The sequence below is a fragment of the Peromyscus maniculatus genome, chromosome 6 (assembly GCF_049852395.1).
Source record: "Peromyscus maniculatus bairdii isolate BWxNUB_F1_BW_parent chromosome 6, HU_Pman_BW_mat_3.1, whole genome shotgun sequence".
NCBI lineage: Eukaryota > Metazoa > Chordata > Mammalia > Rodentia > Cricetidae > Peromyscus > Peromyscus maniculatus.
Window position 1 is genome coordinate 26,701,963 of NC_134857.1, and position 288,358 is coordinate 26,990,320.

Below are 288,358 nucleotides of genomic sequence, written 5' to 3' on the forward strand. Positions count from 1 at the left end.
AAGGATAATTATAAAAATCATTAAAAGTATGTTGCCTAATTATCCATAAAATTAACGGCAATCTTTGTCTTTTATTTTGGTTCATTTGACCAACATTCTTAGATTTTTATAGAAATCTTAAAAGTTAAAGATTGGACAAATGGATTTCAAGTTCATGACTACCTTTAAAGAAATCACTATATTTGTGATGTGTGGTTCAATTATATAGCTTTAGTTGAATAAATAAATACCTCCCATCATGATTTGAGCATATTTGTTCTCATCTCTTTTACCTTGTGTATTTAATAATACAATGTTTTGATTTCTATTTTGAAAATCTGTCATCAAATTTATTTCAGCGTTTAGAACTAATTTATAAATATTGTCTCACTCACTCTATCAACTGTGATGCCTGTTTTTAAGGCTATATTTAATTTTAGTCTTCTAATAACAGAGAAAATATATTATTCATTCCTATTGCTTGCTATTATTTGAAATATATTCACTCATTTCCTTGGCAAACATTTGCTGAGCAACTAATGTATTGACCCAGTTAAGCATATGAAACATATATTCATTCACATGCTTATTTCTTTATAGAGGTTTGCCCAACTTCAGGGAGTTCAACTGAAAATTATTTAAGAATGAAATAAAAGAACACAGACAAATATCATAATACCTACTGGAAACTGGTATTTTATTGGTCCACAAAGATAAATTTAAGCTTTTTACTTCTTTGTGATTTGTTTGTTGAGTCCACAAAGATCAAGTGCTCATAGAGCCCTTCTCAGGAGTCTGTGATAGCAAACATCATTGCCATCACTTGCATCATATATTGATCAGTTTCTGTTTGGGGTAGATGTCTCTATTTAATAATCTACATGTTATATTCCTTTTCTTTCTGAAGTATGAAATTCATAAAGGAGAAAAGTTATTGTCATTTTTAATAATGTGACACTGATAACTAAAACAAAAATGAAAGACAAATGGATGAATAAAATGATAAATGGTTGTAGAGTTAAGTGATAGGGAAAGACATAGCTTTGTACCCTAACTGAGGAGGCAAGGAAAAATTAGCATTTAATTTACTGTAAGGAAGAAAGCCAGACCAACAATTGATATAACAAACAAGGCTATGAGAAGAAAAGGAGTGGAATTTTCTTAACTTTTGAATGAAGTATTGATTTGATTACATGTATCCAATTTCATCAACTTAAAAATTGTTCAGCATACACAGAGAGATAAAGCAGGCATTTATCTTTCTAAATACTAAATAAAACCCATAATATACCCAAGGATAGTATACAAATTATGAACTATACACCATATGGATTAGGTAAGGATGGGAGTATCTCCAGTGAGAATAAATATGTTTATCACATCACTTACATGAACTGTGTATGCCCTTGTATATTTTGGCATTTGTAGCATCAGATAATCATATTTTATTTGTAAAATCATGAAGTAATTAAGTTCAGAATTCATTATTAATTTTAAAATTCTAAAAAGTGTGTGAAACTAGAGCTGGTGGTGGTTCTCATACCTTATAATGACAAAACTCATTTACGCCGGGCGTTGGTGGCACACGCCTTTAATCCCAGCACTCGGGAGGCGGAGGCAGGCGGATCTCTGTGAGTTCGAGGCCAGCCTGGGCTACCAAGTGAGCTCCAGGAAAGGCGCAAAGCTACACAGAGAAACCCTGTCTTGAAAAACCAAAAAAAAAAAAACAAACAAAACAAAAAAAAAAAACTCATTTAGAAGCATTTGGGACATGTGTTAGACTATTTTGTGAACACTTACAATTTGTTTACTTCAGAAAAATTATTGTACTCCATTACATGATTCTGAGAGTGGGTATGATATAAGTAATGCTTAAAAATTAAATCTTAAATTTTTAAAAACATGAATTCTTTAACTTACTTGGAAGACTATTAGATAGTCAATTATGAGCTTACATAGACTTAATGCAGAAGCAAAAGTTTAGAATTTGATTCATTATGTACAGTTAAAAGGAAAACTAAAGTGCTATAATAGTGTCATCTAAAATAAATAGTTATATTTGCATCATATAAAATAGAAGACAAACTTCACTGTAACACAAAAATGAAATTTAAGACTTAACGGGCAGAAAATATAAATCATATGTGAAAATAGAAATCAACTGATAAGCGTATAAGTATATTTGGTTTGATTATCCATTGGATATGATTTAGATGCTGTATTTTTAATTAGAATAACATTAATGCAAAAATCTCTATTTTACACATCAATAGTAGGCAACTTGAAGTACACACTGAAGCTATACATTGGCACATCCTTACGGGAAAAGTAGAACAACATTACAAACACCATACTCATCTTCCTTTACCTGAAGCTGTGGCAAACTCCCCAATTCAACTAAAATAGAATCTTGAACATTTCAGATGACTAGAAATTATTTCAGGTGCACACAATAAGGACGTCAAAGAGCAATTATGCTACCAATCAGAATTTATATTTTAAATGAATCTTCCATATAAAATTTTAATAAATTAAGAATTATATTAATTTTAAAGATGATCCCTATGGATGTTTATAGAGATAAATTTTAAAATTAATTTAGCTGGAACATAAGATTGTTGCATAGGTATGTTAAAATGGTGTTAGAGTGGCAATTTTACAGAATTCAAATTAATATTTATGAAAAAAAAAAGAATATACTAGAGATACCTTATGAGTAGTTATAATTTGTTTCCTATACCAGTGGAATGTGTGTTTTTTCATTTTATGATGCTTCATATAATTTTTAAGTAAATAAATAATACTGTTTCAAGTCAAATTACTGTTGTCAATAATTACTTTAAACAAACATGAAATTTTGCTTCATTCAACATGTGTAAGGTTGGTTATGAAGTAGCTATAGCCTCTTAAAATTTTTCTTAAAAATAGAATATACATTTAACAGGTAAATGGCAATGTGTTGATTACTACATTGTGAACTTCTTGGAGACAATAACTGAAATAATTTAGTTAAATTTCTTTAATCATCTATTAACTAGACTCACTATTTAAAATGCAAACACAGAAGATACTATGATGGAAATATATTAAAAGGATGACTTAATTTTCATTCAGGTTAAACCTTGAGTTTTAATTTTATATAGTATAATTGAAATTATGTAGTCCAACATCCTTCATTTATTATACACAATAAACTGTATGCAATGATGAATTAGTGTTTAATTATTGATGATAATTAATGTATGGATAATAATTCATTCTTTCTACATTTTTCATCCATTTTTGATGGGGTTGGCCTAGAATCAAAGATTCAAAATTTAAAATAAAAAGACATGTCTTTGCATGTCTTGACTTAACAGAAACTGGGGCAAATCAAAACCACAAAATCACTAATAAGACATTTACAAACATAATAATCAATATAATAAAGACAAACTAGAAATGGAGATCTGAATTAGTGACACTCCTTGGGAAGAACTGTGGACAAAGTCAGTTTGAAGTCATGATTTTTAAAATTTTAAATTGAGATATAGAATCACAAAGCAATTTTTCAATGACACCTGTCATTCAAAGCTACGTTAGAGTTATCATTCCAGTTTATAACTCATTTCCCTTTCTAATATTTAAAGTCACAGTGCTTTTCAATATGATAGTTGGTGTTTTACAAGGTTGTTATCAATTTAACAGATGTCAATATTGGAGTGTGAAGAATCATAAGAAAAACAATAGAATATTAAGAATCAGAGATGAAGTATGTAATTTTAGTCTACATCATTACACATAAATAGCATTGTAATATATCTGTGCAGTGCTTCAAATAACAAGATAGTCAAAGTGTTTAGATCCATGGTGAAGAAGTGGATAACATTTGAAATGACGACATTCTCTTCACAATTGAACATATTAAATCTATCCATCAAGTCAGTCCACTTTTAATTTCAAATAAGTTACCATGGCCCTTAGTCTTAAAAATCCCCTTGATAGAAAGTTCAAAATGCTAAAGTATTTGGTGTCATTTTCTTGAAACTAGAGATACGTGACTTTCATATGGGTTTTCTATAGCCACTTTCTTCTTCTCTTTTTAACAAAGGAGCAACAATGAAAGTATGAAAGGAAAGATGATGAAAGAGATATTTCTATTGTCATTCATGCTCCTTTATTGCTCCATGTGAACAATATTCTCCTGGCAACCCTGTGCCTTCTCTTCTTCTTCTACCAATTAGATCAGATGGAGATCAATAGACTATCTTTAAGCCTAGCAGGTTAGGTTAAATAAAAGACTTGTTCTCCTTTATGCTAGCTGTGCACCATGTATGATTTGTATTTTCACCATAAATTCTCAAGGTTGATCTTCTGTAACGTTCTTCATGACCATTAACACACTAGATGCAGAGTAATTGAGAGAAAAGTCAGAGAGTTAACAAAAGATTGGGTGAGATACAAAAATTCATTTCATCTTCTCAGGAATAAAATTGTCCTCAGGAAATATGAAGTTACAAACCAAAGCAGAGCTGTCTATGTGTGTAGCATAGCTCCTTAGTTTCCCAGAGGATAGATCAGTCATTTTTTTTTTCCAGAGGAAAAGAAAAATTCATACTAGTGAATAAGTTTTGAAACATGAATAAGTGTAACAAAATAAAAGCCATGCATATTTAAGATGGCTGTATTAGCAATGCTTGTGCATATACATTGTATATAACACTAATACAAGACAGAATTCTCCCTCCTGAGTTCTACATTTCCAGAGTGGGATTATTGCTCCATTAAATTATTTGAAGATTGTCAAATCCCATATACAATGGCATTATAAGCAAAAGTCATATCTTGTTGCTGGGGAGAAGTGAAGGGTAACATTATTATGATTCATTCTTGTAAGTGGGTAATAGACTGAAATGCACTGAGCATGCATCTACTAGAGAAGTGGAATTGTTCCACATAGAATAAAGAGCCACTAGAAGAGGATGATAATGAATGGTGAACTTTATAGTTAGGTAGCTAGAGTGAAGGCTTGGCTGATGTTTCCATTACCAACCCCATTTTTCCAGAGTTAACAGCCCATATTTGTCAATGAACTCAGGACCACCACCACCACCAAACAAAATTACTTCTTAGAAAGACTGATCAGAGATAAAATGTAAATTAGAAAACTGAATTTAAAAAGAAGTTCTAAACTAGAAATAAGTTCATATTTTTGTTCATTATGTGCATTTACATATAAATCAGAGTCTCAATTGTGGTCCCAATTCTAAGACTCAAGAGATAGATAGGTATATCTGATTATACTTTCATTCTAGTTAGTTTATTATCATACTGGGTATAGGAACCACATTCAAGGCAATATTCATCATGAGTTTACATCCCTTCCTAAGCTTCATTATGCTGATATAACTGAAGTGCATGGTGGTTCAGAGGATGTCAGAGCACAATATCTGGGGGATGGAAGAAATTGGGCATGAAGATTCCATCTTGTATTTAATGGAGCACTCTCCAGTGCATTAGCCCTTAGCCAGAGCCCAAATATGGCTAGTTAAATTAAAATAGATATATGAGGTTAAACTAACCACTAAGTTCTTTATTCTTGTTAAATGAATTACAAATATTCAATAGATACAAGTTCCTTGGTAAGCTATAATTTGAACAGAGTATAACCATCATCATAGAAAAGTCTATTAGATAGTTTTGCTCCAACAGAGATTTTATTATATATGGTGACATGCTTCTATGTTCTACTTCTTATTTGGTTATTTGGTCTGTAGTAGATCTTGCCATTTCTTAACATGGAGAAATAGGAAAATGGAATATCAGTAAGTACATCAAATTTATGTATATTATTTAAAATTTTTATGACAACACTTATCTCTTCCTCCCCTTCTTTTTTTTAAATACAATCAAAGATGTGTTTTGAATCTTTCATAATGGTCATAAGAGATTGATTAACAAGAACCAGCATAGAGATTGGTCAACAATACTTAAAAAATTTGAAGAAGGTGGGAGATAGCCCAGTTGGTAAATTGCCTACTGTGGAAGAGTGAAGACAGGTATTTGAATCCTAGTATCTCTGTGAAAACTAAGAGTGTGATGCACATCTGTAATTCCACCACTGGGTTGGCAGAGACTGGTGAATTCTTGGAGCTCATACCAGCATTCTTAGCCCAATTGATGATCTCCAGGTTCTGTGAGACCTTTCCCCAAAAACAAAGTAGAGATCTGTCAAGAAAAATACACAATGCCAATCTTCACACACATATACACCCAAATAAACATGCACATATGAGTGAAAATGAATACACACATGAATACACACATACACTACAACACACACACACACACACACACACACACACACACGGTGACACAGAAAGAAAGAGAGAAAGGGAAATGGATAGATAGATGATAGATAGATAGATAGATAGATAGATAGATAGATAGATAGATAGATGATAGATAGATAGATAGATAGATAGATAGATAGATAGATAGATAGATAGATAGATAGATAGATAGAAGAACGTGAGTAGCACAGGTCTCTAAGAAGATTAGAGTAGATAATTTATTTTATGACTTAGTGTTGAATGTATCTAATGCATGTATTACAGTTGTTACATGTTGCCATTAGCATTCCCACTGTATAGTTTAAACAAAATGCAAATTCTGTCTAAAAGGCAGAATCTTGTATTTGAAAGAATATTTGAATTGTAGTTATAAGTAAATCTTAACTCAGGGAAAGTAGATAAAGAATATTAATAAAAAGATAAAAATTGGACCATCCAAAGATGTTCACACTCTAGAGCCAAATCCCATGCCTTTATCATAATGCGTGATAACAAGTGTAATTAATGTTAAATATCTAAAACAAAAATTTATCATAGATGGATATCCTAAGTGGACACAGTTTAATCAAGTCCATAAAAACATAGAGGTTACTCCCTTTGGAGTAAAGAATGATTTAACAAAAGATCACAGAGTCTGAGGACAGGGAACAAAGTATTTTAGAGAAACTAGAAGTCAGAGTTCTGGATTGGTCATAGAGGAAGGGAAGGTGGAGAAAGAGACCCATGAACCTCAAACTGATGGCAACATCTTTATGATGAGAACAGAATCTCATTATTCTCTAGACAAAAAATTGAGCACCCACATATTCAAGCTTATGGAACTGAATTCTACGAGCCACTTAAATATACCTTGTAGTGGATTCATTCACAGAACCTCTTGACAATAGCTCAAGCTGGCCAACGTCATTTTAATTTGGGTTTTGTGACTCCATAAACAAATATATTTGGCATATTTAATGGTTTTATGATATATAGAAATAGATAATCCTAAATACATGTTCTTTTAACCTACATAATATCTATGCAACACCTTACTTTATGCATATGAGCAATTTTGATAATGTAGGAGGCTTAGTGAACAATTGAATTATCTGTGGCAATTAATCTAAAAAATTATGGGCCAAATTGAGAAGCTTTGTAAGAGCCCTGTTATGGTTTGGTGAATAAAAAGAAACTTGATATTTATCATGATTTTTCTGTGTGGTCCTCTAACTTTCAGCTCTATCATACTGTGTTTGAATGGATACTGCCACTTACCTATGTGTGAGTATAAAAGTTATCACTCAACTTGGGACATATTTGGTTACTAAGAGGAGGCACTGTTCCTTATGAGTCTGAGCCAGCAGACATTAATCATGACAATAACAGGAATATGTGAATATATAGTCATTGACTACCCACTCAGTTATCCAAGAATCATGACCTGGCTCCAGTATTTGACTAGTTTAATAGTCAGGAACTCCAAGATTTATTTTAATAACTGCAAATGGAATGCCATTAACTTGCATTAATAATAAATTGCTGGCTAGAAAAGGGCTAGTATTCGGAAGACTAATTAAATGGTAGGTGTGATGCCACTCATCATACAGGCAGGACATGGTTGAAGGTTAAATCATTTCATTATAACAGGTTCTCCAGGCAGGAAACCAGACTTCAGTGGAGACGTTCACTGGTTAGTACTCACCCTAAGTCAATGGCGCCTAACATGGATACTATAGGGATAGCAACAAACTTCTACCAACAGTGAGTATTTCTGAAAGAGTAATTCACCAGCAGATTATACTCAAAAATGAGTGATGATCACAACTAATTATAAGATGAGACTTTAGATAGAGTTAAAAGAAGATAAATAGAGCCAGCACAAGTGAATGAAGAAAAGGACAAGTGGTGGCTATTCAAATCTTACTTGCCAGAGTATAGCTAGGATACCTATTTTGATAGTACCACCACATATATATCCCATGCTCCCCCTTGTCTTCTACTTTTGTGATGTTTTCTTTATTCTTTTCCTTTTTTTCTATTTGTCTCCTCATTGATATGAATTCCAGGTTTTAGATAATACTGATTACTTCTTGAGACCTGCAACCAAGAGACACAGTGGCAGGAGAAGCTTCCATACTTGTTTCATTGAAGTTTAAAAACTTCCTCTTACAGGTTGGAGAGATGATTTAGTGCTTAGGAACACAGTGCTCTTGCAGAGGACCCAGATTCAGTTCTCAGTATGAGAACATGGTGGCTCACAATCATTTGTAACACTAGTTCTAGGAGATCAAACAGCCTCTTCCGTCCTCTACAGGCACTTGCACAATGCATATAGGAACATTTAGGCAACACACACATACACACACACACGCACACACACACACACCACAATTAAAAGTAAATAAATTGTGAAAAGACAATACTTACCACCTAATGTATATTCACCACATATGTATGAAATAGCTAACCTTAGCATATCCAGGAGCTGACTAATTTATCCAATGTTCTCAAAAGCTTATTAACTATGAGACCAATGCTACGTTCATTGCCAGGAAATGATTTATAGAAAATGTGAGTTGACAGCAATAAGATCCGATTCTGTTAGATATTTATAGATCTTTCCTTGTTTGATCAGACAGGAGAAAGGAGCAAAGTTTTGGAACTATATGAGATTAAAAGTTATTTAAATACATTTTCTTATGAACAAGTAGTTTAAAGCCACACTAATGATCAATTCTGGACTAAATCCCATGGGATTTCTTTTCAAAGTAGGTTGGTGTCTTTATTCTTGGAACAATTTACTTAGCAAGAATACATTACACTGAATGAAATAGGTTTACTAAGAGCAAATGTTTCATTATAGATTCCCACCTATCCCTTTGCTAAATCTCGCCTCAACAGAACAAGTTGGGTATGAGTTCAACTCACTCATTATTTGTATTGTACACAAAATGTTACAATGCCTATACTTTGCCTTCATGGTTTGTCCTCTTGTGTATCCGATGAGGAAGTTTTTATTTATTTATTTTCCTTTTCCTTTCTTATGTACATTCTTTGCTTTGTGGTTAGGAACTGTATTGCTTTTTAACTATTACTGACTATAATAGTAATCTTTCTAAATGTAGGTCTACATTTTTCTCTCCTTTGAACATCATAAAACTATAAGAACCCCAACAATATCTCAACTGCTAAATGATGAAACCATATTTCCATTTTTATGTCAGCTAAGTATATAAAAGAGAATTTTCTACAAAAAAGAAATGGGTTCATAATTGATACTATCTCTCGGACATTCTAGTTTCTTAGTATAACTAAATGTTACAACTTCTTTGAGAATGTATACATTGAGTAATAATTTATATTCACCTTTAAAGATAATTGTTAAAATATCTGAAAGCTTTTCACATTGCATTTCTGCATTTTCAAGAGCATTGATGTCATTTCTTGCTTTCTAAGAATGTATTTTTATTTATATTTTTCAACATAATAATTTTACAGTTCACTCCTCCAAAGCATGTTTCTGGTCAGTACACAGACAGTGAATGTCTAAGGGTCCATCTAGATTTAGGAAAGTATTGCAATAGAAAAACAAACATCTTTTCATACATTGACTACAATTGCAGACTGTCCACAGTTTTGTGTCTAAGACATTTGAATCTCTCTTTAATGAGCAGGAACAAAATATTGATTAAGTCATTTGCCATAAGTTCAATATGACATTGACTTTGAATCATTGCTTGCCAAAGGCTTATCTGAGTCACCTGATATGCACTCTGCCACCAATGGTCACCACACATTGCTTTATCCTCAGCAACAACAAAAAGCAATAAACAATGGGAGGTGACTGTTTACTTTCATTTCTATGAAGAATATTTTCAGCATCGCATGCTTAATTTATTTGTGAGTAGGAGTGATATTTAGGGCATCCTGGGAGGAAGGAAACAGAGTGGAAGGGAAAATATACTGTTCTTTATAGTTATCAGATTTATTTTCCAAAACCTCTTCCAGTTAGATGTTAGTTTTTAAATTTCCTTACGATGAGGAAATTAAAAGTCTGAAATATTAAAAAGATTCACACATTGATGCATTGTCATAGTAGAATGGTCCCTTAACTATTCCTACACTCAGATCCTAGGAACAGTGAGTGTTTAATATGAGGAAAGGGACTTTGCTGATATATTTGATGTCACAGACCTTAAGAGATGAAGGCTATTCAGAATGATTCTGGTGGGTATGATTCAATGCAGTAGCTCTTGAGAACAAAACCTATCCTCTGACAGGAGACATGAGAGGTAAAACTTCATGAGAGAAGGTTTCAGAGCATTTGCCACATCATGGCACTCATGCTTCTGAATCAAGGACTCCTGGGGGCTAATGTACTGTACCATAATTATTAGGTTTCAGAAATTTACATTTCTAAATTTAAAACTATTAAATGGAAAAGAGTGTACTACACACTAAACTTTCTAATCTATAAGGTTAACTACATCTTCAGATGAAGTAGATGTAAAGTGTTGCTAGAAAAATTATTGTTCTGCCCCCACATTGGCAATGAATTGTTACAAGCATTTCTTCTGGAAATTTCTAACTGTGGTTTTGCATTCTTTTCCTTGCACTCTGTCTCTATAATTTCAGTCTTGAATAACTCATTTTTAAAAGGGTTTTCTAATTCCTAATTCAAAGAGATATTTTGAAAGTTAAAGCACAGATTTTGTAAAAAGAGAAAAGGAGGAAGGGAGAGAAGGAGGACAGAAATGGCACAGTTAAGAGAGAAAACAAGAGGCCGAGGGGGAGGCTTCCAATCAGGGCAGCAGGTCAAGTCATATGCTGGTAGGCCGTGTTCCTTGCTCAAACCTCACACCATAACAAAGGAGGAGTATATCAAGTTGGTTTCTATAACATAAAAGTTGTCTGAAACTGTAAATGTGAGAATTTTTGTAGACAAAACCTACATCTGCCTCTCTTCATCCTCTCTTCTTTCCTCTTCTTTATTCTCTACTCTTTAATGTGAACAAAAAGAAAGCCTCCATTTTCACCTATTACATAGTAATAAAGGGAAGAGGTCCAGGAAGACACATCTCTAAGCCTCTAGCTTTTCAGGCCTTTGCTATTCAAACATTTCTCTTGATTAAAAAAAGACGTGAACCATGTATAATCATGAAATATTCATGGAGAGTTATATTTCAACTTACAGTCTTCCTGAAAATTAGTAAACATGCCCAGTTAGTGAATGCTAAACCTACTAATCATGTTGCCACAGCTATTTTCAAATATTACTATATATATTTTTCCTTATTCAAGTACTTTTTCAAACCTCCAAGTCTAGGTTTAATATGTACTGTAGCTTTTTAAAGTGGTAGTTTTATAGATCACAACATCACCATAATGTGACAGCTGATATAAAAACTGATCACATGAAGGGTGGGTTTATATTACTGCTAGATTTGGGGAATAGCACCCAAACTAGCTTCCTGGGCATTCTGAGTTCCCTCTGCATCTATAATTTAGACACCCCTCATCCCACAGACAGGCTCAGCATGCAAAAAGCATGAATTATTATTTACTGGAAAAATGGACAGGAAATTTTGGAGCTGGTTTCAAGGTCTTTCAGATGCAGATACTTTATTGATATTCTGCAAGGATTGGGTGGGACAAAGAATAATGATACATAGATCCATTTCCAGAGCACCAAGAAGTTATATTTCCCTACCCTTGTAATATACCCATCCATCTCTTCTATCCTCAGAATGCCTCAAACTAAAGGAAGTTAAAAAAGTTAATCTCCTTGCACATATTTGGGGTAGTTGGAGAAATAGCACGTGCATATGTGTGTGTTTGTTTGTGTGTATGTGTGTGCACATTGTGCACTTTTGTATAACTTACATATATAAGAGCTCTAATGCAAATGTGTACACATACTATTCTCGCTATTCTCATTATCAAACTGACTGGATTTGGAGTTTCTAGGAGACACACATTTAGATACATCTGTAAGGGTGTTTCCTAACAGTTTTAACTTAGGAGATAAGACAGATGGGAAGCACCATTCCATGATCTGGGTCCTGGACTGATGAAAGGTCCAATAGAACATCAGCATAGGTGTGAATAGCTCAATCTGGATGTTGCTACTGGTATGAACTATATCATGTCTCCCCTGTCATGGTGATCTGTGCCCTTTCAGACAATGAACCAAAAATAAACCTTCCCTTCCTTAAGTTCTTTTGGTCAGTTACATTGTCACAACAGCAAGAAAAAAGTAAGAAATCCATATACATTATAGATGCACATGTTATCTCTTGTCAGCTCTCTCTCCTTCTGTTCATATGTTTATATATGAGAGAGAGGGAATAAGCAAAGAAAGGATATAGTCCAAGCAATTGGCTGTCCTCCCTGTGGGAGCTTGAAAGTGAGAAATACTTAGCACAGCTTGATTACTCCCAGGCAGGAGCTAATTCTAAAGGCATTAGTTAGAATTTCTTCCTTTTCATGGCAACCAATTGATCATAGGCATCAATATTTAATACAACAATGCTGAGGTTAGTGCTGGTCTGAGTAACTGGGTTTGATGACCCACCCAAGTTCATATCCAAAGTCAGATTCACATCACTGTCTTTTGTTCATGAGGTTTTCAGGAATTTTAATTCGCTACACCTGAGTTCTCTATGTTGTAACAGTCTTTGTTGTAACTGAAGTGTGTACTATTGAAACGGGATTAGCAGACATGGTTATGTCCTTAAGTTTCTGATAGGCATCTTGTGTTAGCCAGTGTCACTTTGCTATGACAGATATCTGAAAGAAAAGAAAATAAGTGAGAGAGAGAGAGAGAGAGAGAGAGAGAGAGAGAGAGAGAGAGAGAGAGAGAGAGAGAGAGAGAGAGGAGAGAGAGAGTGAGTTAGCGTTAGCTCCGGGTTTTAGTTCATAGTTGTCTCATTTACTTTTTGTCTGAGGTGAAAGCAGAATATTATGATAGTGGGAGCATACCAATGAGGAAGCTGCATGTGCCATAGGAGCCAGGAATCAAGGAGAAAAAGAGGCCCTTGAAACAAAACTGACACTCAACGACACACTTTCAGTGAACTACTTCTTCCAAGTACATACCACTTCTGACAGACTCCATCAACTCCCAATAACATCAAGAAACTTTGAATCCATCAGCAGATTAACTCATTTGTGAAGACAGAGTGCTCAGTATACAGTCACTGTCCCAAAGCCCCACTTCTGAACACTGTTTACATCAGGCACCAATCTCTGAATATATGAGTCTTTGGGGAACCCTTGACATTTAAAGTATAAAACTTTATGCATAGGTTCATGGATATCATCCAAAATAAAATTCTTATATCTGCCAAAGAAGGAAATAAAAGTAGATTTAATTCCATTAAGAAGTGAAAGCTCTTTATTTTTTTTAAAAATTATGTATCCACAAATGCAGTTCAGCATTCAGAGAAAATGATGACAAGTTTGTCCATGTCTTTATTTCTTTAGTACAATCATGATGGCTGAAAAGTAGGAAACTTCTTCTTATATTAACTCGTGCTACTTTCTTGTATAAAAAATGTCATAGTTTTAAAAGCTGCTTTTATTCTACTGACAGCATAGTATTTAAAATAGAAAAATCAGAATTTTATCGTCAATCAAATCTTTAAACCTAAGTCCTTAATATAAGAAATGAAAAGCATTTTTTCTAGCATGGATTATTTTATATTACTTCTAAGATTTAAATACTTAAAATATAAGAGAGGGTAGTTAATTAACTCAAGTTTCATTTTTACTCAATATAATGATTACAATATTTTTTTCCAGAAAAATGTTTTGAATCCCAAATTCATATACTATATTATACATATATGTTAGCTTCACTTTTTATATACTGCTAATTTTAATAATTTAGATATAATTCCTTCCATACATTAAAATATCATCATTTGAAGTATTCAACTTGCCAAAGATTTATTAAGCTTTTCTTAAAACTTTTGTCTAAAGTTTGAATATTGTCAATAAAATTAATCATATAATTTTCCTAATATGTCCATCTTATTGTTTAAATATATAATATTCATATCATGATGTACCTTGACTTAGAAGTTTACAAATTATAAATCATATTAAGGACAGCAATGAATAAAGATTTATTTTTCCTACATCTTATCTAAAAAACACTGTAACAAAATTTCAGTGGATAAGTCCTTACACCTTGAATAATAAAGACTAATTAAAATTTAAATATTAAATCCCTTATGATGCTGATTTTCACTGTAAAATGCTTTGATGTGTTGCTCTCCCCACTCACAAATGAAGTTATGTTAAAATGCTCACTCAGTGTGTTTTTTTTTTCTATTTTCTCCAACACAGTGATGAGTTCCTGTCGTAACATGAAGAGAGTTCCCAATGGTGTTTAGCTCATTGAAATGACTGAAACCCACACTCTGCAAGGATGATAGGTCCTCTGTGGGTGCTCTTTTGCCCTGTTTTGAGTTCTGAGAATCTGCTGTCAGGAAACAAATGACAAGAACATATACTTGGCTGTTGTGTGTCTTGTAAGTGACAGAAAATATTCAATGGCCTGCATTTTTTTGTGATTGCTTGTCCTGTTGTAGAGAATAATACTTGGGGATAGACTTAGTGTCCTATGATTAGAATACATTTTAAACTTTTAGGATTATTAAGTCACTGTTAAGTCTCTATCAAGGAACAAATCTCTAGTTTGCATTCCACTCATAGATACAGTTCATTAAAGGAGGATGGGGTGGTCACAGGATGTTGACTCTAAGCCTGGAGTATTTATGTGTTTCCTTTCATGCTTTGTTATGTGTGGTTTTCCCTTTTTACTTCTAAATAACTGACCCCAAGTTTTGTAATGCAGATATTGAAGCCCCATATACACTTACACACACACACACACACACACACACACACACACACACACACACACACACAAAAAATACACACACAAATACACACACATACAGCCCTACCACAACATACCAATCTAAAAACAGGTCTTTTATTAGCTCTTGATTTGAGGGATTATCTCTTTGTTCTGGGGTCAGTTTTATGATTGTTTCTCTGCTCTCCATCATCTGAGAGATTATCTGTAGTCTTGTTGATTTAAAATGGACTTAATTATTTGTCTGACAGTCTTTGCTGGCTTATGACTGAGATCGCTGGCCCTGTGCCTACAGCACAGATATGCTTTATTCAGAGGAAAAGTGTGTAAGGGAGGTCAAGACAATGAAAATGACCAAGTACCAGTACATTCAACTATCTGTCAACACAAAAACTGCCACTGCCTAATTGGTCAAATACAAGATAGTCAAATCAGATAAATATTTACAGTAAGTTTTCACAATCATGGATTCTAAGAGGAGAAAATGATGTTAGCTCATTACTGCAACTATCAACTACAGGCAAAACAACCAAGAATGGGTCAGACAAAATAGAGTAACCCTTAGCTGAATAATAGCTGAGAAGGAACAACAGAAACCAGGCTTTCAGATTCTTGTAGTTAGGCACTTGCTTATTGAACTATGTGTAGGCAATCATACTTCAGTTCTAGAACCAAAAATGAGTCATCAGATACCACATATTGAAAAGAAATTGACAAAGCACACATTAAGTGCAGAAAGGATTTAAGGAGACAAAGAAAGGGGACACAAAAAAACAGACTTAATCTTATTTAGTGTACCTCCACCCAAAACAGTATCCCCTTAGATTGTTCAGACTCGGCAATGCTTGTTAGTGTGTGAATTATTGGACAGAAAGCCTTCAGGATGGCAATTTTCTGAAGAATGTACATATAAGTCAAAGGATTAATAGGATGGGTACCTAAGTAATGCTTGGAAATTTTTAATTTTATTATCTCCCTTTCCCATACCCTAGTCTGGAACAGTTTTTCCTCATTACCTGTTCTTCAGGTCTATGCCTTGCCTATTGTCAGGACTCAGGTGTTTATTCCTAAATCTCTGGGATACTGACAATCTTCAGTGAGGTTATTGCTGTGACTATTCATACACAACTGAAAATAGTCACTGTACCGAGTGAGGTTCATGAATTTTAACACATCCCTCTCCTTCTTATTGCGTAGCATCCTGCCAGCTCTTCAAGATCTGCGTCAACCACCCCCACACAATATAGGACCCTTTCTTTGCCAGTAGTCTCTTCCAGTTTTGAACATAATATTAGTTAGCAGATATAACTTTTGTTTTTTGCAGACCTTTTAGTATCTTCTTATATAAATATATATTCTCTGTAAACAAAGTTTTTCATACAACATGAAACTTAACATGTGAAATATCATGCCTCGTTCTCTTTGGTGCAAACAGTGTTCAGAAACAGCCCTTGTATTCTTTGGTGCCTATATCAATATGGTCCACCTATTGTTTACATGGGACTGAGGTGTTTAATTCAAAATGTATATCACCCTTTGAGGGGTAGAAGCTTATTCACAAACAAGATTATTTATAAGCCAAGACTTCAGAAAAGCTTTTAAAAATCCATTTTAATACCATTAATGTAAAGTAGCTTCCACTGATACTGTAATAATGGTACCAATAAATCCATGGTGATGTTTCACTAACTCTCCTCACTTGTTTTAAATGTAGTCCTTCATCCAAGGGATAATCCATAGGGTCTGTTTTTTTAGCAAATCAAAGTCTGTTAATCTATAGACATTGGTGTGGCAAAGGCAATGTGAGCAACATATTGCTTAGTTTGTATAGGAAAAACTAATTGTTATAAAAATTCATGTGGGACTCTAAGTATGATTTGGGACCGACTGAATATTGTGGTAATTAAATTATTCTTATGTGCACAGAAAATTCCTTCTCTGAAAATGAAAAAAAATTATAGATCTTTTAAGAATTTCAGTCATCAAGGAAAGACATTGATTGTTTGGTGTCATTATTATGACAATCACTCTCTTAGGTCTACTTCAGTAAATTGTAGGAAATTCCTCTCAACATTTTACCAAGACAAATATGATGTTTGTACCTCATAAGCCATCATTGCATTCAAGAGTCACAATGTTGTCCCAACAATGTACTAAGAAATGATCTTGGTGTCTATTACAAAATATTAAAGCCTATGTCATAGGCTTGTAACACCACATCAATAATGACTTCTTTGCTAGCCTCACAGTTTGTTCCAATAAGATTTTCCTTGAATATGAGGTTCTATTCATTTGCATAATTATACCTGAGATTTGTTGGTGTTTCATTCTCTTTGGATATTTGCAAGAACTATATCATTTCAAATAATGTATGTTGGGGAGAACATAAATACCTAGAAAGGTGAGATGGAGATGGACCAACCCACCAGTTAATGTTAAGATAAGTTACAAATTTGACTATCTTAAGGCCATCTATCAAAGTATCCTGATATAAGATTTATGAGCATTAATGAGATGGTATTTATTCTTCACTAGGATATTTCTATTCTAATCATGGCCCTGGGCTTATTCAAACTATCTTCAGACTATCTGAGAATAGGCATTCAATTTCTTTTACCATGCCTTAAAATGCAAATTGATAGATTGATGTCACCATATTCTTTCTTTATTACTAGAAAATCAACGTCTGTTGGTATTCTTGGATTATCATTAATCTCCTGGATTAGAGAATCTGAAGATGCACTAAAAGTCAGCATCTCTTCCATTTCTGTACCACTTACTCCACCAGAGGTAATGACCTCACCACTCTGTTCCTGCCACAAATTGTGTGCACTCCATTTACCAATGCAGAAGGCAGTGCTGGTATGTAGTCCATGGCTCTGCTTTGTCACACAAGAATCTGACCTTATCATATGGATTGTAAGGAGTAATACAGATATTTTAGTTAAATTCTCTAGTATTTATATGAGTGATTGTCAAAAAGAGTATGCCCAGTGATTAATAGTAACCTCTCTGTATTAAAACATTTTATGCCGGGCGGTGGTGGCACACGCCTTTAATCCCAGCACTCGGGAGGCAGAGCCAGGCGAATCTCTGTGAGTTCGAGACCAGCCTGGGCTACCAAGTGAGCTCCAGGAAAGGCGCAAAGCTGTGCAGAGAAACCCTGTCTCGAAAAACAAACAAACAAAAAAAAAACCAAAAACAAAAACAAACAAACAAACAAAAAAAAACATTTTATATCCATGGATCTATTTACCTGTAAACAGTAGGTGTTTAGAAAAATATGTATGCAGCTAGAGTTTTCCTGCTTTGCCCACAGTCAGGACAAATCTTTGTCACCCACCAGTCCTACAGCCGCTCAGACCCAATCAAATAAACACAGAAACTTATATTGTTTAGAAACTGTATTGCTGTGGCAGGATTCTTGCTAACTGTTCTTATAGCCCAAATTAATCCATTTCCACAAATTTATACCCTGCCACACGGCTTGTGGCTTACTGGCATCTTTTCATGCTGCTTGTCAGGGTGCCAGCTGGCAGTGACTCCTTCTGCCTTCCTTTTCTTTTATTTCTCCTCTCTGTTAGTCCCGCCTATACTTCCTGCCTAGCCACTGGCCAATCAGTGTTTTATTTATTGACCAATCAGAGCAACTTGACATACAGACCATCCCCTAGCACAGCCAAGTGCAGACCATCTCAGACACCTGCACTCAGGCCCGTGGTCCTAATCATACTCTATGCGGACCTGCTGGGTAAAGCCACAAGGAACCCGAGAACGGGCTCCCACAGGACATACAGAACATCCCACAGCATATGTATCAATATTAAACATATGGGCTTCATTCTTTTCATCAACCACTATGCCATCTTGTCTAATACCTATTTATATTACATTAGATATTGTAAGCAGTTTAAATATCTGTTAATAGTTTAGAAAATGACATTTATAGGTTATATGCAAATGTTTACACCATTTTAATATAAGGGATTGAACAGTCATGAATTTTGTTTTCTATAAGACTCCCCCAAATACTCCCCCATGGACACGGAGGATTTAAGAGCAAGAAGGTACTCACATTCAAGAGACACCTTTTGGTAATGGTTTGAGAAGAACAGGGTTGGGGGAATGATTGTCCAACATTGGCATGATCTCTGGCAAAATCTGGCAGAGACTTGCTTCAGCCTAAATCTCAACAAACTGCATATTCAGGTAAGATTTCAATTCAATTGTCAAGGATGGCAAACTGTTTTGTTCTAAAATGCACTGGATTGCCTGCCAAGGAGAGAGGCTTTTAGCTATCCCTGGCTCTTTAGTTTGCAGGAAAAGCTATTTGGATACCATAAAAGAATTCTTCTAGAAAGAACACATACTGGATATTGAATGTAAAATCAACCAAAACCTGGGTCAAGAAGTTTAGAGAGATGCTCTGCCAGATTCACAGTGTATGAAAGTGGATTCTCTTCCCCTATTCTGTTGTAGAATACAAAATCATCTGTACCTTATTTGATGATACACCATTATCTCGCCCATAGAAATTTACTGTAATTATTGAAAATTTGATCTAATGCCAGAATTTCCTAGTTATAAAACAATTTCATAATTTACTTGAAATGTTGATAAATATTGAATACTATAAAATTTTGGAGTAATATTAATTTATACTTCAGTGCAGCTGTGTTTCTGTTGGTCAAAGTAACTATAATTTTAAAAAATTCTTTCTATACTGTAAATTATGCTTCTAGAAAATAGCTTACCTGACAATCTTAGTAACTCACTCTTTATACTTTTATTGAGGTCAATGGATGATTTGTTCTGTCTTTCAGTGGTACTAACCAGTGGATTTTAAAGTATTCATACAAAAGATTTCTAATTTATTTCATTAATAAAATTTGAATTTAATGAAACTTTTATATACACTATGTAATGATTAAAATGCTTTTGTTGAAGAATTTGAGAAATCAATAACAATGTAAATATTTTATTTCTTATATTCAAATTTCAAATACCTAATTTCATAATACAGCTATAGAAATAATATTGCTTGATAACTTTGTCAATGCAAGGTGTATGTTTACTAGTGAAGGCCACAAACACTGATAACACAAGACTTAGCATGACTTACTAGTTTTTTTCCCTTTTATTTTATTTTACAATACCATTCAGTTCTACATATTAGCCACGGATTTCTTTGTTCTCCCCTCTCTTGCCCCCCTCCTCTTCCTCCCAGCCCACTCCCCATTCCCACCTCCTCCAGACTTACTAGTTTTAAAAAGAATACAAGACAAATATAATGACTGCTAGACTTAGGCAGCACATTCTTTATACACTGTGACTACAGCTTATTGCCTAATGAAACAGTAAAAGAGATGTACAGATTTTTTCTAATAGTTTTTCAAGATTTCTACACAATAAGCATGTGAGATAGCAGAGGTACATGATAAAAACTTATGAACCTTCATGTAATGGTTCAAAGGCCTAAGTGAAGTATTCCCTAGGTCAAGCTGTAGAAACCTATAAAGAGCCACAGTTCCATGATAAAGTCCATAGATAATGTGGGATCACATTGGTAAAGTTTTGTATCTCAGTGTTTTGATGCTGATGAGAAACAGACAAGCAATTTTGAAATTACATATTTAGATACTTTCTCATTATTTCTTCCCAAGAAAGGCAACAGAAAACTCAATGGTCTGAGAAAATTGTTCTCATGTCTTGGCATTATTGACGCTTTGAAATTTAAGTAACAGCACATCACCTTGTTTCCAGTTGCCTATGACCTTTCTCCGGACAAGTTTTTTGTCTTCTTATGTATTCCCTCCCTACTATTAGCATTGTATGAGAGATTAAAACACATATATTAGCTGTGGTAGTTACTTTCCTGGTGCTCTGATAAAATATTGAACAGAATAAATTTAAAGGAGAAGCATTTACTTGGCTTTGGTTTCAGATGATTTCAGTCCACTATGGTAGAGGAGACATGGTGATAAGAGAGAGAGAGAGAAGCTGCTGTCCCTGGCTTTATGGCCACAAGGAAGCAGATAGCACGGGCCAGACACAACAGGATAATCTATAGCACAGATGGGGAAGAAAAGGATTTGTCTAATGTCTATTAACCACATCAATTTCCACCATGCACTCAAAGGTGTAATAAAGGAACTTGTATCTTGGGGTAAACTACATATGTCTACATATAAAGCCTATTCAGTAGGAGAAAATTTATGTCTAAAACCATAAATACAGCCTACTACAAGTGGCTGGGAAGGCCATGGAACTTGGAGATCTTACTTTTGCCACATTCCCAAGTCAATATGACACTTAGCTAAACTCTTAATATTTATTCTTTTATCTATTTACATCTATTCTTAAATTTAGATGTATTTGGGGCACATCCTTCCCCTCCTCAAGTCCTTCCAGATCCTTTCCCATGCCCTACCCATCCAAGTTTAAATTCTTTCTCAGAGAACAAACAAAAATCTAATACAACAAAATCTCCCCAAATCAAGAAAACAAAATCAAACACCACCTGAAAACAAACAAATTATAACAAAATAAAAGCACACACACACACACACACACACACACACACACACACACACACTAAAATAAAATAAAATAAAATAAAATAAATAAAATAAAACTGTGGAGTCCATTATACATTAGTTAACTATGCCTGAACATGAGGCCTATCTTGAAGTGGTTGATATACCCAGGGCCACTCCATTGGAGAAAATTGAGTTTCCCTCTCTCAGTAGAGACAAATGACAGTTCAGTTACCAACCTTTGCCCTGATAGCTATGTTTGCATTCATCCCTTCATTCATTTCTTAATATAACAAAATAAAATATAAGATAAAACAAAACCTGTATCATTGAAGTTGGTCAAGACAAACCAACAGAAGGAAAACATCCCAAGAGAAGACTCAAGAATGAGAAACCCACTCGTTAGCACACTCAGGAATCCCAACAAACACTAAACTGGAAGATATAAGCACAGAGAACCTGGTACAGATTCATATAGGCACTGGGCATGCTGCTTCAGACTCCGTGAGTTCCTATGAGCTTTGCTAATGTTGATTTAGAGACTCTTATTTTCTTGGACATTCCATCTCCTCTGACTTTTATGCTCTTTCTGCTTTCCTCAGCATTCCATGAGCTCTAATGGGAGGTATTTAATGTAGATACCCCATTTAGGGCTGAATAGTCCAAGGTCTCTCGCTCTCTATATAATGTTTGGCTGTGGCAGTTGTCATAGAATATCTTTTTTTCCATCTATGGTAATTGAAAGTTTTGTTGAATCGAGTAGTCTGAACTGGCATTTGTGGTTTCTTAGAGTGTGTATAACAACTGTTCAGGTTCTTCTGCCTCTTAGAGTCTCCACTGAGAAGTCAGGTGTAATTTTCATAGGTCTATGTTTAGTTTATACATTGCTTGTTTTTTTTCCATTTCAGCTTTTAATATTCTTTCCTTTCTTTGTATATTTATTGTTTTGATTTTTATGTGTCGGGGGACTCTCTTCCCCTAACCAGTCTGTGTGGTGTTCTGCACACTTCTTCTATTTTAATGGGCACATCCTTATATAAACTAGAAGAACTTTTTCCTATAATTTTGTTGAAAACCACTTTCTATGTCACCCACCTGTGTTTCTTCTACTTTAACTATTCCTATTATTCATAGATTTGGCCTTTTTATAGTGTGTTGTATTTTCTGGATGTTTTGTGTCAGGAGTTTTTTAGATATAGTATTTTCTTTGATAAAGTATCCATTTCTTATACTATGTCTTCAATGCCTGAAATTCTGTCTCCCATCTCTTGTATCTTTTGGTTACCTTTTTGGTTTTTATTTGAGGTCATAATTTTTTTTTTATTTTCAGATCTCCTTCAGTTTGGATTTTCCTTATTGGCTCTATTTCCACTTTCAAGTCTTTGAATTCTATAAATTTCCTTGCATTGTGGGATGTGGTGTGTGTGTGTGTCTGTGTGTGTGTATTCATATCCTCTTGAAGTATAGCTATCAAATTTATAAAGTCTATTCTAAGGTTTTTTTTTTCTTGTACTTCAGCTATGTTGGAATAATGAGGGCTTCTTGTGGTAGGGTTGCTGGGCTTTAGTGGAGACATATTATAACTGGCTATTATTGATTATGTTTTAATGTTAACATCTAGGCATTGGGGATTGGGAAGATTGTAATTCTAGATGTTCACGTCTGATCTTGTCTTTGTTGGTCCAGTACTTTGTTCCTTTATTTCTATTTTGTCTCTGTTTCTTAAGAGAGAGAGGTGGTTCTGTATGGCCTTTAGGAAAATCTTATGGGTCCTCATAGGTGTGGTAACTGAGGGTTCAAGGTAAAACACATTTGGGGGTATTAAGAGCTCAGACTTAGGAATGGGGAAGGGCTGTGGTGGTGTAGGGGCTTCACAAGAAAGAGGAAAGCAGTGTGTCTCAGCAAGATCTGCTTTGTTAATTCTCTGGGAATGGGGGCAGAGAGTAAGGAGAGGTTGCCGTACAAAGTTTGCTCAAGAGCTTGGGATAACACTGAGGGATTGGACTTGGAGGAATGGAGGGATATGTGAAGATCCGAAGTTTGCCTACTTGCTTCTCTCATTAGAGTGGCTGGTATGTTCCCAGGGAATGATTGCTGGAGATTGAGCCTTGCACAAAACACTGAATGGGGGGCAGGGAGAAGTAAGGCTGCAGCAGGAGTTTTGCTACAGAGCTGCAGATGAGATTGGGGGACTGACCATGGAGAAGCAGAAGGAGAGCGAAGATTTATAATTAGCCTACCTGCTTGCCTGCCCAGTCTATCCTATCAGTTTCTGGGGACTGCCCAAGGGTGTTGTGTTGGGTTAGGGAGTTTAGGAAGGGAAGGTCTGTGGGATCGACTAGAGATGAGTTGGGAGGGGGATATCCTACCGATGTTCCACTGAAGAGCTGGGGGTGAGACTCAGAGATTAGGCTTCGAGGAATGAAGGGAGAAGTGAAAATCTGTAGAGAGCCTACTTGCTTCCCTGGCAGGAGATACCTATGAGTTCCCAGGGTGTGTTTGCAGGAATCGGGGCTGCTATAAAGCAAATGAGTGGAAGGAAGGAAGTTAGGAGAGGAAGATCTATGTGACCCACTAGCGATGAGGAGAGGGAGGTTGCCAAAGGTGTTCTGCGGCAGAGGTAGAGATGAGTCTGCAGAATTGTTCTTGGAGGAATGAATGAAGAGGTTAAGATCTGGAGTTAGCCTACTTGCTTTCCTGGGCAAAGTCAGTATTTATCTTTATATCCACAGACAAGCCCAGCTTTACCCCTCCCCCATCAATGAACCTTCTTTTTTTCAGTAAATGTAGACTATTATTTAAAAAAAAGGCAAAACTGGGAAAATTGCAAAGATAAACTTACAACTGGCTGTCCAACCCCAATTAATTACTTCTACATTCCAATCTCTACACATACTTCTTGGGGAACATCGTGGAAGAGGGCCTGGAAATATTATAAAAGCCAGAGGACCAGAGCATCTCTGTCACACAAATATTGAAAGGTCTTATAAAAAAAACCCAGAGCCAGATATTGTGATGAAAGCTGAAAGATCAGAGAAGCAGAACAACCAGCCACTAGCTTACCTCTACGAAATCCTCAGCCTCAGGAGAGAGGGTTCCTGTTTCCCCATCCCTGATATACCTTTCTGTGTCCTTCCACATTACTGCCTGGGATTAAAAGTGTATGTCACCTTCTGTTTCTCTCATGTAGCTCAGTGTGGCCTTGAACTCACGGAGATCCAGATGGATCTCTGCCTCCCAAATGATAGGATTAAAAGTGTGTGCCACCACTGCCTGACCTCTATGTCTAATTTAGTGGCCGGCTCTGTCCTCTGATCCCCAGGTAAGCTTTAGTGGGGTACACAATATATCATCACACATCTATTGCAAGATTGTATCTTCTAAATATGATAGGTAAACTGCACCCATGAACTTCCAGCAATATGGTAGCCTAAATAAGACATACATACCAACATATCATGCCTAAACAAGGCATGCTAACACTGATGGAAAATTGTACAGTGCCCCATTCTTCAGTGAAGACCTACAAACAATCATTGACTCCTGAGAGGGAAAATCAGTTTTCCCCAAGGATGAGCTTCCCAGTTGATTATTCAATATCAAGTGGTCATCTCTAAAAACATACACATATAAGTGATAATAAATGGACTATCAGGCTTCATTTATATGTTTATTTGTTCATATATTTATGTAATTTATACAACAATAATAATTTTGAAAGAAGGCTATGCATATGAGAGACAATGGGGGTTGCAGGGCACAAGAGGTGTTGGAGGGAAGAGAACAAAAGAAAAATTATGTGAATGCAGTATACATATATGAAATTAAGATAAAAGAAGTGATGTCAGACTATCAGATTTTCTTTTCATACTGTAGCTTTTATGGTGTTAAATTTCCTGTTCTGCCTAAATAAGAAGTTTTAAAATTTAAAGTACCACCTTCAATGTAACTTTAGATATGCTCTTTTCCCTGTATGGGGTTTTAGGAATATTCTACCTTATTCTTATCAAAATAATTTAAATTACTTTTTGGAAGTGGGTTCAAGCAGATGGTGGGCAGATGGGAATGTGAGCTATTATCTCTATGGCATTCGGATGAGGAGGATTTCAGGTATAAGTCTGTGACTCATCTTATTCAATGGAAAGATGATTAAACCTGAATATTACAGTCTTTCCCATCTTATCGAGCACAATTATGGGCTCCAGCCTCAGAAAAGAGAGAAAACCTAATTTCCTGGGTTTGTGCCTCTTTGTGCTGGGCCATTCTGACATTCTCCAGCAGCCTTTGCTGGGGCTCCCTGGGTCTGTAACTACAATAAACTTTGTCATGCCTATAAATACACTACGTACCTTTCTCTTGCTCTCCCTCCTCTTATAAAATAGCACATTTTCTTATTTATTGTTGGAAAGTTTAGTACAGAATCTAATGTTAAAATGTCCTTTAACTTTTTTTCCACGAATATACTGTGGATGGTCTTTCTATTCTTCCTTACTACTTTCAACTGAATTGAGATCTACAAAATAAATTGCACATAACTTTGCATTGACTCTAAGACAGATTGCTTCCTGTTTGGTAATTCTGCTTTGATGCTCTTTCCAACAAGGAAGGTAGCCCACAAAATTCACTTCTGACAAACTTTCTGAACAGCTTTGCAGCTACCCGAGTGGGATCAAAACAAAGAATGTATTCCAAATACTACTCTCTCCCTTAAATGAATTTGATTACTGAAAATAGAGCTGACAGGAAGGCTTGTGAACAATTACCTGCAGCAAATCAATTACGATTAGAAATCTTACCTTTACTGAAAGTTCTAACTGCGTTTGAAATAGCTGTTCACATATATATCAATATTTGTAGGCAATGCCTCCTTAGGTTCAAACGTGTTTTACTGTTAAAAAAAAAAACAATATTCTATGAACAATGAAAATGTGTCAATTAAGTCATTGACATGATTCTACATAATTAAAAAAAATCAGTTATTGGGATTATTCAAGCAATATCTGACTATGTACCCTTTTAATGTTGGGAACACTTTTTTGACAACAGGGAAGCTAAGAGACTGAATGCTTTAAAACTTTAAAATTTATTTGCCTGTATTTGTGTGATGAAACATATCTACTGTTTGAAGATTGTATATACATATATATTTGTATATGTATATTTGTGATTCCAAATATGTAACTGACTGTATGTGGAAGTTATTCTATTGTTTCTGTAAAGAAGCCTTTATATATGATACAAAGTAAATTACAGATTGACTTGAATGAACATTATGTTGTGTATCCAAGAGTTTCAGGGAGAGCTTACTAACTGTATCCATTCAAAAGAGTTTTTCATGTGTATCTAATGATTGGCCTTTTGTAAATCCCCATTTCATAGAACAAGGAAATTGTACTTATTTCAAGATGTCAAAGTGTTCAGACAATATTGAGCATAAAATAGATACAAAAATTTAATAACCTCCCTTATAACAATGAGAATATATTTATTTGAGTTATTGGAATGGTCTACTAACACTAGTGTGAAGTTCTTCTATGGTTCCCACCTATTCTTCTATTTAGCCGTAAAATGTTACTAAGAATATTTCACATTCATAACATGTTAGATCATAAGTTTTAAAATTTATACAATCTTATAGCTTAAAAGAAATGTAATTAGCCGGGCGGTGGTGGCGCACGCCTTTAATCCCAGCACTCGGGAGGCAGAGCCAGGCGGATCTCTGTGAGTTCGAGGCCAGCCTGGGCTACCAAGTGAGTTCCAGGAAAGGCGCAAAGCTACACAGAGAAACCCTGTCTCGAAAAACCAAAAAAAAAAAAAAAAAAAAAGAAATGTAATTAGCAAGAAAAAAGAAATTTTGTAAAAATAAATTGATGCCATTAATAAAAAACACATTTAATATGTTAGCTCTTTAAAAGTTTTTAGACATTATTGCATCTGTAGTGCTTTAAAAATGTAATAAACAGGAAGAGAATTAGGAATTTCCTAGGACTAGTGTCCTGCTTGTTAAACTGGCAGCTTTCAAAACACTTCTAACCTACAAGGAACTGGCTCAGACTTCATTTATTTTCCTGCAATTGAAGCTTCATAGCACCCTCTTTCTGCCTGCCACTCTAGTACATATTAAAATGTAAAGATGAGAAGGAATTTTTCACTGAGACCTACATCTTTCCATAAAATTAGTTACAAAAAAGCATTACATTTTAGAATAGACCCATGTTTTTCTAGAGAGAGAATTGCTGAGTCATACTCATGCTATTTGTTAAATTGATACATAGATTGTATACAGTTATTGGGTATATAGTGTATGTATAATCCATTCATATGAGCTCTATATAATGATGAGATAAGAGCTATTAAATGTTCATGTCCTTTCATGTCTTTATGTGTGAAGCTACAAACTTCTTCCTCCTAGTTTTTCATAACATAGTTAACAGATTGTTATAAGCTATAGTCTCTCCTCTGTGCTGTAGAATGCAGTCCCCCTAAGTGTATTTTGGTATTTGTTATTCAACCTTTCACCTGCTACTCCATTTTACTCTCTAGGCTTTGAGTCTTTTTTTGTTTTTGAGGTCATAAGGTCATAATTAGCAAAGACCTCTGACATTTGTCTTTCTACGTCTGTCATATTTCCCTTCATATATTATCCTCCAGTTCCTTCATGTCAGTTCATTCTTTTTTATGATTGAATAATATACTATTTCTCTCATCTTTAGAAGAAGTCTTGGCACTAAGATATGCAAAAAAATATGATTACACTGTGCTGTGGATGAAATGTAGCATAGTAGAATTTGAAACAAGTTCCAAAGATCATGGATCCAAATGGGGTTGAAACTAAGTTATTACAAACTCTTCTATGAATCTTCAAAGATATTTAACAAAACAATTACAAGAAGGTTAGAAATGACCTGTTTCTTGGCCAAGTCATCTCTGCAACAAGGGTGCATCCCAGATATATACATTTATGAACAGAGTATTTTTATATTTCTGTGTTTTCTAAAAATTTTGGAAAGGACAAGTAAAGCAAGAAATCCATGGGAGTCTGCTTAAAAAGTATTAGGGAATTTATTATGACATAAATTGAGGAAATATACTCACAGATACAGAACCAAGTAAACAGCTGAAGTCATCTTTTGTTCTGACCTGGAGCAAATCCACCTGGCAGTCTGCTCATGCAAGAAACAGGAAACAGGAAGAAGGGGCCTCATGACCCTTCCCCTTTCCTTTTACAAGGTCATTTATGATGACAAGAAGCATTGCTTCCTTCTGGCCATATAGCCCAAGGCCATGGGCAGAGCAAATACCACTACATTTTCCTTTTTTGTCTAAATAAGGAGGTTCTAAATCTAATGCAAACTATGTACAGTAAGAATGATTATCAAGTACTGTCCAGGAGAAACAAAGTGTAATAACACAAACAAAAATGGAACTACAACTAGCAAGAACAACATGAAACAAGAAGGACATGCTAAATGTCCAGAACATAAGTAAATGGCAAATTACCACGATTACTCCAATAGCTGTTATATTCTGACAAATCTAACTCTTACCAAATATATTCTTTGCTAAGATACAAGAGAACTGTTACTGTAACTACCTAGTCTTCAATCTCATCAAGGACCTGAGGAGGAAAATAATGTTACCTGAGAAAACAGGAAGTACAAACAACCAATTTCTGAAAAAAAAATGTGAGAATAGATAGAGACATCTGGCAGCCTGGATAGTTACCTAAAGATTCTCATCACTGTTGAGGCTTCCATTTTGGCTACAGGCCTACAATATCTGACAGACCATTTTCATAAACAGGAATCTTGAAAGACCATCTTACAGTGTCTTGGCAAGGTTCAGTGGTTGCTTTTCCTTGTGTCCTGCTCATCCAAAAAGGACAGTGTTCATACTGACAGCAGTCGAGACAAGAACAGTTCTTTGCCAAGCAGGCCATTTTGTGACAAGAAGACAAACTTCCAACCAGAGTGACTTAGAAGTCCAACATTCTCTCAGGAATAGATTGGTGATGCCAGGGGCAATTGTGTCTCATGTCAACAGAATTCTAAGTTATCAAAACATTTAAATGCCATATTCTCTAGGTCTATGAAGTTTTTGAAGATTAGCTGTCCATCTGACATAAATTTCTGTAAATCTGAAAAACCTAACTAACATCACTCTAGATATGACACCCATGGATGACTATTAATCTGTAAGTCTTTTTTTTTTTTTAAGATTTATTTATTATGTATACAGTGTTCTGTTTGCATGTGTCCCTGCAGGCCAGAAGAGGGAGCCAGATCTCATTACAAATGGTTGTGAGCCACCATGTGAGTGCTGAGAATTGAACTCAGGACCTCTGGAAGAACAGCCAGTGTTCTTAACTTCTGAGCCATCTCTCCAGCCCCTAATCTATAAGTCTTATCTACTTAAATAACCTAAGGACTAAGGATTCATGTTAACAGGGTAAACAATCTATAAACAGATGTACAGTATAAGGACAATGACCTCAAAATTATGACAATATACAAAGTATCTTAAATGGAGGTAAAAATGTATAGTGCAATATGATAATAATATCCTTAGTATGTATCAATATGTAAAATAACCTAAATAGAAGTAGAACATACATACAGTATGATGATTATAATTTTACATTTGTATCATTATACAAAATATTTCAAATAGGAGTAGGTACATGTGTACAATATGACAATTATCGTTTTGAATGTGTATCAATATACAAATTATCTTAGTAAGAATATAAAAATAGTTTACATTTGTATCAATATACAAGAATCCATATCAGTGCCATTTATCTCTGTATGATAGTTTGCTAAATTAGTTTGCTAGTAGATACAATAATCTACCTTAATAATTTATACCTATCTGTTCCCCTTTTTTCTTTTCTAAAAGAATATCCTGACTCAAAATTTTATTTTTCCACCCCCAACCTTATAACAACTTATCCATAACCCTGAGAAAAAGAAAACCTTTGGCAGAGGGTTTCTTAAAATTGCTTCTTGCTGTTTAGGGGGTGATGGTATCTTTGTGGGATCCTGTAAGAAACCTAGATGGTTATGTCTCAATAGGACTAACTGTAGCCTACAACCAATCTCAGAGTAATAGGTAAAAGTTATTTGAGATTCTGGCTAGAGGTGTAATATGATGGACCATCTAATCTTGGAACTGTTCTGAAGAATTTGCAGTCCAAAGCTGAGCATTGAGTGGTGTATTTTTTTGTGTTGTTCAATGGCATCATTATGGACCAGGTAGTGTTGTTATGTGGGCCCATCTTCCTTCTGAAGACTTCAGAGATTGCTATTGGAAAGACACATTTTTCATTGTGGAAAACTTGAACATGTTAATATCAAAATGGGAAATTTGAGTCTTGAGATGACATGACATATGAGAAGTGATACTGAGAAATCAAGAATAAGCATGGAGAGAAATAGAATCTTGACAATAATGGTCCCTAAATTATTGGTTTTCTTCTGTCTCACACCCATTGGCTCTTCTGATATGAGACAGAATCTCCTACTTTTTATTTTAGCAATATGCTTGGGTTTAGAGAAGAGAGTCACATTCCAATTCCAAAGCCAGCTTGATTTATAGTTGAATCAGGACCACAACTTTTCTAGAGTTACAGAGATATAGATGTTAGGCAGTGAGATATTACCATATAGAGTATATTGGTACCAATAGGTTGTTCCCTTCTGCTGTGGATGTCTGGGTGTCCAAGGCCTTTTGATTTCTTGAAGATGGATATTCCTATTACCCTATAAAGACAAAAAACAAAACCCTGCCCTGACTCTTGTTTGTTGAGTTTCCTTACAACTTGTAGAATTGTCACATTGGTAGATGAGCTATCACTTCTCCTCATCAAGGGATTTCCCCTGTTCAAATCAAATTTTTACTAATATTTTTGGTATCCATAGTTTTTCTTTTCCTTCAGAAACAAAAGCAAAACCTCTTCCCCAAGGTAGGAGGTATCCTGGTTTCCATTCCGAGGTCAACACATCTTTGAAGTAAACAGATTGATTTAGCTCAGATTTTTCTGTTGTCTAATGTCTGTTCACAGCTATTGTCCCTTTCTCATCAGCACTGAGAAAATTCAAGTTTAATAACGCATTATGTAACCTATTTCTAGGGATTCTTTGTTACCTCTCTGTTTTTTAGCATATCCTTTAAAGTTCGATTAGATCTTTCTATGACTGCTTGGCCTGTGGGGTTGTGTGGTATAGCTATAATATGCTTTATACTCTAATAAGCAAAAAATTGTTTCATTTTATTTGAGACATATGCTGGAACATTGTCAGTCTTAATTTGTACAGGTATTCCCATGATGACTATAACTTCTAATAGGCGTGTAATCATGGAATCAGTCTTTTTAGAACTCATAGGAGTCACCCTTCTGAATAAGTGTCAATGGAATGGTGTACATATTTTAATCTTCTAAATTCTGCAAAATGAAACACATCCATCTGCCAAATTTCATTTCTTTGTATACCTTTAGGATTACTTACTGAAGGTAATGGAGTTTGGTTATGGAAGAAAAATTTAAGACTTTTTAAAAAATGATTTCCTTGGCTTGTTGCCAAGTGATAGAAAAGTCCCTTTTCAAACCTTTGCTATTTACATGATATTTCTTATGAAATTCCGAGGCTTCTAGAACATTACTTATTAATATCTGATGAATCTCATCATTACCTTGTGTTAAAGGACCTGGCAGAGCTGTATGTGATCTGATATGTGTTATCATATATATATATATATATATATATATATATATATATATATATATATATATATGATGTTCTCTATTTCTGATGATTTTCTGTAATTGTATAGTGAAGTTAATTCTCTATTATCAGGAATAAATTCAGCAGTTTCATTATGTAAAACAACTCTCTCTACATATTGAGTTAGCAACTATATTAAGAGGTTCTGTGAAGTCCATAAGTACAAGAAAGTACCATTAAGAATGGCATTCAGTTCTGACTTTTGTACAGAGTGTGAACCACTTAACTCAAATCTCCTGATGTATATCCTGCCTTTCCTGACTTATTTTCATCAGTATAGAATGTGGGGACTCTAGAGATTGCTTTCTGATGTACAATGTGAGGAAGTACCCATTCAATTCTTTAGGAGAATTCTATTCGCTTGCTTTTGGGATAACAGTTGCTAATCTCTCCAAAAAACTTACTGCAGGCTCTTTGTCAGTATTCCTTATCTTTCCATAAAGAGAAAAAATCCTCATTAGTTAAAGGTACTACAATTTCTGCTGGATCTGTTCCTGTCAATTGACAAAGTCTTAATTTTCCTTTCATAATCAAATCAGAGATCTTTTCCACATATGTCTTTAACTTCTTATTTGGTTAATGTTGTAGAACCCCTTGTTGAGTTTCATATCTGTAGGTCAAATATTGCTACATTTTGGTGAAACTCCAATACATTGTAAGATTTTAGCATTCATACTCATATTACCTGAATATATAAAAAACATTTCTAAGTCAAAAAAGTTTGAATCATTATATAAAGTAAAAACACAGGCCGGGCAGTGGTGGCGCACGCCTTTAATCCCAGCACTCGGGAGGCAGAGGCAGGTGGATCTCTGTGAGTCCGAGGCCAGCTTGGTGTAGAGTGAGATTCAGGACAGGCACAAAGCTACACAGAGAAACCCTGTCTCAAAAAACACTAACAAACAAACAAACAACAACAACAAAAAAAAACACAGATTGGAGCCTAAAAATTCCCATTTTGGAAGATGACAGCTAGGTGTTAATCATAGGGCCTTAGTTCAGGTGAGGGGGAGCTGACACTCTGATCATGAGAGTGATAAAAATGGAGCTGTCCTTTCTCCTCCTCCCTTCTGTGAGAGTAGGATAGAGCTATCCTTTCTCACATAAATAAATTCTTCTTGAGAGAAGAAAACAAGGAATTCTGGTTTCTTAACTCTTTGGAATACACCAAAATGTTTCTAGAGTTGGCATCTGTACATCTGTGCAAAGTACCAGACTGCAGATCTGGGAATCCTCAAAACTGGAAAGTAAGGAAATAAGTCTGGCTCACATTCTTCTTCATTTTCTTTTCCTATATTCCCACCCACAAAGCTACCTCAAACGTGAAGCTGCAAGGAAAACAAACCCATAGAAGAGAGGTCCTGACATTTCTATCAGCAGGGAAGCCAGAGTCATCATATCTATGTCTCTCTCTTCAGTCTAGTTCTAATGTGGACCACACTAGAGGCTCCAGTGTTTGCCACTGGCACAGTAGCTCCTTCAAAAAGGGGAGAAGACTGGGGAGCAAAGGCTATTCCTTTGGTAATTTACTTCTGGGTTCTGTGGCCTTACTGAGGTAACTGAGAAAGCCTTTTTAATTTTTCACAGTGGAAATATTTAGTCGATTAATTTACATTTGCTATAACTGAAACATTTTCTTCCTATTTTTGATTTTGCCAAAGGTGTTCTTATTTAAAAATCTGTGCAGTTATGTAAGAACCATTCTCAAGTGGTATATGACCTGTACTTTGCTTTGTCCCTGTTTTCAGTCCTGAGAATGGCTAACTGGAGATGGGATTCTAGAACTGGAATCTAATTCCAACTGTTTTCTAAGGCCTGACCTTCAGATTCTCATCATATTCTTATTGGTTCTTCCTTAGGTTACTCATTGATAAAAGTAAAATCATTTACTGACCTAAACGTGCAGGTGTAAGGGTCCCAAAAAGCAAGGTGTCAAATGAAAGGATCTTAGATTGGAGGACAAAGAATAGCTTGGACCAGGATGTCTTGCATCTGTAAGCTTATTAAGAAGTACAGCAGCCTATATCTCTTTGCAGGAAAAAAAATGGGACAAAGAAAGCAGACGGCTAAACCAGATATTGTTGGTAAAGAGAACACAAACTCCCAAGACATAGCTGCCTTAGAAATGATAACCACAGCCCAGAGGGAGAAGTAGGGTCCTCAGAAACTGCAACATTGACTCCTTCCAGGTACTGGCTCTACCCCCAGACAGGCTTTGCTACTCCCAGACAAGGACATGGGACTAATGTTGACTTTTTCCTTTCATCAGGGCCTCTAAGAAAGTCTTAGGTAGGTCTCACTTCCACAGTTTTCACCCTACAACATGTCTTCACCATAAACAGTGCTATATTGCTTCAATTCGGGAGTATTCACTTCTCTGATGCCCTTTATTATTTTCCAATTTTTACTAGCAATATGATCTCTCCCACAGACAATTCTTACCCACTTGTTCAACAACAAAATGGTTATGTAATGTGAGCCTTAGTTTAGAGTAACAGACACAAAATACAGACTAATACCTCCATGACTTAGTGGATTTACTCATTCATAAAATCTACTGTGGGTCTTCAGCTAGAATATCAACCATATTTTCTAGCTTCTAAGTGTCTATGGGAAATAAGAAAAAAAATAGCCTATATGTCAGCTATGAAACTAATCTAACAAGTCAACATGACTTGTCTTCCAGCCATCATTTTATATTTTGATCCTACATAACTGCAAGGGAGCCTGGGAAATTGTGTTCTTTTATGGAAATAACTGATCTCTAAATGGCTCTGTTTAAGTCGCTTCACCCTCCTACCTGCATGACATGCTTTTAGCACATCGACTTGCCATGAAACACCACCACAGAGGACATTTTCTACACCTACGAAATCAACCATCACAGACACTATCAGAGTTCCTCAGACGTCTGGACTAACGACTTCAAGAATTTGAAAGTGTACATTTTCTGTAGTTTACTGTCTTTTCAGATGATGCTTTCAGAAAATTTCTCCTTCAGAGATTGTTTTTTTTTCTTCACCGTGTTCTACCATTTACTACTAAGCCAGGAACTAACAGATGCAGTTGAAATTTCAGAATTGCAGAGTTGAGATGATCCAAAAGCTTGTGTCATTCAAATTCTTCACCTATAAACATGATTAGAGAGCCACCAATAATGTGATTTCTAGAAACAGCTTTTCCAAGTTCTTCAGTTTCATGAGCCTCACAATGTGATGCTTAGTTTGGTTTAACTCACCTGTTGTTGCATGACTTCCCCCACATGCTTCAGTTGTACATAAACAATATCCATAATGTCCCTTTGTGCTTACTAAAACTCTTCAAATAATTTTAAAGCTACAAAATAGTAATTTGTCACATTGTAGAGATTGTTTCCACATGTCCACTGGGGCCACTAATATACCACCTGTTCACTGAATGCACATTTTTTTCCAACCATAGTACTGTTTTTAATCATGTGTCCATGCATGTCTTCTAGGGTTGTTATTGTGTTTTGATTTGGCTTGTTTGTACTTTTTTTTTCACTTCTGTTTGTGTAGATTGAGACTAGTAATAATATCTGCTTTATATGGCTGTTTGAAGTATTAAGTTAGAACCCATGGGATGGCTCAGTATGTAAAACGTTTGCAGCAGAGCCTGACAACTTGGGTTTGACATCCGCAAATTACATGGTGAAAGAAGAGAAGGAAGCCTTGCAATTTTTACTTTGAGTTCTTCACAGAAACTGTGACATGCATGCATAGTCAAAGCATAAACAAATAAGATGTTGAGTTAATTTTACTTAAAATACTGAGAACTGTATCTGGACCATAATAAGCAAGAGAAAATATCGTATAATTTTGGCTAAATATGAAACATCTGAATTTTCAGTCTACTCTCATAACTAAAATCTGTTTAACTTAATACTGTAAGTTATGTATTACTTCTTAGACACAATCACAAGTCATCCTCCACTCTAATGTATACTAAGATGCTTTTGTAGCTCTCTGTTGCTGCTACTTCTGTTCTTTGGTTTGTCTTTATTTTGTTTCAGTGTGTGCTAATATGTAAACACAATTTTCCCAATGTTCACAAATTATAGACATGTTCAACATTTGATTATCTAGTGATAGAAGTTAAGTAAGATCTTTAGAAACTTGAAGTGCACACAGTCTTTATTAAGTAAAGTAAGTCAGTTTTTTTTTTAAAGAAAATCCTTTTTTTATAATCATATGGTAAAAGGTAAAGTTAATCTCAAATGGCTGGATGAGACTAAACGTATTTGCAAGGATAATTTTATGTAGCTGTCAGACTGATACCCTGAATTAATTCTAATCACCACCAGATATAATATATTTACTCTTATTAGACATTAACTTAAAATATACCACTTTGAAAATGAATGAGAAATTCATCTAAATTTGTTTACAATTTTATACAATGATATTGTGCAGAACTCTACTTAGAAATATCATCCCATGCTGAGTTTTTGTATATTATATTGTGTTGTAACATGGTAAGTTATTTTATGTGTGTATCAGTTATTCCTGCTTTTATTCTGTAAATTTTTTAAGTAGTTAAAACACTGTCTACCTGGAACATCTGTGGAAATGATTTACTTTCTGGACTGACAGAAAATACTTGCTAACCTATTGTCTTGGTTAGGGCTTCTTTTGTTGCAATGAAACACCATGATCAAAAAGATAGTTGGGGAGGAAAGGCTTTATTTTATCAACAGTTCTATATAACAGTTCACCATCTAAAGCAGTGAGGGCAGGAACTCATGCAAGGCAGGAACCTGGAGTCAGGCTCTGATGCAGAGGTCATGGAGGTTTGCTGATTACTAGCATTCCCCTGGCTTGGTCACAGGACCACCAGCCCAGGGAGAACCATCCACAGTGGGTTGGACCTCCCCCACCAAATCAGTAATTAAGAACATGCCTTACAGCCAGGTCTTATGGAGGCATTTCATCAGTTGAGGTTCCCTGCTTTCAGATAACTCTGGTTTGTGTGTCAAGTTTACATGAGTAGCTAGCACACCTGTGATGTAGAAGATTAATTTTATATAATGAGACAGAAACATATGTTTATCCCATTTTCAAATTATTTAAATACATTAAATAACAAATAACTGATTTCCATTGTAATGTGAGAAAATAATGAATCTTTACAGGAACAACATTTGTTATATTTAAAATCAGGCATCAATAGAAAATTTGGCTTTTTAACTCCCTTTTCATTCAGAGACATTAATGCATGCATCCAATGCCTTTTGATCATATCCTTGTCTCTCCAATTCCACTTGCCTCCTCACATCTATCTCCTCCCAACTTCATGTCATGCGGTTTCACTTTTATTTCTCTATAACTCAGCGAGTCTAATTAGCACTGCCATTTGAACATGGGTATAGGATCATCCATGGAGCATAGAAAACTCACTAAGGTCCATGCACCTGAAAATAATTGAGTCTCCTCCTCCAAGAAGCTGTCAGATGTCAATAGCTACTAGTTAAGGGCCTGTAAACTTTCTACCCATATGCCAGAATGCTTACTGATTTGAGTCTGCACAGGTCTTTTATAGGCAGCCATAACTAACTAGTATGAGTCTGTGAGTGTAATGACTCCATTATATCCAGAAATCACTGTTTCATACCAGGTTTCCCTGGCTCTTACAACATTTCTGGTCTCCGTTTTTTCTTTCCTTAACCCCAGGGAGAAGAACTAGAGTACAGATGTCACATCTAGTATTGGGCACTCCACCTTTTCTTTTCACTGGGATCAGTTGCAAATCTCACTATTAATCATTGTCTACTTCAAAAGGAAGATTCTCTGATACGGCCAGAAACCTGGAGGTTACCCACCAGAACTTAATGAAGAGATCATATTGTTGAAGACCACACAGTTTTGTTAAATGACACTGAGAAATCAATTGGGTGCTAATCTCTCAAAACATATCTACTCGCCAGCTTTTGTACAACTGAGAGATGCTTAGCAAGTTATTGGAGGAGAAAAATCATCAAATGTCTCACAAAGTTGTGAATGCTTCTAGCTAAAATAACAACTCAATTGGTAAGATATGTCCATTGGCACAATAGTGGTATGATACTAGAGGGATAACGAACCCTTTATAATTGGGTTAAAGACTATCCTTCGTAGAAAAAAACTCATTCATGGTACTGAACATTCAATTTTTTTAAAAGTACATTATGCTATGTAACAATACAAACTCATATGTTGAAACTAAAATGCAACATTTTTATTATTTCTTCAAAAAGTTCATTTATTCTTCTCTTATACATTACATTTCCTTTCTCTTCATTCTGCCTAGTTCCTTCCCACATCCCCTCCTCCCAGATCCACTCCTCCTCCCTTCTCATTCAGAAAAGAGCAGGCCTCCCAGGGATAGCAACTAAATATGCCATAACAGTTAACAAGACTAAGCACATACCCTCATTTCAAGGCTGAACAAGGCAAGCTAATAGGAGGAAAAGGGTCCCAGGAGCAGGCAAAGAGTCAGAAACAACCTCTACTCCCACTATTAGGTGTCCCACATGAACACTAAGCTACATAGTCATAATATATATGCAGAGGAACTAGCTCAGACCTATAGAGTCTCCTATGATTGTAGCTTCAGTCTCCATGAGCAACTATGGGCCCTATTCAGTTGATTCTGTGAGCCATGTTCTTGTGGTGTCCTTGAACTCTCTGGCTCCAACAATCTTTTTGTCCCCCTCTTCCATGGATTCCCAAGGCTCTGTCTAATGTTTAGCTATGGTTCTTTGTATCTGCTTGAATCATACGCTGAATGCAGCCTCTCAGATAACAATTATGCTAGGCTCTGGTCTATGAGTATAACAGAATATCATTAGGAATCATTTCATTGACTTTTTTTTTTTTGAGTTGTGTTTGGTTCTCTGGGCTACTCAGTGTAGCTGAAAGTTTTCCTGTGTCCCACCTGGCACACAATCAGGACAAATCTCTCTCACCCACCAGTCCCACAGCCACTCAGACCCAAATAAACACACAGAGGTTTATATTATTTACAAACTGTATGGCTTATTACTGACTAGTTCTTACACTTCAATTAACCAATAATTCTTATTTATGGTTAGCCACATGGCTTGGTACCTTTTCTCAGTTCTGCGTTCATATCTTGCTTCCTCTGTGTCTGGCTGGTGAATCCTGACTCAGCCTTCCTCTTCCCAGAATTCTCCTTGTCTGCTTATCCCGCCTATACTTCCTGCCTGGCTACTGATCAATCAGCACTTTATTTATCATTCAATTAGAGCAATACATTCACAGCAAACAGAGAAACATCACCCATCAATCCAGCCTCTGGTTTCTGGACCTCCAATCAGTGTCAGCATGGGCTCACTTTCTTAGCCTGGGCCTGAATTTGGACTGTCATTGCTTGGCCTTTCCCAGAAGTTCTGTTCCAGCATCAACCTAGTACATCTTGCAGACAGGAGAAATTGTAGATCACAGATTTTGTGGCTTGGTTGTTGTCCCAGTCCCACCACTGGAAGCCTTGCTTTGTTATAGAAGATGATGAATTCAGGCTTGGTATCCTCATTAAGTAGAGGTCTGTGCTAGGGATATCCCCATAGATCACAGGGAGTTTACACTGCACTAGGTTCCCACATCATGCCCCCAAATACTTGCCTATTCCTGTCATGTCACCCAGTACTCTTTTCTTCCATCTCCCCAAGACTGACACTTCCTATTTCCATTCCCATACCCATACCCAGTCCACTCATGAAATCTATTCTATTTCTCTTTCCCAGGGAGATCCATGTATCACCCCCTTGGTCCCTCCTTATTATCTGGCCTCTCTGGGTCTGGATTGCAGCATGATTACCCTTTATCTAATAGCTAATATCCACTTATAGGTGAGTAATATCATGTTTGTTTTCCTGGGTCTTGGTTACCCCACTCAGAATGATTTTTTTTAATTCTATCCATTTGCCTGGAAATGGCTTTTAAAAGCTGAGTAATACTCCATTGTGTAAATGTATGATAGATGGCTCAGCCATTAAATGCTAGGCTCACAACCAAAAACATTTTTATTATTTTAACAATAATATAAGCATTTTTCATTTGAATATCCATGTTTAAGGTATACATGTATTCATGCTATTATAAGTTCATATGTAGGTGATTACTATGATTTTTGGGGTAGTTTTGGTATGTTTGGGTGTAAGAAAATGTTATATACACCTTTTCTTGAAAAGTAACAAGTTCTTCTCCATGTAGCATTATATTCAAAGGAATCATGATTTCATATCACTTCATTAACCATTATTCATACTTATTAAAATTGGGTTCTAGTCTTTAATAAAAGACCTTTAAAATAAGCATGCGTTTTCTTGACTTCCTAACATTTTTATAGCATATTCATGAAGATATATGTAGTCTCATTTTTTCATATGTGTAATTTCATTTTTTCCCATTGGATCACCAAGCGCACAGTGATGAGTTCAATAGATACATGACCAAGCTTCCTGGAAAATATAATTATATTGGAAGAAAGATATGTTCAAGGGTTGGTGTGTGATTCAATGTGATTGACAAGGTTAGGTATGTGCTTTACTCTGAAACATCCAAGATAAAAATCTCTCCACTCTCTTGCAATACCTATAAGAAGCTCTTTCTCTTTTTTTTTCTTTTTTTGTTGTTGTTCCTGGAACGCTGTGGTGTATAAATGTATAACCAGAAACAGATGTGATCACCCCATGGCTGCATAGGGTTAAAGCGATATTGATGGCATTGAGTGTGAAGAGGAGTTCAAGAGTGTCACCCCTGACAGAGGCAAATCCCTGTATCAAAGAAAACCCCAAACTTCCCTGAGTTTTCATATTAAATGAGCCAAGAAATGATGGACATTAGTTTGACCTCAGTGACTCTTAAAAAACTAGATATATCACTTTATATGTTTTAGCTTACTTATTCAGTTATTTAAATAAGTCTTTACAAGCTATATGTTATAGACATATGCAGAAATAAGATTTCTAATTAGAAATTAATAATTAGAAATCTTATCATGAGTTTCATAATTCCTGTTTTGTGTTCAGATATCAAAGTCAGTGTGTAAGACATGCCTGATGGAGGCATGCTGCTATGAAAAATAAATGTTAGTTAATAACCAACTTCACATATACTTTTATTTGAAGAAATTTTAGTATATTTTAAGTCGAGTGTTTTCTTGATCAGTGTATCACAGTTCTCTACAAAAGCAATAGAGGCTTATTTACTGATGGGCCTTACCAAGGTTTGGAAAAGGGTCTGCTAATGGTAAACCCATTGAAAGATTGCCTCAGTCTATCATACACTGGGAATTATTAAGACCTGTAATAAGATGTAGTCAGAGTCGTTCTTGCCACTCAAAGGTATATTCTTGTGGATCCATGCTGTGTATGTGTGTGTGTGTGTGTGTGTGTGTGTGTGTGTGTGTGTGTGTGTGTGTGCTTGCACACATTTGCATTGATGCCCACAAACCTATGTGTGCAAGTGACTGTCAGTACTGGCATGACCATGCTACACCATGTGTGTGTAGGTCACACGGCAACCTTGGGTGTTAATCTGCACCATCTACTTTGTTTGAAAGATGTTCTCTTTTGGTTGGCTACTGCTCATTCCAGGTGTTTATGCCTCCCGTATCTCCACAGATGCACTAGGATCATAGACATGACTAGCTTCTCTGGATTTATGTGGGTTCTGAGCATCTGAATTCAAATACTCATGCTCATATAGCAAGCACTTTACCCACTGAATCACATTACCAGCCCAGCGGTGTAATTTTTTTGTTACATTTTTATTCATTTGAGAGAGAGAGAGAGAGAGAGAGAGAGAGAGAGAGAGAGAGAGAGAGAGAGAGAGAGAGACTGTGTGTCTGTGTGTTCATGTGCATGTCACAGGATAAGTGTGGACATCATAGTTTGATCTGTCCTTTCGCCATGAAAGTTCTTTTGATTTAACTCAGGTTATTAGGCTTGGAGGTAAGTGCTTTTGCTCAAAGGTATATATATATATATTTGGTTTTTCGAGACAGGGTTTCTCTGTGTAGCTTTGCACCTGTCCTGGAACTCACTCTGTAGTCCAGGCTGGCCTCAAACTCACAGAGATCCACCTGCCTCTGCCTCCTGAGTGCTGGGATTAAAGGCGTGTGCCACCACCGCCCAGCCAAAGGTATATTCTTGAAGGAGATCTTAGGCCTCTAGCCTAATAGCCCTTTCCATTTTTCAGATCCCAGCTGCAATGAGGTGAAGAGTTTGCCCTGTGTACTATAGAGAGGTGGATCATACTATCACAAGTCTAAAACAAGAGGGCCAATTGTTTGATGCACTGAAACTCTATGTGAGATAAAATAACCTTTATCTATCAGTACATTGATGGTGTCAGACATGCTCACAGTGATAGGGAGCTGACTGACATAGTCTACATGGAGAAAAGGGCCTGTCACCTCCAGCTTAAAGGAGTCCAAGTCCAAGCTCATTGGTTTAATTTTTGGAAAATGAAAAGAAATAAAGATTTCACCTTTCTACATCAAAAAAAGATCAATAATATAAATCATAAGTGATCAGTTATGTAAGAATATAACTTGTCAGGCCACAGAAGGCACTGCTGGAATTCCTGGCCTCACCAATCCTTTGCTCACTTCCTCCATCTCCAATATCACAAACTTCCTCCTAGTTAGAGGACACCATGTCCTCCTGCTTCCTAAACTGCTAAATATTTTTTTGTGGTAAGGACTTTCCAAGCCCAGGGAATTTGCATTTTAATAAGGAACTGAAACTCCTTTAGAACCTAAAGCCAAACAGTTCTAATACTGCAAGGTAGGCTCTTGCAATTCAATTCATAGTAAAACAAAATGCATACACGGGAGGCGAGATGCATAATTTAACCTCCCACATTACCAGTCCTTTTGACCAAAAGCAGAGTGGGAGACTTGATAACACTTCAAAGTTTCTTTTCTTTCAGACTCTTTGTAAGTAGCCTAGATTAAGCATCAAAAAAAAAAATGTTCTTCTCTGAACCATTTCATTAAAATTTTACTCCAGCCAAGTTATTCATACTAAATTATATATTTGTAAGCATAGGAACCAATAATCATGCATCCACTTGAGCAAATCATGTTCTCTTTTTCTCTTTAATAGTTGAATGCATAGACTCCATGGTGCCCTGTCAGTGAAGTGTCCAAATATCACCACAAATAAACTGGCCAGAGAATCTGGGGCAGCTTGTCTTTCAAGTATGGATCATTAATTGTCTGCAAGGAGAAATACCTACTATAATCATCTCTAAAAATTTTCAAGTACTAAATAATTCAGATATGAATTCCTTGCACATGCTTAGTCTAGGTTTTAAAACTCACATTTTTTTTTTTTTTAAAAATCTGGTCCACTGACGTTTGAAGGATTGAAACAAGTGACAGATTAGGAAATGGGACTAAAATCATCCTTCTTCAAGATGTGGAATTCAAGGGAGCTTAATACATTAAAGAACCCAGCTTTTAAAAGGGATGAAGATGGATGGCAATGCTAAAGATTTGCATTTTACAAAGACTGTGTATAAATTGAAGAAAGAAAATATTTAAATAAATAATAAAGCAATTCTATTTGTGTAAGATGCCCTTGGATTTCATTGCTTAATAGTCAAGATGTGAAGTACTAAGTGGTCCACTCTTGTTTGGGTGATGAATTGCATGACTATAACATCAAGATGTAATTGTTCCCTTCAGAAAATATCCTGCTGTTTATTCACTCTAGATCCACTGCTGCCTAGTGCTTTGAATAGTTTAAAAAGAACTAGAGGTAACCTAGTAAAGCTGAGAGTGGAAGAAGTGACTCTCCCCGGGGAAGAGTACACCAGTTAGTTGTCCGGTGTCAAAAGGCCAGCTCTAAAAAAAAAACAGATATAAAAGTAATATAAAAGTAACTCAATATGTTATATTTAGGAATTTTTACATTATATTTAGGAACATTCCTAAATATATACGTATATAAATGTAAACATGCATATAAACATGTATACAAACACATACATGCATATAATAACAATTCTTGGACAAAGGGGAATCTATCCATTTGAAGGGGAGTTGGAAGAGGTAACTTAGAGAATTTGAAAAGACTGAAGGAAAGGGAAATTGTAAGTAAATTACAGTTTCTCAAATAATCAAAAATGTTTGCTGTATTAAAAACTAAAATAAAAAAAAATTTGACTATTTTAAAAAGCAAACATGCCCTTTAGAGCTAGATAGAATCCACAAGAAAGTATAGCTTTGTTGCTTTGATATAATTGAGATCAAGGCATAGGTAAAACATGAGATTTAGAAAAGTAATAGACCTGCAGATACACTTACATGGCAATGTCATGGCTATTGAATTTCAAATGCAACATGTCTCATACTTACACTGCCCCGTAAAGAAATATGTGTACCACTAAAGCTTTGATAGGAGAGCAACAAAAAACAGAGTATTAGACACTAATGAATTCATCAGGGTATCAGAAATATATTTGTGTGTGGTTGTAGGATGTTAAATGAACCTAGAAACATTTAAGGAGAGATCATGCCACATTTCCTCAACCAGTGTTACCCACTAACCTCCTGATTGTTTCTTCATCCAACTGCATGACTTTGTGGTCACCACAAATTTGATTCTTTAAAAATTTGTGTTAAAATTGATGTTTCTAAATACAGTTATAGTTATTAATCATTCAACTAGTAATAATGCTTTAATTAGTAACAATATCAATTAATATTTTATTTGAAAGTTCTTGCTAGATACATTTTTATGCAAATATCCTCCCAGGTCTTCCTCTCTTTACACATCCTGAGTCCACTCTCACACTCTTTCTCATCTATTTATTATCTATCTATCTATCTATCTATCTATCTATCTATCTATCTGTCTGTCTACCTATCTATCAATCAATCATCAATCGTCTATCTATCTATCTATCTATCTATCTATCTATCTATCTATCTATATTGGGGTAAAGGTTTTCTAATACCAAGGAATTTGCCTTTTAATAGGCAGCTGAAACACTTAGAAACAAAGCAAATATATATCCAAATAAAATTATAATAAAGCATAGTTTTTGCTCTACAGATTTATGTACAAGCTTTTCTTCCCTGATCATTACAAATCTTCTATTATTAAATGAAGCCTGTTCTATATTAATTTCTCTTCTTTCCAGTGATTTATTAATTTCTTCATAAATCTTACATCCAATAACATTTGCCAATATTTCTTAAGGGGTAGTATCATGTATTGCAGAAAACCTATTACTTCACCTTAGGAAATTGTGAAAAAATAAAAACAAAATCCTCTTGGGGCAAAATATAGCCCCACAGGACATTTGAATTTAAAATGCTGAGTTCAATCACTTATTGAGCCAATGAAGGTATCCTGGGATAATCCATTATATAATTCACAAGCTTGTTGGATAGCTTCTCTGTCAGCATCTTCTGTACCTCAAGATTCTTGAATAATAGCCAAGTGGAAATGAAAGCTTTACACTAGCTTTCATATTTTAGAATCTGAAAGGATTTTATTTGAGGGAGCATTTTTCCAAGCCCCTTCAAAAAGGTCAGTGGGTCAGCCATGACTTCATCTTGTTCTCCAGTGTAGTTTTGTTCTAAACTTGGGGCTAAGGCTAATAAATAGAAGGTATCTAATAGACACTTGCTAAACACATAAACCCCATTTCCTCTTAATAATAAAAGATAAAGAAAAGATGTGATTTTTTGAAAACACAGCAGACATTGTCAACCACATTTATTCGATTTCTATCATATCTACTAAGAATCAAGCGAACAGCCCCCAAAAATGTGTTGGGTGACTATAGGGATCCTGAAGAAAGAGAACAAAATCATAATATTATAACATTCCAGAGATAGTGGTTCTGTTTGTGTGGACTGAATGTGGGACCTTTGCATACCATACACTTGTTCTGCTGTGGAGATACATTCCAACTAAGGGAGATGTGCTCAGTCAATAATCTTTAATTGTGAATGAATGCTAAATTCAAGATTAGTTTATTTTTTCAAACCAAAATCGTGCTGTTAATTTACTATTATTTTTACATAACACCTAGGACAGGCAATAAGGAAAATTTTAAAACATTATAATCTTTTATTCCTTCAAAGGACTGAGTATATCAAAATCATATAAGCAATGTAAACACCATTCAGGACTAAAATATTTCTCAAGAAGGAGGCAGCTTGTCAGAAGGTGGCAGTACAGTGCTTTATTTCCAGAATGAAATGCAAGCATAAAAATTACCAGTGTAGGGTTTTGCAGATGCAGGCAGGCCCCAGTGTTATATCCAGTACTGGAGCCCCTTTGTCCTTGTGGGCAGGTCTCATTAGAAGAGTAACTGTGTAATGTGAAGCCCTGATGAGGAACTTTTAATTGGAAAAATCTTTTGCCCACTAAATCAGTATTAGGAACTTTTATCCAGAATTCTTTTATCTGAGTGATGTTTAGCATTTTTGATTATTATATACACTTTCTGCATGGAAAATAGATTTTTATGAAATAATGGGACTTTTAAGTGAATTAAATACATATCAAATTATGTTCAAGAAGTTTTACCTGTGATTACAGAATGCCTACCATTTTCATAAATCTAATCTGCATCCTTAGTCTTGTTACAACCTTTACTAAACATCGAATCAGAATTTATTATGGAAAGTATTCACATGGAAGAATACAGAAATAACAATTTTATTTCCTTAGCAGGTACCAAAACAGGGAACTTTACTGGTAGCCTTTTTCAGAAAGAAAATGATTTTTCCTTTAGTTTGGAGACTATGCTGCATTGACAGTAACGAAACCAGTCAGGAAATCAGCAAAACTCTGTAGCAGGGCAAGTCATCATAATTATAAAAATGACTACCTGCTAAAATGTACATGAACACATTGACAGCAACGGGGATTAGAAGGTCTAACTTTCAGTTTAAGACATCACTTTAATGGATTCAGCTATTGTGTGTAGATTAACAGACCAGCACAAAAGCAAAACCTGTTTGTAGATGTTACTAGATATAGTAGTTTCAAGAACTCACAGTTTGTAATTATATAGTTAAAATGCACTAACATTCAGAATGCCAAACATTTCTTTACATAATTCATTTACATTCGTGTTTGTTAAAATTTGAAGTGACAGAAGGTTTTCTTTTTCTGTGAGTTGTAATTTCTTTAGGTAATTGATGGACGTTTACAGAATCTGTAGAGCATAAAAATAGGCATGCCCAATGCTGATACTTTTTCTCTTAGGATGCTTGTATAAAAGATGAAAAAGAAGAGATATTCATTTCCTCATCTTTCGATTTATTTATTTTTGATCCACCAATGGACAATGTTTATGGAAGTATTGAGTGATAGAGCAAAGTCCATAGTTTCACCCTCAGAGAGGGATGTGAGTCATATGACTATCATAAATGATTTAGCTTTGGTTTTCCTGCTACATATAAGACATGGTGGCAGGAGGGATACAAATAATGGGAGAATGAATTGTAAAAGGTATGTATGTGAGGCTTGTATTAGCAACCAACATCATGAAGGCTTTACTGAGGAAAAGCCTGTCCTTCATTTATCTAGGAGTCCTTTTAATTTCACATTTTGTTATTTACTTAACAGGTTTTTTTTTGTTGTTGTTGTTGTTTTGTTTTTTTTTTTTCTAGAGAGGAAGGTTTCATCTGTGTTGGAAGAGCATCATGAAGGTTCTTGTGCTCATGGGTCGCCAGAAAAACAAGGAATTTTAAGTACACAGATTGTCTTTTCAATGGGAAAGATGAAAAACCTTCCATCCATGAAGCTAAGAATTTGAAGTTATTAACTGCTTGTTGATCTGTGTTATCATTAGTCCAGGCCATATCAAGCCATATCATGGCCATATCCTGGTTGTAGAAACAACCAGGACTAGAGGTGGCCAGTGATCTAAATGACCCTTATAGCCAGAGATTCCCCCAAGCTCACATAACCAGGACCATAGGTGTCCAATATCCTAAATGACTTCTAAGCATGCTATTAGTTTGACCAAGTCAGGTCAGACCCCTAGTCCCTTAAGCTAGTCCAGGTAGCATATCTTTAAAACCTATCTTCTTGGAGGAAATGACATGTACCCTGATTTGAATTTCAATGCAATTATACTTCTTTGTGCAATAGGGATTGTTTTACACCACTATTTTTTCCAAATTATGCTGTTCTTAAATACATTAGAAACAAACCACTTGTTATTAGACTCCCTGAAGTCTGATCCAAGTTAACAAAGTCAATTTGCAATGAGTATCCATCCTTATCTCTTCATGGATTTGCTTCCCTGTCTGACACCTACAGGAATCCTCACACTTCTGAAATCCAGAAGCTGTGATCTCTGCTTTCATGGTGACCTTGCCATTGGCTATCCTCTAATGTGGAAGTCTTAACCTTGTCTAATTTAGGAGGATGAGTTGCATCCTCTATGTAAAAACTGGTGCAGGGTTCACCGTCCCATCTCCACAAGAAACAAGACAGCAAACACTGACTCCCAAAAGGTTCTGTAAATTGATCACAAGATCTCCAAGCCTGAGATAGCCTTGTCTACACGAAAACATTAAAGAACCTCTTTCTCTCCAACATACTTAGCTAAGTATGTGTATCTGCTAACTATCTATAACCCTTCAAGAGTTCTGGACCTTTTCTCTTCCACTGGTACTCATTTCTAAACTTGTTTTTCAGAAACTCATGCAGGCATATCACAGAACAGTTGTCACTTTAACAGGAGATGGGTTGTTCATTTCCAGCCTCGATTGTTTTTTTACTTCTTTGACAGTAGGAATACCAAGCTCAAGAAAGCAGAAGGCAAAGGCTCTCTTATCAAACATGAACAATACCAGAGAAAGATTTCAACACATGGTGTGGAAAATCTTATATTTACACTAAAGACTTGTCCACAGGTGTTTTCATCTGGTGCTTTCTGGGGTAGTGTGTTTAAAATGTGTCCTCCAGTGCTGGTTGTTATGCACTGCTTCAGCTGCCTGGTTCTCAAAAAACCAAGTTGACATTTTCTTCTGCCCAATTGTAATTAACCAGGAACCAGATCTCGTCCAGCTGAAGCCAATGACAGTTATAGTCATAATTATGGCCCCTCACAGCATCTGAAGAATCATATTCAAAATATAAGAAAATTCAAGTTTGTGTTCCTCCAGTGTTCATGGGGTGAAGTTTTTTCTGTTTGGGATGCTTAGAACTGGAGCTGTTGGGAGGAAATGATGTCACAAAGGTGGACTCTTAAGAATGGAATTAGTGTCTCACTATGCAGAAGGCCTCCTCCAGTTTCATGCAGACTCCAGCTGTTAAACTAAAATTCATGAGTTCCCATTATTTGGCTTGGTTGTTTCTGTAGATTCTCCCATCATGATCTTGATACACCTTGTTCATAGAAACCCTCTTCTCTCTTCGACTGGACTCCTGGAACTCGACCTGGTGTTTGGCTGTAGATCTCTGCATTTGCTTCTATCAGTTACTGGAGAAAGGCTCTATGATGACAGGATATTCATTGATCTAATTACTGGGGTAAGCCAGTTGAGGCACCCTCTCCACTATAGCTAGTAGTCTAAGCTGGGTTCATTCTTGAGGATTCCTGGGAACGTCCCCTAGGAACTGGTTTGGTTTCTACCTTTCCCCATGATGTCTCCCTCTATCATGGTATCTCTCTCTTTCATTGCTCTCCCACTCCATCCCTGTGCCAGATCCACTATCCCATTCCTTTATGTTCTCATCCCCCATCCCCTACCCTCCATTGCCCACTTCTCATCCCCAGTTTACTCATAGAGATCTCCTATATTTCTCCTTCCCAGGTGATCCATGTGTCCCTCTTTGGGTCCTTCTTGTTAGCTAGCTTCTCTGGAGCTGTGGGCTATAGTCTGGTTATCCTTTGCTTTATATCTAGGCCTTCTGCATAGTGAGACAGTTGTATAGCTTGATCTGCTTAAGGGGCCCCCTGGCAGTATGATCAGAATCCATCTGTGGTGGATAAGCAGGCATTTTGCAGCCCACTATCTGTGATGGGACACCTCACACAGCCTTGAGGCAAGGGTAGGGGCTTGGACCTGCCTCTACTGAATGTACCTCCCCAAGGGAGGTCTTACCTTCTTATAGGAGGGAATGGGGGATGGGTTGGAAGGGGGAGGCTTGAGGGGCTGGAGGAGGGAAGAGGGGAATCATTGATTGGTATGTAAAAATCAATATATTTTTTATTTGGTTTTTCAAGACGGTTTCTCTGTGCAGCTTTGCACCTTTCCTGGAACTCACTCTATAGTTCAGGCTGGCCTCAAACTCACAGAGATCCACCCTGCCTCTGCCTCCCGAGTGCTGGGATTAAAGGCATATGCCACCACTGCCCGGCCGATAATTTTTTTTCTTAATGAAAAAAAAAATCACATTGGAATTAGTGAGCTTACTAGAAGCTCAGATATTGACAAACTTATTTCCTTATGTGAGAACGTAAGCAGCAGTTAGCTGTCTGTCATAGAAAGGAAGCCCACAGCAGAACTGGACAGCCCTGGCTCTCTACATTTGTCCTTTGTCCCAGTTGTTTTGAAGCTACCCAGTGTATTGTGGTGGTCTCTTCCTTCACACTGACCAAGACAATGTCCTGGTGCATTTGTGTTTGATTTCATACGATACATACATGTAATAGTGAGAAGAAAACCTTTAATACATGTGTGACAGGTTCATCATTCAATCCACTCACACATATTTATATTGATTTCAGGTGTTTTTTAAATTTTAGCACAGGAATAAGTCACAGAAAATGTTTAAGGGGTATTGCTACATTTTCTTTTTGATGATTTGTAGATAGCATAAGGAGATTTTCTACAATTTGCCTTAAAATAATTCCTGTAAAAGTACTTTCCTCCAAAGCATTTATTTGTTAATCTTACTTTAATAGAATTGAAAAAAATGTTTTTGATACCTATTTCATAGGCATCTGAAGATAGATTCAGTATTTTTATGATCTGTAAATTAGCTTTATGCACACACATTTTCTCAAGGATTGCTTTCTTCTATTTTCCATGTTTGCATGTAATTTAGGATATTGCTTCAGCTGTTATGACACCAAAAGGAAAGATTTATGAAATATTTCTTTTCTGAAAAATATTTTCGATATGTATCAGCATTCATATAATTACCCTCCAATTCCTATGATTTTTCAGAACTGACATTTGTTTTCAAATACATTACATTTTTCTGAGACTTTTTTTGAATGGTAAATTTGATTAAATTATTGCCAAGATGATTTAATAATCTGAGGGGATTTTGAAGCAATTTTAATTATGTAAATGACTCTACTGTAGTTGTATTTATATGACTCTTATATCTTATACAGTGTCAAGAGCACCAAGAGAGCAGAGCATTTCTGACTCCAAGCAGAATTGTGAGATTCAACACAGAGCTTTATGATCCTCATGCTGAGTTGAATAATGACCTTGCAAAGATTCTGAATCCTAATCCCCAGGAAGGAATGCAGGCAGTCTCAAGAAGGTGGGGGGAAAAAGACAGGGAAAATGAATTCTTCCATAGAGACTCCTGAAGGAACACTTCTCTGGTAGTAACTCAATATTAACCCATGGACACTCCACACAAAGTATAAATCTCCAGAGCTACAGGATAAAAACTTCATATTCCTATAAGCTGTTACACTTGCAGAAATTTGTTCTATCAGCAATAGAATGCATCGTTTCAATATTCAATTTATAATGCTGATGAATGATGTTTAGCCACAAAGTCCTTTCCTTAATCCCCTTGTAGCTATTTTGTTCTAATTATAAGATTTTGACTAAATTATTCTCAAATTGATTTGCCTGAGAGAGTTATACACAAAGTACTAAGTCAGAATGGTTCACACCTATCATAAACAAAGTGATAAGTAAATTTTCAGAGTCACTAAAAGTCCATGATATGATTTTTCTTATCATATTGTAGAGAATTTTTCTAGTCACCCATAGGTTGTTAAAATACTGCATATTAATAGACAAGGACAGGTACTTATATTTGCTTTTGTAATCTAGGCAAATGCATTACAGATTGCATGGGGTAAAGAAGGAATAAGCAATTTACTTGTCTGTGGTGATATATTGTGTACCCTATTAAAATTTGCCCAAAGACCAGAGAACAATACAAACTAGATAAAATATAGAGGCCAGGCAGTGGTGGCTCACACCTTTAATCCTAGAACTTGGGAGGCAGAGATCTGTCTAGATTTCTGTGAGTTCAAATCCATTCTGGACTACATGAGATTGACTCAGTCTAGGAGAGAAACAGAGCCAGGCAGTGGTAGCACATACCTTTAATCCCAATACTTGGGAGTCACAGGCCTTTAATCCCAGCACTTGATATCACATGCTTTTGCTTGGGAAGCACACATGCCTTTATTACCAGGAAGTGATGGCTGGGCAGAGAAAGGTATATAAGGCGTGAGGATACAGGAACTAAAAGCTTTTTCAGGCTGAGGAGGCCTAAAGATGTAGCTTGTTCCTTTTTCTCTCTGATCTTTCAGCATTTACCCCAATATCTTGCTATGGGTTTTTCTTTCTTTCTTTCTTTCTTTCTTTCTTTCTTTCTTTCTTTCTTTCTTTCTTTCTTTCTTTCTTTCTTTCTTTCTTTTTTAATAAGATCTTTGACAATTCAAGCAACACTTGTCACTCACAAACTAAGAAAAGTGTGCTGTGGATATCTGTATGCTGTGAATGTGTTGCTCTGATAGGTTAATAAAGTGCTGATTGGCCAGTAACCAGGAAGGAAGTATAGGCAGGACAAAGAAAGAGGAGAATTCTGGGAAGAGGAGGGCTGCCAGCTGCCACTGCTGCCACGAGAAGTAAGATGTAAAGTACCAGTAAGTCACAAGCCACGTGGCAACTTATATATTAATAGAAATGGGTTAATTTAAGATATAAGAACTACACAGAAAGAAGCCTGAGCCATTAGGCCAAACAATTTAGATAATGTAGGATCTGTGTGTTTATTTGGGTATGAGCAGCTACAGGAGCCGGGTGGACACAGGAAAAACTCCAATTGCAAAAGTGATTCACTTACATTCTGTATTTTGTATCTTATAACTTGCTCCCACTCAAGCATTTGGCCATAGACTGTTGATAGATCCTAGACTGGAAGATATTATACCAAGACTTTATCCACTGTCAAAATTACAGCCACCTCTAGTAAAATATTACATTATTTACTAGAATATTTTATAAGTTTTGTAAGTCATATACTAAATCAGCAACCAAAATTTTTGCCTTTACTTTCCAAACAATTTCTGTATTGACATTCTCCACCTGTGTCAGTGGCACATCTCAATGTGTATCTCGGTGTTTCCTGGCTATGTACCATTGTTTATTTCCCGAGCGTTAGTGAAATGTATCTGTGATCTTCATTATTTCTCTTCTTATGCTATAAGCAGTTTTTACAAGTCCTTTGTCTTTAGGTAAATTCTGTCTGCTGGTCCATTGCACATTTTACCTCCATTCCCTATCATATATACAACTAATTCTCATTATTTTAAACTAGTAACCCCATCACCCTAGTTCATGTCACTATAATTTCTCATCTGTATTCCAATGAATAACTTCCTACTCTGTAAAATTATAATTTTATGTTTCTCCTTTATAATGACATCAGTACAGCACATACTTGGATATATTTTAAAAGTTAAATTATATTACATTTTTGCCTATGATTATGCTCATTTCCATCTCCAAGAATCCGTTCACAATGTTTAACATTTTCTCTTGTATGTCCTGATTCCCATGTCCATCTACAACACCATAGCCACATTCCTTTCTTCGACTAGGTTTTACCACTTCTTTTCATCATTTTATTTTCAAGGAATTTTATATCTCTTTTTCTTTCTCCTCCATTTCTAGTTATTTGAATACTGAATTGTAACAGAGAAGCCATCTTTACCATTCCACTAAAAATGCCTTCCTATTTTCTACTCAATGTAGACTGTGTTTATGCAAATTCTGGATGGCATATGAAAATACAAACACTCATGTCCCAGATATTACCAATGTTCCCTTCTGCATTTCAACACACAGGACAATGCATTTCAAGTTTAAGAAGGCCATTTCAGCCCCTTAAGGCTCATAGCAATTATTAAGAATAGTACAAAGAAAATTTAAATTTACTTAATTAAGACATTGAGTAGCAATTAAATCTGTGCAATAGTTATAATGATATTGAACTCTTGTCTTATTTTTCTAATTCTTTTTTATGATGAAGAAATGTGTTTTGAGCTAGATTAATATAACAAAAATTACCATAAGCACATTTATAAATGTTATTCATATACTCTTCTTGGAATAAATAGATGCTTACTAGAATTTGTATCTTGATAGCAATGCATTTCATAGGTGATTTTATTAAATTAAGTGTCTGGAATTGAAGAGTTAACTATTAGTATTAAATTAACTAGTGAGGTCTAGACTGAATAGCAAATTATTCTCCAAACACTACAGATATGAACTAAGGAAAAAACTGTGCAGGTATACAAATGAGTATGATTTATTTCATATTTAATACAAGTAAAGATGTGTGTTATCAGAAGCTCAGTCATCATCCATGATTGACTCAGCCACAACAAAATAATATGCAATAGGTAGAAAAAGACCTTTTCAATAATATAAGTATGTTGACTGTGTCTTTATTATAAAAGTTTTAATTTTTTTTAGAGGAATGGTTAGATTTGAGGTTTTTGTTTTTTGCATTTATGGACTGAGAATTTACATTTCTGGACTCAATTTTAGCTTAGCTCTGATTCAATTTAACTTCATATTTCAATGATTTTCTTGGTGATTTCAGTCACTTAATTAAAAAAAAGTGCAAACAATTGTAACCAATAATATCTCATATCAAATAATCCTCAAAATTGCACATTTGAAACTTGTATTCATGAACAATGATAAATCAGATTTATATAAATAAATTGGACATTAAAATTTTCATAATCATTGAAAATAGTAGACATTCCTGGGCTTTTGATATCTAAAGTAAGATACCATTTCTTTCTAAGCTTCATTGCTGGGGCATATTAGGAAGCTTTAAGGCTAATTGAGACACATATAATCTCCATAATGATTTATGTGTCATGAGGGTAATTTCTCATCTTAATTCTACTTTTGGAAAAGGAACAGATTAAGTCCAGAAGACAAAGCAATTTAATTGTCATGACATTATCCCATATCATTTTTACAATTTCTCATTTAGATATATTGTAGTTTCATAAAATACTAGCTTTGCAGTTACAATGTATTATTTTAAATTATTTACTTATTTTGTTTTATTTTATGTGTATGAGTGTTTTGTGTGAATATGTGGACATACACCATGTGCACACAGTCCCTGTAATCCCCAAAGAAGCCAGAAGAGATCATTAGGTACTCTAGAACTCCATGAAATCACAGATGTTTGTGAGGTGCTTTGCAGTTGATGGCAACAGAAACAAGGTTCTCTTCTCTGCAATATCAACAAATCCTCTTATCTACAGAGCTATTTCTCTTGACCCCATTTCTTTTTGTGTATGTGTATGTGCGCGCGCACGTGTGCGCGTGCGAGCGCGTGCATGTGTGGGTGCAGGTGTGTGTGTGTGTGTGTGTGTGTGTGTGTGTGTGTGTGTGTGTGTGATTTGTTTGTTTTTTTCAATTGGTTGACTGGTTTATAATGATCTCTGACAAGGTATGATTTATTTATTTATCTATTTTTTTAATTTCTTTAATGTGTATTTTACATCATGTACCTTGATCCCATTCATTCTCCCATCCCTTCTCATCTGCTCTCCACCTGAACACCCCTCCTCCAAAATATTTAAGAGAAAAAAGGAACAAAAAATAAAGGAAAAACTTAAAAATCTCATCATGGAAGCTGCAGTGTGATACAGTGAGTCACATCATACATTTCTTTGTCCATATATCTTTATTTGCAAGTGTTGATTGAAAAGAATCATTGATCTGTTTCAAGGCCTATGATTTCTCCTACCCTTTCAATGATGGATCCTTGCTAGGGCTCCTCCTGGGTATCCTGTTGTTGTTCTGTATTGTGAAGATCTTATAGCTTTGGGTCTGCAGGTCAGGTCCCTTCATGTGCTCCAGGAGATCAAAGATGGGGTGGATGATGAGACAGGCCAAGTCATAACCTTGGGCCTAGGCCTGAGCATCTGTAGGGTTGGTCCACCAGATGTGAAATGGGGAAAGCTCTTTCTTGCTTACAACTTCAGGGCTGGCTCACCCACACCTGGACTAACAGGGTTGGCTTTCCCACTCTTATGACCACAGGGCAAACTCTACCACCTGCCCAAGATATTGATGGGCATGGGGGAGGAAGGCAACTCTCTTCATCCCATACCACCATAAGACAGATGGGTAATGGGGACTGCTCTCCCATGCTTACATATCAGGGCTGGCTTACACTTACAGTGTTTGCTCTGTTGTACTTCCCTAGTGAAGTGTAGGGCCTGCTCTTCTGAGTGTTGAAGCTGGTGGGGCTCAGAGATAGCTCTCTCGCTCTTATGATCACAGAACCAGTTCTCTCATCTGCCTCAGGTAGGCGAGAGGGCATCCTTCTCCCACCATGCTGCCACAAGACAAACGGGAAATGGGGACAACTATCCCATGCTCACAACTTCAGGGCTGGCTTGCCCACACCTCTGTTAAGAGGGTTGGCTCTATTGGGTTGGTATGGTGCAGGGCCTGCTCTCCCAATTGTTGCAGCTTGTAGGGGTCAGGGACAGTTCTCTCACTTTTATGATCACAGGGCCAGCTCTCCCACCTGTCACAGGCCATGCTTCCACAATACAGATGAGAAATTAGGAGTGCTCTCCCATGCTCAAAACTTTGGGGCTGGTTCATCCACACTGAGCTAACAGGATTGGCTCTATTGTACTACTATAGTAAGGAGCAGGGCCTGCTTTCCTGGGTGTTGCAGCTGGTGGGGATCAAGAACAGTTCTCCTGATCTTATGACCACATTGTAGTGGGGGTCAGCTCTCCCCTGCTCATGTTGCCATAAGACAGATGGGTAATAAGGACAGATTTCCCATGACCACATCTTTGAGGGTGGCTCACCCACACCTGCACTAACAGGGTTAGGGTTAGCACATTGTGATGCCCTAGCAAGGTGCAAGGCTTGCTCTCCCAATTGTTGCAGCTGGTGGGGTCAGGAATGGGTCTCTCAGACTTAAAATTGCAGGACCAGCTCTCCAACCTGATGTCTGGTGGTGGCGCGGGAGGTAGCAGTACAGTATATAAAAAGGAAAAACCTGTAGCATGTGTGTCCAAATTTTGAACCAAAATAAACCGTGCCAAAAAAACTACCTTAAACCAATAATACTACAAAACAAGCACTTGTTATCAGATCCCTTATCTCTATTGACAAGGGGAAATGACAATATCTATCTCCTTGAATAGATTTTGAAAAGTGGTTGATATGTGATGCATTATGGTGTGTTCTTTCATTTCTTCTAACTCTTCTCTTTGTTTTATGTTCTTTTTAGTTGCTGTTGTTCTGAATTTTGGTCTGATATACTCTAAGCTAACCATGAAGATAGTATGGTAACAGAAGATGGTCTTGAATCCTATTTCTCCTTCTTTTGCCTCCTGAATGCTGAGGTTAACATATATGCTTGTAGTTTCAAGTCACTGTGATATGCTATTGTATTTTTAATGGTTTTCTGAAAACCATGGACATTCAAAGAAATTATTAAGATAATATTTTCCCTCTTAAAATAGTGTGTGCTTACACCTGAATGAACTCCTTTTCAATGTCTCTTTCCTAAGGACTAAATCTTCAAAAGTCAAAGCACACATGTATAGAGAAAAATAAAATACTGGATTAGGCATATATAGAGAAAATGACCCTAATTTCAAGATCTATATTTTATTTTCCTGGGAATATGGAACAATACATACAACAGAAGTAGATGAAATCCAGTTAAATATAGCAAATATATTCTTCAATTTATAGTCTGCTATCTAGCTTCTATATGCTTTATTTGCTGTTGAAAGTAATCAATTCTAAATAGCACCAGCTTTATGGATAGCTCCTTCCTAGACTCCAGATCATGTCTTTCTGTCTCATCATTCATTTTTTACCATTATTTATTCAGTGTCTGTTTTCTGAAACCTGTGTTCTGTGTTTCTCTCGATTTTGTCCTCTCTATCAATGTGTAAACACCCTTGTTCTGTGTCTCACACTAATGTCATTACCATAACAAGGAAGGCCCTTCAGTAGTTAAGAGTGACTCAGCATTGCTCAATTGTTGTATTGTGTTCAGGCAAATTAATCACACTTGAACAACTTTTCAAAACTATGCCTCAAGAGGTGTCAAACTATTAAATATTTTTCTGTCCTAAGGATTGAGTATTGTTCACTGCAGAGAATAAAGTACCACTTTTGCATATATTACGCAAACATTTTATGCTTCATGAAACCACAATAAATTTTCTTGCTGATTACTCCTGTAATCTGAGGATCTCCTGCTGTTTTATAGAGTCTTATTAATTTCATTCAAGTAGGAGAATTAGCACCTGTAGAGAAGCCTTTATGATTTCTTAACTTTCATAGTATTAGTGATTACCTAATCTATTTATCATAGAGCAGATGCTTTTCTCTGTCTTCTTATAAATTTATATATGATATCCTTTGATTTAATGTTTTATATCAAAACAATATTGGATGGAGAATTACAAATGAGAAACCCTGGTATTCAAATCAATCAGGTTTACATAACTTGGGTTCTGTAGTTAGTTAAGCATCTCAGTTTTTTAAAATAGAAATTGTATCTTTCTTTGATGGACACCAAACTTGGAAACAATGTGATATAACTTTGGAAAACATATTAAATATTAGACTTTAGCTTGAGTATGTTTTATGAACTCTTCAATTTCCACATGCAAGAAAATGAAATACATTATTTGCTAAGTTCGTATAAAATATTCTACACTTTCTGGACATGTGGATGAATAAGTTTGATACTAGTATTTGGAGTTCAGGGAAATATATAGTGAGTTTGATGTAGCCTGGAATATATGATGAGATCACTTCACAAACATAAAAATATGCTCCACATGTCATATATGTCTGTGTGCTAAGATGTGAACACCTTTAAAATGAGTTGATGTTCTCTGAGATATCTATTTTCATTCCATGTTTCATTTGAGCCAAGGAAGACCAGAAGCAGATCTATAACAATGATACTTCTCTCACTGAACAAACAATTTAAGTTCCAACGGAGAAGATGCAGTAGGCAAAGTTCATGTTAGTATATTTGAAGTCCTAGCACAACCTTGTTCCTATTTCCTTCTAGAATATGGTAGACTTAGAGTCTCTTTACAGATTCTCCACCTATAAGATGACAACCATGAATTTTCTCATTAATTAACACTGTCATTAGGGTAAGTAAGTTACTGTGCTCAACATTTTGGTGTAGAATTTGCTATTTAATATCATATGTACTATTTTAATTTTCATAAGCAGATTTTTATTGTATTTCCTCCTGTATATAGTTCATATCATATCTCTTAGCCATGTTCATATTTTAAACCACAGTATTAACATCTAGGATCAGCTGCCATGCATACAAATTCAAGGAATTTATGTCAATATTTTTATATCACTTTCATTTGTTGCTTTACCACACATAATACACAATGTAATTACACTAGTTAATTTTGTCTGTCAGGGGTCTTGTATTGGAGCATTTTATTTCATGCATCATGTATATCTTTTTAAATCTTCTTCCTTTTTAGTCTGTTTCCTAATCTCTTTACTAGTATTAAAGTTTCCCTTTGTCCTTTTTCACTTACCTGTGTCAAATGTATTTGTTATGTAGATAATTGATTATTATCTCCAAAATATTAAAATGAATCCCTCACAGAAGAAAATGGTTGTATGATGTATAAGAAGTAACTAAGGACTTAGAGGGATGGAATATATAGAACATAAATAAAGGGAAGGAAGAGCGAGAGAGGGAGCTGGTTGAACATTTGGGTGCCTGAAATGTCGACATTCCAGACAGCTTTTATGGCTCTTCCTTTCCTTTCCCTTTGCTCCCCTTCTTTTGTCTTTTATTTCTTTGCCCCTAAAATGTCTTTAACTCCTAATTGCTTCTGATTTTATTGTATATATTTTAATATGGCTATTCTTAGAACACTCAGATTACATCCAAATCATTCAGACTTACACTATCTTAACAAGTATGAGATGATGCATTTTTAATTTTGCGTTGAAAAATTATGACATTAGTGAAAGATATTTTTTATGTATTGTGGCCAATTATTTTATTTTTGTTTTGTCTGTTTTGTAGTAGCAAGATAAAACCAGCGTCTCAAGTACACCAAGTAAGTGCTCTAACCAGTGATCCACTTTTCACTTAGATGAGTATTCGTGGATGTGCACCGCCCTCTCTTTCACTCCCTCCCTCTCCCTAAAGTCCCACTTGTCTTTGTGACAGTGTCTATTCAGTTCTCTCTGTCCTTGGGTTATTTCTGTTTTGTTCCTTTGCTTGGTTGGTTTGCTCTTGTTTATTTTCTGCTATTGAGTTGCATCAGTTTCTGGTCTATCTCAGGCCTTAGCAGCTTTTTGCCAAATATACCGTGAAATATGTTCTCCTGGGCCATGGACATTTCCTTCACATGTAATTTCCTTTGCTCTACAAAAGATTAATTTTGTTTGAGGTAGTTCTGCTTGTTAATTTTTGCTTCCATTGCCTAACATTTTTGTGTGCAATTACACACAAATGCTGCTGAGAATTGAAGGAACATGAAGGTAATGAAAATTCACTGTGCTTATTGACAGTGTTCATGACAATTCTGGAGTGCGCTGTCACCTCCCTTTATGTTACAAGTGTTAGATTCCTCTAAGAAGGAGAGAAAAGTTGAGAATCAAGATGCATGCAGAGGAACTTAGCAAATCCTAGATGAATGGAATCCCTTTCCTTGAAACTAGAACAATACAAAACAGAAAGGGATCAATAATTTAATTGCCATTGTGGCTTTTTCTATTGAGAATTGGAAGACTGGAAAAAGTGTGAACTACAATCAAGAAATTGAGATTATAAGCAGTGTAACTCAGAACTGGGATCGTTCTGTATTCTAGTTGAGATGAATAACCATGGCTGGAACAGAAGTCACCCCTAAACCTGTCAGTCATGAATGATCCTTAATAATAGCAGTCTTTAGCCTTAGTGCTTGCCAGGAAAAGGTGAGCAGCTTCCCTATACCTGGAAAAGGCAGTGCTAGGATTCATAAATAAAAGTTCTTGGAAAATAGCTACACTGGAAAAGAAGATCAATTTACATTATGACACTGTTTTAAATTTATTTTCTTGATTTCAAAAAGATTAACAAAATATGTATACATTTTATTTAAAAGAAAATTTTAAATTATTATTTTCTCTTCAAATTATTTTATACTTAAAAAGTAAATGATATATCTCTCTCATAACTTTTTCAGATAAACTTTATTCTAAAAACTGTTTATATGTAATAATATACACAATTACTAATACAATGGAATTCAATAAACCAAATATGTGTTTGTAATGTATTAGTTAATAATTCAGTGAAAGATTGTAAAAGAAAAAAGAAAAAGAAATTGTTTGGCCACTTGTTAAAAATATCAGTGAATAGCCAGGTGGTGATGTTGCATGCCTTTAATCCCAGCACTTAGGAGGCAGAGCCAGGCAGATCTCTGTGAGTTTGAGGCCAGCCTGGGCTATAAAATGAGTTCCAGGAAAAGTGCCAAAGCTACACAGAGAAACACTCTCGAGAAAAACAAAACAAACAACAACAACAACAACAAAAATATCAGTGAATGAAGTTCTTACTCAAAATCATTGTAATATTGACCAAGATTATTTCAATAAAGATACTATATTTAATTTCTTGAAGATAAAAGCTGGAAAGTTTTTAAATTTTAGAATACATTAGTGAAGGTGGGAGAAGGGACATTAACAGGGAGGTCACCCAGAGCAATCAAGTCATCAGTACTTGGCAGTGGCAATTACTTTGCAGCAGAGGCAGTTTTTAAATTAAATGTTGTTTTCAAGAGAATCCAGAGATCTGTTTTATGGAAGTTATTTTGAAGAGAATCCATAGATCTGTCCTATGGAAGTAACAAGCCTAAAGTTTTCTCTAGTTCATGATTAGCACAAGCAAAGCCTTGTTTTCCAAAAGCCACAAATGGATTTCACCGGAGATGACAGTGGGCAAACAGGTGACCAGCAGTCTCTGTTTACTGGAGAGTGGTGTGGTTTTGAGCCTTTCTGTAGGCTCCATCCATTCTCAGCTGAAATGTCTCTCCATGTGAGTGGGTTGAGACAAGGCTTCCTTTCAATATAATAACTGTATTCTAGCAATAGTGTTGACAGTGTAAGGAATAATGCCTTCCCTCCATGCTGTCACCTGAAGCAAGTTCGGGGGTTTCCTTAATCCTTTAAGCACCTTGACTTAGATACAACCAGGTCATTGGTTCCCACATTGAAAAGAATTTCAGGACAAGCCAATATGATACAGAGATGGAGTTTATTAGAAATAGAAAGTTACTTAGTGAAAAAAATTGCACTTCTGGGAGCTGGGTGTAGACATTTCAGAGAAAGTCTCACCTTATGTATGTTAGAATTGACTACGCATTAGCATATGACATATACCCTTTTGGTGGATCTAAAATTACCAAAACCTTTTTCCTTATATCTCTACCCTGCTCCATGAGCATCCTTTAAACCAAGATAGAATCTGTTGACATTGATATGAACCAATCACAGATGGCAGGGAGGGTTAATACCATAATGTTCCAGTTCTGCACAGGCTACAGAGAAGAGTATCACAAAAGGAATTCTAATTTAATTATAAGAAGACCCATGAATTACTATGGAAAACACAGGCTGTCATGGGGCGAGAAATCTTTTCACTAAGTATGACTTCTGCCTTAGCTAGGGTTCTAGTGCTGTGAAGAAACACATGATTGTGGCAACACTTACAAAGGAAACTATTTAATTGGAGCTTGATTACAGTTTCAGAGATTTAGTCCACTGTCATTGTGGCAGGGAGAATGATCACAGGCACAAAGACACAGTGCTGGAGAAGTACCTGAAAGTTCTACATGGGGATCCACAGGCAGCAAGGAGAAAGAGAGAGAGAGAGAGAGAGAGAGAGAGAGAGAGAGAGAGAGAGAGAGAGAGAGAGAGAGAGAGAGAGAGAGAGATCCACTGGGCCTAGCTTGATCCTATGAAACATCGAAGCCCATCTCTTCCAACAGGACTACAGACATCATAATCCTTCTCAAGTAGTGCCACTCAGTGATGACCAAGCCTTTGAATATCTGAGCCATTCTTATTTAAACCATCACAACATTTATTAAAAAAAATAATAAATAATTTAGGATCTCCAAAAAGATAAAGGCAAAGATTGTATGCAGTATCAGTACACTAAATTAATAGAAAAAAACACTTTGAGTTTGCAGTTTGAGTTCAGTGTAAATTTTAGAACATAATCTATATTTTAAATTTACAATGGCATTTTTTCCTGCTTAGTATTTTATAATAATTGATGCCAATGTTGTACTGTTACTTAGAGATATTTTCCTACCAGGGTCATAGTTTTTTTATCTTTACAAGTCATTAATTAAATGGGTTTACAAACTTTAATTAATCAAATAATTTTGGGATTTGCCTTTGGAATAAAAAAGTACTTTATTTTTTTCTACCACTCTGCACATTTGTTGACTATATACTTTTGGCCAAGCATTGGGTTAGGTATTATTCAAGTGTTTTTAATAAATAAGTCAACACAATTTTAAAGCTCACATACCATAATTATTAATACACTGATTTTAATATATCAAATGTTTCATGAGTTATTTTTGGATAGTGCTGAAGAAAACAGACTTTCTGAATTATTTTGTGATTTCTTTTTAGAACTAAAACTATAATCAGAGAGATTATTACTTTATTTTTCAGAGATAATGATAGAATATGCATAGATTGCTTTAGGCCAAAGAAAAGATTGGGTGACAAAACTCATAAGCAGTGCACAGTAGTCGTAAATCCCATTTCATTTTGAGGTTACATTCGACAATCAAATAATAATCTATTTAAATCAGGTATAACACCATATTCAATTGTTTTTGCTATATAGGTTTATACATTATGCTATCATACATTGGGGACATCCAGGTTCCTGATCTTAGAAACTCTAGTTTATAAGAAGTTGTGTGGAAAGGTTATATCTGGTAGTCACTCTACATGTGTACCTAAACTCCAATACTATATATGTCTATAACTTTATAAATTTGTAAAGTTCCTTAATTTCACAAGTTAAAATCATTTTTGCTTTTGGGAACATTCTTAAACTATTCTTATGTGGTAGGGTTTGAAAGGGGGGAAGGAAAGGAGAAATTTTACAATTAAAATCCCCCAAACAGTGATAAAAATTAGATGAGGAAGTTTACATTTATACCATTTTAACATTGGTTTAGTGGCTAGGTTTTGAGCGAAGCTTATTCTTGTGGTAAGTTCCCATTCTCCATAGTAATTATAATATAAAGAATGATGTTATGCAGAGCATTAAGGAGTCAGAAGCTGGACCACATTCCCTTGATTCTTGAGGTCCATGACAGAATGGTTGTTCACAGTTGTCCTTGATGAGTCTCAATGACATGCAGTTCACAATCCAGAAATTAAAATGAAGAGAACTACTAATAGAATTGATCTGTACAATTTTACTAGCTTTTTATCTTATTCAGTTTGCTGCATTTGCAGTTTTATTCAGTTTTGGATAAACTAACTCATTACTGTTTATGTAACTGTTGGCAAAATCAATTTAAATACAGTATTTGAAGAGCTGAACATAAGGATAAAACACATATATGGAAACTTGGGCATAAACTTGATCTTGAAAATTTAATCAACACAAGGAATCACAAAATTGTGACCAATAGAAAATAAAATTAATCTTGGAAATTTTTCAACTCTACAAGTGAACTTACTTTGCATTTTACAAAAATAGTCAACCCCAATTGAAGATTAAAGCTCACAAACAGATCATGTATCTTCAGGTTTTTGGTTGTTTTTGTTTGTTTGTTTGTATCAAAAGTTCAAAAGTTGTACAAGTACCAAACTAAGTCTGTGTACATGAAACACTTGCCAAACTTATTTATTGTAACTTATTTATTGTAACTGAAGTGGAGATTCTTGATATATATGATTTTCAAATACATACTAATAAACATGTTAAAAATATCAATGTTATTACATATCTGTGTATATTTTTCTGCAGTGTACTATATATACCAAGAAGATAATGATACAAGTTTTAAAAATATTTATAATTTGCATATATTTTAGTATTATCTTTGATACAAATTTAAACTTACTTCAATAATATTTAGATAAAGTTATGGACTCATTCAAGTAATAAAGTAAAAATGAGTATGTAAAAACAGAAGATAAAATGGCTCAATAATTAACTACTCTTCCCACTAAATTAAAAACAAAACACAAGCATTTGGAATTAGCAAATCACAAGAAGACATGCTCACGTCCCCTGATTATGAGATACTTAGAACTGTAGAGAAAGATGTTGTTGGAGGCAGTGAAATAACTATCCCATGTAAACCAAATTTTTTTTTGTTGAACAAGAACACAGCTATAAATATGTGGAAATTATGATGGTATATTATAAATATAACTCTCTTGCATTGTTTTCATAAAAAATGGTTGTGATGGTAAATTTCATATTGTGTCCACTTTATGGAAACAGAAAGATGAAACAAAACATAGAATACTAAATCTCATATTTTGATCATAGTCTCTTTTTTTTTTTTGTTGGAACAAGGCTTGACTTCACATACGTTCACTGCTGTGGGATGTTCTGTATGTCCTGTGGGAGCCCTTCTTGGGTTCTTTGTGGCGTTACCCAGCAGGTCCGCATAGAGGATGATTAGGACCATGGGCCTGAGTGCAGGTGTCTGAGATGGTCTGCACTTGGCTGTGCTGGGGGATGGTCTGTATGTCAAGTTGTTCTGATTGATCAATAAATAAAACCTGATCGGCTGTGGCTAGGCAGGAAGGATAGGCGGGACTAACAGAGAGGAGAAATAAAAGGACAGGAAGGCAGAAGGACTGACTGCAGCCGCCGCCATGACCAGCAGCATGAGAAGATGCCGGTAAGCCACCAGCCACGTGGCAAGATATAGATTTATGGAAATGGACTAATTTAAGGTATAAGCACAGTTAGCAAGAAGCCTGCCACGGCCATACAGTTTGTAAGCAATATAAGTCTCTGTGTTTACTTGGTTGGGTCTGAGCGGCTGTGGGACTGGCGGGTGACAAAGATTTGTCCTGACTGTGGGCAAGGCGGAAAACTCTAGCAACAGTTCACTATCTATGAATATTAATCAAACTGCCTAATTCCAAGTGTAATGGATTGCTGTGTAGACATGATGTTTTGGGAGTACTGATCCCTTAGTAATGTGTTAGACATGCCAAGCCCTTGTCTGAGCTCTGGCTTTCTCCTCCTTACTCTCATGCCAGGATCCTTATTCTTCCCTCCTTTGTCCTGTTTATTATTATTATTTTTATTTTGAATGAATGTTAAATTATGGCCTCATACAATCAGCAAACTTGCTTAACTTTGCAGTTGTCAAATTGAATGTAATTACAATTTTAATGTCAGTCAAACTTGCTTTGGGAACAGTAAGTACACCCTACTTTAGTGATTTTTCTATGTAATTATTTCTGGGCACTAAAATGGCTTAGAATAACATTAACTTTGGTTCCACCAAAATTGAAGTGTGGTAACTAATTATGTTAAAATAACCAATAAACATTAAAATGACACATTTAGAAGCAATTATCATATTTTACAGTGAGCTAACTATAATTTTTGTCTATCTTGATATAACATGACATATTTTTAAGCTATAATCAGAAGAAATAAATCAATGTATCTTGTGTTGGATATTATATCACAATGATCTTGGAAATGATTTGAACCAATGTTAACCTATTTATCAACTGAAAGAACATGATTCAGAAAGAACAGAGATCTTGGTATAAAACACTGCTTGTACAGAATTCTGAGCAATAAATTAATAGCTGGAAAGAAGGAATGGACTTTCAGGCTTATTTATCATAGAGTATTAATGCTAGCCTCAAATGGCAATATGCCACTGGGAGCGTTGAAGTCTATGAAATCTTTTCCCCTAAATTGTTCCCACATGAATGGAAGCAACTTTCTGCTCATTTAAACTATCCAGAAATTTGATACAAAATGTATGTTTTCTTGTACTTTGTCTTTTTTCTATATCAGATGACTTTTACAAGCATGATGTTGGTGTCTATTTGTCCTACCTATTCCAGAACATTTCTGGAACACTGAATTAGAAAAAATATAAAATATAATAAAACTCAGACCTACATAGGATACACAATACCTGTGAGAATATCAGTTACTTTTTACTTAAATATTTATTATTTTATTTTATTAAATTATATGCCATGACTTACAATTATCAAATTTGTCTTTTGACAATTTTATACATCTATATATAGTGTTCTGATCACTCCCACTTCTATCCTCTCTTATTTTCTCTCATGCCGACTCTTCTTCCTTGTATGTTTATTTCCTACATTCATGATTATCCTGGTGTTTTTGACTCATTGATTTTGACCAGGACCATTTGTGTGACAATGAATTTAGGAATAACTATTGGGACCTGATAGGGTCACTAATAATCTCTGAATCTTTCTCTCCTTTCTACCCCTTCTCTAGTCAAGAAAATAGATGATAGATAGACAGACAGATGATAAATATCTAGCCATGAAGGTTATTCTGTCCTCAAACATGTGAACCACATGTCTGAACCCTGCACATGCTGAGAAAACTGGAATGATGACTCACCATGAGTCACTTATTTAAATTAATGAATCTCCTTTTCTTCTATTATTTTCATTTCAAATATTATGGGTTTCGCAATTTAGGTACTTTTTTTTTTGCACCAGTTTTCTAATTCAGTATTTACTTCTCAGTGGGAATATTTAAGCCAGGTTTAATAAATCTATGGGCCTAAATCATTTGAGGAGTCAGTTTATTCCACTAGTTGAGAATTGCACTGGTAAATAGTAAAATAAAGCTACAATTAGCACTCTGTGTATGGTCCTCTTTAGTCAAAGTAAAGCGTGAGAATAATTCCCTTGGTCTTTGATGAGCATCATCCAGGAGACTAATAAGCAAAGCCATCAGTTAAAGGTTGATTTCAGTGGTCTGTAAGGAAACATGATGTATTTGGATATATTACTTTTAAATAAGGAAAATGAATAGGTTTCATTTTGTGTTCATTGTCTCTTCTTTTTTTCTATATTTTCAGAGTTTAGTGATGAATATTCTCTGTAGAGAAGCACTAGTCTCAAATGTCATGCTAAATTATCGTAAACATTACAAAGAATTTATTTTTCAGTTAGACATATGAAGCATAATATTAAAACTATTAAGAATTTTTAATTATATTTCTGGGTATTGTAATAAATACATTATTCCTTAAAAAATAGAAGCAGATGTTGGAATTATTAGCATGATTTTCAGAATACCAATTTTTTAAATAGAGATAAGCATGATGGCACACACTTTAATCACAGCATCTGGAAGACAGAGGAATGTGGATATCTATGAGTTCAAGGCCACTCAAGTCTACATAGAGTTCAGGGTTGCCAGAGCCTCAAAAACAAATAAGTAAACAATAAAAAGACAGAAAATATTTCTAAAAAAGCCTTTAAAAGTTTTAACATACATTGTGTTGCTGGAGGGCTTCTCTCCAGGTTCCATCAAGCCCCACAGTCCCACAATCCACATATAAAATAATCACTCAGACGCTTATATCACTTATAAACTGTATGGCCATGGCAGGCTTCTTGTTAACTGTTTTTATATCTTAAATTAACCCATTTCTATAAATCTATACCTTGCCACATGGCTGGTGGCTTACCGGCGTCTTCACATGCTGCTTGTCCTGGCGGTGGCTGCAGTGTCTCTCCCCCTTCTTCTTGTTTCCCCAATTCTCCTCTCTCTTTGTCCCGCCTATACTTCCTGCCTGGTCACTGGCCATCAGTGTTTTATTTATATAGAGTGATATCCACAGCAACATTGAATATATTTCAAAATGTATTCTATATTCATCATTAACATAACACTCAAGACTTCTGTTTCTAGGTAATTAAAGTTATCCCTGCTTCTTTGTCCAAAGAAGAAATACACTGCCACATTGAAACAAATATTTTCATTAACTTAAGTTAATGGTTATATAATATTACTAATTTATGTAGTTTTTAAGAAGCCATTTGAACCATAAAAGCAAAACATAAAAAAATGTTTTCAAATAGGCAAGCATGTTAAAAGTTGTCAACTTTTTGTATTAGCAACAATGTAAAAGACAAAAGCCTTATGGAAGACTTGATGTTTGTATGCTACCCAATACTTGAACTCTGCTGTCATTAACTCTTCTCTCAGTAGTAAGCACAAACCATCCTTGGACATCTTTATTTCATGACTATTTTCCATGTTCTCTAGAGAACAGTGGTCCAAATGGTGTGGGAAGAGAAAGTATTGGTAGACCAGCCCTACTACTGTAAGCAGCTCTAATTTATTTAGACTGCTAATTCAGAAAATTAATTTTCCTGTATGAATTAAAAAAGTAGATAGGTATGTAATTTACTGAGTCATTTGAGGAACTAATGAGCCATTTTTATAACAGTCATAGAAAAATGATGTAGTCCACAGAACTGTCTTTTGAATTTCAACCGCTGATAGGATGCTGGGTTAAGTTTCAAACTTAACCAGTGGTAACAAAGCATCCTCAACTTCTCTCTCACACACCACTAGAGAAAACACAGCCAAGAGCCAGCAAATAGAAAACAAGGCCCAACTTTGCATTTTTTGCAGAAAAAAAAGTTACTTTGGGGTGGTACTTAAGGCGGGACCTTAAAAGTTAAGTTGGTCATTAGTCCTAGGAAAGGGTTAAGCTGAACCTTCCTTATGAGTCAGTGTCAAAAGTTAAACTCAGAAATAAAGCTATCATTTATATTTATGATTTTGCTTGAGTTTCAGTTCCTCTCTATATTGGGATTTAAAATTACCTGTACTAAACTTCACAGTTTTCTACTATTCCTCTTCCAACTCTTTCAGTCTTGTTACTTGTAGTTCTTGCATTAAGAATGGAGACTGCTGCTCTATGCTTGAGTCTGGGCTGTTCTTCTCAGGAGAATGCTAAGAATATGGCATAGCAAGTCCAAACCTAGGTCTCAAGATGTTGTGTACTTCCCTCTCTCTCCTAAAATGTCATGGCTGTTCCTTAAGAGCAAATGTAAGCTTTCCAGTAGGAGATAAGACATAAAATGGGAAAAGTTACACCATAGAATCAACAACCAGTGTATAGGAACTGACCTTGTATGACCCAAACTGTAACAATAAGAACATTTTAGATGAACCCAGCAATTCTGTCACTTTTTATGTTTTGTGTTCACCAAATTACTGCCTTTAATATAATTTATAATTTTCCAAAAATCTTTGTAAAGTGACTCACTAATCATACATAAGGTTTGAATTCAATCACCAATTCAGCAACAAGACCAATGAAATAAACATTACTTACCTTCTAGAGATTTCTAAATACAATGCACTACGCATAATTTGAGCTTCTGCTAAAATATATGTAAGTAATTATGAAATAAAGAGAACTGTTAAGCTCAGAGTGTGCAGTTGTAACCAAATTTAATGATATAAGGCAAACACATTTTGAGTGTAACACACCTTTCTGCCGGTAGGATTTGCTGAAGGAGGGTGGAAGGTAGAAGCCAGCACCACCTTTGAGGCACGGCTGCACACAGCTCTCTACAGTTCCCCCTTTTTTATTTATTGCAACAGGCAAGAGTAGAGGCCTGATCTCTGTAAAAACGAATCAGGGACATTGTACTGACTCTCACTCAGGCATCAGCCACCCGAGTAGTGCCCTACCGATACCCTTTTCACAGAGGTGGGACATGAGGTATCAACCCACATGTAATCAGGCCTGCTCTCCTTGGGGTCCGATATGCAATGGGCCCCAAGTGCAGTGCTTAAGCCTTGCATCCCGTGCTAGGGAACTTAATGCTTTATGGTGGCCAACCATGCTTGAGGGGACTGCCCCGCCTCAACAGCTGTAAAGGCATGAATGATCATGGCTGCATTGTGATGCTGAGAAATCCTAAGACAGCAGATACACCATAGGCAAACCAGAGAAACCAGCACCAGAAGGCCAGCTAAAGCCCCTATGTCCGCTCATTCCTTAAGATGTTTCATGGCCGTCAAGATCCATGAGGACAGTCCCTCTGCCAGTCCAGCGTCCACTCGGGTAGAATTCACGGTGACAATGGCCATCCTCAATTGTTCCATCATATTGTCAAATTCTCCAGACCAATTGCCTAAAAGATAGCTAGACAATTCTTTAGATAAATTTGCTGCATATGTGAAATTATAAGATAAAAGGGAAGTGTTCTTTGCCAAATCAACTGCTGTAATTGTTGAAATAAAGAGCAAACAGGGCTAGAACTTTTAATAGGTCCAGCTGCTTCTAATACCTTAAGAGCATCAACAACATAAAAAGCAAGCACCTCAACTTCCTCTTTTATTTTGAGTTAGCTGAACCACAGCTGCTGCTAGACCAGCATTAGTCAGCCCCCCCCCCCCCCCGCCCTAGTTCTTGGCAAACCTTCATCCATACCTCTAGCCCCCTGTTCTTATACGGGGTTATGGCAGCCCTACATTCTTTTGTACATTGCTCATAAATAAGTTGCTTAATCAGGGGCATGGCTGTAAGTTTCTCCCAGTACGGGATGGTGAGGCTGCCCAAAACTGTAAATCAAGGAGATACAACGTCACACTCCTCTAGGAATCTCTCTAAGGTACTTTTCTTGACTTTTAAGTTCTTTGATCTGAGCAGCTCATTAAGAGCCAAAAAATTGGGTGTGAAGAAGAGGCACCCATAATTAGTACTAAAATTTATCTACCTTTTGGTTCGCTCATCCGCGACCTGTTTACTTTCGGTTCGCCGCACCACGGACTCTCTCTTTGTCTACAGAGAAGAGCAATATCCCTGCTTTTGTCGTGGATCCCCACCTTACCTGGGGACTTACCAGTGCACTGCCCTGACCGCGAAGAGTTCTGAGCTTTCAAGAAACAGGGGAGGTAAAGGCTCCCCGTATGGGCCACCACTTGTCGAGTCCACCTCGACCAGCAAGGAAGACGCAACACCAGGCTCTTCTCCAAGCAGTTTATTCAGGAACCTTGAAACAATCTTCTGACTTCTGACCCCAGGGAAAGCCAACCCACAACCTAAATAGCTTCTGGGCAGCCAACCCCAATCTGCCACATGGGTACTGTGGATAGGTCCAGGTATGCGGAAACAAGCCAAATCCTTAGCCTTAGCCAAATAAGGAATTGTTTATCACAGAGTGCTCACCGTCGGGAGGGTGGAAGGCAGAAGCCAGCGCCATCTTTGAGGCATGGCTGCATGCAGCTCTCTACACTATTTATTTATTTATTTATTTATTTATTTATTTACTTTTACTTATTTACTTGTGTATGAGGTGGTTCAGTACCTGTTTTTTTGTACCTGAGACAGTCAGAGAATAGATTGCACGAGTCAGTTCACCCCTTCCGTAATGTAGGTCACAGGGCTCAATCACAGGTTCTCAGGTTTGGTGACAAGTGCCTTTGGCCTCTGAGCCATCATACAGGGTGACAGCAAAGCTTTTATGTTCCCAAATAAAATGCAAAGACTGTAAAATTGACCATGGATAATTATGGTGCGAGTTTAACTCAGCAATCAAATCTGCAAAGTGTGAGTGTGCAGTCCCAGAATATCAAATCAAATCACAGAATGTTAAGATGTGTGCCCAGAAGGAACTTAGGTTTCAAAAAATTAAACACTTCTCTGTCTTGGCTTCATCCACATTGAACGTATTTTCTAAATAAATAAATTAGGGCAAGCACACTAGCTCACTGATTGATACTGTAGAGGTGGGAGTCAGATTTTGAGGAAGGTAGACTTCAACCATGGCTGTTAGCAAGTACATAGTTAATTACATGAGCAGTAGAAGAAACGTGTCAAGAGTAATTTTACTTCTCCTGCCATCCTTAATATGCCTAATATTTTGGACATGTTCATTTTTGTATGTGAATATGAAACAAAATATGAGGAACTGAGTTTAAAAGATAAATTATTTATATAGTTGTTTGTCTTTTCCATTTGGTACACTTCATTGCAAGGCTTCCCCTAATTTTATGTCTACATAAAATACTTTTAAGAGAGTAAACCTGCTTTTCCTAAAGTCAAAAGGAAAGAGATGCTTGCTACTTTGAAGAGAAGACTAACTTAATGGTTTACCCATTTCTGTTTTCATCTCAGCACAATTCTTTGATTATTAAAAAGAAAAGCACATTAAGGGCCCCGGGAGATGGCTCAGTCATAAAAGTGTTCACTGTGCAAGTATTATGATGTGAGTTCAATCCCTGCTCACTATGAAAAAGTCAGGCAACACCCCTAGATCTTTGTAGCCAGGGAGTCCATCTGAATCTATAAGCTTTGGGTTCATTGAGAAACGGTCTCAAAAACTAAGGTCAAACAGCTGGAGAGATGACTCTGTGGTTTAGAGCACTGGCTACTCTTCCAGAAGATCTGGGTTTGATTCCCAGCACCTATACCATGGGTCACAGCATCTGCAGCTCGAGTTAGTGTAAATCCACTGCTTTCTATTGGCCTCTCTGGACACCAAGTCTACATGCTATGCAGAATACATGCAGACAAAACATCAACACACATGAAATAAAATATAATAAAATAATTTAAAATTAAAATAGCAATTGAGGAAGATATTCAACTCCTCTTCCCTTCTTATGTACATACATGTACACACACACACACACACACACACACACACACACACACACACCATGCCAGACCTTAAAAACAAATGACAGAGAATTGTGTGGTATTAGAATTGGAATATTTAAAAAAATACAATGAAAGAACACCAGGAAGAGTAAAAGAAGGAAAATCAGAAAGAATTAGGAGTTAGGTGGGCACTGTTGACAACCCAGAACCTTCTTTGGCTATGTGATTAGAGTCTCTAAGTCAGTACATGCTTTATGCCATGTTAAATGTGGAAATGTCTTATTAAAATAACAGGGTAATATTTAAAGTTATAAAATATTTTATGATTTGTAGCATAACTATTTTGAAATTATCTGATTTATTTCAATATAATACAATTTCCTTGTAGGTTGCAGTTCTGATAGGTATTGAAGAGGCACAAAGAAACTTGAGTGTCTCCTGACAGAAGCAGAAAGCATGCCTTCTCTCTTCACTGAGAGCAGCATTTATTACATCTTGTGACCTCCCCCAGCAGTTCAGCAAAAACTGTCACAGAACTTAGTTCATTTTAAAGAAATTTCAACAAGTGATTTTTTAAAGAAAATTATATAATTGGTTGTTAAATATTCTTATTTAAGTCTTTGAATCAGTCACACCCCATGGCAATATCTCCTTTGCTGGTGTGGGTCCTATTGTAAGCATTGATGGTTGGGGGGGGGCATAAAATCATGCAAATTAGTGTTGAACTGAAAGACAAAGTACTTTTCATAAGGTTTCTATATCCTTCGTGATAAGTACTGAATTGGTCTATGGACAGTAGCTCATAGGTGTTGCATGGAGTGCAGTTTATAAGTCTGCACTGTACACAAGAGGACACCTGACAGTTATCTTTGTCAATTATTCTAACTGTAAAAGAGTCATTGCTACACATTAATAGAATAGGCAGATATAGTTATCAATTGCATATTAAAATGGTTAACTTAAATAGTAGTCAGATACAAAATAAAGTAAGCCAGAAAAATATTTTAAATTATAAATTCAACACAATTTGTTAAAAAGGTGCAGAAAGTGCTAGCACACAGGTTTTAAATTTCAATCATTATAATTTGTTCTTGGTATGAATCATTTTCTAAAATTAATTCATTAATTATAACAGTTAAGTATAATTATTCTACCTGTTCAAGACTTTTATTATTACTTTTTAATACCAAGATAAATCCAGCACTGGATAATTAGCATGACAATAATTCAGCACACATTTTCTAATCGTTTTTGAAATACAATATGTTCTCCACAGAGTCTCTGCTTTACCTTAGTCAGCCACTCATGAACTTTCCTCTCTAAGCACTGAGACCTTAAGAAGGATTTTGAAGAAAAATACATTTTTTTCTAAGAGGTTCTTGTCCTGATTACTCTTGTTTTTAATAATGTTGTTAGATAAATTAGAAAAAAACAGAGAAACACAGAAAAATAGCTTATAATCCTTGATATAACACATTTGCATAAAGAATAAAGCCCCAAAATTCGGTAAGATGAATTCACACATTTCTCTTACTTGTGGGTATTTGACTTTATATGGAACTATAAAATCATGTATGTATGTATGTATGTATGTATGTATGTGTGTATGTATGTATGACAAGGAGTAGACACCAAACTGTCTAGGAGAACAAAATGGGTGATGGGAAGAGAACAGATGAGAAATGAGAGTTTATCAAGGGATGGGAATGTACTCAGCATGTATTATCTACTGTCATAAAAATGACCTAATATAATACCTTTTGTATACTTTTAAATCAAATATCTATACTGGAAAAAAGCAAATCATATAACTTCCTAAGAAAGAAAGCTAACGTTGACTGCAAGGACCATAGTTACAGACATTTGTGTTCCTGTGTTTATAAGACACTAATAAACTTTCTGGTTGACACTGCTCAGAGTATCATACATTGTGTTACACATTCAGTGATTTATGAATGGGAACTGGACAAGCACAACAGGGTTACATTTTCCCATTTTCTGGGGACTTCTCACTCACACTTGTGTATCTGAATATCAGAAGAGAGAAAACAAGAAGATTAAAATATCAGTGTATCCATGAACCAGTTTAGAAGGACAGATAGCTTTGAGATGATGGCTCAGTTGAGAAAGTGTTTGCCCTGAAAGCTTGAGGACCTGAGTTTTATTAATGACACCCAAGTAGAAAGCACTGCATGTTGATGCATATTTACAGGCTCAGTGCTTGGGAGGGCACATATGGGAGGGTCACTTGTGCTAGCTGGTAAGCCATCCTAGCTGTAGGTTTCAGTGAGACTCTTTCTTAACAAACAAGAAAGATAAGCTTGAGAATGGACACCAGTGTCTGAATTCTGGCTTCCGGGGCAATCGTACAAATATGCAAGTGTACACATACAAGGAAGTAGTACGTTGTTCTGGATTAGAATTTGTGTTTCTCTCTAATTTGTGAAATGAATTCTAATCCGCAACACAACACAACACATTTAGAATGGGGCCCTCAGAATTAATTTGGTCGTAAAGGTTGAGCACTAATGAATGGGATTAGTGTCCTTATAAAAATATGAAATCTGTTATCTTTCTCTCTGCCAATTCTTCAAGCCCAAGGTTCCAAGGAAATAACTGTTGGTGTTGTGATGGGTGGAAACATGCGGTGGGGTACCTTGGCTCAAACCTGCCAAGTCCTCTATATGCCATTTTACAACAGAAACAACCCCTTAGCTGTCCCTCCCCAAACTCACCCTCATCTTTCATAACCCTTCCCTGCCTAGAATATTTTAAGTACTAAAGAGAAGACTAAAACCATATCCTGTCCTAAGCCCATATGAATCGACTTACAGAAAAGTAAGATAGCTGGAAAGAAGACACAGGTTCTGGCCCCAACAGATCAAGGCCATGGAACAGCATTTTAAAAGAGGAAAGTGCTGGTCTAGAAACAGTGCCCAGTTTAGGAATTTCTATCCATTATCCCTCAGTAAAGTCTCTGTGATCTGTAAGGTCCTGCATGAAACACCAAAGGCGAAGATTTAAGAATAGAGTCTTTATTTTCTCAAGAGACAGCATCAAATAAATCTATCTCCTTCCACCAATTTTTCTCTCCTATTTATCAGCTGAGAGGTCCCTAGTAGGAAACATAGATCCTAGTAATGTCAGATCACTTCAGTAGATGGTAGGTGAGCTTGTTTCCTGGTCAGAGCTTCATCCAATTTTCTTCTCATGATTAATGCTTTTCATATACAATGCATCCTATAGCATATTTTTCTTTACTTTATGTGCCTAGCCCTATGTTTGTGTTCATGTGCATGATTATATGTATTATTTTAGTGTTCACATTGTTCACATTGCATATACATATATATATATATATATATATATATATATATATATATATATATATATACCTATTCTGGGGCATATTCATGATGTATAGCTTAATTTACTATATCATCACATGGCTGCTCAGATTCTGCTCCTGTAGTGTTTGTGCTGTCCCTGGTACTTTATGATAGGAGTCTAAGGCAGAGGACAGATCCATGAAGGGATGTGTGTAGTCTTAAAGGATCCATGAGGATCAAGATTGAGAGGGTTTGTGAAGCATTTTAAGTTGTCTGGCTTATTCCTTTCTTGTATTCAAAAAGTATGCTTGTCTGTGTTCGAAAATTGTTTGTTGGTCCACAGATGTGGTTCAGTTCATGGAGTACCTACCTGGCATGAATGAAACCCTGGGTTTGATCCCTGACACTAAGTAAGTTTGTTGTGGTGGTTCATGCCTGAAATTTCAGCACTCAGAAGGTAAAGGCTCATGGATCTGAAGTTTCATGTCTTTTAGTGTTTTATCTTCTAGTGAAAAACTTGGTTGAGAAATTATAGTAAGAAATTTATGCTCTCAGTGCATTTATATTATGCTGAAGAGGTGAAATTGTATAAATTTGTTCTTATCTATTTAGATATTAGACATAGGTGGCAATGAATATGATGTTTCTATCAAGGTAGATATTTTGAGAGATTATTTTTCTATGTTGTGAAACAAGAAGCATCGTCAGCACAAATGCTTTAAAGCTGCTGTCCACTAAACTAGTTTGGGAGTTATAAGATTTTAAAAAGTGCAGCTTTGCAAATATAATTAAAGGAGCCAAACAATTCATCACTGTCCTTAAATACACAAACAAAACTACTTAGAAGTTCACAATGTAGTCACAACTAAGATATTGTATCATATAAAATCCAGGATCTATTTATAAATCATAAGGTGCAAATCGTGATTGAGATAACTTTATTACTACACATTTGCCGGTATTTCTGTGACTGTCTCTACTGATCCGCCTTTTCATTGCACTATGTTTTATGACAATAAAATATCCATAAATTGGTAAGTAAAGAAAGAAAAAGATGATTACTTTATGGAAGAGAACATCCTGAAACCACATACAAATATTGTTTTCATGATAATTGAACCAGAGATATCTGCTGAAAATAATGCACTAATAATTTTACTCAAGGAAATGAAGTTGATAAAATATTCAAAATGACAATCCAAAAAAAAAAGGTAGTTTCATTTGCTCTAGGTTTTTACCAGAAGGAATTTGACAGAAGTACATGTTTAAAACAATTAATCATCAATCATGCTGTCGACGCTGTGTTCATCAACTTGTGAGCCAGCCTGTTTGTCTTTTCATCATCTTTGAGGCTCAGATATTGAGAGAGTTTGCCAAAATGCTCTTCATGTAAATGAACCATATGGGAGAAGTTTGCAGTTTGGCCAAGGTGTTGCTGAGGCTTCTTCCAGTTTTGCTCATTACACTTGTCTTTCTCACCTAAGAGAAAGGTACTCCAAAGCAGCGCTTTAAAGGGCAGTCCAAATATTCTGTTTGGAATGGAAAATACCACTGATATTCTTCTGTTACCCAGACTTTAACTCACAGTGACTCAGGCACTCACTGATGTACCAGAGAGTGAATTCATTAAAAACTTTATTTTGTAGTTCTCATGCAATTATCTCATTCAGTACTGTAATTTTCTTCTGGGTGAATTTGGTATCTGCTTTTTTTAAATGAAATTTGCTAATGTTGATGTAATTTTATTATATAATATGATAGTTTTGACCATCAATAGTTTATTAAATGTTTTACCCCATTTTTATTTACTTATTTTATATTTTGTATAAATACAAACTATTGGGTTAGTGTTGTTCATATGTATATGTGTTTAGAGCTGACCACTTTAGATAATCTAGCAGAGGGCTTATCTGTGGAGAAGATTAATTTTCCCTCTCTTATCAGTCTTTAATTTCCTATAGCTCTTCATCTAATGGTGGGGCCTTGTGAGAATTCCCCACTCACATGGACATATCAACTGGTATTGTCATTGTGCTGGTCTTGTTTAGGTGACTATGTTGTTAATATTTCATGGGTGCAGTGTCCTTATAATATATAGAAGATATAGTGTGGCAGCAGACATCTTGGCCCTCTCACTTTTACAATCTGCCTGTCCCTTTTTCATGATATTCCTAGACCTTTAATCATCACTTTTAATTGAACCATAAAACGCTTTGATATATTCCTATAACAATGCATAGATTCTTTCTAATATAATAACTTAATTAAATTTTTTAAATACTGAGGCAACTCCCAGCTCCTCTATTAACCTTTTAATACTGTGAGGTCAGTGTTTGTAGCTATTAGTTAATGTCTAATTTAGAATTTTTTCTATTGTCCTAGTCCATACAGATATTTGTAAACTTTTGTTCATTTAAAAGTAATTAGCCTACTTATTTCCTGTATTATTAATAAAGTTTTTTTTTATTTCATTTGGAGACTTTTTTCTAAAGTGTTTATATCATCTTACTTGATAAATGAAATTGTAAGAGATTTGATAAAGCGAATACTAACTTGGGGCCTTTGTTTAGGGAAGTAATCCTATCAGTACATTTCATAAAACTTGATGTTTTTAGAATTAGCTGCATGAACTTAAAGACATCTCTGAGGCTTTGGAGAGTCATAGATGAGAGAGGAATATTCTGGTGGTTCTTCAAATATTATCCTACCCAAAAGCAATTACAGATTCAATGTGATCCCAACCAAATCACCCAAGACATTCATCACAGAACATCACCTTAAAATTCACTGAAACCAGAGATAGTAAATCTGTATTCACAGGAAATAAAGCAATAGTGAGTTAGAGACCCAATAATGATGTTACAGACTTTTGCATAAGTATTGTGTTCTTTTTAGTTCCAGGATTGTGATGACTTCGGTAAGTTTGTGATTATTTTGGGCTATGGGGCACTGAGTTCTCTTTTATTATATTTCCGTAGTGAGCTTTTTAAGGTGGAATGATGGAGATTAGGAAGCACTGGAAGATTCCAATGAGGTGTATCAAATATGGCCTTTCTGAACTCACTCCCCAAATCTACCCTTCCTATGAATTTTTTTTTATCATTTCCCTCTAGTTTTGTTATTTCTTCTTTTTTCTTCACAATTTTACTCAAATAATTTCTCCTACTATATACTGTAAGCCAGTTTGGATGACATTCATAAAATTCTATGAAAATGTCTAAGAATGAATAAAATTTTGAGGATATCTGCATAGCCAACTTATAAGATTATATTCTTGCAAATATAAATTTCCCATGCATACTTATGGTAAAAATAAATAAATAAAAATCAATCAATAAATTAAGGCAATTTTAAGTTAAGGAAAATATTATGAGCTTTGCAAGGAAGGTAATCTCAGAAATGTTACCCATTTCCCTGTTCTGTTGTTGGTTTCAGTCTGTTCTCTGTTGCACACTATCTTTATCTCTGCCTCCAGTTTCCTTCTATACTCAATCACACCTTGTAGCTTGAGTAGATTTATGAAGAATTTGTTTGTTTCCAAGGAGCTTATTGCTTGGAGAAAAGTTGAGATTTTGAAAAGGAAAAGTAAACGTTTTTAGCTCAGTTTGACAGGTCTATTATACTTCAAATTGAGAAATAGTGATTCATGAGGTTCCTTGGATTCTCAGAACCTACCTACCTGCTTAGCACACACAGCCAAAGTGCTTCAGGGTGCTGATTTCTTACAATGATATTTTTCCATTACAAATAAAAGAGATTTTCTGTATACTGAAATTTTAACCAATGGAAACAATAGACAGAAATTGGTACTATTGCTCTGGCATGCACCTCTTTTAAAAGCACAAATGACATATTGAGAATGTAGTACATGCAAATCCACAGTGTGGCTAGTTTTTATGTATTAACTAACTCATTGAGTTCTTATAATGAATATATGAAATAGATATAAAATACTCATCAATGAAGATCATGAGGAGCACAAGGACTTTCCATAGATTACAGTAGCACTGGGAGTCAACTTCGAATACACTCTTCTCTGAAGTCACTGTGTGAAAAAAATGGTTAGTGTTGCACTTCTCTTTAGAGTTACCATCCTCAAGACTTAGTGACTGACTTAATTAGCTGTGGCACAATTTCTGTATATAGCATTTATTTGTTAATAATATTAGTATATGACAAATGAATTTTAGGGAATTTCAGTAGAAATATTCATTAACATTAGTGATAATAATGCGAAAAATGACTCAGATTTTTATTATTAAACAATGGAGTCTAGTACTAATCTTCATATGGACTATTAGAAGCAGGGATACCTGACATGTTAACTTTGAGGGTTGTGAGGGGATTACATCAATTAGTTTACTCATGCTGAGGAAGTGAATTACTGATAAGCTTACTCAGAACCAATCTTTTCTACATCACCAGGTTGGCAGGCCACATTTCCTGGAGTTTCCTGCTCTCTCTGTTTTATCAACAGTTCCTACATTGAGAGTTGTGAATGTGAAGTTGAAAAGATGCATCCAGTTTACACCTGTAAAATCTCTGTTTGCAGGCTGCAGTTGGTGTAGCCTTGAAGTGCTTCCGGAAAACACCCTTAGATGAGTCCTGATGGCTGTGAAAGTCTGTGGGCACTGTCCACAGATCCCTATAATATTGGAAAGAATGTTATATAAACAGAAAACAACTTTCAATGACTTCTGCTTTTGGTTTGGATGGTTTTAAGTCTCTTTAAGCACTCCTTTTCTTGCATTTTACATTTTTCAGACTGCTATATTGCATGGATTTCTGATAACTAGGTAGATCACAGTTAATAGAAGTATATTAAAATTATTCTAGGAAGCAGGTATTTGAAAAAGCCTGATACTTGTATTCAATTTGAATTATTTTGAAGGTAGCATATTAGCAGACAAAATTAGTTATTGGCTTCTGTGACTTAGTGAAGCAGCACAATAATTATAGTTCAAATTTCCCTGGGATGAAGTAGCATGCATAATATATATATATATATATATATATATATATATATATAAAATTTAGATTATACTTTTTTATGTACCATCGTTCATTGAAGTTGTAGATATCTATCATCCATTTTGTAAAATATATAGGGGTCAAAGTTGATCTTGTAGCTTATCATCAACACATGAATTTATTGAAAGTGATGACATTCTTCTTTTTAGGTTGGTATGTATTACCAGTTATATAGGGAGGTCATACTTGGTCATAGAATGAGTACTGTATCGGGAGTAATGGTTACTACAGTTAGAGGACAGATTGCTTTGTTCTAGCTATGAGAAAGCATGCAGAAAACTGTCCATTCAGGAATCTACATCTACAGATAATGAATGCTTATGAAAAGAAAGAGATTTCAGGTCTCCTATAAAGTCATGTTTTCATTTTTGTTCATGTCAAGCCCACAAATTGCATATCCTGCTATAGTGAAAGATTTTTCGAGGTACAGGGTTATAATTCAAGTTAAATCTATCCTCAGTGGGATCATTATGGATGACTTTATTAGTAGGGAAATAGTAGGAACTATAAAATTGAAAAGAAGACATTTGGAAGGATTTAAATTAGATCCAAGTATGTAAAATGTCAAAGTCTATGGAGAATGCATTTTCATCACAAGAAACTTTTAATGATCCTAACCCAGACATTAGCCCTTATTAAAATGCTGACTGAGATAAAAATCTATCCCTACCAACATTTGTGTATGCATACCTAAGCCTTCAGATTGCCGCTTTTAAAAGAGTGTGTTGATAAATATTGCTGGGGGAAGCAAAGGACCCTAAAGAGTATATTCAACCAATTTAAAATAGGATTATGTCTGGTTAGAAAAAACATTAATATTGGGAAGACACTGAAGCAGAGAGATGACAAAACTAAATAATCAATTAAACAATAAATTTAAGGAACACAAAGTTTCTCGAAAGTCATGAAGAAACTGATTTTTTTCTAAGAAAATTTACAAAATATCACCAAAGAAATGTCCTAAATGAGATTCAGCATATTAATAGCATAGTAGAGGCATATGATGGAATAATATTAATTACAAGTCCAAATTTAATTATAATTATATGCTAAAATTAATAAATAAAATATGTGGTGGTATTGTGTTCCCCAAAATATTGTGTACCCTAATAAACTTATATGGGGTCAGAGAACAGAACAGCCACTAGATATAGAGGCCAGAAAATGGTGGCACCACCAGGCAGATCTCTGTGAGTTCAAGGCCAGCCTGGTCTCCAAAGTGAGTTCCAGGAAAGGCGCAAAGCTCCACAGAGAAACCCTGTCTAAAAAAAAAAAAAAAAGAAAAGAAAGAAAAGAAAGAAAGAAAAGAAAATGGTGGCGCACACACCTTTAATTGTATCACTTGGGAGGCAGAGATCCATCCAGATCTCTTTGCCATCGAATCTCTTTGAGTTTAAAGCCACACTGGAAACAGCCAGGCATGGTGACTCATGCCTTTAATCCCAAGGAGTGAGCCTTTAACCCCAGGAAGTGAGGGCAGAAAGCAGAAAGGTATATAAGGCTTGAAAACCAGGAACTAGGTTAGTTAAGCTTTTAGGCTTTTGAGCAACAGTTCAGCTGAGATTCATTCTGGATGAGGACTGAGAGGCTTCCAGTCTGAGGAAACAGGATCAGCTGAGGAACTGGCAAGGTGAGGTGGCTGTGGCTTGTTCTGCTTCTCTGATCTTCCAGCACTCACCCCAATACCAGGCCCTGGGGTTGTTTTTATTAATAAGACCATCTAAGATTCCTGCTACAAAAATACAAAAAGTGAAAAGCATTTCACAAAAGATTTTCTTCAGAGATAATTTAAATGATATTTAATGGTTGCAATCAGTAAAAGAATATGTGATATCTTCAAAAGAAAGTATATTACTTCTTTCAAAACCTGACAAATAAGACCCAAATAAGCACAATTACACAGTCTTGATTACACATAATTTAACACTCTCCTCAATGATGTTTCTATCTAAAAACAACCAGGGTGATGTTAGTTGGAAAATATAGTCCTTACAGACAACACATGGTTAGTGATTTTTGAGTTGAGACAATCTTAAATAAATCTGCCAGTCAATGAATTATTGTAGGAGCAAAACAATGTTTGTGGCATAAAGGAGGAAAGTGTTCCAGGCTATCAAGGCAGAGAGAGAGGTATGCATGCATGAACAACAACAAAATCTTAAAATGGCAAAGACCAAAGTGTTTCTAGTTTTCCTAAGAGACTACGGCCGTCTGGGTATGATGGAGCATGTATGAGATTCAGTATATTAATAGCATAGTAGAGGCATATGATGGAATAATATTAATTACAAATCCAAATTTAATTATAATTATATGCTAAAATTAATAAATAAAATATGGCTTCACACTCAGAAGCCATAGGTAGGCTGGACCTTTTTGAGTTACAGGCTTATCAGGGTTACATAGTGAGAGGGACCCCATATCAAAAAGAGAAACTATGGTCAGGCTAACGTCTTGATTTCGGTTTTTTGTCCTTGAGACTTAGGCTTTCCAATGGTATCATATTATCGTTATGCTGGATAAACTCAAAACCAAGCTGAATAAAGATAAGGGAATGAACAGTTACATTCTTTTGTAAGTCTAACTAATATAAATACAAGAGTGGAGAATATGCAAGAGTGGCTCCTTTGGTAAAATGGTAGTGATGTAAGTCTGAGGACTTGAATTTGGATCCCCAGAACTCACATCAGTCTGGGAGTGGGTCACATACCTGTAATACTGTTACTGGGACGGTGTAGATTGGAGAATCCCTGAGACTTGCTGGCCAGACAGGACAGTGTAATCAGTGAGCTTTGAGAAACATGTTTCAAAGACAATAATATAGAAAACTAGGGAATTTAACACTGCATGGATTAAACACACTAGTGATTGTGAGTCATCAATAATGCACACATTGTGGACTAATGAAAGAAATAAAGTCATTTCCCTTAAGTGTCATTTAACCAAGAGTGAGTACAAATTTGAACTGTCTACTTCATGCTCTCTAAGTCTGTAATATGTCTGTCTTTGTGTCTGTGTTTCTGTCCATTGTGTGACTGTATGTATATGTATATGGTGGCACTGTGAGTATCTGTCCCTGAGGATAGGCTTTGTTCTGTATTTATTGAACAGTATAGAATACATCACCTGGGGGGAAAGAAATGAGGGATATTTTTCAGAAATCTTTTAAATCATTGATTCAAAATGACTTCAACTGACACAGATTAAGGAAACAAAACAACAACAACAACAAAACTCTACAAACCTCTTATCAAGCAATATCCAAATGGTGCATTAAAAATTTATGGTAGCTATTCATTTCATAAAATTGTTTTCCTCTTTTATTTTTGGTGCTTGCCACAAATGGTTATTAGGACATGCTTGCATTAATCTGAGTTAGAAGCCTGGAAGAATACATAATTTAAGATTACAGCTAGACATTAGCTTAGGTTGAATAAGCTGATTAAATGGGATAGCCAAGGCAAATAAGGTTGTGGGTACACTGTACTCTTAAAGGCAGGTTAAACAAACAGGCTGAATACCCAGTAGGACAGCAGCCTTGAGTGTTAAGTGATCTCAAGGCAGAGTATTAATTCCTGCTGTGAGGCATAACAAAATCTCCTTTCTCTTCAAGTGTCAGAGATATTCTTATCACAACGCACTATCATAAAACATCTTACATTTGCAATAAACAATTTAAATTTGCTTTTGGTCATCAACACAGGTATACAGACACACACGTACACATTCATGAACATAAATGAACACATATGCATACATACGCCATTCATACACAAAATAATTAGATTACAGATGCTTCCTGTCTTACCAGACAGCATTTTCTGATGAATTTATAAAGTTTTGTAATTATTGGTGATTGAAAATGTACTTCTTACATCTACCATTTTATATCTGTTTAAAAATTATATTTTAAGCTGTTTTAAGTAACGAAAACACTATCTATCATTCCTAACTTATTCTTACTGGATACACACAATACGAAAACACTGCTCACTGCAGAGTGTTTATATTGACGCAATCAAAGAGAGAGGTAAAACATGGACATAGATTTAGTATTTATGTGTGATTAAATGTGCTGTATAATTGAGATTACATTATCTCTTCCCTTCTCACACTGGCATATAAAGGATATCCCTCTGTATGCTAATAAAATTGTAGCAAATACCCTAAGTAAAATATTAACAATAGAATTCATTATTTGCCAACATGTTAATTCATAATTATTAAGTGTGTTTTGTGAAAGTGTAAATATCACTGTATTTTAGAATATATTGACTTACTCATTATTTCCATATTTATAAAAAGCATATGAAGAACATTCTTTGAAACATATACTTACTGTTTACTTGGATATACTTTAAATACATCAGGTCATTTGCAAAAGTCATTTAATTAGTCAAGATCATAAAGGATGTTCATAACCATTGGAGCAATTTCTGTCTATATTTGCATAAAATAAAAATGATAAATAAAATAATGCTTAAAATTATAATGACATTCATTTTTAATATATCAAGTATACAACAAGGACATCCACTAATTCTAATATCAGCTATTATCTTTGTGCTGAATAGGCTGAACAAAATAGAAGGCAGAATCTAGCAATAAATGTGCTATTACATTTTGACATGCATATTAAATATGAACACTGGTATTCTCCAACTTATGGTGGTGTTATGTCAAGAAAAAAATAATCTGTAACTATCACTTATTGAAACTGCATTTAGTTAATACCCTCAACAAAAGAGTGTAATGATATTTTGTTTGTACTCTAACAAATAAAGCTTGCCTGATGATCAGAGGCAGAGCTAGCCACTAGAGGCCAGGCAGTAGCGCTACACACCTTTAATCCCAGCACTTGGGAGGGGGAAGGAGGAAGATCAGGAGTTCAAGGCCACCCTGGGTTACGTGAGATTGAATCTGTCTAAAAGAGAAAGAAAGCCGGGTGATGATGGTCTCGTGGTGGTGGTGGTGGTGGTGGTGGCTCACACCTTTAATCTCAGCACTAGGGAGGTAGAGACAGAAATATAAAGCCCATGGAGACAAGATCTCCAGTCATTCAATCTGAGGATTCCTAGAGAGAGGATCTCACCTCCTTTTGGCTGAGAAGTTGGTAGAGATAAGAAGTCTCTAGTGAGAGGCTAGCTAACAGGAAAAGTCCCTAGGAGGGACACATGTATGACCCTGTGAAGGAGACATGGATGAGATCTACTTGAGTGGACTGGGTGTTTCGGGGGGTTGGCAGAGGGATAGGAGTGGAGGATAAGAACATAGGGAAATGGGAGGGTCAAGCTGGAACAGGGACAGAGTGGGAGGGCAGGGAGGAAGATACCATTATAATGAGGACATCATGGGAATAGGAAGAGGAAGGGTGCTGGGGAAGATCTCAGGAATCCACAAGGTTGACCTCACCTTGGTCTGCTGGCAGTGGTCTAGAGGGTGCCTGGACCAGTCTACTCTGGTGACTAGCCTAGCAAATAACCTAGCTGTCATCATAGAGCCTTTGCCCAGTGACAGATGGAGGCAGATACAGAGATCCATGGCCAGGCACCAGGCTGAGTTCCCGGAATCCAATTGATGAGAGAGAGAAGAGATACTGCAGGAGAGGGACGTCGAGATCATGATGGGAAGACGTGCAGAGATGACCGGCCACAATAGTGGAAACCCATGAACTGTGGACTGGTGGCTGTGGAGCCCCCATGGGACTGGACTTCACCTTCTGGACACGGAAGACGGTTGTTTGGCTTGAACTGTTTGGTGGGCACCCAGGCAGGGGGATCCTGGATCTGTCCCTAGTGCAGACTTCTGGGAATCCGGTTCCTGTGGTGCAGTGAGAAGGGACTTGGACCTGCCTAGGCTCAGTGTGCTGGGCTCTGCTGACTCCCCATGGGAGACCTCGATTTGGGAGATGTGGGGATGCGGGGTGGCTTGGGAAAAAGGGCTGGGGGTGTTGGAGGAGAGGGAGTCTGTGGATAGCATGAGGACTGAGTAGAAAATGTCTTAATAAAGAAAAAAAAGAAGTCTCTAGTGGCTGGCTCTTTTGTCTTAGTGACTTTTCAGTATTTACCCCAATATCTGGCTCTGGGTTGTTATTATTAGACTAATTAAGATTCGTGCTACAACAGAGCATTGGATAGTTTTGGCTGCTAACTCTTCTGATCATATGTCTCACTGGAAGATGCATCTTCCTCCCACTACATCTGAAACAGCATCAATTAATATATTGTTCTTCAGAGAAAGATAAAAATTTCAGTCTGCAAGTTGAACTATCCATCATAAATAGGGCACTTTGGGAATGTACAGCTACAATCTATCTATAGATAGATATCTATAGAAGAGAGATAATCTCCACCCAAGTCCCATTTTCTTCCTTACTATTAATAGATAAATAATCATATAAAGGACACTGCACATTACAGATGATTTACATTGCTTTCCACAGTGAGATAAGTTGTGAACACAGAATTAGATCTAAAGTATGAATAACTGTGTTAAGTAATGCAAATATGATTACATCCTGTAGATCCTTCTCAATGATGTCAAAAAAGTATACTTCTCTTCATATTAGTGGCACCGTAGTTAACATTTACATGTTAATTTAAATTCCATGGCTTGATTTGAACTTAGGATACCAGCTCTGGGGAGCATTTAGAGATGTTTATGTGTTGTGGAATATTCTCTCTCTCTTTTTTTTTTTTTTTTGGTTTTTCGAGACAGGGTTTCTCTGTATAGCTTTGCGCCTTTCCTGGAACTCACTTGGTAGCCCAGGCTGGCCTCGAACTCACAGAGATCCGCCTGGCTCTGCCTCCCGAGTGCTGGGATTAAACGCGTGTGCCACCACCGCCCAGCCGGAATATTCTCTTTTGTACACTGTGAATATTGGTTTAATAAAAAGCTGAATGGCTAATAGTTAGGCAGGAATTTGGGGGCAGAGACAACACTTGAAAATAGGTGGAGAAGTCTCCAACCAGCCAGAGAGGAAGCAGGACATACAGGAGAACAGGTAAATGCCACAAGTCACGTGGCAGCACATACATGAATATGACACTAAGTTATAAGAGCTAGCGGGGCAAACCTAAGCTATAGGCTGATCTTTTATAATTACTAAGTCTTGGTGTGGTTATTTGTGAACTCACAGGCAGGACAGAGAAAGAATCTTGCTATATTTATGCAGACTGCGTGATAAAATCAAATAAAGAGGTTGAATTTTTAATGAATGAATTAAACGAAAGGCAAAAACAAGCAATACAAGCTACATGATTGAAAGAGAATTCACTGAAGCCAAATTATCTGACATTTTAGGGTTCCATATATCTATCAAAGTCCTGCTCAGTTTGGCTGGGGTGGGTAGACACACATCAAGGAACCCAAGCAAAACAGAAGGTTATTGTGCGTGTCCTGCTCAAAATGTGTCCAGGCCTCCAATGTGCTGGCATCTTTACCTCCTTATGAGCTTAATGCTAGATCACAGGAAGTAAAATGGCAATCTCAGCCTCAAAGTCGATCATGAACTTCAGTTGTGAGAACATTTATGGATAAATCATCTTTTGTCATATTTTACTTAGTTCCAAGTTATAGTTGGAGTTTTCTCCAGTCACACCCGGGCCCGCAGCTATTCAGAGCCAAGTAAACACACAGAGAAGTATATTACTTACAAACTGTATGACTGTGGCAGGCATTTTGTTATCTAGTTGTTATATCTTAAATTAACCCATTTTCTATTAGTCTATAAGTTGCCATGTGGCTTGTGGCTTACCAGTACTTTACATTTTGTTTCTCATGGCAGCGGCAGCTGATCACATCTCCTGATTCAGCCTTCCACTTCCCAGAATTCTCCTCTCTGCTTATCCCACTATACCATACTTCTTGCCTGGCTACTGGCCAATCAGCATTTTATTTATCAATCAATCAGAGAAACATATTCACTTCATACAGAAAGGCATCCCCAGCACCAAGTCATAATCTTGCCAAGCTGGTGGGCTGTATTACTTTGTTTTGTCTAACTGACCATAATTTAAGCCAAATAAACATGATCAGATTTGGTACTTCAAAGCAATGTTTTCTAATATTCATAACCTAAGTCTACTGGAAAGAAATTATGTTTTTATGTTAATGATAATTATATGAAATTCTTTTAAAGTTAATATTAATAAATAAAGTTGATATTCATAAATTAATAAGGTTATGTGTTATCATCTGATTTGTACCCCTGAGTCCCCCTCTGATTAAGTAGTAATGGAGATTTAGGAGATGTGTCCTTTTAGTTACCAGTGAAATGACAATATGAGGTGGGATCCTTAGGTAACAGGAGATAACAGCATGAAGTATGGCCCTTCGAAGTGATTGGGTCAACAGAGGGAAGCCCTTATCAACATTAAGATCTTTATAAAAGAGGCCTTTGGATCAACTGAGGACACAATTATAAAATAGGTTGAAAAACATGAAAGTAGGCCCTAACCAGACATCAGATCTTCTGGAGCCTTCATTTTAGGGTCTTCAACAGTAGAATGACGGTAAGTTTTTGTATTCACAAATTGCACAGATTTTTTAGGTAGCTGCATAATTGTCATAAAACATTAAGATATGTAAAACAATTATTTTTATTTTCTGTTAAAATAAGACTACAGATGTTTAAATTTTGATTGGTTTAGTGGGAGACTAGTTATTACATCTAGGGTGGGGATGCTGATGCCATCTTCCCACAGGGTGTATAAAGCTCAAAGTCCAGAGAAATACACTGAATCTCAGTTGTCCTTCTAGAGTTCAGATGACTAGATTTCTCATGATCATGTCCTGGGACCGCTTCATGTGGCTGTGAGTATGACTTATAAAAAGTGTTACAGCTTCTGCCTTGTTTACTTTGTATTATCTTTAAATTATACCCATCATGATTCCTCTGATAAAAGTTTTCCTTTTCAAATACAGTATAGGTTTCCCTGAAATTAAAAGAGTCTACATTGTCCAAGCTTGTGACTTATCCAAAGCAATAATTTTATGAGGACTAAAACTGTGAAGTAGGACCTGAAGATACCATGGCAATCTGAAAATGATGGATGGACAAATTATTCATCGGTATGCAGAATAGATATCACATTGTGCTCACATGTGTTTATGTATTCTATGGAAATTCATTTTCTTTAAGAAACTCTCTTTCATTTGGCCTGTTTGTTAGCACTGGGGTAGACAGATAGGTGAGTCTGCACAATGATTACAGTCACATATTGATTACAATCACATACAATATTACACATCATTGGTACATTATAGGTTAGTCTGCACATAAAAGTGACATACTGAAACTTAAAAGCCATATCTTTAAAATAGTTTCAGTTCTTGAGTGATAGTGGAGTTTGTTATAGATGGCATAATGTAAAACATTTATAGTTTAAACTGCACTGATAAGATTTATTAGCATATATTGAGCATGTAAAGAATATGCCTTCTACTAGGGTTTGAAGACAGCTCTGTTGGTAAAGTCCCTGAGGCTTGTTGGCCACCAGCCTATCATAATCAGGCAAATCCTAGGTTAATGAGAGACACTATCACAAAATTAAGGTGGCTAGTGCCTGAGGAAGAATGACACAAGATGTTGTCCTTTGACATTCACATGTATGTGCACATATAGTTATACCTAAACACACAGGTATAAATACACATATGGATTTAGGTACATGCATGCATACACACACACACAGAAAGAGAGAAAGAGAGAAGAGTATATTATATTTCAGAATATAGTGTTACAAATTATATAATGATATAAGATACAGTTTGATTCAATGTGAGGGTACTTAAAAGTTAGTTTCTACTAGTTTTATTCAGGTAAGGAATTTTCATTGTTGCAATTACACTTGCACAAGTAATGAAGAAGTCTGAATATGAATTCAGTTCTTTTACTTAATTTTATAAGCTAGCTTATTAGTGTTTTACTTTATCCAAAGACACCATTTTTAAGCTTTAAGTGGTTTCTTCTATGTAAATTAAAAAAGATGTAGATATGGTGACATTTCTGATTGAGCATGATAATTTCCATCAAATTGGAAGCAAGTGATTTTGACATACTTAGGAGTGTAGACTTGAGTTCATATATTTTTATTTTTGTTTACTCCTCAACCAAGCAATATTAGTTTAGGTTATTCGTGTTCTTATCATACCAAATAAATTGTAACAACTAGTGCAATGCACATACTCTAGTTATTTCTACACTTTTTATTAAAGCAATATGACAAATTTATTTGAAATATATATTCCTTTTTTTATTTCCCCAGAAAGTTTGAGATAAGTCGTCTTGAATGTGAAATCCAGGATTGTGAGGTTTTAATGAGCATTCAGGAATAAATTTGATGCAAGTATTTGTGTGCTTTTCCAAGAAACAAGGAGACTGAGGGGCTTTTGTTTTGGTTTTTTTTTGTTTTTTTTTTTTTTTGAGACAGGGTTTTCTCTCTGTAGTTTTGGTGCCTGTCCTGGATCTTGCTCTGTAGACCAGGTTGCCCTCGACCTCACAATGATCTACCTGGATCCTTTGGTATAATTAGCAATTATTGGGTCTGTTACAAACACAAGAGAGTTTTCATTAGTTTTGCAAAAGAAACAGTAGTAGTAATCATAAGACACTCACTTTCAATTGATTTTCCTCTGATATGTCCCTGGTAATTCAATGATATTCTGTCAGCATCTTATCTAGCCAAAAGGAAAGGTACCTATATATATATTATTAGAATGATTTTATATATGTATATATGAAATTATATATAAATCATCATGTATATAACATATATAGTATTGCATATAATATTCACTATATAAGTTACAATATCAGACACTAGTACATATTTGTTCTTCTGGATATTCAGGCTACTAGATTGAATATGTTGCTATGCTAACCTATGGATTATAATGGATTCTTAATAATTGATCTACACAGGAAAAGGTGACTCCCATTTATATGACTTGCATTATGTATGTTTGTGGCTTCTTTTCAAAATTTCCAATTTGGGAAAAGGAAGTAGATGATTTTTAGTGATGTGAGCAATATAAAATTACATTAAATAATATGCATTATACAATCCAGAGATATTACAAATAATGCATAATTATCAGAAAATATTTCCTTCTTTTTTAGTGCATACATAAAAGATTTGTTGCTTTAGCGTATTATTTATTAACTCATGACTTGTGAAAGAAGGTCTGTGCTTTCAGATGCAATATCTCTTCATTTGAAGCTAACCACTCAGTAACGACAGGTCATGTTCTTCGTGCTGCATTAAAAACAGTGTCACACATTTCTAAACCTCTGTGGATAAAAGTATTTCTATATTTGTCCTGAACACATTATAACTCTGTCAATAATACTCCTATATTATTATAATGTAGCAATATAAATATTCTTGTTATTACAATATATTATGTGGAGTTTTTTTTCATAGCTACTCTGAGATCTGTAGAAACTGCTGCTCATGTTTAATGGAGCAAGTCCAGAAAAGACCTGTAAACAAGCTATGATTAGCATTTTAATGTCTCTAGAACAGATTGTATTAGATTAATGAGTGGGTGTGGCAACTTTTATCAATGGAAACAGCTGAGATTATAAAATGAGGTACAGCTTAACTACCCAATTTTCTTATCAATTCATTCAGTGGACACAAATTCAGTGCTTACTTTTGCTCATGGCTGAGTTAGGTGTTGTCACATTATGACATATGAACAAATGCCTTTGCAGAGTTTTATTCTAGTGGAGAAAATAAATGATGAAAATAGGCAACATAGCCTGAATACTTAGGAGGCTATCCTGGTATAGACATTGAGACCCTTTTCTGAAAGCTGTATGTGAGAGCACTAAAAGGAAAAAACTAATAAGCACTGTGATATGTATATATATAAAGTAAATTCAGGGTGCTATAAGAAGGCTCCCAATATCAGCAAAAATGACTTTTTAGACATTACAAAGAGATAATTATTCAAATTATAGATTACAGACTGAGCACATTCATAGCAATAAAACACTGACTAGATGCTTAATGAAGATTATTAATAACAGTGATTGTGTACTGAGTATTCACAATGGGTCATATTACTAGCAGTTCAGAGCTTTGAAGGAATCTCCCATAATTAATTCTACACAGAAACTATGTATATGTGCCTTTCTTGTGTTACTCTTCTATTAAAGGCTAAGTGTGTGGTTGAAATCTGAATTTCTCTGGGATGGTGCCTTTAGAATTTACAATATATTAGCATGCATGCAAAGCTTTAAACAAACTGAAATATAAATGTATTCCATAGTACTAAACATCAATCAGGTGTTTGGCATTGCCTCTGCCTCTTTCATCTGTGCCACAGTGATAGATCTCCTTCATTCCACACATTGTCAGAAGTAACCACAAAATTAAAAAAAAAAAAAGGAAGGAAAAGTAAAAGAAAACTGGCCTTCACTTGTTTGTTTTTTGAATGGTTTTGTTTGTACATAATCTAAGGACTCAAGAATATGGAGAAAATCAAATTAAAAAAAGAAATAGAGATAAGGCATATTTATTTCTTAAGTATGCATATTTTACTATAAGCTGCAATACCTACTGAAATAGTGGAAACCAGTCAAAAAGAGAAGAAAGCTTTGTTGTAAATTTATACCTGAGTGGAGTCATATTTTCCATGAGTATTACAGTATAAAAATGGCAGATGAATAAAATAAGAATGTTCAAGGGAACCAAGAGATGAGATCCAGCAGACAGAACTTCACTATTGTAACTTGTCTGACAGTGGAATGTAGTACAATAACGAGTTTGCAATGCATGTCAGGAAACTCCAGAAAATGCAAGTGATGGTTTAAGAATACTAAAGTCTTATGTTCAGGAGTTGGAAGTGTACTACAAGTATGTTAGCAAAGGTTTGAGAAGGGCTGAGTTTTTACTGCTAAGTGTATATGCACTGATGTACAATGTGTGTATTCTATGACAGTTTCCTAGCTATTGGCTAAAGTCATGGGGCTTCTGGATTTGAGAAGAAGCATTATGACTCTAAGAAGCCAGACAGCATTAACTTCACAGTTACAACACATTTCCTGTGTCCTACGTCCCATGACAACCATCCAGAAGCAAGCACTAGTGCAGTTTTTCCACACAGTTGAGTTTGTGTCACCACCAATTGACCCATGCTTAGCAAGCCACACTTTTGTCAGATGGATGCTTACAAGTATTTTCCACATTTTCAGTAGATATTGTCTTTTCTACATGGATAGAAGCACAATTTCTCCTCTGCAGAGGAGGAGGAAAATGTTATCATTACAGCAATCAGGTATTTACACATCTAGGAAAAGGTAATGAAGAGTAAAGGGTATTAGAAGAACTGCAGAAAACTCATAGGAAATCATCCCTTGACACACCGAAGCTGTTGAAATTCCTAGAGCTACGGAATGAAATATAGATCCAAAGATGAAAGGTAAGTAGTATGTGTACAATGATATACTTAGAGCTATCAACATTAGAGATTTCAGGGAGCACTTTGTACTCCTGTGAAGTGCATAAATGGGTTGTTAGGAAACAGAAGGAACAATGAAGAGATCAGTTAGTAGGTTCCATGGACAGGGACCATTACAATTCAACAGAGAGAAACAACCAGTTGCTTAGGGAAAACAGTGATGAAGACTTCCTGTGAAGAGGGCCACATGTTGGTTCCTGATCTGAAGTAAGTAGGGAAGAGATAAAAGAGACCAAAAGATCACAAGAACAGAGCCAGATTTCAAAGTAGATGGGTGTGAGGAGAAAAGGACAATAAATTGAAGTTTAATTATGAAATGAATTAATAGTTTTATGTGCTAATATGTTCCTAAATGTCACCATGAACATAAAAAGACAAGTTTTTAGGTAGACTAAATTGGACTTAAAAATCACTTTTGATAGAGAATTATCATGTACTTAAAACTCATCAATAATCAAAAGCACCTTTAAACATCTTTACTTTATGGCTGTTCTTTATAATACATAATCTTTAAAAGTACTTAGATGATTTAATATGGAAACAGAGTTGTGGTTCCATGTAGAAATAACCATATAGATAATAGTTGTTATTTTTGAAGAATGTGTTTACTGAACATGTGTGTTAAAATGTCAAATACAGGAGTATCCTATTGTTTTAGTAGAATTTATGGTGCATATCCTAAAAAATTTACATAGAGATGTGCTATGAGATGCTCTACAATGGGCATGTAGGTGAAGAAAGTTGTGTCCATAATTCTGGGCACTTTGTTGAATTTTAAATCCAAATTAAGTTTCCATAGTCCCCCACAGTCCCCAATGTGTGGAATTAAAGGAGGTCATAAGCTGTAGTCAATTTTTAGCATAGACTGGTAAGCTTGTCAAATCCTATTCATAATGTAGCAAGATGAAATTATCATCTAATAGGGAAAAAGTAGAAAAGAAAAAAAAGTTTAAAATAGAATGGTGTCTCATTATTCTTGTGTTTCCTTGACTCTAGTTCCTCCAGGACATCTGAAGATATTTAGTTTCATTGTTCTCTGAGAAGCTCATGAATATTTCAGTTCCACATGGTCGAATGTTCTTCTACCCATCCATTTAGATCACAGCACAAGCAGGTTTTTATGTATGTTGCCGGGAAACCTGGAAACTTAGAGATTTTAACTTTTGTTCTATTTTTTTTTAATGAAAGAGTAGACTGTATAGGGACACTAACATTAACCCTATTTGTTTAAGATTTCCATAGATTAAACATGCAGCATGTTTCCTTAATAAAGACACAGCTACATAATCTCCATAGTCACGTACAGTAATGCTTTTCAACCATTAAAGCACTGTTATACTGAAAATGAGGGTTACGTTGGACTTTTTTTTACTACTATAAGAGATTTCCTTGTGTCACTTCATATAAATCTATTGAAAGTGTTTCAAAGGGCACATGAACTTTCATTGCACTTACCTGAAATCTTGTATAAAGTAATCAAATGTATGGATAACCACAAGCTATCTATGGTTGATGAATCTGACTGGAATGAATATAAAATGAATACTTCTGACACATTTGTGTATGTTGAATTCCTCATTCTTTTTTTTTTTTTTGTTTTGTTTTTGTTTTTTTTTTTTTGTTTTTTGAGACAGGGTTTCTCTGTGTAGCTTTGCGCCTTTCCTGGAGCTCACTTGGTAGCCCAGGCTGGCCTCGAACTCACAAAGATCCGCCTGGCTCTGCCTCCCGAGTGCTGGGATTAAAGGCGTGCGCCACCACGCCCGGCTTGAATTCCTCATTCTTAAATCTGTCTATATAATTAAAATAATCTTAAGTGAGTCAAACTAAATGCATTGTTATTGTTCCATAATAACATGCAATAATACTGTGGAATTAAAGCAATTCTCTTGGGATCACTCAAAAATCATCCTGATACATGGTATAAACTCAGGCCCAAGGACATAGATGAGGACATCATATCTTAAGAATGAAAATTTAAAATATGGAAAATGATGAATTAAATACAGATAAAACTTACATCCACATTTTAGAAATTAAATAAATAAAAGAAGTAAAATATCATAAGGAAGCAGAATAAACTAATATGTTTTCTAATTGTATACATGTGTGCATGTATATACGTGTGTATGTGCACATGTATATATCTGTGAAAGTGTGTGAGGTGAGTGTATGTGAGTGTGAGTGTGAGTGTGTGTGTGTGTGTGTGTGTGTGTGTGTGTGTGTGTGATGGATTTGGCCTCACCATTTTCATATTTTTCTCTTAGTACCCTGAGACTCACTGACATAGTCATGAGCATGTTACAATGTACGTGTTCTATCCTTTAGTTACTCAGTTACTTAGGGATCAGAGTAACCAAATTATTTTTTTTATCTATTAAGTAAGTGAAAATTTTAGCCTTTAGTCATGGATTTATAAGAGAAAAATGTAGCAGTTGTAAAATGTAATTTGGCATTTAAAAATGCAATGTCTTGCAAGTCTTCAAAGTGTATCAATTGTTAATGTACTTTCACATAATTTATTACAACAGTTTGAGAGAGAACGATAGATCTAAAAGAATATGTTAGAAGAAAATAGAAGTGCAAACTTGTTGGCTTCACGAGATTCATCTTTAACTGTGACTTTGGCCCAGGGGTCATGGAACTCACTTGGCAAAGCCTCCTTATTGCCTGCCTATGTATTATAGGCATCATACTTCTTGTAGGTTTTGGTTTTGTACAATGTGAACAGAATTTCCTCCTTGTTTGAGGTTTCACACATCTCAAATAAACTGTTTTGTTGAAATGACAGTGCTACAAGGCCAGAGACATGGATCTTCACAATCTTGCATAACCTTTTTGCATTTTGTAATTGGTCCTTTTGGGGTCTTTTATGTTATATCTCTTGAAACTCTACAAGTGCAAGAGAAACATAACAATCTGATTAATTTTTGCCTCTATTTTTCAAGAAACAAAAAAAAAAATTACCAAACTAAGAAATAGAGAATATTAAGATATGCTAACACAAGCATGCTTATCATCAACATACATCCATGAAACAGGGTGAGGACACACTATATATATGATAATATATACATTAAATCCCAAAACTTTTTTGTAAATTTTGTTTTTTCAAGATAGGGTTTCTCTGCATTGCCCTGGTTATCCTGAAACTTGCTTTGTAGACCAGGATTGCCTCTAACTCAGAGAATGGCCTGCCTCTGCTACCCAAGTACTCGGAAAAAGCTAAGAAATCCAAAAGAACTCAGGACTATAAATATCAACTAAACTAATGTCAAACAAGACACCTAGTTCACAGTAGTTATCAAATAAAATAGTGAAATACAAGTAATAAAAATAACTGTATTCAGCTGTTTTCGAATATACCAAAAGGAAACAGAAGTAAATGCAGTTGTCAAGATAGATGAGAGAAGTATGAGACTGCATTTAGTATCTGCACACTCTCGATAATTAAAAGTGGTAGAAAGATTTTTAACAGCAAATCCTAACTTGATAGTTTCCTTTATGTTTGCCAACTCAAATAATAATCAACTTCCCCTAGTTTGATAAGTTGTTTTGTGAGAAGATGGTCTTAAACAATCTAGTGCACTTGAACCATTCATCCAGGTAGATTTCCCAGGTGAAGAGTATCTCATTTCCACAATTATAAATCAATTTAGATAGTAAGAATTAAGAATAATTTCAGATCTATTTTTTAATGGAAGGTCAAGAAAAATTGAGACTCACTAAATTTTCAATTTTATATTTCAGAGCATAAGCATACCCCCCCACACACACTAATTAAACTGTAACTCTAATTAATTAAAGTCTTAACTTATTGAAAATAGTTGGTTTACAAAACCATGAAACAAATTGCATTATCTCTTTGGAACACAGTAGAAGACCATTCAGATTTAATATACACATGGAATGTCTGATTCTTTTAAGGAGATGTTTAATATGTCAAGGCTTATGCCATGGAAGTGTAAGAGAGTTTAGAGTAATCCTGTTACTTACAATTACATCAACTATCTCCATAGTCCAAAAAAATGTGTGCAGAGAGAATATAATATTGTCCTCATCTCCTCTACTATCAACAGCAGGCTGCTGATTTTTGGTAATTACAGAATGCCTAATGAAGGAAACAGGTTTGGTTTTTTTTTTTTTTTTTTTTTAATAGAAAATGAGGTGAAGGTGCCAACAAAGTCTGAAGGATTTTGTAATGTGATGTGACTGCTGTCAGGCCCATGGCACCTGAAATTAAATACTCTGGGTACCAACAGAACTGGCAGAATTCAACAGCATAGGAGTGAGGCATAGGACTCTCTGGAGCATCTTATGCTGTAAGTGAATGCTCACATCCCAGAGACACACGCTGTTTTAACCTCCCAGTTCCAAACAAATAACACGCATCCTGTCATAAGAACATCCATCATGTTGTATTTTATAAGTAACTCCCTAGAATAGATATCATTTGCTCTTTCTCACAGTATCACAGGGATGGCAGCTATTCTACCAAATAAAACACAGAATTTGAGTTGTGGGAACAAGCCAGTGTTTTCTGTCGAAAAAAGATGAAAAGAGAGTGGGTTCTTCATCTGAAGAGCTTTAATGCTCTTCTGAAATAACTGTAGCCATGTTAGAATTCTTTTGTTTATTAACATTTAGATACAGTTTCAAAAGTAAATAATTTATAAAATTCTATAATAGAAGCCAGGATTTAAATAATAGAAACTTAACTGTAAATACTGAGAAGAAAACATAATAAAGTTGCTAAAATGTGATATTATTTGAGATGAATCCAGGCTCTAACTAATAACATGTAGAAATAATTTAAGTAGAATGCGGGATGCAGAGCAAGGGGAACACTCCTCTACTGTTGGCTGGAGTGAAAACTTGTACAGCCACTTTGGAAATCAGTATGGTGCATCTCAGAAAATTGGGAATCAGTCTTCCTCAAGACCCAGCTATACTACTTTTGGGCATATACCCAGGGAATGCTCAATCACACCACAAGGACACATACTCAACTATGTTTATAGCAGCATTATTCATAATATCCAGAACCTGGAAACAACCTAGATGCCCCTCAACTGAAGAATGGATAAAGAAAATGTGGTACATATATACAATGGAGTGCTTTTCAGCAGTAAAAAACAATAACAGCATGAAATTTTCAGGCAAATGGATGAAACTAGAAAATATCATCCTGGGTGAGGTAACCCAGACTCAGAAGGACAAACATGGTATGTATTCACTCATAAGTGGATACTAGATTTTACATAACCAGACTACAAAGGATAACCAGACTACAACCCACAGCTCTAGTGAAGCCAGCTAACAAGAAATACCCTAAGAGGGATGCATGGATCACCCTGGGAAGGGAAAATAGAGGAGATCTCCATGAGTAAACTGGGGATGAGGAGGAGCAATGAAGGGTGGGGGATGAAGGATGAGAACATGAGAGAACTGAATGGTCCACTAGGGGAGGAACAGAGTAGGAGGGCAATGAAAGAGATATAAGACATTATGGGGTAAGGGAGAAACCTGGTGCTAGGAAAATTCCCAGGAACCCACAAGGATGATCCAAGATTAGATTATTAGCAATAGTAGAGAGGGTTCCTGAACTGGATTACACCAGTAATCATATCAGTGAGTACCCTAGCTATAACGATAAAGCTTTCCTCTAGTAACTGGTGGAAGTAGATGCAGAGATCGATATTCAAACACCAGGCCAAGCTCCAAGAGTCCAGTTAAAAAGAGAGAAGAGGGATCATGATGGGGAAACCTATAGAGACAACCAAACCAAACTAATGGGAACACATGAACTTTAGATCAATAGATGTCGAGCCTCCAAGGGATTGGACTAGGCCCTTTCCATAATTGAGACAGTTGTGTAGCTTGATCTGCTTGAGGGGTTCCCTGGCCCTGAGATTGGGATTCATCCCTGGTGAATGAGCTGGCTTTTTGGAGCCCATTGTCTGTGGTGGGATACCTTGATGCAGGGGAAGGGGCTTGGACATGCCTCTACTGAATGTACCAGGCTTTGCAGACTCCCCATGGGAGACCTTGCCTTGTTGGAGGAGGGAATGGGGAATGGGTTGGGTGGGGAAAGCAGGAGGGGCAGGAAGAGGGAGGAGAGGGGGATCTGTAATTGGTTTGTAAAATGAATAAAAAATAAATAAGATGTTACTAAAAATAGTAAAAATGCTAAAATGTAATATTATTTGAGATTAATCCAGTCTCTAATAACATGTAGAGATAATTTAAGTAGAATGTGGGATAACCATGTATGGGAAATGGATTCTTCAAGTTTACTTAATGAAACAATGCCCTTGAAAACAGCTATTATTTCAATCAGTCCACAAGGTTATAAAAAACAAAAGACTATGGAAAAGAAGCAAATATAAACCACTCACAACTACAGTATTCCATAGAGGTAACTACATTTGGGACTTGTTTCTATTTGGCTATTATAGTATGCTATGTTTTTTTTTTTAATTCTCCTTTATTGTAATTTCTCCTTTTTTCACCAACTGAATACAATTTCTTTTCAATGTTAGCATTAAAATATTACTGCCTATTTGTGGCAATACTCGTTTTTTTTTTTTTAATTCTTCTCTCATATATTATATCCCCCACTACAGTTTCTCTTCCCTCTCCTCCTCCCAGGCTCTCGCCCCATATCATCTCTCCCTCAGAAAAGAGCAGGCCTCCTGGAGGAACAACAACCGAATACAGCATAACATGCTACAACAAGGCCAGACACATAGCATCACATGAAGGCCAGTAGGAGAACCAGTAGGAGAAAAAGTACCCCATAAGCATGCAAGAGATAGCTGTCCTTCCCACTATTAGGAATCCCACAAGAACTCCAAGCTATGCTGCTACAACACCAATGCAGAGGACCTATTTGAAATCCCCACAAGCTCTGGGATCTACGCCAGCCCCTATGAATCCCAGTCCCCCATGATCTTGTCACATCTCTGACCTCTCCAGTTCCTCTTGTCCTTCCTCCCCCCCCACAGGACTCCCAGGGCTCTACCAAATGTTTGGCTGTGGGACTCTGAATCTGCTCCCATTGGTTGCTAGATGAACTCTCTTTGGTCTCTCTGATGACAGTTATGCTAGGTTCTGGTCTCAGAATACTCTGCAGGAAGGACAAACTATAGGTCAATGGTTTTGTAGCTGGGTAGGTAATCTAATTCTTCCACTTGAGGCCTTGCCTGGTTGTAGAAGATGACCTATTCAGGCTCCATATCCCCCATTATTAGGAGTATTTGCCAGGTTTACTTTTGTAGAATCCATGGAGTTTCCATTGTACTAGGTTTCTATCCTGTCCCCCAAATACCTCCAATTCCAGTTATTTCTCCCAGTATTTACAAATCCCCTACCTGATCCCTCCTGTTCTGTACCACTGCCTCCAGCCCACCAGCAAAATCTATTCTATTTCCTCATCCCCAGGAGATCCACGAGTCCCTCCTTAATCCCTTCTTGTTACATAGCCTCTCCTGGGTATGTGGATTGTAGGCTGGTTATTGTTTACTTTACAGTTCATATCCACTTATAAGTGAATGCATACCATGCTTGTCTTTCTTTATCTGGGTTGGCTCATTTGAGATGACTTTTTTTAGTTCCATCTATTTGCCTGAAGATTTTACTATATTGCTTTAAACAGCGGAGTAATACACTTTTGTGTAAATGTACCACATTTGCTTCACCCATTCTGCAGTTGAGGGACATCTAGGTTGTTTTTAGTTTCTGGCTATTATGAATAAAGCAGCTCTGAACATAGTGTCCTTGTGGTAGGATGGGGCATCCTTTATATATATATATATGCCCAGGAGTGGTATGGCTGCGTCTTGAAGTAGATTGCTTCCCAATTTTCTGAGAAAGCACTATACAGATTTCCAAAGTGTGTGTACAAGTTTGGACTCTCGCCAGGAATGGAGTAGTGTTTCCCTTGCTCTACACCCTCTCCTGCAAGAGCTGTGAATTTGTTTTTGATCTGAGTAATTCTGACAGATGTTCAGATGGAATCTCTAAGTCATTTTGATTTGCATTTTTCTGATGATGGTTAAGAATGTTGAATTTTGAGCCGGGCGGTGGTGGCGCACGCCTTTAATCCCAGCACTCGGGAGGCAGAGGCAGGCGGATCACTGTGAGTTCGAGGCCAGCCTGGGCTACCAAGTGAGCTCCAGGAAAGGCGCAAAACTACGCAGAGAAACCCTGTCTCGAAAAAACCAAAAAAAAAAAAAAAAAAAAAAAAAAAAGAATGTTGAATTTTTCTTTAAGTATTTCTATGCCAATTGCTTGAGAACTCTTTGTTAAGATCTATACCCTATTTTTTTTTTAATTGGATTATTTGGTTTATTGGTGTCTATTTTCTTGAGTTCTTTACATATTTTGAATAGTAGTTCTCTGTCAGATGTGGAGTTGGTGAAAATCTTTTCCTATTCTGTGGGTTGACATTTTGTCCTATTGACACTGTCCTTTTTCCTTTATAGTTTCATGAGGTTCCATTTACTAATGGTTGATTTTGTGTCTATGCTATTAGTGTTATATTCAGGAAGTAGTCTCCTTTGCCAATGCATTCAAGACTATTCCTCACTTTCTCCAGTATCAGGCTTGCATATCTGGTTTTATGTTGAACTCTTTGATCCACATGGACTTTAGTTTTCTGCTGGGTGATAGATATGGATTTATTTGCATTCTTTTACATACCAACATCCAGTTAGACCAGCAACCATCTGTTGAAGCTGCTTTCTTTTTTCTTTTGTATATTTCTGTCTTTGTTTTTTAATTAAAATAAGGTCCATAGGTGTGAGGATTTATGTCTGTGTCTTCAATTCAATTTCATTGATTCGCCTGTCTGTTTCTATGCCTATACCATGTGATTTTTATTACAATAGCTATGTAGTAGAACTTAAAATCAAGGATGGTGATGCCTCTGGAAGTTCTTTTATTGTGCAGAATTGTTTTAGCTTTCATGGGTATTTTGTTTTTCCATGTGAAGCTGAGTATTGTTTATTTCAATGACTATAAAGAATTGTATTGGAATTTTAATGGAGATTGCACTGAATCTATAGATTGCTTTTGGTAAGATGACCATTTTTACTATGTTAATCTACCAATCTATGAGCATAGGAGGTATTTCCATCTTCTGATATCTTTTCCAATTTCTTTCTTGGAGTTCTTGTCAGACAGGTCTTTCACTTGTTTAATTAGAGTTACACCAAGGTATTTTATACGATTTGTAGTTATTGTGAAAGGTTTTGTTTTTTCCTCTGTTTTCTTTCTCAGCCCCTTTGTAATTTATGGATATGAGGGCTACTGACATTTTTCTTTTTGAGTTAATCTTGTATCTAGCCAATTTGCTAAAGGTGTTTATAAACTGTAGGATTTCTCTGGTAGAATCTTTCAGTATGCTGTCATATTTGCGAATAGCTATACTTTGACTTCTTCATTTTCAATGTATATACCTTCGTTATCCTTTTGTTATCTTACTGCTCTAGCTATTATTTCATATACAATATTGGATATGGAGAGAGTGGACAGCCTTATCTTGTTCCTGATTTTAGTTAAATGCTTTGGGTTTCTCTCCATTAATTTCATGTTAGTTATAAGGTTACTGTAAATTACTTGCATTATGTTGAGGTATATCCTTTGTATATCTGATCTCCGATATCTCAAGACTTTTGTCATGAAGCTGTGTTGGATTTGTCAAAAACTTTTTCTGCATCTAATGAAATTATCCTCTTTTTTTTAAGTTTTTTTTTTATGTTGGATTAAATTGACAGATTTAATGTATATGTTGAACCATCCCTGCATCTCTGGGATGAAGCTTACTTGAACATGGTGGATTATCTTTTTGGTGTGTTCTTGGATTCAGTTTGTGAACAGTTTATTGAGTATTTTTGCATCAGTTTAGGGGGGAAATTGGTCTATAGTTCTCTTCCTTTATTGAGTTTTTGTGTGATTTGGATACCAGGTTGACTGGCCTCATAGAATAAATTTGTCAGTGTCCCTTCTGTTTTCATTTCGTGGAATAATTTGAAGAGAATTGGTATTAGCTCTTCTTTGAACGTCTGGTAGAATTATGCTCTAAAACAGGCTGACCATTGGTTTTTTTTGGGGGGGGTAGTTGGGAGACTTTAAATGACTACTTCTCTTTTCTTAGTGGGATACAAATCTACTTAAATTATTTATATGATCTTGATTTAACATTGGTAAGAGTTATCTGCAGAGAAAATTGTCCATATCCTTTAGATTTTCCAATTTTTGTACAATACAGGTTTTTGAAGTATGGTCTAATGATTCTTTGAATTTCCTTGGTATTTGTTATGTCCCCATTTTCACTTCTAATTTTGTTAGGTCAGATATTCTTTATCTGTCTTTTACTTAGTTTGGATAAGGGTTTAATCTATCTTGTTGATTTTCTCAAAGAATCAACTCTTTGTCTCTATGTTATTGATTTCAGCCCTTAGTTTGATGATTTCCTCACTTCTACACCTCTTGGGTATGTTTACTTCTTTCTGTTTTAGAGCCTTAGGTGTGTTTTAAATTTGCTAGTATGAGATTTCCCCAATTTCCTCATGAAGGCTCTTATTGCTATAAACTTTCTTCTTAGGACCTCTTTCATCATATTCTGTAAGTTTGGTATGTTGTGCATTCATTTTCATTGAATTCTAGGAAATCTTTAATTTGTCTATTTTTACATTTACCCAGTAGTCATTCAGTATACAGTTAATTAGTTTCCATGAGTTTGTAGGCTTTCTGATGTTTTTGCTATTGTTGAAATCCAGCTTTAGTCCATGGGGGTCTGATAGAGTACAGGGAGTTATCTTACTTTTCTTGTATCTGTTGAGACTTTCTTTGTGACCAAGTATGTAGTCAGTTTTGCATAATGTTCCATGAGATGCTCAGAAGAAAGTATATCATTTTGTGTTTGGGTGAAATATTCTGTAGGTATTTAGTGGGTCCTTTGATTCATAATGTCTGTTATCTCCACTATTTCTCTTTTTAGGTTTTTTTCTGGATTATCTGTCCATTGGTAAGAGTGTAGTATTTAAGTCTCCCATGATTAATGTGTGAAGTTCAATGTGTGATTTATACTTTAATAATGTTTCTTTTGCAAATGTGTGTGTCCTTGTATTTGGGGTATAGATATTGAGAATTGAAACGTTATATTGGTAGATTTTTTTCCTGAAATGGTCTTCTCCATCTCTTTTGATTAATTTTGTTCTGAAGTTCATTTTTTAGATATTAGAATAACTTAATCAACTTGCTTCTTGGGTTTATTTGCTTGAAAAATCTTTTTCCAACCCTTTACTTTTAGGTAATGTCTTACCTTTGATATTTAGGTATGTTTCTTGTATGCATCAGAAGAATTGATCCTGTATTTTTATACATTCTATTAGCCCATGTTTTTATTGGGGAACTGAGTACATTGATATTGAGGGATATTAATGATCAGTGATTGTTCATTCCTATTATTTTAGTGGTAGTGGTCATAGTGGTTTGTGTGTGTGTGTGTGTGTGTGTGTGTGTGTGTGTGTGTGTGTGTTTCTTCTTTGTGTTTTGTTAGTACATTTATTACCTGTGTGTTTGTGGATTTAGTTAACCTCCTTGGAATTTAGTTTTGTCTTTTAGTCCTTTCTTTTTTCTTTTCTTTTTTTTTTTCCTTTGGTTTTTCGAGACAGGGTTTCTCTGTGTAGCTTTGTGCCTTTCCTGGATCTCACTCTGTAGACCAGGCTGGCCTCGAACTCACAAAGATCCTCCTGCCTCTGCCTCCCAAGTGCTAGGATTAAAGGCGTGCACCACCACCACCACCACCACCACCACCACCACCACCACCACCACCACCGCCTGGCTCTTTTAGTACTTTCTATATGATCACATGTGTGGATAGATATTGTTTAAATTTGATTTTGTCATGAAATATCTTGTTTTCTCCATCTATGGTGATTGAAAGTTTTGCTGTGTAAAATAGCCTAGGCTGGCATTTCTGGTTTCCTAAAATCTTGAAGATGTCTCTCTGTGCAGGCCCTTCTGGATTTCAGAGTGTCCATTGAGAAGATAGGTACAATTTTAGTAGGTCTGCCTTTATATGTTTCTTGCTCTTTTTCACTTTCAGCTTTTAAAATTATCTTCCTGTTCTGTGTGTTTAGTGTTTTGATTATTATGTGGTATGAGACTTCCCTTTTTGTCCGACCTATTTGGTGTTCTTTAAGTTTCTTGGACCTTTATCAGCATGTTCTTCTTTAGTTTAGGAAATTTTTTTCTCTGATTTTTTTTGTTTTTTGCTTTTTGGTTTTTTTTGTTGTTGTTGTTGTTTTTGTTTTTAGAGACAGGGTTTCTCTGTGTAGCTTTGCGCCTTTCCTGGAACTCACTTGGTAGCCCAGGTTGGCCTCGAATTCACAGAGATCTGCCTGCCTCTGCCTCCCAAGTGCTGGGATTAAAGGCGTGTGCCACCACCGCCCGGCTCTGATTTTTTTTAATAAAATATTTTCTGGGCCTTTGAGCTTGGATTCTTCTCCTTCTTCTATTTCTATTATTCTTAGATTTGTTTTTATCACAGTGTTCCAGACTCCCTAAATGTTTTGTGTCCTAATTTCTTAGATTCAACATTTTCTTTGGTCAGTCTAGCAATTTCTACACCTGTGACTCTCTCTTCCATCTCTTGTATTCACTTAGTAACTCTAGCTTCTGTAGTTCCTGTTTACTTGTCTGGAATACCCATTTCCAGGACTCCCTTGATTTGGGTTTTCTTCACTGTTTCCATTTCCATTTTCAGATCCTGAACAGTTTTCTTTATTTCTGTCACCTGTTTATTTTTTCTTGGTTTTCTTTAAGGGGTTTACCCACCTCCTCCAATTGTTTGTTGTGTTTTCTGGTCTTGGTCATTGTGGCCTGGATTTCTGGCAGATGCTGTGACCTCTGATCCAGTAGGCAGTCTCTGTCCAAGTTTTCAGTTGGACTTCTGGATACTAGCTTGGCATTTGAGGCAGCAGGTTATCTCTGCTTGTGATGGTGGGTGGGATATTGTTAGGAGGAGGAGAGAGGGGATTTGGGGCCCTGTGTGAGTGGAGGAGGTTTCTGGCAACTAGTGTGGTCTCTGGTCCATCAAAGAGTCTCTGCTGGAGTTAGCCTATCTTTTTTGTTTGTTTGTTTGGTTAGTGGGTTTGGCTTGGTTTTTTGGTTTTGGGTTTTTTGGTTTTTGGTTTGTTTTTGGCTAGTTTGTCTTGCACCTATTTGTTCCAATATCATGGTTTGTATCAGTTCTTCTGACTGGCATGGCCTGCACCTGTTCTTCTGACTGGCATGGCCTGCTCCTGGTCAGTGGAAGTGTGTCTTTGTTAGGGCCTAGAGAAAGTAACTGGGGCTAGGGTGGGAAGGCGGCATTGGAATGGATGTTTTGAACCAATTCTAGAGTGGTACAGTTCAGCCAGCAGTTGGGCCACTCCATATTCTGCTTTCTATAAATGTATATAATATGTATAATCCCAATAATTCAATATCCTTAACCAGCAGCATGTAAACTCACACTCCTACCTGAAGGAATGCTCACTAGGAGGTATTCATGCCAGTATCTGTCTCCATAGCTCTAAGCCTGCTTGTACCTGTATTGCTAAATTTCCAAATGCAAGTACCATCTATAAACTACAATAAAATTAAAGTGAATTTTTTTGCTAAGCAGACTCCATCCCTTCACTTCTTACTCCCTTATTATATCTATAGAAAGCTTTCTATTTAACTTTAAGTTTTATTGTGCTTTTCTCTAAAGCTTAAGTTTAAATAAATATCTAAAGTCTATCAGGAAATAATCACAATTTTTTGATTCTTTACTATTTCTTGTGTAGTGATTTTTAAATTATTTCACATAATATTTATGAAATCATACTTATTATTTACCTCTTTTTTGGTGGACTAAATTGCTAATGGTGACTTTTTTTTTGTAATCTGTGGTACCTTCTGAGGCTTTTACTTTTATAAATGTAACTGTTCTGTTGTTCTATATTATACATTGTCTTCATAAAATACAAATATTTCATCTGTATCAAATACTTTGCTATTGTAAAATGTATGATTATGTGAGAACCATGAATAAAAATTAAAGATTAAATGAAATTAAAACCAGAGAAACTGGGAATAGACTTTAGGTCTGTGTAATCAGGTTATAATTAGGTTATCAGGGTCCCAGTCAGATACAAAGAAGAGTGTAGGATATATATATATATATATATATATATATATATATATATATATATATATATATATGTTGATGTGGTGGGCGGGGGAGAATGTCCACATAGGCTCATGTAGTTGAATAGTTAGACCCAAGTTTGTGGAGCTATTTAGGAAGGATTAGGACATGTGGGTTTGGTGGAAAAGGTATGCCACTGGGGTGGGCTTTGAGATTACAAAACTGATTTTCCATAAGCTTTCTCTACTTCCTATTTGTACATAAAGATGTCCACTATTAGCTTTTCTTTAGCACCATTATCTGCCTGCCTACCTGCCTACTGCCAGGCTCTGCATCATGATGGTCATGAACTCTAACCCTCTGAAACTGTGAGCCCCAAATTAAATGTTTTCTTTTATAAGTTGCCTGGCCATGAAGTGGTTTTTTTTTTTTAATCACAACTATAAAAAATAAGCTAAGACATGGTTTCCATATTTGGAAAATGTGATGAACTCATAAATTCACAAAAATGTCTTCATTCTGAATGGAAATACTCTGACAAATTCAACAGAACCATGCTGTGGGCTTGGGACGGGGGACATAGGAAAGAAACCTGTTTACCTGGTAAGGAAAACCAGAAAAACTTCTAAAAGTAGATATTTCATCCTCACAAGTCAATGATGCCAGAAAGAAGAAAATATAATTTGTATGCAGGACATAAATCATAACAGGAATTTATAGTTCAGCATTCTACCTGCAGTGAGAACATGCAGTAGAAATGAGAGGAAAGACAGATCTCTCAGATAAAAAGAAATGAGCAGGCTGTTGTTAGACAGATTCTGCCAAAGGAACAGTGGAGAGAAAATCTACAGAAGGGAAGGAAGTAGTGAAGAAGGCATTTCCAGAGAAAGGGAGAAACAGTGGGCAGTGTAAGTACACACTGGTCCAGGAGATGCTGTGGGAACTCCAGCACAGCTGGAGCACCAATTGGCTTCATTCAGCTAAGTAAAGGAAAGGTTTGGAGATCACTAGACTATAAATGCAGAAAGATACAAGCAAAGATGGGAAAATATCCTTGTACATAACAGTAAAAGGTGTGAAATGTTAACATCATGAAACTGAAGTAACTTTGTACACTTAGTACTAGCACTAAAATAGTTATATATAGGATATTAACACACACACATATATAGCATTTATATTAAACACACACACATATATATATATATATATATATATACATATATATATATATATATATATATATATATATTCAAACCTACATGGATACAGGAAAATAGAATAGAAAATGAACAATGTAGCTGAGTACGGTGGCTCACATCAGCCATCTTATCCCTTGGGAAGTGTTGGGCGGTGGGGAAGGGGGATCAGGAATTTAAGGTTATCTTTGGCTATGGAGAAAATTTAGGAGGTACCTAATTTCCAGGAGGCTCTGCCTAAGTAAAACACAAGGGAGGTACAAAAATATTAACCAAGCATTGATCAAAAAATTAAAAATTATAACAATGCTAATATTAGTATAAGTATAATTACAATGAGGAAAGTAGTACATTGAAACAATGAAAGGGATAATAATTCAAACTATCTCAAAAGGAAAGAGGATACCCACTTTACAACCTCTGACCACTGCATATGTAGCTTGGAAAACACCTACATCCCCACATAACATACCTTAAACACAAACACAAGCACATGAGTATTTTTAATGAGGGATACATACAGATTAAATTCTAATGCTTTTCTTTTATATGCTAATAAATCACCTTAGCAAACACTGCTTGATTGGATAGCAAAGTATTATGACACACCCCTGCAGTCCCAGCACACAAAATGCCGAGATAGGAGGATTGCAAATTTGACATGAATCTCAGCCAAATATCTTGTACCAAAACATAAATGAAATCATTTATTATTTTTAAATATAATTGATCAGTTAGAATCCCAATTTTTATATGTAGTAGTAAAATAATTTTGGTTTCGATGATTAGGAATTAATATCTCCTAGGAGGACATGATAATATCAACTGTTATTGGAAATGGGCAAACAAGTTCGTTGAGTTTACTAGACACTGCAAACCCAAACTGAAATCAAATAAAAACAACAACAATAATAACAAAAAAAACCAGAAAAACAACTACAACTAAACACCCAAGAAGCCAGTTCTGATCAAACTCCCAGAGTTCATGATTACTTTGACTCATTTCCAAGCATATTTCTCAGAAATTTCTCTTTATAAAGAAAATATATCTTTTATGTATATGTATATTTTGTCGGCATTTGTACATGTACAACACGTGTATACAGTGCCCATAGAAGCCAGAAGAGGGTAACATCCCCTTTAACTGGAGTTCCAGAAGGTTATGTGGCCCAGCCATATCTGAATGGAATGGCAGAAGTCATAAAGCCAGCACAGCTGTTTGACAAAGATCCAGCAGAGCTGAGACACATGATGGCTGCTGCCACACCATTTATGGTTTTCATTTCCACCTGTTGCATAATTGGAGTACTTTTAATATTTGTACAATTGGGAATATTAGATTGATGGAAAATTTCTTATGAATCATTTATGCCTTCTCCCAGGAATCCTGCTTCTAAGCTTCTTCAGGAAATTACTGAACATACTAATACCCCTGCTTTTAGGGAGATATCCTTATCTATTTGAAAGTCTTCCTTATGCCTTGGAAGTTGTGACACATAAAGAAGCCAAAGGTCTCTTCATGAGGCTATGAGATATAGCCAGAACCTGGAAACAACCTAGATGCCCTTAAACTGAAGAATGGATAAATAAAATGTGGTACATACATACAATGGAGTACTATTCAGCAGAGAAACACAATGACATCATGAGGTTTGCAGGCAAATGGACGGGTCTAGAAAAAAATCATCCTGAGTGAGGTAACCCAGACTCAGAAAGACAAACATAGTTATGTCCTCACTCATAGGAGGATACCAGATGTAAAGCAGGGATGACTGGACTGCTACTCACAACTCCAGGGAGGCTACCTAGAGAGCAGGACCCTGGGAAAGACACAGGGATCACCCAATGACAGAGAAATGGATGAGATCTACATGGACAACCTGGACATGAGTGGGGGTAATGAAGGGCAAGGGTCAAGGGAAAGAGAGCTTGGGGGAGTGGGAGATCCCAGCTGGATCAAGAACAGAGGGCGAGAACAAGGAATAAGAGACTATGGTAAATGGAGACCACATGAGAATAGGAAGAAGCATGGTGCTAGAGAGGTCCACAGAAATCCACAAGTATTCCTCCACAATAGACGACTGACAATGGCCAAGAGACAGCCCGAAAAGACCTACTCTGGTGATAGGATGGCCAAACACCCTAATTGTAGTGCTAGAAACCTTATCCAATGACTGAAGGAACGGGATGGAGAAATCCATGGCCAGGCCCCAGGTGGAGCTCCGGAATCCATTTGGCAAGAAAGAGGAGGCTTTGTATGAGTGAGAATTGTGGAGACCAAGGTTGGAAAAAGCACAGGGACAAATTGCCAAACAAATGGAAACACATGAACTATGAACCAATGGCTGAGGAACCCACAACTGGATCAGGCCCTCTGGATAAATGAGACAGTTCATTAGCTTGATCTGTTTGGGAGGCATCCAGGCAGTGGGACCAGGACCTGTCCTCAGTGCATGTGCTGGCTGTTTGGAACCTGGGGCTTATACAGAGACACTTGGCTCAGCCTGGGAGGAGGGGACTGGACCTGCCTGGACTGAATCTACCAAGTTGAACTCAATCCTCAGGGGAGTCTTTGCCATGGAGGAGATGGGAATGGGTGATGGGCTGGGGGGAAGTTGAGGATGGGTGGGAGGGGGAGAACAAGGGAATCCTTGGCTGATATGTAAAATTAAACTGTAAAATAAAATTTAAAAAAGAGATATACTTAAAACATCTGTCCCTGTACTTACACAGGAACAAGATATTCAAAACAAAGTAAATTCAATAAGATCAACAAGATTTGGTGGGCTAGAGGAGTTGTCCACAGTTCTGATTACAAGCCTCTTTCGACTGTACACTCAGACTATTATGTGGCACACAATTCTGTCTTACATAGAGGCATATTGATGAGGAAAACATGGAGTGGAAAGATAAAAAAGTATGAGGTACCACGCCCTCACTCTCTTAGAAAAGTTAGCTCATGCAGAGTCACTATAATGTCATATGACGAAGGAACAACAGAATGCCAGGATTAGATATATAGACAAATTCTATAAAGATATAAATGTGAACATTGATTGTATTGTGCCCAAATTTGAATAATAACTACAGCAACTTTGGCCTGAGGATTTTTTCTGGGCACTCTGACCACTAAGATTTAATAATACACTGCTTGGGACATGGCAAAATACCCAGGGTGGTTGAAGATTTTCTTTTTGTCCAGTATCCTTGAAGCAACCAAAGCTACTAGCTTAAGAACAGGCTGTCATATGCCTCTAGGTTCCCAAAAATTGGATTATGGAGTTAATGAGTAAGCATGGTAACTATTAATGATGTAAAAACTTGAGGGAAAATGATTAGAAATGATAACTCTATTCTGTCATAGTTTATCAATGATGACTAAAAGATGAGCAAAAGGAAGTGAAACACATATACAAAAAAAAACCAGTAGTTCTGGGTAGGGAGATATTGGCATCTGAGACTTTTATGAAGGTTGTAGCTGGTACATTTATACACAGTCTCCCACAAGCTCCCAAGTACATGGTTGCAGCCACAAAAAGACTCAATCACTGTGAAGTATGTCTGGACAAAATTGCAATGCATCCACAAAGATTTCTTCAGCGGGAGGGATATAGGATACTGGGCAAGAGTTGGCTATATATATAATTTTTTATTTTGTGACTATGAAGTAAACAAAAACTAAGCTTTGGGGATTAATTTTTTTCATTGATGGTTTGGAGAGAGGACTTTTACTATAAAAAACTGATAGATACTGTGGTGGACTGAATAAAAAAATCCCAATAGACACAATGGAAGTGGCATTGTTGGAGGTGTAGACTTTTTGGAGGAAGTGTGTCCCTGAGGTTTCAGAAGCTCAAACCCAACCCGTTGGCTCAGTTGCTCTTTCTGCTATCTGCTGATCCAAAAGCAGAACTCTCAGCTACCTCTCCAGTACCATGTATACCTGCATGCCAACATGCTTCCTACCTTGATGATATGTGCATCCCTGGTATGAAACATAATTATCAGTTTCTTTCTTATGTTAGATACTATGATTGTGGTTTGATAACTAGAAGTTGAAAAATGTGTAACAATTTCATGTAAGCACTATAAGAAGGAAACTGAAAAAGTGGCAGTCCATTGTAAAAGAATCTCTGATGTGATCATTGAGTATGGAGACTATATTCTCCTTTTCATTTTTACTTGCTGTTGCCATACAGTCTCTGATCATCAAAGTAAGAGATAAGCAACATTGTCAAATATTGGTAATCCTCTTAAGGTTTAAATGAAATTAATAAGATAAACAACATACTGTTTTAGATGTCAGAATGGCCTTTTAAAACTAGCATGGAGATGACAAAGAAAAACACATTTTCATATGCTAAACCTTGAAAGGTTTATTATTATGATCAATCCCTGTGAGTCTATTAAATGGGTAACAGAATTTATTAAGATATAAATTGGGGAAATACATTCACAAATACAGAATGGAGTAGACAGCTGAAGTAGTCCTCTGATGTGACCTGGAACAAATCCACCTTGTAGGCAGAAGCAGGGTGAAGGGGCATGTGACCCTTCTCTCTTCCCTTATAAGAGGTCACATACAATGGCAAGGAGCACCCCTCTTTTGGGCCCTAATGCCCAAGGTCATTGTGGAGTAAATATCACTATAGTTTATTATTTTCTTTTAGTGGCTGTCAAGCACAAATATTGGTACACATAGTTTTTAATATTATGTCACTTGTTTTTCAGGATGTAATCTGTTTTTGCTTTTTAAATATTGTAAGAAGGGAGTTACTCATACCTTAGGCTGTCCTTGAACTCACTATGTAGCCAAGGATTACCTTGAACTCCTGATCTTTTTGTCTCCTACTCTTGAGTGCTGGGATTGAAGGTGTACATTACTATAGCAGGTGTATGTGCTCCTGGGGACCAAACTCAGGGTCAGTTGTGTGCTATGCAAGCCTTCTCCTCACTGAACTGTATTTTCTGCCCTCTTGAGACATGATTTGGATCTAATTCTTTGTCACTATAATCTCTCAGGTTTTTTTGTATTATGTAATTGTGGACAAAGTTGATTGTATATACAATGTGATTTTAATATATGTATTAATGTGAGTCTTACAGGAAATAAACACAAAGGTCCTCACAATATCTGAGAAAGAGAATGTACCCGAGCACAAACACTCACTAGCAAGGAAAACAGAAGTTTTCACTTGTTATGACAAAACAGATACATTTCAAAAGAAGCAATAAATCATAAGACTGTAGGGAAACTTCAGTTCACATCTTCGACAATTTCATTTTTCAGGCGATGAAACCAAGATGTCTGTCTTCCTGAGCCATCGGTGCAGACAGTCCCTAAATAGTGAGAGCGGCAGTGTTGGGCTTAGGTCTTTGTGGTCTGGGGGAGGGGTTTCTCCTCAGAGATCAAGTTGTCTGACGAAGTAATAGGAACAAAAGACACACATTAAGGTTGTCATGGAGGCACCTAGCTCATCATTTCCTGTTTTGATTTTATACTGTAAAGGAGTTTTACCCTTTATATGCATTGCTTTTGACTATGAGAATAAGTAGTGATATCGAAAAATATTACAGATTATTATGTCAGTTCCTCTCTTAGATCTTCAGATTCAATGATTGAAACATTATCTGATTCACTTCAAAACTAAACCATGTATTTAAAATTTTTTCTTAACCCCTTTTCTTCTTCCCTTCCTTTTTCTCTCTCCCTCCCCCATCTGTCTCTCTCTTCTCCCTGTCTGTCTTCATTAATCATGATAGATTGGTTGACTGATTGATTGATTGATTTTAATGTTTTAGGTGAGGTCTTACACTGTATGCCAGGCTGGCCTAAAAGTGTTTAAGTCACACACTGTATGCCAGGCTGACCCAGAAGTGTTTAAATAACCGAACATGACCTTCAACTTCTGGTTTGCCTGTCTCTATCTCCTGAATGATGGGATTGCAGGTGTGTACCACCATACCTTGTTTGTACAGTTTAGGGGGTATAGTAGTCAGGGTTCTATAGAGTAACAGAATGTATGAAATGAATCATTTTACATATGTATAGATAGGGGATTTATTAGAATGGTCCAGTTAATCCAACAATGTTTGGCTATGAATGGGAAGTCAAAGAATGTAGTAGTTGCTCAGTCCAGGAAGCTGAATGTCTCAATTGGTCTTTAGCATATGCTGGAATCCTAAAGAAGTAGGCTGGAAAGTCAGTAAAGGAATGGGCTTGGTAGCAAGTAGACAGCAAACAGGCAAAGAGCAAAGAGCTTCCTTCTTGGCTTCTAGCACATAGCATGGCCCAGATTAGTTTGATTAAAGATATGGATTAAAGGAATCATTTAATATCCTACCTCCTACTTCAAATATCCAGATTATAAGTAGATCTTTCCACTTCAAATTAAGCAGAAATCCCTGACTGGTGTGCCTTCAATTTTGGGCATTTTGTTAATTCCAGATGTATCAAATTGACAAAAAAAGAATATTCCCACAGGGAGATTGAACCCAGAGCTTCATGTAGACCAATAAAGCAATCTACTGAGTTGCTTCTCCAGCCATAGACTGCATTTTTTAGTGTTTTTGTGTTAATAGGTTGTATGTGTCTCATAATCTATCTACTACTTACAGATTATCTACCACGTGGTTGCATTTTTGATAATAACTTACAATAAGTTTTTGTTTTTCTATGGTGGCAGTTACACTATCTTCTTTCATCTCTGTCTTTCAGCCTTCCCTCTTGAGTTAATCTAGTCAAAAATATGTGAACTATGTCTTTTTTTTGTTTGTTTGTTTGTTTTTTCGAGGCAGGTTTCTCTGTGTTGTTTTTATGCCTGTCCTGGATCTCACTCTATAGACCAGGCTGGACTCGAACTCCCAGAGATCTGCCTGGCTCTGCCTCCTGAGGGCTAGGATTAAAGGTGTTGGCCACCATCGCCCAGCAACTATGCCCTTTTGTAGTCCTGTAACCTAGTCTTGTGGGGCTGTTCTGTTGTTTTGCACACTGCTGTATTTCTCCTCTGCACATTTTTGTTCTTCTATGGACTTTGAGCATGACATTTTTCTTTTTTTTTTGTTCTAGAGTTTTGATACATAAAACATCCTCTACTTTGAGATAAACGCTCATAGACCTATTTCTACCACATTCTTGTTTTTTTTTTTTTTGTTGTTGTTGTTGGTTTGTTTTTGACACATTATTTGTTAAGGAAGAGAGTATTTAACTTGTCTATTTCCCAATCTTCATCTTCCCCCCTTCCTCATATTTTTCTTTCTCCTCCCCCTTCTCCTCGTCTCCTCTTCTCCTGGTTTCATGCCACTGTGACCTAGAAAGATACATGGAATAATTTCAGTTTTCTCAATACTTTACTTTGGGCCTAAAATATGGTATATACATATATCATTATACATGTGCTTCAAAAGAATGCGTATTCTGGTATCATCAAATACAGTGTCTACATATGTTTATCTATCATGTTTCTGTGTTGATTTTCTGTCTAGATATGTCCATCATTGAAAGTAGTTGCTGAATTTTCCTGTTGTTATTATATTTTAGTCTACTTCGGTACTATCAACACATGCTTGGTATAATTGTAGTGTGGCAATGTGTGAGTATACATTTTCGATTATTCACAATTCATTTTTATCATTACATAACAACCACCTTTGTTTTATATCAGAAATACTGAAGTAATCCACATCTCTACTGTTAGTTAATATACTTTGTTTTGGTTACATTTTAATTTAATATAGTAATTTTTCTAGCATTTCATTTTAGGGTGAGTGTGTGTGTGTGTGTGTGTGTGTGTGTGAGAGAGAGAGAGAGAGAGAGAGAGAGAGAGAGAGAGAGAGAGAGAGAGAGAGAGAGAGAGAGCACAAAAGAGTGAGCAAGCACTTGCACCCTAACTGAACTAAACTACTTTGCATGAAGCTCCCTACCCCCTCTTCCTGAGGAATGACTTCCCGTCTGAATGCAGGGTTTTTACTTCTGTTGTACCTGATTCCTAAACGACCTTCTTATAATTTTAATATGATTTTGTGTCATGATTATCATGGAACTTACTCACACAAATTTCTAATATGGCTAGAGTTTTTTTTTTGAATTTATAATTAGTGATGTTCCTAAGCAATCTGAAAGTTCTCTTCGTGCAACTTTATTATACACTACTTCTTTTATTTCACTGCCTCCATGATCTTTTTGTCTCATGTCTGAAGTTGATTAGACACACTGAGGGACTTTATTTGTGTTGAGTCTGACTGGAGATCCTTGATTTTCCTGTGGCAGTATATTTACGTTTGGTAAAACAAGGGGCTTCTGCTGCTTCTTCCATCAGTTTTTAAACTCTCTGTCTCTAATGTCTTAATCTACCACACATCAAATACTAGCTTTCCTTCTTTTTATTTCATAAATACTAAAGCTTCCTGTAGCATGAATTTCTAGATGGTCTTATTAATAAAAACAAACCCAGAACCAGGTATTGGAGTGAATGCTGAAAGATCAGAGAAACAGAACAAGCCACATCCAGCCTCACCTCGCCAATTCCTCAGCTGATCGTATTTCCTCAAATTGAAAGCCTCTGTGTCCTCAGCTGAACTGCTGCTAAAAGCCTAAAAGCTTAACAAGGCTCTAGTTCCTGGTCCTCATGCCTTATATACCTTTCTGCTTCCTGCCATCACTTCCTGGGATTAAAGGCGTGTGTCACCATGCCTGGCTGTTTCCAGTGTGGCTTTGAACTCACAGAGATCCGAATGGATCTTTGCCTCTGGAATGCTAGGATTAAATGGGTGTGTGTGCCATCATTTTCTAGCCTCTATGTCTGTCTAGTGGCTGTTCTGTCTCTGAACCTAGATAAGTTTATTAGGGTGCAAAATATATTGGGGGACACAATATCACCACAGCTTTCTTTACTACTTCATAATTTTTCTCTTCTAATTAAATATTCTGAATAATTTGTCTTAATTTCTTTCTATATTCTTCCTCTAGTTCAGCTCTGCTGTTAATGGTTAACATTGAATTTTCCCTCATTTAATACATTTCAGCTCATAATGTAATCTCACACTTTTACTACTATTGTCTAGAATGCATTGTAGTACCTTTCTATATTTTCATGGTTTCCTCTGCTTCCTAAAATACTTTTAAATTCTTCTTAGGGAAGTGTGTGCTAATATTTGGGTGAAGCTGGCACTGATGTTTCATTGTGTTTTTTCAGTCATCCTCTTCCTCTGCTTGTGTTGCTGTAGAAACATTTTACAGATTTTATAAGCAATTATGGCAAGAACTTTTGTTCATGGTGATGGTGGTAGTGGTGTGTGGGGTATAGTGAAGAAAACATTTAACTGGGAAGCTGTGTTTCTGATACCAATGAAGGCACCGATTTGTAGAATTTTCACAACTCTTGTTAGCTGAGTAAAGTCAGTATTGGTTTAAGGTGGACGGTTTTTGTGGCATAACTGGATGTCTGAATCAGTGGCAAGTGTTTTGGTCCTTGGTGATGATGACTACTAAACTATATAAACTACGTACAACCTACTTTTCTCCACCTGAAGAAGCTATGTATGAATGGATGACTCTAGACACACTAAAGAGATCATGAACACCAATCCACCAGTATCTGTGTAGGTGCTCATGACACAGCTGATGTCTAATTTCCAGAATGCATGAAGATATTGAAGTGATGGAGTTGAGATGGTATCTTAGCTAAGGTTCATACTGCAGTGAAGAGACACCATAACCACAGCAAGTCTTAAAAAGGAACATATTTATTTGGGGCTATCTTACAGTTCAGAGCTTTAGGTCTCTGTCATCATGGTGAGAAGCATGGCAGCACACAGGTAGACATGGCGCTGGGGAGGTAGATGGAGCTGAGAGTTCTACATCTGGATTGGCAGCTTTGATTTTCTTATTTATGTAACTATAAAACCAAATTAATCTCTTTTCACATTGGAACATGTTGTTTGGGATACTTTTAACCCACATTAGCTCATATTTCAAGAACAAACTATGTTATTCCCTTTGAGGTGAAATCTGTGTTTTATATCAAAATGGTTATTCTTAAGTGACCATCTACTATTTATGTATTGATGCAAGCAGCAACATCAGTTCCTCTACCTCAGTCTTTACCTTTTATGATGCTTGCAATTCATGAATCTTGGCTGTTGATTTTCCTTCTGGAATGATCTGGAGAAATTTGAAAATGTGATCAAAGGGTATTTTCCATTCTAAAATATTTACAGGAAAGTCTTCTCTCAACAACCCTCCTAGTGTGGGTTGGAACATGTATGAAGACCAGAACAAGCATAGACTTTAACCTGTTATTTTTGTGTTACTGTTTTCTCACACACACAAGGATTTGGAACCTGTAGAGTGGAAATATTTTTATGATTGATGTTCAATTACACTGTTTAAAAACAAACCTACCCTGTGCCCAATTCCTTACCCATTAAATAGAATTCAATCTAAGCATTTTATAGGACTTTAGCAAAGAGTATTCTCATGACTTTCTTTGCTGTGATTACGATCACTCCTTATCTTGGCTGCTTCCCATCATACTATCTGCTATCATCTCTCTCTTTTCTTACAGGAGTATCTCTGTTACTATTTATGTACAGAACTGCCTTATTGGTGCTTGTGTCCACCCACCTACCTAACTAAACCCCAAAGCCTCCCAATGTCTTCAAAACCTTCCTCGGGTTTTAGAGTTGTAAAACTCCCACATGGAAATAAAAAGAAAGAAACATAAGTGCTAACAAAATATTGCTGAGTTGGCAGAGTTACTGCAGGATTTATAGACTTTTGTTTATGTGTGACATTAAGATAAAAACCGTGGAAACAAAGAATGGCATAAAGGCTATACTGGGCAGTAGATTTCACTCTCAAAACAAATATAACCAAAGTCATAAATTATTTAAAATCCTGCTGAGAAAACAGAAATGAAAATAGTTTCTTAAATCATATTTTCAACTTATTTTGAAGCATAAAATAGCGCATTAAAACAGCAAAACCTATATCACAGGCATAGCTAAACAATATGTATCAATCCTCATATATAGGCAGATATTAGTAATAATGTTATTATACTCACATTTGGAAGTCATATCAGAAATGGCCTACTTGGTTATGTATTTCCTCCTGTTTTTCCATTGCCCCCAAATAAATGCTTGCCTCGGATTGCAGTGATTAATAAATACCATTATGTATTCACACCATGCAGCATCAGCGCCTTCCCTGGCAGCTACAGAGAAGGTAGCACAGGTATTCATTATTTGTGCTGCTGTCTTAGGTCCTGTTTGCTAGTGTCATGCTCTCTACTTGGCTTTAATTTCAGTTTCTTCTGTTACTGTCTTAAAGACAATTAAGTAAGAAATAAACAAATGAGGAACTATGAGAAAACTAATTACAAAAAATAAGAATAGGATGGTTGTGAGCCTAGAGTTGAATTAAGCATTTCAGAAAGGCGGAAAATCACTAATTTTAAAAGATCAGTCAATAAATAATATTGGCTGTTGTTCTCTCACTCTTTTACATCTATGTGTGTGGAGGGTAGAAGATTGACTACTGGGAAATGATCCTTTAAACTGCAAAAGGTCCCAGGAATGTCAGAGAACGTGAACAGCTAGAGTCACCACCTAATCAGACGGGTTAGTGGACACAAGACAAAAATCTTGCAAATGTATACATGATTACTGCATGGGATTAATTCATTAATTCATATTGATAACAACCATAAATTTGTATTCCCTATGAAGATCTGTTTTACCCATATCATTCATAAATAAATTACATTGGTTGTTATTCTCTAGATGACTACATACTCTTAATACAGTAGATTTACATCTGGATTGTCTTTGAATGCTGTTGATTAAAAATGCTTTTATTTTGATGATATGTATTACTGCTTATTGATCCTGGGAAACCACTGCATGTAAGATGGTGGTTTAATGATCAGTCTTTGAAGGAAATTTGTTTTATTTTAATATTCAAATGAAATTTGTCTATTGACTGACACTGAATAAAATAAAGTATGATGGGTAACAAAAACATTGGTATTAATATTTGAAATCTAAAAAGATGTTATATTATTTCTCCAAGGACACATAAGATTTCAGATAGAACTAATTTTGATAATCAATTGATAATATGAAAGTGAAATTGACTACTATTATCAACAGTCAGCCTGGTGCATTTATCCAAATTCATAAATATTAAAGAGGGAGAAGGAATGAGATGAAAAATAATTAAGTTCTCAGTTCTAGTGATTGAAGAGTCAGCTATGAGGCAAGAGGTAATGACACCTCTAGGACATGGAAACTGAGAGTTCTTTACATGTTTAGAAAAGAGCCCAACCCTGCCAACATCTTGGTATTGCCCTGTGAAACTCGTAAAGCCTCCTGAACTCTAGAACTTTAAGGTTCTGAATAACTTTGTAGTTTGTGGTGTAGTAGCAATAGAAAGCATAAACCTTTGCTGACATTTAGATTATTTTTCTGGTCACCTGGAACCTGCTGACAAGGAATATTCCTTTTCTTGCTCAAATAAGCAAATGAAGCATCTCCTTATATACCCTTCTGATTTGATTATTAATTAGAAATAGTGGAAATATTAAAAAATATTCTCACTATATTATTTACTAGTCATATCTCTAACTAGCAAAATGACCTTCCACTTGAGTACATGTACTTAATGATAGTACTTAATTTATTCTAAGAATATTTATTTTTTATTTTGTGTGTGTGAATGTTTTGTGTGCTTGCATTTCTGTGCATTGCCAGTGTGTCTGACACCCAAAGAAGTCAGAAGGAGTCAGGTACACCAGAACTAGAGTTATAGACAGTTGAAAGCCACCATGTGGGTGCTGGGAGGGTCTTCTACAAGAGTAGAAAGACAGTTTACTCTTCAGCTTTCTCTCCAGCTGCTAGTTAATATGTTTTCACATCAGCATGGGTTTTCCTACTTCCTTTTTCTGTAAAAATACAGATGTGGAGAACACTCAATAAAATCATAATATGCATTTGTTTCTTTGCTTTACTGAAAGAATATCTTGATTTAAAGAATGAGAACACTTGTCACCCAGGTTGAAGCATTTGATTATTTTTGTTGTATCTGGACTCAAGCCAATATGTCTGCTTTGAATGATCATTTGTGTGACTACATTGTCACCACTACTCATTCAAATCTGTATTTTTCTATTATGTGATATTCTTCTGAAGGAGTTTTGATCCTATATCTTCAGTCTCTTTCAGGCATGTACATGAAACCATCAATTTGGATCTATTATTATTATAATAATTTGATATAAAACAAAGAGTTATACTTCCTAAAAGTAAGGCAAAATCTTTGAAGGCATGGGAGCTATACTGGATTCTATAAAGTCCAAAAGTTAACGTCAAAACTATGGGATACAGATGAAGACCATCTACAGAAAATAATAATCCTAATTGTGTTACAGATTAGCATTAAGAGAACTCACCAGTTAGATTTACCCAATCACAAATAATGATAGACACTTTGTATTATCTTTCATTATCTTTGAGGGCTATAAATTTATTGTGATTCAATAAATAGAAAATCTGAGGTTCAGATACTCAGTGTGCCTTGTTTAATGCTATATGTTAAGATGTGTAAGAGATGATTCCAATGACTTCAAAGTTATTATGCCTCCACTGAAAAACCCAAACACCGCAAAATGAATTAAATCTCTGCCAGTTTCCTTAAATCAGTTAATTTAAAATTTCTTCCAACCATTGGCACATTTGTTGTTTTTTGGTGGTAGAAAAAATGATATAATGTAAAAGATAAATATTTCTCCTTCTCTCTCTCTGTGTGTGTGCACAACTTAAGTTTCTTTAAACATAAGTACAGCTATAAACTTCCACAATTTTGTGATCAAAATGTGACTCATTTTTTAGAAAGCACTCCAAACTCCTCAGTCATGTGTGTGTTCTCATTGCAAACATTCCATGACAAAGGAGAGATAAGCAAGTCAAACTGTTAAAGTGTAACAGTCATTGAAAGCAGTTTTTAAAGTATAAATACACTCTTGCCAGTCATGTCTAGGACATAAGTAGTTATTAAATGAGATGTGATTGTTTTTTTCTCCTGGAGAATTTTGTGTTAATTTGAATAAATTATCTAAACAATTACTTGTCAATAACAATTTTTACAATTGTGGCTATTAAATGCAGAAGGACAACAAAAACATTGAGTTAGGTGGGGATGGTAGAGATATCCAGTGGCTTTTAGAATAAACAGACTAGGGTTCTTTGTTACTTTCAAAGTTTGTAAAGTATTAGGTTGTAATGTCACATAGTTCTTTAAATGAAATCAAGAAGACCCAAATTTAGAAAACTCTCTAGGAAATTGTGAAAAGAAAGAAATATTTAGTTGACCTGGGATAAATACCAGGTAAAGTAAAAGGTGGAATGCTGGGACCAGCCTCAGCAGTTTTGGGGGTCTGAAGGATGGGATACCTGGAAGGTGCAATAACGACACAGAGACATTGTTCACGCAAACTGACAGGTCACTTCGGGCTTCTGCAATTGCTAAGTTGTTTTTGCTTCCCTGGCTTCTCTTAGCTTCTCTAACTTCTCTTAGTTTCTCTTTCTTTAGCTTCTGCTTTTGCCCTGGTGACCTCAGTCTTTTATTATCATAAGTAAAGTGGGAGCAGGAAAAAAAGGGGGGGAAATCACCCAATACAAAATATTCTCATGATTCCAAAGGTTATTCTTAGAAAATCACCAATATATTCTTCATCATCTTTTACTAAACATCCCAGACTTAACACCAAAGCAAGCATAATCTATTTTTATTATTAATGATTATACAATCTTCTGAGCACTTGACCCAGGGCTAGCAATATGCGATTTCGCAAAAAAAAAAAAAAGGTAAAAATAAGAACAGTCATCAATCAGTCATCAATGTACCAGACAGTCATTTCCTTCTCACACAGCCGTCTCCAACTTCAAGACCCCTATAGCCACCTAAGTTCCTCCTCAGCCCTCTTCAAACACTAAGCCCCATGACTTGTGGGCCACAATGACCTCAGACAAGAAATCTGTTCCTGCAAGTCAGCAATTTCTGTCCTTCTATATCCCAACAATTCCAAGGAAGACTTAATCTAACTTTTAGATCTTCTATGAAAGGAAGCTCACCTTTCTTGGCAGCTCTTTTTAATCTAGGAACCCAATAAAGCTTGTAGCAATCACTCCATCAATTGTCACATTATTTCCACACTCCTTCAGGAGGAATAAAAAATATCTGTATTAAAGTTACCGTCTCCCTTTCCTGGTGGAGGCCACTATTTTCCTCCTATTCTAGGTTCCCACACTTTAGTTTGTCATCCCATCTATATGTTACTCCATCCACAGTCTTCAGCCAATACCCCTTAGGGTATCAAGTTTTACACGATGTCCTTGGAGCATCCTCAGAAACTGAATTATTCATCATGGCCAATTTGAATTCAGTGTGTTGATACACATCATACCATGTGCTATAGTTGACCCAACATTCAGTACAGTTTATCCAAGCCTAAAAAGCTTCCCCAGGCTTCAGGTTCTTTTCCATGAAATACATAACTGCCTTAACCCCAGCCTGGGTGATCATCTCTGTATAATTTCCTGTGAAATCTACTTCACTCCTTTCCTGAATCACAGAAATCACCATTGATGTAGAAACACAGAACATGAAGATCAGATAGAAGAAAAAAGACTAGTATTACAAGAAGTATTTAAATGCAGGATGTCTTGACATGTGCATGCCATAAAGCATGACCTTGGGACACGTAGGCATTTCTGCCTTGGCCCTCTAGAGGCATGCTAAGCAGAAGATCCGGAGGGAAACACATGGAGGGTTGATGGTCCACAATCTTGGGTCCCCTTTTCTCCAATCTCTGCTGACAGCATGTCAGTCATCTTACATGCTGTCCCCGGCAATGGAATGATAAGGTGATTCAAACATATTGAACTTATCATGATTCCAACTTTTCCATTTGCCAGTGGAGTAATTCTGCTGTATTTGTGATTTGAGCTAACGTTCTTGACTAACAAAGCTATTACAGTCCACACTGAAAATATCTATCCTGGATATTACTCAGCTTTGACATACTGAGGAAATAATGTCTATAGTCTCAAAAACTAAGTCATGTATTGATTTCCACACTGACATCTTTTATGAATTATCAAATTCTTAAATAAATGTTTATCACAACAAGTTAAAATAGTTTCCTTAATGGATTATATAGTCTTAGCATGTCCATGTTAAAAATATGCCACCATCTCAATTTGCTCTTGTCTGCCTTTCTCACTTTCTCTGAGATTACCCTTAAAGAACAATCAGAACTTCTTGCAAACACTTAGAAAGCACTGTTTAATCTTGTAAATTGTAATACCTGCATTTGTGTAGATGTAGCCATAATTGTCAGCCAAAATGTGTTTATCACATCCTGGCAAATGTCATGTGGATACAATAATAAACAAAAACAGACCCAAGAAAAGAAAATTCATGTTTCACAAAATTTACAAATGAAATAATAAGATTTTAAAAGGAAAACCTGGTAGGCAAGAAAAGTGGGTATATTTATAGGTGTATACAGGGGAGTGCCATTAAATTGGCAATTTAGGAAAGGAAGACACAAAGATACAACAAGAAAACTGGGAAAGATGAGAGAAAATGGCCATTTTGTAGGGTGAGAACTGCCCAAGATCCTGAGGCCTAACGGAAGCCAGGTGTTCAACACATGCTGGCCTCACCAAGCAAGTCTGAAATCCTGTCCTTTTGTGGAAACACCATTAATGTGTGAAGAGAAAGTGTTAGCAGAAGAGTTAGGTGGTTTCACCAAAGTACAGCCCTCTGAGATAACAGGAAGAAAAGGGCATTACAGAAGTTGAAGACAGAAGTGACTCATAAAATGATGTATAAAAGGATCAATCTGACTGTGTGTTGAGCAAAAATCATTCACAGGAGGTAAAGCAGTGTGACAACAGTGGAAGCAAGAAGTAGCTGCGTTAATCAAGTCAGAAGTGATATCGGCTTAGACTACAGCAGCAATGAAGACTGTAATGAGAAGTTTTCAATGCTGGATGTAGGGATGGAAGCTGCTGATGTAGGTGGCATTGGGAAACGGGTGCACAGTTTTTGACATAGGAAACTGACAATTATATGCTTGAGTTTCCTGAGACCTGAGACATGAAAGACTATGACAGTGTCAGGCTCAAGCTGAAGAAAATGAAATCTTCAACTTTAGGTAGACAATAATATGAAATCTTTAAATACCCAAAGGATGGTATGTCTCAAAGTTAGATTTAACTCTTGAGTAAAATAAGTATATATTCTAGATAAGTACGATAGTCAAGAACACCTAGATAAAATCTGAAGATCCAAACTGATAAATTAACAAGGAAGAACGGGGGTGAATTCATCTGTAAGTTATCAGAACTGAGCTGTGTGGACACACACTGTAGTTGAAATGTGTGGAAAGTTCTTCCTGATTGTGCAGCATATGCATGTATGTGTGTGTGTGTGTGTGTGTGTGTGTGTGTGTGTGTGAGAGAGAGAGAGAGAGAGAGAGAGAGAGAGAGAGAGAGAGAGAGAGAGAGAGTTAGTTGCATCCATATGTGTGCAAGTATATTCATAAACACAAACATGAAACCAGAGGAAGTTTGAGGGCACTGTGCTCTATAAGTCTCTGCTTTATTATCTTGAAGCTGGGTCTCTCATTGAATCTAAAGTTTGCATATTGCAACTAGGCTCCCTGAACCGAAGCCCTGCTATCTCTGCAACCACCATCCCAAGAGCTGGAGTTACAGTCATGTGCGTTTTTCATTTGTTTGTTTATTTTTGATGTATAGGTGCTCGATATCCAAATTGAGCTTCTCATGCTTGTTTAGGAAGCACACATATTGACTGAGTTGTCTCCTTAGCCTTAATTTTTCTTTAGAAAAAATGAAATAAGAAACAACATTCTTATATGAGAGTGATGATAGTAAAGGATGGGTAAGAGGATGGATAAACAGGGCACCGTGAAGCGCTTGCAAAATACCCAGCAGATGGTACATTATTGTCATCTTGTTGTAGCTATTATGGAGTCATCTATACTACAACAATATATTTTTACACCAGTCTACTTGAAAACAATATTTCAGCCAAAACTTATTGCCTTAATAATAGTGATTTAACATACGATAGCAAACATTAATAAGGAGATATTTGGGAGACAAGTGAGCCCTGTTGAATTTCTTCAGTTGTGCGCACTTACTTCTCACCCTTTTCTTTGTAAGTTGTTATCACTCTTCTCAGCTTTTCAGAACCTACCTGCGAGGCCTCAACTGTTTCTCCGGAAATAAGCCCTGTATCTACCCTCACATTATAAGCGAGTTTCTTGTCATTGAAAAAAATACTAAAGATCACTCCAAATTTTTCTTTTCTACAAAAGATGTATACTACTCTGAGGAAGTTGGAAATGAAATTACCATAACTTAAATTATATTTATGCCTTTTTATTAATATCAACTCTATTTCCAAAGTGTTACACTCACTCCAAATAAAAGCATGACAGTGTATACTTACACATGTAAATATAGACATATTTTTATTGAGCAGGTTATAATACACTTAAGTTTATTCTGCTTGTGTATGATCTCACTCAAATACTTTCTCCCAAGAATGGGTAGAAAAGGAGTTTCTTCAACTTCAACAACTTTTGTAGAATTTTAAAGTATATCTACACACAGTTATTTAACCCAAAATTATGAAACAAATAAGACTGAATGAACAGGGTATCAAAATGATCCCTGTCCCTGGCCTTTGGGGATTCTGTCCCTTTCTGTCTACTTATGGTTGGTTGACACACACAAGATACTATTCACAACTCTGTTTGCCTTATATTATTGCACAAGTGATATCCTAAACCTCACTATTAATAGTTACTTTTAAGTCATCTAGCCTCTAGAATACTATATTGATTAAGGAACACATTTTGACTTATAATTATTAAGTTCTCTGTGGTTTTCAATTTATGTAGTGGTGCATAAATCAATGACATACTTTTCATTTTTTATTAATGAAAAATTGTATTTATTTTACATACAAACCACAGATACCTCTCATTCCCCCTCTCATCCCTCCTCCTGCTCCCCCGTAGCCTTCCCCCTTCACCCTCTATCACCTCCTCCAAAAAGGTAAGGCCTCCCATGGGGAGTCAGCAAAGCCTGGAACACTCAATTGAGGCAGGTCCAAGCCCGTCCCCTGTGCATCACACTTGTATGTATATAATATTTGTATATGTTTCTATGTTCTCCAGACCCTTTTCAGGTATGCGTGCTGCCAGGGACACATCCTTTATTAAGATTTTCAGTGTTAATACATTCTCACGCCTAAGTCTATTTTTGCAGTAATATCAGTAGGCAACCATCAAGCAGCAAGTGATCCAAGCAGCTCACTCACTAATCAGTGACCACAGCATCAGTTATGTGGATAATTTTCTTCCATGGCTCTGACATACCTGCACTGAACACTAAAGTTATGGAAATGGTGGAAAATGTGAACATTTGTCTATTCAAGCGATTATGACTAATAAAACAAAAAGAACAGTGTATAGTATCTTTGTGATACTCTAAGCCTATGAAATTAATGATCTTACTACTTAAAGTACAGAAATATATTGAAAATTCCTTTAAGGATTATGTAGAAAAGGGGTTATGTATAAGAAGTTTCTCTAGTATTGAAGAGATTGGATCATTATGCAGTTATGTTACAATACAATACAAATGGGGTTTTGGTTGATGAGAACGTTGAGATTAGATGATGAGGGGTATCTAGCAATGTGTTTCTCTTGAGAATAAAAGTTCAGGACTTACTAATTCAATGTTTTCAGACTTTGCATCACACAGTAAGTATGAATGACCATCAATTAACCATGCATGAAACCCAGTCTTCCATTGCTGAATTAGGAATATTTGGGAGGGGTGGGATCTGGAATAGTATTAGAGGCTTCACAATAGAGAATGCTGCATTTTTTATTTAAAAAATGTGTGAGATTTGTGTATGGAAGGACAGGGGCCATAGAAAACTGCTCAGATAGCATTTTAGGCATTTTTGTAATCAAAACAGTATGTGATAATATAGCATATTTGAAACTAACAGGAATAATACTATTACTTGTAATTTAAAAAGACATGTTAAAGAAAATGCAGGTGTCTGGAGATATAAAATAGATGGGGACAAGTCAAGACATCCAGAAACACACATGAAGCAGATATCATTATGCATTTATGACTAGAGATCAGTTTACTCCTTATAAACATGTAGAAAGACAGAGCATTTCTCCATTCCAGGAATCAAATGTGGGTCTTCATGCTTGCACGGCAGACATTTACCAACAGAGTCATCTTCCCAGCCCCTATGATTCATGTTTAACACTGGATTCCTGCCAAATATCTTCTATGATTTCAACGTGTTAGCATTCGTATAGTTGCAGCTTACAATGTTTATTGTGCTGCTGTTACCCAATATATACATGTCTTGTGGTATGTCTTGCTAGTCCTCACTAATCAGTAAGGGACTGTGGGTTCATCACTACTGAAAATTTTGACTACTGAAGTATATTTAGTATAGGTGAACACACACACACACACACACACACACACACACACACACACACAGCCATGTTGGTTTACGTACTCTATAGATAGCAACCAGAACAGTGTCTGACTCAAAGTACCTTGTATGTAAATATTTCCTGAGTCAGTATTTATTCAGCCCAGTTGGATTGGATACTTGTTCTGTGCCAGGACATGAGGAGGGGTATAAGATTGAAAGGTCACAAGGAACACAGGGGATTATCATTGTTATAAAGGCTAATAAGTACTATAGAAGCCACTGCAAACCAGTGACATGATAGAGTCATGTACTGGGGTGATGGCTCACTAGGTAATGTGTTTGCTACAGAAGCATGAGGACCTGAGTAAATCCCCAACAATCATATAAAATCTGGGCGTGTTTGTACACCTATAATTGGCCCTAGTGGTAGTGCAGAAAAAGGGGTCTGCTGGACTCAATAACTAGACAATGTATTACAGTAAAAACAGATTGTTACAAATGCATTAAGACACCTTGTGTTAAAAATTAAGGTAGATAGTAATATTGAAAGTTGTCTGAATTCCATCACTGGCCTAAGTATACACACTTAATAGGTGTGTAAAACTACTGCACACACACACACACACACACACACACACACACACACACACACACGAGAGAGAGAGAGAGAGAGAGAGAGAGAGAGAGAGAGAGAGAGAGCACATGCATACTCACACACAAAGATAAATATTACAAATAAAAATAAAATCAAATAGTTATTATGAAGTAACTTGAGTATAAATTTTTGTACACTGTCCAAATATTGCTAGCCAGTCAGTGGAATTCACAGATTTTATTATTCTTGCTATGAGATAGAAAATGTAGGCTTCTTTAAAAAAATGGTGTTTTTATTTAATGTGTATGTATGAGAGACTACACATGTATATGTGATCCATGCTTGCCGCCTTTGGATCTCACAAGATGGCCACAGATTCTTAGAACTGCAGTTACAGGTTGTTATGAATTTGGGTGTTAGGGAATGAACTCAGCTCCTCAGCAAAATCTTAATCACTTAAACATCTTTATATTCCAGTTTAAAACACACAAAATTAGTTGTAGTTTTCTGTGATGGCCTCTTTTGTTGCAAATAAAGCCTCCTTGATGGGGGTGAGATCTATACTTAACTGTGGCTATAAGGATAAATATTTAGAATGTAATTAGAAATTATGCTGGCTTATTCAAATGGCAGTTGAAGCTTCTCATCCAAGAGCTATGACTCCACTACTCCTGAGTAGTTGGCTAGATTTCCAGTAGCAGATCAAATTTCCTCCTGTTGAGCAGACCTTAACTAGAGAGTTGTTGGTGACCAAGAAGGTCTGTGTGTCACTATTATACCCTTAGGGACACACTGCTTTGCTGGTCATTGTTGTCATTCATAGGTGTCATAGCTGGTGGGGAACTATTGGTTGCTTGCCTATCTTGGAAGCTTGCATGGCAACTTCTAGTGACATGAAACCTAGGACCAAGGGAGGAGGCTTTCAGGTTTGATCAAACTCTGATTAAAATGTGGAGAACAATCGAGTGCTGAGTGCCTGGCTTCAATAATACATCTATAGCATATTGCCTACATCTGAGCTCTGTAATTCCATCAGAGGACAGGGTTGGACAGAGACAGAGGAACAGAAAGTTTGATGTAATGTAGCGTCTTTTGGAAATGTCTGAGATTTTGTACTCATAAAGTTTTATTACCATGACTGCATAAAAAAAAGTCTGAAGAAGGATGACAGCAATAGAAATGCTAACATGGAAGAGGGAAAGGAATCTCATGGGGCTTCAACCCTAGACCAAGAACAACAGAAAACCAAGGGAAGCCAAAAGTGGAGAGACCACAACAGTTGGTTATCCAATATCAAACAGTCATCTCCGAAAACATGCAAGTAAGTAATATAATATAGACTGAGGAGGTTGTGTTTTATATTTTTAGAATAATATATACACGATGTATGCATATGTAATAAACATACACATATAATACTTATAATGTGTATTGCACACACACACACACACACACACACACACACACATATATATATATATATATATATACATATATATCATAGTACATATCAACAATGAAATAGAGACAATTAATTTCAAAGAGATCAGGGACATAAAAAAAAGAAAGGTTGGTGAAAGAGCAAAGAGAATGGGGAAATTATGTAATTATATTTTAATTTTAAATAAAAATAAATCTCTTGCATGTCTTATTGCTGCAAAACTTTACCTACTCAGTGTGTAGATCTTTCCTATCTGGCAGTAGAATTTACAAACTGTGCTCAGTACGTTGGGTACCAAAGGTTCAAAAACTCAAATGTAATATCATTTTGTAGCCAATATGCACAAGGTCCAAATAATGTTATTTAAATATCTAACCTGAGGTGGATTCCTTTAGCAGAAATAACGGGCAGTTCTGGTATTTGTTTGTGGACTTCATGTATTTTATTTTACAGACTTACTCCTTAAATAAAGAAACAGGACAGACATGACTTGAGGGAAAAGGAGAATTGAAACTGGAGGTAAGTTTGGCTTGGTTAGGAATTAAGATAATAAAACCTTAATGTATGACTTAACAAAGTTGGGAGGTTAGAAAACATTCAGTCTCCTAATCAAATACATTTTACTATAGTAAACCTGACAGAATAATTGTCTGTAACTCATAAGGTGTGAGCATTGAAATTTAGCCGTAAGCCAGAATTGGAAAAAGATATTCCTAAGAGCAAGTCACTATGAAAGGGAAAATTTGCCAACTGGGTAAATGCTGTGGAGAGAACTCTTCCTGGATCTTCTTCACACTGTGCTTGAGCTTGTGTACCGTCCATCCTTCTCTGTACCTAGCTACTCAGCCAGTATTGCAATTAACAAACACCTTCAGTGAAGAAGGAAAAATAACAAGACCTATTAGTTATTGCTGAAATTTTCATTATGCTTAAAGTAATGTAATGGCAGGACTGGAATAGATTTTCAACTCCAATGCTGAATGCCATGACTGTTTCATTATCTCTATAGCTTTAACAGAATTTTATGAAAATTCCCGAGATTATTTTGTGGTTTGTACTTGTTTCTTTACAGGAGAAATGAACTCTATGTTCTTGGTTCATAAATGTTCACATTTGCTTATTAACTTGTGTTACGAACTATTTGCTCTTTTCATGTTTAAGAAAGTCACAAATTATTACTGGCTTACTTATTAATTTTCTAAAAGTTAAGTGGTTCAGATACAAGTATCTAATCAAGTTATTAAGAATTCACTGATTGTTAAATATTCAGAGGTGAAGCCAAAGAGATAGTTTATGCATAAGAATGCTTGTTGTTCTTGCAGAGGACTGGAGTCTGGCTCATAGCACTATGTTGGGTCGTTCACAGCTGCCTTTAACTGCAGTAGAATATTATTTTAATGTGTGCTACTTTTTTTTGCATTTGTTTAACTCTGTGAAGCAGGGTTACTGTGCCTATGTAAAACACTAGATGGCTTAATAAAGAACTGGCCAATAGCAAGGCACGAGAAAGGATAGTCAGGGCTGGCAGGCAGAGAATATATATAGAAGTAGAAAACTAGGAGAAGATATTGGAGATAGAAAAAGAGCCATAGAAGGGGAGGACTCCAGGGGCCAGCAACCCAGCTACACAGCAAGTCACAGAGTAAGAGTAAGATTTACATAAGTTAGAGAACGGGAAAAGCCCAGAGGCAAAAGGTAATGGGAATAAGTTAAGAAAACCTGGCTAGAAACTAAGCCAAGCTAAGGCTGGGCATTCATAGTTGAGAATAAGCTCCGTGACTGATTTGGGAGGCAGGTGGCTGGCCCCCCAAAAGACCAAAGACCAACCACCAACATTTAAATTTAGGTCTAGGGGATCTACTGTTGTCTTCTGGCCTTCTCAGACACCAACAAACATGTGCCTTTCCTTTGCATGCACACACTCAAATATAAATATGTACAGAAAAATGTAAACAAATCATACTCAGTGTAAAGAAAACGAAAACATTTTCTTCTTTTAAAATTTAAGCCTGCAAAACAGTCCACCAAAAGACGAAGATCAAATATGTTGAATTAATATGCAATGATAATTTAATTTGCTTATTTAAAATTAACACAAGCTTTTTTGTAACTTTATGATGTTTATATTTGTGCACACATGTCCATATGCCATGTGCTTGCCTGAGGACCACAGAGGCAAGAAGAGGGCATCAGATCCCATGAAACGGGAGATACAGATCATACAAGCCGTTATATTATCTGTCTGGAAGATCAGCCAATGCCTTAACTACTGAGCCCCCAAATGAGCATACATTTCAAAGTCTAGAAACAGGACTATTAGAGATAACACAGGATTCATGTGACAATTTTATCTACCACATCCTTATGATGACTTTATCATAAAATGATATAGCTAAATCCATAGCCTTAGACCCTGAGAGTTTGAATAAACTAACATTTTCACCAAAATGTAAGCCCAAATTTTCTTCATTTAATTATAGCTAAAATTATACTCAATTATTCTTTTATTTTACCTATTTTAGTAATGATCATGACTCACCAATCTTCTTGCCTTCTGGAATATTTCTATTTATTATTATGTCAAAAAACTGTCAAAATAAGCCATTTGTGCAGGAGATAAATTAAGTTTTCAGAAGTTATTGAAAGGTTATGAACAAAATAACTTTCTTCAAATTATTTTGAAGTTCTAAAGATTTTATATATATATATATTTGTGTATATATAGAGAGACATTCTTAAATTAAAAAAAATCTTGAAATGTGAAGCAATGAAGCCATGTGGCTTCTACAATTAAAAAAAATGGTTAACTAACATACATAAAAATCATAGGGCTTAGCACACAGCAAGCAGCCCAATGGGCTAGCTAAGTGCAGCTAGCAGAGTAGTAGAGGGAGCAGAGTTCTTAAATTTTCCCATAGTCACACTATTGGGTAATTCCACTTCTATTGTTATCATAGATGTTTGTGGAAGCATCCTTAGCTTTGCCTCAAGTGGTCTGAGTTAATGACAGACAGGTATAGAACAGGGCATGAATTTGATTGTTCCATGCCCACCACTACCAAATCCAAGGGTTGGTAATTTGCTACTTACAGAGGAAAAACAACTTTTGGAATATTTCAGTTGCTAAAAGTATATTTTTTAAAAAATATAATCATAAAAAAATCTATGATTCTCTCTAAATCCATTCATTTTTTTTTTCTTCTAATAACAAGGCCACTTGGATTCTAGTAGGACACAGGTCTTTCCAAGTGGGAACTGCATATTATGGTCTTATGATGCAATTCTAATCAATAAAATATAAGTGGAAATGAGATTTTTCACTTTCTAGATTTTATCTTTGTAATGGGAAATTTCTTGTCCTGACTTATGGTTACACAAATTAAATCACCTCAGCGTGGAGTGATGTGATTTTTCATCCAAAATCCTACTATGGTTTATGCACGGTAAACACTGATTTAATTCCTTTGTAAACTATAATTGGAAAGAAGAATGTGCTTTATTTTTTATTTCATTGTAATTTTGGGTTGTCTTGATATCTGAATATGAAAAAGATAAACCCCAGATCCTAGGTAACTCAAGCCTTTTTTTTTTAAATTAGGAAATTTTTCCATTCATTTTACACATCAATCAAAGTTCCCCCTCTTACCTCCTCCCAATCCCCAACTTTCCCCTCCCAACCCACCTCTCACTCCTCCACACAAAAAGACAAGGCCTCCCATGGGGAGACACATCCTGTAGAGACAAGTCCAAGCCCCTTCCCCTGCCTCAAGGCTGCACAAGGTGTCCCATCATAGGTAGTGGGCTCTAAACAGCCCTCTCATGCACCAGGGATGGATTCTGATTGTACTGCCAGCCTCCCCACCCCCCCCCCCAAAAAAAAAACAAGATCAGACTGCATAACTGTCTCAATAGCCCAGTACAATGTGGGCTCCACAGCTGTTGATCCAACTTTCATGAGTTCCCTCTAGTTTGGTTTGGTTGTCTCTGAAGGTTTCCCCATCATGATCCTGATGCACTTGCTCATAGAATCCCTCTTCTCTCTCTTTGACTGGACTAGTGAAGCTCTGGTGCCTGACTGCGGATCTCAGCATCTGCTTCCATCAATCACTGTAGTAAAGCTCTGTGATGACAGTTAGGGTATTCACTGATCTGATCACTGGGGCAAGCCAGTTCAGTTCAGGCACCCTCTCCACTATTTCCAGTAGTCCAGGCTGGGGTCATCCTTGGGGATTCAGATAGAGAGAAACCAGGTGCTAGGTAAAAGTTTTTAAGAGGAAATCCACAGCTTGATGAATACTCACAAAGGGTGGAAAGCATGGAATATGTTAAAGAGTTTCTCATGACTCTATGATTCATCAGCCTGGGGCCTTTTCCCAAATATCATCCAAGTTTCTTATTTCCAAAGAAGCTCCCAAGGGAGTAGTATGCATGGATTTTCATGTGATGTTTGACACTCCCTTATATTATCATTCTTTTTCAGACACATGAAACGTGGTTGTAATGTGAGATCAATTGAAAGGAAAAGATGGCATGGTGTATGCTAGCTCACAAACTAAAGGTAATTTCAGGGTAAAAGGTAGATATAGAAATTTATAAAATGACAAAGGAAATATGAATCTATCTAGAAGTTGTACACAGTGAACCATCTCTTGACCCCTAAAGCAGTGTATTTAATGTCGTTAAAACAGTTTGTCTCAAGAGACTTTTACCATATTCTAAGTCATCCATAATGGCTTAATAAATCTTTGTATCACTACCCTAAATTATTCACTTATAATAAATATAAATAGGTTCACATGTATATACTTAAATACCTTGTAAAATCTTCCCTTTCTATTTGGTCTTTAGTACATATGTATGAAATATTCATGGCACAATATCCTTGTTAGCAGTGAGTTTCCTCGTGTTTTACCTTCCTTATCTTAATTTCCTCAAAGTTTATTTCAATTTAGAATTCATTCCAATTTCTATATGGCAAAGAGGGAATTAAAACAATATTATATTATATTGCAAATATTTGAAAAACTTGCTTAGAATTCTCCTACTACATATCCTTTACAATGTATATCCTATTCAACTTTTGTGTGAAAGTACAAAAAACAAGAAAATACATTTCTCACTTGTAGCTGAAATACAGGCAACCCACTTAATTCCTAGCCAATCCTCACTGAGGAAAGAAACCTTATAGGTTGGCTTCTTCTAGCCGACTCTTACTAACAAGGCAATTAAAAAAAAAAAACTCTTCTTAGGAATAAATATCACATCATGACTTATGATCAGTTCAAAAAGAATTTGTGAAATCAACAACCCCTTCATTACTTGGCATTGGAATATAGAGGAGTATGGACCCCTTCCAGAGCTCCATACATTAAAGGTTTAAGTCCATAGTATCGCTAGGAAAAGTCATGCCATAAGACAGATCATTTTAGAATGTGTTCGTAAAGGTGCTATTGGGATTCAGGATATTCATGTTTGTCTTCTTGCTTCTCAAGTCTCAGAAAGAGCAGCAGCCTCCCCTTGCACTTCTATGATGCTACTCTGCCTCACCACAGATCCAAGGCATAATTACTCATAATTAGAACCAGAGCATAATTTCTCGTGTTATAAATTTATGTATCTCAGATATTGTTAATAGTAATCTATTGGATGACTAAAAGAGCAGAGAAACTGCAGCAGAACACTAAGTTGTACGCCTTCCTAGCTGTTGAACTAATGGTAGACTTATAGTTGTGTTTTAACTGATATCACTATTGAAGGGTCTTTTTTCAATGTTCTTCCCATAAAGTGATAGCATTATGCTGGAGAAGCAAATTTCTGGAATTTCTTATGTACAGTTATTTAAAAAACAACAACAACAAAAAAAAACAAAAACAAAAATAAAGCTTGTTATAGCCAAAATTAAGCCCTGTGCCTGATTGGAATGGTGTTTCTGGTACTGAAGGTAAGGCTTTGTACTCTGATATGATGAAGGATGTGAGGAAGTAGAAGGATGAATGAGACTGACTGATACAGTAATGGCCATCTCAAGAAAACGAAACAAACAAACAAACAAAAAGATGACTAGTCTGAGGCACAAAGCTCTGGGCATGATGACTAGGAAAACTTTTATTTTCGTAGTTAGAGAACAACGCACTTAAAAATCTATTCCCTTAACCTTCAGATCATACTGGGTTGCCTTGGCCAGCCTTAATACAAGGGGAGGAGCTTAGTCCTACCTCAACTTGATATGCCATACTTTCCTGATACCCATGGGAGGATTGCCCCTTTTTGACCAGAAACAGAGGAGTGGATTGGGGGGTAGTGTGTGTGTGTGGAGGGCAGAGGTTGGGGAAGGGAATGGGAAAAGATGAAGGAAGGGAAGAAGCCTTCAGTTGCTCATAGCTTTTTAACTAGAATTATGGTTTGGGAAATACCCGGCACATCCACACTGGATTATTTCCTGGTTTGATCTTGTGCAAGAAACAAAACTGCTGTGAGTTCATATTTGCAAACCTACAAAGTATGGCAACAGAAGAAACCCATCGGCCAGTAGATTTTGTTGCACACCCTTTGCAATACATCACATGCTAACCTAAAACTTGTGACAGATAATCCTCCTGCCCCAGCCTCTATAGTTCTGTGATTTTAGCTATGTACAGTAAGCTGTACTTGAAAGTCTGACTCATAGTTTTGAAACTCTTTAAATCACATCATATCCTGAATCCAATGCTTCATAAATCCTCTTTCATCAAAGTAAATATGGAATAAAATAAGACTTAGAAATTCAAAGTTCACAGCATCATAGAGTCTGTTTTAGGGTAAAATCATTTATAATCAGATAAATAACTATGAAAATTCTGTGTTGAATATATTTAAAGTTGTTCCTCACTCAGAGGCTTACTAAGTAAAATACTAAGTAAAATAAAACATATTTTTATGATTTCCTCTGTGATTCCTAATTTTATTACTTAGTATCCACAATATTTATAATAGTGGATTTGAGTGATCATAGTTTCCTCTAATACCTATGTGTTTAATTGCAGAAGCTATAATTTTATTTGGGTTTCAAAATTTATTCTGGATATTAAAATGACATAGTATTACAGTAATGTGCAAGTGATAAAAGCTGAGCAACAAAAGTGCAAAGTCAATATAAAGGCTTCATTAATTAGTCCAAAAGATTGCAAGGGTTACTTCTTAAATTAGAGCCATGTAAGTTATATACAGTTATAATAAAACAAATGAAAGTCCTAAGCTCATTTCATATATAGACTCTAATTCATTCAAGATATTTTGTGGTCTACAGATAAGAACATTGATTGCAATGTAGAGGAAAGAAATACATCTGAAAAGGCATTCCACTTGCATTTTGCTCTATATTGTTGCACTCTGTCTCTCTAGCAAAAATTTTCATCCCTTTAACCCTCTGTGCAAGACAGCATATCATTTGATAACTATCCTAATTGCTGTATTGGGTGTTCAGCTCTTCAATAAGTCCCCTTTGTTCTCAAGATAACAGCTAGATTCTTGCTCTGTCAGTAAGGCCCTGCCTGCTCTGAATCCTGCTTCCATATCTAGAATCACCTTGTACAATTTTTTTCTCACTCTAAATTGCCCCTCTGCTGATATTTACTTCCTCTAGGACAGTAGGTCACAACCTCCCAGTGACTCTGTGTGATAATTTCCTGAAACAATTTCCTTCTTTTTCCCAGATCAGGTAACCTTGCAGACACCCTGCATTTCCTCAGAAAACACACCCTTGAACTTTCAGACTAATTTATACATTATTATATTCTCTGGGAGACACACAGCTCTTCTTTCAGTATTTTCTTTAAATCTTTGATGACTGTTGAGGTCACTTCTCACATACACAGAGTATATGAAAATAGAAAATATTCTACCTTCCCATTATTAATAATTATAATCTTAATGCTCATAAATATACCTATGCATAGTTGGTTTAACACTTTTCACATAAGAAAATGAAGTCTACCCTCACCAATTAATGTACATGTATTCACACAGATAAAAAATAACCCCTTTGAATGACATAATGCTTGTTGCAGAATTTGATTATTCTGAGAGTGTTCTGCAAAAATGTAATTCCTAGGGATATTTGTACCCCTCTATTCTAATTTTTGTTTCCTCAGCATAACTACTATTACTATTACCCAATCACTATTAACTAACTGAATCCTTTTAAAATGTGAAATGAAAATTAGAGTCTATCATTTAATGTATTTTAATTAGTGAAATACCTTATGGTTCTAACTGCTTGTGAACTATGAGTGCAGTGATGAATTGATACTATATTAAAAAAGAAGGCAGGGCATTAACTGTTTAGCTAGCCTAGAATAGGCTGCGTAATACAGAAGGAGCAAGGAAGATCCTGTTTCAAACAATTTGAAAGGAGAGAACCAACCTGTGACAGTTGTTCCCTGACCTTCACATTCACACACAAACCATGACTCTACACATGCCTCTATACCATTGCTCAATATATTTCAGTCTGGCTGGTCTTAAGAAATTCTGGCTGAGTCTCCTGTCTCCACCTTTCATCTTGCCATAGGAGAACTGGGATTACAAATGCTCATGCATGCTACCAAGTTGGGCTCTTTTTTTGTAAGTTCCAGAGTTCACACTCATGTCTGCAGACTTTCAAGACAGATGCCTTTATTCATGGAGGCAATAGGACCTCTCCAGCACTGTTTCATTGTGTTCTTTAAATTGAGAAGATGAAGGTGAAGAAAGGAATCTTCATCTAAGACAATTCCATTGTACAGTTAGAAGTTCAGTGGTAGTAAAACATTTTGCAGGTTGCTAAAGGCAAAGCCCACTTTGGATTTAGCTACAGACTGTTGCTATACAAAGCATGAGAAGGGACATGTAAATAATTTTGTGAAACATATATACATCTATGTAAATATGTACATTTATATATATTTGCATAACTATTTGTGTAAAGTAACACACAAATGTGTGTGTTTGCTGAAAACCAAACAAAATTGAAATTAGCACAAATTTTAGAGCAAAGAAAAATTGTAGGAGAACTTTTTATAAATTAATATAACCAGAAATAAGACAAAGAAAATGTCAATGAGCATAAAAACCATAAAAATCAAAATATGACATACATCGCTACACACCTTCAACTAAGAAAAGAATTCTAGGTAAATAAATTGCAAGTGCTTCTGGGAAATGAAGTAACTAAAATAATATACTTACTTATATGGAGTCAACAGGTTATATTTGGAAATATATGTGTATATAGAAGTACATATATATGCACGCAATAATAATTGATGAAAATAAGTGATGAATTTTAAGTACAATGGGAAGAAGTATATGAAACTGTTTGGAGGTAAGAAAAAGAAGGGAGAAAGAGAGAGAGTGAAGAATGATCCTAGGTAGTCTTAACAATAAAAACCCAGAAGGTAAAAGCTGAAAGATCAGAGAAGCTGAGTGGCAGCCACTAGAAACATCTTAACTCTACAAATCCTCAGACCAAATGAGGGGCAACCTGTCTCTAGGAGTCCTCAGACTGAATGGGGCACAGAGAGATCCTGTTTCTACCCACCTTATATTCTTGTCTCCACCTCCCTAGTGCTGGGAATAAAGGTGTGTGCACTCCTTCGCCTGGCTCTGTGATGTCAATCATCTTTGGGTAGGCCAAGTACAAGGGTACACATATAATGAATTACTTCTGTCTCTATCTCTGTGTCTCTTTCTGTCTTTCAGTCTCTCTCTGTATGTCTCTATGTGTTTTTCTTTGTCTCTGTCTCAGTCTTTTTCTGTGTGTGTGTGTGTGTGTGTGTGTGTGTGTGTGTGTGTGTGTGTGTGTGAGCGTCCCTCTCTCCACCTCCCTCTCTCATTTTTTGAGATAGGCACATAAAGACACACATTGACCAATCTAGCCTCCTTCTCACTATATAGCTAAAGAAGGCCTTGATCTACTGATTCTCCTACCTTCACCTTTCCAATGCAGGGAATACAAGTGCACACCATCACACTTTGCAAGATCAAGGCTAGTTTATGGAATTTGTAGTTGATATAGGCAACCAAGTTTGTTTGCCATGCAATCAGAAACACATATATCTAGAAAAATTGAGTAACTATTACTAACCTTGCTATGACACCTGCTAATTATCTGCCACTAAGATACTGCCCCAGTGCCCTAGCAGAGGAAATTGTTTTTCATGGGATCATTCTGGACAGATGCTATTTCTCATTGCTCTGCTTCACCAAGATCAGGGAGCATACTGTCACCTGGGTGCAAACTAATCTTTAAACTATATTTCTGCTTTCTAGAATTTTTACTATAAGTAAACAAGGCAGTAAGAAATCCAGGGCTTTTTTTTTTTTAATTTAAAGTCATCGTTGTAGTTTACATAACACCAGTTTGTTTCTACTCATCAGGACTCAAATGTGATAGGAAAAGAATCCACTGGAAAGCACATGTGGTGTACATTTCAAAGGAATTCCTAAGGTGAGGAGTCTGGGAGAAGTGACACAAAGTTCTCTGGGCAGAGATATAATGATATACTTCTGTTAGGATCTCCAAATGGCTCGAGAAAAGAGGAAAATGACAGATTGTAGATGACATAAAAGGGAGAAATGGATCTAAATAACTACCAGTTTTTTTCACATACTTTTAAAGGATAGAACTCCAGTTCATGTGTTTGAATGGCAAGTCCTTTACCAATGGAGCCATTTCCTCAGCATCCTAAATATTAAAAAATAATTTAAATTAAATATTTAAAAAGTACACATTTGTGTGGCTCAAGAGAGTTATTAAGATAATACTTATAATGTCTTTGTTAACCTCACTAGTATTTTTAATGAGTATAGATTAATAAACTCTATCACCAAGGAAAGCCTAGGAATGTACCAATGCAGTAAAATATGAATGGCATGGGGTTTGTTAACACAGTGTGTAGAGATTATTTAAATTGAATGTTGGGAGGACAAATGTTGACAATATTTGGTGGATACAAGCTTAATGAGTACTGAGGTATCAGGGTCAATAGATGTTATTCTCATCTTAGCTTCAACTTATTAATTATAATAAGTAATATACTCTTACAAATGAACCTTTGTTTATTTTACTAAAAGATGTCTTAGTATGCCTACAATGACCCAAGAACTATCGTGGTATGATTATCTTACATTTTTGTGTTAGTATCTATGTACCCCAATAAAATTAGCATGACCCATTCAATAGCTTATAAACATTAGAAATTATTTACTGTAGTTCTAGAGGAAAGAATTCCAAAATCAAAATGTACAGATGGATGTGAAGTGTTCTGAGGAAGGTTCTGTTCTGTTTTTTGGACTGTTATCTTGTCTATGTTCTTATATGGTGAAAGCACTAAAGAACTCTGGAATATATATATATATATATATATATATATATATATATATATATATATATATTCTTGAGGCAAGTTCTTGCTTTGTAGCTCAAGATGGCCTAGGGCATGAGATCTTCTCATTTCTTCTTCCCCAGTGTTGGAATTACATGTGTGTATCACCATAGCCAAGCTGAGCTTCCCTCATGTCTCATCTCCTTAAGCACCTAAACAACAAATGAAAAATGTAGGAACTGCCACAAGGGGAAAAGGAAAATACAATCTCTGTTCTTTTTTTTTCTCCTTTTATTTTATTTTACAATACCATTCAGTTCTACATATCAGCCATGGATACCCTTGTTCTCCCCCCTCCTGCCCCTCTCCCCTTCCCCCCAGATGACCCCCCATTTCCACCTCCTCCAGGGCAAAACCTCCTCTGAGGACTGCGATCAACCTGGTAGACTCAGTCCAGGCAGGTCCAGTCCCCTCCTCCCAGACTGAGCCAAGCGTCCCTGCATAAGCTCCAGGTTTCAAACAGCCAGCTCATGCAATGAGCACAGGACCTGGTATCACTGCCTAGATGCCTCTCCAACAGATCAAGCCAATCAACTGTCTCACCTATTCAGAGGGCCTGATCCAGTCAGCAACATAGTAGGATACAAGATCAACTAAAAAAAAATCAGTAGCCCTCCTATATACAATTGACAAAGAAGCTGAGAAAGAAATCAGAGACACATCACCCTTTACAATAGCCACAAATGACATAAAATACCTTGGGGTAACACTAACCAAGCAAGTGAAGGACCTATATGACAAGAACTTTAAGTCCCTGAAAAAAGAAATTGAAGAAGGTGTCAGAAAATGGAAAGATCTCCCATGTTCATGGATAGGCAGGACCAACATAGTAAAAATGGCAATTTTACCAAAAGCAATCTACAGATTCAATGCAATCCCCATCAAAATACCAACACAATTCTTCACAGACCTGGAAAGAATAATACTTAACTTCATATGGAAAAACAAAAAACCCAGGATAGCCAAAAGAATCCTGTACAATAAAACAACCTCTGGAGGCATCACAATCCCTGACTTCAGTCTCTACTATAGAGCTACAGTAATAAAAACAGCTTGGTATTGGCATAAAAACCGACATGTGGACCAATGGAATCGAATTGAAGACCCTGACATTAACCCGCACAACTATGAACATATAATTTTTGATAAACTCTGTGTTCTTAATCTGTTGTCCATCGAAAACATATTTCAGAAAATTTGTGATAAGATCCCAGGTTGGGTGGGCCACAAGTCCAGTCTAAAGGCAGACAAGGAGCCCCTTATGACTATTCCATGTGCAAACTTGTAGCAAGACAATGACAAAGAGGACATCTGGTAATTGCCACCAGTGGCAAATTTAAGTAGACTTGTATCTTTACTTGCTTTTATTTCAGAATTATAAGTTGTACAGACTACACAGTTGAGCGATACATGATGAGTGTCCCATAAGCTATTCTTCTTATAACGCTTGTGATATGTAGGGTATGAATACAATTAACTGGAATAATTTACAAAAGATGTATAGGCCTCTCTTGCTAAAATGTTGCCTCTTTGAAGAACTAGGGCGTATAGGTATCTAATAGGTGGCTAGTGCTGCATGATAGGTTCAGCATTTCTGTCTTCATACTGTGCCTGTCCTATTTGTTGCTTTAAGTTCTGAGTCCTCAGTTCTGCATGCAAATGTGTTGACTTTTTTACAATGTTTCATTCAAGAATGTAATACAAGGTGAACTTGGCCTGGTGCTCATTAAAGTTACTCTATGGTTCCTCTGCTCTGTCTTTGCTTTCTCGTAGCTAAAGTATCAGCCAGATTTCATTCTCACAGAAAGGCCCAGACCAAATAATGAGCCAAAGCAGTTATATACAATGATGATAGTGCAGTAACCCAGCCATTGCTCCGTGGAGTAGAGTTGTCAGTCAGGTACTACTTCAGAATGCTTACACACACTAAGCAACATAATGTGAGACCATTGCCATGACTAATGATATTTATCAATATTTATCATGTTGCTTCCTTCCTGATCACATCCGGTGAAGATCCTCCCTTTGGCTGGAGGGTCCTGACTCAAGTACAGTTTCCATTAAAGATCTGGAGTTAGAGGTGGCTGTAAGCTGCCAAATATGTGTGCTGGGAATTGGACTTAACTGCTGAGCCATCTGTCCAGCACTTGAATTAAATATCAGCAAAGCCAATCAATAAATGAATCAATAAGTAATATGAAACTCTTCTTGAAGGACAGTCTAAGATCTACCATGTTCAGAAGATTTTGTTAATAAATGCTTGGCATATAATAAAATCATAAAATTATAATCATTGTGTTTATAATATTTTATAAAAATGTTCTATTCACCTACTAAATAAAATAAAAATTATTTTCTTGTGTTTTCAAAGTGGTAACATATTAGTTTACTGAACTGTAAAAATTTGACATTTCATAAGGTAACAAGCATTGAGAAATAATGAATTCACATGCACAAAGCAGACAAAATAAAAGACCCTAAAAGTTTTTACATTGATTTAATGTTATTTAATAACACCCTGAGTACTGGAAAATATTAGACATATAATAAAGATAAATTAAATCTGCCATCAGGTTCACAAATTATCTTGTGGTCAATGAAGAGTCTGGAAAACAAAACAGCACAACAGAGTAAACATCAGAATGGGATGGAACCCAAACGTTTCTTTGAAAAGCTGCTGTCTATGGGAGCTCACCTCTAGAGCAAGTTCAATTTATCCCTATAATCCATTTGTGCTGGACAACACCAGTTGCCATTTGTCCTGTTTCCAGCTGTGCACAGGAAGCATTCCCTTCTACTGACTGGAGGAAGATTTGTTTCATTGACACACCCCAACATTTGCTTTTATTAGAATGCCAAAGAAGGTGTCAAGGGAATTCTTTCCTAAGTAAGCATTTGTTGTTGGTTAACACACACATCTAAAAAAAATCTGTAAAAATCCTAAATTCAAATATTTGATACACTTTTCCAAATAAATTCACATGTGGAACTGCAATGATAACAACCATATAAATAGTTAGAACTCAAGGTCATGGCCTGGAACTTTGATTCTGAGAAAGTACAGCACATGCACCCTGAGAGTTTCATGATTATCAGTCTTCAAAAGAGCCAGATGATCAGAGAACCTGCTTGTGGTCAGTACAGAGATTAAACACAAAAATGACTGAAATATTAGGTAATTGAGGCTAACTGCCCATAGGCTTTGGCTTGTCATAGAGTGCTAAGTTATATTTTCATTAAACCAATGTTCCAATATCTTAAAAACACATATTGAAAATTATAAAGGTGACAGTTTTTCTTCACACTGGTTTGAGTTCTTGAAGTAGTTTCTCTTCTCCATCCTCTTCCTCTTCCTTTCCTCCTTCTCCTCTTCCTCCTTCTTCTCCTTTTCCTATTTCTGCTTCTTCTCCTCTTCCTCCTCACCCTCCTCCTTCTTCAATATCTGTCTCATGTTGGGAAGAAACTATGAAGCCCACTCTTTCCTTCATATTAGTGAATAAATAACTTTAAAAGGGAATCGTGGGAGTTTGCTATAAATTACAATATGGTATTCTGGGCACAAGGCTTCAAAAACAGCCCAATAAATCTGCTATGCTACATAGAGTATTAGGTTGTGAGCTTTCACATAAAGACCTTCTACTGATGTAGATTCACCTTGCTTGTTTCTGTGCAAAATAGTTGTCACTTAAGCTCAACAATAAATTAGCCACTGGAAGCAAGCACAGAGACTGCACAAGGCAGAAAATGCAAGTAAAGTATGTTTGGTAGTCTGTCCTAAAAGGAAACAGCAAAGAGAGACCAGGGATAAATAACCTATATATTGTCAATATATTTGCATTTTATAGAAACTCTAACAACCTCATATTAGTTTACCTTGACTCCATTTGTCCAAGCCTTCCTATTTTTATGTAAACTTTTCTTGTTGGTCTCTGATATTGCTGCCTATGTCATATTTGAACCCCACTACCACTTTTTTTCAGTGATTACCTGCTTCTTCTACTAGGAGATATTAGCTTTCCCTCAAGATCTCTAAAGCTCTGATTGGCATTCTCTAATATTCTAGGCTAGTAAACATTATACTCTGAGTTAACCCACATGTTTACTATTTTTTTCGTTGAATTCAAAGCTTTTAAACATAGAGTATTCCTAACAGTCAAACTTTTATATTTGCTAATCAGCCTTAAAATTTACATTCCTTGTTCTATGTTGCCTTTTAATATTTTGTAACTATTGAAGTAACCGTCATCACCTCAACCATTTTACTTTATTTTTCCATAAAAATATACATGTGAGAAAATAATTTTGATTAAGTTTCCTCCTTGTAATTAGTACAATCATTAAATTGGCATGACTGATTTTGATCTAAATCCATTGTCAGCAATTATAAAATAACTGTTTCCCTACCAAACATCTTTACTCATTTGAGTTTTATACTTTTATATCTGTTTCAAACCCCCATTCTGATCCAATTTCTGATTACTCTCCAAGTCTCACCTATGATTACCAAAAAAAGTTTCTTATTATGCAAGAAAGAAGAGAACAGGACAGGGAAAGAGAAGAAGGAAGAAAGAGGAGGCAGAGGAAATTTCACCGTATTCTAACTAAAAGAAGTTGCAAACATTCCTGCATCTATTCTTAATTTATCTCTCATCCTGCTACTGCAGAGGTTTCTCCTACAGCCAAGGCCAGCCTATTCACTGTATTTGGCACACTTTCTATAGTAACCATGTTGTATCTCTCATAGTCATTCATTCTTTCTACATTATTAAAATTTTCTCCATTGTAGTGTGGTATTTCTAGCTATGTAAGCAGATCCCCATGTCTAATAAAACCCCCAACAACCACTGTACTCACTAGGTTCCACAACCAGTATCTTGAAGGCATGGTCTCTATTATCTATTCCTATTATTCCTCTTTGCTCATTTCCTGGGTATTTCCAACATTAACCAGTTTATATGAGCAAGGCACACTTGCTTAGTCACATGGGGGAGTCCAAGTTGAAATTGGATGAATGTTCTTCAACCCCCAGATGCATCTCATTAGAAGCACCATACTCCATCTTTGCTTTGGAGGCAACATTACTTACTACTTCTCTGATTCTTAGGTCTGTTTATCTCAGGTTCTGTTACCACTTATTTCTTTCTGATTCTTCTTACAACAGTCACTCTATAATGAATCTTTAGTCAATTCCGCACATCCTAATTATGACGTATGTTTCGGGTTCTGCAAAACTGTTCCTCAGTCACAGTCATCTTTTCTCATGGGAAAATCTATATTTACATATTAAAATATCTATTCCTTGTTCTCCCTCTCTATTCTTGATCCAGGTGGGATCTCCCGCTCTCTTTCCCTCGACCCTCGCCGTTCATTGCTCCACTCACGTCCAGGCTGTTCATGTAGATCTCATCCATTTCTCTGTCATTGGGTGATCCCCGTGTCTTTTTTGGGGTCCTGTTTTCCAGGTAGCCTCATTGGTGATGTGAGTAGCAGTCCAGTCATCCTTGTTCCACATCTAGTATCCTCCTATGAGTGAGTACATACCATATTTGTCTTTCAGAGTCTGGGTTACCTCACTCAGGATGACTTTTTCTAGATCCATCCATTTGCCTGCAAACCTCATGATGTCATTGTTTTTCTCTGCTGAGTAGTATTCCATTGTGTATATGTGCCACAATTTATTTATCCATTCTTCAGTTGAAGGGCATCTAGGTTGTTTCCAGGTTTTGGCTATTACAAACAATGCTGATATAAACATAGCTGAGCAAATGCTCTTGTGGTATGATTGAGCATTTCTTGGATATATGCCCAAGAGTGGTATAGCTGGATCTTGGGGGAGATTGATTCCCAATTTTCTAAGAAAGTGCCATATTGATTTCCAAAGTGGTTGTACAAGCTTGCATTACCTCCAGCAGTGGAGGAGAGTTCCCTGAGAACAGAGAGGGAGAACAAGGAATAGGAGACCATGGTAAATGAAGACCACATGAGAAAAGGAAGAAACAAAGTGCTAAAGAGGCCCACAGAAATCCACAAAGATACCCCCACAAAAGACTGCTGGCAATGGCTGAGAGACAGCCGGGACTGACCTACTGTGGTGATGGGATGGCCAAACACCCTAATAGTTGTGCCAGAAACCTCATCCAAGGACTGAGGAATCTGGATGCAGACATCCACGGCTAGGCCCCGGGTGGAGCGCTGGGAGTCTAATTAGCGAGAAAGGGGAGGGTTTATATGAGCGAAAATTGTTGAAACCAGGGTTGGATAAAGCACAGGGACAAATAGCCAAACGAATGGAAACACATGAACTATGAACCAAAGGCTGAGGGGCCCCCAACTGGATCAGGCCGTCTGAATAGGTGAGACAGTTGATGGGCTTGATCTGTTTGGGAGGCATCTAGGCAGTGGTACCAGGTCCTTGGCTTGCTGCATGAGATAGCTGTTTGAAACCTGGGACTTATACAGGGACGCTTGGCTCAATCTGGGAGGAGGGGACTGGACCTGCCTGGACTGAGTCTTATCAGGTCGATCTCAGTCCTAGGGGGTGGCCTTGATCTGGAGGTGTTGGGAATGGGGGGTGGGCTGGGAGGAAGGGAGGGAGGCAGGAAGGAGAGAACAAGGGAATCTGTGGCTGCTATGTAGAACTGAATAGTATTGTAAAATAAAATAAGTAAAAGAAAAAAATAAAATAAAAATTATAAAGAAAAAATAAAATATCTAAACTTGCACTTTATGAAGTGCAGGATGTATAAATGGTAAAGCAGTGTTTGCTACACTTTGCATTCAGGCACAAGCAGCGATGAGTCAGGGAGATTGCAAGTTAGAGTAAAACTGCAACATGCAGAATGAAACAACTTTGCCAATTTTCAGATAGAATTATGAGGATATTTATATATTATCACCATTCCACTGCATTGTTTTTCTAATCACTCAGTATTTGGGTTTGGATATATTTAAGGAGGTAAACTCATTAAGTACAATGTTCAATTAATGCATCGCTCAAATATTATTCCTCTCCTTGTTTTTTTTTTTCTAGTTTTAGCAAACTCCTGTCTAGAATCAAAAAAATCAAACTTTTGAAAAGAATTAAACTTTGAATATTCCTTCAGCAAAACCTGCTATTCAGCCAACTACAGAGTTTTACTGATTTTTATCTACTCAAATGTTTTAATTACTTCTTATATTGTTACGATTGTAATATATTAAATCATTTCTTCCTCCAAGCCTTCCAATATACATCTCTCTGCTGCCCTTCAAGTTAATGGCCTCTTTTTCACTAGTTGTTGTTTGGATATACACACACATATATTAACAATGCGCAATACTGTTAATGTTTAACATATTGTTAAATATAACAAGTTAAGTCCATGTGGTGTTACCTGTATTCATGTTTTCAGGGATGATTGCTTGGCATTAGGCACCCAGTTGGTGTATTCTTTGCTGAGGAAGACCACCTTTATTGCTCCCAGCTTTTGACATTTGTTTGTAGTTCTTCATGTATGCTTGAGTATCTGTTGGCTTTTTACCATGGAGTTTGGCATGTGTGTTGGTGTCATTCTTATTCAGCTTATGTTTGGGCAAACATGTTGGTGAGAAGTTATTGGTGTAACTGCTGATGTCACTAGGAGACACATTCTCACAGAAAAGTCTTGATCCTCTGTCTCTTACAATCTTTCTGCCCCTCTTCCACAGTGTTCCCCAAGGCTTGCTTGCAGGAGTATTTTAGATATGTGTCTGTTGGTATTGGGCTCCTCAACTCTGCATTTTGATTGGTTGTAGCTTTCTGAAATACTTTCCCTTACAACCATATCACCACAATCTTAACTAAAGCCACAGCCAACTCTTATCCAAATGACTGTGATAGTCTCCTAACTTGCTTCTTTGAATCCACACTTGAACATCAATTATTTTTAAAGGACATATAATTCCAGTGTTTACAAAGTTTTCTTTTCATTTGACCATACTTTACATAAAGTCTAATAAGTTTTTAACATGTTCCACACTGCTTCATTGACAATAACTAGTTCACCAATTCATGGTTTTGTTGTTAGCCTAGATATTTACAAATACGTAAGGATTTTCCCATTTTTACTTAGTTGAAATTTGACAGAACAAAAATAATATTGAATGTGTTAGAGAACTCAGATACATTTTATTTATTTATTTATTTTGGTTAGGGCAGCTTACGTATAACAAGAGCAAATTCTGGCTAATATCCTGTATTACCAAATACTTTCCACTTACAAAATTGTTTGATTATTGTCCCAAAATATTTATTTACTTGATGCTATGCCACAATTTGATATAAAAACATTTTAATTCGTCACTCTATTCTGAGTGTGACTTGACAAATGATCTATAAGAAATATAAACGATACACATATGTGGTATATACACTATGTATGTATGCATGTATGTGTGTTTCAGTGTGTGTGTGTGTGTGTGTGTGTGTGTGTGTGTGTGTGTGTGTGTGTGTTTTCAGTTTGGCATTAATTATTTTTTAGTCAAAATGGAAAGTTATTTCATTGAATCATAGCAGCAGAAGGCAATACATTGTGGTGATGGAGCTACCATCCATGGCTGGGGCAATGCAGTGTAACACTAGAAAACAGAGAAAAGGATTTGCAACCAAAAATGTTATGTGAACTTTTAATGAGTCAGATTCAAAGGCTTTCCATTCAATTGTTTTAATTCACAAGAGAACAAGCATACCCTTGATTGATTCTGGAGTTTAGACACCTGAGCCCAAGATGAGATAAAAATCAATACTTGTGTTTTAGGCCTTTCTCACACACCCATTTGCCATTAAGTATTTTTATACTATTAATATGCATTTGAATGTTCAATTACCTACTAATATTTTTGCCTTTTAAAATAGTGTAGTTGAATTACTTCCAAATTTGAGTATGCAGATGAAGTACTATACCAACTTGTATTAGACAAATTAGGCTACTCTTGATTGAAGGCAATTAAGAAAACTTTAAGTATAACTTTTTTCTCTGTATGTTTTTAATTGATTCTTAAACTTGAGAACTTAAGTATAGTATAAATGTGCAGGTCTAGATAAAGGCACACAGACAAGGAGATAGTTCAGCTAATATTTGAAAGAGGAGAGGGGACTTTCAGGGTCACTTTGATGTGCCAGGAAGTCCAGAGGAAAGGAAAGCTTTAAACTGTTAAGGACCCCAGACAATAACTGGCATGCAGAGTCCTGAACATATCAGTGTGTGTGTGTGTGTGTGTGTGTGTGTGTGTGTGTGTGTGTGTGTGTGTGTGTGTGTGTATGACAGGGGCCAAGATGAAGGTTAAAATGGCATGTACAGGTTCAAGATAACAAAAGATTCAAAAACCTACACTGAGAGGTTTTATTGGAAGAGACAGAATCACTGGCTTGGAAGCAAATGGTTTCTTCATGACCAGGGACACATCATGGAATAAAGCCAGAATTAGCTTTGATATGATGAAATTAATAGCACAGAGTAAGTCAGATAGCTAAATATCAGTCCCCTTCAATAACGAGTATTTTCCCATGGGCTACATGGCATGTAATAATTCAGTGACTCATTTATCAACCAAACATTAAAATATAACTTAAATATTAGTGGCTTTGCAAAAAATTATACTATGCTTATTGAATTGTATGACATAGTAAGAGTAATTAATGTTTAATTTATGTTGATTTGCAATTTCAAGTATCTAAAATTGATCAATAATTCTGCCTTGAGGTCTAGCTAAGCTTCATAAACATTGAATCTTAATATTTCCTTGACCTTAGCTTCCATGATATCACTGAATCTATAAAATCAACTCTGGACTCAATTATCGATGTTTTCTTAGGGTTACCATTCTCAGTGATTCTCTGGTATATGAGAACACAACATTTGTCCTTAAATTGGGACATCCTTTTTCTTTCTTTGTTTTATAATCCCGCCAACATTTCAAAGTCAATATACTGAAAGTTTATTTGAAATAAGTAAATGCTAATGAATCACATAATACATTTAAATATATTTTTATTATGCAGAGGGAATAACAATCTTAAATTTCAACTCTTCCAAGTATTACTAATTTGTGCAATGCATTTAATTTTCTAATTTATTAATATTTTGATTGGAATCCTTTAAATGTTCTCAACAGGACTAATGAACATACGTTAGGAAAACTGAACATTGGGAGAAAGTACTTTTCAGTCACAGATTCCAGATGAATTCTGTAACCTTAGGAAAACTGGAAAGTCTTTGAACAAAGATTACGACTTTTCATTATTGCATATAATCCCAATTATATATACTCTACTCTTACTGAAGAGAGCAAATCCTTTTCAAATAGTAATGTAACAGAATGAAACATGTCTTCCATTTCTTAATAGACTTTTTTTCATTTAGATTAATCATAATCTAAAATTACTTTTAACAAGCTCTCCCGATTAATTTCAGTATAAAAAAACAGCACCAAAGGAAGTACAAAGTAGAAGAAATTGTTTGAGAACCTAAAAATCAAATAATTTTACTTTCATTGTCAAGTAAGATTTCTTTATTGCAAATCAAAGTAATTTCTTGGTTACTTTAATTGGTAGAATACATTCATTATCAGAAGTTTCTTTTCCAAGGGCATTATATAATATGATTGAAAAATGACTAATAGGTAACGTGTGAATGCTTAATTAGCTTGCTTCTGCCATCCCTGCCAGTCTGCAGAGGAAGTTTAAGTAAAAGCATTTTAATGAAGAAAACATTGTTTCTCTTACTGGGCCCTGATTATTCCTCCTCCACTGCCTTTCTTAGGCTTCTTTTCACCCCTGCAGTTAATTAGAGGTACTTCAAATTTAATTGCCTTTTCAAGAGTTCTGAAACTCATCACTCTTCATGATTTTAGACCTGAGCATTTAACTTTTCCCTACTTATTATCACTGATGACCTCTTTGACCCTTTCGTTTCTTTCTCCTTCCTCTATTGGTTTGATGCCAGATTTATTTGACCTCATGAGGGACCTTTCACCCAGCTCAGTAAAAATTTACAAGTCATAGGTGAGCCTCAATCCCTCAACACTAATTAGCCTTGCTCTTTGCCTGGGTTGGCATGCCTTGCCATAACTGTAGTACTAATTATGAAGTAAAGCAATTCAATGTATTGATGGAGTCATTTAAATATTCTACTTTGTACTTGATAATCCAAGACACTACTCAGGAGGCAGAGAAGTTATTGTCCTTATTATTAATTGATATGACTTTCATACTTATTTTATATCTAATTATATATGGGCATTTAACTGTGATGAGAGGAGTACTAAAAAGTTGAAACATAGAATTCTGCTACTTCTTAGGTCTGCCAAAGAAAAGAAAGAATTAAGTCTTCTGGACATTTTTGGAGGAGAAAGAATATTTATGGATAATGTCAAAGTATAACTCTCAATCAACCTGAAATTTATGGAAAAGATGATTTCACTGTAGCTACAACTTACAAACTGCTCCTGCACAAACACATTGACCCTTTACTCTGACCTATAAATATCTATAAATATCTAATGGGCTCCTGAAGGCAAGATAAATCTTTGGGATCTCTGTCATTCTTACATTTTTCCTTTGGTACTTTGCTACTTTGAGTCAGATTCCTGCTTGACTTTGCATGAAAACATGTTCATTATTTAATGGGTTCTCTAGAGTTGACTATTCTAGGAAGAACACATCAAGATAAGTGCAACTAAGCTATTTTTTGTGATTTTAATGGTATTTAATAGCCAAGAGATTTCCAAATACTAACTTTAGCACACCAAGTCTGGAACACCAAGGGATTCTATTCTTTCCAAAATTCATCTTGAGTTATGGAAACATCAGAACCTTCCAAACAGATGGCCACACTAGTAGACTATTCTTTATACAAGCATGAGTAGTCATCTAGCAATGGAGTTTAAATTAGATCCTCAAATGAGGTGGACTGCAGTGTTGCTTTGGAGTCCTGAGATAATGACCAAGCAGATCATCTGGAGACTATCCTGTCCTGCTTCTCGAACGCTACGAAAATCAGTCTACAGAAATCAAGGCCTGGCCTTTCTTAGTCTTAGGCCATCAGTCCCTCCTGCTCGTTCTTTGCAGGACAGTCACTTTCACAGTTTCCCTCTTGCCTTCATCACTGTTTGTCTGGTATTGGGTGACAGGTGAAAAAATATATATATAATATTTGGGGAATTCAGATCTGGAGTATTTGCCACAAATTCACCTAATGTACTTACTTAGAGAAGAACAAATTCTGACCTTCATTCCTTGCAGGGAAGTGCCTGCATTAATATGGTGGCACTTACATCTCACTGTGTGCACTGGAAATAACAAATTCCAATATATGAGGAAAACGGCTAACCTACTTTAATTGTTCTGATTCATTTTCCAGTTTTTAGGTATTGTAAGACAATAACAAAGGTGAGAAGAAAACATAGATTCAAGTGATAGAAATTTATCTTCAAACATGTATGTACTAAAACAGAATAAAAAGACATTAATGTAAAATACATGAAACTACAAACTGTGAAAAATACTACAAACCTTCAGTAAATACTTTGAATTGTGTATGTGTCATATCACACACTTATTAAATATTTAACCTTGTATGTAAGATCTGTCAAGTCCAAGCCAGACCGAATCTTACCATGAAGAGAAATGATGTGCATGAAGTTTAATACCTAACTGAAAAGCATTTGGCAATTGTTACCTGCTGGGGAAGAAATAGTCAGGTTTCCCCTGCCCCACCCCCCAAAGAGTGTAACCACAGACAAGTCAACCATGTGCCAATGGAAGACTGCACATTGAAGGATATTTGGAAAGCAGAAGTTGTTTTTCATGAGAAAAAAAATGTTATAAAATTATGTGTGGAGGTTGGATCTGGGAAGAGTTGGAGAAGGGAGGATGAATATGATCAAAATTCATTATATGAAATTGTCAAATCACTAAAAAAGTTTTAATATTGAGCTAAATGTACATCCTTATGTAAGATCATTTACGCTCCAAATGTAGAAATATAATTATTATCAATAATTTGCTATGATATCTTACTTATTTTGAATTACTTAGATTTTCCTGTACATCATTCCATATAGGTGCAGTATGTTAATGAACTGATTTTTAAGTAATTGATAGGGTAATGTCTTTAATTGAAAGGGAGACATTATGCAATTTTCGAATAGGAATGTAAGTACAGATGAAGACAGAATCAGAATGGAATGCTGAACATAAAATATAATCTCGTAAGTGAACAATTCTTTAAATGGACATGTAAGTGAAGATGGCCAAGACAAGAATATGGGAGTTTAATGACCCATTGAATAAAACTTTCCAGAATGTCTTATTTATTTAATCATACATCAGAATTTTCAAACACAGAATGATGGTTGATCAACTTTAGATGCATTACTACACCTCACTTCAAGCTATGCCACTTCAGAGCCACAGTGGCAAAATTAGCTGTCTTTGATACAAAAGAAGATGTGATGGAATAAAATAAATGAGCAGAAATAAGCCCATACAGTGATCGTCATTATTTTTTTGACAAATTGTCAAAATCATACATTGTAGAAAAACAGCCTCTTTACCAATGGTGCTACGAAAACTGGATGTCCACATGGAGAATAATTAAGCAGTTATATCTTATCCTATAAAGATTATCTTAAGGGGCTTGAACATGTTATTAGGAGACTGAAAACTAATAAAGGAAAATAATTCAATATGTAGACATAAGCAAAGACAATAACTCTAATAGCTCAAGAATGAATATATATATATATATATATATATATATATATATATATATTCATAAAAATAAGAGGCACATTTCTGCTAGCTATTTAGCAAAGAGGGGGTTAATACTGTCATATAGGGCCTGGAGAGTTTGATCATTGTACACATTTGAATATCTGAGTTTAGATTCATAACACCCAAATAAAAACTTTAGGTGTGTCTGTAACCCCAGTGCAGAAGGTGGTAAACAAAGACAGTCAGATTCCTGGGGCTTGGTAACCAGACAGTCTAGTTGAAAGGGGGAGTACTGGGCTCAGTGAGAGACCCTATCTCAAAACAATGTGGAGGGAAGTAGAGGAAGACATCTGAAGTCAACCTGTGGTTTACACATGCATACCCATAGGTACAAGCATTCACCCACATACATGCACATCCACAAGAAAATACAATGGGGTTATTTGAGAAAAGGAAGGGAACAAGCAGAAGCAGGGAGTGAAAGAAAAGAATGTGGAGAATGAATCTCATCAGAGTATATATGAATATATGTGAACAAAAATATTATTATGAAACCCAGCATTTGTACATTTATGCAATAATAATATTTTTAAATACATAATGATTTATTTTCCTAATTAATTGGGAGATAAAATAAAATCATCATATTATCTGAAAATATTCCAAGTAATTATGTAAGATCTCTATTTCCTGTCCCCATGGATTTTTTCTTCTCTTTGCCTCCCTATCTCTTTTCTTCTCTTCCTTCCTCCTTTCTTTCATCTTTTTCTTCTTCCTTTTCCTTTTATTTTCATTGTCTCATTAACTAAATCACAACAATGAGTGACAAGGCTGTAATTAAATCTATATTCTCACTCCCACCACATGCTAATTCTGATAGTTTATAAAAATAATTCTAAATTAAAGAAATAATTTAAATAAAATATCACAATATATACAACCTTGGGATATTTATTTAAGATTTCTGTTAGATATATTCCATATCTCTTAGAAAAAATATTCCTCCCTTCATAGATTTTCTGTCATGATTAGAGGAGTTTATGTCTGAAAGAGATGTCATTTAGCATATAGTAAGCAAGTAAGCACAGAATGCATGTCACCTATTAATAGTCTGTCATAGAAAAACACTTTCCTCACATTTACCAAACTGAAAATGTCACCATAGTGTCACACAGAGAAGTGAGTAGGAAGATGCTGGTACTGTGACTTCTTTGAAAATTGAAATTTTTACATTGATGAGAATGCTCAAGCTCTCAAGTAAAGGGGTGAAGCCACAAAGCCACCCACCATCACTGTGAAGTATGTGGAGAAAATTATTGGACAAAATGCAAATAACTCTGCATTGGGAGGGACATAGGATACGGACCAAGAACTGGCTGTGCGTTTTATTTCTTATATGACTGTGAGTAAGCTATTGAATCAATCCATTCCTTCCTTCAAGGGCAGTGAAGCACAGTAATGAATACAGCTCTTTCTGGAGCCCTGTAATGTAATTCAAATCTCAATTCTACACCTGATACGTTTAGGAGGTTGTGTTTAGTTTTTCTACACCTTAGTTTATTTGTTCTTAAGAGGGAATAACGTAAGTTACCACTTTGATTGTTTTATGCTGTAAATAATTTTATATTTTATTAATAAATTGTGTTTAATTGTCTACCATTTTAATCACTGCAGGAGCCCACAACGATTCCAACTTGTGTTTTTTTTTTTTTTTATTTTGATTCAAGAGTCAGTTTCTGTTGTTCTCCAAGGCTGTGTTATAGGAAGTTTTGGCCAAAGGTGTGGTTACCTGGTGTTTTATACTTCAAGGCCTAATTACAAGATGTTTTGCCAAGGTTACTAGGTGTTTAGAGAATTAATAAAGGATCTACACTAGTTTGTATTTTTATTTTGATCTTGAAAGGGGGAAGTCTTTTGCCTCTTCCCTTGCTAGTGTATAAAAAGCCCATTAGGAATAAACTAGAGGTAACTGGGTATTGATCTAGGGCCCTCCCAAAGCTAGCCTGTATCTCTATCTATTATTCAACAGGTCAGACTGGACCCTGACAAATCTCTAATTACTAAAGCATTTGCTGTCATCCTTAGAATGAGAAAGACCTGAAAAAACAAATCAGAAAGTTTTTAGGAACCATTAGAAAGCTAAGGATACATTCACCAAACTAAATGCAAACCCCATAGCAGAGGACAAGGCACAGGTGTCTTGAAGCAGCATAAAAAAAAAAGAGTTTTTAATGACAAAGACTTTTTTTAAGATAAAAAAAAAACTGCTAGATAATGACAAACATTTTTACTAGACTGTAGATTATGATCCCACACTGTGGATTTCTCCTCAGAGAATAAGAACGTCACTAGCCAAGAAAGAAATCCTCTTGTTCCTGACAGGAAGAGGGTAAAGAGACCATTTGGAATTACCCAGAATGCCAAACACATCTAATAGATGAGACTTCATCTGTCCCTTATTTCACCTGCGAGGACATTTCTTCAACCTGAGTCCCTCTAAAGAAAGCAAGTCTAAAAATACCACCTATATGGTCATAGGTAAAGGTCTCAGTAGAAGGACTGGGTTTCATGAGATTACAGAGCACTTACCTTAAGCCACTAAGTATAACTCTACCAGAATGTATTCTAATGTATTTGACTTCCAGCTCAAAGTGTCTAGAGGCACAAACTGTACCTGGAAGGAGGAATTCTTGGGTGAAATAAAAATAAAAGAGTGAGAACTTGAAATCTCTTGCAAGAAGAAGAGTGAATATTAAACTCAGCTTAACTCTGAGACATATTTACTTAAAACACTGTATTACAAGGTTTTTGTTCCCATTCCTACTACTAGATATACAATGGAGAAAGTCAATTTAAGTCTGTAATACACATTTTAGGAAGAAAAAACAGCCCCCAAAGATAGAGCAAACATCACATCATGCATGGATGAAGATAGGATATCAACTTGGAAACCATCAGGCTAGAAATTGAAGTACCAATTAATAAATTAAGGGCTGAAACAATTAACTGTAAGTGATCCATGATCATGGACTAAGGACTGTGTGGAATTTGGAATTTTCTATAGGAAGTGTCTTTTATTTAAATGTGACCTACATGGAGTATGTGAGATGGTTCTTTAAAGGTGCCTTCCACCAAGGCTGAGAGTCTGAGCTCAATAGTCAAGAACCACATCATGGAAGAACAGAACTGACTCCCACAAGTTGTCTTTAACCTGCACCTGTAGGTCATGGGCCCTACATACAGCTATATATACAGGAACACACATATTAAATAAACAAATGTAATTGAAACTTTTCACTTAATGTTGCCTTCAGCAGTTATAAATACAGACTGAAGATTTTAGGGTAATATATGAGAAATAAAAACTCAGGTTTAAAAAATTTTCCTTAAAACTAGTAAGCACTCTGTTCTTCTATAAGTTGTATAAAAGAAGCAATTATGGCTCTTAATACACAGTTTTATATTAAGATATATTTTTAAAATACAGAGCTCATACAACTGAAAAGCTTCTGTAAAGCAAAGGACACGATCAATAAGTCAAAATGGCAGCCTACAGAATGGGAAAAAGAAGCTCTTCATCATCCTCACATGTGACAGAGGGCTGATTTCCAAAATATATAAAGAGCTCAAGAAATTAGATATCAAAAAACAAATAACTGAATTAAAAAATGAGGTACATATCTAAGAGAATTATCCACATAGTAATCTCAGATGGCTGAGAAACATTTAAAGAAATGTTAAACATCCTTAAACATCAGGGAAAAGCAAATCAAAATGACTGTGAGTTTCCACGTTTCACCTGTCAGAATGGCACAGATAAAAAACACAAGTGACAACTTATGCTGGAGAGGATGTGCAACAAAGAGAATACTGCATCATGGCAGGAAGGAGGGGGAACTGGTACAGCCAATTTGGAAATCAATATGGTGTTTTGTTTTTTTTTTTCAGAAAATTGGGAATGAATCTATCTTAAAACCCAGCTTTTCCACTCTTGTGCATAAACCCGAAGGATGATCAATCATTCAACAAGCACACTTTCTCAACTATGTTCATAGCAGCTTTATTCATCAGAGCCAAAACCTGAAAACAAGCTAGATGTCCTTTAACTGAAGAATGGACGAAGAAAATATGGTACACTTATACAATAGAATCTTACTCAGCTGTTAAAAACAATGGTATTATGAAATCTGAAAATAAATGGATGTAACAAGAAAAAAGTCATCCCAAGTGAGACAATCCAGACCCAGAAAGAAAAACATGGTATATACTCACCTATAAGTGGATATTAGCTATAAAATAAAGAGTAACCATTCTATAATCCACAGTCAAAGAGAGGCAAGGCAATTATAGTTCTTAATATACAGTTTAATAGATCAAAACATTTTAATAGATAAAACTAAAATAGATATATACAAGTGATTATAACCAGTTCTTGTAGTGGTATTTGCTCTGCCCATGACCCTGGGCTATACGACCCAAAGGAGGCAGTGCTTGTTGCCATGGGATGTGACCTCTGATAAGGAGCTGGAGAAGGGTCACATGCCCCTTCTGGCTCCTGGCTGCAAAGTGGATTCACTCCTGGTCAGATCAGAGGACGACTTCTACTGTCTACTCCATTCTGTAATTGTGAGTGTATTTCCTCAATATATATCTTAATAAATTCTGTTACCCATTTAATAGATTCATGTAGATTGATTAAATAAGTGGTGCCCAACATGGGGCATGAGCCCATGACCCTGAGATTAAGAGTCTCATGCTCTACAGGCTGAACTAGAGGGCATCAGGAGCTGTCGAGATGGCTCAGTGGTTGTGAGCACTGGTTGCTCTTCCAGAGGTCCTAAGTTCAATTCACAGCAACCACAAGTTCTTAATGAATATCAATTCCAGTTAATATTATGATTACTTTTGATTTTATACTAGTTAGTATGCTCAGGAATTAGAAAATGAAATTATTATTCATATGTTAATTTATAATAGAAGAGAGAGTCATGTTATACATGCTTAAACCTATTATTTATCATTGCATGTGGCTTTTATAAATTCATGAAGAATGGTGAGAATTTGAGAAGTTGATTGCAAGTTCATTAAACAGTTCAACTCTAATTAATGGTTCTAAGATAACTTGTGAAGTAAAATTAATGGCCTCCATTTTACAGGGAGAATTTTCCTCTAAAACTTCCTTTTCTGTGGGTTATGTTTATGTGACCAAATGAAAACTGAATACTGTTCTGAAAAATGATATTTCATACCCACTTCCTCTTCCTACCAATATGGTTTGCTTGATGTGGATTTGAAACTTTGACCCTCTTCCCTTCCATTTTGTTACAACAAGATATAATCTTCCTTAAAATAACATATTCCTGGATGATAATCTTTATAATAGATACATATATGGTATAAAATATAAGAATGCATCCTAAGAGTTTTACAGAATATTTTCTAAGATAAAAATGACATAAACTGTTAATTTGCATATTGTAAGTAGGCACCTATTATCTTTATGGAAAGATTTAGGACAATATTATATCATTGTTTCTTTACTGTTACCCAATGATGACAACTTTTATATAATCAAAACTAGAAAGGCTGATAATTTATATATTACATGCTCCATAAAATATGCAAATTAATTTTGTTACCAGAAAGGAATATAATATCAGAAATCCAGATATTTGAAAGAAATTATGGCTGTGTTTTTATAAACAATAAAAGGAAACGTCTAGGCTATAACTTAGGGCCTTTGCTGATATTCCCTCTGCAGAGACCCCACAAGTAGACACAAGAGAACTACAAGGTCAGTGTTCTGTTTCTTCAGTGTCTTTGTACCAGCTCAGGGAAGTACTCAGGCTCTTGTCCTCTGAGTCCTCACCAGGCCTTGTCCCTGCATTTGGCACTTCTCTAGACCTCCTCACAGTCTCCTCCAGCTCCATGTACATCTGTGGATCCTCTGTGTCTCAAAGCACCTAACACCCCGTATTTCAAGGGATTTCAATATACATTCTATTTAAGCAAATAGCCAAATTTTCATTTTCAAATGAATACCAACAATAATGGATGATTTGTGTCTGTAACTTATATCACTGAAATATATCAATGTGTGTGTATGAGTGTGTGAGTGTGTACATAGGTATATCTTTTCTCATTCCCTACTACAAAACAGGAAACACTTTTCTGTTTCTGTTTGTATTTCTCTACGTTGAAGACATTAGCCACAACTCTGACAGAAGTTCCCTGCTCTACCAAAGGCCATAGCAGTTCATAGAACCCCAAAACCCCAGAGTTACTCAGACCACTAGAACCCCAGTGAAGGTGTCATACTGGACCAGAGGACTCCCTGGTCACCAAAACCTCAGGTATCTCAGCCCAAAAGATCAGAGAAGAAACAGAAACCAAATGAAAAAACATCCATCCAACAAGGACAAACTCAAAATTGGCAGCTAAACTTATAATTACTGCAAACCCAGATGTCTACAGACCAGCATAAGAACACAATCAACAACAGCCAGGGCAATAAGTCACCACCAGAGCACAGCTTCCTTACTACAATCAGCCTCCCTGGTGATGTGAGTAGCAGTCCAGTCATCCTTGTTCCACATCTAGTATCCTCCTATGGGTGAGTACAAACCACATTTGTCTTTCTGAGTCTGGGTTACCTCACTCAGGATGACTTTTCCTAGATCCATCCATTTGCCTGGAAACCTCATGGTGTCATTGTTTTTCTCTGCTGAGTAGTATTCCATTGTGTATATGTACCACAATTTATTTATCCATTCTTCAGTTGAAGGGCATCTAGGTTGTTTCCAGGTTTTGGCTATTACAAACAATGCTGATATGAACATAGCTGAGCAAGTGATCTTGTGGTATGATTGAGCATTTCTTGGATATATGCCCAAGAGTGGTATAGCTGGATCTTGGAACAGAGAGGGAGAACAAGGAATAGGAGACCATGGTAAATGAAGACCACATGAGAAAAGGAAGAAACAAAGTGCTAGAGAAGCCCACAGAAATCCACAAAGATACTCCCACAATAGACTGCTGGCAATGGTTGAGAGACAGCCGGAACTGACCTACTGTGGTGATAGGATGGCCAAACAATCTAATAGTCGTGCCTGAAAACCCATCCAAAGACTGAGGGATCTGGATGCAGAGAACCATGGCTAGGCCCCGGGTGGAGCTCCGGGAGTCTAATTAGCAAGAAAGAGGAGGGTTTATATGAGCGAAAATTGTTGAAACCAATGTTGGATAAAGCACAGGGACAAATAGCCAAATGGAAACACATGAACTATGAACCAAAGGCTGAGGGGCCCCCAGCTGGATCAGGCCCTCTGAATAGGTGAGACAGTAGATTGGCTTGATCTGTTTGGGAAGCATCTAGGAAGTGGGACCGGGTCCTGTGCTCATTGCATGAGTTAGCTGTTTGAAACCTGGGGCTTATGCAGGGACGTTTGGCTCAGTTTGGGAGGAGGGCACTGGACCTGCCTGGACTGAGTCTACCAGGTCGATCTCAGTCCTCGGGGAAGGCTTTGCCCTAGAAGAGGTGGGAATGGGATGTGCTGGGGGGAAGGGGAGGGGGGCAGGAGTGGGGAGAACAAGGGAATCCGTGGCTGATATATAGAACTGAATGGTATTGTAAAATAAAATTAAAGGGATAAAAAAAGTAAAGAAAAAACAAACAAACAAAAAAACAAAAAAAAAACAGGTTAGAGAAATGACTAAAACTGTTAAAAACTTGAAAACAGAAACAATAAACAAAACCCAAATTGAGGGAATCCTAGAGAAGTAAATTCTAGGTAATTGATCAGGAATTACAGAAGAAAGCATCACCAACAGAATCTGTGATATAAGAGAGAATCTCAGGTACAGAAGATATGATAAAAAAAAATGATACATTGGTCAAAGAAAATGTTAAATCTAAAAAAATCCTGACACAAAATATCCAGGAAATCTGAAACACATGAATAGATCAAACCTATGAATAACAGGAGTAGTAGAAGAAGAAGAAGAATTCAAGCTCAAAGGGCCAGAAATTATTTAAAGTAAAATCATAGAAGAAAAATTTCCTAAACTAAAGAAGGTAAAAGAAGTATACAGAATACCAAATAGATTGGACCAGAAAAGAAAATCACCTCACCACATAATAATCAAAACACTAAACATACAAACCAGAGAAAAAAATATTAAAAGCTGCAAAGCAAAAAGGAAAAGTAACATATAAAGAAAGAGCTTTTAGAATGACACCAGACTTCTCAACAGAGACTTGAAAAGCCAGTAGGGCCTGGACAGATGTTCTGCAGACTATTATACCTAGCAAAACTCTCAATTGCCATTGAGGGAGAAAACAAGATATTCCGTGACAAAGTCAAATTTAAATAATATCTATCCACAAACCCAGCCCTAAAGAAGGTAATAGAAGGAAATCTCTAACCCAAGGAAGTTAACTATACGTATTAAAACCCAGGAAATAAGCCAGGCAGCAGTGTTGCATGCCTTTCATCCCAGCACTTCGGGGTAGAACCAGGTGGATCTCTGTGAGTTCAAGCCCAGCCTGGTCTGTAGAGCAAGATCCAAGACAGGCACCAAAACCTACACAGAAAAACTCAGTCTCGAAAAGCAAAATAAAAAACAAACAAAACCAAGGAAATAAATAATCTCACATCAGTAAAACAAAAAGGGAAGCACACACACACACACACACACACACACACACACCACCACCAACAACAACAACAACAACAACAACAAAAACGAAACACAAAATAACAGGAATTAGCAATCATTGTTCATTAATATTTTTCAATATCAATAGACTCAATGCCACAAATAAAAAAAAAACACAGATTAACTGGGTGGATGTAAAAACAGGATCCATCCTTCTGCTGCATACAAAAAACACATTTTGAAATCAAAGATAGAAGTTATCTCAGAGTAAAGCATTAGGAAAAGATTTTCCATGCAAATGGAAACAAGAAAAAAGAGTGACTGCTGTAGTCATTTTAATATCTACCAAAATAGAAATTCATGTAAAATTAGACAAAGTAGACAGGGAAGTATACTTTGTACTCATCAAAAGAAAGAACCACCAGTTCTTAACATCTGTTCCACAAATGCAAGGGTACCCAAGCTCGTAAAGTAAATACTACTAAAGCTTAAATTACACATTAGTCCTCAAGCATTGATAGTGGGAGACTTCAATATCCTATTCTCCACAATGCACAGGTCATTTCAACAAAAATTGAACAGAAATATACTGGAGCTAGTAGATCTTATGAATCAAATGTGCCTAACAGATATCTACAAAATATTTCATACAAACACAAAAGAAAACATCTCTCAAAACATCTTCAAAATTGACCACACACTCAGTCTCAAAGCAAATCTCAACAAATACAAGAAAATTTAAATACCATCCCGGGCATCCTATCAAACCACCACAGATTAAAACTGGAATTCAAAAACAATAGGAGCATCAGAATGCCTACAATCTCATGGAACCTGAATGACTCTCTACTGAATGACTGCTGGGTAAAGGCAAAAATAATGAAAGAAATTAAAGACTTCCTAGAATTCCATGAAAATTAATACATGACATACCCAAACTTATGGCATACAATGAAAGCAGTACTAAGAGGAAATTTCATAGCACTAAGTGCCTACATAAGGAAATCAGAGAGATCTCATCTTAGCAATTTAATAATAAATATAGCTAAAACCACTTGAACAAAAAGAGGTAATCACACACAAAAGGAATAGAGTACAGGAAATAACCAAACTGTGTGGTAAAATCAATAAATTAAAAACAAAGAGAATGATACAAAGAATCAATGAAACCAAGAGTTCATTCTTTGAGAAAATCAACAAGATATAGAAACATTCATCTAAACTACTTAAAAGATAGAGAGAGAATATCTAAATTTACAAAGTCAGAAAAGAAAAGGGGACCATAACAACAAATACCTCAAAAATCCAAAGGATCATTAGATCACACTTTTAAAACCTGTACTCCATAAAATTGGAAAATCTAAAAGAAACGGATAATTTTCTTGATATATACCACTTACCAATGTTAAGTCAAGATCAGATAAACAATTTAAATAGACTTATAACCACAAAGGAAATAGAAACATAATTAAAAATCTCCCAACCAAAAAAGGCTAAAGCCAGATGATTTTAGTGAAGAATTCTACTAGACTTTCAGATAAGAACTAATGCCAATCCTCCTCCAATTATTCCATATACTACAAACAAAAGCAACATAGTTCAGTTCATTATATGAGGTTCCAATACCCTGATACCTAAACCATACAAAGATTCAACAAAGAAAGAGAATTGCAGACCAATTATAGGCAAAAAATTCTTAATGAAATACTCACAAACCTAATCCAAGAACACATCAAAAAGATCATCTACCATGATCAAGTAGGTTTTATACCACAGATGCAGGGATCTTTCAATGTATGAAAATCTGTCAATGTAATCCACAATATGAACAAACTGAAAGAAAAAGAAAACATATGGTCATCTCATTGGATGCATCAATTGCCTCTGACAAAATCCAACACCCTTTCACGATGAAAATCTTGGAAATATTGGGGATAGAAGGGACATATAAAAACATAATAATGGCATATGCAACAAGCCTATAGCCAATATCAAATTAAATGGAGAGAAACTCAAAGTAATTCCACTAAAATCAGAAATAAGACAAAGTTGTCCACCCTCTGCATATCTATTCAATACAGTACTTGAAGTTCTAGCTAGAGCAATAAGATATCTGAAAGACATCAATAGGCTAGAAACTGGAAAGGGAGAAATTAAAGCAATATTATTTGCAGATGATATTATAGTATAAAAAGACACCCCAAAACTTCTATGAAGGAATTTCTACAACTGATAAACACCTTTGATGAAGTGTCTGGATACAAGATTAACTCTAAAGAAAAAAATCAGTAGCCCTCCTATATACAAATGGCAAACAGAAGGATAAAGAAATCTGGGGAACAACACATACAATAGCCACACAAAATATCTTGGGTTAACCTTAACCAAGCAAGTAGGTGTATACAACAAAAACTTCAGGTCTTTGAAGAAAGAAATTGAAGAAGATATCAGAAGACGGAAAGATCTCTCATGCTCATTGATCAATTGGATTAACACAGTTAAAATGGGCATATTACCAAAAGCAATGTACAGATTAAAGAAATTCCCATCAAGATTGAGCCAAGCGTCCCTGTATAAGTCCCAGGTTTCAAACAGCTAACTCTTGCAATGAGCACAGGACCTGGTACCACTGCCTAGATGCCTCCCAAACAGATCAAGCCAATCAAATGTCTCACCTATTCAGAGGGCCTGATCCAGTTGGGGACCCCTCAGCCTTTAGTTCATAGTTCATGTGTTTCCATTTGTTTGGCTATTTGTCCCTGTGCTTTATCCAACCTTGGTTTCAACAATTTTTGCTCATATAAACCCTCCTCTTTCTCGCTAATTAGACTCCCAGCGCTCCACGGGGCCTAGCCGTGGATGTCTACATCCAGATTCCTCAGTCCTTGGATGGGGTTTCTGCCACAACTATTAGGGTGTTTGGCCATCCCATCACCAGAGTAGGTCAGTCCCGTAGACTGAACCTGCCTGGACTGAGTCTATCAAGTCGATCTCAGTCCTCTGGGGAGGCTTTGCTCTGGAGAAGGTGGGAATAGGGGGTGGGCTGGGGGGGGGAAGAGGAGGGGGCAGGAAGGGGGAGAACAAGGGAATATGTGGCTGTTATGTAGAACTGAATACTATTGTAAAATAAAATAAAATAAAATAAATTAAAAAAGAAAGAAAGAAAAGAAATTCCCATCAAAATTCCAACACAATTCTTTATAGACCTTGAATGACCAATATTCAACTTCATATGGGAAAACAAAACCTAGGATAGCTAAAATAATCCTGTATGAGTAAAAAAATCAGAGGTATCACCATCTCTGAATTCAAGCTCTAATATAGAACTATAGTAATGAAAGTCACATGATACTGGCATAAAAACAAAAAGATTTATCAATGGAATAGACTAGAAGACTCAGACATAAATCCATACACCTATGGATGTCTTATTTTTGCTAAAAAAAAAAAAAAAGCCAGAAATACACTACAGAAAACAGAAACCATCTTGAAAGAAAAATGGTGCTGATCTAACTGGCTATCAGCTTTGAGAAGAAAGACCTCAACGTAAAAATAGATATACTGAATCTGGTAGAAGAGGAAGTGGGGAATACCCTTGAACTCATTGGCATAGAAGATCACTTCCTAAATAGCTTTTTGATAGTGCAGGCACTAAGAACAATCAATAAATAAGTGGGACCTCATGAAACTGAGAAGTTTTGGTAGCACTGTCAATAGGACAAAAACGGCAGCATACAGAATGGGAAAATATTTCTCCATTCCACATCTGACAGAGGGTTAACATCCAAAATATATAAAGAATTAAAGAAACTAGACATCCACAAACCAACTATTTGAATTAAAAATGTGGTACAGATCTAAACAGAATTTTTCAAAAGAGGAAATTTAAATGGCTGGAAAACATAAAGAAATGTTCAACCCTGTTAACCAATAAGGAAAGGCAAATTAAAATGACTCTGAGATTCCACCTTACACCTGTCAGATTGACTAAAATAACAAAAACAAAAACAAAAACAAAAAAACTCAAGTGACAGTTCATGTTGGCAAGGATATGGAGCAAGGGGAACACTCCTTCACTGCTGATTGGAGTACAACCTAGTACAGCCACTATGGAAAACAATATAGCATTTCCTCAGAAATTTGTGAATCAATCTACCTCAAGACTCAGCTATATCACTCTTAGGCATATGCTCAAAGGATGTTTCATCCTATCTCAAGGACAGCTACACAAAATATTCATTGTAGCTCTATCTATAATAGCCAGAAATAACCTAGATGTTCCTCAACTGAAAATGGATAAAGAAGATGTGGTACTTTCTTCAATATGCTGAGCATTTGACTGTTCTTCTACCAGCTCTTCTAAAGCCTGGAGTTTCTCTGTTGTTAAAGGCCATTGTTGGACCCATACAGGCTTGTCTGTTAACCATTTTAAAGGTAGAGCTGTTGGTGTATTTGGAAGATCATCAGTTATTGTGCCCTGTTCTTGTATAATATGGATGGCTGGTAACCACTCATTAGAACAATATCTTCTAATATTTCTCTCAGTAACATGTGCTAGTTTATGATTTGTTTCTGAGATTGGAGGGATGTTAATCTGACTTGTTGCAACAAGTCTCGACCCCACAGGTTCATAGTTATGTTAGCCACATATGGTTTTAATTTTCCTCTCTGTCCTTCTGGACCTATACATTCGAGCCATCTTGCACTCTGTTTCACCTGAGATAATGTCCCAATTCCTAACAGTTGAACGTTTACCTCCTGAAGAGGCCAAGTTGGATGCCAAAATTCTGGTGCAATTATGGTAACGTCCGCACCTGTGTCTACCAGACCAGACAACAAAACACCATTTATTTTTATCGTTAATTTTAGTCTTTGTTCATTAATAGAAGTTTGCCAAAAATTTTTCTTTATGTGTTCTCCTGAATTTTCTATTCTCTCTGTTTCATCAACCTGACCAGCATGATTTATTCCAATAGGCATTTGGTTATTTAATCGCTCAGAGCAGGGATTTCCTCTATGGCTGCAGGAAAGGTTTGAACTGGATTTGCACTGGGGGCCTGTGCGAGGCCCCTCTGGGAGTTTCCCGAAGACTGAGGCAAAGGATTACCCTGTCTGTCCTTTGTTGATCTACATTCGTTGGTCCAGTGTTTTCCCTTACCACACCTTCTGCATACTCCAGAAGGAAGGGGCATTCTGTTGCCATCATTCCTTGAAGAAACATTGTTTCTATGAATGACCTGTCTACAGTCCCTTTTCAAATGTCCTTGCTTTCCACATCCAAAACATCTAACACTCCTCAAACCTTTTGAAATTACTTCTCCTACCCACGTATCATCATGCTCATCAGCCTCAACATTAATTGTTTCTCTAATCCAATCTTCCATAGGTGCAGATCTTGCCCTTAATGGCCTGATTATTCTTTTGCATGCTGCATTCGCATTCTCAAAGGCCAAAGATTCAATTATTGCCTTACCTGCTTCTGAATCCAAGACTGCTGAAGCCAGTCTTTGTAAAAAATCTGTAAATGACTCTTTTGGGCCTTGCATCACCTTTGTAAATGACTCAGATTTTTTTCCTGGTTCGTCAACTCTGTCCCATGCATTCAAAGCTGCCATTCGACATAAAATTAGGGTTTGGACATCATATAAACATTGTGTTTGTGCTGAAGCATATTGGCCTTCTCCAATAAGCTGATCCTGGCAAACTTGTATTCCTTTATCCCTCCATTGTTTTTCTATGTTTTTAGCCTCCTCCTTAAACCAGGTCAGAAATTGAAGTCTCTGGCTGGGTTCCAGAACACCTTGTGCAAGGTCCCGCCAGTCCTGTGGTACTATCCTATTATATGTTGACCAAGAGTTTAACATTTGCTTTACATATGGGGAATGCATGCCATAAGATACTATTGCCTCCTTAAACCTTTTTAAATCCAACATTTCAATTGGAGCCCAAATATTTTGTGTAGCCATTTGATCAGGCATCTGCTGTACGGTTACAGGATAAATTAAGGGTGACTGTGTGAAAACAGGCTTTCTTTCTGTAACCTTATGATCCCGACTTGAAACAACTTCACTGTTAGTTTCTTCTGTCTGAATTTTTGCAGGTTTAACAAGTTCTTCTAAAGCTGTTATCCTGGCACTTAAATTGGCTATCTTTTTAAATATTAAAATGAGGATTAGCATAGTGATAAGGTTCATAATTCCACCAATACTAATATTATATAGTTGTTCCATTGTCAGACTGCCTAAAATTTCAAACAAAAACCAATTTTCTTCCAATGTACACATAAAACCCATTTTTTTTTAATGTGGAAAAAAATTCTCTTTTAGATAGTTTCCTTTAAAATATCTGATATGTTATGACTTACCAAATCTGCGTAGAACAGTAGAAATCCGAGGGGATTTTCAAAACAGCCACCTAGTGTCCCAGGTGTAAATCCAAAGAGAAAGAGAGAGAGAGAGAGAGAGAGAGAGAGAGAGAGAGAGAGAGAACAAGAAAGCGTAGCTGGCTAAAGTTTAAATGTAGCCACGTGTTCCCTCTTGTGCCGAGTCAAGGCTTGGGTCTGGCTTCCTTAAGCTCCAACCACGTGCGTTGGCTTTATAGGCAAGGCCCTGTTCAGCAGGGCAAGTCTGAGTTGTTTGTAGCACTGGCTTTAAGCAAGCAGGATTTAAGCAAGCAGCTCACCGATAGTCCGGCCTGAGGTCAAGCAGACCTAGACCCAGGCTAAGAAGCTGACCGACGCCTGTCGCCCCCTGCCGCCGCTGTCCGCCTGCCGCCCTTGCAGGGAAAGCAGACCTGCCGCCAAGCCAAGCGGTTTTTAATGGATTCTTGTCACGTTGGGCGCCAGATGTAGATGTAACTATCTGTCTTATTAAATAAGAAACACAGAAACAATGTAAAAGAGAAAGCCGAGAGGTCAGAGCTCAGAGCTAAAATCCTCACCCTTCTGCCTGTGGTGTCCCAGCTTCCCGAAAGAGAGCTACTTCCTGTCTGTACGTCTTTTTTATAGTATTATGTTCTGCCTTCTCATTGGTTGTAAACCCAAACATGTGACTGCCTCGTCACTGTCTGAATGTACAGCCCCCTAGGTCTTAAAGGCATATGTCTCCAATGCTGGCTGTATCCCTGAACACACAGAAATCTACCCAGCTCTTCTAACCACCATGCTTTTGATATGGCTCTAATAGCTCTGACCCCCGGGCGACTTTATTTATTAACATATAATCAAAATCACATTTCAGTACAATTAGAATACCACCACAGTGTGTGTCTGAACTAGGTCCTCTGCATATACTTATGGTTCTGAAGCTTGGCATTTTTCTGGGTCTCCCAACAATGGTGGTGGGGAGTGTCTATATGATGGTATTGTGTTCCCCAAAATATTGTGCACCCTAATAAACTTATCTGGGGTCAGAGACAGAACAGCCACTAGATACAAAGGCTAGAAAATGGTGGCACTCACATCTTTAATCCTAGCACTCCAGAGGTAGAAATCCCCCTGGATCTCTGTGAGTTCAAGGCCACATTGGAAATGGCCAGGCATGGTGACACATGCCTTTAATCCCAGGGAGTGGTGGTAGAAAGCAGAAAGCATCGGCAAAGGTCAGTTTGGAAAAGTTTGGCAAGACAAATGGTGGGGAGAAATTACTGTGAAGATATTCTCTTCTAGAGAAGAACATTCGTGGTTCCAAGAGACAGACATTTATCAGACTGTGTTTCTGCCAAACCACAAAGGAGGCACACACACACACACACACACACACACACACACACACACACACACACACACAAATGTCTGCAGGGAACCATGACCATGCCTAACAGTGACTTTAAAATCTTCAGAAAGATTACAGGACTCCACAAAGATGATTCCACATGGACTATGATAAAGCCATTAAGCTGATTAACACCAAGGAAAGTTTGACTTTGAACTACAAACTGGTCAGGACAATTTCGAGGTGACTAGTTGAGATGATCCAGCCTCACAGACTACTCGAACAAGGACTTGTGACAAGCCCTGAACTTTCCTATTATACAGAGACTGGAAAAATGATACAGGACGTGACAATTAACCCAAAATTTTTCTTTTCAAGATTCCCTAAAGATATCTTCTCCCCTAGAAAGCAAAAAGAAAAAGAGAATATAGATATGAGATAGATCATCGAATCTACTCTGAGAAAAAAGACAAAGAAATAATAGGATAAATAGGTAGATCACTGAATCTACACTAAAAAGAAAAAAGGGAAGATATAAAAATGACAAAATATAGATTACTGACAAAATAGATTTCAATTATGAAAAGAAAAATTACTTGTAAAAAGGAACTACTTGTTTTAAATAAGATAAGTAATGAAAATTTTTTGTCTGAATCTGTCAAATGTTAATGGACTAGACATCATTAATGTAATCTTGACTGTGTATATTGTATATACTTATTGGACATAATTTTTCTTGTATTAGTTATAAGCCTTTTTTAAATTTTAGACAAAAAGAGGGGAAATATGGTGGTATTGTGTTTCCCAAAATATTGTGCACCCTAATAAACTTATCTGGGGTCAGAGACAGAACAGCCACTAAATACAAAGGCTAGAAAATGGTGGCACTCACATCTTTAATCCTAGCACTCCAGAGGTAGAAATCCCTCTGGATCTCTGTGAGTTCAAGGCCACATTGGAAATGGCCAGGCATGGTGACACATGCCTTTAATCACAGAAAGCGAGCCTTTAATCCCAGGGAGTGGTGGTAGAAAGCAGAAGGAAAGATATATAAGGCATGAAGACCAGAAACTAGAAGCATTTGCCTGGTTAAGCTTTCAGACTTTGGAGCAACATAATTTAGCTGAGATTCATTCTGGATGAGGACTCAGAGGCTTCCAGTCTGAGGAAACAGGACCAGCTGAGGAACTGGCAAGGTGAGGTAGCTGTGGCTTATTCTTCATCTGATCTACCAGCATTCACCCCAATAACTGGCCTCAGGTTTGATTTTATTAATAAGAACTGTTAAGATTCCTGCTACATGTCTAGGACCCTTTTAACTGTGCTTGGGATCGTTTTCCTCCTACTGGGTTGCCACATCCAGCTGTGATATGAGTTTGTGCCCAGTCTTACTCTATCTTGTTAGGCAATGTTTGGTGGATGGTGGCTATTCCAGGGAGGCCTGCTCTCTTACCTTTTTATAAGAGAAACGGAGAACAAGTTGATCTGGAAGACAGGTGCGGTGGGGAAGGGACCACTAGGAGAGGAGTGATGGGGAATTGCAGTTGGGATATAATAGATGAAAGAAGAATAAAAATAAAGGAAATCAATAAAAAGGAAATCTTTATATTCCTTCTGTCTTGACTTGCAGTATTTGATTTCAAGATTCACCAAGCTTCAACATTCAGTGTAAAATTAAAAAAAAAATTTTTTTTGAAGAATGATTGTGAATATTCTGGTTGCTTTATTTTATGTGTGGCTGCATGTCTGAGGAGAGATGGTTCTTGTGTATCTTTTTAACATTCTGAGGCATGTGTACTGTTCACTCCCAGAGACATGATATTACAGTGTAGCAAGGAATCCAGGAAAAATTTCTTTTTTCTGAATTGTGCCTTGTTATCACTATCAGGATCATGGTGACCCCAAGACATGATATTATAAACGAAGGCTCCCCTTCTTTATTTAGTGAGAATACTGCTGTTGAAAACGCTTCTCTGAGTAGGTTTGTGAACCTGTGTGTTTGCTCCAGTGGTGATTCAGGTCAGCCACTCTTAGCAATTTGTTTGCTTATTTACTTGGATTGTGAAGGAAGCTATTTTCTATAAACAATTTTAATTGTCTTTGCCTTGTCTGTTTTTTGATCCTATTTATTTATCAAATCTTACCATTTAACCACAAGAGAAAGAAGACAGTCAGGTAAAAGTGTCTTTCCTGCCCCTCGGCAACTGTGCCACATGTACTAACTTTAAGAACCAAGTCAGGCCCAGTGACATCCTCCTGTTGTCCCAGATCCCCAGGGGGCTGAAGCAGGAGGATCTCAGGTACAAGGACTGCTTGAGACACAGAGGGAGCTCAAGTCAATCCTGGGTAGTTTAGGGAGAACTTATCTCTGGATGAAAAGTAACAACGGGCCTGTGACTACAACTGCGAATAGAGTTGTGGGCACAGTTCAGTGCCCAGGGGACAGTCATTGTCTGCTTATCTAGCATGTGTGAAGCCTGCATTCTAGCTCCAGTCCCACATAAAAAGCTGCATGTAGATGGACACCTTACTCTGTAATGGTCATATTTCCAAAGGAGAGCAAGCACAGAGTAGCTGATTCTGGAAGACACTTTTGACTGATTCTCATGAATCAGTCTTCATTTCTAGCTGGCACCGTGCATTCTCTCTGCCTCCTTTCCTTATCTCCTCAGTTTGGAACTTACACACATTCAAGAATGTTGGCTCTCACTGATGGAGATTGCCTTCAGGAGCACTGATGTCAGGAAACTTTTGTTAACATACTGAAAACACAGGTCTTTAATACTTATATCATGAAAAATAATGGATTCATTTATGCATTGGTTCAACGAAAGTATTTCTAAGTGGGGTCACTAAAGGGCAAAGGGAAATGCCCTTGTATGAAGTTAATGCAAGTGAAAATGCTCTCCTATTTCTGAAATGAAAATTAAATATAAACACATTTATTTTCATCATATAATTGAAATTACTCCTACTAGGAAGTGAAGGCATAAATTAGAAGAAGAAGGAGATGCTTGTGTACAATGCAGAAAGAAGTGACAATGTCACTAGTCAACTAAGAGAATAATGATGGCGGCAGGTGATTATTGGTGCAGTGCATGTGTGAGAGTCTGAAGAACGGTTGACAGGACATTGTATTAAAATTATTTACCTCCCAGTAAGTAAAGTTGTGAAGACCTGGGGATTTATGTAAAACTTCACTTACCATTCATTATTTTTGGCTCTGCTTTATTAAGCTAAATGTGTTGTTTGAATGTTATTCACTTAAAAAAAAACATTATTTTATTTTTTTTTACTTTTTTGGATCCAATGAAAGTAATACAATAAAATATACAGATAAGTTGGGAAGTGTCTTAGTTATTTTCTCTTGGCAGTGGCAAAACAAGAATGAAGCAATGTAAATAAGGAAAGGATTATACAGACTCCTTCTTTAGGACACAGTACATCACAGTAGGTCAGTCCTAGTGATCATAAGGACATGAAGCAGCCATTCACATTGTGTTCATAGTCAAGAAACAGAGATACTGAGAAATATTTAATTATTCTGTGTAATGATATGTCACTGTGATTGGTTTCAAAAAAGCTGAATGGCCAATAACTAGGTAGGATTTGTGGGTCAGAGAGGATGTTGGGAAGAAGAATGGAGTTGTTCAGAGATGGTCAGAGATGCAGAGGAAGCAAGATATACAGGAGGAGAGGTAACAAGCCATGAGCCAGGTGACAGAATGTATATTAATAGAAATGGGTTAATTTAAGTTATAAGAGCTAGTTAGAAATAAGCCTAAGCTATCAGCTGAGCTTTCATAACTAAGAAGAAGTCTCTGTGTCATTTTTGTGAGCTGGTGACCCAAAGAAATGTCAGCCTAAATGGCACTAAACACCGGGCATGTATTTCCACAAAAGACCCAAGAAAACTTTAAAAGCTTCCAAACATACAAAATGGACTCAAATGTGGCTTCATAGTACCACAATATCTCATGCAGCCCCTGTTTCAGAGATGCATCTCTTAGTTGCTGCCTGTAGGCTCAGGTCACCTGCACACTATGAGCTAAGCTGTGCAGCAGTTTAATATTTTGCTCATATAGACAAAAAAGATTACAGATAGGCAGTACAGCAGGTACAGATGGAAAAAAACCTATTAACAGGATACAGTATGTTTGAAAATGTGCATAGATTTAAGAAAGAAAAGTAAAAAGATATGGACAGTCATAGAAAAAAATATAAGTAATAAGATAAAGTCTTTAAATGAAATAAAAATAACATAAACAGGATAAGTCATATAATAATGGAAAACACACAGATTGTCTGGATCCTATATGGCATCTTGTTGATTTTGAAGTTTTTAATTTCTGATGAACAAATGCTAACTGTTGAGAGACATTCTATTGTAAAAACTGAAAAATTATCACATTCTAAAATACAAGTACATTCGCCCATCTTGTGATGTCATAAACTTGGAAAAAATAATGCAGGATGGATTAGGAAAAGAAATTTTGTCAATAGTAAAGTTGAATGGCTAAAAACTGCTTAGCACTTAAACCAAACAGCTATTAAGAGTAAATCTTTTAACACGCCACATAAGAAGTTTAGTCTCTCCATGGTGCTTTGTCCAGAGAATGTTTGGGAATTGGAGAAGGTAAATAACTGTGTTTCTCACTTGCAATCTCCATGTAAGTGCTGTGTAATGTCCTTCTATGGAATTCCATTAGGCAGAAGCTCAGGTGTTCTTCATTTATCCATATGCATGTTTTTATTTAAACTACTCTTTACACATGATTTTTTTGTAGTTACAATATGAATCCCATCCAATATTTATAGTGTAAAGAAATAATGGGCAATTGCGCAGTCTTTGTTCAATATATTGTTCATTTTGAATTCTCCATAGAGAGCAACAAGAAAACAATACAAATCCATCAATATTAAATGCCAAATCTTAGTCACAAAAAAGCAAAAAAAAAAAACCCTGCAAAATTAAAACAACCTATATATTTTAGATTGCCTTAACTATAAAATGAAAGACAAAAATATTTTGTGTTGGAGAAGAGGTTACACTTTTGTTTCCACAGAAAGTGAAAGGCTGTGGATTCATTTGAGGTTAAAGAGGATCAGATTTGATCAAGGGAGACCCCCTAAAAATCCTGACTACAGACATAAAGAAATAAACCCTAAAAACCTACAAAAGAGGTGATGTGTATTTTTCCTGCTTAAAGAAAAAATTATCTTTAACTGACTTGTGCATACTAAACATTCCATACTTGTGTTAATGGAGATATATATATATATATATATATATATATATATATATATATATATATATATATATATATATGCTACCTTCAAAAGTCTGTATTTTAAGAAGGGGACCAAACACCTTTGAAAATGGATTCCCCAAGGGATCCAGCCTCTCAGAGTGCCTCTGTTGCAGTTTCCTCAGAGCAGCTTGAAGGCTCATGGCTGAGATGGTACAGCCTCACAGATTATTCTAGCCAGGACTTGACCCTTATCCTAGTTTTCTCAGGATTCCCCAAAGATGTAAGTACCCCCAGACAACAGGAAGCAGTCTAGAGGAGAACAGCACCCACATTTCCAAGAGGTTGGTGGGTGTATTTTAGTCATTCAGTAGATTATGGATATATCTGATCATTTAGGAGGATTGTTTACAAGTTGTTATTGGTAATGATCACAGAAAAAAAAAAGCTGAACAAAGGATGGATCTCATTCTGAAAAGGAAAATGGGGTATAGACTTGACAGAATAAAAAGGTAAATTATTAAATCACTTTTAAACTAAAAAGAACTACTAGTCTTAAATATTTTAAAATGGTATAGATTTATGTATTTTGATGTAAATTTAGGGTTATTTTTGTTAGAATATACAATACATAAGTTTCTACTCTTATTTAAGGTATTGTATCTATACAGCTCATTTAACAATGTAATGTACATTTCTAGTTCTTGAAAGTTATATTACAAACTATTTAGGATAATAAAGAAATGCAAATTAGGACATAGACACCTATAACCATCAAAGTGTGGGTCAAAGTTAGGTGTATTTTCAAGGTCAATCAAAGACATATTTTAAATAGATAGATGGTCTTCAAACACTTCAGACACCCACAGAATATGGCATTTTAATGTTTTAATAACATAGGGCTGTTCATGACAGTGAGATATGTCTGCTCCTGGCAGCACCAATCTTCTTCATAAAAGGATGATGAGCATCAAAGAACCTTCATATGGAGTTTGTTTTCATTTTGGCAAAGCTAGCTATTTGAGTAAGAAACTTCTCTTGCCTTCATTGCTGACAATATTTTGTCCAAACTGGACATGAAGGACACAAAGGGAACATAATTGCCAAACTTTGCCAAAATAAGTTGGGACAGTCATTCAAAATTCCTGCTTTAGAAAAAAGTCTGCCAGATATTCTGCAGAACACACACAGGGAAGTGACTGCTGAACTTTGTCACGACTAAGCAGGACAGTCCTTCAAAAGAAGAGTCTGTCATATAGTCTAGGTCTATAGGCTGAAGATTGGATGCCCCAATGTTGCAGAGGAACTTACAGGTACCCAGATGTCTCTGTCATTTCTATATGTTGCTTGCAATGCACTTCATTTCATTCACTAAGGTCTTTGATGGAGTTGAAAAGTTGATAGTTATAGTTATATTTTCCCTTAGCTATGATAGAAGGTAAATTAGGAACAATACTTTGAATTCACCAAGGTAGAATAAATAACGGAGTATTTTCTTTGAAACTGCCAAATGCAAATGGACTGGACATTGTAAATATAATCCTTAACTGATAATTGTTCTTGTTGTATATAGTTTTACTATGTCAGAGTTAAATCCTCTCCTTTTTATTTAGACAAAAAGGAGACATTTGATTACTCTGTGTAAAGATATGTCACTGTGATTGATTTTAAAAATAAAAGCTGAATGGCCAATAGGTATGTCAGATTTTCAGGGCAGAGAGAATATTGAGAAGAAAGGTGGAGTTGAGGGGAGATGCAGAGGAAACAGGACATGCAGGATGAGAGGTAAGAAACCACAAGCCACATGTCAGGATGTAAATTAATATAAATGGGTTAATTTAAGTCATAAGAGCTAATTAGAAACAGCCTAAGCTGTCAGCCAAGCTTTCATAATTAATAGTAAGTCTCCTCATCATTATATATATTTTTTGAACTCACAGCCCAAAGGAAAATCAGTTTACAGAGAGAAATGTGTTAATACTCAGTTCATTTCCTTTTTTTTTCAGTCCACTTACTGTATCCCCTGGGCTGGAACTGTCCACACAGAGTGGGTCTCCATTCTTTGTTCAACTGGCAGCATTATCAAAGACAAACTCATAAAAGTATATCCTCTAAACCCTGTTAAATTACTACCTTTGGATACCCATCACAGAAGCTGAGTCAACAATGTGAGGATAAGGCTCCTAAAGTATATACTATCTGGAAAATGTCTTCTTTAAAATTGGGACAGATGCTGAAGTTTTTCTTAATAGAGAACCTGAATAAAAATTAATTATTATTATCATTATTTTTGTTGTTGTCGTTGTTAACTTCAAATCAGTGACAATTACCTACTGCTTTACTTCCCACAAATTTCCACAAATGTTACCTAAAGCTTTGGTTAGCAAACCAAATATCTATTTGGTATGTCATGTAACTCTAACATGGTTTCCATTATATTATTGTTTGTCATTTTTTTCACTTACTGAGCTGATTTTATTTGTGATAGAACTGAACTGGGAAATATATTAAACCTGAGGCATGTTTGAATTACACCTAGGCAAAAATATTGTAAAAAAAAGATTTACTGAAGTCACTGTGCATCTAGATGTCAGGTGGCGCCCCTGTCTTCTTTAATGCAATTTAAAATATATGCATAATTTAAATGTCTAAAGTCTAGAAATCTTTGCTTCAACACTGATATGTTTATGTGTTTTGATCCACATTCTTGACCACCAGGAAAAGTGTAGTATTATATACACTTAAAAAAATAAGACTTTTTAAATAAAAATCTCTGTAATAGATTGGAGTGATGGTTCAGTGGATAGAATATTTGCTGTACAAACATGAGGACCTGAGTATACATGTCAGCACCCAAATAAAAAGCTAGGTGTGAATGCTTATAATCCCAGCTTTCATTTATAGAGACCTGTTGTAAGTAAATTCGTTGCAACATCTCTGGGTTTGGTCCTGGATTTTGGCACCAAAACGTGACAGTTCAGCCCTGGAGGGCAAGGTATCCTCCACATCTCGAGCTGCTCAGAACAATAGCTCTGCCCTGAAGGTGTCCCGAACACCTGGAGCTGTTTAGCATAGCTCTGGTGACTGCAACTGCTAGGAAACAGTTCAGCCCTGGAGGGAAGTTTTTCTGACTTCTCAGGAAAGTCAGGCCTAGAACTGCTTCAGCAGGGAAGGGTATTCTGACTGTTCAGGAAAGTCCAGCTATACCTGGTGTGATGGGGCCTGGTCTCCCTGCAGGATATAGCAATCCTGCTCCTCTCCTGGAGAGCCACTACATCTGAGCTTTGCTCAGCCCCCACTTTAAGGGGGCTTCCTAGCAGAGCTCTGCTTCTCTGGTCTAAGAAATTGCAAAAATGTAGTAATCTCTTCCACCTTAGGAGAAAAGTATTACTTTGCAGCTCTCTCTTGCTCTATCCACTGAGGGATATCTCAGCAAGGAACTTCTGTTCAGCTCCCCTTGCTCAATCCACTATGGGATTTCTTAGCAAAGTTCTTCTGTTCAGCTCAAACCTTGCTCAATCCACTATGGGATGCCCCAGCAAGGTTCTTCTATGCACCAGTAAATGAAGGTCTTCACACCCCCAAATTCTTTTGAGAAAGAGATTTATTTGGGAAGGAGGATTCCAGGAAAGCAGCTGCCTCTACCAGGGTGGAGAGAACAACATTTTTTTCTAACTGACTAGGCAAAGCAGTTTACACAGGATGTCTTGGGGGTGGAGTCAACCAGGGGTTGACTTGGGGCCCAGGGTTCTACTGTCCTGCTCTGTGATTGGTGGGTTTCACGAGTCAGTTGGCCAGGGTCAGAGATGGCTCTGATCTGACTAAACCAAACTGTGTTTCTTTCTGCCCTGGTCTGAGCCATCTTTCCCTAGTTCTGGACTCCAGGGTAAGGGTGGATTTCTTTAGTCAGCCCCTTTTCCCTATAACTATAGGTTTCAGGAGCTCACTATCCTGCTGTTATAGCCAAAATAACAACCTAGGTCCAGTAAAATACTCTGTCCCCAAAAATATGGTAGAGAGGGATTGAAAAAAATGTTAGAAAAACATGTGCTAACACCATGTACACACACACACACACACACACACACACACACTTGCACACACACACATGCACACACCCAGAGGCACATACACATCTTGCATATATATATGCAATTATATATATGCAATTATATATATATATAATATATATGTATATATATAATTACCCTTTCTTCATGTATTAAAGATGAAAAGATTCAAAGATTATTATTACACCCATCTGTGTTTCCTTTTGGAATCTAAGCATTTTATGTTTCATTATCTCAGTAGTTCTTCAAGATCTTCTGAGTGTGTGTGTGTGTGTGTGTGTGTGTGTGTGTGTGTGTGTTTAACAGGAAAGATAACTTTTAGTAAGAGGAAGGGGCACAGCAGGTAAGAGGGTGGATAGAGGTAGACAGAAGATTAGGATCATAATGAATAATGGAGATGTCTTGGTTTGAGGATGTTACAATATATATATTCCTTTATATACCAACGAGAGAAGTTAGTTAAAAAAAAGAAAAAATGAAGAAAAGACAAAACTGCCAAAAAAAAAACATAATTCAAATCCTCCCGTGAGTTATAAATGCCACAGTTTTTTTTTTTTTTTTTTTTTTTTTTAGGATTTTTTTTATTCATTTTAGGTACAAACCACAGATTCCCCCTCTCTTCCCTGCTTCCACCCCTCTAGCCTTCTCACCCCCAACCCACCTCTCATATCCTCCTCCAACAAGGTAAGGCCTCCCTTGGGGAGTCAGCAGAGCCTGGTCCATTCAGTAGAGACAGTTCCAAGCCCCTCTCCTTGCCTTAAGGCTGTGTGAGGTATCCCACCATAGGTAGTAGGCTCCAAAAAAGCCAGCTCATGCACCAGGAATGGATTCTGATCTCACTGCCAGGGGCCCCTGAAGCAGAATAAGCTATACAACTGTCTTGCTGATGCAGAGGGCCTAGTCCAGTCCCATGGAGGCTCTACAGCTGTAGGTCCAAAGTTCATGAGTTCCCATTAGTTTTGTTTGGTTGTCTCTGTAGGTTTCCCCATCATGATCTTGATGCCCCTTGCTCATAGAAACCCTCTTCTCTCTCTCCCACTGGACTCCTGGAGCATGGCCTGGTGTTTGGCTGTGCATCTCTGCATCTGCTCCCATCAGTTACTAGATGAAGGCTCTAGGATGACAGTTAGGGTATTCACCAATCTGATTATTGGGTTAAGCCAGTTCAGGCATCCTCTACACTATTACTAGTAGTCTAAGTTTGAGTCATCATTGTGGATTCCTGGGAACTTCCCTAGCACCAGGTTTCTCCCTATCCCCATGATGTCTCCCTTTGTCATGGTATCTCTTTCATTGCTCTCCCACTCCATCCCTGTTCCAGCTTGACCATCCCATTCCCTTAAGTTCTCATCCCCCATCTTCTACCCTGCATTGCTCCGCTCCCCTGCATCCCCAGTATACTTATGGAGATCTCACAGCTTCTACTTTATTTAATGTGTACAAATTATTAACACTTCTTCATGAAACAAATGATTACTGACAAAGCATTATGTATCCATGTATCCTTAGGTAGGGGGACTATTTCTTCAAAACTCAATTTTATTTATGGCTGAGTACATGTTTTTTTTTTTTAATTTTTAATTTTTCGAGACAGGGTTTCTCTGTGTAGTTTTGGTGCCTTTCCTGGATCTATCTTACTCTGCAGACCAGGCCTGCCTTGAACTTGCAGAGATGCACCTGGCTCTGCCTCCTGAGTGCTGAGATTAAAGACATGTGCCATGGCTGAACACATTTTGACAGCCTCTGTTTTTCAAATGCTTGGTAGCCATCTGTGAATGCCAAGACACAGCCCAGACTTGGGCTTGGCATTATCATCACACCTCTTTGATAAGGCCAATTCTGAACTGGGTTTTTGTTTGTGTATTTAACAAGCGTTGAACCCTGAGGGGAAAAAAAGTAGCTATCAAGAGGCTGAGAATCTGAGCCTTGCTCTTACAAGTGTGTCTTTTAGGAATCTTAGGGAAAAAGAAGAAATGATTAAAAATCCTGTTTCCATTGGAAACTCCAAAGCATGACTAAGTACAGTTACAAAGGTGAACCATAAAACAAGTCTTCTAAGAGCCAAGATGCAAATCAAATCTACCTTAGGTTAAATTAGGGTGATTCATGACTGTTGTACATGCTCCTCAGAAGCAGAGTCCATCATCTCCAGAGATGAGCTAGAATAGCTTGTTCTTGGTGAAAAAGCACATGCACTTCAGTGCAGAAAGGGCAGGTTCCAGTCAATGGTATGGGAAAAAAGTGGGGGCATCAACACAGAAGGCATTTGCCAGAGGTTATGATTACATAGAGAACAATGAACAAGGTCCACAGGGTTAGGTAAGAGTGGCAGAGTTCTTCTGAATGAGGATGTAATGTGGTATTCAATCTACAACAGTCAGGGTGGGCCCAGATTCAAGCTATAGATCTTAACATTAGATAGGCAATCCCCTTCCTGCTCTAACTATTCCACCATTCTAATCCAATGCTCCAAACAGAGACACTTTCCTGACCCTCTGAAGGTCAGGGTGTGGTAGGGAGAGATATGTGAGTACTCTCACAGATTTCCACTCGAATGGTGGGAGAAATCTTCAAACATTTAGTTGTAGATGTAACCAACCGTCTTATTAAATAAGAATCACAGAAACAATGTAAAAGAGAAAGCCGAGAGGTCAGAGCTCAGAGCTAAAATCTTACCCTTCCACCTGCGGTGTCCCAGCTTCCCGAAAGAGAGCTATTTCCTGTCTGTAAGTCGCTTTTCCAGTCATTCTGCCTTCTCATTGGTTGTAAACCCAAACACGTGACTGCCTCATCACTGTCTGAATGTACAGCTCCCTAGGTCTTAAAGGCATATGTCTCCAATGCTGGCTGTATCCCTGAGCACACAGAGATCTATGGGATTAAAGACATGTGCCACCACCGCCACACTCTGTCTATGGCTCTAAAAGCTCTGACCCCTGGGCAACTTTATTTATTAACATACAATAAAAATCACATTTCAGTACAATTAGAATACCACCACATTTAGTAACACTGATAATATAAAACATGTTGAGATATGGTCATAATTAATTGGGGAAGTTCTACCTAATTCATTACATCTTCTCCATGGATAAAGACTCATTTTCTTTCCCACCACTATTGCCTTCCATAGCATCCATGAACATGAGCTAGGAATCTTTCGATTTCTTTTACCAAACAAGAATGCTGATGGCCACTGACCAAGAATTTTTATGAAATTCTTGCACACTTTACTGTACTTTTTTTTTTTTTTTTAGTTTTTCAAGACTGTGTTTCTCTGTGTAGTTTTGGTGCCTGTCCTGGATCTCTATGGCTTCATGTCACATCCTTCTTTACTGTTATATATTCTGAAACTGGACATTCATGGATAATATTAAATACCACATTTTCATTTCTTTAAAAATCTCTTTAAACACGGAGTCTATTGTTTCTCCAAATGTCTGGCAGTCAATTAATTCCAACTCCACTCCAATCAATTATTTCCAACTTCACTCTTGCCTGGCTGATTCAACAGCTTCCAGAATGACCCTCTATTTGTAGTCATTCTTGTTTAAGTCTGTGCTATAGAGAGCATCAAGATTATTCTGTAATACCAGGTCAATAAAACTCTTTCTTGTATTTTATCAAGGTTTTGGCTTTATTCTTAGGGATAAGCTTAAACAGATGTCCTCCATTTTTTTAAATGTATTCTATCCTTACACTGAAATGCTCAGCTTGTTCCAAACTCCAAATGCAAGAAACAGAGAAAAAGTTGTGTTTAGACAAGAGTAGACTTCACAGAAGCTATTTCATTTTCTGATATTTAAATTTCCTCTTATAACAACATATTTTTTCTTCACTTATGCAATTCATCATAATTTATTATTCCTATTGGACAAGATTGGAAATGTCATTCTGAATTGAAGTTTCCATAACTTTTGCTTACTGGTTACTATTTTTTCCTCCATACTTCTGTAACCAAATTATATAATACCAGTTAATTTAGAAACATGGTCTAGACAGTTAATACCTACAGTTTCCATTACAGAAAAAGTACTAGGGGGACACCAATAGGTTATTAATAATTCAAAACATAATTAAAAATTGTAGCTACATTTCCCTTAAAGTATGATTTTAAAAAAAAATCGCATAGTTAAGCAGGACCATTCTAGTTTTGGAGGCTCGGTATAGAAATTGTGGGAACTCTTAAGCCTTTTAACAGTTTCTTTTTGAAATGAATAACTCCTTTTAGGAGTTAGCCTTTAAAAACCGGTCTGCATTCTGTTTGAAGAGTTCTTTTGATTATGGCTGAAGGACCATGTACTGAAGCTTACAGTAAATGGCATCACATCCTAAGACAGTATTGTGGTCCAGAAATGTCATTTCTAAAAGAAAAACTGACCTTACCAAAGATTTAAGAAATATTATGCCTTTTAAGAAATGAAATCCTCTTAAGGCCCAGACTGTCATAACACCATATAGTGGAAAGAAAAACAAATTCTTCCTAATATTAAATGAGGAGGTATTTTTTTTAAGCCCTGGTTTCTAGGGCAGGCTGAACTTGAGTGTCGTAGAAGGGACAGTAAGATGACCTTGGACTTTAATTTCACATCCTCCAAGGACTGGGTTTACTTATGTTCACCATCATGTCTGGATTGTGTGGTATAAGGGATTAAACTGTCAGGCTTGCTTGGTAGGTTTTCTATCATCTGAGCTACATCCCCAGAATTTTTATGGATGTCTACTTAATTTTATAAGCAACTAGCAAAATGAATCGTTAAATATTCTTTTACATAATTATAAAATCATATATGTTAAGTTTTGCATTGTTGCCTAGTCCCCTATGTCCTCACTAGAGCTGAGCCTCAAGAAGGCAGAAAACAAGCAGACTAAATGAAGCTCTTTGTGGTCATTCACATTTGAAATCTCAGCCCTGAAATTTCTGACTACCTGACTACATAGTGAGGTCCAGCCACAAAGTAACAAAACAAAACAAAAATTTAAAAAACACAATAACAAAAAAAAACAAAAACAAAAAGAAAATAAAAACAAAACCAACCAAATCCCCAGCAAACAAATAATAATGATATGAAAAGCAACATAAATGGAAAATTAAATCCATATTCAATAACTTCCCTATAGAGAAGAATAAGAAATGAAGTCAGATGGGGAGATCTAGGCAGGGAAGCAAGTGGAAGACTCCTGCAAATACATGAAGAATCCAGAGGGGAGGGCAGTGGAGACCACACACTCTAGGTGAAATCTATCAGGAAAACACCTGAGTTTCCAGACACCAGGCTTTTTCTCAAATGACGGACAGACAGTATGCCAAGTGGAGTAGAAGGAAGTAATAAGAAAATATAGTATCTTCTAACAATACAGAGAATTTCCTCACTCTAAGCAACCTAGAATCAACCATATGTATTCATCTTACCCAGCAAATATGATTAACATACCATCAATTACTTTGCTATTTAGTTAGCCATAACCCACCCCTGGCTTTTTTGTAATGATAGTCTTCCTCTCTCATCTGTTCATGCAGTGTGTAATGCTACTTTTCTGTTATAAACACAGGATCTAGACTGAGAAAGTGTAAAGGCTCACAGACATAAATATGTGCCACCTGGCCTGTTCAGAAAAAGAAAAATACTAGATTCTATTGCAGAAGAGGAGACCCACAAATGACTTAATGCAACAAGTCATTTTTTTTTGTTACTTTACACTTTGCTCCTGCTCCATTCCTATTAATGATTTATGGAAACTATGCCACATCCAGCTCATTAAACACCCAAGATGATGGAATTCTGTTTTTGCAAGATATCTTGTATTACATTCAATGTCTTGCTAGAAAAAGAGTTTGGGTCCACAAGTGAAGTCTTTAAAGCTTCTGGTTGGAAATTGTATACACTTTGTTCACATTCTGTTCCCCAGACTGAGACAGTGTTATCCTGCTATGATAGGTATGACAAGAGATCAAGAGATAGAGAGCTCCTGATATGTAGGGAGGCAGGGAGAAGTCCATGTGTAAAACTTACATAGAAACAAATAATTATGACTTATTTTCCTGCTCCTACATGTGATTATCTGAATTATTTTCAAGCGATATATTTTCTCAGAAAGGCAGTGCTCAAATTCATCATGTTTTTTCTACATAATTTCAATTTTAAGATAACTTCTCTATCTTACATATTTGTTTATATAGTATATTTAAATATCACACTTAAAAAGTGCCTACACTTATATTTATCAGTTTGGAGAAGGCTGTTTTTCCCAATATTCATTTGTAACTTTTATCAGAAAATGAGTTTCTTGGCTACTATGGGGTATGTTTTATCATATCTGAGTACTTTAATTTATGCTATTGGTTGTTTTATATTTTATCCATTTGTTCAGATTTATTTATATACAATGATGAATTTTATTTAGATTTTCTGTCTGACCTTGTTTTGATATATTCATAATTTGCTTGTTCAGTGGGAATATTCAGTTATGAATAAAAATATAATTTGACTTGCTTTCTAAGTCCCTTACATTTTCAACAAGCAATAATACTTTTTGTAGATTTTGGCATCAGTTATCAAGATATCTTGAATGGAAATTACTCTGGTTCTATATTAGTGATTTAAAATACATTTATTTTTACTTTATGATTCTTTTAAAATTATACTTTTTAATTGCAGCAGCATTTTTGAAATTTATGAAGTAAATATTTTATGATATGTACTAGATCAGCAGATAAATACTAATCCATTATCTCTTAATTGTCTATCATTATTTGCATTACCTAAAATTATATTAACCTTTGTTTTGCTTAAAATATTCTGTTTTCAGAAATAATTTCAAACATTAAATAATTTTTAATATTTAAATACTTTCAAAATTCATTCAAAAATTCAAGAAATTCTTTTCAAACTGTTTTCAGACAGCACTTTTTAATTTATACAATCTATGTGTGCATGTTCATATTTGATGAATGATTCCAAGTCTCATGTTTGAACATATTGAAGTTTGCTAATCTGTTGTCTAAAAGACTGATGTTACAAAATGAAAAGCAAAAAAGTCTGCTTTCATTATATATTTACATTTTGTTATTAAGCTGTTTTCTACTCTTGAGATTTTATTACAGCCTTGAGATGAAAATATTTTGCCAAGCCAGGAGGTGGTGGTGCACACCTTTAATCTCAGCACTCCGTAGGCAGAGCTGGGTGGATCTCTGTAAGTTTGAGGCCAGCCTGGTCTACAGAGCGAGATCCAGGGGAGGCACCAAAACTACACAGAGAAACCCTGTCTTAAAAAAAAAAGAAAAAGGAAAGAAAAGAAAAGATTTTTGCCAAATTCTAGTGTTTTTTCTGTGCCATCAGATATTTCACCTAAGTTTGGTTCTGTTTTTCTTTAATAATCTATTACTGCCTCATTTCCATTTGATCCTTTTACTTAATAAAATAATTCTAGTCTTTAACAGGGCAGAACTTTCTTTTACACTACTTATATAATTTCCATGATTTAGTTTTCCTATGTTCATGATGTTACTTTTTACCTATAGTTTAAATCTAGATTCCTTATGTTTCTCATTGTGTATTTAGATAAAATTATTTGAATGCAAAGAACCAGAAAATCCATGTTCATTTATAAACTATATTCATACATATGCCTATTATAAAAAAGAATTGTGTGTGTGTACATTCATTCAGATGTAACAGTGAACACATGTCAGTAATTTTCCAGACTGACTAATGAAGACATTAAAATATCACAAATACATGTTGATTAGTGAAAATTATAAGATACATTTACAAGTAGCTATGCACAGTAGAAATAATTATTAACATCAATATGACATAATTACATTTCATTTTATTGATGAGAATAGATTGCTCTTTTCAATAATGAAATAATGTTTAAACATGTGATGGATGTGGAATTCAAAAGTTTCATCAGTCACTTAAAGTCTACAGAGTTTTTCTCTACCCACTGAAATCATGGATCTGTTGTAAATATATTTTGAAATAATACATTAGAATTTTTAAAACATTACCATGGTATTATAAGAACTTTGATAAACTATTTCCTGGAACTTCATACTTATAATCTCATGGACTAAACTATTTTTTAATATTTAACCTCAGAATAGTGTTGTGGTAGTTTGAATGAGAAATATCCACCAGTGAATCAGGTATTTGAACACTTGGTTCCCAGTTGATGGCACTGTTTAGGAAATTTTAGGTGGCATAGCCTTGCTGGAGGGAACACATCGCTGGGTTTGTCATTGTATAGCCTCATCCTACTTCTGCTTACACTCTCTGCTTCGTGCTTGCAATAAAAGATGAGATTTCTTCATTTCCTGTATGTCTCCATACCTACCACTGATTTGCCATGCCTCTACTCCTCCATCATGGAATCTTAGTCCCCTAGAACTGTAAGTCAAAAGAAAGCATCTCTTCCTTACTGTTCATGGTGTTTTATATCAGCACATTCCAAAAAACATCACTAATTTCAATAGTCTAAGATAATAACTACTATTAGTTCAAATTAGATAGTATACCATGTTAAGCCACATAGGGCATATTCCTGGGGCAACCATTTGTTAGGGGACTTTCTTTTACTAAGGCATCTTCTATGCTTTATTCTTTCATTTCTGACTCTGTGGAGTCCTCTATGAAATGATACAAAACACCTATGTGTCTTGCCACGACAGAATCATTACAAACAACTCTTAGAGCACCATATTTCTAACACGTTTCTCTACTCTGCTTCTGGTGTTTACTTATAGCTCATCTTTGGCATAGTATGCTATCCAAATTCATTTCTGTTATAAATTTCTGAGTTAAAAAGATGGTAAATACATATGAGGTGTTACCATATATAATTAGAAGACAGCCCTGAATGTAGACCATGATTTGTATATTTATTTTAAAATATGTTACTGAATTTCTTCTGGTCAATGAAAGTGACCAATTTTAAATGGGGAGACAGATACTGAAGACTTTTGATTTTTTCAAAAAATAAAGCAAAAGTTAATTTTCTCTTTATTAACTCTCCTGTAAATAATATACTCACAAGCTGATGAATTATTAATGTCTGTTCCTTTTTGTAGGGCTTTTTTTAGTATTGCCAATGTGTCTGCACTTTCACAAATATTGAAATTAAACAAAGCCAACAAATACAGTTTTCTATTTAGCATACTAATTATTAAGATTCTCCAATGGACTATTTTAACTATTTCGATGGCAAATTCTAATTGAAGTCATTGTCTACCTTATTTGGACGCTCTCTATTCCCTTTTATTTCCTCACCCTTTTCTGTTTCCCCACTGATTTTTCTGTCACTCTTCTCTATGGTAGGAAAACACACAGTCACACTCTTTCTCATATGTTTGGTGATCAGCTTAATAAAACTAAAGCTTCAATTTGTGATAATGCTTGGGACAATGATTTCTCATCAGATCCAGAATCCTAAACTCAATATTGTAGTTTGGATAAGCAAACTGTCAAGCTTGTAATTAACTTGTTTATTCTTGACCCTTTAAGATAATATATATCTTTTTTATTTTCTAACATAGTCCATCTGAGTTTAATATGATATTAAGTATAAAACCTTTCCTTTGTGGTTTACTTTTGAATAATATTCACATCAAAAATGTGTTCAAATTTACACCAAGATTTGTTCTTGTGACTTTAAAAGCATTTCCCAAATATACTTTGTCTTCTTTATACCAGACTCCAGGGGTAAAATTTATTTAGTGTGATTTTCCTGGAGTACCTTTCCTTGTACATCATCTGAAATTTCTGTTACACATGTGCTGTGTTACACTGCCTACCGGTAGCATGAAAACTTTTCTGTAATGAGTGTCTGAAACTCCACCACGTTCATTAGATTAAGTTCATTAGATTAAGTTCATTAGATTAAGTTCTGGTACAGAGAAACATTCTGCCTTTTTCTTTTCCTTTCTTTTGTAATCAGGAATTTGACATTTAACTTTGTATGAATAAGAACATATGTTCTCCATGAAAGAAGTTTTGACGGAAGTATTGTGAAGGTAAGAATTCAGGACAAAGCAGAAGACAATTACATTTGCTAATGACACATCTCTTCCAAATTTACGCACACCTCCACTACACACTAGATACATGAACTGCAGTTTGTCTCCAGGTTTAGAAATAGTTTTGCTCATTTGCATATTATCACTATGCATTGCTTCTGTCAATAGTTTGTATACAAACCTTTTCACTAGCGACAATGATAATGAAACATATTCGTGTCAGAGATGTGAAGTTATTGGTTAAATATTTAGTACTTAATAGACTTTTCTACCTGCTGCGTCTTGCAAATATGCTGATGGCTTGCAATGCATGGAGACAGATCCGCAGATCTTTGCATGGGGAGCCAGATGGCCTTTCACCATGACCTTTGCCCAATGCTATTAGCATCCAAGGGAGCTGAGAAGCTCTGGCTCATTATCCACAGCCAGATGTTTTCTACTTCTCTATCACTGCTGCTAAGTGGCAGCTAATGTCTGGCACAATGGGTATTTGCTTGAACCTATGATCCATGAAATTCTGTCTCTTAAAATACAAATACCACCCACTGACACAAACTTTTCCTCTTGCATTTGTAACTGAACCATTATTCCATTTACGAAAGCCTGCTAAAAATTCAGAGACATCCAATTAAATAATTTTAATCTTTTTGCTTTTGATGGCAAATAAAAATAAGAGAATGATAAGAATTAATAAAATTAGACATGTGAATAGAACTTATTTTTGAATTATTTTTGGTTATATAAATCATTCACTATAAGAAATCTACAAATCCCCAACAAACTTCAATTTACACTCATCTGTTCGCAGAAAGCCTGACAATGAAATAGGAATGAGTACCAGTGATTAGAAAACTCTGTGACATGGTGAATTTAATCGATTTATTTGACTTTGGTTCATGTAAGTTCATCTTGCTCAGTCTGAACTACTTGAAGTGAACTAACCCGTACTAAAAGCAAAGACTTAAGCTATAGAAAAGAATATAAACTGATCAAAATAAGCCATGGACCTGGTTATATACATTAATCTTGTTTTATACTCAGACAAGCCATAGATAAACTTTTGTGAATGTTGGAAATTATCAGAACTGTGTTTTTAATTATGAAGTCTTCTCATAATTTATCTATAATGAAAAATCAGTATAAAAAGTTCTTAGTGACATATACACACAATCTCTCTCTCTCTGTCTCACTCTCTCTCTCTCTCTCTCTCTCTCTCACACACACACACACACATATGATGATATTTTATTTGTGCTGAAATGTGGTGATATTTTATTTGTATGTTAAGAAATAAAGTTTGCCTGGAGATCAGAGGTCATAGCCAGCCATAAACAGAAGTCAGGCGATGTTAGCACATGCCCTTAATCCGATCACATGGCAGGCAGAGTCTTTGTGTGTTCAAGAATACAGACAATTGTGGTGACACACACCTTTAATCCCAACTATAGAGATCAACCATAGTGCCAACCCTAGAGACCTAGAGGTCTGTATAGACAGGCAATGATGAGGAAGTGATATGCTGGGCTTAGAGCCAATGAGAAAGCACAACAGCAAGGCAATAAAGGATCAGGATAGACAGGAAGAAGTTGTTTCTCTTGGGAAACTATGGCCACCTGGTGAGCTAAGGTTAGTTGATGGCTATCACTTTGATCTCTACAGCTTTCACCCCTGTATTTGGCTCTGTGTTTCTTATTTAAAAAGACTGTTTAGAAATTTGTCTACGTGTGTGTGTGTGTGTGTGTGTGTGTGTGTGTGTGTGTATAAAACATTATAAGAGATTGAAGAAAATTTATGAATAGGAGCAGTATCTTACAAAACTGACCATTTTTTGTGTATTCTTTATTGTGTGTGATTGTGTACAGAGGTCAGAGGACAACTTGTAGAAATCACTTCTTTTCTAGCAATGGGTATCAATTATGTTACTCAGATTGTCAGCATGACAGCAAGCTGCTGTGGGATGTTTTATGTGTTAAATGTGTTGCTCTGGTTGGTTAATAAATAAAACACTGATTGGCCAGTAGCCAGGCAGGCAGTATAGGTGGGACAAGGAGAGAGGAAAATTCTGGGAAGTGGAAGGCTGAGTCAGTGAGACATTTCCAGCTGTTGCCATGACAAGCAACATGTAAAAGATACCGGTAAGCCTCAAGCCATGTGGCAAATTATAGATTAATAGAAATGGGTTAATTGAAGATATAAGAACATTTAGCAAGAAGCCTGAGCCATTAGGTCAAACAGTTTAAATAATGTAAGTATCTGTGTGTTTATTTTATAAGTGGACCATCAGACTGCTGGGGCTTGGTGGGACCCAGAAAGAAAAACTCAAGCTACAGCAAGCATCTTTTCCACTGAGCACTGAGTCATCTTGCCAGACGTGCACACACACAAACATACATACACACACAATAAATTATTTATTGGACTATGGATTACTGATCCATCAGAAAATATTTACTCATCCAAGGAAGCATTTATTATATGTCAGAGTTGAAACTTGTGCACCAAATCCATTGTGGAGTGCTGTTCTCCAAGTATACAGCCACTATTGTCTTAACCAGAGAACCTCTATTTACCCACAAAAGACCTTCAATAAGATGGGAAATTTGTAGTTTTCCTCATAGAAGAAGGGGTGGGTATGGTAGACCCTACTCTGAAATTCCAGCCAATCTTTTATTCATACTCCTCCCAGCTATATGGACTTTTACTCAAGCTATATGTAGAACACAGAAAGTTAGCTGAAATGGGAAATTTGCCTATGCAGTCTTGAGAAAGTCATTGTCCATGCAAGGTGAGACTGTTTGGTGATAAAGTTGTTTTAGGTTACCTATTCCTGCAAGTTATTCCTCACACACACTTCTGGAATCAACCTTGATAATGTCTCTGGCTCATTATGCTAGAGCTGTCTGGAAACATTACTTTGGCTTGTTTGAGGTACCATATCTGGGTGGAATATCTATTTGTTAGAACATTCAATAAAACACTTATAAAATCCACATATAAAGGCAGCATTATGGAGAAAAAAAACCCTAAAATCCCTGAAAAGAGAAAGCACTTTCTTCTTATATTTTTTCATTTTCACTAAATATAGGGTTGTAGCCTTCAAAAACTAGGATGGATTTTCTTTTGTTATATATTAAATATTAAACCAAGCTGTAATAATATATGATAAGAATTATAATTTTGATGTAACTTGATACATTAAAAAAAGTCAAACCCAGAAATAAGCCTGCCAATGTCCCTAAAAAAAGCATGTAACCATGTAATGAGAGTAACACTTACTCTTAGCAGATGGAGCTCCAAACGCATACCAATGGCTTGACCACATATAATTGAGAATGGACTTTATTTGTTCCCACTCATGACCAGGCTATTCATGTAGATCTTGTCCATTTCTCCGTGTCTTTTTTTGGGGTCCCGTTTTAAACTCTGTTTCCTGGATTGAAAAATTATAACCTTACAACTGGATAAAAGCAAACTGAATCTCATGATTTGTCCCATGTTTGAATCTTCTCTGAACATTCTTTGAACTAAAATTACAATGTGAAGAATTTTCTTTCAGTCTGCATTGCCTTATTTTTCAGACACAGTTCAAAAAGTCAAATGCATTGCCTCTGGTAGAACACTTCTTCCAAATTCCAAGGTACATAGGACATTGATTTTATATGCTACCAAGCACAAAAAGAAAGAAGAAACGTGGTGACAGGAATTAGAAAATGAACAATGTGTGTGACCAAGGAACATTCTTCCCAGTATACCCAATGACTGTTGGCCAAGAGGCATCAGAATTCAATATATCTCTAATCAAAGTATTCGTCAGCCTCCACTAAAAGTCATCCTGTGCCTAATATTGCCTCATCTTTGTTTTAGCATATTGCCTAAATTGAAGTAGACAAAAAGTAAACAATTAGTTAATTCACTGTTGTTAAGAGGTAGAGAGCATAGAGAAATCATAGCTCTCACACAAGGAAATTAGCAGAGATGCAGATATAGTTAATGTGTCTAAGAACAGAGAAATGAATATGGCCCTCTTATGCCTTTTTGGCCTGTTTGTTTGCAAATGTAAATCATTTTCTGTTTTTCAGAAATTTTTTTCTTATCAAGTTTCCCTCCTCCAGACATCAGGAGAAAGAAAGAAATAATATTATAAAGACTTTAATCATTTAGTAGTTTTGTCTTTATATTTGTAGAATTTTGAGTGTTCTTGAAAGCAGGAGAGGATTCAAAGACTACAAGAGGTCCCAGTGAGGAAGCTTGAGGCTTGTGTCCACTCATAGCAATTGTTACAAATATCTATTTATTTAAAATCAATGGGCACTCAATAGCTTTCTCATAAAATCTGAATAAGCCAGTTGATAGTTCAAAAACAAACATGGTATTGAACGTAGTATACCTGTGTTCTTTATCAGTCCTCATGTATTTGTGGAGCACTGGTTAAAGTTTCAAAAGTCAAAGACCTAATAAAAGTGGATAGATTTCACTGCACAGGTGAGGAACGAGCACAGGAGAAAGAGGCAGGTGTGATTGTAAGGAGAGTAGTGTGTGAGCAAGTTTGAAACTACTTATCAGCAAATTCACCTATGCATCAAATACACATTTTAAACATTTACTGGCATCAAAACAATTTCAAAATCATCTGCTTCCCAGTGAAATATAGAAGATAGGATTTCATCTCTACAGACAACCCCTTATATCTAACATACTTAATTTCATTAAAAATCAAAACATTGGGGAGGGAGGTGTGCTGCGGGCCGCAGAAATATATCATAAGAACTCAGCTGGTTATGGCAAAGTCACTACCTGGAGGGATCAGGGAATTCCTCCAGAGGAAGCCAAATCCCAAGGAGTTTTTGGTGTTACTTGGCTTGTTATATACCAGCTGTATTCTGTTATGAAAATCATGTGTGCCTTCATAGCTTTCCCAAATGAGTTTTCCCTAAGAAGAGCTAACATTGTGGACTGATCACTCTCTGGACATACACATTCCAGGCATTTTGAGAACAGCCTCAGGAAAGGCCTTCTCTGGAATCAGATATCTCCCCTAGCCACTTTCAAGGACTAAAGGAGACATCACCCAGGTGGTCACCCAATTTCCGAGGATTAACAGTGATAACAGCCCACAGGCGAGAGTCTCCTGACTTAAGGTAAATTCCACAAGGAGACACCGCCCAAGTAAGGTAGACATTAAGTAATAGCTTTACACAATTTAGCTCAGACCCCTCCTTTCTTACAGCCTTACTAACTTTATAGATCTCTAATTACTTACCTAACCACTTCTAGGAATATTTACATAACCTTCTGTGCTAACAGCTATGCTCAGCCAGAACTCCCAGATCAAGCTTCCCTGTAATTATCATTATTGATAGCATCCAGCCAGGTCCATCACTGGATGGAGGAAAGTACCTTATCAGAGATACCTCTGTACTTTCTAAGAACAGACTTAAGCATCCAGGCCACCTGTTTGAAAAGGCCTGGTGGATGTGATAATTAAGCTTAACTTCCTCCTTTTCCAAACCTTACCTCCAGTTCCAGATCTCCCTTTAGCTATCACCAGAGACATCTAGCTGTACACAGGTTGCCTAGAGACTGAGCACACTTTCCCCCACCCTGCAGAAAAACAGCAGACAGCTTGGACAGATAGGAGCCACAGGAAAAAAGAAGACAGTTTTATTTTCTCCCATTGACCTAGCAACTTATAGATTTTTAACATCTTTTACCAAACACATTTAAGGTTATAGTTGTGCACGTAAGACCCCTCTTCTTAGATATTACCCATATTTAGCCTTTAGTTGATTCATTAGTCACTTCCCTTTTGGGTCACAAATGGTAATTAACAACTAATGCCCTTCTTTGTAATTCTTATCAACCCTCCATTTGATCCTGATAGTGGACAATCACTGCCTCAGGAAGTTCAGGCTGAGTGTCCTGGGTGGAGGGGAGGATTGTGATTTTGGGGAGATATATAACTGTAAAGCAGAGGACAGAGGAGGAAGAGAGAAGAGAATGGAAGAACGAGATGGGTAAGAACTTGAGAGGAATGAGCTGAGATGGGGAAGAACTAGATTGAAGAGATAAAAGAGAGGACTAGAGGAACGAGATGGAAGATGAGGAAGAGCCAGATGGGGAAGAACAAGATGAGGAAGAGCAAGATGAGAGAGAAGGAGATGGGAGAGAAGCTGATGGGGGAAAGAACTAGATAGATGAGAACCTAGAAGGGACAGAACTAGATGAAGGAATTAAGATAGAACCTAGAGGGGATAGTAGATAAATATAGAGAGAAATCAGGCAAGAAAGGAGCTAGACATGAGAACAGAACTGAAGCTGTGTATAAAGGATGTTATGCCAGAGGAATTAAAGCAAGTGGACTATAGAACTTGGTGTGCTGAGATTCAATTTACAGTAGTTCTCTCTCCTGAGCCCCTGGGATGTATAATATTGAGGCTGGTCCCTCTAATATTATACAAGACCGGTGAACACAGAAGGTGATGGAAGGAAAAGACTAAAATAACAATAAGGATGTTTGAAAATGCCACAAGAAATCATATCATTATTTATGTAAAATTACATATAATACATAGAAGTCTATGTGTATATACATACACATACATAGTGTGTTAAAATCATCCCATGTAGGCTGGCAATGCTCCCCTCCCTGAAAGAGCCCCAGGCTGTCTAACAGCAACCTTCATACCAAGCATGAGAAATACCTGCTGTGGGATGTTCTGTAGGTCCTGTGGGAGCCCATTCTCAGGTTCTTTGTGGCGTTACCCAGCAGGTCCGTATAGAGGATGATTAGGACCATGGGCCTGAGTGCAGGTGTTTGAGATGGTCTGCACTTGGCTGTGCTGGGGGATGGTCTGTATGTCAAGTTGCTCTGATTGGTTAATAAATAAAACCTGATCGGCCATGGCTAGGCAGGAAAGATAAGCGGGACTAACAGAGAGGAGATATAAAAGGACAGAAAGGCAGAAGGAGACGCTGCAGCCGCCGCAATGACCAGAGAGGCTGCAGCCGCCGCCATGACCAGAGACGCTGCAGCCGCCGCAATGACCAGCAGCATGTGAAGACGCCAGTAAGCCACCAGCCACATGGCAAGGTATAGATGTATGGAAATGGATCAATTTAAGATAAAAGCACAGTTAGCAAGATAAGGACAGTTAGCAGGAAGCCTGCCACGGCCATGCAGTTTGCAAGCAATATAAGTGTCTGTGTTTATTTGGTTGGGTCTGAGCGGCTGTGGGACTGGCGGGTGACAGAGATTTGTCCTGACTGTGGGCAAGGTGAAAAAATCAAGCTACAAATACCCTTTTGAGATATTTACAGAGTCCCAGGAGACCCTCAAAACAATCTAAAACTATTGCTGTTTCTTTTGGTTACACTCCAGAATTTGAAGGTACAGTTGGATGCATGTATATCAAACACATATCTTGGAGGAGTCAAACTAGATATGACCTGAAAGCTTCCACCTCAATGACTGCCTTTTATAGCACTGGAAGGTGCTATGCAAACTGCCAAGGAAAGGAAACAACCAATAGACCTCCCATACTCTGATGTTTAAGAACCATTATGACCAGAGTGGAAAGATACTACAGTAGTGCTTACGTCTTGGTAGTAACTCAAAGGTCTCTCATTAGACTTAAGGTCCATTCAGCAGGAATGTTACTGATAACCTAGCCAACTACCTGAAGGCTGGTGAGTTCATGAATATTAGAGGAGGTTATACTACCTCCAATTTACTAAACCAACATAATTCCTAAGTGAATACTACATATTTATGCTTATGCATACAGATATATCTTTCACCATCATCAAAGAAGTTTTCCTTTGCAACATATTTAGACCATTACAGAAAACCACAACCATTCAAAATGCAGAGAACAAGCAATAGTGGTAAGTCCAGCTTCAATAGATATATCTATAACGCAATTACTGCACATAAGTCTTAGGGAAAATGATGGATGAGGAGGAGAAATGATTCTAAGAGCCAGATGATCAGGAAATCTGCTGGGAGATTGTTTTTCCTAGAAATGACAGGAATTCTTCATGAAACTTTGAAAATATGGTTGCCTTGATCTAAGCCTTGTTGTAGGAATTCACTCCACCTATGACCTTGGGGTATGTGGCTTGATAGAGGTTTTCTCTGGTCTTCCCTGACACTTCCAGCCACCTAGGGAGCAAGATGTAATGGAACTCAGTAAAGCCATGAGATACATGGCGATTCATAGACTTCCTGCCTGGCTCTAACCTGTCTTGCCATAGACCAAAACAGCTTCTTTATTAGCCAATGGTAGCAACACATATTCACAGCATACAGAAAGACCATTTCAGAGCAAGACTTGAAGAAGTACAAAAAGGATACACATGCTAACATGGAAGGGGGAAAAAAATCTCATGGGGCTTTAATCTTATCTGAAATACTACAGCTAGGTGGTGGTGGCACACGCCTTTAATCCCCGCACTCAGGAGGCAGAGGCAGGTGGACCTATGTGAGTTTGAGGCCAGCCTCAGCTACAGAGTGAGTTCCAGGAAAGGTGCAAAGCTACCCAGAGAAACCCTGTCTCAAAAAAACAGAAAGAAAAAAAATACCACAATTAACTAACAGATGCTGAGAGTGGAAGAAATAGTTTTCCCTCTGGGGAAGAACACATAGAATGTTTATCTAATACCAAGTGGTCAGACCAAAAAGCATATACATAAAAAGAACACTAAAAAGACTGAGCAGATTGGATTTATATATTTAGATATCTATCTATATGTAATCTATCTCTGTCTATCCATCATCTATCTATCTGTATCTCTCTATATCTATTATCTATATCTGTATCTATATTTATCCATATCTTTAACTATCTATCTAACATTCTGTGTACCAATGAAGGAAACCAAGTTAATGATTTTGAAACAGAACAAGGGGGAGACATAGAAGGGAGTGATAGGGGGAAAGGGAAGGGGAGGATGATGTAATTCTACGTTAATTTTTGAGAAGTTTTATGCATTAATAAAAATTTAAATGTTTTTCCTGACTTTCTAATTTGTCACAGGCAGATAAAAATTTTTCCACATCCTCAATCATCCTTTTAATGAGTGTATTAATAAGTCAATGATCACATTATTTACTACTAAGGAGATTTGCTACAAAAGAAATGGCCAGTGAGCTATAAAATGAAATGAAAACCTAAAGTTTATTTTCTAATGTTTATTCTAGCATTTTCTTACAAACCACAGCTAATCAATTCTAATTTTAGGGAATCTATGAATCACCATATACTCTTCTGCTGGGTTGTTGTTATATTTTTAAGTATCCTTTAGACCATTTCTTTCATTTTACTGTATGCAGTCCTTCCCACCTGTTTTATTCCTTCTTGTTCATTTCAGTTCTGTCTCCATAGATGGTTAGAGTAGAAGCTTAAAATAGATATTATTACAGAAATAATTCAGTAGCAGATAAGAAGTCCAATACAAAAATTCTACAAATGTTTCATGTTTGTATATGAAGCAAATTCTGAGAAAATAAACTATTAATAGGACATGAATCAAAACAAAGAACCTTCCACTAATGTCATGTGAAAATTGTCTGTTCTCCAATAGAGAACTTGCTGTACATGGATCCAATATTGATGATTCTGATATTCTCTCACAGCTATAAAATTTGGATGTATAATAAACCTTTGAGATTAGTGGAGCTGAGGGAGTACCAATTATCTTTGCACTCAGATTGTGACTAGAGGAAAAGGAAAGTTGCTACAGACATCAGTAGTCTCTGATAATGTGTGGTTTTGCTTCTTAATGATGTTTGTGCTATATTGGAAAGGTAAGTAGTTCCCAAGGGTGCCGTGTGAGAAATATTTGAGGTGGGGGAGATGAAAAAACTGCTTTTCTTCCCCACACCCTGGATTCTCTGCACTTTATCTTAAACATGTTAACTTTCTATCATTTCTAATCATGAGTATCCTAGACCTAACAGCTCCTATGAACTCCCAGGACATAGTGTCTGTCTGTTTCTGTATGACTAAGGACTATTAGGATTCAATATCTGTATTCATTTAATTAGACATTTTTAATTTTCAGGGTCTTAAAAGACAGAACTCAGGGGAATGAAGGTCATGGACTATTGGTACATACTCTGCCCCCTTGCTGTCTCATGAGTATATCAGTTTAATTAGCTCTGACTCAAACATTCACAATTTATTCCCATCCTTGTTTTGCTGCAGGAACTTAATGCATAAAATGAACGTTTACATATACTTAAAGGAATCTCTTTGGCCTTTCAGAAACTGTCCTGATACATACAAAGACATGGCATAATCACAACTCACGTTAAGTATTATAATGCATAAATATTAAATGATTAATTCTACTCATATAACCTGAGGGAGCTAAGCAATGATAACCATTTAAAAGAAAAGAAGAGTCAAAACTTCACAAATTTACATGGAACAAAATAAAGTTTCTTGAATTCCAAATAGGCATCAAACTCACTTTTCCATATTGGAGAAGACCAGTGATGATCACAATCACCTAGGATATAATTTGCATGTGTACTAGAAAGAAATTGTTTAGAGAATCAAGCAGAAATGAGAGGATTTATTCAACATCATTGCATGAGGCAAAGCTTGAAGGCTTAGGATTGTTCAGCTGAGGCAAAGTTGGGATTTTGACAGAACAGGAAAGAGAATTGTATTTGTAATTAAGTCTTCGGCAGGAGGTTCAAGATCAACTGTTGATAGGTAGTCCTATTTTGTGTTCTTTATCAGTGACATGGGCACAATGCTGACAGGCATCATGACAGTATTTTCTGGAATCTACTTGTGTCAGGTTGAAAGGCTTATTAACCTCTACTAAAAGATCACAGAGTAAAAGAAGTAGCTTTCAAAATAAAAGAATGTTGAGACACATGGAGAAAATTAGGACACTTTGAATATGTCTATTTTCGTCATTCACAAAACCTGTATTTACTCAAACAAGGTTGATAGAGTTACTTCCTTTTAAAAAGAAGTTGACTAGAAATGTTCTGAATACAGTTTGACTTCAGAGCTAAAAGCTATGCAAAATAACATTGAGAAAGAAATTGAAAATGATACTAGGAGGTAGGTTCTTTTTTCCTTGGGTCATAGGTTTAAAAGGTGGAAATATGTCTCAGCACAAAGTGAAATTTTAGAGTCAAGATACAGATTTCTCACTTATATAAAGAAGGGGCTTGCAGAGCTTAGAGACTATGAACTTTATTTGATTTTGCTGTATCCTAACTAGTAATTCCCTTCCCCTCCCATTTCTACTGGTGTATATTTGTCTAAGAGCCGCTGCTGTGGTAGGGATTGAATCTCAGGCTCAGTAAGTGTTGAATGGCTAGGATTAGGGCCCCAAATATTACCAGTGTTTTGTTTGCCACTGAGCATAGTGTGTAAGGAGCCCACTATCCTTCTTTGTCATAAACTCCACCCTTAAGTTGAAGCATCCTTCCTCACTGGAAATACCAGCCCCAAGCTGCCTTGTCTGGGGCAGACATGTAAGGCAGCCATATCCAGCTGAGAAATTTCTGCTTTCAAGACATCCTAATACAATTGCTGGCAATCAGAGCCTGCACTGGTTGTCTTGTTGTTGCAACTGAATATTACAAACAGCTCTTCTTAATTACATCTTATAATTTTTTATCTGAAAAAAAAAATAGTTCTTTGGGAACTCTATACAATGTATTATGCTTTTTCATTAAGTAATTTTTCATTTATTTTATATCCCAACAACAGTTTCCCCTCCCTCTTCTCCTTCTACTTTCTCCCCCTGCCTCCCCTCTGCCCTCCCCCATCCACTTCTCCTGTGTTTCTGTTCAGAAAGGGGCGGGCCTCCATGGGTGTCCACAAACATGGCATATAAAGTTGAGGTCGGACTAAGCTCCTCCCTTCGTATTGAGACCACATGTTTTTTATTTCATTCACTTCCTCTTGTCCCCAGCTTGCCCCAAATCTACACTTTCTTCCCATGAACCAACTTTGTGTCCTTCCTCTGGAGCAAAATCAACTTACAAGGGCTCCCTTCTTAGAAAAAAAATTGATTCTCCCTCTCCAAGCATCTAACAGTGGCCAACAGTTTCACTGATGGAAGTGGAATTTTGTGCTCACCTCTCTTCTGCATACTGGAGTTTTGAGTCTGGCTTCAGTTTGCAAAGGTCTTGTACATGCTATCACAACAGCTGTGAGTATGCATGTGCCATTGCCCTGTTGTGTCCAGAAACACATTTTGTTTATACTTCTCTACCACATCTGTCTCTTAAGATCTTTCTGATCCCTCTTATTAAATGATCTTTAATCCTTAGGTGGAAAGGCTATATAGTATGTATATATGCACACACTCACACACAGACACACACACACACATATGTATGTATGTATGTATGTATGTATATCTCCCATTTAGGACTGAGCATTCTGCAGTCTTTTATTTTCTGTGCATCGACCAATCGTAGATCTCCTGAGTTGACCACTGTACACTGCAAATAGAAGCTTCTCTGGCAATGGTTGAGAGATGCATTAGTTTATAGGTATTATGATATAAGTCATAAGGAGTCAGTTTAATATTATGTACATTCCCCTGGTGTCACATGTAGCACCCTCTAGCACTATGATAAGCCAGCAAATCAAGATGAAGCTTCCAGGTTATTACAAGCTTGGTTTCTCCATTTTCTGTGATTCAAATAATTGGTATATTCAAAAATATGGTCTTACCAACAATTTCTGGAGAACAACAAAACACAATGGCAATAGCCTATAATGATTATTAGCCTGTGGGACCTTGCTGGCCATCATCTCCAAAAGAAGTAAACCACTCCTGGTACTAGAGTTTTTATTTGTAAGCCTCTATTTTCTAGTCAGGCATTGTTTCCCTGTCAAAGGGTAACTGTATTATAACTCTCAATATATATTGAGTATATATTTTAAGACAGACACAGAAAACATGGTTTATTGTTGAATATTGATGTCTTTCTTTCCAAATTGACCAGTTGCATGAGAAAATGAAAATCCCATTGGGACAATAATATTAATAGTAAATCTTTCTGTGAATCCCCACAAAAGATGCAGCTCAGTCCTTTGTAACTTGAGAAATCTTGAATATAGAAACAAAAATGTTATAATGGCAACAACCAGATATTAAAGATACCTGACTTTGATAACTTGTCATCAAAATTTAAAATCAATCAAATATTATTATTATCTTTGCACTCTCGTTTCTATGGTATTTGCTGAATTTTGTAATGGGTATTTTATTGAAGAAAATCTCTATAGTAGTAGGTTTCTATAAGACTATGTTCTGATAGTATAAAAAGAGAATTTTGTTCTCTGAAGGACTGTAGAATGTTTTATTACTATCTTTATGAAGTACCCACTATTTTTACCTACTTAATTATTCATGGCAAATGAATACGTGTTTTGCAGTCACTAATATTTCATGCTTCATGTTCAAACTTTTAATAGGATTATTTTCTATCAAATTTTATATCTTTTTATTTATTCACTATATATTTTAGTTAAGTAATACTTTCCAAATTAGCAGATTGAACTCTAAAGTGAATGTCCTATTATTTCCTATACTATTCAGTTTTTTATGCTAAACCTTCATCTGTTTGTTTCAGACTCTCTTTATTTACTCTATACCAATATGGAACATTTTGAATGGAACACAGGATGGTAGGAGGCTTGAGGCAGCAGAAGTCACATGATATTTTTAAAATTCATTAGTCCATTAGTCTGACTTAATTGTTTAAACAATACTATGGATTTAATATTAGTTTACATTTGTATGCCTATAACAACCATCATGGAATCATTAGCATAAGCTTCTTAATTAGAGGAGCTGTGACAGCAATGTGAAAAACCAAAGTCACTATAAATCATTTCCAGTATGTGGAATAACAATGCATTATCCACTTTCTACTTAGTTCTTGAAGCTCTTATAAAGGAACACATTTAATTGGGACTGGCTTAAGTGCAGAAGCTTAGTCCGTTATCATCATGGTGGGAAACATGGTGGGATGCAGGCAGACGTGCTGATGGAGAGGTAGCTGAGAGTTCTGCGTCAGTACTGATAGACAGCAGGAAGAGAGAGTGGCACTAGGCCTAGCCTGGGCTTCTGGAACCCCAAAGCCTACCACCAGTGGCACACTTCCTCCAACAAGGTCACACCTTTCAATGGTGCTGCTCTCCATGAGTCTATAGGCCGTTTTCATTTAAACCACCATACCATCTCTCTAGCCTTCTATTTTGATGGTATTAGTAAAGGTAGAGGGTAGGAATATTGAATTTTATAGTAAACTAACTACTATGTAGGGAGTTATATTTCTTTAAAAATAATCTTGGCAAAACATCAGTATCATGTGAAGATATCTGATTTTGTTGACAATCTTAATTGTTTAATTCAATTGATTTAGGTAATTCAATGATATCAAATATGTAATTTATTTTCTTATTTTATCTATTTTGAGAACTTCATACATAAGCACCACATTTACATAACTTCTTGTAGTTGAAAGATTCTCTTTGTCGCTGCCTGCCAGAGGTTGGGGCAAATCTCTTCCACATGCATCCTCCAAGTAAACACACAGATGGTTATATTAATTATAACTGCATGGCCATGGCTCAAGCCTTTTGCTAGCCAGCTCTTATATCTTAAATTAACCAATAACTATTACTTTATGTATTGCCACATGTTCCGTGGCTTTACCTACATCCCATTACAAGTTGCTCCTTCCGCAGCTCACTAATGTCTCTCCAAACTTTCTTCCTGTCTCTCTCTTTGAATTTCCTGACTGCCTCTAAGCTGCCTTGCCATACGCCAAAAGGTTTTATTTATCAACCAATCAGAGCAACACATATTCGTACAGTACAAAAAGACATTCCCCCATCAACTCCTCCATTTCATCCCCACTAAAAACACCTGTGCCTCCTCCTTTTCAAATTCTTGATTGCTTCTTTAATTAATATTACACATAATATAGTATAAATAATATATTTATATATACATATGCACAAATGTATATTCAATCTACTGAGTCCATTTAGCATTGCTTACATGTGCACATAACCAGGGCTCATCACTTGGGACTGGGCAACTTATGCAAGAGCTCAATCCCGAAGGAGACTGATTCTCACACTCTCAGCAGCCATTGGCCATCTACATCTTTAAAATAGAATCTTCTCCATATAATTCAGATTTAATCAAATAAATCTCAAAAAGATGGAGATTAAAATAGATGAAATGGAGATTAAAATAGATGAATTCTGATGTCAATAGAGTATTAATTCCAGAGTTTCAGGGTGCATTTACCATCAAAATTAAAAGTAAGAAAATCAATTTTTACCATTATTTCCGAAAAATAGTATTTATATAATTTTATTGTTCTTTGAAGATTATTAGGAAAAAAGAAAACATTATTTATGTTTACTACAATAAATGCAATTTCTTTAAGTCTGATAATACAGAGTTCAATCAATGATGCCTGAAATATGTATTTTTAGGCTGTTGAATATTGCTATTTACTTTGAAGTAGTGAATAATCTTCAAGTATTTAATTACAATAGAATCCATAAGAACATGCATTATATATGCAATTTCCAATTTAAAAACCAGGAATTGCTATTTTTTTCTAGGTATAACACTTTGTAAATAAAATACACAGAAATATATTTGAACATTTCATGTTGAATATTTTTAAATACCCATCATCACTCTTGGCTTACATGATCTTAAGCATGATGAATCCAATAAAAATGGATTTCTGTTACAATTCAAGAAACAACTCTTGTAAAACAAAACAATAAGATACTTAATAACCAGGTAGTCAAGAAAATGACTCATTAAGTAACCACTCATTCATTAATATTTTCATTTCCAACTTCTGGTGAAATGTTCATATTTTAATTTAGCATTCACTCTTCTAGAAAGATCTTGGTGACCTTAGATGAGTTTTATTTCTGAGAGAAAATCCTCTCAGAAATATATTTTATATATATTATAAAGTGATATTTTTACAACATTCACAAAATTGTCTTTGATGTTTCTTTTGAATATCAAATATCAAATACTTCATATTCATTTGTTACACATCAATTCACATGTACTTTCTAAACAATGAGAATTCTATGTGGACATAGCATCCTTCATAATCTTAATATCAAAAGACAAAGTCAGAATTGGTTGTTTTGATGAGTACTCCTTGAAAAGGAGATATGATTTGTAATTATGCTGCAAATGAAAACTACATGTTACTATGTTTATTTATTGCTTTTATTATTCTTTGAAGGTTTCATATAATGTATTTTGGACATATTCATGTTATTATATAAAAGTTTTATTTTGTTCCATTGAAATTGAGAAATTGAGATTTGCTTTATGACCAAGTATGTGGTCAATTTTAGAGAAGATTTCATGAGGTGCTGAGAAGAAGACATATTCCTTTGTGTTTGAGTAAAATGTTCTATAGATACTTGTTAGATTCATTTGAGCCATAACATCTGTTAGTTCCCTTACTTCTCTGTTTAGTTTCTGTCTTGGAAGACCTGTCCATTGGTTCCAATGGGGTGTTGAAGTCTCCCACTATTAATGTGTGGGGTTCAATGTTTGATTTAAGCTTTAGTAGTGTTTGTTCTACAAAAGTATGTGCCCTTGTACTTGGGGCATAAATGTTCAGAATTGAGACTTTATCTTGTTGGATTTCTCCTTTGATGAACATGAAATGTCCTTCTCCATCTGTTTTGATTAATTTTAGTTTGATGTTTATTTTGTAACATATTAGGATACATACGCAGCTTGCTTCTTGGGTCCTTTTGATTGGAAAATCTTTTTCTAACCCTTTACTCTGAGGTAATGTCTGTCTTTGAAGTTGAGGTATGTTTCTTGTATGCAGCAGAAGGATGAATCCTGTTTTCATATCCATTCTGTTAGCCTATGTCTTTTTATTGGCTAATTGAGTCCATTGATATTAAAAGATATTAATAACCAGTGATTACTAACTCCTGTTATTTTGTTGGTGGTGGTGGTGGTGGTAGCGTGTGTGTGTGTGTGTGTGTGTGTGTGTGTGTGTTTCCCTTCTTTGTGTTTTCTGGTGGGAGATTATCTATCGTCTGTGTTGTATTGTGGGTGTAGCTAACTTCCTTGGGCTAGAGTTTTTCTTCTAGTACCCTTGGTAGGGCAGAATTTGTGGATAAGTATTGCTTAAATTTCATTTTGTCATAAAGCATATTGTTTTCTTCACCCATGGTGATAGAAATTTTTGGTGGGTATAGTAGTGTGAGCTGGTGTCTGTGGTCTCTTAGTGTCTTCATGTCTGTTCAGGCCCTTATAGTTTTTAGTGTCTCCATTGAGAAGTCAAGTATAATTCTGATAGGTCTGCTGTAAAATGTTATTTGTGCTTTTTCCTTTGCAGCTGTTAATATTCTTCCTTTATTCTATATGTTAATGTTTTGATTATTATGTGACAAGGGGACTTTTTTTTTGTCCAGTCTACTTGGTATTCTATAAGCTTTTTTACCTTTATAGGAATGTCCTTCTTTAGATTGGGAAAGATTTTTTCTTTAATTTTGTTGAATGCATTTTCTGCACCTCTGAGCTAGGAGCTAGGATTCTTCTCCTTCTATTACTATTGTTCTCAGGTTTGGTCTTTTCATGGTATCCCAGACTTCCAGGATGGTTTGTGTTAGGAATCATTTAGATTTAATATTTATTTTGACCAAAGAATCTATTTCATCTATCATATCTTCAAAGCCTGAGATTCTCTCTGCCATGTCTTTTATTCTTTTGGTGATGCTTGCATCTATAGTTCCTGTTCACTTACCCAGGTTTTCTATTTCCAGAATTCCCTTGGTTTGTGGCATTTGTGGTCTGTTAGAAACCTGGTTCAAGGAAAACTCCCAAGAATCCACAAGCATGGCCCCTGCTAAGATTCCTGGAATAGTGGAGATGGTGCCTGAACTGGCCATCTCCTGTATTCAAATTGGTAACCACCCCAATTGCTATCTGAGAGGCTTTATGCAGTGACTGATGGAAACAGATATTGTGATCTACAGCCAAACACTTGGTCAAGCTCAAGGAATTCTGGTGAAGACAGGGAGAAATTATCACTTGAACCATGGGGCTAAAGATCATCACAAGGGGACCCACATAAACAACTAATTTGGGCTTATAGGAGCTCACAGACACTGGACCACAAGCCGGGGAGCCTGCATGTGAACAGCCTGAGGCCTCTACATATATGTGATAGTTGTGTAGCTTGGTCTACTTGTGAGAGTCCTAGCATTGAGACCAGGGCTGCCCCTAATGTTTTGGCTGGGTTCCAAGAATCTATTCCTCATACTAGATCACCTGGCCCAGCCTTAATACAAGGAGAGAAGCATAGTTCTACCTCAACTTGGTATGTCATGCTTGGTTGACATCAATTGGAGGTCTGCCTCTTTCTGAACAGGAACAGAGGAGGAGTGGATGGGGAAGGCAGAAGGAAGGTGTGGGGGGAGGAAATGGAAGTAAAGGAGGGAGGGGAAACTGTGGTCAGGATGTAAAATAAATGAATAAATTTAATAATAAAAGATATTTTAGGACTTCTCATTTCTATTTGTTTACTTATACTTGCATCATATCTACCTATATGCAAAAGTCAATGACTGTAAGTTGCACTGATACTATGTACTTAAAAATCAACATCTCCAAAATGGTTGTATCAAGCTAGATGCCAAAGATATGTTGTATGTGTTTTTCCTTATAATACTATATATGCACTGCATAACACTTTTCTCAATGACAGACAGCATGTAGGAGTGTGATTCCTTAAGACACGTTATATAGTCCTGGGCTTTTTTTGGTTCGGAGACCTTTAATGACTGTTTCTATTTCCTTAGGGGTTATTGGACTATTTAAATAGTTTATCTGGTCTTGATTAAACTTAGGTATGTGGTATCTATCCAGAAAAATGTCCATTTCTTTTAGGTTTTCCAGTTTTGTGGAGTAGAGGTTTTTGAAATATGACCTTATAATTCTCTGGATTTCCTCAATGTCTGTTGTTATGTCCCCCTTTTCATTTCTGATTTTGTTGATTTGGATTCTCTCTCTCTGTCTTTTGGTTAGTTTGGATAAGGGCTTGTCTATCTTGTTGATTTTTCTCAAAGAACCAACTCTTTGTTTCATTAATTTTTTGTATTATTCTCTTAGTTTCTAATTTATTAATTTCACCTCTCACTTTGATAATTTCCTGGCGTCTATTCTTCCTGGGAGACTTTGCTTCTTCTTGTTCTAGAGCTTTCAGATGTGCTGTTAATTCACTAGTGTGCGATTTCTCCAACTTCTTTATGTGTGCATTTAGTGCTATGAATTTCCCTCTTAACACTGCTTTCATAGTGTCCCATAAGTTTGGGTATGTGGTGTCTTCATTTTCATTGATCTCTAGGAAGTCTTTAATTTCTTTCTTTATTTCTTCCTTAACCCATTGGTGATTCAGTTGAGCATTATTCAGTTTCCATGAGGTTGTAGGTTTTCTGTAGTTTTTGTTGTTGAAATCTAGCTTTAAACCATGGTGATCTGATAGAACACAGGAGGTTATTCTGATTGTTTTGTATCTGTTGAGATTTGCTTTGTGGCCAAGTATGTGGTCGATTTTAGAGAAAGTTCCATGGGGTGCTGAGAAGAAAGTATATTCTTTCTTGTTAGGATGGAATGTTCTGTAGATATCTATTAGGTCCAATTGGGTCATGACATCGGTTAAGTCCTTTATTTCTCTGTTAAGTTTCGATTTGGGATATCTGTCCAGTGGTGAAAGTGGGGTGTTGAGATCTCCCACTATTAATGTGTGGGGTTTTATATGTGGTTTAAGCTTTAGTAATGTTTCTTTTACATATGTGGGTGCCCTTGTGTTTGGGGCATATATGTTCAGAATTGAAACTTCATCTTGGTCGATCTTTCCTGTGACGAGGATGTAATGTCCTTCTTGATCTCTTTTGATTGATTTTAGTTTGAAGTCTATTTTGTTGGATATCAGGATGGCTACCCCTGCTTGTTTCTTAAGACCATTTGATTGAAAAGTCTTTTCCCAGCCTTTTATTCTTAGGTAGTGTCTGTCTTTGAATTTGAGATGTGTTTCTTGTATGCAGCAGAAAGATGGGTCCTGCTTTCGTATCCATTCTGTAAGTCTATGTCTTTTTATAGGTGAATTAAGTCCGTTGATATTAAGGGATATTAATGACCAGTGATTCTTCATCCCTGTTATTTTTGGTGGTAGTGTGTGTGTACCTCTCTTCTTTGGGGTTTACTGTTGTGGCTTTATCTATTGCCTGTGTTTTCAAGTGTGTATCTGACTTCCCTCAGTTGGAATTTTCCTTCTAGTGCTTTCTGTAGGGCTGGGTTTGTGGATAGGTATTGTTTAAATCTGGCTTTGTCTTCGAATGTCTTGTTCCTTCCGTCTATGATGATTGAAAGTTTTGCTGGGTATATTAGTCTGGGCTGACATCCATGGTCTCTTAGTGTCTGCATTACATCTGTCCAGGTCCTTCTGGCTTTCAAAGTCTCTATTGAGAAATCGGGTGTTATTCTGATAGGTTTACCTTTATAGGTCACTTGGCCTTTTTCCTTGGCTGCTCTTAATATTCTTTCTTTATTCTGTACATTTAGTTGTTTAATTATTATGTGTTGAGGGGACTTTTTTGGGGGGTCTAGTCTGTTTGGTGTTCTATAGGCTTCTTGTATCTTCATAGGCATTTCCTTCTTTAAGTTGGGAAAGTTTTCTTCTATAATTTTGTTGAATATATTTTCTGTGCCTTTGAGTTGGTATTCTTCACCTTCTTCTATCCCTATAATTCGTAGGTTTGGTCTTTTTATGGTGTCCCAGATTTCTTGGACATTTTGGTTCATGACTTTGTTGGCTTTAGTGTTTCCTTCGACTGATGGAACTATTTCTTCTACTGTATCTTCAATGCCAGAAATCCTCTCTTCCATCTCTTTCATTCTTGCAATCAATCAATGGGACCTCTTGAAACTGAGAAGCTTTTGTAGAGCAAAGGATACGGTCAACAAGGCAAAGCGACAGCCTACAGAATGGGAAAAGATCTTCACCAACCCCACATCTGACAGAGGACTGATATCCAGAATATTTAAGGAACTCAAGAAATTAGACATCAAAAGGACCAACAGTCCAATTGAGAAATGGGCTTTAGAACTAAACAGAGAATTCTCAACAGAGGAATCCCAAATGGCTGAAAGACATTTAAGGAATTGCTCAACATCCCTAATCATCAGGGAAATGCAAATCAAGACAATTCTGAGATACCACCTTACGCCTGTCAGAGTGGCTAAGATCAAAAACACTGAAGACACTTTATGCTGGAGAGGATGTGGAACTAGGGGAACTCTCCTCCACTGCTGGTGGGAATGCAAGCTTGTACAACCACTTTGGAAATCAATATGGCGCTTTCTTAGAAAATTGGGAATCAATCTCCCCCAAGATCCAGCTATACCACTCCTGGGCATATACCCAAGAAATGCTCAATCATACCACAAGAGCACTTGCTCAGCTATGTTCATATCAGCATTGTTTGTAATAGCCAAAACCTGGAAACAACCTAGATGCCCTTCAACTGAAGAATGGATAAATAAATTGTGGCACATATACACAATGGAATGCTACTCAGCAGAGAAAAACAATGACATCACACGGTTTGCAGGCAAATGGATGGATCTAGAAAAAATCATCCTGAGTGAGGTAACCCAGACTCAGAAAGACAAATATGGTATGTACTCACTCATAGGAAGATGCTAGATGTGGAACAAGGATGACTAGACTGCTACTCACATCACCAGTGAGGCTACCTGGAAAACGGGACCCCAAAAAAAGACACGGAGAAATGGACGAGATCTACATGAATAGCCTGGTCATGAGTGGGAACAATGAAGGGCGACAGTCGAGGGAAAGAGTGGGAGATCCTAGCTGGATCAAGAAAAGAGAGGGAGAACAAGGAATAGGAGACCATGGTAAATGAAGACCACATGAGAAGGTGAGAAGGGGAGGAAGCAGAGAGCTAGGGAGGCCCACGGAGATCCACAAAGATACCCCCTCAAAAGACTGCTGGCAATGGTCGCGAGACGGCAGGAACTGACCTACTCTGGAGATGGGATGGCCAGACACCCAGATAGTGGTGCCATAAACCCCATCCAAGGACTGAGGAATCTGAAGGCAGACATCCACGGCTGGGCCCCTGGTGGAGCACTGGGAGTCTAATTAGTGAGTAAGAAGAGGGTTTATATGAGCGAGAATTGTTGAAGCCAAGGTTGGATAAAGCACCGGGACAAATAACCAAATGAATGGAAGCACAGGATCTATGAACCAAAGGCTGAGGGGCCCCCAACTGGATCAGGCCACCTGAACGGGTGAGACAGTCATTTGGCTTGATCTGTTTGGGAGGCAGCTGTGCATTGGTGCCAGGTCCTGGGCTCGTTGCATGAGTTGGCTGTTTGAATCCTGGGACTTATGCAGGGACACTTGGCTCGGTCTGGGAGGGGGGAATGGACCTGCCTGGACTGAGTCTACCAGGTCAACCCCGGTCCTCGGGGGAGACCTTGATCTGGAGGAGGTGGGAATGGGGGGTGGGCTGGCGGGAGGGGTGGGCAAGAGGGGGAGAACAGGGGATTCTGTGGCTATTATGTTGAACTGAATGGTGTTGTAAAATAATAATAATAATAATAATAATAAAAAAACCAAAAAAAAAGACACGTTATATAGTTTAGTGATTATGTGTTTACTAGCTTATGTTAGTTACACTTCATAATATCTATACAGGCATAGGATAATCTAAAGTATTTCCTAAAAGATGCCCTCATGAATCTGTTTCATATGATTATCTTTGGTGGTGTTTAATTCCTGATTCAATAATAGTAAGAAATTTTAAAAGATAAAATAGGCAAATGAGAATATCCTGTAATAAAATTGCTACTTTGTTACTATTATACCTTGGGAGAATATTAAGAAAAATCATGAATATTACCTGAACACAAGCACTGTTATGTGATAAACAATATGCAGAGACAGTTACTAAGAGACTTAAGGAGCAGGTAGTATATACAAAGTAGATACAGTGGACAAAAGGATTATTCAAGGATCAGAATGAATGGAACAAGAAGACAATAGATTTCAACATGGCATCATTTTAGCTGGTCAATTAAAAACTTACAAAATTATTTTTGCAAGTTCAGTGTAACAGTATTGTAGAATATTAGCTTAAGGTGTGTTACTTTTGTTTATGTTGCATTTGTTTAATTCTGTGAATCTGTGTTACTTTGCCTGATGGTCTAATTGTAAGCAAATGTGTTGCAACTCTGGGGGAAAGGTATCCTGACTGTTCTGGAGTCAGGTGACACCTGGAGCTTCCAGGACAGCTCTGGCAGCTGGTGCTGCAAAGGGACAGCTCAGCACTGGAGGGAAAATATCCTGAATGCTTGGGAGAGTCAGGTAGTAGCTGGAGTTGCTAGGAAAACTCAACTCTGGAGAGAAAGCTATCCTGACTGGGAGTCAGGCTATACCTGGTGTGATGGGGGATGGTCTCCCCATAGGATATAGCAATCCTGCTCCTCTCCTAGGGAGCAGTTACAGCTGAGCTTTGCTCAGCTCCCACTTAAGGGCGTTTCCTAGCAGAGCTCTGCTTCTTCAAGCCAAGATGTTGCTTCTTTTGCTTCAATCCATTAATGGAGAAACCTCTGCAGAAATGCAACAATCTCCTCCTGCTCAGGTGAAACGTTGTTACCTTGCTAAGCCCCCAAGGGACATCGTGGCAAGGTTCTTCTGTTCAGATTCCCCCTTGCTCAGCCCCTTAACAGATGTCCCAGCAAGTTTTTTTCTGCTCAGTCCACTAAGGGATATCTTAGTAAGGTTTTTCTTCTAGGGTCTGGCAAATGACAATCTCCACATCCCAAATTCTTTTGAGAGAGATTTATTTGAAAAGGAGGAGTCCAGGAGGCTGGCTGCCTCTATCAGGGTAGGAAACAACAGCCAACAACTGGACAGGCAGGGTGGTTTATACAGGATCTCTTGGGGGTAGAGTTTCTCCATAGAGAAGATTTTCTGTCCAGGGATTGGTTAGTGTTTTTTTGTTTGTTTGTTTGTTTGTTTGTTTGTTTGTTTTTTCTGTTCAGGGATTGCTTAGTTTTGTGGGTTAGGGGCAGAGATGCGCTGATTTCAGACCCAAACTGTGTTTTTTTCTCTGGCCTTTCTTAGCTTTTTGACTCTAATTCTAAGGCCAAGGCCTATTCCTTTCACTGGCTCTGATTCTAGAGACAAAGTGTGTTTCTTTGGTATTGGTTTCAGAGTCAGGGCATGTTTCTTTGGTTCTGGGTTTGGGGATAAAGTGTTTCTTTCTCTGGCTCAGATCCCACATCCAGGGTGTGTTTCTTTCCCTGATTCTAGGCTGCAGGGTCAGAGTGGGTTTCTTTAGCCGGCCCTTTTTCTCTATACTAATAAAGAGCTCAATGACCAACAGTGATGCAGGAGAGGGAAATAAGGTAGGGCTGTCAGGTAAAGGTAATAAACAGAAGGTTAAAATCTGAGATTGAAGAACGATCAAGGAATGAGGTAGGCCCGGCTCTCAGGAACCTTCAGATGAGCAAAGCCAGTGAAGAGAGCCACGTGGAGGATCCAGGTGCAGTTTGGCAGACTAGAATTTGCTCATACAGTCAAAGAAGGCTAAAAGATACATGGTAAAGACAGATTCAGATGGAAAAAAAAACCCTCTAAACAGGTTTTAGTGTATTTCACAATGTATGTAGGATTAAGAAAGAAAGAAAAAGGACAGTCATAGAAAGAAAGAAATAGTTTAAAAATAAGAAAGTCTTTAAAGAGAGAAGTAAAAAATAAAAAACGTAGAAATGGGAAATACAAAGGGAGTCTGAATCTTAGATAATATTGTATTGATTTTGAATTTTTGAATGCCAACAAGCAAAAAATAGCTGCCAAGAGACATGGGATTTTGAACTGGATTGCTAAATTGAACCAATCTAGATACTTTAGGAATGCCTTAACTTGAAAAAAAATGGAAAAAAATATAATTGTCAAGTAGAAATCAAAAATGTTTTCGAGTTTTGTTCCCATAGGAAATGAAAGGTTGTGGATTCCTCTAGGAATGAGATGGATCAGGTTTGATCAGTGGAGACCTCCTGAATCATGACACCTGATACCTATCAACAAAGATTATAGCTGGTCTTCCCAGGACTTGGCCATTATAACAAAATTTTCTCAGGGACCCCAAAAATGTTTGTTATAATTCAGGAAAATATAGAAATATAGGATGAAAAGACAACTCTATTAGTCTAAAACATTTTGCATTGGCATGGATTTTGGTATATTGATACAGATTTAAAGTTAATTTTGTTACATTGTATATGAATGTTTCTACTCTTGTTTGGGGTATTGTACTTATATAGTTCATTTAAAAATGCAATGTATAAATAAGAAATGAGTTTAGTAGATAATGTATAATAATTAAACTTGTAGTCACTTTAAGTGTGTTGTCATTTCAAGGGTAAATAGATATATTTTAGATTAAATGGTCTTCAAACACTTCAAAGACCTACAGAATATGCCATTTAAAACGGTTTGTTAAACTAAGGTTTTTCATGACAATAAGACACATCTTCTCCTGGAAGCACCAATTTACTTCAGAGATGATGGGCATTGAAGAAACTTCCCAAGGAGTTTGTTTCTGTTGTAACAAGGTTAGTCATTGGGCAATTTGACTGCTCTTGCTTTTGACTGCTGACAATGTGCTGTGCAGACTGGACACGCAGGACACACAGTAAAGTGACTGCTGAACTTTGTCAATATAAGGCAGGAAAGTCCTTCAAATTTCCTGCTTCACTATAAAGTCTGACAGATATTCTGGGCCTGCAGGCTGCCGATAGATGCCCCAATGTGGGGCTAGCATAAAAGAAAAACCAGCAACATAATAATTTGAACTATAGTTGAACAAATGATACTGCAATTATCCAGAAAAGTAATGTCATAATGACAAAGGATAATATTTAAAGCAACTTTATCAACAGTAGTTTTCCTGTAAACATATAGCAATTTTTAAAAATATATGCAACTTGAATTTATTATTAATTTGTTCATTACTAACTCTCTTATTTAATATGACAAGGTTAATTTTAGCTTACCTAAGGGCATGCATACCTCATGAATTTTGTATAATCTCAGCTAATTAATAACTTAATTGTAGTTTTGAAAAACTACTTTTCTTCACCACCATTCATGTTTGGTCCACTGCACTCAAGGGTATAATGATGAGAATCATCACACTCTGCTAATTAACTGGTGGGAAATGAGCATGCCAAGTCATTGCTTCAGTCTTCAGAGCAACTTATTCTTTGAAAGCTTATTTTGAGACTATTTTATAACAGACATATTGCTTTTCTTTTAGAGAGAGGTGGATCAGTCATCAGAATCACCAAAGGAAATAGATAACTTGGCACACAACAAATAAACTTCAACAGGAGAAAATTCAGAGAGGATCAGTAAAACAGGGCAAGTAGTGGTCAACCCACATAAAAGTGTGTGCACTTTTTAAAAAAAAATTTAAAAAATTAAAAAAAAATTTAAAAAATTTTAAAAAACAATTTTAAAAAATTGTTTATGGAAGTTAATATGTATTATACAAGAAGAATTTCAAGGTTGTATAGAGATGTTTGTATCAACAGTGAAGGAAAGAACACAGGAAGTTAACATCTAAAGCACACTTAAATCTTAAATATTCAAACTGCATTTAGTAAGTTATATCTCTGGCAATGAAATCCCATATATGTAAAGAATTATAAGAGAGAATAATGATCAGTTGGTAGAAAAAGGAATTCCCTAATAAAAAAAATACCCACAAATGGCCAATATTCAGTGAAAAATTGACATTCTGTTTTGGATAGATGTCTTTAATGAATTTGAAGTCAGAGAATAGTTTCTGAGTCATAAGCACTCTGCCTCAGATGCTTCCTTCTGTATGATAGTATATTGGGAGCAGAAAAAAAGGACACACACACACACACACACACACACACACACACACACAGAGAGAGAGAGAGAGAGAGAGAGAGAGAGAGAGAGAGAGAGAGAGAGAGAGAGAGAGAGAGATGACTTTAAGCCTCTATGAGGAAAATTGGAACTAATTGACTTCCCTGTGATAAACCAACACATGCTGGATAATATACATAAAAATATCATTTATAAATATTGGAAGTCATTAGTAAAGAAGAACTTAGATACTTAGATCAGTGATGTAGGAAAAATACTATAAAGACTCTGAAAAACAAATATGTAGCCATGTAATATGTAAACTCTTTGTTGATTCAAAAATTCTTATGAGAACCAGTTTGATGAAAATACACTATTCTAGTATTTGATACATATTAATTAATAAAGGGAAAGAAAATGTCTGCCCCTGTATTATTTATTATTCAGGAACAATGGATAAGAGAAATAATAATAATAATAATAATTTTAAATTATGATAATAATAGAAATTTATCAACTATGATGAAAAATAAGCAGAAATTAACATAGGGAACTGAGACATTGAATTTAGCTTTAACTAGGATGGACAGGAAAGCTCAGCTTAGAAGCAGAGAGTTAAGCAAATTTTTGGTGGTGTGAAAAAAGTAACCATGTAAATATCTAGGAAAAACATGAGATCCAGCCAGAAATAAAAAGATCATTGTCCTAAGAGAAGATGCAGCATCCTGATGAGCTTAGTAGCTACTGGGTCTATTTTGTACAACATATAAATATTTACAACAGAGCTTACATGTTGCCAATTCCTAGCAACATTACAATGACTTTTATTTTCATTGTTTTAGGATAGGATGAATGGTCGCTGAAAGCATTTACATAGTGACTTCATATAACATTCTAAGAAAGATAACTATACTTTATTAACATAAAATTAACATAATTAATTTCTGTGTTGAGTGGGCTGTAGCTTAGCAAGGATGGGAACAAGGAGGTCAGCTATGGATAATGGTAACAAATGCTGATAAATCTCCATCTTTGGTGATATTAATAATTATTAACAGGTGAGCATACAGAAATTTTATTTGGTGCTTACTCGACCATTTTTGAATAGTGTATTTTAAACTCATCCATCTAGACACTCTCCTGGAAGCTATTACTGAAAGTAGTCTGCATTAAATAAGGTCAACTTTATTATAGGTATTTAAACGTTTTGTGTCTATAATTATACTATTTTGTTCCTTATATTTATTAGTTAAACATTTTGTTTGCTTACATTATTTTATCTAATATGTGACGTTTGATATATAAATACACAAATATTTACAATATATACAAATACAAATATATACATATTATTTGCCTATTTGCCTGCAGTCCTATGCTTGATGGAGATTTATGGGTGACATCTATATTTATTTATGATATTCCTGTCACTATCTTTTGTTATTTATAAATTAAGCAGGGTAGACATATGCTCTCTTCTGAGCTCTAGGGACCATATGTCCAAATTCAAGGCACTTACACTTGAGAAATATCTTTCATCAGAGTTTGCATTCACTAGTTTGAATATTTTCTTTCCTTAATTGTTGTCCCTACATGAACAACTTTACATAAGCAATGTAAGATATTTACACATTCATCTCAAATTTTTATGTTTTAAAGTTTAGAGCAAATTAAACTTTGAAAAGTTAAGGGAAAATATAAAAAACATATTTTATCATGTTTCCTAATTGCTTTTATATTCATTTTTGAGATTTACATTTCTTCAGTTCCTTTCAACCCTCCAAGCCCTACCATGTATTCTTCCTTTCTCTTTCAAATTTATGGCCTCTTTTTCTTAAACTAATTGTTATTGCATCTATATATGGCTTTGTATATATGGCTAAATATAACCTGTTGAGTCCATGTAATATTACATATATGTGTGTTTTCAGGGCTGACCCTTTGGCATTAGACATCCAATTTGTGTACTATTTCTTAAGCATAACCTGTTTCTAGAGTTCCTCAGTTTCCTGTAGTTCTTCATGCAGGCTTGAGGCTTCATGGAATTTTCTCCATCCAGTTTGATATGTTTGCTGGTGTCTTCCTGTTCAGCTTATGTTTAGATGGTCATGTTGGTAAGACTTAATAGGTATAATTTCTGATATTACTAGGGGACACAATCTCACAGCCGAGTCCCTGACCCTCTGGATCTTAAAAATCTTTCTGTACTCTCTTCTGCAATGTTCCCTGAGTCTTAGGTTTGGTTTTGCAGATATATCCCTCGGCACTTGACTCCACAGCCCTGCCTGCACATTGATTGGTTGTGGTCTTCTGTAGTGGCGTCTGTCTGTTGCAAAGAGAAGTTTCCTGGATGAGGGGTGAGGAATTCACTTATCTGTGGGTATAAGGACAAATGCTTGGATTGTTGTTAGGGAAAATGTAGGTTTAGAAAATGAGTGGTTGTAGATTCTCCTCCAACAGCCATAAATGATTTCTTTAGCATTGAGTCATTAGCTAGGTTTTCGGTGCCAGGTGTGTTTTCTTCCCCTGGTTGCTTTTATACAATATAATCCATATATTTTTCTTGTTTTAAATCCATAATGCCACCGAAATTCAGTCTAAAATTCTCTGTGGAAGACATCAAGATGGCTGCAAATTAACTCCAACTAATGTGTGGAAAATATTATGCAACTCATTTACTTTTGCTGTTGTTGTTTTTTCTCAAGACAGGGTTTCTCTGCATAGTTTTGCACCTGTCCTGGAACTCACTCTGTAGCCCAGGCTGACCTCAAACTCACAGAGATCCACCTGGTTCTGCCTCCCAAGTGCTGGGATTAAAAGCATGTGCCACACCCCCTGACCCCGGCAACTTACTTCTACTAAACAGAATACTTCAAAAGTAAATAAAGGTTACTTCAAGAATTGGACACATTGGAAACTTGGCACCTTTATAAACAACAGAGAATTCACCCTTATGTGATGACCCCATTCTCATTTAGCCAAATTTGGAGATTCTTATGTTCCATATAAAATATATTCTCATGAGCGACACCTAGACAAAGGAGTTACATAATATGTGCCCAGATTCATAGTGATGACAATGGTGTAATATGCCTTCATTGTCACAGACTGCTAATTTCTTAAGTGACATTTTGGAAGACTAATCCCTAACTAATATATTTTTGTGTTTTGCTACATGGTATCATACATCTAAACTTTCTTATCTGTTTAAGATAAATTTATTTTATATTAATATGGGGCTCCAGTAGTTCCTTAAAGCATATTTCTTCCTTAGGTTATTTTAGAAAATGAAGCCTTTGGAACAATTTCCAACTTCACCCTAGTGTTTAAAGTTACATGAGCACATTGGCAATGATATCAAGTACATTATTGATTACCAGAGAGCTATTGTTATATATGTTAGTTCTTTTAGAATACATCACTGTAGAGTCTAATAAAAGAAGTAAAATATAATTTTACTCTAGTCCAAATGCAAAATACCAGGTGAGTTTTAAGCAAGTACACTTGTCTGTGTGGTGATATCTTGTGCATTCTGTAAAGAAGGCTTCCTCATATGCTGTGTATATAATTGCTAATTTAAATAGGGGTTCATTTCCATACACAAAAAAAAATTTATTTCTAAGATATTCCAACCCTATTTACATGCTTAAATCTTCCAAATACATTCCTAAATTTGCACCCCATGGGAGATTAAACTTCCTTTATTGCTGCTTCACCATGGAGTTCCAGCAGTTCTGAATTTGGTATTTGGCTAATAGCTCTATTACCTTTCATGCTGAGTCCAAAGCTTTACCTCCCTCAAGCTTTACTTTTGCCAACTGGAAATTTTTCCATCATGTCAAGAAAACCCACTGTGCAGTATGCTTAGGGACTGGGCCCTCTCTTGCTGAGTGACAGCTATTCAATAGAGAAAAGAGCCACAGAGAGATGCCGATACGTATTAAGCTCAGTGAAGAGAATAAGCTTTGTATTTCAAAATGTCACTTTTCTTAGAGTTCAGTGGGAGTGAGTGGCTATAATAAGGTAATTTCTAGAGGGAACCATACCGTAGTTCATTGTATAAATAATTGATTTGATCAGCTGAAATTATTGTGCCTAGTCCTGAATGACCTTTCAGATGAATTACTGGGTTTTCACTACAAAAGCAACCAGAGCTTATAGTAAGATGTCAAAGAAATCCATATACAGTAGTTTTCTATAAAAAGAAGGGTTATTAAATGGCATTATTTCCTTTGAATAACTAAACGATGATCAGTTTTTCCCTGTGTACAAGTAGAGACAGCATATCTTGGAATTTATTTGTATGTTCAAGGTCAAACACTAACAGTGAAGTATTTCAACCCTGTCTTGAATACACATGTTATAGACAATATTTTCTAAAAGAAATAAACAACACAAATGCTTTCACAATACAGAAGAGAGTTTTTTTTAATAATTTGTATACTTATCATTAGAATATACCAACGGAATATCCTTTTAAAAATTATCAAACTCGAAAGTCTACAGAACAAGATTTAGATTCTTAGTGTCCTAGTTCTTTATTTAATCGGTTTTTTTTTTTTTTTTGGTTTTTCAAGACAGGGTTTCTCTGTGTAGCTTTGCGCCTTTCCTGGAACTCACTTGGTAGACCAGGCTGGCCTCGAACTCACAGAGATCCACCTGGCTCTGCCTCCCGAGTGCTGGGATTAAAGGCGTGCGCCACCACCGCCCGGCTTATTTAATCGGTTTTTAATTGAAAAACAAATATATTACATTCCTTCATCTCTTTCTTTGCTCTTACCACCTAAGATACTTTCTCTGTAACCTCTCTGAAGACCTCCCCCAACATTGTAAGGGTGATATCTTCCTTTTCATTGGTTATTATTGTTACTTATGTGACATATATACATACATACATACATACATACATACATACATACATACACACATATACATATATGTGTCTCCATATGTTTTACTGTGTTTGGCTTCAGGGCTGATTACTCTGCATTCAACCACCAATAAGAGAGTTTAGGGGACTAGGGTTTCACCCATAAGAAAGGTTAATTCTTCTCCCAGCAGTCAATAGTTCCCTATAGTTTTAGTCTAGGGATGATGCCATAAAAATTTTCCCCTTGCATATTGACATGATCATTGCTTTTGTTCCAGTCTGTTTATGTGTTTATTTCTGAGAGACACTGTTTCACAGCAGCCTTCCTAGCAGTCTGGGTCTTGTATTCTTTCCCTACCTTTTTCTTCAATGTTTCCTGAGCCACTGATGCAGGAGATATGACGTAGTCCTATACATTGATGATGTGCTTTCCATGATCTGTTGATGGCTACCTTGTGTTCAGTTGTGATTTTCTATGATGGTCTCCATGTGCTGCAAATAGAGCCTTCATTGATGAGGGTGGTAGTTATACTTATCTCTAAGTATAAAAATACGATTTAAAATATAATTGGAAATTATGCTGGTCTAGCAAAACTGCAATAGTAGATTCTCTTTTAAGGTCCATGACCTTACTACCCCTTGGAAGCTAGTGAGGTTTCCAGTACCAGGCATGATTCCTGTGAAAACTGGATGTCCACCTGAAGAATGAAGTTAGAACCATATCTATCACCCAGAGCAAAACTAGATCCAAGGACATCAAAGACATCAATTTGAAACCTACGCACTGAAGAAACTGCCAGAAGAAACATAAGCTATCCCTGAAAAGATTTAGGTGTGGGAAAGGACTTTCTGAACAGAACTCTATTTACCAAGGAATTAACACCAATAACTGACAACTGTCACCTTATGAAATTAAACACCTTCTGTGAAACCAAAGAAACTATCCAGTCAATGAAAAAGAGAGTAAAAGAACCACTGAGAATTTTTGCCAGTTATGCACTTGACAGAGGCTTAATATGCAGACTACATAAAAAAATAAAATAAACAAAGAGTCAAAAATCAAATGACCCAATTAGAAAAGGAAATAGATGTCTAAATAGAGAGTACTCAGAAGAAGGATTCAAAGGGGTCCTAGTTCAAATACCATCTATATCTATTCAAATAGATCACTATTCTCTTTTTAATTAGAAATTTTACATAACTATTTTTATTATAGCTATCATATATAAGTTATTTTAACACAATTTCTTATTCTGAATTATAGATGATGGCTGTGCATAGCCATCATCCAAATAATGCATATATATGGATAACAAAAAAATCGAAATAATCAATTGCCATTCTCTTAATCTCCATGTATACCCTGTCTTTAAAGTCTAACATGTATTTTGTTGTGCATTTTTGAGACCTTTGTAAATTCAGAATCAAGCATTTTTTATCAATATCCATATATATAATCCAATATCTTTTAAACCTTATTAATAAGGTATTTAAATACATAAGCATATAACAAAAAGATCATTCCAAGTACATTTTTCAGAAACTCAAGTGGCATTTATCCTCTTAGGTATACCATTTTTCTGTTTTCAAAATGTAAAATATAGCATATTAATGTATAAATTCTATAAAGATTAGTATAATTTAAAATAATGTACATTATAAAGCTATATATGCAGAACGCAAAACTTTTGACAATAAAGACAATAAAAAATGAAAACATGTTCAGATGACCACTAAATACTGCCATATGTAATTATAACATTGAGAGACTGAGAGCCAAAATAGTGATCACAAAATTCATGTCAAGAAAAATGTAAGAGAGAAGCCCAGGAGTTCAAACTACAGCATCACGGTCACTGGGCCATGAAGTAAAATCCTCTGCAAGAGCCAAAAGTAATAAGGCTTATGATGATCTGCACATTTCCCATTTTGCCCTATTTTTTTTAAATAGAAAGGAATAGAGAACACAAACATGTTTTCTCCTATACCAACAATTAACTGAAAATTTATGTGAAGTCAACCCCTTTAATACTATCAAGTTACTCTATTTTTTCATGTGTTGCTATTCTCTACAAAACTCAATTGAGTTATTGGAAACACTGACAAAAATGGCCTGTGTTTATTCTTATTAGACTTTTAAAATTTGCATAATACGATTGAATGAAACAAGTAATTTATGTTTTTCCTTTCCTTGCACTTTCATGGACTGAACTCCATTTTCACTTATTAGGCAAGTGGTCTATCACTAAGCTACATATAAAACCCCCAAATGAACAACTGGAACATGATATCTTTGGATGCACTACTTGTGTCTCTAGGCTACAACCAGAAGCATGAATTATCAAACCTTTAAAGTCCACAGTGAAGAACTCATGATCACTTAACAGTGGTAGGTAAATACTTAAGGAATTTGAAAATAAAATTAATCCTTCAGGAAAGGGTCTGACTCATTGTGTAGCCTAAGCTTCCCTAGATCTCCTAATCTTCCTGCCTTTACTCTGCAAGTGCTAGGATTGCAGGCATTAAGTTCCAGTTTTGATATTTAAATGCAATCTCATTTAACACAAACACAGTTCTTTAGTAAAAGTATATCTACACAATCACTCTATTTATAATGATTGCCTTCTCAATAATAAATAATCTGTGTTGTTTAAAAATTCTTCCTGCCTGACCTGGAAGCCCAGCAATGCCCAGGAAGAGGGCTGCCAGACCAATTGAGCTGGCAGTGCCTCCAGTGCTTCGAGTTGGTCAGTGCCAACACCTACTCCATCTACAAACTGCAAAAGCATGAAGAGGAGCCAATGTGGCAGAACCAGATCCAGGAGCATGTTGTCACTACTGATGATGAAAGCCTGAAATATGGCTGTGATCAAAGAAGTATCAACAGTGGTCCAGAATTTATGGTGCTTCAGAGACCAGAGGCCTTGAGCCAGACCAATGACTCCTGGCAATGAGTATTTTCATGTAGAGATGTATGCATGTAGAGCTGAGAGATGCACTGGGATGGAGAGATGGAAAGGATGGAGGAATGTAGCATACATGGTAGAGAGAGGTTGAACCATGTTGATGTCTTAGGCCTAAGCTACCACCAGAGGCTATGTTGATGTGCATGGCCTCTAATGCTGCCAGAGGCCATGTTGATGTGCATTGCCTCTAAGGCTGCCAGAGGACATGTTCATATCCATGGACCATGCTGCCTTAGGGATCATGTTTGGGTCTATGTTTCTGCTGCAGTGTCCATGGTCTGTGTTATCACAGAAGGTAATGTGGATGTCCATGATCCATGCTGCTGCTCGTGGCCATATTTGGGTCCATTGTTATGCTACAACCAGGGCACATTGATATCTGTGGTTGCTTCTGTTACCACCAAAGGACATGCAAATACTTCTGGTCTGTGCTGCTGTCTGAATCCATGTTAATGTCAATGGACCAGGCTGTCACAGACCTTATTAGTGTCTGTGCCCAAGTTGCCCTGGGGGCAATGTTGATATCTATGGCCTGTGCTGCTGCCAAAGGCTATAATGGTGTCCATGGTCTATACGTTGGCAAAGGGTCATGTTAATGTGCATTCTGTGTACTGCCAATGGAGACAATGCTGAGGTCATTGTAACATGCTGACTCCAGAGGGCACGTTGATGTCCATAGTCTGTGCTACTGTCTGGAGCCATGTCTGGATCCATGGTCATGCTGCAGCTGGGGGCCATGTTGTTGTCCATGGCCCATGTTATGCTTGAAGGTCCTGCAGATGTCCATGGTCTATGCTATCACCTGAAACCTTATGATGTTCTTGGGTCATGCTGCCCCCAGGGACCATGTTGATGTCTGTGGTCCATGCTGCCACTGAGAGCCATGTTGGGGTCTATAATCTTGCTGTAGCTGGGAACCAACTTGTTGTCTGTAGCTCATGTTACCACCCAAAGCCATGTGGATGTTTGTGGTCTATGCTGCCACCTAAAGTCATGTTGATGTCCTTGGGCTACGCTTCTGCATGGGACCTGTTGTCTGTAGCCTGTACAGCCACTGGAGACCATGCTGAAATCCATGGTACATGCTGGCACCAGAGGCCAGGTGGATTTCCATGGTCCCAGCTCTCACTAGATACCATGTAGAAATCAATGATTCTTGTTTCTGCTGACTATAATTGACACTAAAGTTTCTTCTGCAGTGGAAACCATGCCTGCATTCTCACAGTTGAGAAAAAGAGATGCAGAAGGCTTCTGTGACACTACCCACCCTCCTAAAAAGTAATAACCTAGAAAGGTAGCCATCAGAGAAAACACTTAAAAAATGTGATAAGGATGCTGAAGTATACCTCTCCACAATAGATAACTATTGATGGGTAGGGCAGGGAAAGACTCACTTTTTATTTATGGGTCTGGCCACTAGAAGTTTGACAATGCTCTGGTGACTATATGGACAACACAAAATGGACTTCTTTTTTATCTTTTATATGGGGGAAAGCCAGAAGTGTGTGTGGTTGCGGAGGGTGGACTGGGAAGTAAAAGTCATCATGGTTCATTATGTGAAATTCCCAAATAATTGATAAAATTCTATGTTTAAAAAAATCTGCCTGTCTTCTTTGGTAGGATGATAAAATACAAACACTTTTATGTGAGGCAGTAAGTAAAAATAGTCAGAATAAACAAAAATAGACTCTGACCCAAAGGGAATAGCATTAGAACAATTATATAAAATAAATGGCCTAATAGGATAGCTGAAATATGTGGATAAACTTGAGGGCAATTGTGGTAGTTTGAATGTAATTGGTCTCCATATGTTCATAGGGAATGACACTACTGGAAAGTGTGGCTTTGTTGGAATAGGTACGCCTTGTTGGAGGAAGTATGTCAAGGTGGAGGCAGGCTTTGAGGTCTCACATATGCTCAAGTCACGTCCAGTGTCTTAGACCAGTTCATGTTGCCTGTGGGATAAAGATGTAGCTCCTTCTCCACGCTTAGCTCCCTCTCCAGTCTACTTGCTGCCATGTCCCACCATGATAATAAACTAAATCTGTGAACTGTAAGTCACCAAGTTGAATATTTTCCTTTATAGAGTTGACATGGTCATGGTGTCTCCTCATTGCAATAGAAACCCTAAGACAGCAATACAGCAAGAAGAATTGAGCTATACAAGTTCTGAAGGGATGCACTTCATCCTAAGTAAGGGAGGCAAAAGCTTAATAAAAAATTGACCTAAGAAGCCCTGTGAAGAGAGACTGACAGTCCTACCCAAAGAAGCAGCCCAGAGTCCTCAGAAACCAAGGATCCTATTGGAATTTGATGTGAGAGTTATTCCTCTTGTGTGATAAGTCAGCAATTGAGAAAAGGTAAATGTTTTCATTTTCTATATCTAAGAGATCTTAATTGGAAAAACAACAAACATAGAACACAAAAGTAAGAAAGGAAAATTTATGAAGTGATCAAATCAACTAGGAAAACAAGTAACAATAATATAGGAATCAGTAAAACTCTATCATTAATAATGCTAAATATAAACTATCTTAACTCTCAGCTTAAAAGTGTGAACTGTAAAGGTAATAATGGAACATTATAGAGGGCTCCTGGGCCCTTTAATAATATTGGCAAAGCCAATAATACATTAAGTATACACACACACACACATACACACACACACACACATCATAAATCATTTTCTCTTTCTCCTCATATGAGACTTTGTCAAGTCTTAAAATATTTATTTAAAAAAATCATTTATTACTGGTTTGGTTATTGTTCAACTTTAAAAAAAATGTTGCAATATATATTCATGTGTGTGTAGAAGGTGTGCGTGTGTGCGTGTGTGCATGTGTGTGTGTGTGTGTGCGTGCGTGTGTGTGTGTGTGTGTGTGTGTGTGTGTGTGTGTGTGTGTGCTATGTGTGTATACCCCCAGAAGCCAGAAGAGAACATCAGATTCAATATAGCTGTTGTTACAAACATTTATGTACGTGGGCACTGGAAGCTAAATGATGTTCCTCTGCACAAGGAGTAAGCACTCTTAAACAAGGAAGCAAATGGGTGATTGAAGGGTGTCAACTTGCCAACCCTCCATCCAGAGTTACTGCCCTTTTATTGACATGGCTTACACTTTCTGAATCTGAGGTAAAATTTGTTTTATTTGATTATGTCTTTTAGTTCTGCTCTCTAGCACCAGGTTCACAATCTTACTTTAATTAAATTGAAAATTATTTTTGCCTTTTTGTATCCAAAGATTTTTTTAACAACTACACATTCTACAAAGAGCTGATATCCAAAAATTTATAAAGGACTTGAGAAACTAGATATCGAGTAAACAAATAACCAAATTTTAAATAAAGGGGGTATAGATCTGAACAGAGAAATTCATGAAATGGAAATGGCTGAGAATTTCTGCATGTGTGTTATGGCTGTTAGCTTGGTGATTTTGTGCAACTCCTAACAGTTGAAGCAGATGTGCTTCTGAATCTTTTGCCTACTCTTGAGTCTCTTTTCCTCCTATTGGGTTGCCTTGTCCAGCCTTGATATGAGGGCTTTTTCCTGGTCTTATTGTATCCTTTTTTTTTTTTTTTTTTTTTGTCATGTTTGGTCATTGTCTCTTGGAGGCCTGCTCTTTTCTGAAAGGAAACAGAGGGGGATTTAATCTGGGGGAGAGGGGAGGTCAGGGGAGCTGGGAGAAATGGAGGGAAGGAAAACTGTGGCAAGGATGTATTGTATGACAGAAGCATCTATTTTCAATATGAGAGAGAGAGAGAGAGAGAGAGAGAGAGAGAGAGAGAGAGAGAGAGAGAGAGAGAGACGGAGGGCTTAAAGAAATGTTTAGCATCCTTAGTTAGTCATCAGGGAAAGACAAATTAAAACTGCTTTGAGATTTAATTTTACACCACTCAGAATGGCCAGGATCAATAAAATTTGTGACATCTCATTCTGTCAGGGATGTAGAGCAAAAGGAATAGGCATTCTTTCCTGGCGGGAGTGCAAACTTATACAGCCACTATGGAAATCAGTGTGGCAGTTTCTCTGGAAGATAGGAATCAACCTACTTCATGTTCCAACTATACCATTCATGGGCAATACCCAAAGGATGCTTCATCTTCTGGCAGAGACATTTGTTCAACCATATTCATTGCTGTTACATTCATAATATCCAGACATTGGAAGCAGTTATCTTGGTGTCTGTCAACAGATAAATGAATAAAAAATGTGGTATACTTACACAATGGACTATTACTTACTCAAACAAAACAAAACAAACCAAAGAAACAAATAAGAAATGAACACATGAGATTTCCAGGCAAATGGATGGAATTCAAAAACAAAGCATTTCGAGTGAGGTAACCCAATCCAGGAAGACAAATACAGACTATGGTATGCGTTTGTTTATTGTGCATTTTAGTTGTTACATCAATGATAACCAAGCTACAACCCATAGAATTACAGTGATTCTGTACAGAGTAAGAGACTTGGTCAGGTGATAGAGCTCCCTAGGAAAGGAAAATAGAATATATAGTTATGTGTTGTAGTATATTAGTTAAAGATGTGTTATATTTGTTTATGGTGTAGAATATTTGTTTAATGATACAAAGATGCAATGCATTCTTTTATGTTGCAAATGTTTAATTTTGTGAAGCTGTGTTACTTTAAATGCCTAAAATACCTGATTCGTCTATTAAAGAGCTGAACAGCCAATGGCTAGTCAAGAGAAAGGATAGGCAGGGCTGGCATGCAGAAAAATGAATAAGAGAAGAGTAGAAGGAGGAGGAGTGAGAAAAGAAGAAGAGTAGGATACCAGGGGGCAATTGCCCAGCTATGTAGCCAGACACAGAATAAGAAAGAAAGAAAAGATATGCAGAAACAGAGAAAGGTAAAATCCCAGACTCAAAAGGTATATGGGATAATTCAAGAAAAGTTGTCTAGAAATAAGCCAAGCTAAGGCTGGGCATGTGTAAGAAAGAATAAATCTACGTGTGATTATTTGGCAGCTGAGTGGAGGGTCCCATAAAGAGCAAAGAGTAGAAAACAACCAACTACAATTATGGATGAATGTGTTAGGTGTGCAGATTATGAGAGGATCAATTGGGGAGGGGAAGAGAGAGGGGGACAAGAGAGGGAATAGAGGAGAGTGTTTTAGTTAATGATTTGCAAATTCAACTTGCAGTGAAGAGACACCATGACCACAGCAGCTCTTACAAATGAAACATTTAACTGGGGCTGGCTTACAGTTCAGAGATTTAGTCCATTATCATCATGGCTGGGAAGCATGGCAGCATGAAAACAGACATGGTGCTAGAGAGGTAGATAAGAGTTCTACATCTGGATCTACAGGTAGCAGTTTGAGCCACTAGGTCTAGTTTCAGCTTCTGAGACCTAAAAGCCCACCCCCACAGTGACATACTTCCTCCCACAATGCCATATCTACTCCAACAAGACCCCACCTCCTAATAATGCCTCTCCCTGGTGACCAAGCATTCAAACATATGACTCTATGGGGGCCATTCCTGATTCAAACCACCACAGAAAAACAGCTAAAATTAAGGGACATTTAAAAGATAGTATGGAAACCTAACACAGTAGATTCTCCCTAAAATATATACATATATGAAGACAATCTAAATGAAATTGCCAAATAACAGGAGACATAGAGCCCCAACTTAACATCTCTTGTCACCAAATGAAGCTTCTAGTACCAGGACTAAGTTACTTCTAATTGAGTTGTTGGCCAAAGCAGTCTCATGGGAACCTCCAACTAATCCTAGCTGTTGCCTGATTCCAAAGGTTATTATTGTCTTGACTTGTTCCACTTCTCCAACTAAAAGGGCTCTCCTCCACAGTTTCAGCTCTCCTTGGTGAAAATCTATCCCACAGTCTTGTTTTATCTTTGCTATTGCCCTTTCAGGGCCTCTCTGAGGAGACTATGAACCATGTTGTATAACTTAGCTGGTCTCTATGACCTTTTCATGCCTTCACAATAGATACCATGTGGGCAAATTGTATGCATTTGCAAATTCAACTGCAGGCTCAAGATGTAGACTTGGCACACATAGATCAAGGCTCGTATGTGCTCAACCTGAGGAATTATTTTCTCATTATCCCAGTAAAGTGCAGGTGTCGCTGCAGTGGTGTAGCTGGAGAGTTTCTCTCCAAGTTCTGCCAAGCCCCCTCCATCCTGCAGCTCACTTATAAAATAATCACTCAGATGCTTATATTACTTATAAACTGTATGGCTGTTGCAGGTGTCTTGTTATCTAGTTCTTATATCTTAAATTAACCCATTTCTATAATTCTATGCCTTGCCACGTGGTTCATGGCTTACTGGTATCTTACATGTTGCTACTCATGGCGGTGGCTGGCAGCATCTCCTCCTCAGCCTTCCTGTTCCCAGAATTCTCCCCTCTCTTTGTCCCACCTATACTTCCTGCCTGGCTACTAGCCAATCAGCACTTTATTTATTCACCAATTAGAGCAACACAATCAAGAATAGAGAACATCCCACAACACAGTGGTTCTGAGTTTATTAATCATAGCTAATTTTACTGCTTCAGCTGAGCAGCACACATAGGCATTTAAATAAAATGTTATAGGAATTGCCCATTGCCCAGTTCCAATAGAGTCATTTCCTCCTCTGGACCCCCACAAAGGAAAACACCATTGTCTACATTTCTCTCATAGGCTTTTATCATCTAAGATTCCAAGAGAACAGAACATTGGGCTCTAACTCCAATGCTCCACAGCTTCCCCCACCCTAAGTTCCAAATGCTTCAACATTCCTTCTACAGAAGTAATCTGAGACAAATATGCCACATAGTCAGGGCCTTCATAGCACCCAAATTTTTCAGTAATAAATTCTCTTCTATTTTCTTAATGTTGCTTAATTAAATCCCATTTTTAAGCTAAAGCAACCTATGAGAAAGTGTTTTGTCTACATGTTACAGACCATCACTAAAGAAATTTAAGGTGAGACTTGAAGGCACTGAGTTCAAGAGACATCTGCTTGTTATTTCATACACCATTAACTCTTACTGAGAAATTCATTCACAACTAAAGAATATTTGTTTGAGCACACTCATACTTCGCTTCCTTATAAATCCTGGCCAGGACCTCCTGCCCAAGAAACGATTCAACCACACAGTGGGGTGGACAGTCTTACATTAATTAACAATGAAAACAATCTTTCATAAAGATGTCCCCAGGCCAATCTGATCTGGAAAATTGCTCAGTTAAGACTTCCTCCTAGTTGACTGTAAACTGTGTCAAGTAGACAATTAAAGCTAACTGGGGTAGTGTATATTTACAGCAACTTGTAAACACAAATGTATGTAATGTAAGTAGTTATAGATCAGTTCATGAAACATAGTTCCAAATTTTAATATAAAGTTGTCTCTTAGGGATTTGATACCACTGTCACTATCTAAAACGTAGGATATAAAAGTCACTTCCCAGCTACTAATTTGACACCATGCTTTCTCAGTCTTGATCTGAGAGAGCCAAGTCAGTAATGCTGTGTCTCTCAAAGCCACAGAGCAGCAGAATATACTGGGGTCTCTTGTACTCTTACCATCCCAGTGTCCAAGTGTGCTGACTGGGAAGAGGAATAGGGGGCATTCTGGAATGTGATTAATACATATTAATTTGATTTTCCCATTGATGGCATGGGAACATTTTCAGCAAAGTTTTCACCTAAAGTATGTGTACTTTCTAGTTTGTAACCACTGCAGTTTCTTTCACGTTAAATTTGATTCCCCTGCTCTTGGTCACAAAATAAATGTAGTCAACCAGTGTGGGGAAATTAATTAATTAATTAGCTAATTGATTAATTAAAATATTATGTAGAACAATTTATATTGTAGACAACAGTAGGCCATAATGTAAAGAACTCGGATGTCAGTACACATGTGAACTGTGGAGAAAATTATGGTATGTGGCTCCCAATGAACCATAATTAGGAATAAAAAGAAATTAATTGTTGATGTAGTTTAGGCAACTGGGAATAACTCCACAGAAATACAACAAGTGCAAAAATACAATGAATAAAGCATGCTTAGTATTTCTTCAACAAGTATTTTTCACAACCAAATTTTAGAACCAAAATAATGAGTGGTTTCCTAGCCTTGGGGGAATGGTAAAAGTGGCAGAGAAAGCAAATGAAGCTCTAAGAGAGGAAGCTGGTGCTGGCAAGCTGGCTCAGTTGGTAAAGCACCTACTGTGCAACTGCAAGAGTTTGAGGTTGGTGCTGCAGATCCCGCATATAAAGCCCGGCAGCTGCCCTATACCCCCTGTCCTGGGAATGGTGAGACGGCAGAAGGGTAGACCCTGGAAATTCATTGGTAGGCCAGCCTAGCTAGCATAGTCAGTGTGATGAACTAAGGTTAAGTAGGAAACTTGGCAATAATCTCCTGCTTTAAAAACATCAGCTGACATCAAGGCAACCAAACTCTGATCTTCATACTCAAAGGGACAAACTTACACATGCACCACATGCAGACATGCACATACCATACTAAAACTTCAAACACATCATAACCCCCAACACACACACACACACACACACACGGAGGAAGCTTTGGGATCCTGATATAAGGAATCTGTTGACATTTTGGATGCAGTGGGAGGAGCATAGATGTGTAAAATTTTGTAGAAATAAAAATATATTTCAGCCGGGCAGTGGTGGCACACGCCTTTAATCCCAGCACTCGGGAGGCAGAGCCAGGCAGACCTCTGTGAGTTCAAGGCCAGCCTGGGCTGCCAAGTGAGTTCCAGGAAAGGCACAAAGCTACACAGAGAAACCCTGTCTTGAAAAGTGAAATATATATATTAAATATATATATATGTATATGTATATGTGTATATATATATTTCATAGAGTTGATTAAAATATGGAAATGCCAAGATCATTACTGGACTATACCAATTTCAGTCCTGATAGGTGACTGTTCCATTTGTTCATTTTGATATTATTCTTACAATTGGGGAGAACTGGGTAAGTATGCATGAGCTATTCCTGAGTTGGTTCTTACCACTGCCTATGAATACATAATTGTTTCAATAAAATTAAATCAAAATAAAATATCCACCTCTTAAAGAGTTATAACAACTTAACCATAAACTAATCTTGCCTTTAGTATTCTAATGAGGTTTTGATCACATTTTTAAACACCTTATTCTTTTTTCATTTTTCTTTATTAAGAAATTTTCTCCTCACTCTACATACCAACCACAGATCCCATCTCCTCCCTCCTCCCACCCCCCAAGCCCTCCCTCCCAAGCCGCCCCACATCCCCACATCCCCCAAATCCAGGTCACCCATAGGGAGTCAGCAGAGCCCAGCACACTGAGCCTAGGCAGGTCCAAGCCCCTCCCCACTGCACCAAGGCTGCACAAGGTGTCACACCACCAGCACTGGGCTCCTAAAAGCCTGCCTGTAGTACTTGAAGTTCTAGTTAGAGTAATAAGACAACAAACACTTTATTTTTAAAACTAATTGCTTTAAGAACTGGTCATAATTATTCTATTGTTGTTTTTACATAACACTTCAAATTATTTGCTCATTTTCTCTTTAATTTAAAATAGGTGTTTTTCTTTCATAATATTCTGATTATAGCTCCTCTCTATCTGGGTCCACCCACTTTCTGTCTCTCATTAGAAAACAAACAGGATTCTATACCATAATATTAACATATGGAATGAAATTATAGCTAATTGACTAGTTCTGCTCTAGAGTTGAGAATTTTTGCTGATGTATAAGCTTGAGAATGTATGTGCTGTATAAGGGAATACATCCTTGTCTTTGTTACAGTCTAAAATACACACCACAGGTCTAACACATACTGAGAATTCAACATGTTATTTGCTTGTGTTGAAGCACATGTTAATCTCTAACTCAATCTGAGAATGACCTTGATACTCCTCCCTCCACCTCCTAAATGCTGAGATTAGGAATACGAACTTGGTTTTAACTTTAAGGGATTTAGATTTCAATTCTGTATGAAGCACTGACCCCTGTTCTCCCATGTCTATACATATTTTGGTAATAGCTGCTTTTGGTTCTTCTTTAAATCTCAAATTTTATTCTTTTCTTCATTCAAGAATTCCCAGACTCTAATTCCTAGAATATTTGTACCTAGAAGATCCTGTTATGGCTATTTCTATATGAAACCCAAGAATTTCATCAAATCTCAGTAGAGAAATACATAATTTATTGTCAGAAAAGCAATATCTAGCAAACAGTGCAAATATTGTTTTTCAGTTGGAGATTTAGCAGAGATAGGTTGACTCCATATTTCTTTCAGCAGTGTTTAAAATCAATCCATAAATGATATAAAAGTTTAAAGTCCCTCTGCAACAAGGCATTTCCCTTTATTTTTATTCTTTGATTACTTAGTGTTTTTTTCACACATGGTCAACCCATCTATTCAATAATTTATTATTATTTAAATCTTAAATGTAAACTATACTCAACAGAAAATATTACTTCAATGAAACACTCTCCTAAAAGTTAAGCTTTGACTATTATTTTTAACTTTGAAGGATTTTTCCTTTTTAAAAATGATTTATATTTATGTTTTGTGTATGAGTATTGGGTCTTTGTATATGTACATACTTGATACCCATGAAGGCCAGAAAGAGGTATTCCCTGTATGTACTGGGAAGCAAACCTGGGTCCTCAATTGATGAGTCATCTCTCCAGCCCTACCTTTGAATATTTTTAAGTTAACAATAGCATCTATTCATTAAAAACTTATAAGCCCATGTACATTGTTGTAGGATAGATAAGATAACCTTTCCAGGGAAGAAAAGTTGAAAAAAAAACCTTTTAAGACATGTAAGCTGTGTAATTTTAGAGAACAATAGTAAATGAAGATTGGAAGTGGTTAAAATAATCATTTACATGATTAGTACACTAGTAATAAAAGAACATGTAAAAACAGTAGTTACTATTCGTTAGATAGCTATCCTTATACAAAAAAACACACTTGGGGAAAATAAGTGTTCAAGTAAAACCAGAATGACTTTTAAAACTGAGAATAATGTCTGGATATTCTACATTTTCCTTTTGTAATAAAAGAATATTATAACACAAGATAATATGATCCATATGAAGCAGGTGGTTAAGAAGCACATAAATTACCAACAGATTTCTAATTATAATACACTCTTAGTCTTTCATGATAAACAACAGATGTGTGTTTACAAAAATATATTATAGTAGAATCAGGTCAATAGAGTCTAAATGAACAAGGCTTAATTTATCTGTACTCTCCTTTGAATTCAAGGGGATGGCCTATTTAAAAGAGATACCATACAATGCAGCATGATTCCAAAGCAGATTAATTTAAATGGGCCACTGAATAAAATTTTCATTAATTGTCTAAATAGAAAGGGAGGTATTTCAGAATGCAAACACACACAGGGAAAGGCAAAGAACAGCATATTAGAGCAAAGGCATGAAGGAATATTCCAGAACAATAGAGAACTCAATGCTATTATCCATTTCTTTCATTTTATTTTTACATGTATTTGTGTATGAGTTTGTGTGTGAGACTGTGTATGTTTGTGTTTATCTGTGTCTATGTCTGTGTGTGTTTTCAGACATGAGCATGCTATGATGGATTCATGACCATAAGAGGATAATTTTTAGTAGTTGGTTCTTTTCTTCCACCATGTGGGTAGCAGGGATGGAATTCAGTCATCTGATGCTACGTAGAAAGTATCTTTACCTCACTATGCCATTTTATTGGTCAGGCTATTTGTAAATATAGTTAGTAAGTTGAGGGAGTGGGAGTTCACTATTTGAATTTCTCTAAAAAATCAGTGATATTTATTTGTAATATTAGCTTAAGTTTAACGTGTTAGTAAATGAAAGGTCAATTTACTCATGAAAAAGTCTTTAAGGAAAAATTAATTAACAAAAATTTAGTTTCTGGAAAATAAATCCAAAGGAAATCACCGAATAAAGAAAATTTCAAGTCAATTCCAGCAGTATTAGCATTGTGTTTCATTTCTCAAAACTAACTTTTAAAAAGCTTCTTAGGCTTAACCTATAGATTTTAAATGAAAATATAAACTATAAAGAACATAAAAAATGCTTCTCTTTACATCTGGGTCTAACACCTTTGAGTTCTCAGGGAAAGTACATGTCCACAGTGTGTTTATTATGATGTTCTTAAAGGTACACTCAACATACTTAAAACTACTTAACTCACACAATATCATTCTTATGTATACTACAAAAAATGTTAATTGAGAAAAGTAGGAGAAAATAGTTTTAGTTTACTCAGTACTACATGATAGGAGAAAAGTTTGCATGAGAAACAATAAAGAGGTGAATTTTTAATGCCAGATTTAAAAAAAAAAAAAACTCATGTGGAAAGTGGGTCCCTGAGCTTCCTCCAGAGTTATAAACTGCTCTTTACTGTTTGTTGGTTTCCTGTGGCACTTTCGATAGAAATAATTCAAATGTTCCTACAATACTAATCATATGCACCCATGCTGTTCTGATCACTGTAGCCAACCCCAAACAGCCACTCACTGCCAGGCTCTCCAAGCCAGTGCAAGTCACCGGGCAGCTGCCACTGCCATGCCCTGCATCACCAGGCAACTACAAGCCCTGCTGCTAGCTCCTGTAGTTGAATTTAGGAAGAGTTCTGCATTTCTGTGTCATACGTTGGCCTTAACTTTTGACATAGGTGCCACTGCATTTTCATGGATGGCAAACTCAGTGTCAGCTTCTCCAGTTTCTCTTCCATTAGGACCAATTTCTATATGAATTCTCACCGGGTTCAGTGGAGAGAAGAAATTGTAAATGTCTTTCTCTGTTGCTTTGTAGGGCCGCCCCTTCGTGTGGATGCAGTAGGCAGCTGTGCTCTGCACTGTGAACTTGCTGTCTCCATATCTGTGGTCATACATTCCTGAGAGAAAGTAGCTGAGGTCTCTGCCAAACAGGTCAGTGGTGAAGCCATAGCCATCACTGAGGCCACTGTATTCTTCATAGGTCCCATATCCTGTACTATAGGCAATGGATCTCATCTTATACAGGCCTGCTTGTTTCACAATGCCAATATACCTCTAGGCTGTGCCAGGCAGGCATAGGACCCAGGCCCCTGCACAGACATGAACTTCAGAGGTGGATTTGAGTATGACCTAACTTCCTTCTGACTGCTCTTGAACATGTCAATATACCTGTGCCTTATTATCTTCTTGTGCATCCCTAGAGCTTTCTCAGGAAGATGAAGCACAGTCCACATTTACTTTTTTTTAATTTAATTTATTTATTTTACATCCTGGCTGCAGTTTCCCCCTCCCCTCCTCTCCTCCTATTCCCTCTGACACAGCCCCTCCCTGATCTACTCCTCTGTTTCTGTTCAGAAAGAGGCAGGCGTTCCATTAGTATCAACAAATCATGGCATATTAGGTTGCAGTAAGACTAAGCACCTCCCCTTGTATTAAGGCTGGCCAAAGCAATCCTCATACTGGATTCTAGTTTCCCCAGAGCCAGCTAAAGCCCCTGCTCCCATTGTTAACAGTTCCACATGTAGACCAAGCTACACAACTGTCACATATATGTATAGCGCCTAGATTGGTCCCATGAAGGCTCCTTGTTCATTGGTTCAGACTTTGTGAGATCCTAAGAGCCCAGGTCAGTTGTTTTGGGGGTTTTTCTTATGCTGTCCTTGACTCCCTATGACTCCTACAATCCTTCTTCCCTGTCTTCTGCAGGATTCCTCAATCTCTGCCTAGTATTTGGCTGTGGGTCTCTTTTCTGTTTAGATCAGATACTGAATGAAGTCTTTGATGACAATTGGGTTAGTCCCCAATCTAATCATAGGAGACGGCCAGTTCAGATATGTATGCACTATTGCTAAGAGTCTTAGCTGTCATCCTTGTAGATTCCTGGGAGATTTCCTTGCACCAGGTTTCTACCTGACCCTGAAATGCCCTGCTTTCCAGTCTTCTCTTTTAGTATTCTCCCCCCTCCATCCATCCCCCAACCTGATCAATCATGTTTCCGTTCCCACCTTCCCCCAGTCCACCCATGAGATCTCTTCTATTTCCCTTTCTCAGGGACATCCATGTATCCTCCCCTCACTTGGATGTTCCTTGTTACCTAGCCTCTCTGGGTCTGGATTGTAGCATCGCTATCCTTTACTTTAAAGCTAATATCCACTTATGAATGAGTGCATACCATGTTTGTCTTTCTGGGACTGGGTTACCTTACTCAGGATGATTTCTTTCTAGTTATATTCGTTTGCCTTCAAATTTTCTGTCATTGAATTTAATAACTGAGTAATACTCCATTGTATAAATGTACCACATTTTCTTTATCCATTCTTCATACTCTAAGGACACTGCTCAACTATGTTCACCACAGCTTGATCCATAATAGCTAGAACCTGGAAACAACCTAGATGCCTATCAACTACATTTACTTTTAAAGTGGAAATCAAGTGACAGAATTAAGTTGAACATTCAAGTAAACTATGTAAATAAACAGCTATGATTTAAAAATGTATATTTACATAATAGAGTGTTACTCTGCTGCTAAAAAAATGACATGAAATTTGCAGACAAATGGATGTAACTAGATAAATGAAGATACCCACAGCAATGCATTATGTGGAAAGAGTTTATATTGGACTTCTCCATCAGGTCCTACCCTGAGAGCTACGGAAATCCTATGGAAGAGGGGGAGGAAAGATTGTAGGTATCAGAGAGAGAGAGAGAGAGAGAGAGAGAGAGAGAGAGAGAGAGAGAGAGAGAGAGAGAGAACACCAGGAGGACATGGCCCACTAAAATAACTAAGTAGGGTTCATATGGACTTACAGAGGCTGAAATGGCAAGCACGGGACCTGTATAAGGCTGTGCCAGGTCCTCTGTATGTGTTGTGGCTGTTAGCTTGGTGTTTTTCTGGGACTTCTAACTGTGGAAGCCAGTGTATCCTAAACTCTACTACCTGCTCTTGGGAATCTTTTCCTCCTGTTGGGCTGCCTTGTCTAGCCTCTGTGTGAGGGCTTTTGCCTTGTTCTATTGTAGTTTGTTTTGTTGTGTTAGATAGTTGTTGTCTCTTAGAGGCCTGATCTTTTCTGAAGAGAGACAGAGAGGAGCTGGTCCAGGGGAGAGTAGGTATGTGTAGGGGGAGCTTGTAGGAGTGTAGGGAGGGGAAACTGCTTGGGATGTATTGTATAAGAAAAGAATCTATTTTTAACAAAAAGAAAAATTAATTAATAAATAATGTATTTGTAACTCAAATATTTCAGTTACTCATCTGTTCCTATCACTTGCTATAAAATATGATTTCTGCTTGTTTTTAAATGTTGATTAGCTATAACTTTGAAGCCTACAATATGCTATGTGGAAGAAGTAAAGTACTAAAATTCTGGGGGCTTTAATTGATTCTCTTACTTATGTCATGTTAATGGATTTTAACTGGCTGCATTGATGATGTCAAAATATTTCCTGTTTAATGAATTGAATTACTCATTACTAAAGTATTAGCTCATTAACATTTTTACAAACTTTTTTTCATCTTTCTAAATAACATATTTTCCATGTAGAGCTTCAGTACCTTACTAAATCACTTTCTTTCATTCAAATTAATATGATATTATTATGTTTCTTTAGTATTGGTGCAGCCAAATAACAAAAAGTATTCTATAACCCGCTTGCTCTCTGAGAAATTATAACACAAATTGGTATTTTATAGGGCTTGTTTACATTAAATCACAATTACAACAGAGAGAAATGACTGTGGACAGCTGTTTTTGAGGATTTAAAACTTTAAATAAGTTAAAGGATTAGAGCTTAAATGTTAGTAAGTCCTATACTAGGTACTAGGCAAACATATCCTAAATATGTAAGTTAACTTTACCTAGAGTTTACTAATTGAAAAAAAGTCACCCAAAATAAAAACAAATGTCTAATTTGCATGTTGAACATCAGAAAACAATAGAAGATAATCTCTGCCATGTCAAGTGGCAAAACTACTAGTTACAAGGAGAATAGGATGAAACTACAATTATAAAAATGAAGGGAAGAAGCACATGGCTCTTGAAGTATACTAAAATGTCTGTTCTTTCTAAGTGTGAAAAGGGATCCTCATGAAAAACACCCAATAGTAAACAACACCTCTTCTCATGCACATGAGTCAGTTTAGGGAATCATTTGGGAGGTGTCTCAAAATGTAATTGTGTGCTGAAGATACTGATGAAACTTGGGCTATTTACTAACACATACATTAAAAGTTGAGCATCATGCATCTATGGAAGATGACTTTTAAAACTATATAAGCCACAGTACCATACTTACTGCCAATATTCAAATTCTGGTGAAAGTATGAAAGAATTTATGAATGTGAAAGTAATAGTTTAGTTTATTTCATGACTTAAAAAACACTGTTGCAAAAACACTTAAGTATTTAAGACAAAATGCAGTTAATATTTTATACTTATTTAAGCAATAATTGTGTAAAAGGTACCAATAGAGGCTGGTTCATGAAATGTGGCATATATATCTACGTGTTTCTTCAATTTACTCATGTATCGCCCATTTTAACTGACAAAGCCTTGAGAGCAATTCAATGAAGTTTGAAATATTTCTACATCTGCATGTAAAAGATTTATTACATATACATTTTATAAATTGTGACCTTTGCAACACTTTGATACAAGAGTGAATCATTATGAAACTTGTAAAATTAAACAAGAAACGAAAAACAATGCTTAGATCATATATACATACATATATATAGCATATGTCATATATCAGATATATTATATCAGATATATCCTAGCCATGTATTAATTTAAATTTGTCTATTGTTATCCAAACAGGACAATGGGAATCCAAATGATAAAACTATTGTGATAACTTTGTCATTTTGATCCAACCTAGAACCACCTGAGAAGAGAATGACAGATACATTTGGTTGTCTTGTTGACATGTCTGTAGTTGATTGCCTTGATTGTTAATTGATTTGTGAAGAATAGGGCTACTGTGGGTAGTACCATTCCCTAGACATGAGTTCTGAACTATGTAAGAGTGGAGAAACAGAAGAATTCAAGCAAGCAAGCATCATCCATTAATACACTGCTCTCTTCTCTTGACTAGATATGTGTTCAGCTCTTTCAAGCTCCTGCAGCTGTCATTTCTTAATAATGATGAACCACAACCTGAAATTGTGAGAGAATTTGAACAAAAAACAACAAAGCCCTCTTTCTCACCCAAGTTGCATTTTGTTGAAGTGTTTATCACAGCAACAAAAACAAAACTAGAGCAATTATGTTTTCCTTCAGGTTGACATTTCAGTAAAAATTAAAATATAACAAGTAAAGTAAACGAACTACATTGTTCTGAAAATCCCTTCCATCCACGCCCATCCCAATTCTTTCAAACAGCTCTGTTGGTCTTGGAGGCCAATGATGGTGTTTCGTAAAATAACACAGGAAAATGGTATTGTGTAACTTCTGCTACAAGATCTGATATAGCTGCTAGGGACAGGTTTACCTAAGAAGGGAGGAGGAAGTAGGAGACTTTCAGGCCAAAGGAATGCTTCAGTGGGTCTTTTGGAGAAATGTCAACACCTGCCAGTTTTGTGAGAGTCATCTTATTTTCAAAGTGTTTGAACCTCCAGACATGTGCAGCTTCAGCAAACATACTGGGTAGTGGAAAAACCTCCCTGGACAATGCTTAGGACTGTAAGGAACAACTGTTTCAATGTTAGGTGGAAAGGAAAAACAAAAAACATAAGCACTTTTAAAAGTTCTTATTATGTCTTCTAAACAATGGAAAGAATGTAGAGCTGGGGACTTATGGGCATGCTTATAATTATAGCTGAAAGGATCAGGCTGTGATTTGTTATAAGAGTGTGAATTTTTAGTATGAGTATGCTGAGCAGTCAGTGTTCTGATGAATAAACATGCTACAACTTAGAAACTTAAAACAATACTTTTTGAAGTTATAGAAGACTTTTTTCTTTCTTTTTCTTTTTCTATTTTCTTATTGAAACAGGGTCTCTTTATGTAGCTCTGACTGTCTTGGAACTCAGTATTTAGAAAAGCCCAAACTCTAACTCATAGAGATCTACCTGCCTCTGCCTCCTGAGCACTGGAATTAAAGGCAAGAACTACCACTCAGGGCTAAGGAAACTTGTCATAGGAAAGACCTACCTACAATCTCTTAACTTCCTCCAAACAACATTTGGAAATTTTTAAAAATAAGTTCATCTCGGGTTTTCAATGCAAATTTTAAAAAGACCAAAACCAAGTAACATAACATAATAATACATTCAATTTAGAGACTGTTGTTTTACACACATGTGGGATATATCAAGGAACTGACTTTTTCTGATGTTGGAAAAACAGATAGGTAACAAGTATATGCTTAGATACAGTAGGACTTTTCTAGTTGGCATGCAAATACTTAAAGTAAAAAAAATTAATGAATTGATGCTGCATTTATGACTCTAAACAAGGCTTCTAGCCCAGCTTTCATTCAGACTGTAAAATTCCTCTCATTGTCAATTTATAAATTAATATTTGTAAAAATATGTATTAGCAGTTTTAATGTTGTAACAGCTACTCTAAACCAGGGAAATTCAATAAGCATCAATTTTGTTTCTATTTTTTTTTTTTTTTTTTTTTTTTTTTTGGTTTTTCGAGACAGGGTTTCTCTGTGTAGCTTTGCGCCTTTCCTGGAGCTCACTTGGTAGCCCAGGCTGGCCTCGAACTCACAGAGATCCGCCTGGCTCTGCCTCCCGAGTGCTGGGATTAAAGGCGTGCGCCACCAACGCCCGGCTTGTTTCTATTTTTTTAAATGCACTCATTTATTTGGTGTGTGTGTGTGTGTGTGCGCGCGCGCACACGTGCGCGCGTGCATGCATGTACAAGCTGTATGTGTTACAGCATGGGTATAAAATCAGAGGAAAATCTGGGGGCAATGGTTCTGTCCCTATACATGTGAGTCCCAGTCCCAGTAACTAGACACAGATTGTCAGGCTTAGTGGCAAGTGCTTTAAATACTAAGCCATCTGGCCAGCTCCATTTTATGTTTATAAAGCACCATAGTCTCTGAGACATCTGTGGCTTTTAGACACTTTGCTTCCGATTTCACATGACAGGTTGTGAGCAAGTCTTCTTCACACTTGTCCTATTCTGTGGTTTGTTTTGTATGGTCAGTGCATCATTATCACATGGACTTCTCAAGATGGGTGCAGAAAGGAAGAGAGATAGCAGAACTCTTAAAGCTTGAACTGTGTAACTTTTCCTAGAAGAACATGTAAAAACATCTATTTACCCCAGAGAAAGTACCATTGACAAGAAAAAATGTAATTTTATCCAAGTATATTTTGATGAATGAATGAATTAACTGTAGTTAATAACAGGATCAAAGTGTTTCAGGACACTTACTGCATCACTGGAAAGCCCACCTTATGCTGAGTGGTGACTCCCAAAAGCTCACACCATGCATGAGTGTCCTCTCCCAGCAATCATTTACACCTTATATGATCTCAGATTGTGACTTCATGAGTCTTTCAGGGTTGGTAGCTTCCCGAGTCTTGTTAGCCTCCTTCTCCCTCCAGAGACTTATTTCAGAGCATAATAATTAACAGCATGCTCTCAGACGGTGCTGTGTCAGGTGTAGAATTTTTAAAAGCTATGAACCTCAGGTTAATCAGAGTATTTAATCAATTGTTTATGTGTCGGCTCCTTCTTACAACTGGCTAGTGGTTAATATGTTAAACCATATGAACTTTGTTTTAACAGATCAAAATAAAAAAAAAACATTATGCCAACTTTACAGAGAATGCCTGAGACCTTAGTAATAAAATATGTGGCCACATGAATTCTAAAACAATGTAAAGTTGAAAGTTTATTTTTAATACTTTTTAAACAACATCAATCATATATTTGTGGTGTTTTTTCTTCCACCTTATAAGGTTATTCAAATTTGATACATAGCAAATTGGAGCTAAGAGAGTTAAGCATATTACTCAAAATTAGAAAGTAGTTCATTAAGAGAGCCATGCATCCCAGTTGGGTGTCATGTGGTAGACTCACTGTTTTTAACCACTCTTTCTAGCATTCTTCAGCATGGTTTGGTCTAATGATTCTTTTTTTTTTAATTAAGAAAATTTTCCCATTCATTTTACACACCAATCAAAGATCTCCCTCTTCTCTCCTCCCACTCCCTAACCTCCGCCTCCCAACTCACCCCTCCACTCCTCCTCACTAGAAGGTAAGGCGTCTGATGGGGAGGCACATCCAGTAGAGGCAAGTGAAAGCACTTCCCACTGCCTCAAGGCTGCACAAGGTGTCCCATCATAGGTAGTGGGCTCAAAAATGCCCACTCATGCACCAGGGATGGATTCTGATCCATCCTACTGCCAGGTGCCCCCTCGCCCCCCCAAGAAGATCAGGCTACACAACTGTCTCGCCATACAGAGGGCCAGTCCCATTCAGGCTCCACAGCCATTGATCCAAACTTTTATGAGTTCCCACTAGTTTTGTTTGGTTGTCTCTGCAGTTTTCCCCATCATGATCTTGATGCAATTGCTCATAGAATCCCTCTTTTCTCTCTTTGACTGGACTCCTGGAGCTCTGCCTGTTGTTTGGCTGTGGATCTCTGTATCTGCTTCCATCAGTCACTAGAAAAAAGCTCTACAGTTAGGGTATTCACCAATCTGGTCACTGGGGTAAGCCTGTTCAGTGTAGGCTCCCTATCCATTATTTCTACTAGTCCAAGCTGGGGTCATCCTTGGGGATTCCTGGGAACTTCCTTATCACCCAGTTTCTTTCTATCCTCAGGATATCTCCCTCTATCATGGTATCTCTTTCATTATTTTCCTACTCCATCCCTGTTCCAGCTCGACCATCCCATTCCTTTATGTTCTCATCCCCTATCCCTACCCTTCATTGCCCACCCCTCATCCCCAGTTTACTCATGGAGATCTCATCTATTTCCCCTTCCCAAGTTGATGCACGCATCCCTGTTTGGGTCTTCCTTATTAGCTAGCTTCTCTGAAGTTGTGGGTTGTAGTCTGGTTATCCTTTGCTTTACATCTAGTATCCACTTATGAGTGAGTACATACCATGTTTGTTCTTCTGAGTCTGGGTTACTCAGGATGATATTTTCTAGTTCTATCCATTTGCCTGCAAATTTCATGATGTCATTTTTTTTTATTTTGTTTTTCTGCTGAGTAGTACTCCATTGTGTATATGTAACATATTTTTTAAATCTATTCTTCAGTTGAGGGACATCTAAGTTGTTTCCAGGTTCTGGCTATTACGAATAATGCTGCTATGAATATAATTGAGCAAGTGTCCTTGTGGTATGATTGAGCATTCCTGGAGTATATAACCAAGAGTGGTATAGCTGGGTCTCAAAGTAGATTGATTCCCAATTTTCTGAGAAACCACCATATTGATTTCAAAAGTTTCTGTACAAGTTTGAATTCCCACCAACAGTAGAAGAGTGTTTCCCTTGCTTAACATCCTCTCCAACATAAGCTGTCTTCAGTGTTTTTTATCTTAGCCATTCTGACAGGTGTTAAATGGTATCTCAAAGTCATTCTGATTTGCATTTCCCTGATGACAAAGGATGTTAAGCAATTCCTTAAATGTCTTTCAGCCATTTGAGATTCTTCTGTTGAGAATTCTCTGTTTAGCTCTGTACCTCAAATGCTATTTTTTGTTTTGTTTCTGTCATTAGGCTATATAGTATGCCTCAGAATGGATGGAGAAGTTGGTATGATAATATACAAGAGTTATCCCAATAATTCTCCCAGGGAACTCCTACAACTGATAAATACCTTCAGTACAAGATAACTAAAAAAATACCTTCAGATACAAGAGTAACTAAAAAAATCAGTAGCCCTCCTATATACAAATGATAAATGGGCTGAAAAAGAAATCAGAGAAACATCACCCTTTACAATGGTCACAAATAATATAAAACACTTTGGGGTAACTCTAAATAAGCAAGTTGAAAGACTTGTATGACAAGAACTTTAAGTCTCTGAAGAAAAAAATTGATGAAGATATCAAAAAATGGAAAGACCTCCCATGCTCATAGATAAGTAGAATTAACATAGTAAAAATGGCAATCTTTTTTATTTATTTATTTATTTATTTATTTATTTATTTATTTATTTTGGTTTTTCGAGACCGGGTTTCTCAGTGTAGTTTTGTGCCTTTGCTGGAACTCACTTGGTAGCCCAGGCTGGCCTTGAACTCACAGAGATCCGCCTGGCTCTGGGATTAAAGGCGTGTGCCACCACCACCTGGCAAAAATGGCAATCTTACCAAGAAAAATCTACAGATTCAATGCAATCCACATCAAAATCCCAGCACAATTCTTCACAAACCTGGAAAAAAAAAACAATACTCAACTTCACTGGGGAAAACAGAAAACCCAGGATAGCTAAAAGAATCCTGTACAATAAAGACACCTCTGGAGGCATCATCATCCCTGACCTCAAGCTCTAGTATAGAGCTATAGTAATCAAAACAGCTTGATATTGGCTGAAAAACCATGTGGATCAAGTGAATCAAATTGAAAACCCTGGCATTAACCCATATACCTATGAACACCTGATTTTTGATCAAGAAGCCAAAACTATACAATGAAAAAAAGGAAAGCATTTTTAACAAATTGTACTAGCATAACTGGACTTCAACTTGTAGAAGACTGCAAATAGATCCATGCATATCTCTATCTACCACCGTGCATAAAACTCAAGTCCAAGTGGATCAAAGACCTCAATATAAAACGAGTTACACTGGACCTGATAGAAGAGAAAGTAGGAAGTGGCCTTGAACGCATTGACACAGAAAACTACTTTCTAAATATAACACCAGTAGCTCAGACACTGAGAGCAACAATTAATAAATGGGACCTCCTGAAACTGAGAAGATTTTGTAAGGTAAATGACACAGTAAATAAGGCAAAACAATAGTCTAATGCATTCTTAATCAAAGAACATTCTTAAGAAACATTTTTATATTTATTTAAAAGATTAGAAAACAACACTTTACAAGGTGAGGTAAGGGATTTTTACATTTTTAATTTTTCTTAAATGTTTGGTTTTTAGTTTATTATTTCCTATTTGTCTCATTGATAATCTTCCTTAAAGAATAACGTCTTCTGAAAAGCTAGTTCTGATGTGTCAGACTGGGACAGAAATGAATGGGAAATAGTGCCAACAGTTCCAGTCTGAAACACCGATGAACTCCTGACATTATTCCACAAAGACTCGCAGAGTCATAACTGATTAACTCAACTGATTAGCTCAACTGTCAGCCAATTACATTTTTCACAGGCCCAGAAAAATTAATACTAAAGTTTATTTGGAAGTATTGAAAACAAAGTCCCTGAATAACCCGAGCCAACTTAAAACAAGAACAAAGCTGCAGGCATTCCAAAATCTCCATCCATTCTGAGGCATACTATATAGCCTAGTAACAGAAACTGTAGCTAGAGATTTTTTGGTCCTGCCTGGCCCATGGTCAGGACAAATCTCTCTTGCCTGCCAGTCCTGTAGCTGCTCATAGCCTCTCAGACCCAACCAAGTAAACACAGAGACTTATATTACTTATAAACTGTATGGCCAGGGCAGACTTCTGGCTAACTGTTCTTATATCTTAAATTAACCCATTTCTATTAATCTATAAGATTACCGGTATCTTAACATCTTCTCATGGTGGCCACTGGCAGCATCTCTCTGCCTCAGCCTTCCTGTTCCCAGAATTCTCCTCTCTCTTTGTCCCGCCTATACTATCTGCCTGGCTACTCAGCATTTTTATTTATCAGTCAATCATCCACAGCAAGAAACAAAACAAAGAATAGTGTAACAGCAACAAAGGCCTTATCATGACACTGGTAAATAATAATAGGAACAGATGAAAGGAATGTAGCATTAATTCCACAATAAACCTACAGAGCTAAAACCTATTGATTCAAGAAGACAAGATATGCATGGCCTCAAGGACAACCTCTGTAACATACAATGCTGAGAAACTGGGTCTCCACAAGTAGGATCATGAAAGACAGCCCTCATTCTTCACCCTACACACAAATCCACAAAAAAACGGATCAAAGGATCAAAGGCTCAGTGTAAGACCTGATGCTGTGACAAAATTATAACACAACAAAACAAAACAAAAATCCAGTGGAAATGCATCAGTCACTGATCTTGCAGTGATTTTTTTTAATTTAACTTCATTGATTCTTTGGGAGTTTCACATCATGCACCTCAATTCTGCTTACCTTCCAGTCCCCCTATATCTTCCCCTCAGGCATGCAGCAGCCCCCTCCACAAAAGGAAATTAAAAAAAAATCAAAATAAAACAAAGCAAGAAAGCAAACAAAAACAAGAAGAAAACAACCCCCCAAAACAACAACAACAAAACCTCTTGACTTCTCTTTCCTGCCTCTCCAACACCACTTGATTCATCATGGTGACATTGGGGGCCTCGGTGTATTTATATAGTGTACCACTTTGTCCCATCAGCTTTATAATAGCAAATGTTCATTGCAATGGGTCACTGGTCTGGTTCAAGGCCTCTAGTACACCAACATCACTAGATACTCACTGGAACTCCTCTGGGGTATCCTGTGGAAATAGTTCCACGGGACCTGTCCCTTCACAAGCTTCAGATGGTCCTAGACCGGTTAGATATTAGGTTGGACCAACCCAAGGCCCAGATGTAGGCCTGGATGGTAGCTAACTCGGTCAGTCTGTGCCACTGAGGCCACTGGGGCCACCTAGCCACCTGCTTTAGGCAAGGGAGCAGAATCAGCTCACCTATGCCCATTGCCTCAGTTTCGATTCATCCTTGCCTGTGGTGAGGGGTGAGGTCATCACTCCAGAGTTCAGGGGCCAGCTTGTCCAGTCTGGCCCAACTCTCTTGCTTCAGCATCAAACAAGAGGCAAATCTTACTTTCCCGGGGCCATGGAAAGGAGGGGCCAGCTCATCGTGGACCTCTGATTTCTTCTCTCATGGTTCCTATGGCCCCATGAGGTGACACAGGCCACAGACATCAACACAGACCCCAACTGCAGCTGGACCAGAGACCCAGACTCAGCCCTTGCAGCAGCTTTGCTAGGATGGCATCCTGGATCTGGGTGGAAGCACTGGCCACTCAGGTAGGGATGGTTCTGGTGGCAGCATGGACCCAGAACATCAACTAGGACACATCCATCCCCTGCTGCTGTCAAGGACCATGTATAGGTCTATGGTCCTACTGTGGCTGGGGTCTGTGCTGAAATCTGAGTCCTGTATTACCACAAAGGTCACATAGAAAACCAGAGTTGGGAGGACAATTAATTTTTTTTTAAATTGACTCCAGACCTCAGGCAACAAATGCAAACCAAAAATGTGTGTGTGTGTGTGTGTGTGTGTGTGTGTGTGTGTGTGTGTGTGTGTGTGTAGGGGGGGGTGAGATGAGGGAGTGATACACATCAAGGTAAAACATCTCTGCTCAGAACAAAGGTAGAATAATGAGAACCAAAAAATTTACTGAGCTATACAAAAGTTGTTTTAAAAAAAGGATGCAATTAAAGTAAGAAAATGACCTGACTAGAATTTTTATTCTCTTTTAAAATTATTTTATTGTGCATGTGTGACTGTTTTGCCTGCACATGTGTTCACCCTCCACTTGAATGATTGGGGGCCATGGGAGGCTGTGCAGAAGAAGGCACAGACAGAGTTACAATGCTGGGAAGCCACTAAGTGAATGCTGGGAATTAAGCCTAGGACCCCTGGGACAGTGGCTAATGCTCTTAACCACTGAGACCTGTCCTGCTTTTCTTTTTTCTTTTCTTCCTTTCCTTTTCATTTCATTTTATTGTAGATTTATTTGTTTATTTTTTGAGACCAAGTTTACCAATGTAGCCCTGGTTGTGCTGGAACTCATTCTGCAGCCCAAGATGGCCTTCAGCTTACAGAAATGCACCTGTCTCGGCCTCCCCAGTGCTTGCAGCACTAGGCCTGGTTAGAGTTTTCTTGAAAAATGATGCAAGGATGTTTGTCCTGTAGCTGTGAAAATGCTCATCATAAAATAATCAGAATCAGATAAAACCATATAGAGATAACATTTCATCTGAGACTGACTGGTTAATATAAATATCAAAGTCAAAAGCAAATGCTGTGCTAGAGCAAGTAGGCATTACGAGCCATTTCTACTCTTGCAGAGGACCATATATTTACTCCAAGCACACCATCAGGCAAATCACAAATACCCATAACTCCAGCATCAGGGCATGTGACATCTTCTGACCTCTTCAGGCACCTGCACTTAGGAGTGCACAAAGAAGCACATAAATATACACATAATTTAAAGATGTAATACCTAATGCTAATAAGGAAGCTTTAAAAAGCAACTCATGTACCAATGATGGTAATTCAAATTATCAGCACCGATATTATGGACAGGTTTGTGAGTTCTTCAGAAATCTAAAAGTAGATCTGGGATAGGGTCCAACTATATGACTTCTGGGCATGAAGCCAAAGAAAATGAAGTCATCACGGCAAAGATAACTTGTAAGTCTACTATTTACAATTGCTAAGACATAGACTCAGTGTAGAAACCCATTTGTAGATGAAAGAGGAAAACTTGGAGTGTGTACAAAAATAAAATGATTCAGGCACATGCAGAGAAGTGGAGAGAACTGAAGCACTTTGTGCTAAAATCAATAAACTATGCTTAGAAAGACAAATACCACTTGATCAGTCTCTTACATAAAGTACTATGAAAATTAAGTAAGTCCTGAATGTATATATTAGACAAAGAGACTAGATTTAACTTGTGCATTTTTATAGATACTGTGTAATGCATTTAGCACATGCTGTTTTAAAACACACATATGTAACTTTTTGCTCATTATATTAGTCACAGAAATCACAAGGGATATTATAAGAACAAAAGTATCAGATTGAGTCTTTATGTGATCAGTGTATACACTGTATAACACTCATGCTTTGGGAAAACATTTCAACTATAAAATTATTTTTCAATGTCTATTAGAGCTTTCAAATTCTAATTATATCTGATTTTATTGTTATCAAAACTGAAAAATTACACCAAGGACACATAAAAATAATGATTTTAATATGGCAAACAAAATTTTTAAATTAACTCTGTAGTGTGAGCAACTTTTATCACTTTCTGCCACTTAAATTTGTTTTAAAAAATTGATGAGTTTATCTTCAGTTACTTATTTAAAATGATTTTGTAACCATAACATTTTGTTCTGCATTATTTTACTGACTATAACTCTAGACACACTAATATTTAGTAAACTTTACTGTTGATGGTTTTTTTACTTCTAAAATCATAGGTGTAAAAATTATTTAAATTAACAAAACTTATTAACCTCTCCAAAATGTATTAAGGAATAATAGCCTAGTGATTTTGAATGTTGGAAACAATGGCATCTAAGCAACCTCAATATTCCCTTTATCATTTTTAAGGGATTGAAAGAGTACAACACTTCTGAATAATTTCTTTAAAGGCCCTGAAATTATATTACTTACCAAATGGGTTTATCTTCTTAACTGCTACAGAATTATTTCCACTCATATAAAGAAAAGTATGTAATGCCATTTTGGGATATGTAAATGCATTTCTGAGCCGGCATGATAAATATAATGTGTTCAAAGGAAACATTACAGTCAAAATTACACTATTAAAATAGTTTGTTTAAAATTAGCTGGTAAAAGAAGGGTTGACATTGTGCCAGAAATGAAAAGAACAGGTGACAAATTATAATTCACCAAACAAGTTTGAAGAAGAGATATCCATTTTCATTAATGTAAGACACAATGTTTGACTATGCAACATATTTTAAATATAAAATATAACCTTAAAAAGAACCTATTTAAGTCTAAAAATCAGACGTAATATAACTCAGGAGTCTTGAGTGAAATTGTCATCTGAAAAATATTTTTGTATGTACCTTCATGATTGTATTAGACATGCATACACAAATTATTCATATAATCTAAGTTTATATGTTTCTACTTGTCTTCACAGGCGTAGCTCTCATTGGGAGACACAATAGTGTCGACAGCAATGGAGGTTTAGATCACCTTGATTTGAGAATCACTGTCATTTTCACTTAAGTTTTCAGTATATTTTCTTTCTTTTGATTAAGAAAGGCTTTTATTCATTTTACATACCAATCACATATCCCCCTCTTCCCTCCTCCTGCCCCTCCAGCCTACCCCCTCAACCCACCCTCCATTCCCTCCTACAAGAAGGTAAGGCCTCCCAGGGGGAGTCAGCAGAGCCTGGTCCATTCAGTAGAGGCAGGTCCAAGCCCGTCTCCATGCATCAAGGCTGTGCAAGGTTGTCCCACCATAGGTAGTGGTCTCCCAAAAGCCTGCTCATGCACCAGAGATTGATCCTGATCCTAGTGCCAAGGGGTCCCTTAAGCAGATCAAGCTACACAACTGTCTCACTTATTATGGAGAGGGCCTAGTCCAGTCCCATGGAGGCTCCACAGGTGTTGGTCTAAATTTTCAGTATATTTTCAACACTAAGTAGATTTTAGCATCTAATTGGCAAGGTAAGACAAAAACTTAAAAAAAAAAAAACAAGAAAAAGTAAGAAAAGAAATCAACACAAGAAACAAAAAAGAAATGTGAATAGTGTCAATGGAATTCACAGGAAAATTTTCATTCAAATTAATATAAAAATTTTCAGTATTTCTGTAATTTTATACATATGTCTTTATGTTTAGTTACTACAAAGTAGAACAGTTTCTCTTTTTATTGTTTGTTTTGTTTTGTTTTGTTTATTGAGACAAGTCTTGCTAGCCTAGAATTTTTTTTGATGATCAAGTGGCCCCCAGACTTGTGGACATTATCCTACTACCTCTCACATTTTGGGATTATAAGTGTGTGTCTCTACAATGTTCAAAAATAACTACTTTAGGTTAAGGAAGGATAACTGGAATTATTAATTGAAAAAAATGCCTCAATTTTTATTTATGTTTGGCCAAAAATATTTAAATGAGTTTAATTCAGAAAAAAAATATTTCAAATTTATTTTTTAATATGTCAAGTGAAATTTTCCTTTCACATGATTACTTATCTATAATCCTTGCTAGACTTACTATAAGATTCATATTTATAAAACAAATAAAAATTTAAAGTCTCATAGTATCTGGAAAAGTCCCTGGCTTACTGCTAGATCATACCTAGTATAAGAGTCAAGTACTAATGTTGAAGCTGGGTCCTGCAAACTTGAGTGGGAAAAAATGGTATTAATCTTACATTTCTCTTGCTTTCACTAAGTCTTTATAATGATTGAGTGTGTGGTGATGAACTGCATCTAGTGACTGAATAAGCACATTTCATCTTTTTCATATTCCCGGTTAGGATTCAAGATTTTAAAAGGAGAAGATATCATAGCTAAAAACCATGCTCATATGTATTCACTTGGTGTTTCCATGTAAAATGGGACCAAAGAATAGAAAGTCCCATGCTGTGGTATGGTCTGTATGTCAAATTGCTCTGATTGGTCAATAAATAAAACACTGATTGGCCAGTGGCCAGGCAGGAAGTAGGTAGGACAAGGAGAGAGGAGAATTCGGGGAAGCAGAAGGCTGAGGCAGAGAGACACTGCCAGCCACCGCCATGACCAGCAGCATGTGAAGACGCCAGTAAGCCACCAGCCACTTGGCAAGGTATAGATTTATGGAAATGGGTTAATTTAAGCTATAAGAACAGTTAGCAAGAAGCCTGCCACGGCCATACAGTTTGTATGCAATATAAGTCACTGTGTTTACTTGGTTGGGTCTGAATGGCTGTGGGACTGGCGGGTGACAAAGATTTGTCCTGACTGTGGGCAAGGCAGGAAAACTCTAGCTACAGTACCATCAGGTTGTGATTTAATGTAGCTCTTCCCTCTAGACAATAAGTATTTGTGAAAAGTACAAACAAAAGGTCTTCCTGGGGAGAACATAGTAGAATATGGTGCTCAGTTCTTATAAACAAAAGAAATACAACATTTATCCTGTAAGTTAGAAGGCAAGACAAGGCTATTTCTAGAATACTGGCATAAACCATAAAAAAAAATTATTCCCTGGAGGACTTCTGAACACGATCGAATCTAAGCATACCATTTAAAGACAAGACTTTATAGCCAAAAAATGAGCATCATATATTGAGTTATTTAGATATACCAAACCGTCATGTGAAATAAAGATAATTAAAAGATTAGAATCTGAGATTGTGGTGTACAGAATGATCTCCAGGTAGGACAGACAAGAGCCTGGAGATCCCTTTGCTTTGTGATACTGACCCACAGAGGAATGAATGGGAAAACTGTTATTAGAGTTCAAACTCTTCTCTTTACCAATCTAAATCTATTCCTTATATTCTTTGATCAGAATTGTTCCCAAATGTACTTCACAGTATAATTCTAGTATACAGTTTCCTGTCTCAGAGAGTATTACTCAGGTTTCTATTTAAGTAATTCTACATATGCAATCATTTTTCAGACCTTAAGCATTACTACTATTGAAATAGCATTAAGCATTAATGTAGCCCCATACCCTGGATTATACAATGAATTTTCTCTTTATTACTTCTTTTAACAGTTTTAATTGTACATAATAATATGTTTTACAAAATTTTCATGCATGTACATGATATATTCTAACCATGTTTACAGCCATTATCCTTCTTGTCCCTCTCATGCCCACCAATCAGCTTACTCTTCCTAACTACCGCTTTTTGACTTTCATGTTGTGTGTGTGTGTGTGTGTGTGTGTGTGTGTGTGTGAAAGAGAGAGATAGAGACAGAGACAGAAAGATAGACAAAGACAGAGAGCGAGACAAAGAGACAGAGAGAGAGACAGAAGAGAGACAGAGAGAAAGAGAGAGAATGAGTTTTCTTAGAGTTATTTACAGGAGTATGTTTGGGAACTGTTTTGCAGGACCATGTGAAACTAAACGAGGGCTTTATCTCTTAAGAAAATGCCCCATCCTTCCCCACCAATCATCCCCTCTACATGAATCTTCAGGGTGTTGGCAAGCACAATAATGTAAGGATTGTACAAGGAAGTGCAGTTGTTGTGGATGCCAAAGTGCAACAGTTAAGTCATGTCTTGATTTCAGTATTCTGACTATCTTCCACTGGTTCTATCATTCCTTCTGCTCCTAATTCATGCACATTCCTGAAGCCTTGGGAATGGGTATTGTTGTTGTTGTTGTTTGTTTGTTTGTTTGAGACAGGGTTTCTCTGTGTAGTTTTGGTGCTTGTCCTGGATCTCACATTGTAGACCAGGCTGGCCTCGAACTCAAAGAGATCTGCCTGGCTCTGCCTCAGGAGTACTGGGAATAAAGGCATGTGCCACTACTGCCAGGCAGAGGGATGAGTATTGTTAATGGAGAAAGTATACTTATAGTAACACGATCAAGGTAAATAATGAAATGACAATTTCATTTATCAGATTACTTTTCTTTAAATTTGTGTTGTTAGCAGTTTTGATCAGCAGTATCTTTGATCTGATAGGAAGTTTACAATTCTTTCTCAGGTTGAGTGTTTACACTCTTACCATCCAGTTTAGCTTCCTTATTATGTACATATTTTAACATTATTAAAACTGCAAACTGTGAGGTTGAGTTATACAAGCTTTCTTCTATTAATACCCTGAGAAGGCTTATTTTTGATTGCATATTTAATAATCACTGATTTTTCTGATTCTAATGTTTTGTGCATTCTTTCCAAGTTGCTTGGATGCTTCTGATATATTCAGACAATATTAATCATTTATGATGCAATTATTGGAAGGTGTTTATTTTTCTGTTTATTCCCTTGCTCTTCCTTAGTCACAAGGAAAATCTATTAATTTTTTCCTGATTTTTATCATCTGACCCAGGAGTGCCTTCACTTCTGTTACCATAGGGTTGATTTTGCATGAGGAGATTTATATATTTATTTGTTTATTTGTTTATTTTTATGCAAATGAACAGGAAGATGCTGGCTGCTTGGAATTTGGTGTCCTTTAGGTCTTTTTTTTTCACCCAATCATCAGAGTATGCACAAAGATTAGTAGTACTCTTTTGTCCTCTATTGCCTAAGCCTTGGTGCTTATCATTCTTAGAATAGGAGATTTGGTTGAAACATTTAATGTTTGCACATTTTTGTTATATTTGTATTTATGTTCATCTTTCCTGTTATAGTGTGACTTTCTGATAAAGAAAAAAAAAAGAACGTCTTCTAAAAATAATCCCTAAATTTCTCAAGACAGAGGACAAGTGGCCTGTGCCCCGCTGTTTAACAAGTACTCTCATGCTTAGATAGCAGGTGTTGAAAACACTGAAAGATATGCCAGCCTATCTTCATCTCTTAATGGGCCCAGTTGTAGTTAAAGACATGGATTGGTTTGGTAAAGATCTATTTGATGATTCTGATATGTCTAGAGATTGTCAAGTTGAAAAGCTCCAAGCTTACATCAGAACATGTCTGGGGCTAATACACCATATTTTAAAAACCTGCTCTAAAAACAATGTATTTCCAAGTCTCTTGCTAAAATAAAATTGTTCCCTGTGAAAACAGAACTAGTTATGACCATTGGTATTTACATTGCCTAAGAATTAAGGGCCTAGGAGGCAAATGCCCATTTTAAATATCTTGTCTCCAGTGTGATGTGAAATGAGCAGTTAATGTTAATTTGTTCAGTCTTTACTCAGAACAATTTAGTCACCGGTGACTGTATATACCAAACTTTTAAAACATGATATTAAATTTCCATTAACATTGTAAAAGTTTTAATGTTATCTTGTAGAGATTTCTGTAGATTTTTTTGTAGAAATAAAAACCAAGAATAGGAGAAAATTTGCTTTCATCTATATGGTTTACTCAATAATGACATTGTTTAAATCTATAATCTATTAGTAGTGAATTATTTTGGTTTATGTGTCTTATGTGTTTTAAATACATATTTACTTCAGTTCCTGCTGTGGAATAATTCTCTGTACACTGTGTAAATTACAATGTGATTGGTCTAATAAATAAGCTGACTGGCCAATAGCTGGACAGGGTAGGGTTAGGTGGGACAACCAGACTAAGGACCCCGGGGAGAAGAAGGGCACAGTCAGCACAGTCACTAGTTAGACGCAGAGAGGAAACAGGGGGTGCAAGATGAAAGAGAGTTAGTGCCACGTGGCAGAATATAGATTAAATGGGTTAATTAAAGTTGCAAGTGTTAGCTAGTAACAAGCCTGAGCATTTATAATTAATATTAAGCCTCTCTGTGGTTATTTGGAAGCAGTTGACTAGACACAGAGAAACTCTGCCTACAAGTTCCTGTTATGAAACTGAGTCTATGTAATTTTCAGTGAAAGTGCATGTTTCAAGAGAATGAGGCAGAGGAGGATAAAGCAAGACACCAACATAGTACTCTGAACTCTTCATGGATGTACATACTATTTCACATACATGTGTACACACAAGCATGCATCATAAGTGCACATGTGCTATGTAGGCACACACACAAATAAAAATGAAAAACCAAACCAGAAACTTGAACCTTTGCTTTGAGGAAGACCTTTGTCCCTTATCTTGAAAAAGGCCTTTTCTCTCTGTCCTCACATGGTCTATTACATGCACACACAGAAAGAGTGGAAGCTGACTGCCGATCCTCTTCTCATATGAAGAACCATCTTACTAGATTGGAGAGCAACTACTATAACATCACTTAATTATATTACTTCCCTGAAGGGCCTCTCTTAAATTGAAATCACTTTGGGGGTTAGAGTTTTAACAAGTACATTTAGGAGGAAACAGCCCCACCTGCAAAAAAAATACACAGCCCTATTTATCTTCATAGGAGTTATTGGGAATGTTTGGCACTGTTGTGGATATTTTTCTGTTGCTGCCACACGCGTATGAAAACTTCAAACACCTCCCTATCACCATCAATCTGTAAAAATATCTTGTGCTATACTCATTGTTATGCACCCAATATAGCCTGCACAACTTCAATCAGTTTGTATGTTAATACCTGGCTTTCGTGACTCATAAGTCTTCAGTGTGAAAATACAGATACATTTTAAGTTGGCATGCAGCTAAATCATTGCTATTGTAATGGTATCTTGAAATACGATCATCAGTGCTTTTAAGATCATTTACTCCATTCTTCACTAAATTGAATGGTATGATGTGTTTCCAGCTCCATAGACTTATTAATAGATCTCTGATGGTTTCCATCTGTTGAAAGGCAAATGGCACTTAAAGGGGAATCAGAGCTTTAACTATACCTTTGATGTGACTTCAGATTGAAGTAATCAATACCGCTCTTAACACTGTATTTTCAGTTTAAATAAAATGCTAAAGTTTCAATTCTTGTATTATCTCCTGCCAGTAATTGTGTCAGATTGCATATTGATAGTTTTCTACCAGGGCAAATAGGTATTATCAGTTAACGCTGCTTCTAAGTTCAAGCAGAGTGCCATGACTGCTTATTTGAAGAACGCCACAGTGTCTGCCTCAGATCACTGTCTATTCACACCTTGGAGCTTATCTTACATGTCAGCATGCACCTGGAAGCTGTGGTCATGGAACTTTTTTGGTGCTATGCTTCTATGTGGCAAAAATAAACATTTATAATTTATCAGGTGTTTTATTAACTCATTATAGCTTTGGAGCTATATATAATAAAGAAAGCAGTTAATTTATTCTTTTTTATTATTTTACAATATAATTTAATTCTACATATCAGCCACAGATTCCCTTGTTCTCCCCCCTCCTGCCCTCCCCCGCTTCCCCCAGCACACCCCCCATTCCCATCTCCTCCAGGGCAAAGACTGCCTCGAGGATTGAGACCAACCTGGTAGATTCAGTCCAGGCAGGTCCAGTCCCCTCCTCCCAGTATTAGTATTAGTATAGTATTAGTTGAAATGTTTTATTATGCATAATTAAACTTTATGACACTACCTTATATGGAATAAGAGATAAATTAAGGGATACCAAATCAGGAGACCTGAATTCTAATTATTCTTTCTAAATTCTTATAAAGAACATTTTCAGCAAAATTTTGAAGAACCACAAGAAATTTTATTATCAATGGTAAAGGTAAGCATTTTCCAACAAAATGGTGAGCTGTAGCATTCACACAGATGGGACACTGACTTAAACACAGTCAGCCTGTCTGCCCTCTGGTCCTCCATAGTATCATTCCCTGTTATTAAGGGATTTCTTTTATTAGCCCCACAAAGCCCCCTTTATTGTGAAGATTTATTGGGATCTCCTTTATAGGACATTTTGAATTTCTAAAAGTAATTTGTATGAAGACTTTTGAATACTATGTTTATAATAATAAATTTCAGGTTAGAAGTGTTGGTTGTGTGCATTGCATACATGTGATTCAATATATAACTTGGCCAGTAATATGAAAGTTATATATCTTATTGACTATGAAAGTTATACACATACTTTATCAAATAAGTACATTTTCCTAGAAAAGATATATGTTCTCCCCTTCAATGATTAACTCTAAAATAGTAGGCAGTCATTTTTCATACATCGTAGAAAGATAGTTATTTGAAAATATTTCTAAGAAATCAAGTCTATCCCATAAGGAAAATGAAATTTTAGCTTCATTTCCTAAAGAAATAAATAACATGCTCATAAAAATACATTTGTTGACATTTCATATGCAAAAATAAAACAAACCAAAACATTAACATAGGAATAGGGTATTTTGAGACAATTACAAAGACTACAAAGACAACCTAATATTGGACTGTGAGAAAGTTTTAACATTTAATTCTGTTTGTACATGTCTCTATATACATGACACAAAAACATCATTGTAATCATTTTCTCCAGATTTTCCAAAAGTCTATAGCTTTAAAAACAACAAACATGAGGACTTAACATTTAATGTGACATTAGCAAAGTAGAAGGAAATACAAGTTCTAGACTCTGATCTCAACAAAATAATCAACTGCACATGGTGGAGCATTACTCTAATGACATCAGTTGTACATAGAAGAAATTACTGTAGTATCATTGCTCAGGATATGGAACAAAGAGGATGGATTCAGCATCACCCTTGCCTTTATATTTAGCATGGGATCAACATGAGTTACATTATATTCCACTGGAAAAATAATATTATCCTTATGAAGTGAAGAAGTTTAAAAATCTTATAATTCCAGTAACTAATATCTTTTACAAAAAAAAAAAAGAGCAAACAAAGAACACCTGAAGGGAGAGCTAGTGTGTGGGAAACACGGCTGATGTGCAAATTAGAAGCAGTGTTAACAGCAAACAGAAGAGTAGATGAGCAGCTAACTCTGCATGACAGATGCAAAATAACATGAGAATTCTAAAGCATGCCAAAATGAAATGTAGTATTAGAGAACTTTGAGGCATGTTTTTAGAATGATATTTCTCAGAAGTTCCTCCAAATGAAATGTGCATAGGATGTTTGCCTCATGTTGAACAATGTGGTATCTGTTAGCATTATAGATATAGTATAATAAATCTTATGTCCAATTAGACCTTGAGCTCTTCCAGTACATTACTTGAAGGACTCTGGAACTCTAACCAACACATGAACTATGGGAGTAAAATGAAAGAACAGTGTTTGCCATCCACAAGATGGCAAATACAACTTTGAGGAACAGAATTTCACAGGCTCTTAAAATTAATTTGTACCAATTTCACCTATTAATTATTTGAAAATGGACTTCAGGGAAAATAGTAAAGATATAAATGGAGTTTGTTTCTTTCATTTCAGCAAAAGTAATACTGACTCTGGATAAACAGATTCAACTATAGGAATGTTTGGATTCAATGGCATTTAAGGTTTAGATTAACTCAATTGAAGAATTATATAAGCAACAATTTTAGTATCAAGGTGTATGTTTGTATATGTACATATATGTAAATGTGTGTATGCATAATGAATTGCATATGTATAAAAAGTTCAACAAGGTTCTCATTAATGCTGTGTATCCTAAATAAATATAAAATCTAAAAATGAGAAGTTCTAATGTTCCTTGAAACCAAAAAATACGTATAAAAAGTGTTAAAAGTGTGTGTGTGTATGATGTGTAGGTCAGAGGACAAATGTGGGTGGCAGTCTTAGCTTTTCCCTTTTCTTAAGACTAGGATCTTCTGCTGCCCACTGTTGTGCCCATCAGGCCTTAAGATTCTGAAGGGTCTCCTGTTTTCCCTTTCTTACCTCCCATCTTTCAAAGGCACAATGGGACTTCAGATGTGCCCTTCTGCATTTGACATTACATTGCTTCTGGCCGTGTGAACTCAGGTCTTACATGTAAAGAGGCAGGCACTTTAGCTACTGACTCATTTCCTCAGGGCTAATGCTAAAAATGATACAATATTTTATTGTTTCAAAAACTTATCACCAGGGAAGAATGTTAACATAATTAGACTATATGATTTGATCTAGGAATGCCACTGATCAGGTCTTAAGTGTCACCATTGATGGTGAGATCAAGTTAAAATGTCAGAACATTTCATTCTCTCTGATAAAATTTTTGATGTTTCCCTGTCAGCTATGATCTACTGCCAGATATTAGAAGTTCTTTTCTTATAGGTAATTACTATTGAAAGGAAATGACCACACGTATACCTCAAGAAATCATTACTACTTACTGAGAACCAGCTTTTGCAGAACTCCATGTATGTGTGTGAGAACCCATCAACAAAGATGCAGAAAGATGTTTCTCCAAGTCACATTCTGGTTCTATTTTTGGAAGGAAGTATTAAATTTATCCCACCAAAAGAAAATTTGTTGTAAATCAAAGAATTGGGAAATATTAAACTATAATGATCAAACACTCAGAACAAAACTTGTTCCTGTCTGAAGGAGGGAGCCTTATGCTTACTCTAACTTTCTATGAGATAACAAAATTAGAAGTGTAAGATCAAATATATTGGGGAACCTGTCATTCTAGTAAGAAACAATTCTTTGTGCTAAATGTTTTTGGCAGAATGGACAACTTCTATAACAACTTCAGATTTAAAAGGAAAAGAAACTCACCAAACATAAAATTCTGCAATAATTTTGACCAATTGCAACAAGAAAAGACACAAAACCTCTATCCCAAGAGCATTAGGAGATCTAAGATGATGGGTGCCTTAGCCTTGTTACCGAAGACACAAAACAACAGTTTTGCTCCAGGACAATCAGTTCTGATAGTAAGTCTAGAATACTCAAGTACTCACAGCTATTCCATTCTCATCCTTCATGGTTCTCTTATTAAAGTTGCCAAACTGAAGTTAACCTTCATATTTTAACTATGTCAAAACCCTTTTAATTTTAAATGTTCTTTGTATTTTAGCCTCACAGTTCTGGCAAATAATACATATGTGTTGCTATTAAAGGAAAAATTGTTCTATCTTCTTTACTGTAGGAATTCAAAGCTCCTAGAGAATTGCCTGACATGCATGAATCAATTAGTAATATTTAATAAATATATGAATAAGTTCAAGAAATATGAGCTAAATAAACAGATAAGTATTAAAAATCTATTCTTACATTGTAAATATGCAGATTTGGCAAATGTAGTTAGATGTTTCTATTACAGCTCAGCACATAACCCATTAGTTCTGTGCATTTCTGTCACTCCAAGTCTACACACGTTAGATAGCTCATGTCCTACTTCTAAAATCTGTTATACATATATGAAATGTCTCATTTTTGTTCATAAATGCTCCATTATTCACAGCACTTTTTTTCAAGATTTCTTTTTATTTTACATGTACATGTTTTACTAATGTATATATATATATATATATATATATATATATATATATACACCATGTGTGTGCTGGTGCCCACAAAGGCTAGGAAAGGATACCAGATGCTCTGTTGCCACAGTTACAGGTGGTTGTGCAGCCACTGTATGGGTGCTGGAAACCAACCCCAGATCATCTGCAAGAACAGCTAATGCTCTTAACCACTGAGCCATTTATCTAGCTCTGGTTTCATGATTTTCTAACCCATATTTCAATCATTTTCTCTGTCTTTGAATTGAGCCTTTCTTTCATCATGTCTTCATTTTAGTCATTGTATATTGACTTTATTATTATTAATTTTTAGCACTGTTAGATTCTGCTGGATTCAGTAGCATGACTGTGCTGGACCCTGTGACTAAAGGTGCTTGGAACTTGCTTCTTATGCTTCTGATAGTTTCTTTTTTTATTGAATGTTTTTATTTTATAATTAACTTAATTTCACATATTAGCCACAAATTTCCCCACCCTCTCTCCTCCCACCCTCCACCCCTCCTCCCAAACCACCTCCCATTCTCACATCCTCCAAGACAAGGTCTCCCCTGGGGAGTCAGGCCAGCCTGGAAGACTCAGCCAAGGCAGGTCCAGTCTCCTCCTCCCTACACTAAAGCTGAGCAAAGTGTCCCAGCATAGACCCCAGGCTCCAAATGTATATATCATGGATATATAAACGAATGTTGCTTCCTTACTTTTATTATATTCAGCAGTTTAAAACTATAAAAGGTGAGGCATAAAAAAACCATTCAAGCCAGTCTCTATCACAAAGTTTTTTCCTCAGTCTCTTTTGTTTACTGATCAAGATTATTTTCTTCATACCCATTTTGATTCCTTATAAATATTTTCCATGTGTGATTAAAGCTTCATCTGTATAGAATGCAAAGATTATTTTGGTGAGAGTTTTTTTCTGCTTCTATTTGAATTTATATCTAATGTTAAGTTTCTTTCTAAGAAAATGTGTGTTGGTGTAATGGTTGTACATACTATAAACATTTCTACTTTTCTTTAATTATAAATTTCATAATAACAGAAGATTCAGAAGGTTCTCTCATCTTCTCAACAATAAACACTTCTTTCAAATCTATTTTTCTACCAGACTACCTCTTCCATGACTTCTCAAAAGTACATGAATCTATAAGAGACTTTATTTTCTTTATACCAATGTAAATATGTGTGTTGCTTCTGTATATGTGTGTATACATGCATGGACATACACATCACACACACATGCAGGCACAAACACACATGCACACATACTGAACAAAGAGGGAATTTAAAGAGAAATGAATAATCTACGAATAGGGTTAAATGGTAATTGAAGATAGAATGAGAACCTAGTTATTTCTCTAGGGTTTTGTTCAACTCAAGTATATCCATAATTACTATATGGGTTTATAATGATTTATATTTTTAAGATATATTTTATTTTTAATTATATGCCCCATCCCTGTGTGTGTGTGTGTGTGTGTGTGTGTGTGTGTGTGTGTGTGTGTTTGTACATGAGTATGGGTATCCACAGTGACCCAAAGAGAATGGCAGAGGTCCTGAGCTAAAGTACAGGCAGTTGTGAGCTTTCTGATGTGGGTAATAGGAATCAGACTTGGCTACTCTGGGAAAGCATGTAATGCTCTTATTTAGTGACTCATCTCTCCATCCCTGAGACATTGCACTTTCTTTCTTTCTTTCTTTTTTTTTTTTTTTTTTTTTGGTTTTTCGAGACAGGGTTTCTCTGCATAGCTTTGCGCCTTTCCTGGAGCTCACTTGGTAGCCGAGGCTGGCCTCGAACTCACAGAGATCCGCCTGGCTCTGCCTCCCGAGTGCTGGGATTAAAGGCGTGAGCCACCACCGCCCGGCGAGACATTGCACTTTCAATATTCAATTCCAGTAGAATTGGTGATATTGGCTTCGATGGAAGACTCTGCTTAAAGCACTCAGCTGCTGACAATAATTGGGCACAAACCCAGTTTTGATGGATAGGTCATGACCCATTGCCGACATCCTATAAAGTCTCTCTGCTTTTGTTTGTGGGCATGACTTCTCAGACCTTGGTCTCTGGGACCTGAGAACCTGCCCCGGGAGTTACTTTGCTCAAAAGAAACTGTTCTTAAAATTTTCAAAGACTCTTACAAAATCCTTTGCATCCATCTGCCAGATAATTATTTTCTTATATTTACCTAAAAGTATATAAAAATTAGCTGTTATCTCAAAGTAACATTGCCTTTAATTTATGTGCATTTATGATTCTCTGAATGAGTCCAGCAAATATGTTTTAACTACATTAAAAACTTAAGACTACTTTGTGTCTTTTTCTCTCTCCTTCCATCCCTCCTTAGGTACCTGTCAGTTCATCTCTCTCCCAAATCTACATTCCATATATATTCCATCCATACATGCACACACACACACACACATAAAAATATACACACACCATATAAGTGCATATGTGCATGTGTGTGTGTAAAATTTATGTAAGCATGTCAGGGAAAAGGATGTATAAAAGCATGTCAATGATAGGAATATATACAAGATGAGTCTGTGATTCATACATCTTTTACAGCTAACAGTGCATTTAACAGATTAAACAGACAAATAGCAGGTACATTATTATTAGCTGAATTATATACTTCATTGGTATTGCTTTAGTTTTTAATGTGTTATCTCCCAAATATTCTTTATATTTGTTAAGTATGATGGTTTTGTCAAGCAGTTGTCATGTGTTTTAAAACAATATCATGTAACACAAATTACTAAATGATCTTTTAATAAGAAACCCAGAACCAGATTTTGGGTAAATGCTGAAATATCAGAGAAGCAGAGCAAGCCACAGCCACCACCTCTTACCTCACCAGTTCCTTAGCCGGAAAGAGCCTCTTGCTGAAACGGATGCTTCTGCTGAATAGCCTTCTAGTTCCTGTCTCTTCCCGCCTTATATACCTTTCTCTGCCCAGCCATTAAAGACATGTGACTCTCAAGTGCTGGGATTAAAGATGTGTGCCACCACTGCCTGGCTCTGTTTCTCTCCTAGACTGAGTCAATGTCATGTAGTCCAGGGTGGCTTTGAACTCAAAGAGATCCAAACAGATCTCTGCTTCCCAAGTGCTAGGATTAAAAGTGTGTGCCACCACTGCCTGGCCTCTATGTTAAATCTAGTGGCTTGTTCTGTCCTCTGATCTTCAGTCAAATTTTATTAGGGAACACAACATATCACCAAAATATCCCAAACTTGAATTTATCTGATGTTTCTCTTAAGATAAGACTGAAGTTTCATGTTTTGAGAAGGAAGGCCACAGGGAACAAATAGCCCTGGAGGAGGATGTGGCTCAGTATTTTAAGTTTTTCTGCTTGTAATTTTGTGTCTTTGCTTTTTAATCACTATGACTGAAGGATATATATTTTGCATATTTAGATATAGTTTTATAAACTGTTATTTCTGGATGAAAGGGCTCAATTTTAGGCCTTTGGGAGATCTTTCTCTTGTTCCTATGTCCCTTTTAGTCTGAGTGTGTATGAATATATATGCTTATTTTTTACATTGCCACATTACAGGGTAACACAGACATACCGTGTATGTATTTTCATCTGTGACTAAAAACCAGTCATCTCATCTCTGGATACTTAGGTAGAATATAATATGAAATTAGTATTCAAAACTCAATTGTGGACACTGAAGTTTTATGTTAAAATATTCTTATTTGAGGCTTTTTAGTTTTCTGAAAAGCACAGTTATGGGTACTAATTAATGAATGCACATATATCTGGAGATACATATCTTTTTACATTTCTAAAAGACATTTAAAATATTAATTTATATGATTACAAATTATGTAAATTCATTACGTTTTCTAAATGAAAGCAATCTATTAATCTATCTATGTGTAGTATGGTAACTAAGGTCATGTCTGACCTTTAGTTCCTGGCCCTCTTATTGGAAACAAATTATTCTGAGACTCTATCCTATAAGGAGGCTCTTTAATCTTTATAAATTGCTGGAAATGATCAAATTAACAAGCCTCCCCTCCTCTAAGCAAATACATGCAGAAGGGGCTTAGACACTTGAGTTTCCTAAAACTCGACAGCCTTTAATCTAGCCTAATGAGCTTTCTGTAAGTTTTGCAGTGTACTTCAGGGTCCTAGCTTCTGAGCATGAGCCATGTTGGGATAAGCTTTGGTGATGCAGCTGCCTTTGAATCCTCCATGTGCAAGTAATTAACCCTTCATGCACAATCATAGCAACCCCATAAAACTCACTGGTTCACCAAGCCTGACTTTGGTGATATATTTACTTTAGTCTCTTGTGGATTCCCTGTGTGAGGCAAGTAAACACCTGTCAGATTTCCTAAGGAATAGTGTCATACAGCACTCATAACTCTATCAGCCAGTGTTTGGATTTCTGGTATGTGTCATTGTGTACTTAAATCCAAATGGATCAGAAACCTATAATCAAACTACTAAAAACCCTAAAAGATTCATGACACTCTTTCTCTGCATTTGTTGTGTGATTTTTCTAAACTTATTGGTTTTTTTTTTTGTTTTTTGGTTTTTTTTTTTTGGTTTTGTTTTGTTTTGTTTTTTTTTTTTTTTTTTCGAGACAGGGTTTCTCTGTGTAGCTTTGCGCCTTTCCTGGAACTCGCTTTGGAGACCAGGCTGGCCTCGAACTCACAGAGATCCGCCTGGCTCTGCCTCCCGAGTGCTGGGATTAAAGGCGTGTGCCACCACTGCCCAGCTTCTAAACTTATTGATGAATTCTCTTCTAATCCTTTTAGTCATCACTCTGGTAGGATATAAAAGCTTTGTGAATAGAATTCATATACAAAGAGAACATTTTAGGACACTCAAACACTTAACAAATTGTAGTGGTTATCTTTCAAGATAACAGTTTTTAGTTCACATTACATCTTGCTAACACAGAAGTTTAACTGGAAAAAAACCTGTTTCATTCATAGTCTCATAATTCCACAAAAATAATCACCATTACTGAAGGAATGCATTGCACAAGGGCATATCTTAGTGAACACTTCAATAAGCACTACTTTAACAATAATGATAAATATCAGGTAAATAAAAATCTATTTGGGGAGCTCATTGATTTTAAAACATATTTAAGCTGATTTATATTGTCATTTTTCTTTAAGAAGAATTAAACTTGTACAAATATTACTAGGCAGAATTTACAGTTGACTTAGGTTTCATACAAAATTATGTCATACAGAGTAGATTAAGTGCTTTAATGGTAAGACTCATTTGACACTTTTTAATTTTAAAATATTTATTTATTTTGTTTTAAAACATATATTGGATTTTAAATATTTTTTAATTTAAAAAAATTTAAATATACATATTTTATTTGTGTGAATGTATGTATGTATTGTATGTATACTTGCTGCCCAGAGAGGCTAGAAGAGTGTGTCAGAGTCTCTAGAAACAGAGTTATAGCCGGGCGGTGGTGGCACACGCCTTTAATCCCAGCACTCGGGAGGCAGAGCCAGGCAGATCTCTGTGAGTTCGAGGCCAGCCTGGTCTCCAAAGCGAGTTCCAGGACAGGCACAAAGCTACACAGAGAAACCCTGTCTCAAAAAAAAACCCAAAAAAAAAAAAAAAAAAAGAAACAGAGTTCTAAATGTTTGTAAGTCATTATGTGGGTGCTTGGAACCAAATCTGGGTTATTTTCAAGAAAAGTATTTTTAGCCACTGAGCAATGTCTCTAGACCATAATAACTTCTCTTTAAGAAAGTATACCAATTCTCCCACAACTTTTATTTTTAAATCATGATTTTATTTGTGGATTTGTAAGTATCTTGTTTTCCTTTATTGTGTGATTCAATATTTATAATGTCATGGTATTGGCTATTATGATTCTCTACCTTAATAACGAATACTTAAGGGGCTCAAAGGGAAGCATTTTTCTTAGATCATACAACCAATTCAGATTTAATCCACATGCGTCTGCATGTAAACCTTGGGTCTCATGCACCAAATTGTGTCCTGCTCACATATAGGCAGCAGTGTCCCATGCAGTTCTTAATTGCCTATACTTTTCTAGGAAAATTATAACTCACAATAGGTATCCATCCCTAACAGCTAATGCTTCTAGTGTTGTGTTGGTGCATTACTTTTTTTTATTTTTATTTATTTATTTATTTATTTATTTATTTATTTATTTATTTATTTATTTATTTATTTATTTTTTGGTTTATCGAGACAGGGTTTCTCTGTGTAGTTTGCGCCTTTCCTGGAACTCACTTGGTAGCTCAGGCTGGCCTCGAACTCACAGAGATCCACCTGGCTCTGCCTCCCGAGTGCTGGGATTAAACGTATGCACCACCACCGCCCGGCTACTTTCATGAATCTTGTGTGAGGATATAACATCATTTACTTGAAGGGGAGCACAAGAGTGCTTGGCTTTTGGTTTGGTTCTGAAGAAATATGCATTGAAAATTTCATATGCTTATAACACTTAAAAGTAACTGTATATTTCTAGATGTCTACCCTTGCTACAAAAAGATAAATTATCACAATAGGTGATATCAGTAAATAAAACAATTGTCACAATATGCCATACAGCACATGCTAGAAATATAAGTCATGAGAACTCTATCCGCCACAAATGATTCTTGGTCACCTTTATGTACTGAAGGAATTTTTGGGGCCTAAGAAAAGAGCTGAGTTGGTAAAATGTTTGCTGCAAAAGCCTGAGGACATGTATTCCATCCCTGCTCGTATGCTAAAAGATAGGTATGGTGGGATGCACTTGCAACCCTTCATCACGGGAGGCAAAAAGAGGTGAATTCTTGGGCCTCACGAACAAGCCAGCCTAGTGGAGTCAGTGAGCTCCAAGACAGAGTAACACGGTCTCAAAAAGTAAGGTGGGGATGCAGCAAGAGATCTGTGGTTAAGATCATGTGTTGCTTTTGCAGACCTAGGTTTCATTCTCAGAACCCAAATGGTAACTCACAACCGTGTATAACTCTATTTTCTGGGTGTTTGATGCTTTCCCTTGACTTCTGCAGTCTCATACATGTACATGTTGCACAGATATACTGTCACACACAAACATGCACTGATAAAATCAAATTCATTTTGATTTGAAAAAAAAGGTAGACAAAGTGAAAAATTAAATGTCCTGTGGTGTCTATGGATCAATGAATTACACACAAAACATTGAACTTCTGTATTTGTGGCTGCTTACTTAGTTTCCATAAAGCTGATAGGATCCGTGTGTGTATTAGCTCATGTTGCCAGCAGAGAGCTGGTGTGATGTAATTGTGTCTCTGTGTTTGGTTTCCTGCTAGCTTCTGTCCTTGAGTTTGTGGACTGGGGAGCTCTTTGGTCACAGAGAGCAGTTGGTTATTGGTAAGTTGTACTGGCTTGCTCTACTACACTAAACTGTTGTTAATCTTACCTCCCAAGAGTCACTGCCATGCTGAGAATGCTGTGGGGATCATGCAGGCCTTTTCTAGGGTGCACAGTACATGGCCAAACAAGTGGTTTAGATCAGGGCACAGCTGTAGTTGTGTTCTGCCTGACTGCTTCAAGGAAACCATAGCCTTTACCTCTGGCAGTTAATTACTCATTTATTCATTATCTCATTCAAATTTATTCAATTCCTACAAAATAATATAAAACGCTCATATTTTGAAGTACATGTAGATCTTGGCTGGAATCCTGGCTCTGCTTCTAACTAGCTCCCTCACTTAATAAAACCTACATACAGGCTATTACAAAAGTTCTATTTTATGCAAATGATAGTAACATTATCTATAATAGTCTAGTTAATTTTTCAACAATAAATGAAATTAACTAGAAGTGAACACACACAAAAAATAGATGGACATAGTATCAATTCAATATGTGCACCAAATGCAAATATAGCATCATTTCTAACATTTTAGACCTAGGAGAGCATGATGGCTCAGCATGTAAATATTTGCTGCACAAGCCTAATGATCAGTGTTTAATATATGAAATCCATACAGAAATTTTGAATCAAGTAAACTATATTTTTTATAATTTTCCTTAAAACAAATTTCTAGAATTGTGGATCAAATTTCATATATTGTTTTTTTTTTTAATTTTTGGTATACGTTGTTTGAAAAGTATATTGATGGAAACATTTTTCCAGTTTTAAGACTGATGACATTGATTAGTTTATTGCAGGGTGATTTTTCTGTTAGAAGATCCTGTCTTCTTCAATTGAGTGTTATGTACATTGAGGTAGAACTCAACTTTAATATTCCCTAAGCAGAGACATCAATACTCCATATACTTGCTGTTAGGTGATCCATGACTATACTCCTCAAGCAGTAATCCAAGAGCTCTTGCAGGAACTTGAAGGAGATGAGATGATCTCCCTAACTCAAAGGATGAGCTCTGTCCACTTGCAAAGATCTGTCTATGAATTCAGGTAAGAAACGAAAGAAAACTGCTTTAAAAACAACAAAAAACATAAACAAACAAAAACAGGAGCCAATAAGATTCCCAAGCGGGGTGAACTGTCTGGAAAGAAAATATATTCATCTCTTTCCTTAATACACTCTGAGTTGAGTTTGAACAATGTCATCAAAGGAATCCATGTATCTATAGTTTGTTGAGAAAGGGAGAGAAGGAAAACAAGGTGAATGGGGGAGGAGAATGAGGAAGAGGAAGAAAAGGAGAAGGTGGTAGTGATCTGAAAAGGAAGTTAAAAGGTCACTCACATTCATCTGTATCAGTTTTTTGCAGCAGGCTGGAGTGTTTTGGGGAAGTGAAGTCTCCAGTATTATAATCAGAAGAGTCTCAGAAGTGTGCTCAAGCTGAATTCTAAAATGCTCTAAAGCTGGATTGTAGGGATTCTGTAAGCTGTGGAATACTGTTAAAATCATTCCATTGTACAGTCACGATAACAGAATTTATGGCAATTACACTGGCACTTTGCTATGTTTAAATGACAATAAACAGGAATAAAAATGTTGATATGATTCATAGTGGATTGATTATTAAGAAAGCAAAAAACTAGTTAAAAGGAGATCATATATATCAAATTGTTCCAATTTACTAAAAATAAAAATTATAAGCAAAATTATCATTCTATCTAGAATAATTCACTTTAAAATTTTCAAAGTTAATAACAATTTCAAAATATTTGAGGATATTTCTCAATAAACTATACAAGAACTTTCCTTGAAATTTTTTTTCATTAATTAAATGTTGCTATGTTTTTACATTGATTTCAAAGATTATTCTAATGGCTGTGCTTTTCTGATGTAAGACTAAAGTTTGTGCAAAATGGTTTAAAATTATGTGTTATGAGTAGTTGTGTATTACTATTTTATTAAAGTTTTATGAGTTACATAAGATACAGACAAATATCTAGTGGTTGTTTGCTTTAAAATTCTCAAAAAATTTACAACCTTCTTCAGCTATAAAATAGAAATGTAACATTTAAACACTATTTTTCAGGCATTTAGCTTGTTTGCTTTTGTAATGTTGTCAGGCTTTTTTCTGCCTGTCACCAGATCTTGGATCTTGTCACTGCATCTGTCAACATTTGCTGATATAAAATAGGATCAAAACAGTCATGTTTCCTACCCAAGGTCACATAACTTGTATAACTAGAATTCTTAACACAAAATAACTTATAGGCTCCAATCATAACGGAACAACATATCTTTAAAATGATTTCTTTTATAATTTAAGATTATAATATATCACATCCCCATTCCCTCACTCTGAGCCTTCTCATATACCCCTCCTTTCTCTTTTATAGAAGAAATAAAATCATATTTCTTTTGGATTTCATTTAGTGCTACTAATTCCCTAATACCCAGACTCCTGAGCTTCCTTTTTTCACTTGTAGGTAAGAACAGTACCTTGAATTATAAATTTTAATAGACGTTTGAACACAGAAGGAAAATGACAGTAGATGGGGAATATTTCTCAATATTGAACTGATTCACTATGCATTTGTATATTATTTATTAAGACATCATTATTATATCAAAATTAGATTAGAATAATATGCAAATAATGCATGTCATCTTACATGCTTTTAATATTGCTTTCAACCTCTCACACAAACTCAAAGATAGGACCTTCATAAAGCATCAATATTACAGAGTATTGGTAGCAAAAATTCTTTAATCCCAGCACTTGGGAGACAGAGGCATGTGGATCTCTCTCAGTTCAAAGCCAGCCTGGTCTACAAAGCCAGTTTCAAGACAGCCAGGACTGTTAACACAGAGATACTCTGTCTTGAAGTAAATAAATAATAAAATATCAGCTTTGTCTGCTTCTTCTTAATCAAACATTCCCACACACAGAAAATAGACAAAGCCTGGCAGTTTGGGTTCTTGCTGTTAATTGTTCAGTAAGCATTGATTAATCATGGAGAATATCCATGTAGTGCCAGATAATACTGTACGAACCTACTTATTTCAATGTCAAGACATGAAGGATGATGTCATAAAACTAATGTCTCATATTTTTCACAGACCAAAACAGATGCTGTTATACTACCAATAAGAATGACATCAAATAAAATAACATTCAATATATGTTAAAGACAGCTGACCTCTGCTTGAACATGTATTTAGTGTAGGTTCTCTGTCCCTGCATTTTTTGTATGTCTATAAAAAGTGTTAGGTTGAAGTTATTTGATAAAGCCACCTTCTGCAGTACCATAAATATCCAACAGTCAGGCAATTGGAACTGTCACTAGATAATCAGAATCCCTTTCTCTTGGTGTCCATTCTATAACTATATTTAGTAAGAAGGAAGGGATAAAATGCTATGATAAATATGCACTATTAAAAGGATGTATGGCACAGGACAGAAAGACATATAGTAATATGAAGGAGGAAGGAGACTGTGACAGAAGAAATAAATGACATCAGTTGCTTGGACACCTGAGTAGGGACAGTTTTGATGAAGATGAAAGACAGGAAAATTAAAAGAAGAAAAAGAAGAAGAAGGAAGAAAGGAAAAATGATATATACCTCATAGGCATGATTTCAAAGCTCACTGAGATAAGAAAAGCCATTGAAAGGATAGATCATTAATCATGGGTATTTCAATTAGCTAGTATTGACTGGGCTGGTAATCACGGCATTGATAAGAGAAGCCTTCTTTCCTGAAGGCAACACAGGCTGCTTCCTGACATACTTTCTGAGCAATCCATAGAAGCCAGCCTATTACACACTTAGCCTTAATGTGGCTGGGAAATGAGACAAGGATGAAAAATAGAATTGTGATACAGAGCCAGCCGAATCCAGTGATCACGATGTCATCCTAACATCGGTGTCCTTGAGATTGTAGGTGAAGATAACAGAAGGAAAGCACATGACTTGAGTAAATAGATACAACAGACCATTAGGAAATGAGAAATTGCCTTGTAAAATTTACTTGAAATCAATTTTAATTTCAGAACACTTATGACAATGGTGTTTTCAGTAGTAAATGAATGGCGAAGGTTTGTTTTCTCTAACTTTTGAAAATAAATGTGGAGGTTCTATTTTCTTTATAATTTTTCCTGACCTTAGGAGAAACACAATGTATTCACTTCTCTAAAAATTTCTACCCTCCCAGAGTAACCTTACTTTTGAATAGCTTTACAAGTAGTAGTGTACATTATGTAAAATTATTAGACTTCAATTAAAATTACAATACCACACATGTTTAGCACAAACAAAATGAATATTGTTCAGAAAGAGAGGTTCATTGTTTCTTTTTTTATGTCTTCTTTGTGTTGAGAAATGTAACCCATGGCTGTGTATGATAGGCAAATTATATACAATGGTGTTGCCTTCTATCAGAAAATGTCATCTTCTGTGCATTGCTTGGCCTTTTATCATCCCAGGACAAGTTCATGTAGTACATCCCTACCCCCTGTATTAATACACTTGAGAATCTTATTTCTCCTTTGATCCTAGACTGTTATTTACTGCAGATATGAATACTGCCAGTTGTTTGTACCTTAGTTTACATCTACCATGAACACATCAAGAGTAGGTTCCTGTTTGTTCATTAACATACCTATTTACTTAGTTGACTAGTAAGAACATCTACTTGTTCATTCCAGTCAGGACTGTGCTGTGCTAAATAATTTTATAGTCAACTTTCTTTTATTGCACTTGGCCACCATAGAGGTTTAGTATTAACATCCTTATTGTACAGGCATAAAAACTGAATCATGAGGCAAGAAGTCCATCTCCATAGAATCCAGATTGAAAGAAGTGGAGTAAAGTGTTAACACCAAACAAAACAATATCTACTAGTATCTGCTAGGTTCAGTGAGGAGATAACTACAGACATGCTTAAATGTAAATTCTTTCTTTTAATAAAATAACTCCTTAACTATGATAACAAATTATAATTATAGGATATACTGAGACCATATATGTGATTCTAAGGCCAAGAAAAAGTGTCCACATTAGGACATGCTTAGAAAAGAATAAAACAAACATACAAAACAAAACAAACAAGAACACCACAGGTCTCACATCAGAAATAATTGCAAAGTGTTTATTATAGAAAAAAGTATGAGTGATCATAGCTAGGATACCCAGAATCAGGCAACCCCAAATGCTATATCCCAATAGGCATACATATTTATGAACTTTTATGGTAACAGAATAAAGAAAGCCATAGATCAAGAAACCTGTGTGCATCAAGCCAGTGGGTTATAGTAGATCAGAAAAATATCAGTTACAAGTCATCAATTCTTATCATTTTGGTAGGTAAAAGTCAGAAGTCGATACAGTCCCCAAAGAATTTGCCTAATACACACAAAGATGTTAAGTCACAGGTGAACAACAAATGACTATTTAAAGGATTTTGGAATGACATCACCTTAACCGCTCCATCGCCACTGATGTTCTAATCAGTCAAACAGCCTTGTAGAATGTTCAATGTGGTGCATGTCTTTTCTGAGAATTTCAGCAAACAGAACTCATTGTACAAATTTCATTGCACTTCAAAAGATAGCAGAGAGTTCTCTATTTAGACAGGCAAGAGGTACTCTACAACCCTTGGACAAAGAGACAGTCATCCACTAAAGTGTAGACAGTATCTGGTGAAGGAAAGCAGAGGAAAGAGACCCCTGTAAGCTGACCTGGGAACTCATATTGACCACAGGAAACTAGAGCCTGGAGCCTATGAGACAATATGTCCAGTAGAGATACTATATGTGAAAATATCCTTTATGTTTGTAGATTTATTGAAATTAATTAGATAGCCTTGAAATTGCCATTATTTACATTTTAGCCATATTTACTTGTTGGAGGGACAGACTACTTTCTCATTCAGTTTTTGTTCCCTAATAGGTAGCATAGTGTCAGGTAACAGGTCAGAGCTGAAGGAACAGTAAAGACATTGCATAGGGTATTTTTATAGCATGGCACACTTCCTGAAAGATTGGCTGCTTTTCTTAGAGCCTTCTTGAATAATAAGCTCACATTTCATGTCCCTCCACTTCACCAGACACTCTCTTAAGCCCCTACCAAAGATTTACTGGTGTTATCGATTTCAAAGTCTTGTCAAAGATCTCTCAGTATGCCTCCTAATTCAGAAAAAAAGGATGTTGTTCAAAACCATTACCCTTATTTTATTTTCCTTTCAAATTTTGGTAATAAATGCATTTCCTATCTACTTTTATAGAAAGATAGGAACATTTTATAACACCAGACAGTTGCAGGAATAATGCCAATAAACTTGATTAATTCAGAAAATATGATGGCCTCTTTCTCATTGCTTTAGCCTAGATACAGAGGCTATGCAACTTTGCATGGGAATAAAGGCATATTCTAATAGATTACATTTTAAAAAATATTAGCACCTTTTCATTTGCACAGGTCCAGAGTGCTTTGTGTTCCCTTTGAACAATTAGATCCTTAAGTAGACATCCAGTTGAAAAAATAACTTGAAAAAGAATAAAGTGATTGCCAAATGTATTATCTGCATAGAATATGCTGTGATTGCTTAAATCAAATGAGTAACATGTTTGTTTTTCTTAATTTTAGGGGACACGTGGATCCACAGTCAGCATGCATGATCAAAGGCAACCACAGAAATACCTGTTCCATCTCTGTTCAGACAACCTCAACCTATGGATTACTTTGCTTGCCTTGTATTTAATGAATCACTTATGATTTATTGAATATCTTAAATAAAATGTAGTTATTAATACATTGATTTTTTTGAAAAAAAAAAAAACCTCAAAAATTTCACTAAGCCCATGTGAGACATCAGGAAATTTATCTTGTACACATTAAAAATGGCCAAGTAAATATCTAGATCAGCCTATAATTGCAAATAGCAAAGCAAAAAAAATACTAAAACTGAAATGTGTCATACAATGGACATAGAAAAGGTTAAGAATGACTGGGACCAATGAGATATCTTATCAGATAAGACTGTTTCCCAGGCCTGCCACATAGCCTGTAGACCTGAATTCAATCCACAGAATTCACATAACAATCCAGATGCAATGGTTTACATCTCTAATCCTAAAGAGATAGAAGATGTAGGCAGGAGAATTTGCCTGAAGCTGCAATGTGCATGATGTACTATGGCCATAGACAGAAGAAAAGCCCTGGCTCAGAGACTGCCAAAAATTTGTCTTATGACATGCACCTTGTTCTGGGGAGGCAAGCTCATACCCAATTCCCAACCCCACCTTTCTTTGTCTCTGTCTCTGTCTCTCTTTCACACACATACACACACAACTCAGGTATGTGTACACATATACTGAATAAATGTTTAAAAATTAATAAGAATAACAGAGGGAAATGTGGATGCCTTCTGCTTGTGCAATAGCAGTGAATGTAAACAAATCATTAAGCAGGTCTGGCAGAGTGGATGCGACCCAGGAAGAAAAGGTTTCCATCACTACAAAGAGAGATTGTTTGGATTTCAACCAGAGTTCTGCCTGCAAAACTGTTCACAGAAAACCAGTAATTACCCTTGAGGGCTATTGGTAAGAATTGAATTTTCATTCAATAAGACTGACACTGGGCCTGGAGGGGAAGGGCATCAGGCTCACTGTTTGCAAATTAAATTATAAGGATAAGATAAAGATGCTGGATTTGTCACTCTGTCAGTTGGATGGGATATTATTGAGGTGTTTGGATAGATGGTGACAATAACAGCTGTTTGTTCTTCCCCTTTTGACTCTGTGGATTTACTGAATAGATATGAGGATGTTTAAAGTTATCCTAGACCTCTTCCCTTAGAAACAAAACAATTTGTATATATTTACCTGCAATATGATCTTCACTAAAGAAAAGAGATGAATTGTGAAAACAACATTTAGGATCTAAATAATCCTGAAAATATTAAAATACTATCTGCACATTATATCTAAAAATAGGGAGATTATCATTCCAGTGAGTGGATTAATTATAAAATATCATTAACAAAATGAGTGCTTTCATTCATCTACTTAAAGCTGTGTATATCAGATGTATGTGTACAGGTGTGTACATAAACTATATAAATATATACATGTTATAGTTCTGATTATAGATAATAGAAATGAGAAATGAATATTCAATCAAATTATATCTAATTTGACACTATTTACTAAAATTTTAGCAAATAAATATGTAGCTAAGCAGTCACTGATGGCACATAAACAAAAGCATGTACTTGATTAAAGGGCATCGATAGGTTGCAAAAATTAATTGATGCCCCGCCCTTCTTTCCTCTTTCTTTCTTTCTATCTTTCAGCTTCCTTTTTCATATTTTTACTAATCAAGTTTGTTTTTGACAATTGGCTTTGAAAATTTCATACATATAAATAATTCATTATGCATTATGGCTACTCTCATCCCTACCCACACATTCTACCTCCCACTCATCAATCCTTCCTCATCTCAACAAATGTGTTTGTTTTATTTATGTTTTTGTTGTTGTTGTGTTGATTTCTGAGTCACAAGTTACCAAGAGCCTCAGCATCTCCATGGATTTGGATTTGTGCAGTGGAGCTTAGTGAGTACAGCAGCAAGTACACAGTGAAGACAATGTATTTCCCTCCCTAAGAACCCTCAGTAGCCAACATTTCCGCTGATACCATCCGGGAGATGTCAGCACAGTGGATTGATAAGGAAAACAGCTGTGTCTTGCCTAGAAGGTAATGCTAAGCACAACTTCTATGTCCCAGATGCTATATTCTTTTTATCTCCTCTTCCATAATGTTCTCTGAAGCCTAGAAAGGGTATAATAAATACCCTATATAGGGATGAGAGCTCATGTCTCGCTTATTCTCAGCACCTTGAGTCTATGGGTTTACCACTATTCACTGGAGAGAGAAGTATCTCTGGTTAAGTCTGAGAGTAACCTTTGTTTATAATTATAAAGATAAAAATACAGATGGCAATTTGACACAGTGTCAAATTAATTAAACAACTGAAATGAGCCCTCCCTTGGGCCTATGAACTCCCTAACTGTGGTAGTTTGAATGTAATTGGTTATAATAATCTCAAAGGGAGTGGCATTATTAGAAGGTGTGGCTTTGTTGGAATGGGTGTGGCCTTGTTGGAAGAAGTGTGTCACTGTGCCGGCAGGCTTTGAGATTTCCTATGCTGCAGATACTTCCCAGTGTTTCAGTGGACTCCCTGTTGCTTATAAGATGTAGGATTTTCAGTTCCAGCACCATGTGGGCCTGCATGTTGCCATGCACCCCACCATGATGATAATGGATTGAACCTCTGAAACTGCAAACGAGCCACCCCAATTAATAATTTTCCTTGATAAGAGTTGCAGTGGTCATGGTATCTCTTCACATGAATAGAAACTCTAAGACTTTAACCATAGGATATTTGGTCATATTTACAGTGAGGGGAATGCATTTCCTTCTGTGGAAAGTCTTCAAAGGCAAGCAGAGAACTGTTGGTTACCACTAAAAGAGCTATGCCATTATCAAATCAGGGGGTGCATTCTTCATGGTAGTCTAGCATTTTTATTTGTAGAATTCATGGCAGGCACAAAAACAGACAAATTTGATCAATGGAATCAAATTGAAGACCCAAACATAAATCCTACAGACACCTGATTTTTAATAAAGATGCCAGAAATACACAATGGATAAAAGACAGCATTCTCAAAAACTGGTGCTGGTCAAACTGGATGTCTGCATAGAGAATAATCCAAATCAACCCATATTTATTACTCTGCACAATATTCAACTCCAAATGGACAAAGACTCCAACATGAAACCAGATACACTGAACCTGATACAAGGGAAAGTGGGGAATATCCTAGAACTTCTTGGCCCAGGAATAGACTTTCTGAACAGAACGCTAAGAACAACAATTAATAAAAAGACGTTATGAAGTTTAAAAGTTCTGAAGGCAAAGGATACCCCCACTTAGACCAAATGACAGCCTACAGAACAGGGAAAAATATTTACCAGGTTTACACTCAATAGAGGCCTAACATCAAAAACAAAACAAAACAAAAACCCCACAAATAACCCAATTAAAAAGCAGTACAGCTCTAAACAGAGAATTTTCAAGAGACCAAATTCAAATAGCCAAGAAATCCTTACAGACATGTTCAATATCCTTAGTCATCAGAGAAATGCAAAAGAAAACTACTTTAAGATTCCATCTTAAACCAGTCAGAATGGCCAAGAGAAAAAAAAAAAGAAAAGTGACAACTCATGCTGCTGAGGAGGAGGTAGAGAAAAGTGGAACACTCCTTGATTGCTGGTGAGAGTGCAAACTCTTACAGACACTATGAAAATCAGTGTGGCTACTCCTTAGGAAGATGTTAATCAATCTACTTCAAGATCCAGCTATAGCACTCTTGGGCATATAAACAAAGGACACTTCATCCTACTACAGAGCCACTTGCTCTTGCTTAATCATGTTCATTGATAGTTATAATAGCTAAAGATTGGAAATAACCTATCTTTAGTATGGATCAAGAAGAATACATAAAGAATGTAGTATATCTACACAGTTGAGTATTATTCAGCCATTAAAAAAAATTGTGAAACTCTCAGGTAAATGGATGGAACTAGAAAAAAAAATCACCCAGAGTAAGGCAATCAAACCCAGAAAGACAAATATGGCATGCATTAATTGGTATGAGGATTTTAGCAGCTAAGTCAGCAATAAGGAAAGTACAAGCCACAGAACCAGAGAGGTTAGGTATAGAGTAAGAGAGTAGAGGGAACAGATCTCCCTAAGAAAGGAAAATAGAATGGCCCAGAATAGATGGGAGACTGGAACAGATGGACTTAATAGAGTGATAGAGGGAGGGAACAGAGGGATACAAGGAGGGAATATAGGGAGAGACAGATAAAATTAAGGGATGTTTGTGGGGGTGAAAAGGAAGTTTATTATAGTAGGAACTTCCTAAAATGTATACATAACACAGTGAGATTTAAATCAGATCTGTAGCAGGCTTCCTTGGACCATCAGCCCTCAAATCATGACATGGAGACTTATTATTGATTATGAATGCTCAGCCTTAGCTAAGGCATGTTTCCAAGCAACTTTTTTTTTTAACTTAAATTAACCTACTTCTATTAATCTATGTGCTGTCCTGAGGCTCATTTACCTTATCTATGTACTTTCCATCCTGCTTTTCTGCTTTTTCTGTGTCTGTCTGTCTGGTTCCTAGTTGGCCAGTCACCAGCTGGCCAGCCCCAGGCTGACTGGCCCCCTGCGGGCTGGCTCTCCTTTTCTCTCTGCCCACTAGCCCCACCTGTCCCTTCTCCCGCTTAGCTATTGGCCATGCAACTTTTTATTAGACAATAGGAAAGATAAAATGACAACACATCTTTTCATAGTTAAACAAATGCAACATAAACAAAAGCAACACATCTTTAAATAGTCAAACAAATACCCTACAACATAAACAAATACAATTTTTATATAGTTAAATAAATATTCTATTCCACAACACAAATCTCCAAATAATGCAGGAGACAGAGTCCTAACTGGCTTTCTGTTATCATCAAAGGAAGCATCCAACACCAAAAATGGCTTAGAATCTAATTCAGCTCCTAGCCAAAGGGGTCACATGGGAACCAGTAAACAACCTAGGCTGTTCCCAAGACTATAATTTGCTCGCCACAAACTGAAGGTAAGGCCTAATTGTTGAACAGAACACCCACACAGCTTATTGAACATTATCAAATCTTTGCTGGTGCCTACATACAGCCTTCAGCATCAAGTGCTAGTCTTTGGCACAGAAAGATACTCTGCATACTACCAAGCCAGCCACAAACCCTTTGATCTATAATGATGTCATGTCTTCAAGATGTCTAGTACAGTGGCAGGTAGCGCAAGGTTTGTGAGAGTAACCAATTAATTTTTCTGATTTGACTGAAATCCCACTTCCAGATATGGAACCCATATCTGACACTGCTTGGTTGACCAAAGCTGGGGGGTAGATAGCCCAGGGACCCAGAGTAAAAACAAATATTATAGTTAAAAAAAATGTAACAATAAAATGACTAAGAAAGTACATTCTGCTATAATTATAGGTCAGTGCCTTGAAGTATGATCCTAATTAGTCTTAACAATAAAAACCCGGAGTCAGATATGGAGGGTAAAAACTTAAAGATCAGAGAAGGAGAGCAACAGCCACTAGAAACTTCTTACCTCTATAACTCCTCAGAAGGAATTGGGGGCTGAGATCCTGTCTCTACCTTCCTT

The 288,358-nt window shown here is 36.4% G+C and overlaps 2 long non-coding RNA genes and 1 pseudogene across 2 annotated transcripts; 2 read left to right on the forward strand and 1 right to left on the reverse strand.

The window, feature by feature from the left end:
* Positions 1 to 29,753: 29,753 nt before the first annotated feature.
* Positions 29,754 to 40,370, forward strand: LOC143273726 (uncharacterized). The gene is made up of 3 exons (XR_013051912.1): positions 29,754 to 29,910; positions 38,191 to 38,547; positions 40,263 to 40,370. It is a non-coding gene; the product is annotated as an uncharacterized LOC143273726 (long non-coding RNA).
* Positions 40,371 to 51,677: 11,307 nt separating this feature from the next.
* On the forward strand, positions 51,678 to 217,689 carry LOC143273842 (uncharacterized). Its single transcript, XR_013052046.1, has 3 exons — positions 51,678 to 52,010; positions 58,014 to 58,128; positions 216,688 to 217,689. It is a non-coding gene; the product is annotated as an uncharacterized LOC143273842 (long non-coding RNA).
* A 24,727-nt stretch (positions 217,690 to 242,416) lies between these two features.
* LOC102926747 (heterogeneous nuclear ribonucleoprotein F-like) lies at positions 242,417 to 243,190 on the reverse strand (annotated as a pseudogene).
* Positions 243,191 to 288,358: the final 45,168 nt, after the last annotated feature.